The sequence below is a fragment of the Rattus norvegicus genome, chromosome 11 (assembly GCF_036323735.1).
Source record: "Rattus norvegicus strain BN/NHsdMcwi chromosome 11, GRCr8, whole genome shotgun sequence".
NCBI lineage: Eukaryota > Metazoa > Chordata > Mammalia > Rodentia > Muridae > Rattus > Rattus norvegicus.
This window is the reverse complement of record NC_086029.1, coordinates 28102094-28382509: the sequence shown is the minus strand read 5'-3', so window position 1 is coordinate 28382509 and position 280416 is coordinate 28102094. Positions and strand designations below refer to the sequence as shown.

The window sequence follows — 280416 nt, the reverse complement described above, 5'->3', positions numbered from 1 at the left end:
AAGCTTTGAATTCTACTCTTCTTTCTTCAGCCTCCTAAGCAACTAAAATGTATAGATCTGAACCATCAAACCCAGTTAAGACCAGCTTATTAAGGGGGGAAAAGGGGCGGGGTGAACACTTGTTTTTCTTGCAATCAGATGTAGTAACAGTTTATATCGCTTCATGAGCTGAAGGCATTTTCCTGACAAATTCTAAATCCTGGCACTTAAATATTCTTATAATTCCAGCAGGTATCCTCAACAGATTTATAGACGTTTAGCCTGAGGTATAGCTCAGTGGCCGAGCCCTCTCAACGATCACAAAGCCCCAGCCCACACCTTAAGAGTCACACTTGCTATTGTATACAATCTGCATAATGTCAGGTTTTGTTTTTCTGGTTATGTAGACGCTAACTTCAAAATGAGACTTGGAAGAAACATGTTTTTATTTACATGGTAAGAAAAGCTAAGTACATTGCCTGAGATGAATTTTTAGAAGCACCACCAGTGTATATATATATTTATACACACACACACACACACACACACACACACACACACACACACACACACACAGACATAACTAAGGCATAGTGTCTTTAATATGAAAAGTCTTCAAAGCCAAATTGAGTCAGAATTACCCACGCTATGCAAGGTTCTATTTCATGCTTAATTGATCTGGGGATGCCAACAACAATAAATTGAAATTTCAGTCCCTGCCACTGGGATCACTAAACTGACCTGTTCGGCTAGAGCAAATAGATTTTAAGTGTTAAATTGGTAAATGTGCTGTGCCCTTCTGGTTTTTATTCCACAAAATTTATAGGCAAGATGATGCTATGGTGTCTCTTAAGGGTTGGTGTTCTGTTCGCAGCATGCACCATTGAGTTACTACTCCAATTCTCTAAGTAGTTAATGCAATATTATTTATGTTTCCAAGATGCCGTCTTCTGGAGTAGGTTAAAGACCTCTCCTTTAAAGTATTCCTAAATTAGCAGAATAATTGGAAATAGTCTGAAAACCCTATAAGGTCTGCCACACTTGACCCACTCCTATGAGCACTCCTATTGAGTCTTTTACAACCTTTTTAATCTCACAGAGCTGCCATCTGCCTCTTGGTTTTTCTGAACATAATGGAAATATTGCCCCAACTTTGAGAAAACTGAAGTCTTTTTCTACTGATCTCATTTTTATTCACCAGTTTTGGCCTTTGAGACCACTGTACAGGAAGTAATGTTTTACGGGTGTGGATCCTGCGTTTGGAAACCTGTGTGATCTGTGTGCTAGAGAAGAGGGCTAGTACAGGCATATTGCCTGAGACCATTCAAAGACAACAGTGGGATGCTTCTCATATAATCAGAACACTCCACTTTTACTCAGAAGCTGGAGCCTTTCCTCTGCTAACCACTGTGTGAACTTTCCAAAAGCTGGCTGTAGCCCCTTGTTTTGAGCACCACGTTGGCTGTGTTAGCCAACCTTGTGGTATCTTGAAGGGTGCCTTTCCCTCCAGCCTGTTTTTGTGCATTGCCTTGTATTCATTTTCACAGTCATATGGGCACCTTTGAATGTAGTTGTTTCTGGGGGACAAAGCAAGAGCCACCATCACTCTGTCCCCGTCATAACTTCACGGCTCCCTCTGTGCTGACTATGTTAACTGCGCACAGCCTGGAGTCATCTGAGGAGAGGGAATCCCAATTAAGAAAATGCCTCCGTAGGATCAGGATGTGGGCAGGGCTATAGAGCATTAATTAGTGATTAAGGTTGGTGAGTCCAGTTCATAGAGGGGAGACACCACTGGGCTGGTAGTCCTAGGCTCTAAGAAAGCAGATTGAGCAAGCCAGGGGAAGGAAGCCAGTAAGCAGATCTTCCATGGCCTCCAGGCGGGGCAGGGTTTTATAGAGCTGTAATCTTGTAGTGCAGGTTAGCCTTCAATTTGCAGCAACCTAGCATCCTTCCCCCAGGGTCTGGGATTACGGGCATGAGCCACCGTCCATGATTTTCTAAAGATGGGAGGCCAGAATATTAAGAGCAAATATCTCCATTCTTCCCTACTCCCAACAACACCCAGACATTTCTATATCTTAGAGTCTAAAAATAGGGTCTTTCATACATTGCTCTGATCATCTGCAGTGATGTAGGGTGTAACAGGCCCAAGCACACTTTCACATCCACAAGTGTGTTAATAACTTCATTCTGCCTAGTTTAATGCCAATAAATATCTGTACAACCATCTTTCTAACATGACGAGCATGAGGTGGGGGTTTTGAGACCCCTTCGTGATTGTCACTCATGAGATGCCATAAGCGTCATTGCCAGCACCTCTGCCACGGAACACGCCCCTCTAAAGGGGATGTCTTCTGTTTGCTTTGGAAGTGTGCTCAGAAAAAGACAGCTGCTCTAGGGAGGAAGTCCTGGCCTGCTTTCCATTATGTTGTCCTGGGAAGTCTATCCCTACCTCCCGTCCTAGCCAGGGAGAGCTGTTACCATGTGACATGATTTGGTTTCATAACCAAGTGTCTTTCAGTCCTCTTCAGAGTGCTAACATCATCTGTGTTCAACGTTCTCTTCCATTAAGACTCCTATATCTAAATTCAGTGATACTAACGATCCTGACCTTAAAACAGCTCAGACTTCAAATTGCTTCTAAGTATCCAGCCATCCTAAAGTTTGGCTGTTTCCTCTAACGTATGTCTACCCATCTACCTTGTCACACAATTAACTTCTGAACTTTAGCTTACCCCAGTCTCAAAATCAATGTGGAAGCTTTCTCCCAAGTTGTTCTTAAAACCCTTTCCCCATGATGGATAACCATGACAAAAAAACATGCTCCTCCTTGACTTTGGTTTATGGTCACGATCATTCATCTGAGATTTCGTTAATTTCTTGCTTCCCACCCATCTTTATGCCATCACTCTGAGCTTTATCAGGTCATCTCAAATTTTCAGCATCTGCTTGGTCTTCCTCCTCCCATCTCTCTAAAGACGTTCTAAAGTGTGAGAATCCGCTGAGCTGTTCAAACAGAACCATGGATGACAACTGAAGCCGAGTGTGAATTCTGTTAGATTATTCCATTTATCAAGGTCTTAGAAGTCTATCCCTGCCTGCAGTGGGACTCACTGTCTCTGGGCACTCCTGTCTACATGCCAAGGACAATTCACTGCTATGGGATAAATGTGTTGTTGAGCCCTGTACCAATGCATAACACTTTTGTAAACTTCTCTTATTGCACTCATTAGAATAGATAATAAACTTCAGACACCTTTTAAAAAGTAAAACGCACTCGGACAAAAGTTCTTAATGATAAAGATTCTCAACCTCATAGAAGCTACAATTAATATTACCCTACTTCAGACTCCCCAAGGAACTATGAATTCCTGTGGGTACAGAAATGCTAACTGGTATCAAATGCTATCATGACCAAATCACTTGGATTTTGGTGGAGCCACTCGTCCACTAAGTGTGCATAGGATGATGTAAAGCTTATTTTGTGTGATGCTACACTGCTAGATATGATTTCCTTTATTCTGATTCCACAGAATTAGCATAGATATGTTTAACGAGTGTGTTCTTCTTGCCTAGGATTGGAATTCATTTCCTATCCCTCGAAGAGAAATAAGATCTTGTCTGAAATCTTGTTGCACTCAGAATCTTTGGAACTAGCCCTGAAAATGTAAATCTCGAGTATATTCAGGATGAGTAGGTTTTTCGATGACGATGGACGAGTTCTCTTTCTCTAGCGAAGTGGAACTTATAAACATTCTTGATTTCTGCTCATTATAAAGCTGGATTGGAGGTTGCAAGGAAGAGAGAATGGAGGTCTGACGTCGAGGCTTTTTAACATAAAAGGGATATTTTAGAGTTAGTCCTTAATTGAAGGACCATAAGGACAGATGACTACAGTAAGAATGAGAACAGCAGTTTGAAGTCCAGCATCCTTGTCTTTGCTAAAGGGAGATCATTCCTTATGTTCTAGGTTTGACTTCCTGGACTGAAAAGGGGGGAACAAGTTTTTGCTTTCTTGCTTGAGAAAAGCAGGATGTCTTTTAATCTTAACTATTTAAAGGATAATCCTTCTTCCTACATCAAAGATAAGACGTCTGTTGGGAATCCATACATTTAAATCAGGTTTATTTCTAGTGTGTTTTGTCATGGGGTATGAATGTAGGCTTACAGAAACCCTGGACTTCATGGCGATAAAGGGTCCTATAGGTACAATTTGGATCTGAAATGTGCCCCCAAATCCCACACGTTAAGTAACTGGCCCCACTCCAAAGGTGGCACTACTGAGAAGAGGTGGAGCCTAGAAGATGTGATGCTACCTAGCAGGAGCTCTTCGTGTCATCCTTCATGTCTTTATGGCCACAAGGAGGGTGGTTTGTTCTGCCGTGTGCTTCCCATCAGCTTGTGCCGTCACAGGCCTAAAGCAATAGGGCCAGCTAATGATCACTGACCAACTCTAAAACTACGAGCCAAAAGAAACCATTCTCTGTTCCAAGATAATCGTCTCGGGTGTTTATTGCAATGCACTTTGCAATGTTTCCGTAGCTTTTCAGTATCACAATATTTTTTATTTAAAGTTTCTTAAAATGTGAACAAGAAGCAGGCAAGAGTTACCATATACTTCATTCAAGTTTCCTTCTAGTAGTAATATTTTGATTAATGTAGCACACTTGCAATAATTGATGAGTCAATATTACTATGTTAATAGCTAAAGCCCATAGTTTACACTAGTTTCAATTTTTGTATTTATTTATTTGATAAACTATACTGTGTAACACTATTGTGTTATCCGATAGAACAGATTTAGCATGCTAAGATTCCGCATGCTTATTGTTCTGTCCTTCACAGCAACTACACATCCATGACAATACTACAGGACGAGTTATTAATTTTCTAGAACGTCTTATAGTCCGAACCAAACAGCATGTAGACTTTCAGAGTAGCCTCTTTCCCTTAGTAATAAGCCCTAAAGATTTTTCTACATCTTGTGGTTTGGTAATTCACTTACTTTTACCCATTTCTGAATCATAGCAAAGTTTGCTTGTGTGTTGACCTATTGGAAGATGCATCGGCTGTTTCCAAATTTGTATAATTATATGTAAAATTCTATAAACATTAGCATGTAAATTTTTGTCAAGACCCTGGTCTCTCCACCTTTTTTGGAAAATATCTTACAGAAATCCCAGCCTTTCAATAATTTAAATTTCCCAACTTTCCTGGAATCAAGCAATGCTTAAATGTCATTTTAATTGTGCCAGTTTCATTGACTGAATCCGAATAAGCTAAATTAGGTTTTAGTGTTATACAACCCTTGACAGGTGATAACAAGGAACGACACAGGTTTAATTCATATCTGTGATACCTGTCTATCCTGAATCAGAAGATGCTCTCTTCTACCTCACCCTCAGTGCAGAGATTAGCAGTATGGGGCATAAACTACCTCAGAGAATCAATGAGATAGTTATAGCAGATGGGAGAGAAAAGGGGAAAGTGGGTTCTGAATTTTAAAGAACATAACACCATATTACTCCAAAAAAGTATTGTTTTGCTTCGTTCTAAAGGGATAGGAAGTATAATTCTATTACTCACATGAAAGAAAAGTCATAAACATTCACTAAGGCATTTTAGTACTTTTCCTTAGTGCATAAGAATGATATTTAATCACTAAATTAAATGTGATTATATTTTGATCTTTGCCTTTCTTGTTCCAAATAAGGACAATAGTGTCTAGAAGCAAAAAACTATCAAGTCTTGATAGCTCAGAACATTAATTCCAAGGAAGAGGCTTAGTTTGTAAGACTGCATTTTGGGGTTGCTAAAAAGATGAACAGATCTACCATCTAACACTGTAGAACTCAAAATGAATGAGAATAAATGTGTTTCATCTGAGTTCAGTATAAGAATATAGGGGCTCTCACTTATGGTCCAATGATAACTATATATCATTTTTTAAATTTTAGTTTATAAAGATTTCTACCAGCTCCAAAGAGGACATTCTATTTGAATCTAAACACATCTGTGGTAGGTTGAATGAGAATGGCCCCCAGAGGCTCAAATGTTTGCATGCTTACTCCTCAGTTGGTGAACTGTTTGGGAAGGATCAGGACGTGTGGCCTTGTTGGAAGATGTGTGTCAATGGAAGTATGCTTTGAGATTTCAAAAGCCCATGGTTGGCCCAGTGTCTACCTGCTGCAGATAAGAACAGAGCTCTCAGCTACTTCTCCAACACCATGCCCACCTGTCTGTTACCATGATAACAATGGATTAACCATCCAAAGCCATAAGCAAGCCCCCTAATAAAATGCTTCCTTTTATAAGAGATGCCTTGGTCATGGTGTTTCTTCACAGCAATGAAACTGGAACCAAGACAATGTCCTAAAGCAAATTCTAATTCAAAAGACAAGCTTTACTTGGGACATTTCAATTCATTGCTCTGGAACTCATTGCCTAAATAAATTATTTCTTTTTCAGTACTTGTGACAATTTCTGAATTACCAGAATATAGTTTGTGAAAGTTCTTTATTGTTGTTGGAACCATTCTGGGAACTAGATGTTTGCTCTTTTGTTAGCCTGTCCAGAGAAATTTCTCTTCCGCCCTAACCTGCTGACCTTGGAAGCTTACTCATCGCTTCCTCCCATCATTCTCATATATTATCTCAGCATTGCTGTGCTCAAGAACAATCCCTGGTCCTGTTCTGCCCTCCCAGTGGCATTTGAGCTACAAGTCAACAGGAGCCAATTTATCCTGCTGTTCCTACTTAAGTCCTTACACAAGAATTCTCCCTAGATCCTATCTCAAGCTTGAGTTTTCTTCCATATGAGCATTTCCATAAACTTCCCCAGGGTATTTAGTTCACCATTTTCCCAACACCTGCCTCCAAAGAGAAGCTGGCATGGAGCAGATGACTCATTATTTCATGAGTGAGACAACACAAAGCAAAAGGGAAAGAGGGAAGATTATCCACTGCCATTCCAACACATCTTAAGGAGAAGCCTTGAGATCTAGAATACAATAGAAGACAAGCCTTTGAATCTCAAGTCTTGAATCTAAAGAATCTTAAGATTGAAATGAACCTGCTTGAGTTTCAGCCTCATGATCTGAAAATGAACCTGGTATGTAGAGGCAATGTCCTCTACATTAGCATGTTAGACAAAGAGATAGTCACCTGCTTGCTTTTCTATATTTTTAATCATGAGAACTGTATTTGTTCATGTAAGCTATCAAAATTCCAGATGGGTATATTAAAAAATTTGAGATATTGTAATTCTACCACCAACAAATTAAATGTTGTCTCTACTATTATAAAATAGTATTAAATTAGTATCTTTTTAATATTTGTGCATGTACGTTACATTGTGAAAATTATGCTGTGTGTGGAGATTGTGTTCTTGTGTAGCAGACTCTGTTTTCGAAAAAAAATAGACACAAGGTATTCCTCAGCAGGGCTAGTTTCCATCCTACATGCACCTGGCCAAAGCATGTGACCTCATGGATCACATAGCATGGAATCGAATATGGCACAAGATTTCCTGACCCATAAGGCTGGGTCATAGCAAGTGGTGCAATAGCTTCTGTTGGCTTTCTTGCTTTGGACAATAGCCCTGGGACACAGGCCACCATGTTGTAAGAAAGGCTAGGTCACAATGAAAGCCTGTGTGATGTTTCTGTCCAACATATCAGTTCCAGTCATGACTGAGCAAGCTTTTGGATTCCTTCCTTAGGGCTACTTTAGCTAAAACCAAAGAAAGGATTGGGAAAGAAGTGTCCCTCTAAAGCCATGCCAGAATGACAGATTGGTGAGCAAAATAAACATTGTCAAATCCTGTGTGCACACCTTCTCATATTTGCCATAATTTTCTATCAACCTGATGGCAAATAATTCATGACATATAAAGATATGTAATTGCATAGTTAAGTTATCTTCTCATTGTGTGTGTGCAAGTTTCAGGGAGTGGAGTGACTAAGGGATTATCGCAGTACGTAGCTTAGGCTAACCTCTAACTTTTAAACTTTCTGCCTTAGCCTCCTCTTCCCAACTTTCCTATTGTTGCTTATATATACCATTGATAAAAGGGTCCTTTCACATACTCGGTTGAACATTACAATTCTTATTATTTTCAAAGAATCTATTTTAGAGGATTAAAAGTAAATGTTTCCTATCCCTTGATTACATTAATTGACTTCATTTGGCTCAGTCGAATAAAAAGGTATTTAAGTATTACTGTTTCTTCAGAGTGCTTAAGCCCCAGATGAAGTTGTATTCTTTGATTCTTCCAGTCTTCGGTGACTCCTAGCATGGCTTGGCATGTGCGCCTCAAACACCTATTCCCTGGTTCCATATTCGTACTGTGAAAGTCATTCTTCCCACTGCTTCTTCTTCTTGAGGAAGGGAGTGCTCTCATCGCGTGCAATAGGATCAGCAGGACCCCCCAAACTATCTGCAAAATTACTGCAACCTACACGATTTACCTTAGAAGGTTATACACACATGCACACACACACACACACACACACACAGAGAGAGAGAGAGAGAGAGAGAGAGAGAGAGAGAGAGAGAGAGAGAGAGAGAGGTGGGGTGGGTAATTAGGGTTGGGATTTTCAGACAGAATAAGTAGTATAACTAATCCAAACAAAGGTACCAAATCCAAATGTAATTGACAATGTTTTTATAAGAAGCACTGGGAAGAAAACGGTGTGGTTATGGAAACGGCGTGAATAGGTGTTTGAGGCACACATGTTAAGGCATGCTAGGAGTCACCCAAGACTGGAAGAATCCAGGAACATATTCTCCTTTAGTGACTCCACAGGGGGTGTGGCCTGCTGTCCCCTTGACTTTGGTTCACTCAGACAGCTGGTCTCCAGACCATTGTAAATATAAAATTCTATTATTTTAAGTCACTGAAAATTTGTTTTTTTTTTTCAGTTTGGCCTAGGACCCCTCTCACTCGCTATTATGAGATAGAAACAAAATGTGGGAGAATGCTCCAGGAAGCATGCACAAAATCCATTGGCCCTTTGTCCATTGTGTAAATGGACGGTGTAAGAATTGTGCACTTCCTGTCCTGTGAACAACCATAAAGCAAGGTACGCTTGTACTTAGGCATGTATAGTCTAAGCCGGGGTGTACATTTGCATCCATACACATGCATGTGTCCAAACATACACACACATCTCTATGAACAGAGTTAGCTCAGAGTACTATATTTCTGTGAGGTCTTCCCTGTGGCATACACTTGGAAGCATGCGGTAATTCTCAGCACCTAACACGAAAGTATAGCTTGACTCTTCCCCCTTTGGCGATATAATTGCAGTCATGGAATGGAAAAACAAAACAAAACAAAACCATAAAAACAAAAACCAAGGAATCCCAGATAACAGAACCCAAAGATCCTAAAGAACTAGGTTAATCTCACTGTGGCTCCGAGCATGTCAAAAAACATCAGTATGCGCTGGCTTCCCCTGTCCTTCTTTCATGAGAACTGCCCCTTTATTGTCAAAGTCTAAAAACGGCAAGACATACCAAATGAATCTGCAGTGATGTTTGAAAAATGTGCTCTGACACATTTGGAACATACCCACTGTTCAAACTCTGCCAGCTAAGAGATGCTGATCCGAAAAGCCGGCAGGGCCCATTGGGAAGCCACATCCGGGTACCTGTTACCTGCTGCTGTCAGCTCTGCCTGGGGCCAGCATGGAGCCAATGTATCCAGTTGTCCCTCAGCTCTGTGTAAACACCAGGCTGCTGGGAGGGAGTAAGCCAATGTTGATAAAAACAGAACAGGAAAGTTGTCCTCACTAGAGAGTGTGGGAAGACCCACCCCCCACTGGCCTCCTTCCAACAAGCAGGCCCAGCCTTTTGAGGACCCCCCTTAATGAAGGAAACATCCTGGTTTGCCTCGACTTTGCAAGTATTGCGTAGGTCTTCATTTGTAATCGGAAACTGTCCAACCGAAACCTCTTCCCTGAAGTTCGGAAGCAAGAACAAGTTAGACTGAGCGTCTCCATTCGTGTGTGGGTATAAAATGAGAAGGAAAATTCTAAGATTGGCCCAAAGCCTTGTATTCCATCACTGCATGGTGGATTTTAAATGTATTTATATCCCCCACTTCCTTCCTTAGGGTGAAAAATAAAACCTGCCAGATTTCATTTAGCACATATCATTTTTATACTATAATACATTCTGAAATAAATCATTAATATGATTATGAATAATAAAACATATAGAAGTTCTCGAGGAATGAAATAAGTCAAAATGGAACAATTGATGTTGTAAGCCATGGGCAAAACAGCCATGATCCATGGTCTAGAGAAACTCTAGTCAGGGGAAAAGCAATTCATACATATATTCATTCATCCAACAAAATATTTGCTAACATTCACTTTCTAACAGCACTGTGCAAAGTCCTGGAAATAGGAAAAAGTAGCAGAGATGCTGTCTATGCCTATACTAGAGAGGCTAAACTCATCACTAGTTACTGTTCAGATAATGTCCAGTGGGAAAGTACATAACCCAAACTTGAAGGATCATGTTCGTAGGGGAAATAATATTTCCCTAAAAGGTAGGAAGCAATAGAACTAACACTCAGAAACACAAAACCTGAAACAGGGGTCTGGATTTGTAACTCTGTAACTCAGTAGTATGTTCAAGGTTCTGTTTAGAATCCCAAGCACTGAAGAATGAGAGAGCTGGTAAGGGGAGGGGGGAAGGGTGGGGGAGGGGGAGAGAGAGATGGGGAAAGGGAGGGGAATGAGGAGAAGGATAGGGAGAGGGAGGGGACAGGGACAGGGAATAGGGGGAGAAGGAGTAGAATGGGGAGGGGGAGAGGGGGACATATTTAAATAACTGAAATGCTATCACAGCAGCTGAGATCTCTTAATAGGTGTTAGAGTTAAGGAATACTGAGGTTATTAAATGGTGGTGCTCTGGTTAGGTGCTGTGAGCAATTTATTCATCATAAAAAGTTCTTCAACCATTATGCAGGAAATAGCTGCTAAATATACTGAGTGAGGCAAATGCATATGCCAGTGCGTTCAATTGCTGACACTGGAGATGCAGGGATGTGGATGTGCAAGGGTATTGCCGGGAGATGTCTGGTAGCCTATGTGACGGAGGAGTCAACAGAGAGGAAGGAAAAGGACACACCAAGGATGGCTTCCAGTTTTCCATATTGACCAGGAGGTGAATGTAATGAACTCAATTTTAGATAATTAAATTGGATGTGTCTCAATTAGTTTTAAAAGATATTCAGCAAAGGGTTGGATAAGTGATTTCGGGAAGAGAATTTTGGCCAACACTTTAATCTTGGGATCTGTCAGTTCACAGTCAGTCGGTTATGAAAGTCACAGATCCAAAGAGTTCCCTCAGGAACTTATGAGCACACCATGCCAGAAATATAGACAAATGTGTTTGTGTCTTTTCACGATCTCAGAATTTTTTAAAATTTAGCGCCTTAGCAGTCTCAGTGATAGCAGTTTGTCACAAAAACCCATTTGACTTGGTAGCCTGGCTGAAGCAAAAGCAATTATTTTATTCCAATCTTTATCACCAATATCAACTCTCAAATTACCCATCACACAGCAAACAGACCTATGTCTTCCACTCCCCAGTATGTGAGTGTCTGCCCGTCCCCCTCCTGGATATCTACAAAGAGTTACAGAATGAATAGAAGTTAATGTGTTTCAGAAGCGGGCTAAGCGAGAGTCTGTTAAAAAGATAACTAGAGCAGTGTTTGGAAGGAGTTGGAGCTGGAGACGTGTTGGAGAAGGAAGCTGCAGAACTCAGGCACAAGGGGAAAAGTCAACCATAGTCTGAAGCAAGAGTCATAGGGGAAGTCCCAGTTCAGAAGGACAGACAACCAGGTGGCTGGGCAGCAGTCAATTGCGGGAGCTGAGCTGAGTTGGATAATGCACTCGTGTGGTGTCCTGTGGTAGGCTGATGTGAGACCATTCCATTGCAGTGTTAGGTGTTCAGACCTCTGTGGGTAAAGGTGAGGAAGTTATGCTCTTTTCTTAGTATGGCTACTTGGGTAGGTTCTTTGACCTGGTGTTTCTGTTCTGGTATGAAATTAATACACCTATGTGCCTTCCCAGATGAATTTCTCCTTAACAAATACATCATATACATATACATATACATATACATATACATATACATATACATATACATATACACATACACATACACATACACATACACATACACATACACATACACATACACATATACATATACATATACATATACATATACATATACATATACATATACATATATACATGGCAGTTCCCTTTCTATTCCCAGGAATTGTCATTATCAGTCTATGTTGCATGGGTAGTACCCGACAGGAGGTGCAGCTTCTTGGTCCACATAGTGATGCAGTCAGCATTATCCCTCGAATTGGAGTAATAAGTGGCTTGTAAAACGAGAGAGGGAGAGAGAGAGAGAGAGAGAGAGAGAGAGAGAGAGAGAGAGAGAGAGAGAGAGCAAACCAAAGAGACTTGTAAATGGATTCTCCACTGTACAGCCTAATCCCACTGTTTTTACAGTATGGGGTAATAAAGAGTAGGTAGGATAATCTCAACAGAGACATTATAGTTAAGAAGCATTCACTTGCACAGAACCTTGATAGATTTTTCTATTTTGAAAAATAAAGTGTGACGAATCTTGGAAGAGACATGACAAGCATGAGAAAAATGGAAAGAATACATATCAAGGAAGCCCAAAGAAAAGAATGTTGAAATATGGCACCTGTTAAATTCCATCTTGATTAAAGGTGTGCCTTGTGTGTGTGTGTGTGTGTGTGTGTGTGTGTGTGTGTGTGTGTGTGAGAGAGAGAGAGACACTTGTGCCCAGGGTGTGTGTGAGACAATTTCAGTTCTTCTATTATTAGATGAAGTCCTCTGTGTTATAAACATAACCGAATTAGCAATCATTTTTATTTTCTAAATCTTTCCTCTGTTTTAAAGATGAACATACTTTTGAATGAACACTGTTCTATTTTTAAAGTTTTATTTAAATTTGGTTATTTAAATTTGGTATACTATTTCACGTATGAATTTTAATTTATATCAAGTCTACAAAGGGCCTCTCACAGTTTACACTCTTTTGTTGTTTCAATTTCAAATACAGGTTGAAAAACAAACTCCTAGTAGAGGCAAAGTGACAGAACTAACCTATTTCTGTGCCTTTGTCTTAGTAATCTCTGGGCTGGCATTGTTGATTTTGGATCCACTGTGATACATTGGCTGTCCACTGCTGGATTGTGCACAAGGTTGGAGATGAACTCTGTCCAAAGCCAGTTTCGGTTTCTCCAGCTCATTATTAACTTTCATCTACAAGAGACAGGAGGAAGCTGAAGAGCTGTACGTCATGATCACATGTAGTTGAGTGTATAGTAGTGTCTGTCTATGTCTTGGGTAGACAATGTCACTCAAGCTCCCAAAACCAACTTCTGGGTAAGGATCAGACATATTTAAGAATTCATGAAATTATGCTTATTAATAATTGAGATCTGAAAACATTGCTCAGCAGCTAAAAGAGTTTGCTACTCTTCTAGAGGACCCAGGTTCAGTTCTCTGAACCCACATCCAATAGCCCACAAGAGCTGAAACTTAGCTCTGAGCTCAACTACTCTCTTCTGTTCTTCAAGGGCAGTTGTACATACATGGCATAAACACACAGAGACACAAGCAAGTAAACCAAAAGCAAAATATAAGTGGTGTTTTCAAGAAAGTTTACAGTCATGTAAATGCACATATAGCATATCATAGAGTAGCACACATAAATAATGTATTCTTTAATGTAAATCTAACTACCATGCTCTTTAAGAAGAGTTTTTGGAAGAGATTTTTATACTAGCATTGCTTAGAATTTTTCATGCGCTGCGATCGTAAAAAGCTGATACATTTGATCACATCATATCTATTATTTTTAAAAATCTTCCCCAAGAAGGGTCTTCCTTATTCCCTGTATACAAGGTACATGGATCTCACTGTCCAAACTCTGTTGCAATGACAACCTATAAGACAGTAAGAGGAAACCTGAAACTCATCCCTGGAGACATCTTAATTAGGTTACTTTGACAAAGGCAGTTTAGAGCAGAGGAAGGAGGAAGACCTTACCTACGATGGTAGGTGAAGAAGCCAATGTGTAGAAAAACAGGCTTCACTAGTCTGTTCTTCCAACTCTATAGCCTTTGCTTACCCTCCTGCTCCAGCTCTGACTGTCCATCCTCCTCTCTGGGTATGTTAAATATTTCTTTTAGCCAGAAGCTTCAGGAGGACCTCCAGTGCTTAACACCTTGGTGCTTAGAAGTCTTTGGGTCTATTGCTTCCAAGACAATGGTCTTCCTCCCAGATTCTTCTCTTTCTCTTCTGCTTATCAGTTTTCAAGGTCACTGGCTCGGTACAGAGCCCTGACTCCCCGATGTGAGGTTCCGGGATCTCCAGTCAGCCCCAGGATCTCCTTTACTGTATCTGACAGGTGCTATGTGCTTTCATTTTTTTTTTTTACAGTCGGCATCAAAGTCTTCCTGTTCTACTTACAAGGACTTTTGTTAAGAATACAGATAGGAGAAGTTAGAACGAGTGAGCACATGACAAAAAGAAAAAAATGAATGAGAGAATACAATTAGGAAAAACAAGCCAACAAGGTGATGACCAATTACAAATGTTGGAGTGGTTAAGGGAAAGAAAGCTTTTATCTAATCCTGGAGAAAAATAATCTTTCTCAGTCTTCCTTCCACCTTCTTTAAATCAAAGAATAGATTAAAAATTAAAAATTATTACTTATTCATCTATACTTATGACACAAAGGATTTCTGGTAACAGGGGATCTGTGGCAGGTGTCACATACACTGTGTACACTTTGATCAAGGTGGCATTTATGTCCTACATACATGGCCACCAGAAGGATAACTGGATTGGTGGCAAGATGTTGACAAAGTCACAGGTCAACTTGGTTCTAACCAGATGATTATCTAAATCTGAATAGTATCAAAAATACTACCAATAAAAGTGACCAACATGTGGTCCCAAAGCTTCTCTTTCAGCCCCTACCTATTCTGTCACCTGTCCTCTATTCTGAGTTCCCTGGCCATCTTTCTTTGTTTTAGCTGGCAGCAGAATGGTGGAGGAGAGGGGCATTGTAATTCTGTAGACAGAAGGAAGCAGAGCCAAGTTTCCACCAGAGAAGTTTTGTTAGACCAATCAAGAAAGTCAGTTGAGCAAAACAGAGGTTATTGTTGCCTAATCTGTCCTACCTGATCAGGAAAGGCTCTGCTGGGCTTTTAAAATGAGTGATTCAGAGGCATGTCAGGATTTACATTTGTTTGGGAAAGATTGCAATTTCGGAACGTAATTCGATATACACCTTTCTGCCTATTACCACAGTCGCTCTTTTCTTGTGCTTTGTTACTTGTTCAATGACATGTAACCAGGTGGCACTTGACACTAAATAGCTCTAAGCAGGTCATTGTCCTCTCCAAAGTCAACCTGAGTTCAGGACCGGAAACTGTGTTGTGACATCATTTCCTAATGCTTCAGACTGAAGGAGTGTCAGCCCTTGCTACTCTCCACAGTCACAGGCCCTCAGGCACTTTATTCATGCAGTGTAAAATGAGATATCTGTGTCTCCTGCACCATGGGAACAACTCAGTCTTGAAGAAAATGGACCTGCTTGAGGTCAGTACAAAATGATCTCTCAGTTTGAAATACTTGTTTTCTGTCTGTGGGGTGAAGTGCCCTGCCTCCTTTTGCTGACATATTCCAACAAGAGCCTTTACAATATTTACAATGCACTTCCCTTTACTCAGTACAGTTGAATAAATGGGGGGGGGGACAGATCAATTTCTGTAACGGAGCAGTAATTCTCCATAATACCCTTTAAGGTGTGGCAACCTTTATGGCTTGCAAATATTAGAAAATCTTAACCCCGAGCAGTGTGGGCACTATGACTGGGATACTGTAATATTCCTGAGTGCATTTCTCAGAAACAAAGCACTGTGTTTTGCAACCCTTCCATCTATAGTGAGAGATACACTTGATTGGAAAGGCAGATGCTGACTTTTCCTTGACCAATTTCCCATCAATGAATTGCTGGACATGTGACTAAGCATGTTTTAACTTGGGTTTACACATACATTTCTGTTACTGACAAATGTCTCAGCTATAACTGAGTACCGTCAGGTCAGAAGGAGAACAATAGGATCTTGTTATGTGGTGATGAATGTTAGGGAAGGGGGCATATTGGTCCTAAAGGAAACTTGAAAAGTGGATTGATTTCACAGAGCTCCTGACTCCACTTCTGTCTTGGCCAATGAAGTTACCAGGTGACCTTAAGGAAATCAATTCACAGCTCTGAGCTTTGGCCTCCTCATTCTCACAATGAAAACACTGAAGTAGACTAACAGCTTTCAACTACACCCTTGGAAGCCACAGATTCTTATAAAAGATGTAAAGTCACATAGAGTCTGTCTTTTCTTTCTTTTTTTCTTTTTTTTCCAGTATCATAATAGGGATATGTGAGAGGCCCCTAAATTTGTATGTATGTGTGTGTGTGTGTGTGTGTGTGTGTGTGTGTGTGTATTCTTTTATTGGATCCTTTTTATTTACATTTTAAATGTTATCCCCTTTCCCAGTTCCCCCTACAGAAATCTGCTATCCCACCCCACACCCCACCCCCACTTCTATGAGAGTGCTTTCCCAACCACCCACCTACCCTTTTATGCCTCCTGGCCCTGACATTCCCCTACACTGGGTCGTTGAGTCTTGGCAGTACCAAGAGCTTCTCTTCTTATTGATTCCCGACAAGGCCATCCTCTGCTTCATATGTGGCCGGAGCCATAAGTCCATCCCTGTGTACTCTTGGGATGGTGGTTTAGTCCCTGGGAGCCCTGGGTCATCTGGTTGGTTGATATTGTTGCCTGTGATATTTCTGTGGCCTTAGTTTCTTAGAGGCTGCAGTTTTACTTTCTTTTGTAACTGGCCAATTGGCTTTGAATTTGGTCATCATTTGTGGTTCACATAGTGTTTTCACAAGACTTCTACTCTAGACCTCATGTCTCCTCACATCTGCCCATGCAAAGTCACTGCTGCTTCCTTGGGAATATGATCTAATTCATCCAGTGGTCCAGGAACAAAGACTGGGATTGCTCTGAATAATGTGGTCCAATGTATATGTGCTTTAGTGAACTCTTATAATCAGAGAAAAGAGGGAAGTCATAACTCAAAGTACTTCTCAAATATATTGGTGGGAATATTTCGGGTATGATGAAGGAGGGAAAACTCCATTAGAGCTTTCAGGCGCTATTTGATGACTTTCTTCACTTTCGAGCTAGGAGAAGATAATAATTTGTTAAGTTGATGCAGTGCAAAAATTTTACCTGATCAACTGAAAGGATACAAGGGCAGAAGGGGAGGTGGAAATATTAAGGCAGGTAGACAGAAGCAAAGATAGTTTGAAGTTATTTGATTTTGGAGGCCCAGTGCTCAGACTTCGTGAAAATACACGCAGGAAGCTCTATGCCATCAATCAGACCCATAAGGTCTTTAATATAAGTAAGACTTTAAACATTTTTAAAAACTAAAAGTCCTCTGATGTATATGATTTTATTTGTTTGTTTGTTTGCATGTATATCTGTGCACTGCATGTGTACTTGGAGCCTACAGATGCCATAAAGGGTGTTGGATTCCCTAAAACTGGAGATAAGAGTTCTTAGCCACCATGTGGGTACTAGAAAATGAATCCAGCTCCTTCACAAGAGCAGCCAGTGCTCCTAACTCCTGAGCCATCTCTTCAGCAAGTTTCCTTTCCTTCTTTTTTTCCCCTTGGGAATCCCATGTAACAAAACTGAAGATAAACTCAAGAACTGCCTTCTCCGTTGCCTTAATGTGAGCCTCGAATCCAAACTTCCTATCCTTTTATGGTTTCACTTCTTTTGCACTTTTTTCTCTCTGTGTGTCTCTGTGTGTCTGTCTGTCTATCTGTCTGTCTCCTCTCTCTCTCAACACACCCCCCCATTACTTTTGGCTCAACAAGTGGATTGCAACATCTCCAAGCACACAGAGAGCATGACGGTGGCAGCTCTCCCTGTCTCCCTGATGTCTCCCAGTGATACACAGCTCAGTTGGCCACATTTTCATCTAAAGTTTACTATTCATGAGTGCTCTCATCTAGTTATGTGAATCCTGGCGCTCCTTTTCAGACCCTGTAGGCCTGAAATTGACCCTAGATTCTAGTTCTGCTTAGCAAAATTTTAAACCAGTTAGGAGTCTGTAGAAGTGATTAAGAGAAAGAAAGCTTTTATACCCTCCTGGGAAAGAATTAAAAATAGCCTTTCTCATTCTTCCTTCCTTGGCTATGTGTATGATGCCTGAGATGGTAAGAGTCATGCTCCAAGAAGATGTTAGAGACACAGGGCCCTGCCATAGCCCTGTTAAAGTATAAAACCATGACATTAACATACCATTGCAGATTTCGCTTTTAAGTTAAAAAATTATTTAATAGCTAGAATTGCAATATGTACCTGCTTGTGCATTCATCCATCATAAACCTTTATAGTATCCCAATAATACCCTAACTATAGTGCATAAAATATATTAGAAACTCAAAACACTAGTTTCAGTCTTCAGAGACTTTGCATTAAGTGTGTAAAGAAAGAACACTAGGGATAGCCATAATAAATAAATTATTACCAATGTTACACAAAAAATCCTAAGTGATCTGGGAAAGGGAAGGGAAGGATATGGGAATGACAGCTCTCAGCTTTGGTGGGGAAGCCTGGTTGTAAGTGGAATCCCAAAGCTTGGAAGGGTGGCATGTGATAAGAAAGGGGAGGTGGTCGGATGCTGAGGTGCCTAACAGAAGCAGTTCAGATACTGGGTGCAAGCATCCTGAAGAAACGGGGGCAGGAGAGAGTGCATTCAGCCCAGGGAGACCAATGTGGCTTCAGTGAGCAGCCTCACGTGGGTGTTAGGAAGTGAACTGGAGTCCTTCACAGGAACAGTATGTGCTCTTAACTAATGAACCATCTCTCCAGCCCAACAAAAAGTGTTTCTTAACATGTTGGAGTAGAAGCTATTAAGCAGTAATACTTTTGGCTGTGGCGGGTACACATTAAAGATGAAGTAAATATCACTAAGTATAAAATTCTAGTCTTTAGGTTATATCAAAAGCATCAAATTTTGCCATTCATATCTTGGAGTTCATTAGATCCCACATTAAAATGTAACATTGCAGGTAGTGCTTATAGGAAAACAAGCATTTATTGATTTTTGAGATGTAATCCTATTTTCCCCTTTTAATCCTGTTTGAGTTGCCTCACAAGTAGTTTGAAGAACATTGCATGCATGAGATTTCACATGTTAAAGAATGCTTCATAAGTACAATAATACAAATTACACATCCACTTCTTCCCCCTCTCCCTCATTAATGTAGAGGAAAGAGGGGGAGTTAATATTGAACATAAGTAACTTCAGTCATTTGGATTTGATGGTAAAATTTGTTTGAATACCATTCCAAACTGGTCACTTAAGTTCCTAAGATGTAGGGACCATTACACAAACACTACTAAATTTGTGTGTATACAAAGTCTGACCTTGGTGGATCAAGTTAAAGCAGATGCTATAAGGTGTAGGGAACTGGTGAGACAAGAGTGGTAAGATCTAATACATACATCCCACAGCATGTGAATGCTGTTGCCCAGTGTGATCTGTGGGGTTGTAAAGACAATTGCAACGATGACATAAAAACACATTTTCTACTTATATAAGATAATGTCTATTGGCAACTGCCAGTCTTTGGCAAATGTTACATTTGGGATCGTAAATGGCCACCAAGACTTAGGGTTCAATCATCAGCCTAAGGCTAGAAGAGGCGGTTCATAGCAGGAGAAATTCAGGATATTGACAGGCAAGTGCTTGAAGGGGTATTGGAATCTCTGTCCCTCCCCCTTCTTGTTTCTAAGATGTCACAAGGTAAGTAGTTCCATTCGACTGCTTCCTGCCTCAATGTCCTGCCCCTCTATAGAGCCAACATAGCAGGGGCAAGTCTCAATACACAGAAGCTCTGGGGCTGTGAGCCAACATCTGTCTTCATTCCTCTTAGGTTGGTCATTTTACATGTTTTGTCACAAGGATGGAAGTCTCAATAACTCCATGAATTAATCAAGAACTTTCGGGAACAAAAAGGTCTTTCAAACTTTTAAAAAGGCGAAATCTATGGGAAGAAGCAAATTCATTACTAAGTCTTTCCCTAAAAAAAATGTGTCAGTTGTAAGTTAAATATTTATCTATTCCCACTTGGATCTTTCTTTGGAGACATTTGGTTTTAATTTTTGTTTTTGTTTTCCATTTAAAGAATAATCACTTATTTATATTTAGGGAAGATATGGAAGTTGGTCAAGTCCGAGTTCTGTAAATGCAGCAGTGCTTAAGATCAGTATAGTTTGTATGCTCAAGTTTTTTTTTTCTATCCTATCAGAATACTCATGGAAGTTACAGGAATCTCCATACAAGCTTCTGGGAGCTAGAAGATCAGAGTTTTAGATGTAGAAGAAAACCTTGTGACTTTCTGATTATAAAGCCAAGTTAAATGGCTTCACTTGGACATACAGTAGGAAAACACAGGGAGAGAATCCAGGTTTCAAAATGCCTCTGCTCTCCTCTCCCAGATAGGTACAGTTAGTCAGGAAGAGATTGTGGCAGGGGGAGGGAGGCTCTTAAGTTAATTGGCTAATTTTCCAACAGTATAAATACAATTTTAAAGATTAAATCAAATGAATATGTAAACATTTATAAGTGGATCTTGGAAGCCACCCATCATATTTTGGAAAATTGCTTCAGTGTTGCAACCGAGCATAAATAATGTGGCTCCTGATGAGACTAGCTTCGTTATTGCAGGACTGTCTCCACCCTTTGTAAGAAGCAAGAAGTTTGCTTTGGTTGTCTTTTGGTTTGTTTGTTTTGCACAGTCCCTTGCCATAATCTGTATACTATTGTGATGCTAAAATGTCTCCCATAGGAAAAGTCTATTCTTTTATTCTTCTTTATATCTTAAAGGAAAAAATTATGTATTTCTGCCATTTCACAATGACACACACACACACACACGTGTATGTCTCTGTGTGTATGTCTCTGTATGTATATGTACACATATATAATATACACACATATGTGCATATACATATGCATATACATATGCATATATATATTATATATACATACTAGAGTCTGCAATCTCACTTTACAGTATGACCTTTCACTTACCAGCTGATGGAACTTTAATTAGTGACTTAACCTCTCTGAACTTTCTTTCGTTTAATTGCATTAAAAATAAATCATAGTGGCTGGAGAGATGGGTCAGTTATAAACATCTACTACTCTTGCAGAAGATTGGAGTTCCCTTCCCTGCACCAATGTCAGGCTGTATGCAGCCACCTATAACTCCAACACCAGTTTCTGATAGCCTCTTCTGGAATTCATCTACATCATATGCTGAGAGCAAGCTCACACTTACACATACATGTGCATAACTAAAAATTAAATATTAGAAAATGAATAGTAGATTGTAATGCTAATATTGTTAATATTCTAATTAATTAAAATTGCATCAGATCCAAACAACTGCTGTTCTTAGAATCCTCACTCAGCTTGGGCAGTACAGATGAGAGTCACAAGAGGTGTTAGTGAGACATCATTGTGCTGTACAGGATGATTGTGGATATTCCTGTGCTGCTGTACATCTCCCTGCAGAGTGAGGCAGTGTGAGATGAACAAAGCCTAGCAAAATAGACATTCTCCAGCATGCTCACTTTCCTGTGGCTGTAAACCTCTCACATTTCCAATAGGGACACCTTCCAAAACAAACATTTACCGCATAGGATTTTTTCTACTCCCCCAAATCAGTGGGCCCCTCTTCAACTTCAGCTCTCCTTTTCTACACACTAAGAAGCTCAACTTTTGGTACTGTTTGAAATATAATGCTGGCTCTACTATCCCCTGGGGCTATCAGGGAGGAAGTACGGATCCAGATTCTCCACAATATTCTGTTATGTGAAGCAGGGAGCCCACCTCTGTGCCCGTTTTCTCTGATTAATTCTTTTTATTTTTTGTTGTTAGACAGTGAAAGCTTGACCTGTGAAAAGGGTCTTACTGGGAGGATAATTAACTCAGACTCCAGTCTTTCTTATATTATTGCCAAGGACCAGATTCAATATATAGCAGATCTTGTGTTGTGGGATTTCTGCGGGCTGATACAAACCAAATATTTCCTTATTCATGTGAGCTGTGTATTCTCTGCTTTTTCAAGTGGATGCCAAGTCTAGGTGTTCCTCACACCTGGAACTGAGGATCAGGTCTATTGCAAACCATGCACAGCAATACAGTCCTGGTTTCTTGGTTTATCACATTTACTCCACAGGGAAGGTTTTGTTTTAAACTATCTATGGATCTCAATGAAAACTGATGTAAATTATAGAGCTATTGGAAGGAAATTTTCTGTTAGTATTGCAGGTATATATGAAAATCTGGACTAGAGATCTAGATCAGTGATAAAGCACTTGCCTGGAAAAAATGAGACCTTAGGCTTTGTCTTTAGTATGGCCAAAACCAGGACCAAAAACTAAACTAATACTTGTGAGTAGCAAAGAGATAAGCTTTTGTTTCAAGTCTACTCTTTTTCAAGGATTCTTGTTTTGAGATCCTGAAGAGAGCTGTTATTTTTAATTTTTATTTTTTTTATAAATGGCTGCCTGTCACAATACACTGGCAATGAAAGAATTTGCCATTTTCCTTTTCTGAGTTTGGCACGTTTGAGCACGTGAGTGCTCGTGTGTCTACATGTATCTAAATGGATGAATGAGAGCACTACTTTCTATGTCCCAAGATGTATTTCTTATTCAGAGGAATATCCTTCAATCTGGAGATTGTACCACAATATGTGAGTGGAGCATATTTTCAAACTCTTGATAACTCTGCTGGGGACCCATCCTACCTCTCTAGCAATGGCTGGCATGTAAGACATTTAGGCTTTTCCAAGTCTACTGTAGCAGAACCACTGGTCAAACTTAGCTTGAAAAAAGCTAAAGACTCAGACAGCCTGGATCTAATAACCTGGTGCCTTAGGTAGGGTTCCCATTGCTGGGAAGGTACACCATGACCAAAGCAACTTTTATAAAGGACAAGATTTCTTTGGAGCTGGCTTACAAGTTCAGAGGTTCACTCCATTTTCATCAAGGCAGGAAGTTTGGCAGCATTCAGGCAGGCATGCTACTGGAGGAGCTGAGAGTTCCACATCTCGTTCAAAAGGCAAACAGGAGAAGGCTGGCTCCCAGGTGGCTAGGAAGAGAGTCTCAAAGCCCATCCCCACGGTGGGACAGTTCCTCCAACCAGGCTACACCCACTCCAATAAGGCTACACCTCCTAATAGTGACACTCTCTGGGCCAAGCATATTCAAACTGCCACACCTGAGGTAGATCTAATCACCTCCTTTAGCTTCAGAAATGTGTACATTTTCAGTCCATTCTTGGCATTGGCAAGGTGTAGCATATATGGTAAAATAATACACTTTAATAGACAAATGGCTAGCAAACCCTGGAGCAGAGGGAGTGCATTCTTGGCAGAAAATGACTGCACTTGGCACCGGTCTCAGAGGCATAGAAAAAGATGGGAAGGATGACCCTTTCACATCTGTCTGCTTTTCTAAGATGCCTTTCTAAACACTGATTTGGAAGCTATATATCTTATTCTTCTTTCAAGTTTTACCATAATTCTGAAAGGTTGTATTTTCCTATTGATATATAGATAATTAATGTCTGTATCCATTCACCTCAAAAGGAAAAGTTTTTATTCTACCAACTTTACCACAGTGGATTTCAGTGCGATTTTCATTTCTATTAGATTTTACTTTTGTTCTGTACATCTTCAACTGCAGTAGACACTCTGCTATGTGTAGCAGTCCAAGCAACCATAAATTGAAAATATTTGGGAAAAGCAATAGCAACCTTTTGCCATTATCTCCTAAGGCACTTTAAGAACCATTTACATTGCTTGGCTCTCCAAACCATCTAGAGATGATTTAAAAGACATAGGAAGATGTATGCAAACATGAGTGTACTTTAGATGACTTGCGCATTTGCAGATTTTGGTACTTGTGCCAGTACCAGTATGCCCATACATATTAAAAGTTTTGCTTCACTTGAAAATGCTTCAGATCAACCTTTTAGCCCAAGAATTCACTGAGCAGCCTGATAATAGTGCCCAAATATCAACTTTCCTTATTCTTGTGACTAAATACCTGATAGGAAGCAGCTGGTGGAACAAAGGGCTAAGTGGACTCACAGTTTGAGGAACCACAGTATCTCCTTGAGAGGAAGACCTAGTTACTTGTGACTGCATGGTGGCAGTTGTACGCTGCCGGGTCTATTCAACCCCTCACACCTTTGTGAAACAGGACGCAAGAGAGTGACCATAAAGTGGAGCTAGACTCTGAAATGTCAAGGCTCACCCTCTGCTGATAAATTTGTCCTCTTGAAGGTTCCACAGTCATCTCCAATAACAGTACAACCTGAGAAATACATATTGAAATAGCCAATAGAAGACATTTCGCATCCAAACCACAGCACATGTATTTAAGCATTACAGAACATTTGCTTAAGACTCTTATGTATTGAAGTCTACAAGATAGGCTTTTGGGTTCGTTATTTTTCCTTAAGAACTTCCTACTAGGTTGCTTAGCTGGGTACACACTGGGGGACTTTGTTTGTCTGCATACGTGTGCTTCAAACTCTCTTTAACTCAAAAGGCAGCTTGGCTGATAATAGGAGTAAAGGGTTGAATCGTGTCTCCTTTAATTTGGAGGAAGTTTGTTACTTGCCTTTCGAAACTGCATGGTGCTCACAGGAAGTTATCCGGCTGGCAGGCTGATCAATCTTTCTTTTCCTCTTTTGTTTTCAAGTACTTCTAAAATTTGGTTCTGAGATTGTGAGTTCTCAGCTTCCTTCTCTGGCTACTGTGTCTGCTGCTTGCTGCTATGCTTCTCTGCTACAATGGGCTTTGAGTCCTCCATAATGACAAGCTCACATAAACCATCCCTCTGTTAGGTGTCTTAGTCCTGGTGTTCTGTTACAGCAACAGAAAAGGAACTAATACAATCTCTAAAAGTCCACAGTTGCATGGGTTGATTTGGCTCTTTTAAAACCCATCTGAGAGCTTCTAATTTGAAGAGCCAACCTTTCTTCAGATTTGAGAGTTTTTTTTTTAAAATATTTATTTGATTGTGTACTTCACTGTGTTCTCTCTTTCCTCATAGTCTGACATTCTTATGGTAGGGATTTGGGAGATTTTCTTTCATTCTTTTGTATTATAGGTTTGGCTCCGTATGAACATACTTAGCTTAGTGTTCAAGCCAAGACATAACTGCCCAGCCTGTGTTCTTGATACTATTGGCCACATGTCAACATTTTCACTTTGATTGTTTTTCAATTGTAAGTTCTCAGATCCCTAATCAATACTTCTACATACAACTAGTTTTATGTCTTTTTAATTACAATGTAACTTATTATGCCTTCTGCTAAAGTTATCAACCTCTTAGAGATGGGCTTGTTCTTAGTTTTGTCAATACCTAGTTATGGTACTATTGACTTTTTAAAAACATTGAGGACTCTTGGATATCTGTTACACGGTCCAATGTACATGGAATACACTTAGAACGAAAGTTTCTTCCAAATGTGAAGGTTGACATAATTCCTACAACTGGATAAAGAAGTCATCCACAGTTGTGACCTTCTTCTCTAGCCAGCTAAGGTCATCAAGCACAGACGGCAGAGAGAGGAAGGAGTAGAGGAAGCTGTCTCTCCGAATGTAGCTTCCAATTAACTCCCTTTTGACTCCTTCTCTGAATTGCACATAAATCTTGAAACTGTTGAAACTGGGCTTAATACCTTTGAACCTTCTATCTGTGCACAATAGTACATGTTCTCATTCTCCCTAATGTCCCTTAATGAATGTGGTTCACTGATTCTGCTTTATATCAAAATGAAATGTTTTGCTATTCAAAATAGATTTGATTTGGAGTGAAGTGAAGATATAAATACAAACTCAGTGTATCCTATTTTAAAAGTTGTCCTTGTGAGAAGGATTTACAAAAAGTAAAATTTATTTTCTCCAAGTCCAGGGAAGACCCTTTAATTCAAGAGTTCATTTAGCTTACAGAGCTGGTCTTCATAAATATGGGCATGGTAAATCATATAGCAATCTTGGGTCACAAATATTGTCTTACAACTTACTGTAAAACAATAAGGTAAAGACAAGGTGCCTTTAATTCTTTTCTTGACCTTATACCCTGCTATTTTGAGATGGTATTTCCTAGCAATGTTCTCATTATAATAAAGTTTAACCACAATAAAAGCAAAACCTTCTTCCAGTTTATTGTAATTGGTGGAGGTATTAATTTTTAATGGAGTTCTCACGAGGACAAGGATGTATCCTTTGGGATTATATGGTGGTTTTTATCCTTAGAGAAGATGAAGTCATTTTGAATATAGAGCATCCCTTCCCATGCTTAATGGGATCATTGACCAGTAACTTTCTATCGGTGACCCGACTTGACTTCAGTGCTGAGTTGTCTGAAATATATGCAAGACTGTGACATTTAATTACAACACGCTTTTCAGAAATAGCATCATTACATGTTAGCCACCGGATCATGTACTTTTGGCAGTGGATATGGTCTAATTTCAACAATGCAAGCTGGGTTTTTTTAACTGCAGTTACAGGGAGAGCACAGACATTTTGTGCTCTCTCTGTAGCTGTGATAGTAGATATGATCCTTGTAGGTGGCTGATAGAATAATGCTGAATATTAATCTCACAGACATACCCTTCTCTCCCTCCATTTCTAACCATTGTTAAGGGCTGTGTCACCACGTATGCATGACAAAGCAGTGGCATGCTACCTGTCTCTCAGCATGTTTTTTTTACCCATTTAAAAGAGTGTATTTCTAAATGGGGAGCAGAAGCACTAAAATTGCAAACAATAAACTCGTTCAGCAATCCATTCAGTGGTAATTTACCTATTGCTCCTGTACTCTTTATGATAAATAAGAATGACTTAGTACTTTCTTACTTATGAGGAGATGGCCCTGTAAGGAGACATATAGAATAAATATTACAGACTAAACAATTCAACAGGATTGGATTTTTAAAATAGGAACAATAGGGCGAAGAACGTACAAAGTATTAACTTTTGATTTTCTGCACCACATTTGACCTTTGTCAGATCAAGGTCAATTAGAACACGACTAGTTAGTTCCTTCTGTGTATTAACTGTTTAATACGTTTAAAATTCCTGTCATGGGATCATGCCTTTTTTCGTTATTTTATTAAGAAGATAGGAAAGCTCACTGGCTTCACTCAAGTCAGATAATCTGTCATGGGCTGGTCCACAGTTAAAAGTCAGACGTTCTGATAGAAATGCAAATAAAACATTTCAGAGACTAAATAAAGCCTTGTAAAATGCATATATATTCTATAAACTTAGGGGTTTGAGAGAGGAAATGAGGAAAAGAGGGAGGAAGGAAGAGAGGGAGAGGGAGGGAAGGAGGGAGGGAGGGAGGGAGGGAGGGAGGGAGGGAGGGATCATCATTCAGAACTCCAGATTCTGAGTAACACTTATAAGGGGGCCGGTTAGATGACGCAGTGGGTAAAGGATCTTCCTGAGCAAGCGTGATGACCTCAGTTTGACCTGAAATGCACAGTGCAGAAGAGGCTCTGACTCCCAAAAGTTATCTCCTGACTTCCTGCCGTCCCTTAGAGAGCAGGACACCCCTCCTCACCCCTACTCCATGTGGACACTAGGAGAAAATGTGTGCTGAAATTCAAAGCACCATTGTAGGAAATCCTGTCTCCCTCTCTCATATAATTTAAAGCCTGTGGTAAACTGAATTTCATTAAACCCCCCCCCCCCAAAAAAAAAGTATACAGCATAGCTTTGTCGAGCATTAGATTGACTCAGCTCAGGAACCCTAGCTCAGACATGACAAAGTACATGACTTCTCTATGAGAAAAACTGTTCCCCTTCAGTCATTTCTGTTCCCTTTTATTTTAGTCAATAAAAAAATTACTGAACAAGTAACAAAAGAAGGAAATGTGTGCAAGTTGAAAAGACTCAGGATATAGTCAATTAAAACAATAAACCAATAAATAAATGTCCCAAAGTTGCCACACAGGAAAGTTAGTGCAGTTGATATGAAAACAATATGTATAAACAGAAAGGACATTTTTCTTTTAGATATGAACAGCTTTACAGTAGTGAGAAGTTGAAACACTCAAAACGAGACCTTAGTACTTGGAGGATCTCGATTAGGGACCATGTTGACAACTGACTGGATATAGATGGTGGTTGGTGAACACTAATGTTGATCCATAGAAATCACCTAAAGGAAAATGCAGCTGACAAAACAATGAAAACAATGGAACAGACTCCCTAAGGCTTATGGGAAAAATACTAAAGATTTAATATGCCCACCTGGAGCTCAAAGAGAGATGGACAAAAATGAAGTAGAGGAAATATAGAAAGTGATCATGCTAAGTGGTGTCTATAAAAAGCATCTTTTTATTGTATATATTTTTGGTGGATATTTTATGTATTTACATTTTGGATATTATCCCCTTTCCTGGTTTCCGCCTCTCCCATCCACCCTCCCCTTCCTTCTATGAGGATGCTCCCCTTCCCAGCCACCCACTTCTATCTGAACCCTCTGGTAATCCCCTACACCTTGGGAAATGAGCGTTCATGGGACCAAGGGTTTCTTCTCCTATTGATGTCAGACAATGCTATCGTCTGCTACATATATGGCTGGCGCCATGGGTCCCTTCATAGTGAGTGCTTGGTGGTTTAGTTGATGGGAGCGCTGGGAGTTCTGGTGGTTCATATTGTTGTTCCTCCCATGGGGTTGCAAACCCCTTTAGCTCCTTCAGTCCTTTCTTGAACTCCTCCATTGGGGTTTCCTGCTCCGTCCAATGGTTAGGTGCAAGCAAGCTTCTTCATCTGTATCAGTAAAGGTCTGGCAGAACCTCTCACGAGACATCCATATCAGGCTTCTGTCAGCAAACCCTTCTTGACATCAGCAATAGTGGATGGGTTTGGTGGTTGCATATGGGATGGGTTCTCAGGTAAAGCAGCCTCTGGATGGCTTTCCTTCAGTCTCTTCTCCACTCTTTGTCCCTTTATTTCCTCTTGTGAGTATTTTGGTTCCCCTTCTATGAAGAACTGAAGCATCTACGTTTAGGTCTTCCTTCTTCTTGAGATTCATATGGTTTGTGAATTGTATCTTGGGTATTTCAAGCATTTGGGCTAATATCCACTTACTATTGAGTGCATACCATGTGTGTTCTTTTGTAATTGGGTTACCTCACTCGGGATGATATTTTCTAGTTCCATCCATTTGCCTAAGAATTTCATTGTTTTTAATAGCTGAGTAAATGTACCACATTTTCTGTATCCATTCCTCTCTTGAAGGACATCTGGGTTCTTTCCAGCTTCTAGCTAATGAAAATAAAGCCACCATGAATATAGTAGAGCATGTATCCTTGTTATATGCTGGAGCATCTTATGTGTACATACCCAGGAGTGGTATAGCTGGGTCCTGAGTTAGCACTATGTCCAATTTTCTGAGTAACCACCAGACTGATTTCCAGAGTAGTTGTACCAGCTTGCAATCCCACCAAAAATAGAGGAGTGTTCCTCCTTCTCCACATCCTCGCCAGCATCTGCTGTTACCTGAGTTTGAATCTCAGCCATTTTGAATGGTGTGAGGTGGAATCTCAGGGTTGTTTTGATTTGCATTTCCCTGATGACTAAGGATGTTGAACATTTCTTTAGGTGCTTCTCAGCTATTTGGTATTGCTCAGTTGAGAATACTTTGTTTAGCTCTGTAACCCATTTTTAATAGGGTTATTTGGTTCTCTGGAGTCTAATTTCTTAAGTACTTTGTAGATATTAGATATTAGCCCTCTATTTGATGTAGGATTGGTAAAGATCTTTTCCCAATCTGTTGGTTGCTGTTTTGTCCTAACCACAGTGTCCTTTGCCTTACAGAAGCTTTGCAATTTTATGAAGTCCCATTTTTTAATTCTTGATATTAGAGCATAAGGCATTGGTGTTTTGTTCAGGAAATTTTCCCCTGAGCCCATATGTTCCAGGCTCTTCCCCACTCTCTCTTTTACTACTTTGAGTGTATCTGGTTTGATGTGGATGTCCTTGATCCACTTGGATTTAAGCTTTATACAGGGTGATAAGCATGGATTGACTTGCATGCGTCTACATGCTGACCTCCAGTTTAACCAGCACCATTTGTTGAAAATGCTGTATTTTTTTCACTGAATGGTTTTAGCTCCTTTGTCAAAGATCAAGTGACCATAGGTGTGTGTGTTCATTTCTGGGTCCTCAATTCTATTTCATTAATCTATCATCCTGTCTCTGTACCAATACCATGCAGAGTTTTTTGTTTGTTTGTTTGTTTTAATCACAATTGCTCTGTGATACAGCATGAGGTCAGGGATAGTGATTCCCCCATAAGTCCTTTCATTATTGAGTATAGTTTTCACTATCCTGGGATTTTAGTTATTCCAAATGAATTTACAAATTGCTCTTTCTAACTCTATGAAGAATTGAGTTGGAATTTTGATGGGAATTGCATTGAATTTGTAGATTGCTTTTGGCAAGGTGGTCATTTTTACTATATTAATCCTGCCAATCCATGAGCATGGGAGATCCTTCCTTCTTCTGATATCTTCAGTTTCTTTCTTCAGAGACTTGAAGTTCTTGTCACACAGATCTTTCACTTGCTTTGTTAGTCACCCCAAGGTATTTTATATTATTTGTGGCTATTGTGAAGGGTATCATTTCTCTAATTTCTTTCACAGTCTATTTATTTGAGTAGAGGGAAGCTACTGATTTGTTTCAGTTAATTTTATTTCCGTCCAATTTACTGAAGTTGTTTATCAGCTGTAGGAGTTCTCTAGTGGAAATTTGGGGGTCACTTAAGTACACTATCATATCATCTGCAAATAGTGATATTTTGACTTCTTCCTTTCCAATTTGTATCCCTCTGACCTCTTTTTGTTCTCTAATTGCTCTGGCTAGGATTTCAAGTACTATATTGAAAAGGTAGGAAGAGAGTGGGCGGCCTTGTATAGTCCCTGATTTTAGTGGGATTTCTTCAAGTTTCTCTTCATTTATTTTTATGGTTGACTGCTGGTTTGCTGTATATTGCTCTTAATATGTTTGGGTATGAGCATTACATTCATTGTATTTCCAAGATTTTTATCATGAAGCAGTGTTGAATTTTGTCAAATGCTTTCTCAGCATCTAAGGAAATGATACGTATGTTTTTCTTTGAGTTTGTTTATGCAGTGGATTATGTTGATGGATTTATGTATACTGAACCATCTCTGCATCCTTGGGATGAAGCCTATTTGATCATGGTGAAAGGTTGTTCTGATGTGTTCTTGGATTTGGTTTGCAAGAATTTTATTGAGTATTTGTGCATCAATATTCATAAAGGAAATTGGTCTGAAGTTGTCTCTGTTGGGTCTTTGTGTGGTTTAGGTATACATGTAATTGGGGCTTCAAAAAACAAATTAGGTACTTTTCCTTCTGTTTCTATTGTGTGAAATAGTTTGAAGACTATTGCTATTATGTCTTCTTTGAAGGTCTGATAGAATTCTGCAGTAAACCCATCTGGTGCTCAGTCTTGTGGTTGGTTGACTTTTAATGAATGCTTGTTTCTTTTGGGATTATAGGAGTGTTTAGATGGTTTATCTGATCCTGATTTAACTTTGGTACCTGGTATTTGTCTAGAAACTGTCCATTTCATCAGGTTTTCCAGTATTGTTGAGTATAGGCTTTTGTAGTACGATCTGATGATTTTTTGAATTTCCTCAGTTTCTGTTGTTATGTCTTCCTTTTCATTTCTGAATTTGTTGATTTGGATGCTGTCCTCATGTCCTCTTGTTAGTCTGGATAAGGGTTTATCTATCTTGTTGATTTCCTTATAGAAGCATCTCCTGGTTTTGTTGATTCTTTTTATAGTCCTTTTGGTTTCTACTTGGTTGATTTCAGCCCTGAGGTTGATTATTTCCTGCCTTCTACTCCTATTGCCTGTATTTGCTTCTTTTTGTTTTAGAGTTTTTAGGTATGCTATCAAATTGCTAATGTATGCTCTCTCCTGTTTGTTTGGAGGCACTCAGAGCTATGAGTTTTTCTCTTAGCACTGTTTTCATTATGTCCCATAAGCTTAGGTATGTTGTGCCTTCATTTTCATTAAATTCTAAAAAGTTGTTAATTTCTTTTTTTATTTCTTCCTTGACTAAATTGTCATTGAGTGGAGCATTATTCAACTTCCACGTGTATGTGGGCTTTCTGTGTTTTTGTTGTTATTGAAGACCGTGGTGATTTGATTGGGTGCATGGGGTAATTTCTATCTTCTTGAATTTGTTGAGGCCTGTGTTGTGACAGATTATATGGTTAATTTTGAAGAAGCTACCATGAGGTGCTGAGAAGAAGGAATATTCTTTTGTTTCAGGATGAAATGTTCCATAGATATCTGTTAAATCCATTTGGCTCATAACTTTTGGATGTTTCACTGTGTCTCTGATTAGTTTCTGTGATCTGTCCATTGATGAGTGGGGTGTTGAAGTCTCCCACTATTGTGTGAGATGCAATGTGTGCTTTGAGCTTTAGTAGTTTTGTTTACATGAATGTAGGTGCCTTTGCATTTGAAGCATCAATATTCAGGATTGAGAGTTCATTTTGTTGAATTTTTCCTTTGATGAATACGAAGTGTCCTTCCTTATGTTTTTTAATAACTTTTGGTTGAAAATTGTTTTTATTCGATATTAAAATGGTCACGCCAGCTTGTTTCTTGGGACTGTTTGCTTGGAAAATTGTTTTCTAGCCTTTTACTCTGAGGTAGTGTCTGTTTTTGTAACTGAGGTATATTTCCTGCATTCAGCAAAATGCTGGGTCCTGTTTACATATCTAGTATGTCAGTCTATGGTTTTTTTATTGGGGAACCGAGTCCATTGATGTTGACAGTTATTAGGGACCAAAGATTGCTTTTTACCGTTTTATTGTTGTTAGAAGTGGAATTATGTCTTTGTGGCTATCTTCTTTTATGTTAGTAGACATTAGATTACTTTCTTGCTTTTTCTAGGGTGTAGTTTCCCTCTTTGTGTTGGAGTTTTCAATCTCTTATCCTTTGTCAGGCTGAATTTGTGCAAAAATATTGTGTAAATTTGGTTTTGTCATGGAATATCGTGGTTTCTCCATCAATGTTAATTGAGAGTTTTGCTGGATATAGTAGCCTGGACTGGCATTTGTGTTCTCATAGGGTCTGTATGACATCTACCCAGGATCTTCTGGCTCTCATAGTCTCTGGTGAGAAGTCTGGTGTAATTCTGATAAGTCTACCTTTACACATTACTTGACCTTTTTGCCTTATTGCTTTTAATATTCTTTATTTGTTTTGTGCATTGGGTGTTTTGACTACTATGTCACGGGAGGAATTTCCTTTTTGGTCCAATCTATTTAGAGTTTTGTAGACTTCTCCTATGTTTATGGGCATCTTTTACTTTAGTTTAGGGAAGTTTTCTTCTATTATTTTGTTGAAGATATTTACTGGCACTTTAAGTTGGGAATCTTCGCTCTCCTTTGTATCAATAGAGGATACCTCTGTATCCTTAGGTTTGGTCTTCTCATTGTGTCCTAGATTTTCTGGTTGTTTTGGGTTAGGGGTTTTTAGCATTTTGCAATTTTTTGACTATTGTTCATATTCTCATCCACACCTGATGCATATGAATGTAGAAATCTTCAATGTAATTCAACATATATATATATATATATTAATAAGAAATAAGTTAACAAAGTTAGGACTAATATTCAAGATCAGTTTTATTTTCTATTGCTAAACATGTTCAAACAGAAAGTATACTTTTAAAATGATAGTTTTCAATGCACACTACCCAAGTTTGATTTAGAACGACTGAGAGTATGGTTCAGTGGGAGACTGCTTATGAGTCAGTGAGGGCCTAGCGCCACAGCAAGAAGAAAAGGAAAAAGCTTGCAATAACATTTTTTAAAATCCCCTTAACCATAGTAATAAAATGGTGTTTTAAAATCACTAAATGCATAGAAATGATTTGTAAAAAAACATTAATGGACACTAAAGTATTATCAGTAGTCATTAAAAAATACCCAAACAAATCTTGTATTTAGAAACTGGAAATCTCAAAATTGTTATGGTATCTGTGTTTGTGAAATTGTTGATCCATTTGATATACTGTCAATTAAAATTTTTTCAGCTTTTTTAAAAAATAAAATCTAAAGGTGTCAGGACTCAGAACAAAACAGTAGGTAAATAACAAAATTTATGGATTATTAATCCTTGATTTCTGAGCTCAACGTGTTCTTCGTGTTGGAAGAATAGATTGTTGGAGCCTAGCAGAATATAAAATCAAATGGGTATTTTCTCATAACTCTGAGGTTACACAATTAAGAACGTATAGAAAGGAAACAAGAATTTCGAGTGTGACGAGACACTATTCACACTTGAGTTTCCTCCCAGTGTGTCTTCAGAGTGCAGGGACGCTGAGTACAGGCTTTTCAGGGCTCAGACAGGAGGAAGGCGTGGATGAGGTCAGCCCCACCTGGCTCTGGCTCTCTTCTCACTAGACAGCAGATTGCCCAGTGGCTCCTCCAGGTTCTCTGAGCACAGGGAAGGTGGCAAAGAATCCAGGAGCCGTATGCTGACAAGGTGGACACCATATGTTTCCACACACATTCCATAGCTGTTCCCTTCATCCCTTTAGCATGTGAAATCTGGTGACCGCAAGAACTTAATGTCAGAAGACACTGAATGCCACTAATTGTGGTGTGTGTGTGTGTGTGTGTGTGTGTGTGTGAATTACCTGTGTTGTGTTTATTCTCGGCAGCTTTTGGATAGTCCTTATTTATGAAGATATTACCAAAGGTTTATCTTAAAATGAATATTCATATAATGGTACTTGTAAAAATGATTAAGACCTCTAGGACATACTATTTAAGTAACGTATGATAGGAATTATCAATTAAAATGTTAAATGGGCAGATTTTTTTTAGAAACAATAACAAAATCATAGCTAAAGGAGACACTGAAATTATATATATGTGTGTATATGATTGTGTTCATACATGTCTATGAGTTTGTGTGGAGGCCAGAGGTCAAACTCAGGTGCATTCCTCAAGAGCTGTGTACCTTGGTTTGTGAGGCAGTCTCTTACTGGTTGGTTTGGAGCTCATAGACTGGACTGGGTTGACTTGACAGTGAGCAGAAGGCTACTTGTTTCTTTGTCTTCATTGCTGGAATCACAAGCATGGGCCACCACACCTGGATCTTACATGGATGCTGAAGGCCAAATACCTTTCCTCATGCATGTAATGAACGCATGTAATGAACTGAGCCATCTTCCTAGCCCTGAGAAATTATATTTCGAAGATAGGGTTTCACTGAACTATTAGGTTGGGTTGATTGTTATTTAAAATGACTAGGATTCAATCGCAAAATAGTCTTTTGTACAATTTGAGCTTGGTCTATGTCTGCCTTCCTCTGATCCATTTCAAGAGAGCAGATCAGTCTTCCGGTTTTTCTCCAGGTGTTTTATCCTGGAGATATTTGAAGAACCCAGTGTTAGTCAATATCCTATTACTGTGAAAAGATGCCATGACCATGGCAACTCTTACAGAGGAAAGTATTTGACTGGGTCTCGCTTACAGTTTCATGGGGTTTGTCCATGTCGTCATGATGGGGGCATGGCAGCACATGGGCAGACATGGTGTTGGAGTTGTAGCTGAGAGTTCTACATCAGGATCTACAGGCTACAGGTTAAAAGGAGGCCACTAGGCCTTGCTTGAGCTTTTGAAAACCAAAGCCCACTTTTTGGGGGCATACTTTCTCCAACAAGGCCACATCTCCTAATCCCTCTCAAGTAGTGCTACTCCCCAATGACCAAGAATTCAAATACATGAGCCTGTGGAGACCTTTCCTATTCAAACCATCACACATCTGAAAGAGAAACATGGAAAAGTCTGCATGGTATGGTGATGTAGTAACAATGAATGGTGGAGTTGCACAAAATCTGAGAGCTGGTTTGTATTGGGCGTGCCTCATGATATAGAGCTGAAATTTACATTTTCCTGTTTGTTACATTTGGGCTTTTCAACATCCCAAGAAATCCCTTGTTTAGGAAGCTTACCTCTTCTTAGCTACTGAAATTTGTTTGTTGTGTGATCCGCACACTGTAGCAATAATAAAATGTTGGTTATTAGTGACAGTTCCATCAGTAAAATGCTTAGGTATAAGTTTGAGGACCTGAGTTCTGATTCCCGGCACCTTGTCAAAAGGTGGGTGTCATGGTACATGCATATACTCTCATCACTGCGTAGGTAGAGACCAGAGGACCTTGCTAGTCAGCTAGTCCCCCTGAATTGGTTAGGTAAAGAATGAGCAAGAAACCTTGTGTGAAAGAAGGAGGTAGAGAGCAGGTGAGCAAAGCACCCAGCATTGCCTTCTGGCCTCTGTAAACGTGCACAAATGTATGCATAAATAAAGGAAACACTGACTTCAAGTCTCTGCTCCCCACACCCTAATTACAGTTTCAGAAGCACTCAGAAAGGGCATAGAACAGTCTGTATCACCTTTCCTTCAGTGTGGGAAATCCGCCACCCCCGAACCTAAGGAAATAGCTTCTCTCCTACCTTCTCCACAAAAAACCGTTTCTTTCCCCCCATTACGTTATCACTTTATCCAATCTCCTACTCTGCCTTTCAGCCCACTCTTACTTTCAACTTTTTGATGTGCCTGATTATAACTATTTATAATGTTCAGCTTTGGATCAGTGTGTTCTTAGGTTATTATAAAATACACCACACTCAAGAACAATTAGGAGAAGAAAGGAGTCCCATTGCAGGAAAATAAATACTGGCTGAGGCGTTAGGCCATAAAGAAAAGGCATCAGATGCAAATGGAATTTGAGTCGCGGTTAATAAGACCGTAGACAGTGTCACCATTTGAGTGGTGATGAGCTCTCTTTTCCACCTTCGAAAGCCTCTTTTGCAAAAAACAACAGAGTGCTAAGACCTTTCACGTTCTTGTATTCTAACCTGAGCTAAAGCGGGCATGTCCTCTTGCTGCTTCTCTGGCACCATGCATTTTGTCAGAGGTCACAAAGGTAGTGGATTCTGGTGCTATTAGGCCAGATTTCCACTCCCTACACCAGCAAACATCCACACAGTTTACTGTGGCCTTCAGTGAACACGGATGCTGTCTTGGTGAGAATGTTGAATGATTGTGTTTGGATTTGCCAAGGTATAAGGAGTTTATCTGAATACTGCCACAGAGCCTGATTATACTATTTTTCTCTTGAGAGTATCAAATGTTTATATTTGTGAGTTTTAAAGGTTGTTAATTGCTTACATGGTTGCCATGTTGCCAAAAAAAAAAAGACTCATCTTTTTTTTTTTTTTAATCATTTTCTGTGAGAGTTTGATTTTTAGTCAAGACTTTCTTTGCCCCAGCATAAGCTTTCTGGTCTGTAAATCCTACTGTTCTTCCGGCTCATAATTGGAGTTCATCTATTTGTTATTTGCTTACCTAAAACCTGAGCTTGAGTAAGAATAGATCGGAAAGTTCTGCCTGCCCTGTGTATACTGTCAACTTTTTGGAACATTTGACATCTTGTTAGGCGCTCACAGGGTTAACTCGGATTTCTGGTTCTTGCAAATGCTGTTTGACTGCTGAAACTTTTAGCAGTCTGGAAGGGGTGCTTCCTCAGTCTAATTGAGCACTTCTTGCTTTGGCTTGGCTTATAATAATCCATGGGTATTTTGAGTGCAGCTTTCCTGATGGTAATTCTGACCCACTTACTCTACAGAAACTTTTGGTGCCGTGAGATGCTGCAAGGATTCTTTATGATGTAGTTTAGAAAGCGGGTGTAGGCTATATTTGGTCATATTAAATTTTTATTGTGGTTAATCTGGATGTTACTCCTTACTTGTGAATATTCCTGTCTACTCTGGGAATGTGGCTTGAAAGAAACATAAGTTGTCAGTGGGTAAAACTTGACACCGATCAGAATATATTTCATTGACTCTAGCCTACTTGTGGTAAAAGAACAAGTTAACATGACTAATAAATAATAATGCTACAAATCCCCCCGTATTATATAAAACCAACATCAGGAGATCATTCTATGTATTGGTAGAGCTAGTTTAGAGCAGAAATTACCAGAAAAAAGGAAGTAGGGTAGCAGAGAAGGGGACCATGTTTTCCAGTGACACTTTCACAGGTCTATAGATGCTTTTGGTTGTCATACTTGGGAAAAAGTAACACGAGAGCATCAGATGGACAATGAGTAGAGGCAGAGATGAGTAAACATCTAAGAGTGTGCGATCTGACAGTCTTCACCACTGGTCCTTAGCCGAAGATACTCAGTTACTTTTATGCTGCTGTGACAAAACTCCACAACCAAGGCAGATTATAAAAAAGAGTTCATTTTGGCTTACAATTCCAGAAGGATAAGGGTCTATTACGGTGTGGAAGCATGGAAACAAGCCAAGAGCTATCGTTTTCAAAGTCAAGCACAAAGAGAACTGGTGCTGTAAGCCTGCTCATTTCAAGGGCCACTCCAAGTGATACATTTTTTCCAGCAAGGAAGCCCCACTGAAACCTCCCCAACAGCACCCACAGTGAGAACCAAGTGTTCAGGGAGCAGAGACCATGGGAGACATTTCTCATATGCACCACCAAACCCAGCTTCACATGCCAATAATGTGGATGCAGAAAACTCTGCTTAGAAGACTAGATCCAGGAGAGAATTTCTTCCTTTCCTGTGCTTGGGAAAGTATCCACATTATACACAAATATGACAATAGACTTGGCCCATTTATGTATTGCCATTCAGCCAAGTGTCTTCTAGGCTTAACTCTGATCCTAACTGCATAGTTTTGATTTATTTTGGTTGTACTATTTCTGTCACTTTTGAATTTGATGTGAATGGACTTTCAAAACAAATGTTTTATATGATGTATGACATATATATCTATATCTACATATATATATATCTACATATATATATATTTACAGTTGGGGATAAGACATAGCTTGGTAATCCCTCTGTCTGCACACTAAAGCTGAAAGATAGTGGACTGAAATGCCAAGGTCCTGTCTAGACTTCAGGGGATCCTGACTCTTTTTTACAACCCAATACTGTATTGATCAATTGTTTTAGAAACTATAAAACCTGAGGCAGTAGTCCCTCTCAATGAGAATTATGATAGGCTGACAACACTGTCATAACGAAGGCGCCTCAGTTGATATAATTCTAGGAGAAAGGTGTTATGCCAAATGCAATATCTATCACAAGATGCAAAGGTGTTTTTACTTCATCTCAAAATGTATAGCTAGAGTGTGTGTCAGTTACAGGAGGCCTGGACTTGAGCAACAGCACTGCAAAAAATAAATAGATAAATAAAATAAAAATGAAAACATTCTGATATAGATCACAGAGAAATATACAAATACTAGTAGTCACAATTAAACATCATGAGTTATAAAATAGTATATTCAAATAGACAACTTATAACAAGATGGTCTAATAATATAAAGAAGATTAAAAATTCTTGTCAATGTATCTGCAGTGTGTACTTTCCCTTCAAAGCTTGAAAGAACTTTTAAGTAGTGTGATATGTTTTGAGTTTGTAACTGGATTAGTCTTATTTTTATTCATACTTTCTGATAAACTAAATGATGGACACCATTTTCTTTCCTGCAAAACATAAATGATTAAGTTCTGTGGAGCTACTGGTTTCATTCAGAAATGAAATATATAGAGACATCACATGACTGGTATATGACAGTCACTCGTTAAGTTTAGAAACTGAAGATGAAGAGTTCATCTCAAATCCTTGAAAGTATAGGGTCTAATGAAATTTAAAGCTTCCACGGTGTAAGTGCATTTGGAAGCACTCAGGGAGAGCATTTATACCATCTACCTTACTTTTTCATGCTGTTCTCCTGTTTCATTTTTGTATTGCTCTTACGAGTCTTACCCAACTTGCTGTTCATTGTTTGCAAATAAATAAAAGTTAGACTGAAATGGTGCACATGTGTCACCCCATAGTTAAAGATTGTGCCACAGGAAATGAAGATTATCTCTCCAAAGAATTCACAATGATGCTCTTTGATCAGTGGTAGCCCTCTTAGGACAAGACTGCTGTGTCCTGTATGGAGATTTTGGGGAAAAAAATGGATGAATGTCTGGTACTTTTCTAACCATGCTGGTTTATGCCTTATACCACTTTTATACCATAGTACATGCCTTCCTTGAGTATGTTTAAAGACCCAAGGTTCTTTTCCACTCCACTGGTAATCATGTTAGCACGTACACATATGTAGAGTTTAAGAAGGCCCAACGCAATACGGTGGTGCCTTGGAAATGGCTTCTAATATTGATTCTGAAAAGACTGTGGCACTGATTCAGACCCCATGGAAGAAGCAGAGTCAGAGGACCCAGTTTGTGTTTAAGATGACAACATATCTGGATTGAAATGAACTGAGTCATGCATCTCAAGGTAATGTGTAGTTTTCACGTTCATAGCATCATGAAAAACAGGATCCAAGAATTTTGATTTCAGAAGCTGAGAGTGGTAATTTAAGCATTTTCTAATTGCCTACTTAAAAACTTTCCTCACCTTGGTTAATGACTGAGAACTTATAGAACACGCATACTATGCTCTAGAATAATCTCTTTGAAAATGCCCTTCCAACTTTCAACACATTACCCTCTGATGTTGCACAATCTCCCCCTCTTCCTTTCAAGCTGTGCTTCACACACTTGAAGCATCCACTCCCCTCTCTCCCCTGACTTAGTCCCCCTGTTACAAGTCTTCAGTTGGGTCACTCTTGTCTGTGTCCCTCAGAAACCATCTCACCATTTGGCAGCCTACCCAAGGAGCCAACTGTCAATGTATAGCTGTTTCTTTCCACATCAAAATCCTTCACACTGTTTCTACCACACATAGTACCAAGTGATATGAAACTATGCAGATAAAATAGATCACACAGCCCTATAGTTATAATCACCACAGCTTATTATTTCTTTGCTGTACAAAACCCTATTAATTCTGTTGATGGGCTTTGTGACTGTAATTATCCACTTATTCTTTCATTTTTTAAATCCAATCCTATTCATGTGACTGATAAGGTGAAGAATATTTTGTTTAACATTATTTTCTGTGAATAACATCATGTCATTTTATCTAGTCAGCTCAGATTTTACTTTACCTTCCATACATTTTCATTCAATTTTTTTGGCAATGTGGGAGAACACTAATATTTGTATATGGAAAGAAGAGAGAAAAGGATGGAAGAAATGTCATTTCTGAAGGCCTGAGAAGACTTCAGAAGATAAAAAATGTTGGAATATAGTACTAGGTCCTCCATTCTGGAAAGGGTGACTGCAAAATTCAGCTCCTATGAAATCAGGAATTAAACATATTTTGCTCATTTCTAAACAGGCGCTAGCATATATGTAGTGAGGAAGATAGAGAGAGGGTACCACCATGTGCCACAGTGCTGTGTAGAAGCAGGGCTCCAGGAGCTGTCATAAGACATAGTCTCCTAAATAATGAGTGGCCGGATGCAAGCAGACACTTGTCCCCACACACACCATGGTAAAAATCCAGCAGGATAGGAAGCACTCCTAACTGTTGGATCCTCAACATTGAAGGCACTCTCTTGGACGTGCCAGAATTTCATGGTGGGATATTGGTGAAACTCATTAGGTCATACATAGGCGTCTTATGTGTAGAAAGCAGGGCTTACAATTCCTGTGTCTAGATGAATATTTACAATGAGATTCAGGAACATTGGGGATTCATAGGTATGAAAACAAAGGTAGCATTGGATTCATTATTTGGGGAAATGGGATGTAAATGAATCATGTACCCATGAGCCTCTATTTGAAATTGAGTTGTAGTTTTCTAATCCAATGTGTTTTAATATAGTTTTAGTTAGTGCACACAACAATGGCTTTTCCTGGGCCATTTTCATAGATGTATGCTGTTGTGCATCTCCTACACACATGCTTTGTTACCAACCCTCTCCCCACATTCTTTCTTCTCTACCAATTAGTTCACCTTCTGCTTTCATAGAAAATGTGAATGCCACGTGTGTAAGAAAACATGTTACTTACTTGCATCTGGCTTCTTTCACATAAAATGCTAATCTGTGGTTCTGTGCATTTTCCTACCCATGACATAATTTCATTCTTATTTGTGGCTGAGTTCGATTCTGCTGTGCACATATACTGCATTTTCTTTTTCTTTCACATGCTGACGGGCATCTAGACCAGTTCTGTACTATGGCGATCGTCAGTAGTGTGGTCATCCACACTGATGAGCAGTCTCTCTGCCGCATGTTGACGCAGTGTCCTTTAGTTCTATCCTCAGAAGTGACACAGCTGAATCTTACGGTAATTCCATTTTGAATTGAGAAACTTCTAGACTGATCTCCTCAGTGGCTACTTCAGCTCAAATTCCGAATAACAGTTTATAAGGGTCCTCCTTTCCCCACAAATTACTATGATTTATTTATTCTTAATGATAGCCTTCTGAGAAGGGTGAGGTTTAAAATTGAGGTAATATACACAGTTCCTTAATGGCTAAGGATGTTGAAAATTTATTTTGTTGTTGTTGTTGGGTTTTGTTTGTTTTTGTTTTGTTTTTCCGAGACAGGATTTTTCTATGTAGCCCTGGCTGTCCTGGAACTAACCTAGACCAGGCTCTCTATGAACTCATATAGACCCACTTGCCTCTGCTTCCTGAGTGCTGGGATCAAAGGCATGCGCTACCACCACCTTGTGTGTGGGGTGAACACTTAAAAATATTAACTGGCTATTTGTATCCCTCCTATAGAGAACTGTCTGTTCAACTGATTTGCTTGTTTATGAACTGATTTAGTTTTTGATGTTTACTGTTTGAATTCTTTGTACATTCTAGGTATTTATCCCCAATTAGATGTCTTTCTCCAGTCGGGTAGACTATTTCTTCAGTTTGTTGATGGTTTCCTTTTAAATTTCATATGCTCCATCTGTCAGGTGTTAAGGCTATTTCTTGAGTCATTGGAGCTCTTGAGTAGCTTTCAGAAAATGGCTTCTTTGGTGAAGGTACTCGATTTGAGGTGCTGTTTTGAAAAGTATAGACGCAAATGGATTCTACCTATGCGCAAAGGTTTTGACTGTGGCACAAATTTCTCAATCTACCTGACCATTGAGGTGTTTGTTTTCACTCTTAGGAAACCTAACAAGCCACTGGTCCTTTAATGATTTACTGTATCTCCGTGGAATAAATATTCTAAGAACAGGAGCACCAGACTTCTGTTTTCTACTGGTCACCAAGATGTCTCTTAAAAATCCCATTTCCTCTTAGCTGGGACATGTCAAACTGATACTCTAAGAGACCATTGTTTCTTACTCAAACAAGCTGGAATTCAGTAAGGACTCCAGGACCTATCTTTTTATCAAGCATGTGCCCTCATGCACTTGCTTAATGATTCCTCCCAGGAGCAAAGTACACTAAGCCACTGGCAGCAGGGCCAGGTGGCTTCTTCCCTCTGTGACTCACCTGTTTGGTCTTGGTCCAGTATGCCTGGGATGAAGGCTGAGTTTCCTAGAGCAAACAATGACTTCAGATGACCCAGATCCCTCATGTGACTGAAATGTGTAAATCACAATGTAACCTTGGGCAAGCAAAGCAAACTCAAAAACACCCAAAACCTACCTAGGGTAATCTTTCCAACAGGGAGCCCCTAGGCTGTTTGAACAAAGGGTATGGATAACAGCAGCATTCAACAGTTGATGGAAAAATTGTGTCCAATCTTGGCCCTGCATTGGAGACCTGGAACAACTCTGTAACTAAGTCTTTTTTAGAACGCCTCAGTGGTGCTTGTACATTGTACAAATGTTGGATTTGATAAATTCACCCCAAAGCTCCACAAGACCAGTGAAATACCACTTTTCAAATCATTTTTCAGCTGCTAAGCACAAATATTTTCTCCATAGATACACATGACATTCCTATATTATTATTCTACTGATAGTTTAATTTCAATGTAAAATCTGTGAATTTGAAAACTTGAACTGAGTAGATACAAGAACAATAATCTTTTCTCTTAATGATGTAACCTTCTGAGAAAAGTGTGAGAATCTTCTTAGACTAAGCAAGTAGCTGAATTACTTTAGAAATAACATCACAGCCAGTATTTGTGTTAACTAGAGAGGAAAAGGAGATATTGGCAAAGCACAATAAAAAAAATTAATCCATGGAAAGAAGCACAGGTGACTTGGGCTCTTTTAGTTGTAATGAATAAAAACTGCTCAAAGTTGCTTGAGAAAAAGTGGTTGTGGAGAAATCTAGGTGAAAATAGACCCTTCATAGCAAGATGCAATCAGCTCTTCTCTCAAGATTGGCATCCTTCTCTAGATGCCTCTTTTTCTAGAAACATGTCTTCTGGATGTTGCTTCCTAACTGCGTTTATGCTAGTTTTCCCTGTATTCGACTGACTTTTCTGCTTATGGAATGGTGACTCAGACCTTACAGGTGTCTGCCCTCAGTTTGCCGTGCCCTGGCTTCCTGGCTTACAGTTCATTTGCTACAAAACTACGAAACTCGATTCAATAAAGGGCCTAGTTCTGTGATGAGTGTTTTCTGTGCAGTTTCTGTAATCCTTACATGGACTTTATGAATAAGGAGGATCATATATAGAGTGATCATTACTGTACCTGTGGCAAGAAGTTGAGGAGAGTTGAGATATGAGAACCAAAGTCTCGTTTTAGCTAAGCTTCTTCCTTCTGTGTTGCAGGCTTTTCTGTGGTTTGGTGGGTGACACACCATTCCTTGTGTGCACTGGGCCTGTGGTTTATCACCACGCTACATCTCTGCTTAGTTCTAAGACTCGTGCATGCAGTACTCAGTGGGAGTTTACAACCGCTGCTCTAAGAGTCTGTTAGAGTAGAACTTGAAGATTATTGTCTCTAACCCTCCAATCTTTTAAATGAGGAGGGCCAGAAAAATAAAAGTTATCTATTAGACTTGACCACTTAATTTCGATAGATGGATAGATATACACCCAAATTCCTAATGCCCAGTCTCTTCTCTCCCTGAAAATAGCAATGTACTGGGTAGGATTTTCTAGAAGCAAAGAACTTCTCCTGTTTTAGAGTGGTGTTTCACGATGAAACATGGTATTTCATAGTTTCTGGAATAATTGAAGGAACTCCAGAGACATGAGTTTTCAGGGGAAAGTTGACTGATCTATTCAACACTTACGGTATTGATTTTAAGTTATCATTCTTATTTTGTCCTGGTCATTTTTTGAAAATTGTTGCTTCCTTTCCCTGAAAATCTTGAGAAGCAGCGTGTATCTAGTTTTAAAAATGATATAAAATGTGTCTTCTGATGGGAAAGCACTTCTGTTCATTTCTTTTCAATCTTCTCCTTTAGCTTCCTGATACTGAGAGTCAAACCCTGGTCAAGAAAGGGCTTAGACAGTGCTGAAGGCAAAGTCTAATTATAATTTCTTTTAGTGCTAAAGGTCATTCTCATATTGTTCTTCATGACAAATTTCTTTCTCTCTAGAAAAATCTTCTCTTTTCCTTATTTTGAAGTCTGCAATTGATTATGTTATTTTTACTTAATTATTTAAGTGATGCTTACTTTTCTATTTACTTATTTAAGTAAAAACAACCAATTATATATTGGACTATAACTGAAAATTGCATCAAAATTTGTTGTCCTTCAGAGGAATTTATCTTAGCTGTGAAAATATTATGGTAATTTTGTAGCATAAATTTTTGGCATTTGGGAAATTATTTTTGTATAATATTTCTCCAAAACTATGTACTCCTTTATGAATATATCCTATACTGTGAAGAATCCTATTTTCAGTGAGGGGGTGTGGATGAGAGCCACTGAAGAATAATAAGTCCTGGGGCTTACTGTAAAGACTGTAAGTCAATGCCTATGTGCGGGTTAAGCTTCCAGCCACAGATGGAGTCCTTAGGTAATCAAATATACAAGGGACCTCTGGTATGTCCCTAAGAAATATTGTAATAGCTGACATAGGAAAAAGTCTCTCTTCTCATGGCATTACTTTCTAGAAGGTGAAACTGAGGCTTTTCAAACAATAGGCTACATCTTTTGACACTGTAAATCAGAGTTTATTGTTTCATTTAGTCAAAAAGATTGTGGTTATCATCAGATGTATGTTTAATATTTAGTCAGTTTTGTAAAGGTGTATATATATGTGTAAATGTCTCAAGAATACAGAAAAAGGTTTCTTAATCTATAAGATTTTATGTTCACATTGAAGAATATCCTTTATTTTATTTACTATAGGCTCTTTTCATAAATCTCCCTTTAGGATGGTCCAAAGAAGACCCACACCCAATTATGTAAAAATTGTTTTCAAAGCTATTCGTGTTGATTTTTAAAGACCTATATCTCTAGCTAGACCTTCAAAGGTGGAGGTACAAAGGACTGATACTAAGTTCCTAACTCATTGCTTATATGAAGCATATTTTTCACGTGTCCCCAGCTTTTCCTCTTTAGATACTGAATTTGGGTCCATTTCCATCTGTAAAGTAAAGGGAATATGCCTTGAGTCTATAGATAGATTAAAGTACCTGTGTTTTAGTTATGCAAATGGACACTGTACTCTAGACTTAAAAATTTGCCTGTGGCAATGCTGGGCGCTCTGTTCAGTCACCGTATCCAGTGACCTTCTGCGGTGTGTGTTCCTCCCAGGCTCTTGAGATGGGAACACACAGAGTGCTGTGTTCCGTGTCGTGTCAGTCATTACTCTCTTTGACTTTACTTGTGTTCTCAAGTCAATATGTTCCAGATTAATGAGGCATTTGTTCTTAATCAAGAAACTATTTAAGAATACACTTTTAATTTTAATGACTTGTTTATGATTAATTGTTTCAATCTGCCCTTCTCTTTCTTGAGGATACTTCAAAGTTGCAGCCTTTTTCCTGAACATTCCCCAATGCCTGTGTACTGGCAGTTGCTACACCATGCGGATCTCAAGGGACCAAGCCCAGTTATCAATTTCCTTGAGAAAATCGTTCATCCCTTAAACTAAAATCCACTTTTAAAAAATAATTATAACAGCAGCAATTGGCAAAAAAATTGAATGGTTAAACATTATTTTTATTTATTTATCTATTTAATTTTTTTGGTTTCTTTTTGAGGCCAGGTATCCCTGGATGGTCTACCAAGGAACTCACTGGGTAGCCTACTTGGACCTAGAGACACAATGCTCTCTGTCTTACGCTTCCAAGTGTCAGAGTTATAGGTGTAGATCCAGCTAGAGAGAGAGAGAGAGAGAGAGAGAGAGAGAGAGAGAGAGAGAGAGAGAGAGAGACTGTATCTCTGTGTACACATGACATGACATTCACACGGAAGTCAGAGGGCAAAATCAGGTGTCCTTTCTCAACTTTAACCTAGTTTAATATAGAGTCTTATGCTATTAACTACTGTGTCCATGAGGCTGGGTAGCCTACAAGCTTCTTGGCATTCTCTTGTCTCTCTACCTCCCAACCCCAATTCCTCACAGGACTACAGGGACTAAATGTATGGGCTATTTATTGCCTCTGGCTTTGCATGCCTCGAAGGATTAAAGCTCAAGTCTTCACACTTGCATGGCTGGCACCCTTCTGACAGCCATGGACTCCCTGCTCATCATGTTTTTTAATGTTCTCTTTAAATGTATATATGTAGTACCGTCTTATTGTTTGATGAGCAACAAGCCCAGAAGTAATTTTTGAAGTAATTGCATTTTCCTAACTGATCTACACTCTGCCATTAACTGACTTAATTAAAATTTATTCTGTTGATTTCTTGTTATTTAAATAAAACAGCACATCTGTGGATGTGTGCTGTACTCAAAGCTACAAAAGTAAATGACCCACGACCACATAACCACAGCAGCTAACATTTACTGAGCACTTATAACATCCCAGGCTCTGTTACACAATCTTTAAATGTATTATCCCATTTATGCTTGACAACTACCACAGTTGTGGGGTTCTTTCTTACTTTTACAAATTAAGAAGCTGGAGGCCCGGAGTTGCTGGGTAGCTTTTCCCAGGTCTCACAGACGGTAAGTGATCCCTGGAAATAGGGAACTATTGTTGGCCTCCAGAACCCATAGCCCGAAATTAAGTGTACAACTGTATATATTAAGGAGCTTCCAGAAGTTTGCCCATTTTTCACAGAAATGCAAGTTATTTTTATTCCTGGGATGAATTTATACCCCTTATCTATATCTTGCCAAAGGACCGGATACATTCTTTTATCAGTCTTTCCCATGGGAGCCCAAACTTAAAGGAATCAATTAGATTCCTTCTAGATTGATTGCATTTGCTTATTTGTTAGACAAATTGCCAGCAAAAAGAGGTAAAGGCAGTTAAGTGGTTATCAGAAATGGGATGCAATATTGATAGAAACCATTCTAGGGTGGTGTCCTGTGCTAATTAGATAGACATGCATATCTTAGATTGTAACATGTTGGACATTCAACATTGCTGACTCTCCTTTGCCTCTGCAACATATTTACTCCACTTGAAAAGGTTTCAAGGTACAGAGGGCTCACTCTACTCTTAGAGTGAAGGCTCAAAATAGTAGTGTTCTTAGTTCCATCCCGGTTCTACCATTAGAGCCATTTAAGGCTCACTATTTTTCTAGTATAAGATTTAATGGGGATGAGGGGCTTACCCTGTCCCATTGCTGATGAAACCATCACACAGAGCAATATCCAGCCAGATTTATTGTCCGGAAGTTCAATACACTTCAATTGTTTCACACTCGTTGCCTTTTACTTGGTCCTGACATCTTTGGGGGTATAGTTTGCTTTGAAGCTGGAAAGGTTATTTACCAGGGTTCATTGTCACATGTGTAATAAAACCCAAGGAACATTTTAAGCAAAGTAACTTAAGCAAAGAGGAGAATCTTGAAGACCCCCTCCCCAAATGCTGTTGGCCTTGGGGTAGAGCTGGAAGGAAGAATTTGAACACATTTATTGTCACAGCTTGCCTCAGTGTCTGCACTGGCCAAATCTACGTGGCTCTCACATATTCTGTCATCTGTCTGCCTGTCTGCCTTTCTGTCTGTAATATCTGTCTATCTATCTATCTATCTATCTATCTATCTATCTATCTATCTATCTATCTATCTATCTACCTACCTATCTATCGTCTACCTTTGTCTTCTACATATCACATATGATTTATTTCTCTTGTTTCCTTCCCACTCTGCTCCGTATGATTAGAAATAAACTCATGGGGGTTGGGGATTTAGCTCAGTGGTAGAGCGCTTGCCTAGGAAGCGCAAGGCCCTGGGTTCGGTCCCCAACTCCGAAAAAAAGAACCAAAAAAAAAAAAAAAAGAAATAAACTCATGATACTTGACTGTTGGTTTTACAATTACAGTTCATGTCTTTCCTTCCCCACTGAAGGTTCTAAGAACAATTTCAAGGTCATGCTCTAATTTTTCCATTTCTACCTAGCCTAGATCTATCATCTTTAGACAGGAGAAGGAACTGAGGAAGGGATGACAATGCCCACACTTCCTTTCCACTTTTCTTATTTCTCCTTTTCCTCTCTGCTCCCCCTTTCTGCATCTCCACTCATCTTCAACATCTCTCTTTAACTGCTTTTGATGTATTAGGGCTCGAACCCTAGTCCTTGCGTGTGCTAGGCAGCCACTCAAACACTGAATTATTTTCTTTCCTATCTGTTTTCTCTCTAGCCCTAACAAGTGATATAGTAAAAATAAATATTTTGGGGCATCTAAAAGAAAACAAAGGTTGACATGAAAAAAAGTTACTCCACTCACCACATCTTTCAAAATTCTTATTGTATCTGCTCAGAATTGTGAAGGGTACATTTTGACAGGCATAAGAGACTAAATTTAACCTCAAATTGATATTACCTAACTTTCATTAAACATGTTTATATTTTTCTTATAAATGGATATCTTCATAAATTGATTACACTTTAGCTTTTGGTTTCACAGATGATAACAAGGACTTCATTATGAGTACAATAATTGAAGGGAAGCCAATTATATTCCAGCTTATTTCCATGAAACTACACAATAAGAGAGAGACTTGGAGCCGGAGAAATAATAGCATTGGAGAAGACAAATTTGGGACCAATCGGATATGTTAGGCTAAGAGATAATAAAATCCAAGGCTGACATATAAAAGCTACAGCCCACTGTGAACTTGTGGTTTGAGTCTTAGGAGGACCAGTGCTCAGTTTTGCCTCATCCTTCACCCTCTCTGGTCCTGTGTCCAAGTCTGATTAGTGGCATATTCCCTCTGGCTCCCTTCCTCACTGATTTCTGTCTGGGTTCTACAACTCTGAGGCTCACTGCACCCACAGGAGACGAGAGAACAGAAGAAAGGGCAATAGAGGCTTTCTTCCTGGTCTATTCCCTCCTACTGTTCCATGACTTGTGGAAGCTGTTTCTATCCCTAACCTGTGGACATCCTATGAGGCAGCACAGCAATGACTCCAGTTTCCACTTGGCTGTGGCAAAGACCCTTCCTTCCTCTAGAAAATGTTTCTCTTGGAGCAAGAACAGGATCCTCCCTGTGGCTAGGCACTGCACCTTACCTTCTTCTGTTTCCTTCTCTGTCTACACTCTGCTCTGTTGTTTCTTCATTAAAATCTGTTCATTGGAGATCACATTTGTTGCTGTAATAAAATATTCATATGATTGGTAGAGGTTGGTAGAACAAATAACAAAGATTAGTAACTAGACATTCCTGAGCAGGAGTATATTTTGTAATCTTAGGATGGAATTTCCTTTTCCTCCTCCTCCACCTCCTCCTCCTCCTCCTCCTCCTCCTCCTCCTCCTCCTCCACCTCCTCCTCCTCCTCCTCCTCCTTCTCCTTCTCTTCCTCCTCCTCCTCCTCCTCCTCCACCTCCTCCTCCTCCTCCTCCTCCTCCTCCTTCTCCTCCTCCTCCTCCTCCTCCTCCTCCTCCTCCTCCTACTTCTCCTCCTCCTCTTCCTTCTCCTCCTTCTCCTCCTCTTCTAATTCTAATTCCTCTTCTTTCTTTGTCTTGGAAGCATCAAGCCTTTTAGCTGATGGATGAGGCCCATCTACACCGTTGAGGACAATTTCCCTCCCTGAAGGTCAACTGATCATGGAAGTTAGCCACGCCTACACAGCAGCTCCACAGTGGTACCAACTTCCATGCTTGAGTAACTGTGTTCTCAAATCTAGCCAGTATGAAAGACAGATCCTGTATAAAATAATTTTTCTTATCTGAGCTATAGAATGCAAAATGAATCTTTCACGAAGAGCTAGCTGAGCAGAGATGTGAATACATATCAAGCCTCTATTTCTCCCAGCGTGGCAGTGACATTCAAGCTTGTCCGTAGAGTTGGACAAAAAGGAAGACTAGTTGGAATTTGATTCTTGCTCATTCTCTGCTGGCAGGGGGATTGGTCAGATAGGTGATCACCATACATTACAGCTTGGCTGTATGAGTGTTATGAAAAGGCATATAATTTTATGAAGGGGAAAACGTACAGTGCAGAAAGAGAAGTGAGCAAGTCTGAGGTATGTGGACCATTCGCAGTGTGTAATTCTCTTCTCTCTTTTTCTGTTTTTAGATGGGTATGGCATCATCTGACACATGACTTTTTTTTCTCTTTCCTGACACAGTAGTGTTGTAATTTGGATATAGATCTACAGTATATCATAGTTTGTAAATTCAGTAGACAAAACTTTCCTGAGCAGAAATCTCTTTGAACATTGTGTGAAGAACTCTGAAGTATTTTCAGTGGACAAGGTCATTGGTTAAACTCTGATTGGCACAGTTTCGATTGTTAACGGTATCCAGATTGTTCGGTCAGCACAGCTTGAGGGAAAGCAGTGCAGAGAACAAGGCCTGAGAATTTCACACTAAGTCTGTGCTGACCCGTAAAACCCATAGACATCTAAACTCCCATGTGGGCAGCAAAGGGGAAGATGCTTGGAACAGTCACCAAGGAGAAGAAATAAGAAAGTAAAGGACAAAGAAGTGTTAGGAAGCCAGCTATAAGGAGAAAGAACTCTAGAGTTTCGGGAGGTTGGAACTGATGTTACCATGACTGTGAAGCTTTGGGAAAACATAAAAGCTCTTGGTTGACCCAGAGATTGATCTGAAGAGGAAAGGTCACTTATTACTCCTCTCCTTGCCTCTCTCTTGGTTTTTCACTCTATTTTAATATGGACCACATTTTCTTCACAAGGTTTTATACCAGTTTTCTGTGAAAGTCATCTGAACTCTGACCTTGGTTGGTACTCTGTCCTACACCTAAGGCCATGCTTCTTTCTAACATAGCAGGTGTTTCTGAAGGAGAGTGTGCCTTGACTCACGAGTGAAGAATGATGCAGATAATAGGAGGAAAAATGCCGAGCAGAGTGCTCCGAGCAGTAAGCACTCAAAAGAATCCTATAATTATCCCAGAATCATGTGGGCATTGATTTTTAAAATAGCTTATCCCCACAGGTGTCAATCACATTAGAATTGATTGCCGAGGGTCCATGTGTATTTCCTAACTATTTAAAAAATGGAGATGAACATAAGTTTTCACTCCAACAGGGGATTCCAGGGAAACTGTAACTTATCTCCTCTCATTTGCCTAAATGCATATTCTCCATGATTCAAATTTCTTTACATAGTGTTAGCTTCAAAATACCATCTGGTTCTTCTTCTCAAATCTTTTGAATAGGCAGACTCATGATGCTGGGCTGTTCCAGTTATTATCACTTTAGGATGAAGAGGCATAAACTCCATCCTCGCAGAGTTGATGGGAACCTGTCAAGTTTCAGCCTCTAGACGGTATTCAGTGCTCGTCTAAGATTCTTTTTGCTGTTGTTGTTTATTACCTACTTCACAGCGTCTTAGCACCAAGAAAAAAAATTGCTTGTTTGAATTCTCTTGGCTTTCTTTAAAACGAGCTGTAGCAATAACACACGTAACTGGAACAAATCTCGTAGACAGTCTGAGAAGCCAGTCTTCACTGTTAGCTGTTGTGTGACAGAGCTAGTCCATGTTCTCATTAATCGCCAGCACTTCTCCTCTTCTGAACACCCAGATGCGCGCCGTCTGGCTTCACAGCTCTCTTGCATTTTGCTTTCTGCTATTGCAGCAATGTCTCCTATGCTGGAAGTCTAACCTAAGACTTTCTTATGACAAGTGTTCTCAGAAACCAGCATTTCCCCATCACTTCCTAGAGTTAAGAGCTGCCAGAAAAACAAACAAAACCCTCTCTGAGCTTTTGTCCCTCTGGATTTCTTACGCCATCCTCGCTGTTCACAAAGACAGCCAAAAGATTACATGTGAGGGAGTTCTTGGGCCAACTTTCTGTTCTCGATGCCTGCCCTTTCCCCGATGCCTTCCTCACGTTTCTTCTTCTAGGAGGGGCTTCAGTCTGTACTGACCTTATCTATCTACATTACTTTCTTTGAGATGCTCAGTTCTTTCTCTCTCATCAGCTAAAAGCAAAAGTTTAAAGAAGAACCAGTTAATTTCTTTTAGATTGGTATTTGACTCAAGAAGTACCAGAGGCTCTTTAAAGTTCGTGATCCTTGGTGTCTAATGGCAGTTTTCAGTTCCTAGCCTTTTTTACTTCTTTTACAGATACACTTGGTTATATAGGCATGCTGCCACTGCTGGATTTTGTGTCCTGATGCTAGACATTCAGCCTCGGATATCCACATGATTGCTTTTCCGTGGAAAGCTGCTGGCTGAGTTGTTTCAGATCCCCTTATTTGTAGGATGGGGAATAATAAAACCATTCTTTAAGGTTATTATGATAATCCATATGTACTGGACACTACTAATTAATAAACAAAATAGGCCTGGAAGGTGCCTGACACATTAGTACATATGAGGCAACTGCTATTACTCTGTTATTACCCTTGGGTCCCTGGATGAAGATTAGAGACATTACCCAGTACCACCTGTCACAAAGCTGATGTTGTCAGTGGAAGATACAGCAATGTCATGGTGAGACAGGGAAGAGACTTTAAGTAAATGTTAGCAGAAGCTTAGATACATCTTACCACATTATCAACACAAGCTGAGCACCTTTCAAGGAAGATTTCTTTTGACACAGAAGAAATATCCAGCACGGTTCATGGAGAAGGCATGCCTTACACTACGGATGGCCAAATTTCTAAGTTTGGCCATACTAATAGTTTCATCTCACATCATGAACAGACAACAAAAACTACTGAAAAAGTATGCTTCAATAGTTACTCAGTCTGCTCCTTGGAGATTGTGTGCTCCTGAGTATGCTATTCTACTCAGTTATTCTTTCTGACAAGACAAATACGGAATTTTGGCACCAAAGCAAGAAACGTGCCCCCTGGAGGTCTGGAAGGCCATGGAAAGGTGGCTATGGAGCCACCTGAGTCTATTTTTAACCCACTCTGCCTTGGCATGAGATCTCTGGTTACATGAGCCTCGTGTCCTCAATCTTGAAGATTGGTCTTTTTCCAGCATGAGGAGAAAAAGAGTCTGTAGCTGACCCAGATAATTTTACCTGAGTCCTAGAAGTTACCCTCCATGGAACAATCTTGAAGCTGATCTATGGATTTAGACACATAGCACGCATGCTCACACACGCACACACACAAAATAAACAACCAATTAACTATAACCAGACAAATAAATGTATGTAATTAAATAGACATAAGTTAATATAGATTACAAAAGTACAAATTTTGGGCTACGAGTCTAGGCTCATCTCTAAATTGGCTTCAGTGTCTGGCTGGACTCCAGACATAATGTGAGCAATCTTGTGACTAGAGATGACCTGGACTATGGGGGTTCTGTCTAGGCTTGCTTCAAAGCTGAACCAATAAACTCTCCACCTTGTGGTTGGAACTAAAAAGCCATGAAAAATTTCAGCAGTTCCTCAGTTCTTTCTATATAGTGTTTCATTGTCTAATAGGAAGAACTGTAGTTTTTTGAAGGGTGGATTCATATGTTTCCATCCGTCGTTTAAAATATAGCCAGAATGATTGTTTTTCAAAGTTGTTAGCAATATTAAGCATACAGTCTCTCTGCTTTCAGCTGCCTTTCATTTCTTTGGTTTGTAACAAGAGGGCGACTGCATGAATGATTTTTGTAACAAAACACCATGGACAGGGTGGTTTAAACAGCAGGCATCTAGTTCTCAGTTATGGTTCTAGAAAGGGAAAGGTCCTAGACTGTATTGTTAGCTTGGCTCTTGGTAAGGGTTTTCTTTCCGGCTTATAAATGACTGCATTTTCACATGACCAAGAAAGGAACTGGTGTCCTTCCCTGTCCTATAAAAGGTCAGCTCTAATGACTTTAAACGTAGCCTTGTCTGCTTTGGTTTGAATATGCAGGAGACTTAATTCCTGGGGCTAGAATGCTGGAGAATGGGAACTGTCCAGAAGATAAGGAAGTGAGAGCTCTGCCCTTCAGAATGGGTAATGCCTATCTCAGGAGTGCTATGCTATAGACATTGACGTCAGCGGACTTCTGTATTGGTGAGCTATAGGGTGCCTTTTATCATTTTATAACACCACAAGATGTGTTATTGGTGGCTGCCCACTCAATCAGGTGACTCTCCAATCTTCTTAATGCTGTGAACCTTTAATACAGTTCCTCATGCTGTGATGACCCCCAGCTATAAAATTATTTCATTGCTACTTCATAGCTGCAATATTGCTGCTATAATGAACTTAAATGTAAATATCTTATATGTAACCCCAAAGAGAGAACCACTGCTCTCATAACCATGAACTAAACGAATTTATGTCCTTTATAAATTTTCCTCTGGTATTCTCTTATAGAAGCAAAACAGACAACCTTTATAAAGCCCTGCCTCCTAATACCAGCACTCTGGCAGGTAGGGCTTTGATTTGTGAATTGGAGGGGGGTATAGGCACAAATTTAGTGCATAAAAGCAACCACAGCGATTTGGTTGAGGCACAGACTTTAAAAAATTGTGTAATGCCAATTTTGAAACCTTTATATTTAGAATCAAGGATATTTGCTTTCAGGCTCCCTTTTGTGGGCATTTAACCAGCATTAATATTTTAATTAAACATTGTATTTCAGGCTTGCATTGATGTCTAAGTGTCGTTGGAGTCTACGTTCTTTTTTGCAATGCTCAGAAATTATATATTTGATCCAACTGTGTAGTCACATCATACTTACCAGGTGGATAAGCACAGAGTTTCTCAGGCCCTTGCTTCCTTTCATCTTTAATCAGCTATTCGTAGGGCACTGTTCTCACTTCTGTGGCTGAAAGGTGGAAATTCCATCTCTAGGTAGACGTGTGAGTAGACAATGGCCCAAAAAGAACTCTTTGGGGGAAATAAAAATCTTGTCCCTTAACCATGTGTTTTGTTTTATCCCTCAGTGAAACTTGGCAGTGAAGCTCCCATTGTCCTAGAAGTGTTGACTAACCATACTAACAAAACATTGCAATGTGTTAGCCCTCAGTCCCATGGAATTCAAACTGATCGACATGGAGAACTCTTTGTACCCATTTGTAACAGATTATCTTGGGTGAGGAAAAGGAGAAAGGTGTTTTGTACACATTGTCTACAGGAGAATAGATTGAAAACAGAGTGTGGGGAGGCCTATGTGGTTACTACTGTCCACAGGAGAGACATGCAAAGGGCAGAAGTGAGGAGACTACACATGGCCACAGATCAACCAATAACAAATATGCAATGCAACAGTAAGGACTCTGCACTGTTGAGTCTTGACCAACTCCTAACTTTGGCCAGTCCCTGATATAATGTTGTCATTCTCCACAGAGTCCTGAACTGATGAGAGAGAGAGAGAGAGAGAGAGAGAGAGAGAGAGAGAGAGAGAGAGAGAGAGATAGATATTCAGGTTCAGACACGTTTACTGCATTGCTGAAAGTCAGAGACGGTGAGAGGTGAGGACAGATTTGGAATACAGAGCTGATTTTAAAGCTAAATTTGGCAGCCCCAGGTTAGAGTGCTGCAGCCCACTAGTAACAAGGTACATGTCAGAAAGCAGGAGGGCTTTCTGTATTCCCTTTTACCTCCCATCCTTCCCTCCTACTCATAGCCTTTAAAAAAGACACCAGGCTCACAGCTCCAGAGAAATCCACAGATGGGAGTGTACAGGTGAGGCTCTTCACAGGGAGAGAGTCTCAGAGCAGGCCCTCAGTGGTGAGCAGCAGTCCACGAGGAGGAGGTTAGGGACAGAACATCAACTGACTTGTTTTTGGGCACACACGAAAATTCTAAAAAATGGGGATTAGATACTTCCCAAGATGCATTTGGACTCTAGCTTTGAACTCACGTTTAAAAAAAAAATTCCACATGAAATCCAAAGTGGGAAAAGATGAGCAAACACCTTCATGCTACTTTGGACTTGAAGGAGACCTGTGACCCGATGCTCTGCCGGAAATATGTGAAAGAAACCTCTCTGACAGGTATCTTGGTGTTTGTACTACTGGGAAGTATGCATTCTATTTCTTCCCTGGTCAGTTTCTCTGTTTATGAAGAAGGAGCTAGCTTATAGGGAATGGCGTGGGACCTCTCCCTGTTTGATCATATTTTATTGTCAGGGGCAGAAAAATATACTAAACACAGGAAGATAGGTACTGACACAGAACTCCCTACTCCATTGCTAAGAGAGAGATTTATTGAGTGGACGAGTTGGGGGACAGGGAGAAGGAGCTGTGTGAGGTAAGAGTCATGTTCAGACAGAGGTCAAGGTTTCTGTGTGGGACAATGGAATGGCACCAGGTAGAGGGATCAGAAGGTGAAGGTAGAGAAAAGCCAATAATACCCAAGAGCAAGACAAACTCTCTTGTGGCCCTCATAACACACCATCCACATTGGAGTGTACAGTCAACTGTGTGTAGATCAAGTTCTATTGCTATCTGAAAGGGACAGTGAGGGTATCCAGCTTAGAGTACAGCTCGATCCTTCTTACATAATGAATTCTGAAAAACAAAAGAAAAGAGGAGGAAATCTTTTTTTTAATTAGAAAATTCACTGAGACAGAAGGTTGGAACTAGCTAGCTCAAATAAAATTTAGTGTCTTTAAACTTTCAAAAGAGGGAAGAGAAAAAAAAATTAATCATGAGCAATTCTTCAGTAGAAGAACTGAAACCAGAAGGCACTCATGTAATACCAGCCTCCAAGTCTGCAGAGCGCTCAAATCTGTCATCATTTTTCAAATAACTACTTCAACGTTAGTTTCCTCAAATACCCTCCTAACTATAGTGCTTTCCTTTCGGTCAACGTCCTAATCAATAAGACCATGTCTCTCGAGTTTTATCCCATACTTTGAAGTCACAGATTGACTCATAAGGAATTTCCATTCTTCCTCGCAGCTGTTGAGAAGGGAGTCCTAGCAGAAGGAAGTAACGCATGCTCTCCCCACACTTCCTTCCTGGCTGAGCCATTTGTGGCCGGGTCATCCAGATGCATCCAGGCGTCTCAGAGGACACTTAAGCACATTGCTCATAGTGCAGACCCGTCTAGAGCCTCGTTTCTTCAGAGCAGTATCCAGTTCTGATTTTTTGCTACACGTTATCAGAAAATCATATAAGTAGTGCAAATTATTAATTATGAATATGTTTACCATATCTTTATTTCACATGGCTCTGTCACTGAGTGTATTTATTAATCTTAAATAAAATCAAGTAGGAAGCAAGTGACAGTATTCTCATGTAATTACTAAGTTGTGAAAAAAAATTTTCTATAAAAGTTTTTGAGCTGAATGTGGTAATAAGCATCTGCAACCCTGGAAGGTTGAGACAGGAGGATTATGAGTTGGAGACCAGCCTGAGTTAAACAGTTACGACCTCATCTGTTTACTCCCCCACAAATGGGCTGAGTCACAGGTAAGACCTTTTAGAATAAGGACTGACGTGTTCTGAACACAATGGACTCTGTGTTATTTGCTCTTGTAGAAGGGGCCCTTTAGACTTTGCTTTGTAGGACGTTCAGTTGGAAAGTTTCAAGTCAGGATAAGCCTTGCCTCCCTATGCCAGCTCTGGCTTCATGTGTGAGCTGTAGGATTGCTTAGGATATCAGAATTGGTCTGTCTCTTATTCCCATGAGGTTCCTGGGGTTCGTCCTTCGGTTTCTGTATTCTTTCTGCATTCTCTGCCATCTTCGAGAGACACTTTTCAGTTCCACGGTACTTGACACTTTGTGCTTTTTAAAGCAAAAGCAAAAGAACGAACATAAAAGGTATAGACTCTGTTGCCTTAAGAGAGGCAGCCAGACAACTAATTGAAAATGTCTGAGATTTTATCTTTTCTAGATAGGCTAATCTCAGAGAAGAACTGGGTAAGCAAAGAGCTCATGAGAATATTCTTTTTTTAAGATTCAAAAAGTTAAAAAAAAGTCTGATGTTCAAATTGCAAGGCAAGTGATAAAGATCAAAGACTTGTTTTATTACAATATTTTCATTTTTATTGAACAGATTCATTTTGGACTTTGGCTTGGTTTGGGAATGTTTACCTTTTAATAAGTGATCTGTTTAAATGTGGATCAGAGAACAAGGCTTTCTATTTTACAGTTGAACTTTTGACCTTGGGGGGAATGAATGGGTGGAGGCTAAGAGGAAAGTCCGCTGTGTCTCTACTGAACTTTTTACCCATTAAAAAAAAGAGAGAGAGAGAGAGAGATAGAGAGAGGCGAGTTTAAAGTTCACAGAGTTCACAGCAGGTCTCCATTGGGGATTTCTGGTATTATTAACTTCCTGACCTCAGATAATTAAAAAGGAAGAGCAGGGCCACCTCAGACTGTGACTCAACTTTGAACTTTTAACCTCGCCAGTAAAGCATTTAAATTGTAAATGGTAGACCCTGATAGTTTGCTTACCACTATCAATGGCTTTCATCCCTGGTTACCAAGTTCTAGGCCCACAGCTTAACCTGATCTTTCTTTTATATTTACTTAACCTATTTTACCAGAAAGGACTGTGAACGCTATTTACTCAGAAATGACAGGTACACTGGTGAAAAAGCTAATCTTCAAGGTTCACTGGATTGCAGAGCCAGAAGCAACCTTAGAATACTGGGCCAGCTTCTTCAGCCGGACAACTCTTGGAAGCCGATAGGTTGAGTGACTTCAGGAGTGCAGAAGCAACTCTGATTTTGTTTGTCTCAGTTCACAACTGGATGCAAGTGGCTAGAAGGGTATGACCTCTGTATTTTAATATTGAAATTCGTAAGGGGGAAGCAGTAGATTTGGTTCCCAAGTGACCCCCTTTCTGATACTGGTTGCATAACCTTAGAAAATTTCCTAACTTTTCAAAGTAGTGATTTGCTGAGTTGGGGAAAGAATTCAAACTATGAGCTCTCATATGCATCTTTGAGATTTCTTGTTTCGGTCTTTCTTTCTTATTTATTTATTTATTTATTTATTTATTTATTTATTTATTTATTTAGCCTTGTGGTGTCTCTGTGTTCATCCATTTGGTTTTTGCAGAGCTGGAAGTTGAAATTAAGCTGTCCCATAAGTGGTCCAAGACGTAGGAGCTACACTCCAGGTCACCGTGAGAGTTCTCACTGTAATCTACATTGAAACACCATGCACACAAGTCTAGGCAAGAAACGGGTTTTCTTTACGGGAAAGGTCTAGCTGGACAGCGATGATTCTAGAGTAATTGGTTAGCGCACAGGGCCTTGACCTTCAGGATGAGGCCCTCTCTCCTTTAAGAAAATCTAAGGGCTAGTGAGATTATTGCTCAGTGACTGAGAACACAGCACACAGCTTGCTGGACCTGAGTTCACTTCCTCCCCTCCACATCAGGTGGCTCACGACAGCCTGGAACTCCAGCTCCAGGCGAGCCAATGTCCTCTTTTGGCTTACACAGGTACCTCACACATACCCACATCTCTCTGTCTCTCTCTCTGTCTCTCTCTCTGTCTCTCTCTCTGTCTCTCTCTCTCTCTATCTCTGTCTCTCTCTGTCTCTCTCTGTCTCTGTCTCTCTCTCTCTCTCTCTCACACACACACACACACACACACACACACACACACACACACAAATCCCTTCCCTCCCAAGTAATCTGAAAAGAAAGGGGGGTATAATACAAGGAGGAGTAGTGATAAGAAAGGGAAGGACAAGGGACAGGGACCTGGTCAAGGAATGACCTGGAGATGTAGATGACAAAGCACCATTAACCTCCTTAGTAAGACAGAGACTCAGCAAAATCATGAGATACCGACAAAGTCATGAGTACATTGTGAATCTGTCCCAGCCACATGCTGTTAATACAGAGGCTTAGCCAGGCACTGGGACAGCACACAGCACGTAGGACAGGGAGCATTCTGTGGGGCCCACTCCCCAGCCTTGCTGTTTGCTGACACCTTTATTGCCTCCAGTAAGTCACAGCACTCTTATTCCTATCTGTTGGGGAGCGCTCCCTTCCAATATTCTGCCCTCCTTTTGCTAGAGGAAAGAGACTCTCTCCGTGTTGTTGTAAGCCTGGGAAATACTCAGCTTAGAAAGGAAGCACATTTGGCATCTGATTGGCGATGGTTTCCCAAGAAACAAGGGCGAACGGGACTGTGTGGTGTTGTGAGAGATGCAGGGATTGCTGAAGAGTGAGCACAGAGATACAGGAGGTCTGGCTGGAGGCCCACCTGCTTTGCCCCAAAGGAGTAACTGCCTGGCGAGTTCCTAATAGCTATGTCCAGCTCCACTGTAGCCCAATGGACCCTCCACCCTAAACTCCACCCTAAACTCCTCTGCCTCGCTTGTTCCTCTGAGAGCTGGCCTGTGGCAGGTGATTTATATTTCAGCCAGACACTGTGTTAGCGTGAATATGTCTGATCAGGTAATTGAAGTTGCAGGCCAGTGGGCTGTAAATAACTGCTAATTGGGGGGTTTGGTGGGCAAAAATCACCTAGTGGTTTTTCTCTGCCCAGGGAGCTATATTCCTCCACAGATTCCCATCTACTATTTCTAGTCTTGAACTCATGCCTTCTGGTGTACAAGTCCAGAGTGCACTCACGTTAACATTGTGTTTCCTTGGGGGACGTCACCAAGCAGGGCACGATCATCCTTGGGAAAGCAGTCCTTGCTGTGTGTTTGCACTCACTTTCATCAAAACCTAGGAAGAAAACAAAGCCTTGGGTTTGGCCAGCAAACACCTTCTATAAAGAACTACATCCTAGTGCAAGTCTTTAGCTCTTGCGAAATGAAGGCATGAGGGAGAGGCATGGAGTTGGGGTCAGATGAAGCCCATTTCCAGTGGCTACATTTGAGGCCATGATTGTGACTTTTTAAATTTACTTTTTTTTTTATAAAAAAATAAAGAATATATATTTAAGGCACTGGGCAAACAAACAGCTAAGCATAATCCAGAGAACCAGTGCCAAATACTTCCACTTGTGAATGTTTCTGCAGTGAAGATTCCCCTAAAGCTGGATTCCAGGACCCTACAGCAAGCTTTGAGTGCGAACATGGGGAAGAACACACAAACACCTCTTCCTGCCACCAAGCTGGTCTAGACCATCCAAGATTGGAGGAGCAGGGCATGTTGAGGATCCTTTGCTGATTTCACTGCATAACCCCCCACTCCAGACGAAGACAGAGCCACACTTGGAAAGCAAATCTTGTCTTAAATGTAGCAAAGGATTTCAGATACTCTGTACTTAACAATATCCTCCCTTTTGGCATCAATATTTGAATTGACGGTTGTTGGTGTGTGTGTGTGTGTGTGTGTGTGTGTGTGTGTGTGTGTGTGTGTGTGTGAAAATTCACATCATCAAGGAGCCCCCTGGCTTGTTTGCTTCAGTCATATGTTTAGCTAAACCAGATTGATATTTGCTTGATATTATTTCTTTGGTTTGATGTGCCCAGCTGGCAAGAATAAGTCATTTTGGGGGAATAAATTTAGTAGAGGATCCAGGCACGTGCCAGGGGACCCAGAGCCCTTAATGGAACTTTGGCAGGCAAGACAGTACTAATTTTACAGCAGGTAGAATGGGAGTGGGAGGCGGGTTCTGCAGGAAGCTGTAATCTTCTCTCTTCTTCCCAGCAGTTCTGAAACTGAACTAGTATCTAGATGAGGTGTTCTTTCAGATTACAACTTGTCACACTTAATACAAGTGACACCATCATATATAGCAGACACCAATTCCAAATTTGTTGGTATCCAGGGACAGCAGTTGTTGACCCATTTAATTCTTCAACCCATCATTAAAATAAACTATGTTATGCCTACATGTGTCAGTCTCTGGACAGTGGAATCTCTCAGTGATCTCTGAGATATGAAAGAATGAGTTGCAAATTATCCCTTATAAAGGCCTGTTTATACAGTAGTGTTAGACAGAGGCATGACACAGAGAAATGTGTGCCAGAGGTCATCTCCAGGCTCTAAGGTCTTCACTTGAAAACTGGACTTAATTCTCGTTGTGTAGAATCAAAGGACCTGACCCATTTTTTATTTCCTGAGAGGAAATCTGAGGTTCTTTATAAAGCTTTGGTAGTTGTATGGATGGGTCCCCATTTTTATCTACCCTCCAGCTTGATTGTGTCTATTTCAAAGAAAATATTACTTATTGACTATCTAACCAAATGTTCCACATCATATGGGATAGAAGATCAATTAAACGTGGCCTTCTTTGACCTAGAGAGAGAAATATCTTTTTACGCATGATTGTGATATAGTAGTCATCCTGGGAATAACTATATCGGAAGATACTTTATGGTGCATTGTTTAATAAGTATCCTAGAGGCTGAGAAGATGGCTCGGTGATTAAAGCAGCTGCCACATAAGCTGGAAGACTAATGTTCAGAACCTCAGAATCCATGTAAATGCTGGGTGTGTGGCCGACCACCTGCTGTCACTCCAACCTCAGAAAGATAAAGACAGACTCGAAGCAAGCTGATAAGCTGGCCTAGGCTGATCAGCAAGCCCTGCATGAAATGAAAATTGCTTTCCTTGATGATTAAGGTGGAAAGCAACCAAGGAAGACTAGTGACATCAGTTTCAGGCCCCACTCAGATGCTCAAGCACACACATACTAAGAACACAGAAAAGTGTGCATACGTTGTTCCTGCACACAACATGCCTAAACACTTAAGAAAAAGAACCCCAGAGGGCAAGGTTATTTCATGAATATAAAAATATAGATATAAATATAAATTGAAAATTATATAAAGATTTTTAAAAAAGTACACATGTACTGCTTTATAAGAAACCAATTGAGATTTGCATGCTGAAAATTGAAGGTGAGGATGTTGAAGACATTTAAAATATGCTGTCTTCTATTCTCAAAAAATTAACTAAATATCCTTTAAAAAATTGAAGATGAATGAAGCCAAGATAATAATAGTTCTTTGGATGCTTGAAAAATGATAATGTTTGAAAAGAATTTTTTCATCGAAGCTTCCAGGAAGCTAGAGACTTGTGGGTAAAATGTTTAAATCATTGAAAATTGATCTTACATTTAATGGCAAACGTTGACTCTCTGAAGTCAAACAAGGTCAGTGGGTCAGGGAACTTCCATTACCTAACTTAGCTGACCTCTTGCCATGACATATGAGGGCATCGATCAAGGTTGTTATGCGGAATGTGAAGAAAGTTCTCCACCCCAACTTTAATGTCCTCTAGAAATTGCATCTATGAAACATATTTTGCTGTGACCTGCATAGCTGTCTGTTCTCAATAAAGACGTTTGCCTTCTCTTCTTCCTCATTTTTATTGACTGTGCTCAAATGCAAAACTTTCCTTCCTTTCTGGATGCTCTGCATCCCAGGTTCATGCACAGAAAGTGGTTCCCTAGTTGCATTTTGACTTCACATTTTTTTATCTCCAAGTCTTAGAGCTAGTAGTAAGATGGCTGTCTATTCAGCTGTCCTTTGACCTCAATGGTCTTGACCCATGCCTGTCTATGTTCTAGCACTGCTTTCATTGGCATGATTTGTTTTGAAAATGAAGCATCAGCTTCCCTGTGACACATAGTTGTTTTTATTTATGCATATTGTCTGTTTTCTCTGGAGCCGATTGATCCCTTGGTTCATCCACTAGAACCATTCCTTAGTTGACTACAGGAATGTTAAGCTTGGCTTCCTACATCTAAACTGATTGTTGAAAATCAACAATGATGGAGTATTTCAATTTATTTTCTAAACTGTAGAAACATATGTTTGTCACTGTTTTTCACTCTTAAATGTATAGATTTTTAATTTATTCTCACAATGCTTCTGTGAACATAGATGCAGAATCACTGATAGTCAACCCCAGAATTCTTCATCAAGCAGATTGGCAATGGGTTTTTCTTGCAGACAACTAGTTAAGTCATAGGGACAGCAAGTTTTGTGGAGACAGGAGACATGAGATTACACTAGTTCTTGGACTTTCCTCTGAACTTTATGCTCTTAGGGTAAGACATCTACTATCGCTAGGACTTCGAGAGTATATGGGGGTGTGGTGTGGGTTATGAATTGGCCACTGAAGTCTGTGCTCTGCTCATTCCACAGGAGGAGATCACTGTAGCAGAAACAAAGCCACCTAGCTAGAGGCCGTCTTTTCCTGTTTCCTCCAGCAAGCTGTGGTCACAGGACTATGCTAGGTCCAATGAAGTGTGAGCAAAGGTGACAGATGTTACTCAAGTCAGGTCCTGATGATCTCATGTTGTTTACAGTCTTTGCCTTCTCCTGGGCAGAAAGGGGATAGAAGGGTCTGGGGAGTTCCACAATGGCACAGGACTCTTCTTCTGGATTGTTCATCCAAATGCCCGAGTAGCAAAGAAAGAGAGCCTTCTCCCTGTCACAGAGTGAGTGAGTGAGCGAGCGAGCGAGCGAGCGAGCGAGAGAGAGAGAGAGAGAGAGAGAGAGAGAGAGAGAGAGAATTTCTCCTGTCTTTATTTTTTAAAAGCCTTTATTGTGTGTTCTGATACACTTACTGGGTATTCCCAGCAAAGAATTTTAAATTATATCTTCTTTCACTCACTGCAATGCACAGAACTGTTTATTACAATAAACGAGAACTGACCTAAGGATAAATCAAGTCTATGGGTTCAAAGTGGGAAACAAGAGACCATAGAGAAGAAAGCGACTCCCCATTTTTCATCTTCAGCCCTTTTCGTCAGACTGCATGTTTTGTCTTTAATACGTGTCACTTGGACACTTATCTTAGTAGGTCATCTTAAAAGTCTCGCATGCCAGATTCCAGAGAAATAGGACGATAAGCATCAACATCTAACGATGAAACAGGTACTTCATGTCCTTGTCCACAGCACACGTGCACTCTCACAAACGCAGACTAGACTCTGTGATGAGGATCGCGCACGATAGTGTGTGCAGTAACCCACAGGCCCCCTTGTCCCTAGGCTGATCCAGGCCTGGCAGGGCTTCAGAAAAAGCCACATATTCTGAAAGAAATAACAACAAAGGTCAGTTCATTCTCTTCCTACCTGGTCAGTAGGGCATGAAGCTTTCTAGCTTGCTGGTGAAACCAGTTGTGTTAGTTTTCCTCTCCCCCATAAGGCTAGCCTGAGAGAGAAAAATGTTCCAAGGTGAACAACCTCAAGACCTACGATAGAACCTTCAATTGGGAATCTTAGATAAAGAGCTGAGGCCAGCATTTTATGTGTGATTTATTAAGACAAATTTTGAACCCAGAACACTTGCATTTTAGAAGGTTTTCATGAGAAGCACAGTTTTCACTTTTGTCTTGGGCATGAGGAAGTGATGGCGGGGTGGTGTTCTGTTTATGTGTTCCTTGTTATTGAAGTATGAAGGATACTGGATTTATGCTTTGTTCTTCTGCTCTTGTCAGGACAGGAAATAATTGTTTATTTCTGGGTTGAGGACTTGCTTCTTCTCACTTTGGGGAGAAAATTGCTTTAAAACAATTTCCATACATTACAAATATTACTAATTCGTATATATGTGCATATATATGTATATATGTGACATGTGTATATGTGTATTCTTGTATATATGGTGTGCACACAGATGTGTAATATGTGTGAGGTATATGGACTTGTATCTGTGTGTCATGTATGTGTATGACAGAGAGATTAAAAGGAATAAAGAGAAGACGAGGGGAGGGAAAGAGAAGGGAGGAGAGAGAAAGAGGGGTAGAGGAAGAGAAGCGAGAAGGCAATGCCTAAATGTATGTAATATAATAATGGGAGCTGAAACAGGTCTCAAAATGTTGAAGTTACTTGGAGACAAACCCTCACGGAGACCAGGTTGTCTAGGGACTGCCCGAGGTCAGTCATCTGAATTATTAATGCTCCTGTTTTCACCTCTGTGGTGATGATATGATTATGCGTGTGTCACTACCCTACTTACGGGTACCAAGAGTTAAAGCCAGTACCTCCTGCTTGCTGGCCTAGCGCTCTTCCATCTAAACTCTATCCCAGGACTGAACTCACGAGTTCCTAAGGCACTCACATGACTTACAAAGTGAGTGAAAGCTAGGAAGCCAATTGTACATTTGAAATCCTTCTTTGCCCATTTCAAATTTCTATGTCTCTCTATAGAGTTTAAGAGCCTTCTCAGTAGGACTGCCACAACAGACACTGATGAGAATTGTGTGTGTGTGTGTGTGTGTGTGTGTGTTTATGTGTGTGTCTGTGCGCGCGCGTGCGCGTGTGTGTATGTGTGTATGTGTGTGTGTGCATGTGTGTGTGTGTGTATGTGTGTATGTGTGTGTGTGCATGTGTGTGTGCGCACGTGTGTGTATGTGTTTATGTGTGTGTGTGTGCGTGTGTGTATGTGTGTGTGTGCGCGCGTGTGTGTGTATGTGTTTATATGTGTGTGTGTGCGTCTGGTGTGTGCGTCTGTGTGTGTGTATGTGTGTGTATGTGTGTGTGTGCATGTGTGTGTGTGTATGTGTGTATGTGTGTGTGTGCATGTGTGTGTGCGCACGTGTGTGTATGTGTTTATGTGTGTGTGTGTGCGTGTGTGTATGTGTGTGTGTGCGCGCGTGTGTGTGTATGTGTTTATATGTGTGTGTGTGTGTGCGTCTGTGTGTGTGTATGTGTGTATGTGTGTGTGTGTATGTGTGTGTATGTGTGTGTATGTGTGTGTGTGTGTATGTGTGTGTGTATGTGTGTGTGTGTGTATGTGTGTGTTTGTCACATTTACCCTTTCCCCCAGCCAGGTCACAGGAAGTGTTCTGATACTGTCCCTTCCTTCAGCAACGTGCCTGTTTTGATGAGGGAAAATCAACTCTCTTCCCTCTGGGAACTATTCTGGTGGAGCCGAGTTATGCTAGTGGTGAAGCTGCTTGATCTTATCAGAGCCACTGGGCAATCTCTGCTGAAGGAAGAAAATCATATTTTTGTTCAGTGATGGCTGAGTCAGATGAAAATAATCTGAATAAATATTACATTATATTCAATTTCAAGGGATGTAAATGGGGAGGATGCAGAACTTGCCCCTGAACTCCATGCTTGGAAGTTAAACTATATACATATAGACCTTTCTTATTCATGGTTGGGAATCTGAAGCGAGTTTTATGACTTAATAACTGTGTGTGCTTATCTATTTACAAAAGTTTGTTTCAATGCTCTAACCACTTTGTATGAGTTGAGAGAAATCTTGCCTTTACACTTGCCTAGCTAACCTTCTTCTGTCCCATTCCTCTTCCTCCACCCTTCCTTCCTTCCTTCCTTCCTTCCTTCCTTCCTTCCTTCCTTCCTTCCTTCCTTCCTTCTTTCCTTCCTTCCTTCCTGAGCCCTGCCCGCTCCACTTCCGTCTTTTCAATACTGCAGTAAGTTAGCATGGCTGCTCAGCTGCTGGCTTGAAGGGACGCCTTCACCTGCCCTTTCCAAAGAACTTGTCATGTTTAAGACCACCCCATGCAGAAGTTTGGAAATTCTGAAATGTTCCCTTGGCTTCTGTCTAGCGACTGCAGGACTGTGTGAACTCAGGAATGCCAGATAGGCATTGGAAAGGAACAGGAAGTACTAGCTTTGTTCCCTGCAAATTACTGCAGCTGCTTCTCTGCTCCTACACACACACACACACACACACACACACACCAGTGAAACCTGTTTGTCTGTAAGTTCCTGTCACCCAAACTGAAGCAAAAAAAAAAATCCTTTCAGCAAACTGCCCGCATTTTTATTACATAAACAGAGGGAAATAGAATTGATTTTTACTTTTATTACTGTAAAGAAAATGCTGTTAAAAAAGAACGCAGACAAAAGGAGACCCTCCACACACACACACACACACACACACACACACACACACACACACACACACACACACATTCACACCATAGTAGACAAAGTTATGTCTGCAAAGAGAGTTAAAGGGGACTTGAGTTACAGTCAAGGTCCCTAGCTCCATCTTTTGTCTTTGTCTCTTTCTTCAGCCTCTCACTGAAGGAGTGTTTCTCTTTCCAAGCAAGGGGCAGCAGGGGTTGGCTTTCCTTGCACAAGCTAAATTCTGTCTCATTAGAGGAGACACAGCAGGTCAGAAAGGACACCACCTCTGAGGAGAGAGCGGGAGCTGGGAGGCAGGCTTATGGAAGACAAGACCTGGAACTTCTGAGAAGTCAGGGTGCACCTCTCCTGCAGCACCACAAATTGCCACTCTGATTTAGAAATTACACATATGGCTTTTTGCATCATGGCCAGAACCTTTTCTTGTTTTTGGTGTCACTAGTTTCACCATTGGTTACATGTGACCTATATATTTTTTTAAAGAGCTACAAATAAAAATAATAAAAAAAACTATGTATGGGTGTATGTGTGCATGCTGTGTATAAATGCATGTATGTGCAGGCGTGTGGAGGCCAGAGGACAACTTTGGCTGTCTTCCTTCATCATTCTCTCCCTTAGTTTCCGAGGCAGGGTTTCTCACTGTATCTGAGCCCCAGCATCCTTCTGTGTGCACCTCCCTCGTGGGGCTGCCTCTGTGGATTTCCTATGTGAGCACTGGATGCCTAACTCTGAATCTCATCCCTGCACATGAAGCATTTTATTGCTTGAGCCTCTCCATAACCTGAGGTTGATTCTTATTCAGTAATAAATGTTCAAAGATTCAACAGTGGTAAACATACACATACACACACACGCACACACACACACACACATAAGTACACACAAATATACAAACTAATACTAAGTAAAATTTTAAAAATATTTTTTGGCACTCCAAGTATTATATTATATGAGAATATAATATAAATGTTCTTATATTTTATTCATTATGTTTATTTATTCATTATTCTTATATTCATTCATCTATGAGAATATAAATATTCATAATCGAATAATATATGTTAACCATATTTTCCTATGTTAAGTAAATAAAGCCATATTTTCTTAGGTAGTTTAGAAAAAGAGAGGAACATTAACTATATTATTTATAATCACTACTATGTATCCATGGGATTTTGGTCCTTGGATACCTTTCTTACCTTTCCCATGGAAATCGGAGTCCTCAGGTGCTCCAGGGACTTTTTAGAAGGCATGCTACTTGGATATAGCCAATTCACATCCTCCCACATCCTTCAAATCATCTGTAGCCACACTTCCTACACTGTGGGTCCTAGCCCCACATGGGGCTGCATAGCGCATTTGGTGGGGGATCTTTAGAGAAGGGAAATAGCAGGATAAAAGTGATAGAAAGAGGAAATGGGAAAATAAGAAGAAGGGGTCTTTAATGGAAGAGACATGGATGGTCAGGCAGAGAAGAAAGGAGAAGGGAAAAATAAAAATGCAGATGTTTCAAACACATAATGAATCATATTATATATACCTAAAATTACATATAATACATGTAAGCATCTATATATCATGCACATACTCTATCATGTATCTATCATCTATCTAATCATCTAATTATCTATTTCTCATTTATCAATGTTAACTTGGGCTGCCAGTACTTCCCTCAAGACCCATTGACCATCTGACCAAACCCCCTTTACCAAGGATAAGATTCTCCCCTTTGAGTTGTCAGGAGAGTTCAAGAGATTACCAAAATAGTAAGTGCTGTGGCTGTTCCCTACCAGAAGCTGAAGATACATCTCTGTTATTGGAGACACCGTGTACTCAGACAGGACTCAAACGATCTAAATTGCATCTAATTTGAAAACCTCTTCCCTGAGGACTACTTTGTATGGTTCCAGAAAGATGCTATAAAAACTGCTAAAGGAGAAAAGCAGTCAATAGATGTACACAGGTACGACACCTATGAAACACAATGATGAACATCATGGTAAAATATTCATAAATATGAGTGGCACTCATATTTTGGTGTAACCAACCACTCTCTAACTGGGCTAAGGCCCACTAATTGGGGACGGGGAGCATGCCTGATACTGAAAACCTAGGCAAATACCAGAGTGAGTTAGATCGTGCATCTTAGGAAAGACCCAACTACTAGTAATTTAGTTTGCCAGCATTATTCCTAACTACATTCGACATACTCACCTTATACCCACAGATAATGAAGCTCTCAGCCCTCACCAAGTAGAGTGTCTATTTTGTGGTGGTGTGAATACACCTGCAACACACTCCATGTACCCAGGGCTCAGGGATAATCTTGAAAGAGAGTCGTAGAGATTGTAAGAGCCAGCGGACAAGGGGGGTCTGCTGTGTGTGTCCTAGAAATAACAGAGAAATTCCTCAACATACCTCAACAATGGGGCTTCCTAAGCGAGACAGGAACAGTGATAATACCAATAGATACGCCTGTGTAAAGAGGGAAATCTCACATGGACCCCACTCATAGACAAATAACCACAGGCAATGACTGAGAGGGCATTAATTAGCCTTCCCCGTACATGAGCTCTCAAAGTACTTCTCCAGTGACCAAATGGTCAGTCCTGGAATCACATACATAGAAGCAACATTAAATTGATTTGAATACAGTTATGCATATGTTCATGTAACAATAATAATAAAGAAGAGGCCATAATTTGAGAGTGAATAAAGAAGAGGATATAAGGGGTTGAAAATTGGATGTGGAAGGAGTTGGAGGAGGAAAGGGAGAGGGGAAAATGATACAATTATAACTTTATTGCAAATACTTTCTATCAGTAGCTGGTTGCACCTACTGATGTAAAACAAGTGTAATGGAAGGTTGTTGGTATTGGAATTCTGAGATGTTCGATTCCTCCAAATTTTTCTGAATAAACACATATACACACACCTTTAACAAACTTAGAATCTCTCATGAAAGGCTGATTGGAGTATTACTACTTATCCTAATAACCATAACCATAAATAGTTTCCAAATTTTAAATAATATAGTAGAACCTTTCTTGTTGAGAAATTTTCCCTTCCATGCATTAGTTCTTGTCTCATTTATTTCTTGCATATAAATTGCAAATTCTGGTAAGATGACTTTCTTAGGATACTTCCCAGAATCAAATTAATTGATCAAAAAGGAATCAATCAGTTTTTATATTTGACTGATAATGTTAAATTGCTCTCTAGTAAAATTGTATTGAACAAAACTCTGACATGATATTTGAGAGGACAAGTCCACTTCTCATAAAAAAACCCCATCATTTTAATTGGTAAATAATGGACATCTGATTTTATTTTGAAAGTGAGAACAGAATGTTGGTCTTTGTTGGCATGTCACCTTTTTTGTTTTGTTTTGTTTTGTTTTCTTTTGTTTTGTTTTCATGAGTAACCTAGTTTATTCCTTTGATTGTCATTGGAGGACTCTCAAACTTTCCTTATTAATAGTTTTCCTATAGATCCTTACAATTCTTTCCTCATTAGTATTATAATTTTTAGTGACTATCTTAATCTAACGTATAGGGTAACAAGTTTCATTCTGCAATGTCATATGGATGTGTCGGTCGGTATATTTTACTTTCGTTCATTTTCCTTCCTCTCTTTTTCTGGTTCTCTTAATCCCCCTGGATATTTCCCACCTCAGTCCATTTTCTTCTCCAGGATATTCCATTGTCCTAATTTTTAAAAATCAGAGCTTCTTTAGTTTTCCTTTTTTATTATTTACCTTTCTATTAGCTTTTTCACATTTTGTATATTCAACCTGTCATCTCACTCCGGAATAATTCTTACATACAACTTGCATGAGAATCTCTGGTGTACTCATTAAGCCAAGATTTTGAGTCCAATATCAAAATACGTTATTTGGTAATCCGTTGCTATGGTTCTGCGCACTGTTTTGTAGCAAGGAGCCAAGATGATGTTGAATGAAATAGCTTTAAAAATGTATTGTTAAATATGGTTTCCACAGATTGCATATTTTAGAATTCAACAATCCAAAGGTCAAAATTATACACCAAAATGTAATTGTGTCTGTATTAAGCATACACAGTTTTCTTCCTTGCTGTTACTTACACAATATTTATTTGCATTAGGTATTTTAAGTAAAAATTGGCACGATATACAGGAGAAAGTTCATGGTTGTATGCCAACACAGTCATCCCATAGAAGATACTTGAACACCAGCAGATGCTGGCATCTGCAGGGGGTCCTGGATTGAATCCCTTTGGATCCTGAAAGGATTTTATCACTTCACACTAATACACCGAAAGAGCACCTCACAGTGTGATGGTTTGTATATGCTTGACCCTGGAGTGGCATTATTAGGAGGTGTGGCCTTGTTGGAGTAGGTGTGTCACTGTGGGCATGGGTTTAAAACCCTCAACCTAGCTATATGAAAGTCAGTATTCTGCTAGCAGCCTTCAGTTGAAGATGTGAATCTCTCAGCTCCTCCTGCACCATGCCTGCCTGGATGCTGCCATGCTCTCACCTTGATGATAATGGACTGAACCTCTGAACCTGTAAGCCAGCCCCAATTAAATATTGTCCTTTATAAGACTAGCATTGGTCATGGTGTCTGTTCGCAGCAGGAAAACCCTAACTAAGATACACAGTAATACCTCCTAAATATATCTCTACATTTTTCATGTTTTCTCACATTTTTATTTGTTGATATCTAGTCTTTAGATACATGGGGCATCCATTGATCAGTATACCTTACTGTAAGACAGCCATTTTCTCAGCACAACTTACTGAGCAGCATCATAGTTCACTAATAACTTACACTTTCAACTTCACCATACATTGCAACTTTACAAATATTTGAAACTATTGCTAAGCTTGTTTTACTTATCATTGACTTATCTGTTTATTATTGTCTGGTGTTTTGAGTGCTCTAGAGTTTGGATATGTATATTGTGTCATGATTTGTGACCTCTCCCTGTTCTCTTCTAACTCAAACACTTTTTTGGTGATTCTTACTTGTACCACTTAAACAAGAGTATGTTAAATTGATTAGTTATTATCATCTAGTTAGCTATCAATCAATCATCTATCTGTCTGTCTATTAATTACTTTATTCTTTGACATTTTCAGCTTGTATATAACACATTCCACTCACTGCCCCACCTTCTCTTATTTCCATTCCCAGCATCACTTTGCTTTCAGGACATTTCCAAAACCTACTATGTTTTCTTTTTCATTTTTGGCTTTTTTTTTGCAGTTCCCTGGGTTTAACCAGAGTGTCCTGAAGTGATTCTCCCTCCTGCACCAGCCATCAGTTGTTAAGATCTCTTCAAAGAAGGGCTAGAGTCCATCTATCTATGACTGAGTATTGCCAGACCCAGTTGTATGCAGGTCACCATAGTTGCTAAGTTCATTGTTGCAATGGCCTTGTCGTACCTAGAAGACAGCATATCATGGCCCCCATCTCCATCATGCAGATTTTACACTCTGTTTGACCCTCCTTGGTAATGTTTCCCAAGCCTTGTGTCATATGACATGGATGTCTCACTGAGGACTGAGCACTCAGCAGTCACTTATTCTCAGCACCTTCACCAACTATAGGCCTCTGGATTAACTTCTCACTGCAAACAAAAGCTTTTTGGACAAAGGCTGAAGACAGCAATCTTCTAGTTAGAAACCTAAGATTGATTTCCACTTAGAAAAATATAAGTATGAGGTCTATCACGGGTACCTATGACTTCCCAAGCCATGGGCCTTTCACTAGCTCACAGTACCAGGATTGAACTCTCTCCTGTGGAATTGGGCTCCTGTCCAATCGGAATGTACCTGGTTACCTCTATCAGTCACAATCATACCAGCGGTGGACAAAGCTTTCCTGGCATATTGTACTGTGGCATGCAGGGTCCATAGCTGGATGAGAAGACTGATGCTTTTTCTCTCTTAGTTGCTAAATAGCAACTTCTAGAACTAGGAAAGCCAGCATAGAGGAAACTTCCAGTTCCGTTCCAGCATGATTACTCTACATCCAACATTTCAACATGTGGGATCTTCAGCAATTGAGTCTTACAGCTGGTGAGCAGCCAGGAGCAGTTGAAATAGCCGGTGCTGTTTTTGAGGGTGTCTGGGGCCTTCCTGGCTAACTCTCATAGGGAGGTGTCCTATACTTGTCACTGGACATTTTTATTTTACAACCTGTAGTATCTAGATCAGCATTATTCACTTGTGCAGACTGTTTTCTTTAAAGTATATGCATGTTAATCAGCTGATATTTAAACAAATAAAATACAGATATCAGCTTAATTAGTCAATAGATTATAATAATTACTAAATGTCTTAATTCTCTTGATTAAACACCATGACCAACACAAGTTATAAAATTTGGAATTTTTTGTTTCAGGGGCTTGGAGTCCATGATGGCAAAGCACAGGAGCTTACATCCTGATCCACAAATGGGATGGAGATGGAGACAGAGAGAGAAAGAGAGAGAGAGAGAGAGAGAGAGAGAGAGAGAGAGAGAGAGATATGTCCCATTCAGAGAGGCGGGGTGCTGGGAACCATACAATTCCTTTAAATAACAAATCTCATCCTCTTTCAGTGGTACATATCCTACAACAAGGCCTTACCTCCCAATCCTAATCCCACCAACTGGGGACTGAGTAATCAAACATCTGAACCTACGTGATTCATCCTCATTTAAAACATCACAGTTGACTGCCATATTATTTTTTCATAAATCTCCAGTTTGGTTAACCCTCTTTCCCACCTCCTCCCTTTCTTCATCCCTTTGTCTCCAACTCATTAAATCTTGTTATTCTCTGTATTCTCTCCCTCTTCTTTAATATCACATGTATTCTACTAAGAACACTCTTTATAGGTCTCCCCCTCCAGATATTTCAAGTTAAAATTACAAGTTAAAAAAATTGAAAGCAATGGTACACATAAGAGTAGGACATGTGGCATTGTTCATTCTGGATCCAGGTTACCTCCTCACTCAGTAGAATATTCTCCAGTTCCATTCTTCCATCCATTTTTTTTTGGAAAATTTTAAAATTTTCCCTTTTTTTATAGCTGAATAAAATTCTACTACTGTTCATATGTGCCACATCTTAATTTTTCATTCATCAGGTGATGGCCATCTGGATTGATTCAATTTTCTAGTTATTGGAACTAGGAAAACAATGAACACATCTGTGGAAATGGAACTATAGCAGGATATTCAGTCTTTTGAGGATATGTCTGAGATGGTAGAGTGGATCATATTGTACTTCTATTTTAAGTTCTACACAAAATCTAAATATTCATTTCAAGAGTGACTGCCCCTACCAACAGTTCATGAGGATGGTTTACCCTCCTACGGACATTGTATAAGGGTTCCCCTTTCTCTACCTTGAAATTGATATTTATTGTAATTTGCTTCTTTGATGATAGCCATTATAACTAATTAAGAAGAGATATCAAAGCAGTTTTAGCTTGCATTTCTCCAGTGGTTAAAAATGGCCAACACTTTAAAAAAACGTTTCCTAGATGTGTGAGGTTCTTTTGAGGGTCTATGGCCTGCTTTTCATCTTAGTTGTTCATTGTTTTAATTCTTAACCTTCTTTTCAGTTTCTTAATGTCTGTGTAGTCCAGACATTAATCTGCTGTCATATGTACAGTTGGCAAAGTCTTCTTTGTAGCCTGCCTCTTCTCTCACTGATTGGCATTTTCCTTTGTTATGTAGAATAGTCATAATTTCATGAGGCTCCTGTCCATCAGTTGTTGGCCTTATTTCCTTTACAACTAGATTCCTATCCAGAAAGTCCTTACCTAGTCTTTATGTAAAGGCATATTTCCTGTGTTTTCCTCTGGTAGCTTCAGCGTTTCAGATCTTATATTGAGGTATTTAACCCACTTTTATTTGAGTTTTGTGCAGAATAAGAAATAAGGATCTGGGACACCGCCGGAACCTGAAGGAAACAGACTGGATAAACAGTTCTCTGCACCCAAATCCCGTGGGAGGGAGAGCTAAACCCTCAGAGAGGCAGACACGCCTGGGAAAACAGAAGAGACTGCACTCTGCACACACATCTCGGACGCCAGAGGAAAACACCAGACGCCATCTGGAACCCTGGTGCACTGAAGCTCCCGGAAACTGCGGCACAGATCTTCCTGGTTGCTGCCACCGCAGAGAGCTCGTGGGCAGCACCCCGCGACCGAACTTGAGCCTCGGGACCACAGGTAAGACCAACTTTTCTGCTGCTAGTGACCTGTCTGGTGAACTCAAGACACAGGCCCACAGGAACAGCTGAAGACCTGTAGAGAGGAAAAACTACACGCCCGAAAGCAGAACACTCTGTCGCCATAACAGGCTGAAAGAAAACAGGAAAACAGGTCTACAGCACTCCTGACACACAGGCTTATAGGGCAGTCTAGCCACTGTCAGAAATAGCAGAACAAAGTAACACTGAGATAATCTGATGGCGAGAGGCAAGCGCAGGAACCCAAGCAACAGAAACCAAGACTACATGGCAACATTGGAGCCCAATTCTCCCACCAAAACAAACATGGAATATCCAAACACACCAGAAAAGCAAGATCTAGTTTCAAAATCATATTTGATCATGATGCTGGAGGACTTCAAGAAAGACGTGAAGAACTCCCTTAGAGAACAAGTAGAAGCCTACAGAGAGGAATCACAAAAATGCCTGAAAGAATTCCAGGAAAACATAATTAAACAAGTAGAAGCCCATAGAGAGGAGTCACAAAAATCCCTGAAAGAATTCCAGGAAAACACAATCAAACAGTTGAAGGAATTAAAAATGGAACTAGAAGCAATCAAGAAAAGACACATGGAAACAACCCTGGATATAGAAAACCAAAAGAAGAGACAAGGAGCTGTAGCTACAAGCTTCACCAACAGACTACAGGAGATGGAAGAGAGAATCTCAGGAGCAGAAGATTCCATAGAAATCATTGACTCAACTGTCAAAGATGATGTAAAGCAGAAAAAGCTACTGATCCAAAACATACAGGAAATCCAGGACTCAATGAGAAGATCAAACCTAAGGATAATAGGTATAGAAGAGAGCGAAGACTCCTAGCTCAAAGGACCAGTAAATATCTTCAACAAAATCATAGAAGACAACTTCCCTAACCTAAAAAAAGAGATACCCATAGGCATACAAGAAGCCTACAGAACCCCAAATAGATTGGACCAGAAAAGAAACACCGTCACATAATAGTCAAAACACCAAACGTTGTTGGTGGGATTGCAGTCTGGTACAACCATTCTGGAAATCAGTCTGGAGGTTCCTCAGAAAATTGGACATTGAACTGCCTGAGGATCCAGCTATACCTCTCTTGGGCATATACCCAAAAGATGCCCCAACATATAAAAAAGACACGTGCTCCACTATGTTCATCGCAGCCTTATTCATAGTAGCCAGAAGCTGGAAAGAACTCAGATGCCCTTCAACAGAAGAATGGATACAGAAAATGTGGTACATCTACACAATGGAATATTACTCAGCTATCAAAAACAACAAGTTTATGAAATTCGTAGGCAAATGGTTGGAACTGGAAAATATCATTCTTAGTGAGCTAACCCAATCACAGAAAGACATACATGGTATGCACTCATTGATAAATGGCTATTAGCCCAAATGCTTGAATTACTCTAGATGCCTAGAACAAATGAAACTCAAGATGGATGATCAAAATGTGAATGCTTCACTCCTTCTTTAAAAGGGGAACAAGAATACTCTTGGCAGGGAAGAGAGAGGCAAAGATTAAAACAGAGACTGAAGGAACACCCATTCAGAGCCTGCCCCACATGTGGCCCATACATATACAGCCACCCAATTAGACAAGATGGATGAAGCAAAGAAGTGCAGACCGACAGGAGCCGGATGTAGATCGCTCCTGAGAGACACAGCCAGAATACAGCAAATACAGAGGCGAATGCCAGCAGCAAACCACTGAACTGAGAATAGAACCCCCGTTGAAGGAATCAGAGAAAGAACTGGAAGAGCTTGAAGGGGCTCGAGACCCCTTATGTACAACAATGCCAAGCAACTAGAGCTTCCAGGGACTAAGCCACTACCTAAAGACTATACATGGACTGACCCTGGACTCTGACCTCATAGGTAGCAATGAATATCCTAGTAAGAGCACCAGTGGAAGGGGAAGCCCTGGGTCCTGCTAAGACTGAACCCCCAGTGAACTAGACTGTTGGGGGGAGGGTGGCAATGGGGGGAGGGCTGGGAGGGGAATACCCATAAGGAAGGGGAGGGGGGAGGGTTGGGAGGGGAATACCCATAAGGAAGGGGAGGGGGGAGGGGGATGTTTGCCCGGAAACCGGGAAAGGGAATAACACTCGAAATGTATATAAGAAATACTCAAGTTAATAATAAAAAAAAAACGAAATAAGGATTTGGTTTCATACTTCTACATGTGATATCCAGTTTTCCAAGCACTATTTGTTGATGATGCTGTCTTTTCTCTATCCATGGTTTTGGCATCTTCAGTAACATTTGCATGGTTTACTTGTATAGACTTACATTTAAATAGGGTGTTCCATTTATATATGTCTATTCATGTGCCAGCAGGGTTTTGATATTGAGGTTCTGAGATGCAATCTGAAGTCAGGTATGGTGATGCTTCTAACAGTTCTTTTTGTTTAGGTTTGTGTTGACTACCCAGGTTTGTTTGTGCTTCCACAAACATTTTAATATTGTTTTTCTACATTCTTTTGAGGAATGATGATGGGATTTTGATTGGAATTACATAGAACCTATAGATTGCTTTCAGTATGATAGCCAGTTTTGCAATGTTACTTCTTCTAATCCAAGAACACCACATGGGATGTCTTTCCATCTTCCAATGTCTGCCTCTGTTTCTGTCTTTCTGTCTTCCTTCCTTTTCTTTGTCTGTCTTTATGTCTATCTCTCTTTGTTTCTCTCTCTCTTCCTTCCTCTCTTTCTTTCTTTCTTTCTTTCTTTCTTTCTTTCTTCCTTCCTTTCTTCCTTTCTTTCTTCATTTCTTTCTTCCTTTCTTTCTCTTTCTCTCCTCTCTCTTTCCCTTCCCTCCCTCCTTCCTTCCTTCCTTCCCCCTTCTCTTCCTCCTTTTCTTTTTCTTTGTATTGGTTTTTCAAGATAGAATTTTTCTGTGTAGCCCTGAGTTTTCCTAGAATTCTCTCAATAAACTAGGCTGGTCTCATACTTAGAGATTTGCCTGCCCCTGCCAAGTGCTGGGATTAAAGGTGTATGACACCACAGCCTGACTGCAATGTGTTCTTTAATTCTTCAATATCATAAAGATTTCATTGTAGGCATCTTTTGTTTCATTTGAATAGGTTTATTCCAAAATATTTTAATTTTCAATGCTAAATATTACTGGATTACTAAATTTTACTGGAGTAGGATTTGAATATATGAAATAATGTTGAGAGGCATCACATGTGTGTAGCTCCCCATACTAAAGCATCATGGACATCTATTCATTTAGAACTTCAGTTTCACTCTTTTCAAGAAAACACTTTTTCTAATTTTATGTGGGTATTATTTCTTAAAGTTATTTTTTGGTTCTATGTATGTTTAATGCTTCTATTATAAGTTATAGGTAGAATATTTTACCTAGAGCCAAAGTGAAATGGATCCTATACTAGGGCTCATTCAAAAGCAACTCTGACTTGCAGAAACCATCAGATACATCACCACACCTGAAGAATAGAGGAAGAGAAAGGAGAAAGCATGATTACTACACCAGCATTTTCAAGATCTCTAACCTGTGTTTATGACAAGGATCCACACATATATTTCTTCTTTAAGAAATACTGTAAAATTGGAGGAACTCTTACTGTAGAACTCTTTGCATTACCTTTAGAGAAATAAATGGAAGGAAGGCCATTACTCAGATTGGATAAGCCCTCTGAGGATGATTGAGCTTTGCTCTGCTATATAGACATATAGTTCATTGGTTGATGTCGGGAACCGTAGAAAGGTTCAAACTATGGTTATGAATTTGAGAAGCGCTAACATATACGTGGTTATAAGACTATGAGATTTTTCAGGTATCTCAAGGAACCTCAGCATATTAAGAACTGGAAAGTATTTTGTTGAGACTGTAGTATGGTTGTTAGAAAAAATACAGTGCAGGGCTCAGTGGACCGGAGGATTTTAAGGACATATAGTAAGCAGTAGTACTTCTATAGCGAACTGAAAACTATAGCGCTCTATAATTCTTGAGGCTGTGTAGAGTTGTTGGAAGCTCCAGGCCACTTCTGCAATCTGGAGGGAAACTCTTCTTTATCCTCTTGTGGTTCACCAGTAATTTTTGGTGTGCTTTGGTTTGGGAGTGCATAACAGTCCTTGCCTGTGCTGTCACACTGTGGTTTTAGCACTCGTGTCTTTAGATACACATTTCCTTATAAGAATACCAGAAATATTGGCTGAAGGGTCAACCTCCTCCAGTATGACCTCCTCCTATTCCAAATTACATCTGTGCAGTGTGATGTCCGAGTGCTTGTTGTGTTTTTTGTTGAAGGAATGATTAGTGACTTTTGAGAGAGCTGAGATCAAACTCAAAGTTCACAGCAGTGGCTTAGTGTGCGTCAAGTGGAGAAGGGCCCCTGTGAACGAGAGAAGAGTGTAATCTGAGGGTGGATGAACACTGAGAATTTGAGAGTCTCTAAGAATCCTAGCTGGTCATTAATATATAGCCAAGGGATCTTAAGGCAGCAAGTACATTTACGTAATAAAGTAACACAGCATTAAATGGTCTGGTTCACTAAAATTTATATTTATATATTTATGAAAATAATCCTGCATCTGGTAATGGGCTTTCTATCAACATAAATTCTTAGACTATTTCAGTCAGCATGAAAACACTTACATCGATGTAAGCCTAATGGGTTATATGCATGTATGTACATACTCACATGTTGATCCATATTTTGTAGTATTCCCCAAGATTCAACACGTTGCTCGGTTATAGAAGGTAGCAAATTTGTCATAACACAGTAGCCTAGAAAGAGAAGGACATTTACAATAAATAATCTAAAAAGATTGCTTTTCCCTCAGAGTCTAGAAAAATCACTATGTTTCATTTTCTATGATGAAGTCAAAAGTTGTTGAACATTTGGGGTTTCTGAGTGCCTGTTTTACATGCACAGGACACTGGATTCAGTCCTCAGAACTAAGGAAGCAAAATTGAACCCCCTATGTCTAAACTTGGCAAGACAAAGTCATTAGCAGTGTTTCCAGATTGTTCATCCCCTAGTATAGTTCTTATATTTAAATATACTTTATATGCTATGTATATTTTCAAGCAAAAGTGGAATGTTTCCATTGGCGATTAGTATTTTCATCAATTAATTAATTGATATTGAAACTGCGAATATAAGATTGTTTCCTTCAGAATAGTATTTGGTTTCAATAGTAAGTTTTGATTCAGGAAAATTATTTACAAATGTGGTCCCATTTTCTTTTCCTAATATCTCTTGAGAAAGCAAACACGAGTGAGCATGTACTTAATACTTCTTGGTGGAGCTGAAGGACTTGCTTGGCTCAACCCTGAACCTAGAACAGTTTTCTTTCTAAATCATGGAGTCTTTGCTGCTGAAAGCTCTGTCATGAGTTACTCTTACAGAGAAGCCTTAGCGCCTGGCAGTGGGGAAACCATCCTCGACAGGTTCAATGTTGCCCCCCTCAGGAGGGTCTGTGCAATGGAAAGATGCAATCGGAAACCAAGGGTTTGAAATGCCGAGGTGCAGTCAAACCTTTGAACTCAGGTTTAAAGGGCAAATGAACATTAACTCCACCGAAATCACTCCTCTTTGAACTGGAGGCCCAAGAAAATGCTCTCGATTCGTGTGTGCAGAACCAGCCTTGCCCCCGGGGGAAAGATGATTCTTTCGGTAGCCTGAGAAGCAACGTTTTCTGTAAGGAGTTCTTAGGTACGGGAACTTTCTTGTGACTCATACTTGCTAGCTTCTTAGTTTGAGCTGGGCAGCCTGTACTCTTGAGGTTCAGTGTTAGGAAACTGCCCCCTAATGGGCTGTAGGTGACAGGCAGTGTCTGGACTTAGGAAGAGGAATTACTGTAGTTGACCTAGAATGGCCATGGGACTTTGGAGCCTCCTGGATAACATAGTTGCTTACCTTCTTGTTATCAGCCTGAAAAACTTAATCAAGTGACACATTTTCAGTCCCCTGACTGTCTCATGACCAACTGGAAGGTATTAGGCAAACTCCATCCAGGAAGATTGTCATAAAGTCGTCGACTGGACTCTGCCTCGGGAAAAGTTTAGTGTGTTCTGGTTTGTGTTCATACTGCCGACACTGAGAGCTTAAGGTTTTGTTCTCTCTCTCTCTCTCTCTCTCTCTCTCTCTCTCTCTCTCTCTCTCTCTCTCTCTCTCTCTCTCTCTCTCTCTCCCCCCCTTTGTGGTGTTGGGAAGCAAACCCAGGAATGCACACATGGTAGAGACACGCTCCAGAATTCAGGTGTTCAGGTGTATGCCTAGCCCGAAGGAGTAGTGTGTTCTAGACTATAGTAACGTTCTTAACCTCACGTACAGAGCGCCATGTAGATTCTTTCCTGTTCTCACAAAGGCTGTAGAATGGAGGAACCATGGACTCGCTAAAGGTCAGTGATGTTAGGAATGAGGAAGGACTTATTCATGTGGGAGAGAGGCGCAACCGAGGCTAAGTCAATACTAAAATTGTGTCAGGTCTATCCTGCTCTTCCACACATGCCCAAGTTTCCAGGCAGAAGACTCTGGAGTCCGTCTCAGATGAATGTTTTCTGTTCACTGTGACATGACTGTCACGCGTACGAAGCATACACCTTCTGTTCCATTTATCACACGTTCTTTTAAAATATAATTAAATAGAGGTTAGGACAAATGCCACTAGTCCTTTCATTTTAATAGTAGACTTTAAGTCTTTGTCTCATGCTAAGATTTCTTTGTTAGACATAAGAAAGAGTATTATAATATACAAAGTAATGAAATATTTGTTTTATGCAAAGAAAGGAATCCTCAATCATTTTTATTTACATTCCTGTCCGACTTGGGTCAGGCTGCCCTATGAAATTCTCTTTTCTAAAGAAGTCTGCACACTGACCTCATAGAGTCAACTTAGAGCATGAAACAAACTCAGCCAAGGCTTTCTTTTGCTGTGCATAATTATTGCCAGTTTTCTAGAATAAGACAAAGGATCTCTAAGTGTAAATAATTTTGGACAAAACTGATTCATTTCTTAACTTAAAAAAAATTTCATGTTCCTGAGATGGTTAAAAAAAACATTTCTCCTCAGTTTAGGATAAAAATAACAAACCAATCAATTAGTTATATTATTTTTGATTCCACTTTCCCCCAAAATATGTATTTTTAAACAATTGAAACTTTTTTAAAGATCAAAGAGAGTCAAGTCACAGAAATGTCTTTAGAAGTTTACATTGATGTAGTACATTTAATTAAATTAAAGAAAAATAGAAGTTAACTATGGAAACTTAAACTATGTTATAAGTATAGATAAAGGGGATTTGTATGCCATATATTTTTAAAGGCACTAAGGGCAGAAATAGGAGTGGCCAGCAGGGGGCTTTTTTAGGTTTCTCCACCTTTCAGTGTAGGAAACTGAAATTCATTTTTCTCTTATTTTTTTCTAAGAGAGGACCTGACAGGGAAGCTGGGCTGCTACACTGACACTGTGCTTGCACATCCCAACAGTCAAGTTCCCTTCTGCTAATGCCTTCCTACCTTTCCCCTCTCCACTCTTATTTTCCAAGTCCTGGTAGGTATGACCCCTGCTGGACTGAGTTACCACTGGCCTCTGTCCTCACCTTAAACTCCACCTTTGAAAACTTCCTGAGGAGGAATCGAACGATTGTCTTCCCATCACACATAAACTGAAAGGTAGTTCACAGCAACAAGAAAAGCACATTTTTATTATAATGAATGATGTGATCATTATATATAAAATGGCTTTATCTTAGTCATGCATTTGGGGGGAACTTTCTGGAACCATGACTATGAGGAGTAAAAGGAGAGTTGGAGAAAGCAGTCTAATATTGGCATTCTTATTTACTTATTTTATTTGTTTATGTTACTGTTGTTTTGAGTCAGGGTAGCTCAGGTTTTGCTGTGTAGCCCAGGTTGGCCTTGACCATGATCCTCCTCCTATCTTGGCCTATTGAATACCAAAATATTAGGCATGAAGGATTTTTTCTGCTTTTAATCACTATTTTAAAAGAATGTGTTTTCTCAGCAATTTAGCAGTGTGTGAAGGTCGTCCACACTGCTGAAGGGTGTCCACACTGGTGACCACATTTAGAAACATATTCTCATTGATTCTGGTATACACTACCAAATTATCTTGATCTTTTCATATATTCAAAAATCCACTTTCTGATTTTTCCCTTTCTCCATAGGTATTTTCTAAACATAGGCACAATGTTTTTAAAGTGAGGCAGAGCAAATCACGGAGAGTAAATAAAAGGTAAAATGGAAGCTGACCTCATCTGATTTTTCAAATAAGAATTAAGTCCTGACAGAGACATCCAGCCATGTTTTTAAAGTTAGCTTAGTTGTTCCAAGTAATTCAAAAGTCAGGAATTCTCAGATTAATGTTCAAGGCACATAGGATTTTGTTTGAACTTGGAGAAAATGAAACTTTGATTGTTGAAATAAGTCAGACAGTTGAGAACAGCTGGCCTAGGGTCACACTTACAAACTGTGACACACGGCACTGGGACAGGGGTTATTAAGACCAGGGAATGAGCCTGTGGCTTCTTCATATGCTGACAGTTGGAGAACAGATTGGGATGGGTGGTTAGTGATTTTTACTACAAATTAATGTGTCTCTCTCTGTGCATAGGGCCTTGTTGTAAAGTAGAATTCAGAATTCAAATTCATGTGCTGAGCTCCTCAGCCCCAGGGGGGATTCTTTAGAAAGTGGGGCCTTTGTTAGGAGATAAGGAAACAAAGAAAGGGCCTGGATCAATGTGATTACTGACATGGTGACAGAGGCCACAGAAAGACTCCTTCATACCCTGTACTCTGTGAATACACGGCAAGAGGACTCCATAGGAGAGGCAGGAGGCAGGGAGCTGAGGAAGAGGCTAACTCAGTCAGTACTTGCCATGCAAGTGGGAGTACCTGAGTTTGATACCCTGCACTCACACAGCTATGTGTAGTGTGTCGGAGAGGTGGAGACAGACAGATCCTTGGAGCTTGCTGGTCAGTCAGTCTAGTCCAAAGGTTGAGCTCTCAAATCATAGCTCACCCTCTCACAGAAACCAAGGATGATGGTTCTTGAGGAACAGGTGCCAGAGTTGACCTCTGGCCTTCACACTTACGTATGTATACATGTACACTTATTGACCCTTGACATGAGTGTAGAAAGAAATAGAGAAACAAACAAAGGAAGGAAGGAAGAAAAAAATAAAGAAGGAAAGAAAGAAAGAAAAAGAAAAAGGAAGGAAAGAAAGAAAGAAATCTTCCTTCAGTTACCAAAACTAGTAGTACCTAGCCCAAATCTTGGATTTCCTAGTTTCCAGAATAGTGAAAGAAATCTCTACTGTTTGTCAGCCACTACTGTTTAGACTTTTATTATAGCCAGTTGTACAGACCAAGACAATTAAGCAGATCGACTTTTAAGAAAACGTGAATCTATAAAGGTTTCTCGTTGCTGGACAACCCTCGAATACATCAGCAAAATAAAGGCCTGACAGGAGAGCTGTCAGACTTCTTACCTTCGAAGCATGGTTGGCTGACATGTGCCTAACAGGTCAGTTAACTTGTCACGCATTCCTAAAATATGCCAGAGCTGTTAGCCTGAGTCGGTCATAATAAAAGAATTGGTAGGATAGAGTTGAATATCCATTTGCATAATTTATATAGATAAAGGCATACACACACGCATGCGTGCGTGCGTGCGTGCGTGCGTGCGTGCGTGCGTGCGTGTGTGTGTGTGTGTGTGTGTGTGTGTGTGTGTGTGTGTGTGGTGTGTCTTAAGTGTGTTTAACCAAAAGATGGAGATCGGTCTGAAAGAGAAATCAGGGAGAGGGGATGCAAGCAATAGTCGCATGACTTTCTGCACAAGCGTACACGTGATTTATACGAGCTCGCATAGCTTTGTCCTTTACCATTTCTTAGTTCCCAGGGTTATCCTTCAAAACAGGGAGGGAACAGAGTTTTATTACCGAATGATTTAACCAGTGGCCACGATTATATGACTTATAACCTTGGATTTTAAGATTGTAGGCATAATTTGAGGCAGGAATTTAATAGGTTCTTTGCTGGGCCTAAAAGAAGAGGTCAATAAGAGAAGAATTCTTTATCTTATTGTAAGTTCTAAGACAATTCCTGGGAATAATATTGCGGTGAAATTACCTGGTGCAAATTACTACTGACTATCTATCAGCACAACTACCCCATGGAAAAGATGCCCTCTGGTGCTGTAGTTTGCCTCTGAGGAGCAAGAATGGAAATGTGCAACAGAAAATCTCGAGGGACCCTTTCCTTTAAGAAGTGCCATGCCACTTTCTTTTTCTTTTATTTGAATGAATAAGAAGTAAAAGTTAGGGCTGGAGAGACTGCTCCAGCTTAAGAGCATTTGCCACTCTTACAGAGCACCTGTGTTCAATTCTCAGCACAGCATCTCACAACTGTCTGACAATCCAGTTCCAGGGGTTCAGCACCCTCTGCTGGCCTCCTGGGACACTGACCATGCAAGTGCAGGGCTAAACAGTCATACACATAAAATAAAACTTAAAAAAAAACTGTTAAAAGGAGCAAAAGTCAATATATATATAAACACACATTCCCTAAGCATGGTTCGCCTCTGAATTGTCCATTTCAGACTGTACTGTTTCGAAAATCTCTGACCACAGTAACAGAGCTATGACAGCATTTAAGAGAGCTTGCGGTTACTGCAGAGGATCTGAGTTTCCCTCCCAGCAATACATCAGGTGGCTCATAACCTACTATAACTCCAGCTCCAGGCAATCTGATTCTTCTGGCTTCTTCGGGCGTGTTTGTCTGTGTGTGCACGTGTGCACACGCACATACATACACACAGAGGAATATAACACATCTTTAAAAAAAAGAAAGACTTTAATAATGACTGAATGCTAGATCCATTCATGGCATAGCATCAAGTTTTCATTCAAATATGTCTTATCTTTTCTCAGATATTGGCTATTTGTAGTCTGGTACACAGAACTTAATTTTTAAATTTATTATTACCAACTACTATTATTAGTGAGCCTGTGAATGGGCTCTGAAATTTTCTTTCCTTCCTCTGTTGGCATGTTCAGCAGTTGATTTGAATGAGATGGCCTCCATACTTCTTGAATGTCCATCTAATTATTACTCAGATCATTTTATTCCAAAATTTCTCTCTCTCTCTCTCTCTTTTTTTTTTACTTCTCAACCTATTAGAGAGGGAAAAAGCAAACATGCTGGAGTGATTTCCAAGATGAGGAAACAAACTAATGTACAAGCAAACCCAAGAGCAAACCAAACTCCTAATGTATTACTTCTCTGTTACATTCAAAGGCTTGTAACATCAGGTCTCGACTTGGGGGGGTCCCAACCCCTCTGTCAAGCCAATATCTCCAGAGATGTTTGCATTATGATTGATATCAGTAGCAAAATTACAGTTATGAAGAGCCTACGAAAATAATTTCATGGTTTGTGGGGCTCACCACAAGATAAAGAACAACATTAGAAAGGCTGAAAACCAGGCCACTAGTACCTCATGGCTCCTGTGGTCTAAGAATTCTAGAGAAAGCTAACTGAATCTCTTGCTTGGGACCTTTCACAGTTTCCAGTCATCTTCTCAGGCTGCCGTCTAACCAAGGTTTTGATGGGAGTAGTCTACTTCCAAGTGCGTGACTTAAATTTTTGGTAGAATTCATGTCATAGCACACTCTTGGTCTGTGTACCCGGTTACTTGATTCTTGCCCCAGACTGACCTCAGTTACCTCTTCAATAAGGCAACTTGGTGCATCAAATCTCTCAAGGAAGACTGTAAGTTGGAAGCCAAATATTCTATAAATAATGAATAAAGGGAATCAACTCCCTTACTCTTACTAAATCTGTTAATTAGAAGCAAGCTATGAGGGCCAGAACATGCTGAAGGTTAGGGAGTCACATAGGACCTGTGGTTCAGTGGGCAGGGCTCACTGGCATCTATCTTAGCAGTGTACCTACTACAGCTTGGAGTGGTCTGGTTATTACCGTACTTATAAATAAACAATTTAAAAATAATTTTCTTATCTATCATATTTAACTATGCACAAAATAGAATTACATCCAAATGAGGACATTTTAAGGCACTCACACTCAAGAAGGAACACACACACACACACACACACACACACACACACACACAGAGGAAATTATATAAAATTTTCATAGAAGAGTTAAGTACTCTCTAGAGAATCGTAGTGGAGTTCATGTTTAAGAGTGCATTGTTTTCCTCTATAAAGAGGGAAAAAATGGTTCTCATTGGCCTGTGGGGCTTGAATATGGGACAGATAAGACAAAAAAAACTGACCTTACTGGCACATGGAAAGAGGTTGGGGAGAGCATGGTATCTCACAAAGTATTACTAAAATATATTTCTTGAGTGCTTAGATTATTAATAGCATTGCATTAGTTGGACCCAGGGAGTCAAAATCTTTTTACCGTGTGTAAAAGTGAAAACATTCTCTGCAATCAACAACATGAGGAACAGACCATCCCAATACAGAGGGGCGCTGCTGCAATGGGAAGGAACAATGTCTGGATCAGGTTAGGTGGGTGCTTCTGACAGACATTTCGAATGTTCAGAAATATCCAGTTCTATCCCTCTCAGTTAACAAGAGGACACTCCCTCTTCAGTTAGCCAGAATCATGTGACTCTGGCAATGGGTAACAAACAAAGGAGATGTGCTGCTTCCTGGTCCAAGTACAGAGGCATGGGCTGAGATTCACTCTTCCTCCTGCTGTAGTGCTCCTCCTGTAGTGTTCTGACTATAGTGTTCAGGGACTTTCCGGGTGCCTACTAAACCGTTCTCTTGGTTGAACATAGATAAGAAAAAGACCCCATTATTGGGTATGCCTTGGGTAAGCACCTGATCAAAACTGGTGACCATTATGCTAAGACAGTCTTATTTTTACTCATTTTATGACAAATTTCCATGAATTGAGTAGCTCAGAGGACACTTATTATTTGTAGTTTTGGAGGGAAGAACATCTATAATAGTACCATAGTCAACTGTGAATTTCAACTGGTTGAGGGTGGGAGAATGTCATGCCTTTTCAACTTTTAAAAGGCACCTGTATTTCATACTCTGCTTGTTTCTGACCACTTTGACAAATTAAGACAGGATAAACTTAAGGCACAGAAAATTTACTTTGGCTTCTAATTTCAGAGGTCTCAGTCCACAATTACCCCACTTCATGAGGGAGGCAGGACATTGTTGTAAAAGAATATTTTTGTTTGTTTGTTCATTTCTTGTCTTTTTTTTTCAAGACAGAGTTTCTTTTACTGAATGTCCTGGAACTCACTCTGTAGATAAGGCTTATTTTGAACTCAGAGATGTGCCTGCCTCTGCCTCCAGAGTTTTGAGATTAAACATATGTGGAAGAACTTCTAATGAAACCAAATATCAACTTCACCATGGACAAGGAGGCAGGGAGGGAGGAAAGGAGGGATAGCGGAAGAAGAAGAAGAAAAACAAGAGGAGGAGGAGGGGGAGAAGAAAAGAAGAGGAGGAGGAGGAGGAGGAGGAGGAGGAGGAGGAGGAGGGAGAGGAGACTGAGAGATTAAGAATATAGAGAAAAGAGATCCCATTCCAGGGTACCAGTCCAGTGACCTACTTTATCCAATGAAAGTTTTGTTGCCTATGAATAATAAAATCTCATTTATATTATGAATTCAGTGAGTCAGAGTTTTCATGAAGTAATGGTCCTCCACCACTTAACATTGCCTCATTGGCAACTGGGGCTTCAAAATGTGAGCCCCTCGAAGATATTCTGAAGTCCAGTCATAACATTTGTCTTACTAGAGACAAATGTTATGTTACTCTGTCTTTAAAGCATCATGGTATCTACAGATTCATCTTTCCTTCTCTTCTCTCTTTCTCATCTGCTCATATACATAAAATAATAAAGGAAAAATGAAAAGCTAGGGACAAAAAGTCTTCTGTCAGAAGAACCTATAGATTTCCTTAGAAAAAAATTAGATTATTAGGGGAAACAAACTGAAGATAACATTTTGATAGTATTTATTTACAAAGGTGCAAAGAGTCTTTTTCCATATTCCTCTAAGCCGTAAATCTCACCGAGGGAGAAGATTTAGGATAATTGTATTTTCCTAAGAGTTTTTCATTATTAGATAGAAAGTTTATTGTTTTCTTGATGATTCATTCCATCTGAGGCTGATCTACAGGTTTCTCAAGAGGTTGCTGAGTGTTTATTATTTTCTATCCCACAGAGCCCATCCTGCCTTCTACCCTAAAGATGGGTCATTCCAGTTAGACAGTTGATTCTTATTTCAGGAAGAAGTATAAACTGGGATAAGGCATTTGGCAAAGTTGGGCTTTATGTGATACAAACATTAAGTTATAGTCATTTAACAAGGGACATTTCTAAAGACAAAAAGGAAAGAAAGATCAGTGGTTGGAGCAGACTCTAAGCCAGAGTCTTTCTAGTGTGGAGTCCCAGGAAGCAGCCATCTGAGCAGAGGTGTAGATCTAGGTCCCTCGTGTATGGAGGTAGCAAGATGAGGATGGTAACAGCATGGTCATAATCAGAGTCAATTCTAAGAACAGAGACTCGAAAACACACAGTGTGGTACAGGCTCTGAGTGGCCACACTGTAATAACCTGTCAGTCAAGCTGCCCATGTCAGTTTGTCAGATTTTGAAGAAAAGCAGCCTGCAGCTCGCAGTGGTGATAACTCAGAAAAGTGAGGGATAACCTGGGAATACTGATAAAGGGAAATGACCTGGGAATATTAGTAAGGGGAATAACTTGGGAGTGTTACTAAGGGAGATAACCTGGGAACATTAATAAGGGAGATAACCTGGAAATGTTAGTAAGGGAGATAACCTGGGAATACTGGTAACATTCTCTACAGTTTCTCATTATAAACAAATTCTCTTTCAATTACTCCCATTTCAACAAAAAATAAAGCAACACTATCACTTTCATGTCATAATTTGACTATTTATATAAATGAGTAACTGACCAAACAGCCATTTATTTATTTATTTATTTATTTATTTATTTATTTATTTATTTATTTATTTTAGTTTTCTTTGGTGGTGTTGAATAAGGGATCTTCGATTGAACTTCTAAAAGTCTTTTGAGTCAAGAAATTGGGAACAAGAATTTACTTCCAGCTTTCTTTTCTTTCCCATAGACTTGGGTAGATTTCCATTGTCTTGACATTGTTCAAATGCCTTATGGCTCACAGATCTGCTAGGAAGTAAATGTCCTTACTGATCTGTGATCCTAGAGCAACTGTTCAGAATTAAAGTGATCCCAATGGCCCTGATATGGAAGTCTTAGCCATTAGATCATAGTGCTTTGGAAGACAGTGGAGTCTTTTTAGGGCAGGTTCTAAATGTAGGAAGATGTACTATGTGCTCGTCTCCTCAGAACTGAAACATTTTTTTTCCTGGGGGCAAGTTACTTAAAATTTAGAATGTAAAATGAAATTTACAAGACTTAGGGAATGTATTAGCTCAACTTCACTGAAGGAACAGAACTGAAAAAGTAAATATATATACTTAAAGGGAGTCTACCAGACTGGCTGATAAGATGAGGTCTGAGTATCATTACTAGAGAACAGACCCTTATTGAATTTATGCAAATAACTCTGTTGTCATGAAGTAAAGACTACTTATTAAGAGTGTCCAAATTCTCAAGGGATAAATCAGATAAGGAATGAAGATAAACCTTCATCCTTGGGTATAAAGGATTCATCTATGGGATTGTAATTTTCTCTTAGCCTAAGAAAAGAGAAAAAAATGTTCCTTAAATGTAGAAATGGAACACTGAAACCCCAGCAGGATTCTACACTCGTCATAAAAGACACCAGTGATATTCCTCATCAGCTCACTTGTTCTCATGTAATTAGTTCTTGTCCTGCTTGATCTCGGGCTGGTGGTTTTATGGACCCATCCCTATCTCTATTAATTTTGGAAACTGTTACTTACTCTGGGAAGATGCTCTCAGGCTTTTCTTAACTATGTCATCAGAAACTCTCACCCGGGAGTGCCTGTTCCCGTCACTTCCACAGTGTCTTAGGTAGTCCTTCTTGCTAAAGACAAAGTATTTTGGTTTGCACTTGAAAGAGGAGCTTTCCTGAAGTCATGGGAGGGAATCCATGACTGGTGAAGGATCTGGTTGGTCAGTACCATTGTGTAGTTGACTAGATAATTTGCTGTAAGACAGATTTTACTTGGGGAGTCACAACACACACAAAACACATACTTATATGCATGCATGCATGGGTGCTTGTACACACACACACACACACACACACACACACACACACACACATACACGTACATGAATGCATATCATTTCATGCCAGATAGGAAGCTCATGACAGACCAAAGTATGGATAGCACCAAAGTCCAACTTAGCAGATCAATAAGTTTTATTGGGGTTACTTATAGGAAACTAGATGTGGGGTTACTTACAGGAGCAGAAATAACTCAAAGATTGCACCACCAAAGTCTACTGCAGCATAGTGACAGATCACACAACCCGGAAACCTGGATCACACTGCAAAGTATGTAGGCAGCTCAACAGGTGGAGCATGTCATATCATTTCTTTTTTCTTCTAGGCATCTTGGTTGGTTCAGGCATCTCTTTTTTGCAGCTTGACTTGTATTTGAGGGACCCTCAGCAGTCTTTTCTGCTTATATACTATTTGAAAGGAAGAGCTTAGTGAATCTCCTCAGTTTCAGGAACTTCCTAAAGTTATATTGAGTTGTTGACTTCCTATCTTAATGAACTTCTGTGTATTGGGCTGTCAGTGTCAGAGGACATTGCTGATCCACAACTACACAACTGTCACAGAACAATGAGATGTTCAGGATTTGTTCAGGAGATGTTCAGATAATAACCAGGAACACAATATTATGCCAGGAATATTATAGAGAAGACGTCACTGTCCTGTTTCTGGGGGCCCTTTATACTATCTAAAATATTCATATTATTATTATAGGCTTATAAAATACAACTCAGACTTGAAGAAATAATTTCTCATTTAACTATGCTTCCCATGTAGCAAAAAGAACTTAGGTCAGTAAACATCTGACCTCTTACAGGGTGAGAGGTCTTTGAGATTTTCCAGATGACCTTTCAGAAATCTCAAAGATTTTTTAAGGTTAAGATTTCATTTAGAATTTGGTTTTAGAAATTGTCAAAAATGTAAAAAAAAAAAAAGATTTGCCCACCTGATTAAACAAGACAACAGGTCACTCTGGACAAATACTTAATTTAGCCAAAATGCAGATAAAAGATACTAAAAGATTGTAAAAGATACTCTAGAGACTTTTGTCTTTTTCCTAGAGTTTTGCATAGGGGCTCAGGGTGGCTTCCGGTTCGTTCGCTAACTCTGGTCACCTTAAACTCATGGGAGCCCTCCAGCCTCAGCCTTGGATTACAAGAGCTCGTGGTGGCCAGATCTTTTAACCCTGAGAAGATCCATTTCCCTTAGATGATATGATAAAGACAACATAAAGCACAAACATTACAATGACCAGGATGCACAATCCTTTTCCTCCCAGATGAGTTAAACAGTAAACAACAATGTCTGAAGTCTCTTGAAAAGCAGATCAATAACCTCACCAAATGTCCTTCCTTCAGGACCCAAGGGAGGATGTGTGGATCTCACTCAGTAGGGGAAACAAAATAATCACTGGAGATGGATGGAAGGAGGGACCCCGGTGGGAGAGGCATGGAGAGGGGAACAGGGATGGGGATCACGTGTGGGTAGGAGGGGTTTAGGGGGAGGACTTAGAGTGAGAACAGAAATGGATCAGGGTCATCTTTTGAGTAACTGGGGACCTGGGACAGGTCGGTTTCAGGGAGTCTGTAGGACTGATCCTAGCTAGTGGGGAATATAGAGACTGAAAGAACCACCTTCTATAACCAGGAAGGACTTCCACCCAGAAAAGGTTCAATCCAAAATTGGTCCTGCCTACAAGATGCACAGGGATAAAGATGAAACAGAGATTGAGGAAATGGCCAAGCAATGATTGGCTTGATTTGAGACACATTTTATGTGAGAGAGCCAATCCCTGGCATTATTGGTATTCTGCTATGCTGGTAAAAAGCTCTTGAGAGGTTTCATTCAGCAGCAGATGGAAACAGATGCACAGATCCACAGGCAAACTTGCAGGGGGTTCTTGAGGAGTCTTGTGGAAGAGTGGGGTATAGAATCAGGTAAACTGGTCAAGGGTCAAGGGTCAAGGACACCACAAAAGGACCTAGAGAGTAAACTAACCTGTGCCCTTGGGGGCTCACAGAGACTGAACCACCAACTAAAGAGCACACAGGGGCTGGACCTAGGTCCCCTGGTTATTTGTAGCAGATGTGAGGCTTGGTCTTCATGTGGGTCCCCTAACAATTGGAGCAGAGGCTGTCTCTGATTCTGTTGCTTGCCATTGAATCCTTTTCCCTTACCTGGACAGCCTGGCCCACCTCAGTGGGAGAGGATGTGCTTTGTCCTACTGTGATTGGATTTTCCAGGATAGGGCAGTACCCAATCCAGGCTTTCCCTTCTCTGGGGAGAAGGGAGGGCAAAGGGGTAGGGATTTGTAAGGGTAGTACAGGAAGGAGAGGAGGGATTTGGGGGTGGGGGTGGGGTAGGTGGCAACCAGGATGTGGAGTGAAATATTAAGTAAATTAATTTTTAAAAAGTCCTTCCTTTTCTTCCTTCCTTCCTTCCTTCCTTCCTTCCTTCCTTCCTTCCTTCCTTCCTTCTTCTTTGTGAGTTTCTTATTTGCTTGCTTGTTGCTTCGTTATATTGGAGACGGTATTAAATCTATTAGTCCATGCTGGCCTTAGACTCTGTAATCGTCCTGCCTCCATCTTCGCAGTGTGAGGATTACACACATGAGTTTTCAAATGCTTCCCTTTAACAGAGAAAGAGGACCAATGTCTGATTTTACAATAGTGTCTTCTTGCTATTAAGGTTCAATGTAAAACTTTACGATGATCCATTCAGTTGTAGTTGGCTTCCCCCTCTCTTCTTTCTCTGTGTGTGTTTTCCATGGGCCTTTGCAATTTTCCCTGGCCAATCAGGTTTTTATCTTTCCTCCTTTTCCTTCTAATTCTGGAATCTTTAAACAATCTCAAACAGCAGTATTTCAGAACAGGGCTATTTCCTGAACACAAATCACACCTTATATTTCTTTCCACTTCGCAAGCTCTTTCCCTGTAGTATTCCTAGCAGTTTAATTAATGTGTTTTCACATTCCTAACCCTTACTAAATGTTAATATCCACAGACAATGAAGTACAGACTTGTCAACAGTGTGTAAGAAAGCAGCCATTTCTAATAGACAAGAAAATGCAAACATGCACTAAGTCATAATGTTCGGAGACTTGGTCTTTAGAGGTCAGCAGCAATATGGGAAATTATGCTGTAAGTAGACTCTCGTTTCTGTAATTTCTCTATGAAAATATAAGGTTGAGATAATGTGTTCAGTCATAAGTGTCTCAATATTTTATCTAACTCAGAATTGGCATACAAAATTGATTGGTACATTTAATTTAGTATGAATTTAAGTTCCGGGTTAGGAAAAAAGTTGTGAAAGTAACTCTAAGTAGATATGTTACAACATGTAACTATAATTGAAATAAAGACTGTGGTAATGAATCAAATCCCTCAGTTCTAGAATCTTAAAACTCTACTGGGTATGATTTACCCACAAACTCAAATATTGTATGTTTCTATAGAATTTTTTTGCTGCTGTTTCTACATAGTCTTGCTTTATTAAACCTGCAATTCCAAATTAGTCTCATTGATCCATAAGTTTTCAAAGCCACATGGAAATAAAACCACTTATATTACACTTATATCAGTTTCCTTATTTCTGAGACCTTCAGGGATACTTAATTTACATGCAATTTTTCTTTTTTCTTTTCTAGGTCTTTTTTGAAACCAAGTTTCACAGGGGCCTTGAACTCATAGTCCTGCCTCTGCTTCCTGAGGCCTGGGCTTATAGGTACCAATGTTAATTATGTACGCATTTCATTTTAACATAGACATTGGATGGAGGAAAAGAAGGAGTCCTATATGCTGGAAATCTGCACTTTTTGTAGGTATATGTTGAGGCCTGGTTGGGATGGAAGGACTGTGAGCAGAGTGCTTGTGATTACAGCCTGGAGCAATTGTTATCTGAACCATAGCAACTGTTGACTGAAACACAGACAGTCCGTCTTCTAATGTCCTGAGATTTTACAATATCTGAAGTGTCTTAATATGAACAAAGAAGTCTTTATGGTTGATAAGAAAAAAATGTGTGGGCTTTGAGTTATTCTTAGAGTCCCATTTTTGTTTTTTATTTTTGCAACAATATTTGATATTGACATATAAGGCAAGGATCATTGATTTTTAAGTCCTTCATTTCTCCTCTCTTACAAGCTATTTTCAAAGAGGTGGGGGCAGCCTTAACATTGGCCCTGACCTTCTTGCCCTGCTGTATTTCTTCAAGTGAGGAACATCTGAACAGACAACAGAGAAATGCCTCCACTGAGGTAGCCACAGAATGGAAACCATGGGCTCTGACTCTAGAGATGCTGTTTTGGGCATCTCTTGTACACTGTCAAACTGGTGAGAAAAATATTCTTTTCCCCCAATTATATTCAGAGGCTGAAATTAAATTGGGTAAATGTAGATTAGCAAGAGAAAACAAAACAGAACAAGAAAAAATATATTAATTAATATTTATGTTTTCTTTTTCCTCCATCTTTATTAACTTGGGTATTTCTTATTTACATTTCAATTGTTATTACCTTTCCCGGTTTCCAGGCCAACATCCCCCTAACCCCTTCCCCCCTTCTCCATGGGTGTTCCCCTCCCCATCCTCTCCCCCATTACCGCCCTCCCCCCAACAATCACTGGGGGTCCAGCCTTGGCAGGACCAAGGGTTTCCCCTTCCACTGGTGCTCTTACTAGGCTATTCATTGCTGTCTATGAGGTTGGAGCCCAGGGTCAGTCCATGTATAGTTTTTAGGTAGTGGCTTAATCCCTGGAAGCTCTGGATGGTTGGCATTGTTGTTCACATGGGGTCTCATGCCCCTTCAAGCTCTTTCAGTCCTTTCTAAGATTCCTTCAACAGAGGTCCCATTCTCAGTTCAGTGGTTTGCTGCTGGCATTCACCTATTTATTTGCCATGTTCTGGCTGTGTCTCTCAGGAGAGATAAACATCTGGTTCCTATCAGCCTGCAGTTCTTTGTTTCATCCATCTTATCTAGTTTGGTGGCTGTATATGTAAGGGCCACATGTGGGGCAGGCTCTGAATGGGTGTTCCTTCTGTCTCTGTTCTAAACTCCCTATTTCCTGCCAAGGGTATTCTTGTTCTCCTTTTAAAGAAGGAGTGAAGCATTCGCACTTTGGTCATCCTTCTTGAGTCTCATGTGTTCTAGGCATCTAGGGTAATTCAAGCATTTGGGCCAATAGCCACTTATCAATGAGTGCATGCCATGTGATTTTTCTGTGATTGGGTTACCTTACTCAGGATGATATTTTCCAGTTCCACTCATTTGTCTATGAATTTCATAAAGTCATTGTTTTTGATAGCAGAGTGTATTTATGTTTTCTATTGTGTGGGGGAGTACATAAAAGTAACTTATTAAATTGATAAGGTTAAAGGCTTATATATCTAACTTAATATGAGAAAGGGAGAGGGGGAAATTCAAAGGAAGAATGCACACATTTCTTTAGGAAACTCAGAATTTCCTGGAGCAAATAAAAGATGAGAATGTTTGTGGTATTGATTGCTTAATCTAGCTTTTGATGTCTTTTTCCAATTTTCTTAAGGTCCCAAACTCTTACAAAAGGAACTCCATCTTAGATGGATTCTCTGGGGACTTTCTGCTTTCTCCACAATGAAGGGAATTTAGAAAATTCTCTTCACAGTTGTAAGCTGTGGTTCACTCTGCCACTACCCCATGAAGAAAAACATCTACCTTCACATGTAGGTCATCTCTATACATCGTCCAAGACACAATTTAAGACAGTCTCACAAGTAATGACAGATAATCCTAGTGTTTTATTAAGTGCATCACACATTGTATAGTTTTCTAACCGTGACATAGTTATGTTGTTTTTTTTTTTAAACTCATGCTCAGTTATATTTTAAATGATCTAGGGAATCTGGTTAAGAAATCTTGATTTACATCACATTCTCACAAAGTTGGCTGACTTTAGCATGTTAAGTCGAGACTTGCTTTATCCTTACGTGATATGGGGTGTTGAAAGTCATATTATAAGACTAGAGTGACACCCACAAAAAATATTCTTAAATAGAAAGAGCTAGAAGATGCCTCAGTGGTTTGTGAAAACATTGGAAGTGAAGAATCCACACAAAAATCTAGACGCAGTGGCACACATCTGTAATCCTGGCACCCTCCTGGGGAGATGAGGTGTGGAACTGGAAGAATTGTCTCGAAGCTGTGTCAGGCCAATTGGCCTGGAGCTTGTAGCACAGTGTCAGAAACGAGGGAAGAAGTAAGCTAACACCCCAGAAATTTCTTCCTCTCTGCATGATTCTATGGCATGCAGCTGAGCACCCTGGCACAAAATAAATAAATAATTTTTAAAAACAGTTTGCTGGGATAAAGAATACGCAGGGCTGGACAGATTGTCTGGCACGGAGCAGTGACTCAGCAAATTTCCGATGCTGCTTCTTCTAGATGAGCACAGCTTTTCATGACGGGAATGGCCCTCAGCACTTACAATCCTTCCTTGCTTCCTTTAAGCCTTTCCTTAAAAACTGTACTGTAGTGTAACCAAGGTGGAGACGCAACAGTGTACTGTGCCTCTCGGTGGGCATCATCTGATGTATCTTTACACTACATTAACACCGTTATCCCTTTTAAGGTCACGACGCCATGTTGTCACTAAAAACTAGCCAGGCGGAATCACACAGTCATTTGCAAGCACTAGATACTTGTTTGGCAAGGTGGAGGCTTAGGCTTCTGGATCATAAATTAATGGCTAAGTTAATCTTCCTTTTTTAATTAAGAAAAGTCAACCAAGCATAAATGTTGATTAAACTGATGACGGAACTGGACCGAATATAGATAATATATGTTACACAATTGCATAGCCTGTGTCCCTCCATGGAAAGGAAAGACAGAATCAAGATGGATTATCCAAAGTATATAGGCATAAAATCTAACAAAAGAATTTTCACCCCTATCACTTGTATGATAGTTTTCCATTTATTGTCTGCTCAGCTGGTTGGAAATTAAAAAAAAAACCTATCCTCTTTGAAATTTTATTTAAATATATTTCAAACACATAAATGATTTTAATTAAAATGATATTTTAATCTGTAAACATTGAGAAGTTAGCACACTATACATACATCTCTTTAAAGAAGGTGCTAAGAATGAAGGGAATGTACAAATATGTAACTGTTCTTGCATTGGATGTTTTCTCGTTGTTTTTAATTATCCTTTCTTAGTCCAAGGATGAAAGTTAAGAACTAAGTCTTAATCATTTCTCTAGGGGTAAATCACCTGTTCTTTCCTCAAATGAGTCAGGATTAGAAACTGAAGTTAAAACTGTCACGGGGTACAGGGGAGTAGGAAAAATGTAAAAAGTGACCCCTTTCCTACCCATTGTCTGAGTCCCTGAGAACCTACCATTTTTACTTTTTTATTTTTATTTATTTATTTTTTTGTTGTTTGCTTTTCTCCCTTGCTCTTCCTTTTTGCAAGGAAAAGGGGATCCAGGCACAGGGACGGGACAGAGATGCAACGTTACATCATTCGATGGGTTCAGATCTAAAGAAAATGAAACAGACACTTTGTTCCTCTCAAAGAACAGAACAGCTCTGCGATGTTCCCTTGGCTCTCCCTAGCATTTGGCACGTTCTGTTTCCCTCTCATTTTCCCTGTTTATGCTCAAACATCTTAATGCCTGTATCAGATTTCCTGTGAGCCTTCAGATGTGCATTCCATCTCCAAAAAGCACTGCATCCAGTTAGAGAGAGCATTTGCAGGGCGGTGCAAGGAAGCAGCCTACATCTAAGCTTGCAGGGGTCTCTTGAAATCTGAGCCCTGAAACTAGAAACCGAACACCTGGCCACACCCCTTATCCTCCCTAAATCCCTCCAGTTTAAGAGCTTGATGAGAAGGTTCTTAGCCTGCAACGAAAGAACTCAAATAACAATGAAACCTCAATTGTTTAATGTCCTGCTTTAAAACAAAACAAAACAAAATAGCCAGAAAAACACAAAAATCCCCACAAGTATAAAGTACGAAGGTTCAGTTTACTATCAACAGTCATTATGTAAATTTATATAATTTAAATTATACTTATTTTAAAGTATAGGCACAATATCTCAAAAGGACTTTTATTTTTTCAAATTTCTAAGGTAATGAAATAATGTGTAACATTTTAATGAATCCCAAATTTTGACTTGTTCTTTACTTGATTGTAGATTTCTCCCTCCAACTAACTGGTAGTGTATATTAAGAAAGACTTTTATGATTTTATATTTGTTTTTCTGCTTAGGGTATTGTTTTCTCAAATACTCATGGGACTTAGTTCTTTATGTTCTTTTAAGTGTACCCTCTCACTCCACTGCAATGGCAAACCATTCTTATGGCTCCGAGGGCCTTGTCTGACCTGGCATGTAACTCTCACCTGGTTGTTGCCTTTCTTCTTCTTACCTACCGACATCCACTTGACATTCTTTATATTTATTTGCTTATCTCTATTCTTCCATTTGAATATGAACTTTAGGAAAGCAGGGACTACACCAGTTTCTGTCTACCCCAACCCACATCTAGAATAACTTCTAGTTCACCAGAGGTGCATCATAGGTGTTTGCAAAGTGGAGAGGGGAATGGGATTTGCTTGATTCTGGTACAAAACAGTAAATAAGTCGATGATGGTGATTGGTACTACAACACGGAAAGGGCCCTCCCTTCCCTTTCATTTGGATGTCTCAGATCTATTTGTTGTTTTATTGTGCTCTGCTCAAAGGTAAGCTCAGTCAGGAGGCCGTGTGTTGACTAATGAGATAGAGATACGGGCCGACCCCAGCAATAGTCATACACTTGATATACATTCATTTTTCTCCGGTGACATTTTAATATATTTTGGTGAAGATATTCCCAAGATAATGAGGGTCTGTCAAGCGAGCTTTGAAGGCGATGAGTCCTTTCCCCATTATCAAAGACAAATACAGGTGTGGAATGTGTGCAGGGCACTAAAGCCGGAGAAGAAAATGAGAAAATCCCAATGAAAAGAAATTAAAGCTGTGCAGTAATTGAAAGAAAGGCCAAGTTGAAAGCATAAATCTCCAGCATCCGTGAGGATTTATACTGATGCAGGGCGAGTGGACCTATGGCTTTCTCTCGTGATGTGATTCATTTTGAGAGAATCTCATTTTCTTTGCCAAGAATAGTTCATGGTTTAGTGAAAATTTCATCTTCGGTCTAATTATATGAGCCAAAATCTGGCCCTGAATATTATGAAATGAAGAACAAACAATTCCTGACTTATTTTTGATACTGTAAACATTATATCAAGGAAGTTAATCCTGCCTGCATTTAAATGTTGGAATATTTGCATTAGGCCACATGCTTTCTGCTGAAATTTACTTATAAAGTACATTAAAGACCATGAAGACCTTTGATAACAAATTTGGATTTTATCCAAATGGCTGGGTAAGAAATGAACTCACTTAGGACAACATTGTCTTGACGGTCAAATAAAAGATCTGTGCTAGTGAATTATTTTCAGTGGACTGACACATCATGGTAAGGGGGAATACAGAAAGGTCATTTTAGCGAGTATCAAATCTGGAGAGATATCATCAAGATGCAGATTGAGCTTTAAAGGACAAGGGCCATGGATCAATTTGTTATGACATTGATCATGATCTAACAAATTACACTGAAACATTTTCTCTGATTATTGTTTACAATGGCACTGAATTGGGGCAAGTAGTCTTCTCAGTTTGTACCAATGTGTTCTAATTTTTTTTAAATTAGTATATTCATTTATTCACTTTACATCCAACATCTGGCCCCCTTCTTATCTCAGTTCTACCCTCCCATAGCTCCTCCCTCTATCCTCCCCCCTTCACCTCTGGGAACTGGGAGGCCTCCTTTGAGTGTCACTCCACCTTTGCAGCATCAAGTCTCTGCAGGACTAGGTACATACTCTCCCACTGAGACCAGCCCAGTTAGGGGAATGGGATCCACAGACAGAAAACAGATTCAGGGACAATCCTGGCTCCAGTTGTTGGGGACCTGCATGAAGATCAAGTTGCATATCTGCTACATATGTGTGTGTGTAGGGAGAGGGGCTAAGTCTAGCCCATGCTAGTTCTTTGGTTGGTGGTTCAGTCTCTGAGAGTCCACAGTGGTCCAGGTTTGTTGAACTCCCATGGAATTCTGTCCTTTTCAGATTCCCCAATCCTTCCTTCAACTCTTGCACATGACTCAATTGTTTTAATGATTAAAATGACTATAGTTTTTGCTAAGAGGACAAGGAAGGCATTTGAATAGTCAGTTAAACCACAGAGCTAATGTAGTAATATTGACAAATGTCTTCACTTGTAAGTCTTCTATATGTCCTACAGAACATCATTTCATTCCAAAATTTTTCTCCTGACTGGGCTGTTTAGTATGAGTTGATGTTCACGTTCTCTGGTAAGCATAGAGGAACACAGTAGTTCTCTTCCCTGCATCTTTGTGTTTTGCAATTTTAACCAATCTTGATATGATAATATGAGATGAAAAAATTCAGAAATGCAAAATGCATTAGTTTTAAATTGAACACCATTCCAAATAATACAGTGAAATATCACACGTTTTCTTTCCCCCAGTGAATGGTCACCACACTGTTGAACATATCAGTCCTGTAGGTACCACCCTTCCATTGATCACTTATTAGTCATCATGGTTGTCAGGATAACTACTGTGGTATGGTTCAAGTAATCCTGATATAGGAGCCTGACACTATATGACAGATTGGAATTCATTCACCTTGCCACATCTCATCACTTAAGTAAGGATCCAATACGGCCAGTTACCTCAAGCTCCTACTCTTGTGACTTTCCTCCTAGAGTGCCTGCTATCCTGGAATTGTGAACCAAAGTAAACATTCCCTTCCTTCGCTTGCTTTTCTTGGGATTGTTTGTCACAGTAACGGAGATGTAAGTATTTCGGTAGAGTGTTCAAGAGGGTATACTGTAAGCTGACCATGACAAGACAACTTGTGATGTCCTCCCCCAAAAGCTTTCTTTCTGTGTCTTCATGTACATCTCTCAGTTGCCTTTGTAGACCCACAAGGCTTTATTTGTTTGATTATTTACAGGAGGAGTAAGGTACAAACTGATACACAGAGATGTCATCATTTTCACGCTCCAGCCAATCTCGGATTTTCATTGCATTCTATTCTGAGTCCTTTCAGAGCGATGAACTTCCAAAAATCTAACCGAGCACGTATGTAACAATGTGACTTAAAATATACCCCTGAAAAGCTTGTACACGTGTTAGAACTTTTGCCAAACTGTGTAGAGTAAGTTTTCTGATGTGACATTTAATCAATATCTCTTTCTGAGATAAAATTAATATAATTACAATATTAATTTGAATGAAACACCCAGAATACAGAATTAAAAACAGCATGTCATTAGGTTTTAGTGAACTTTTAATGTAGTTTTCCCTCACAGTCGCATATGAACAGGAAGAAAAAAAAAGGCCACATAAAGGCTAATTTTCCTGAAATCGCATCTGTTATTTTTGTTTGAAATAAGCTCAGTGATTTAAAGGTTATGAATACTGCATAACAGTTTACATCATTATAGGAAATGTGTTACTTTAGACTTCCCTGTTTTCTTAACTCTAATGCAGTGTCTGATACAGACTAATTCTACAAAGGATAGAAATTATTTGGGTTCAGGATTCTAGAGATACAAGTTAAAGGGGATACATCTGGTAACACCATTTCTGTTGTTACTGTCCAGAGGTAGATCAGAGTAGCACACAGAAAGGACTTGAAGTGTACACATGTGTGTCTATGTGCGTATCTGGTCTGTGGCCCTCTTAGGAAGCCACCAGGATTCAGTCATCAAACCCTCACACTAACGACTGGATCTAATCCTAATCACTTCCCAGAGGACCCATTTCTACACAGCATAGTTAAATTAAGTTTTCATGGTCCCAGTATCTCACAAAAAGCTCCTATTTTAAGTACGTGACACCTTGGGGGACACTCAAAGCATGTTCAAACCACATCAAATGATGATAGCATTCTAAAACAAGTGGCTTTTTATCAGAGTTGTGATTTACTTTATTGCTTTTTCTATAACTCAGGCAGGAAGTGAACCAGTGTGTCAGTAATTTGTTTGCTTCCAAATGAAAACAAAATTGTAGTTTGTTTGCGCACTTTTCCATGTGTTTGTTTTCGTGCTCTACGAACTTCAAAGAAAGTGGTTATCAAAATGTTACAAAATATTCATGAATTCTATTGCTTTTTCTATTTAATGAAAGTGAAATATTTTTGATAATTATAAGAGAATAACATTCATCTAGATAGAATAACAGTATCAGTTTTTAAATTTTAAATTTAAATTTTATATACAATATAAATATCAAGAAGCCCCGTATTATTTTTTATCCCGGGGGAATAAGGCTAAGGTACTCCTTTAGAATAATCGTGTAGTAATCGTTAGTTGCTTGCCACGTAGTTAAAGATTTTTTTTTAGATTTATTTGTTTATTTATTTATACGTGTATGAGTGTTTTGACTACATGTATGTGTATGTAGCCCATATGTGCTTGGTGCTCACAGACTTCAGAAAGGGACATCAGATTCCTTGGTACTGTAGTTTCAAATGGCAGTGAGTCACCACGGAGGTGCTGAGAACTGAACCTGAGTCATGTGCAAGGGCAAGAAGTGATCTGAACTGAAGAGCTGATTCTTCATCTTTTAGCTGTAGGTATTTTATATGAAGCCTATAACTAGCATCTCTTTAATTTATAATTAAATGGACAAACTCAACATTATTATTTTTAAGTCTTTTTCTTGAAATACTAAAAAAAAAGCCCTTGAAATGAATGCAAAATCGAAATGTAACTGATATTTATGCAAAGACCTACGGTATGCGAATTAGAGCATCACTCTAAGTTCCAGTGAAGCAGAGTGTGTGAAAATCCACAGGACTGTACAGCACAGCAGTGGCCTGGCCGTGGACTTCATGAGAGTTCATACTGTCACTGGGCATGCTGATCGGTGTCAGGAATTACCACCTGGTTAATTCATCTAGTGGTAATAATGATAATGACGTTAGGTGTACACCCCGTATGTACCGAGTGCTTTACATAAATTAACTCATTTAATTATGACAACAAACTCCTAATGGTCAGTACCATTATTATCTCCATTTCACAGGCAAAGACATTGTAGATGCTTTGTGGTACAGGGGACATGAGTGACAGATTCATATAAGGCAGTACTGTTAGATCATAACTAGCAGAAATCAATTATCAGTAATATAGTGTCCCCTCCATATATGTAATTATTGGACACATTCTGGAATCCTCTTCTAATCCAAGTAAGTCAGGACAGGACTAAAGAATAACTTGAACATTTTTTTTCCTGAGAAACAATGGGATAAATTATGCACACTGTTGACCGCAGCTCAGTAGTTTTCCAAATCCATTCTCTAATAAGCATTATTTTCCTTATAATTTCTCAGAGAAGTATTTCCTATCAGTATATCTTATATAAGTAGTGCAAGATCAATCGGAAACTTGCCCACTCTACCAACTGAGAAAGATAGCTCTCTGCCTCTTAAAATATCATTGTGGGTCAAATTAAACAGCAGTGGGGGTGCATTCTTCTGTCTTAAGAATCCGTAGGAAGCTTTAAGGCTTCTTCAACTTCTCTGCCATGTGCCCATTTTGAGTTCTATAATCCTTCATAGGAAATAATGCTTGAAATCAAGTAGCAAAGGCAGAATGACAGGTCTAACTATTTTCTGAGTTCCACGTGTAGCTTAGACCTGTGCCTGCACCTAGTATAAGCATGACATGTAAGTGGCTATTTCAGGGACCTTTCAGATGAAATTGCCATCATATGATTTGAGACATTTTTTGGGGGAAAATCACATTTTTATAGACTGATAGGTTACAGAAGTAGTTTCACACAAAATTTGGTGGTGTGTTTTGAGGAGTCCAATCACAGTTGTTAGGCTCTGTAAAATGGCGCTGTGGCTGTGAACCCGAGCTTGAGTCTCTACCGTTGACATGCTCTTTGACATCTCTGAAGCATTTTAGGTGCAATATACAAATGTGCACTATGGTCCCTGGGAACTGCTGTTCACCTTGTATGTCAGCAATGTTACTGTGAAATGACGGAGCAGGGCTTCAATTGAGTACAGGCTTATTAGCCTGGGAAGATATAGGTATAGTGGTTAATTTTTGGGGCATTGGACTGGCTGTTGCAGTATTTGGTCAGACATTTTACTTGGTGTTTTAGTGAGGGTCTTATTGCTGTGAACAGACACCATGACCAATGCAAGCTTTATAAAGGACAATATTTAATTGGGGCTGGTTTACAGGTTCAGAAGTTCAGTCCATTATCACCAAGGCGGGAGCATGGCAGCATCCAGGCAGGCATGGAGCAGGAGGAGTCGAGTTCTACTTCTTCACCCAAAGGAAGCCAGGAACAGACTGAGCATCCTCAGGCAGTTAGGAGGAGGGTCTCCAAGCCCACTCTCCACAGTAACATACTTCCTCCAACATGGCCACTCCCTGGGCCAAGCATATGCAAACCATCACACTTGTGTGTGTGTGTGTGTGTGTGTGTGTGTGTGTGTGTGTGTGTGTGTTTCTAAAGGAGTGCCTAATATTTGAATCAGTTGACTAAAGCCGATTGCCCACCCAGTGTAGTAGGCTCACCTCATTCTATTTAGACAGAGTCCTAAATAATACAGTGTTAAAGTCTCTAAAAAGAAGGAACTCCTCCTATTTCATGGCATTAAGCTGGGACACTGGTTTCTTCTGTCCTTTAGAGTTATAGCCTTTGTGTCTCTAGACTGAATCTATGGATATTCTGGGATCTGACATTCTAATTGTGAATTTTGGGGGCAAAACTATCATAATCTTAAATTTATTTTGCTGTACGCAAACGTATTAGTTCTTTTCTTCAGAAAATACTGAATGACGCAATAGGTACCTTCCAGGTACAGCTCCGTCTAATCAGCCTCTCTGTCATGTGCCAAATATTTACCAATTACTATCTTTCCAAATTGAAACTCTTACATTGAAGATGGTTAAAAGACCTCCACAATCAGGCACCATTTCAGAACACAGTCTTGCATTCCAGCCTGGTGACCTTGTCATAAAACTGCAGTAGTTTGGAATTCTCAAACCAGTGATTAAAACAGTTCTTTATGGTGAATGGTGCTGCCATGACACGCTAGATGTCAAATGCCAGAGCGGGGCATAGGAGCAGGCACAGCAAATGGCTCTAAAGAACTGTATCAGAGGTGAAGAAGCCATGCCCCCATTGTACTGTTGAGTGGATGTGAGGCAGATACTGCTCACCATTGTGCTTCTTGTGGGACACAGAATCTCTTAAGCTAGGCTAGCGGTTCAGTAAGATGAATGAAAGAGAAGGCTGGACACTTGCATCGCCTACCACTTCCTGCTATTCCTTGTGTGAAGAGAGCACTTGGATCTTCCTGGACAATTTCCTTGCAGACCAACTGTGTGTAAGACATCCTTTACAAACTTCCAATTAGGGTGTTGTTAGCATTAATTTCCTCGGGAGAGGAAGGGAGCAAAGCCTAAGGTATTACATTTAATATTTCCATGAAGAAAGGAGCAGTGAAACTTTAGCTTAGGGAAGCACTTCCTTAGCTGACCGTGTAAGGAGTCACTAGGCAAGAACTGGCTAAGGAGTCAGTGGGGATTAAAGGCAAGAAGAAGCAGAGTAGGCCCCTACCACATCAGTAATCAATTCAGGCTCCAATAAACATTACATTAAGAGTCCAGAAAGAGGCAGAAATCCTAACTGTGTAGCTACCATGACATTTGCTACAGGCAATGCTTACTGTTTTGGCAGAACACAGAGAGATCCAGAGAGAAAATTGAGGAAGGGGAACTGCAGGTTCAGAGCCATGAAGGAGGAGACTGGTTTTAGGAACAGAGCTGGAAGCTCCAGTTCATCATAGCCAAGATCACTCCCATTCTTTATTCCAGTGGACCATGGGCCACATCAAGCTGTGATCCACTCAGATCCTTGTATTTGTGTGGTCTTTAGTGCCATGCGGTGCAACTTGTGATTAATGTAACTCCTATTTAAGAAGGATCTGTGGGAAAAACTCCCTCAATAAGTGAACAGATTTTAGTTGCTTAGTTCTGGTTTTTGTTGGTTTGTTGGGACAGTTCTTCAAACATTTGAATATTTGAAATTACATAGCAAGATGTATATGGCTTTTTTTAAGGATATCTTTGAAAAATTGGAAGCCTAAGATATTTTAGAGGAAAGTCCTTTAGTATTTCACTGGGTGGCCATTTCTTTCAGGCAGTGTTTTCAAATGAAGCAGTTTTCTCTGTAACCAGGCAGGCAAAACGTTGGATGGATGGACCAAGATGGTCTCTGTAGTCCTTTAGAGTTCTAAGTGTCTTAGTCTATGTGGGGAACTTTTATCTAACTTAGTGAGAGCCTTGGTTATGTAGTCTGATTAAGCACCAAAATATTTAGGACTCTGCTTCTGTATTGATTATACATTATTCTTTTTTTTAGCATTGGTTGGCCTGGAATTCATTATGTAGACCAGGCTGGCCTGAAACTTGACAAAGATTGCTTCAGTCTCCAGTTCTTGGATTGCAATTGTGTACCACCATGTCTGGTCTTTGCATATTGTTTGAAGCATTAACAGTTTTCTATTTTTTAAAATTTCTCTTTTTTAAAATTTCATTGAGATGACTAATGAATAAAAAGAGCATCTGGTATATCAAGTGTGTACTGTGCTTGACTTTGTACATATACACACATTTGATGCACACATACACACATACTCACACATGCATATGCCTAGCCTGCAAATGTATGACCTTCCCTTCTTTTGTAAGAAGTTTTATATACTATGGATCTTGGGATATATAAGGTGGCATGGCATAGTTGGAAACGCACACCATTTGGGGTGTTCTGATAGACTCTGATGTGTGATTGATAAGCATTTATTTCCATTTGTAATCTCTGTTTCTGCATATGGGCAGCACTGCCTACACGAGCAGGAAGAACAGGCTTAGGATACAGACCGTCAGCTTTCCTTTTATAAACTGTCCAGTCCCTTTTAACAGAGAAAAACATCAAAGTTTGATACCGTGAGTAGCTTTGAAGAGTGTCACTTAAGCAAACCATTGTTTATATAGGAGACCTAGGAAGCTCGACATTTCTCCTGAAAGAAAAGCAGGAACCAAACAAAATCTACCAACAAGCACTATTTATTAGCAGACATTTTCTATAGCATTTTCTCTTAGCAGTTACTGTAGGTTTTAAAGATCCCACCCCTGTTAGCTAAAAATAGATAAATGTTTTTAATGATCTAGATTTCTTTTTCTGATCTCTGTCACATGCATGAATATTTGTCTTGCCATATGCCATTTACCTGTTAATTAGTTTAGTCACTCAAGAAATGTTTCTTAGATTCTATTAAGTTTTAGGTATTACGATATTGTTGATGATGCAAAAATAAATTGTACACTATTTCTGGGCCAGAAGAGACCATGAGAGGGAAGAGGGACACTGTAAACTAAATTCCAACTATGTAAAGTTCGCTCATGAATGAAAAGGGACACAAGAGAGTCAATGGCGTGAGATATTGCAGACATGGAGTTGACAGTTGTGAAGCCTTAGGGGAGACACAGTGGCTTGGAGTGAATGTAAGTACAGTTATGCTTTAGAAGGGACTGCTGAAGAGAGGGTAAGAGTTCTTGTTTTTGACCATAGATGAGTTTAGAGAGTTCATTCTTAAGGTCTACCCAAACTATATAACCTTCCCTACCTTAAAGAGAAGGTGACCTCCTCAGAGACATATTTCTCCGTGGGTAAGTGGCGAGGTAGCTGGAAGGTGGAGGGTGAATCCTGAAGGAGCCAGAGGCTGAGAAACAAGGATCTAGTAAGTGTGGCAGGTCAAAGCTCTGTACAGAGGCAGCACGGCACAGGAAATGGAGAGGAACTCAGCCTGTCAGCAGGGATTTCGGAAAGCGTTTAGTGAGAGAATGAGAAGATGCAGTTTCTGACTGCAGAAAACACAAGAACAGGGGCAACAAGGTGCGTGCCGGTGGTGGAAGAGCATAGAGGAGGGCTGGTAGGGTAGGGGAATGGCAACATATGCAGAGATTAGGTTCTTTGTCACACATACTTTGTTGAAGTTAATAGAAATAAAGATAAAAAGCTAACAGAGTCACAGACTTGAACACAGAAGAAGTTACTGGTGAAGAGAGTCAGGATGTCCCAAGCGGGTGAGAGAGAACCTTGATGGCACTGGGTGAGCAAAGGGAGGCTGCAATTTTGAAAGTCGGTTCATAGAACAGGACATAGCTCCCCATACTTTAAGGATGATGCAGCCTGCTGGAGATTAAGACATAACACACGACTTAGCATGCTTGAAGCATTTTACTTCGAAATCATCCATGAGCACGTTTGGACATATTTTTGATGTTTTTAAAAGTGTGATTTCTGTAAGCTAAATTCTTGTTCTCTGGGGAGAACAATGGAAATGTATTTTTCCTCGTTCTCCTAAACTGTTTGTCATTATTTATACATATGATATTGTGGTGTATGTGTGTGTGTGTGTGTGTGTGTGTGTGTGTGTGTGTGTGCGCGCGCGCGCGCGCTATTAAGGAACAAATTTAATCTTAAGTTGAAGAATGAAGTGAGGTGAAAGAATTTCTACACCTAAAGCCAAAGCCTTTGTGACTGTGGCTTGCTGTCATGTTCAGTCATTTCGAGATTGATCTCTTACCTTTCGTCTGGTTTACTTATATGAAGAGCTTCATGTAGCATGGGTTTGCTTCCCAGTGAAAGCTCTATCTTGACGTCACAGTGGTGCCGCTTAAGTGGCACTTGCTTTCTCCGTCACTTATAGTTCTCCTAGAAGAAGAAAGCCTAGTAATAACTGCAGTGAAATGTTGGGGAAATGAGTTGACTGTGATTTGAAAGCTGTCTCTGACTGAAAGAACAACTCTACTTTTGCTGCATAGCCTTCATGCAGACAGGCCCAGCCATTGTCAAAAGCACGTAACTAAAGAACTGTAGTTTCCAACCTTAACTAAGTCACAGAATCAGTTGTTACAGATGATCATTTGAAAGGAAACACAAGAATCTACTGCGTGAAATGTAACATTTGTGCTAAAATAATTAAACTGCGTTCAGTGACCTGACGCTGATTTTACTGACTTTTTTCCTTCTGGTGGTTTTACTTTTTAGAGCAAGGGGAAGAAGACACAAAAGTATGTGTTTGACTCACATGCCTAAGGACAGTCCCTAGGAAAATAATCCAGCCACAGCCATTGCTTTTCAGAGACTCCCTTCCTTTGAGTGGCTGCCCGAATAGCCTGCATCTTGCGTCACACAAGCTACAAGTCCACAAAAAGAAGAGAAACAAGCAGGAAGAGCAATAGTTTTTAGACTAAAACTTTAAATTGTGAAGCCAAACTGGAGAAGAAGGTTTCTGATGGTCTATGCAAAGGCTTTACCATTTTTTTTAAATACTAAATTCTCAGTGTTCTTTGCTATAAACCATTGCCTTTCGGGTTAAGAATTTGAGCTTTTATCCAGAAGTCATCTCAGAGGACCCATTTACCAAATCAGATCTCAGGGCCAAGATTCTTCCTGATCCCTTTGTCTCTGCTGCTACTTGCATGCAAATAAAAAAAAAGTCACAGTTCGTCTGCTCAAAATATTATTATAGACATGATGGAATAGAAACATAATTGGCACTAAAATATAAATTATTGTACAAATAGATGTAAACATTATTCTTGCTTAACCGAGGTATGAAGTAGAGTGAAAGGACAGTTTATCTCTGAGTGAAGCAAGGGCTGGCTCTTAGCCTAGACCACTTAATTCCTTGGGGATCCCAGCTGGTGACAGTCTCAGCCCCTTTCCGAAGCCTTGAGTTTAGAAATTCCTAGATCTGTAAAAATAATAACACTCTAAAATGATTCCTAGCAGTCTGAGCTGCATTTACATAATTGCGATGGATACGATTAATACAAACTACATTAATTGCTTGTTTCCCTGCTTTCCACTGATTGGCTGATCTGTGCGCTGCCTTGGTATGTTCAAGAAATGATCTGAATTATCTTTTCACTTCAATTAAAGAGCTAGTCACAGAAAATAGGCTGTGATACTACGTTGACAGCAAAAGTTTGTCAGCGAAGGGCAAACTCTGGGGCGTTCTAAGTGAACACTTAAAGAAAACTGTCAGAAATTATTTTCAGAGTTTTGCTTTAACTTGCTTTACTTTTTAACTTTCAAACTGAGCATATATACGGAAAAGATGAAATTATATTATAGAAAGAGTTCGTTCTGTTTCACTGTCTTCTCATTTCATTTGATTATGTGTAATAAATATTAAGAGCAAAGGGTTTTTTTTTTAATATTTTTCTAGGCTCTTTTACTTAATATTGTCATAGAAATGAGTAGTTTTGTCCTTAGTATTATGATCTGGCAATGATTATCAGACAGTATGGTAATAGCTGCTGTGTTACAAGCACATCTACAGCACAACCTTCTGTTAGATGCTAAGAAATTTATTACGCAAAGAGTTCACACATTTATTGTAGTTTTCGTCCACAATAAATTTACACATTTCTAACCTGTTTTGTTTCTTCCTTTATGGTTTTCCTTTGGATTTTTTCAAGCAATATTTATCAACATTTATGTTGCTGCTGACACGAGAAATGGCTTATGATTGTTAACAGTAAAATGCTATTGAGATTTCAAAGGTGGTGGGCATTATGGTTTCCTATTTTCTTTACGATATGGTGTTTGTAATGTAGCGTTCCTAAACCAGAAAGTACTCCTTGGGGAAATAAGCTAAGTAGATAATCAAGTAATTTGTCACATAAAACAGACTAAGATAGTGCCATCTGGTTAAGCCATTAACAATATCTATGTAGTTCTAACTGCCCATTATAGTGGCCAGACAGAGCCTCTCCACTTTTATTCATGCTGATCTAATTGTACCGTCTAAGACTAGAGAGAGAGAGAGATTTGCTTCGTTTTTCTATTGGGTATGAGTGGAAGCCATCAATTCTTTTTCTCACTTCTACCTTAATGGGTTGAAATAAAGACTCACATGCCTGGCTTTCCAATTTCTTTTACAATTTTATTTTATTACTTGGATATTTTAAGGTCAGAAGATTTCCATTTTCAAAATACGTAACAGAAATAATAAAGCAATAAAATTTGGATTTAGATAATATGGACATTTTTCTTTAAAGTGTCAACGTGATTTACAAATTATTAAAAAGGCAGTAAAACTTGAACTTGTATAGCATACACTTTACCTTAAACTGTCAAATACATGATTTTACTTTATTAATGTCACTAATATTTTTCTTATCAATGTAGAAAGTGAAGTCCACTTATTTAACGAATCACAAGACTTGCGAATGCTAGAAACTCCTATGTTACATAATTTGTTTTCAGCCACCCAATGTCTGCATTCATTTTGTATATAACCAAAGGTCAAATCTATATTATTAGCCATAAAGTACAGGATACTCATGATACACCCCACAGACCTAAATAGATAAACAAGAAAGAATCCCAAGGGAGGATGCAGAGGGAGGGAGGGAATTAGATGGGAAAAAGGATAGGGAGGGACATGGAGGAGTCAGCATCAGGTGTGAGGAGAGACAGGAGAGATGGCCAGAGATGAATGAAAACATATAACTGCTGGGGGTAGGGAACCTCTAGGAAGACCCAGAGACCTGGGATGGAGACTCCCAGGAGTAAATATAGGTGACCTTAGCCAGATTACTAACAGCGGGGACATGAAACCTAAAGAGGCCACCTTCTGTAGCCAGGCAGGACTCCCAGTGGAGAGATAAAGACACCAACCCACCTACTGAACATTCTACCCTGCTTCTTCCTGTCTAAAAGAAATGCAGGGACAAAGGTGGAGCAGAGTCTGAAGGGAACACCCAACCTATAGCCAGACCTACTAAGACTCATCCCATGAGCAAGTACGAATCCCTGACACAATTAATGATACTTTATTATACTTTCAGACAGGAGCCTAGTATAACTGTCCTCCGAGAGGCTCTACACAACAGCTGACTGAAGATGTAGATGCCCACAGCCAAACACTGAATGGCAGTCACGGACACTTATGGAAGAATTGGGGGAAGGATTGAAGGCCCTGAAAGGGAAGGGAACTCCACAGGAAGACCAACAAAGTCAACTAACCTGAACCCTTGGGAGTTCTCAGGGACAGAGCCATCAACCAAAGAGCATACACAGGCTGGACCAAAGCCATCTAGCACATATGTATCAAATGTGGATCTCAATCTTCATGTGTGACCCCCAATAACTGGAGTTGGGACTGTCCCTAAGGCTGTAGCCTTACTGGAGAACCTGCTCCCTAACAGGGTTGCCTTGTCTGCCCTCAATGGGAGAGGATATGCCTAAGACTGCAGAGAATTGGTGTTCCAGGTTTGGGGGATCCCCAGGGGTCCCATCCTCTCAGAGGAGAACGGGAGGGGATAGGGGAGACTCTGTGAGGGGGACAGCATTTGGAATATAAATGAATAGTTAATTAATTTTAAAAAGTGAGTTTTTCCTAGTCACATCAGATTTCAAGCATCATTTTTATATCAGTTGTCTGGGCAGTTTGCATAGTTGGTAAAGTGCTTGGCACACATGGAGAGCCCAAGTTTGATCCCCAGGCACCCAAGCTGGGTGTGGTGGATATTTGTGATGCCAGCAATGGGGAGTAGAGAGAGTGAGATCCCTGGGACTCAGTGTCCAGCTAGCCTTGGCCAGTGACTCTTTCAAAAAAACAACGTGACAGAGACTACACAATAATAACGTAGGTTGACTTCTGGCCTCCACCGGCCAACATACACACACACACACACACACACACACACACACACACACACACACACACACACATATACACACACACACACACACACACACGCACACTCACATCACCCCATACCATGCTCCACAAAAGTTGTCCAGAGATTTCTTTCAAGGGCTATCTATATGAGCTGATAGCACCAATTTTCTACTTAGTTAAAATGATTCTAAATATAGGTTGTATGTTGAACACCTCTTCAAAACAGTATTACAAAATTCCTGCAAAACTTGAAACAGTGCTTTTCTCAGACAGGTACTCAACATCTTTGCAGATTTCCATTTGAAAAATAGTATGTTCTGCATGTCTAAAATATTTTTTATGAAATGTATATTCCATGAGAAAAAATAGCTCTGTCCATTTCCTTAAGAGAAAAATATTGAATACTATGATAGGAAAAGTATATTTTCCTTTGTCAGCTATTTGTTTCAACGTATTTATTTCCAGGTAAACGTTTTGAAATAGAATATAATCAGAAATAAGGAAACAGTTGAGAACCACTCACTAAAAGGACACCAAGTAAAAAGCTTACAAGAATAGTTTGATCCCCAGAGGATTGAAGCTTTGGATGTAGCAGAAGTGTTACTGAAGGAAACTGGATTTTCCCAAGGAATACTCTCTAATCACAGCATGTTTGATATCTTAATATGCTAAGCCCTAATATGGAAGCTCTCAACCTGGGGGTCTCGCTCCCCATGGGTGTGTGTGTGTCAAATGACCTCTTCACAGGCTTGCCGAAGACTATCAGAAACATCAGACATGTTGCAATTCTAACAGTAGCAAAATTACAGTTATGAACTAGCAACAAGAATAATGTATGATTGAAGGTCACCACAAACTGAAAAACAGTCCTAAAGAGTTGCAGCGTTTGAGAACCACTGCTCTAATATGCAGCATTAAGTGTATATAAATAGTAACCAGAAGTGTTAAAAAAGAATTGACTTCCTAACACCTGCTACCAATGATCTTTTCCCTTAGGGAGCAAAAGAAAAGGCTTCCTTAAAGGGCTATCACTGCATTGCTGTAGCCTTGGGCAGTGCATCCTGGGAATCCTCACAAAGCAGAACTACTCAGGCAAAGTGCTTGAAATCTTGGGGCACAGCAAAAAAAAATGCTTTGTTTGTTTTTGTTTTTTTACTCCCCCAATATATTTGTTCCCAGGACACTCCCCCTTACCCATTTTATAGTCCTTGATGGGAAGCTTAAAGCATTGTAACCCAGGTCTTCGAGTCCACATTGGGTGATTGAGTGGGTAACCTCTCGGAAGGCTTCTCTCCGTTATTGACAATTGCTTTCTACAGCAAAGGCCAGTCCTATCAGCTGATTATAAAAATTTTGCTGCCTTGTTTTGTGAGATAGGCAACAGTAAAATAGGTAATGCAGCTATAAAACTACTCGCGAATATGTTCTCTGCTAATTTGCATACAAACGTTGCTAGCCCTATCTTCTCAAATTATCAGTGTAGTGGCTTATGCGTAGTCCTGTGTAGACTGAGGTGACCTTTGATTGGCACTGATTTCAGACAACTGCCACCCCTATCTTCTAAAATTAGCTCTTAAAATTATTGTAATGCTATCTTGGAATACTGTAAAAAATATTAACTTTCTGTTGAAGATCCATTTTCACTCTGAGGACTCGTTAGATTTGGGGTTGGGGTGGCTAGCTTACATTTCTGTTGTGAGAAGATACTCGAAAAAACAAGTTGGGGGGTGGGGAGGGAGGGGAATGACTGGAATGTAAATAAATGAAATAATTAAAGTCTAAAAAAAAAAAGCATGCAGGAAGGGTTTGTTTGGTTCAAGGTTTGGAGGTCCATGGTGGAGAAGGAATGATGGCAGTCCGGGAAGGTGAGCCATTTGCTCACATCATATTCACAGTCAGGGGTCAGAAAAAGATGAACACTGGTGTTGCTCTTTCTCCTTTTCCCTTTTATTCACTTAGAGATCTCTGCCTGAGACACACAGGACCACCCTCATTCAGGTAGAAATTCCCTCCTCAACCAAACATCTCCAGAAATGTCTTGGCTTTACTTTTTAGGTTTATATTTTAATTGCAACATTTCTCCCTTAACTTTCCCCCAGACCTTCCCATATACCATTCGCCTCTCCTCTTCAGTCTTTTTCACTAACTGCCATTCCATGCGTATTTATATGTAGTCCTAAATTGAATCCGTTTCTGTACATATGTATGTGTACAACACGTTTTCAAGGCTCAACATTTGTCACTGGACAATCAATTGGGGTGCCCTTTCTGGGGGAAGAGCACCTTTCTCACTCCCATCTTTCCTTAGTTACCTAAAGTTCTCTGTGTAGGGCTAAGGCCTTGTGATCCTTCACCTGTCTAGTTTCACATATGCAGTGACGTCATCTTTTTTTTCAGCTCCCATTTGCTCAGTCGTGTTGGTGAGACTTCATGGGTGTAGGTTCTGATTTTACTAGGGGACAGGATCTCACAGAAAACAACTAATCATTCCTGCTACCCTGCCACGATGTTGGCTGAGCCTTAGATGTAGGAATGTTTTGTAGTTGTATTCACGGAGGCGGGTTGATGTAACTTGCATTTTGTTGTGGTCTCCATGTGTTTCAGAAAGGAGTTTCTTTAAGACATTTCCAGAGTTATGACATCTAGGTTGGTCTAAATCCTGAGGAGCTGACCATGAAGATTAATTATCAAATTTTGCTTCTTTGAAAACAATGCATTATTGGAGTAAGTCTCATCCTGTGAGGGAGACCGGAAAGCACAGAAATATATACTAACTTACTTGGCTGTGCTTTAAGAAAATGCACTAGGTACAAGAAAAGTCATCAGTCACAGTAATAAAAACCATGAATTCCCAGCAGCTCACTGCTGTGGTCAGGGATGTACGTCTTAGCAAGGACACTTTTGAAGTAGGTGCTCTTCTGCTCCCTGATCACTAGCTGAAAGAAAGGAAATAGGAAAGGTTAAGCGACTCTCCGGTAATGCAGCTGGACGGCAAGAAGCTAGACTTTGTCCCTTCCCTCTGTGTAGCTTCAAAATCAGTCCTCATCCCTGCCTTTCTCAGCAGTCATCCATGGTATTCCATCCCAGGCTGTCTTTTCTCCAGGATTTTTATTGGATTACTTGGTCTAACTTTGTTACTCTCTCTCTTTTTTTTTCAGGAATAGCATGGACAAGTATTCATGTGGGCTTTTGTATTTTAATCTTTATTGAGTCAATAAAAACAATTTTGTAAAGAGTAATAACAAGTTGCGCGACTACCAAATCCCCATGTGAATCGAAGTCCTGAGAAATGGTTCCAAGGCTTCATCTGTCTCCGGCCACACTGAATCATCAGGCCTGGAATCTAAATAAGGCTGATCTTATAGTCCTCTCATTCTCAGATCTTTAAAAATAGCTGTCGGAGGACATGACCCGCTGTTCTTATGGATTCTACTGAATGATGAGCACAGCTGTTTAGATTGATCATTCTATTTGCTTTCTCCTTTAATATTGCTTATTGGTAAATCAGTGAGCAGTATTTTCTCTTCTGGTACTGCTCGAAATAAAGGAACTTTATATTAGCTAAATACAGTTTTGTACCTAAGTCTACTATCTATTACAAACAAAACCTATAGCATTTGAGATATTGCCAGTGTATTTTAATTAGAATTATTTTGTAAGTCAATACATACTACGTTATTATTGTTATTGCTTTAACATAATTTTCAATATTGAGTTAAGGGAGCATATCTGAGTTTAGAATTTATCAAATGGCCAAAGGGGGGAAAATAGCCTTTTGATTGTTAGATCAAATGCAGTTGAACTTTGACCTGTGTGTGCTGGCCTTGCCCACACCCCAGTGACTAAATTGAACTATTTTCGTTGATTTAGGTGGGGTTTTTGTCAGCCTTAAAGATCAATTTTTGCCTTATTGCTCTGATTGTCCAGTAGTTATTTGATTTTGTCATTGAAGAATAAAGGACAATTCATTTGCTAGTCAAGCAATGTTTTCAGGTACAAATATAAAATGAATAATGGATTACTTGGAAGATCAATCCACTGATTGGAGGACTATAACTTCTTGGTATTTCACTTTGTTAGGCTGACTGTTATATTTATTTCATGATGATTAATTAATGAATTTTGGTGTTTGGTGATGTTCTAAAATGTCGGCCATGTCAGTCAAACAACCTCATAACGTTGGCGTTATAATGTGGCACAGAAAAGAAAGTGTAATTTTACATGCAAATTTAAGTAATGGCCTTCTGTGGTATGAAGGAAGGGATAACAGTGTTTGACAAAGGGGGTTAAGACAAGGTCAACATTTCTTCTGGTTACTCAGTAGTGATGCATCAAGCAGTTAGAAAAACGAGGGAAATGGCTGTTAGTTGGCTGTACTTTAGAGAAGGAAAGCGTTCTCAGAGGAGCCTGAAACATGCAGAAGTGCGAATGTGGAATATTAGCACTGTAAGCCAAGGAAAATCTGGACTCAGCAGTGGACTTAAGCAAACCAGAGATCGCAATATCCTGTCTAAATTCTCTGAAATAAAGGGATCCATAAATGAGAGTGCTGTGAGCATCTTGGCTAGAAAGAAGGTAAAGATTGTATTAAATTCATTTAAAAGGTTACTCTGTCCTAAATTCATTACTAAGCTCTTTTTTTTTATTTGCCAGAGTGTTTTGATAACCTGTGGTTGAAGGACCTGGAAAGCTCATTGACATTTCATTTATACTTGGTGATTGGCAGATCGTTCCTCAGAACATTATCTAAATACTGCTGAGAGATGTAACCTGACTAGTAAATTAATGTTTTCTGGTGATTTCAATGTTAACATAACATTTTGAGGCACTGCTCATCAGGGGTGCGATACTGCGTTTCTCAAGAAGCATGAGACAAAGGCACTTAATGAGTTTTGGCTGCGCTGCACATATTGTGTACAAGTCTGTTCAAACTGTTACAGGCTTCCTGCCAAGACATGGAGGAGAAATTGCCTAAAAGATTAGTAGAGGAATGGCCTTATTCCCTGCTGTGTACCCCTGTGAATAGTGTGTCAACAGTTACAGGAAATTTGGTATATAGATAGCAAGCAGTGTTGGGTCTAAAGAAGGCTAGTCCCCTTAAGATAACTTAGAAGAAATACAGGCCCCCCCCTTGCCTTATGATGCACTTATATTGAGATAACACTGTAAACTGAAAAATAATTATTGTCTAAAAATGTAGACAAGATATCCCTATTGTATAGGAGTGGCACTTGTATCTTGGGAGTAATCAACAGCTGTCTAATTGGACTTAGAGCCCACTCATTGGGAATTAATTCATGCCGGGTTCTGCCAACCTGGCCAGCTACTCATGCTGGAGAGATCACAGCTGCGAGGAAGATCTACTACTGCCATTTCCCTAAACGATTGCAACTTCTAATTGTACTCTAAGTGCTGTTCTTTACCCATAGATAAATGATGCTTTCTCCTTTGTCCAAGAAGCTTCTGCTGTGACAGACAGCAACTGTGACAGAGAACCAGGGTGGCTGAAATGCAGAAAGTACGGGTCTGTTGTGTGTCTAATGCCAAATAATATAATCAAGGCACTGAAGACTGAGGGAGAAGATGCTGTAGGAGAGGGGAAAGAGGTCATAAGAACTGAGGTGCCTGGTGCTAGATAGCATATCCTAGAAAACACGCACCCACGAATTTCTACAACATGTTTGACTGAATAAGACTGGTTTGGGCATAATGGTAATATCAGTTGATGTGCTGATGTGAATGGAAGAAATTCCACCAAGTGGAGCCTTTGATGCCAAGCTATGGTCAACTGATGCGTGCTGAGGAGAGCATCAATTCCCTTCCGGGATGAATTGTCACAAAGGCTGTCAAATTTCAAGGGGTCAGCCACAGACACATGTATATATGAACAAAAGTGAATGGACTCAGAAGGTTATATATACAAATGTATGCATGTAACATGTACGTATCTGTATACAACATTGTATTATATATTTATATGTATATGGTAGTAATAATTTAAAAAGAAGTCATCAGTTTGGGAGGAAGAATATGGAAATAAGGTGACAAGAGGTGGGGGTGACATAGATGTAGTACTTGTGCATAAAGTTCTCCAAAAGTAAAAATATATTGTATGAAGTTTTCAAGGAATTAGTACAAATATTATACTAAAAGAACACTTTTAGGGCTTGGAGAGACAGATTCGTTGTGAAAATTCTTGAAGAACTCAATATAGATCTCCAGAATGCAAAAGCTAGAGAAGGCTTTTGTTCGAGTCTGTAACCTCAGCTCTGGGGATCCTGACAGCAAGGCTATTCAAGTTGGTGAGCTCTGGGTTCAAGCAGAGAGCCCTTCTTAAAAAGTAAGTCAAAGAGGAATTGAGGAAGATACCTAGCATTAGCCATGAGACTTACATGTATACAACATTTCTATGCACATTCATAAGCATTTGTACTTTCCACATGTAAACATTATAAGAACATGAACATAAACACTCACACATATGCATACATGCATACACATACACATACATACACACATACATGCATACACATACATACACACATACACGCATACACATACACACACACACACACACACACCACTAAATTAAATGTAAGAAAATTGCTGGGCACCATAGCTTATTCCAGGCTATCTTAAATGTGTCCAGGACACTTACATTGCCTAGCCTAACCCCTGGGAAAAATCACCTGACAGAGACCCCACCTTATAATAAAACATTGAATGTGTCATGGGGCACATTGAAGATTTGTCTTTACAAAAGCACTGGCTACCCTGTGCACTGCTACTTTAAGTTTAGGAACGGAATGGCTAATTGGAAGTTGTGACTATGGCCACACTAGCTGGCTCACAGGAGATATCATGCCATGTATTCCTAGTCTAGGGAAAATTCAAAATTCAAAAAATAAATATCTGTTGAGTATTATCCCACCACTGTAAAAGTAAAAGTATAAAAAGAAAGATAGATGAAAGAAAGAAAGAAAGAAAGAAAGAAAGAAAGAAAGAAAGGAAGAAAGAGAGAGGGAAGAAAGAAGGAAGGAAGGAAGGGAGGGAGGGAGGGAGGAAGGAAGGAAGGAAGAAGTGTTAGTCCAGCGTTGTAAAGTCAAGGACTGTCTGTAATGACTTTATCGCAGTAGTTCTTCATAGTAAGGTATGACTTCAGAGGTAGCAGCTGCACCTAATCCATCCTTGGTGTTCTTTCACACTCTGCATAAATATTTCCTGAGATAAGTTCATTTGAAATACTTCATGAAACTGGGAAAGGCTAGGTTCATTGCAATTTTAATATTGCATTTTTGTATGTATAGCAAAAGTTAAATTATTCAGATCTCCATTAAATTTTAAAAATAAATAACAATTAAATTTCATGCCCATTAATCATCTGCAAATGAAAGCTAGCAAAGGCTGCTAGAATACGTGGCTGCCTACTTGGTGGACATGGATGAACAAAACATTATGTCCATGCTGCAGAATCACTACAGGGTGAAAAGTAGAGTCCTCTGTAAAAATGTAAACACAGAGGAGATGATTTTCTTTAAAGTTTTTGTAAATTCTTTTCCACATTTCTTTTCTAGTTACAGACATTTTATATTGTTTTTAAGATAAAAATATTCCTACTTTATCCACGATATAAGTCTGCTTAGCCTTTTGTGTTATAGCCCTACAAAATATTAGCTGACATTTATTAAATGGTTGCTATATGTCAGGAACTATATAATGTACCTTATTTCTAGATACACACACATATGATTTTATACACACACACACACACACACACACACACACACACACACAGTCATATAAAAGTCTCAAAGTTACTATGACAGAGTTACCATTGTTGACAGTAGTTGAAACATGGAAAAAGGACAGTCCTGAGAAAGCTGGGGACTCTTCCAGAGTTTTACAGATTCAACCCTCACTGTCTGTTTACAGGCTTGCGTGTCTTCTGGTTTTTCATATTACACGTGGTGGGTAAATGAACTACAGTGTGTGTAAGAGTGCATGTTTTCTACTTCAGAAGACCCAGCACCCTGACTGAGCTTGGTGGCAGGGTTTTGCATCTGGAGCTGTGCTTTAACTATCTGGACATGGTGACTCTGTAGCATGAAGTAGAGTCTCTCTGTCATGTTGGTGTAAGCCCTGTTTGTCCCTGGATGTCATCCCCAAATAAAATGTAGAAGAAAGAGACCCAGAAAAGAGCAGTTCGTCTTTCTCCCCATTCTACTCCCCTTGTCTCTCATTTCATCTACTTTTTACCAGTCACCTCACTGGGTGGATTTGTTGGTGTTGTTATGAAATGCTCGTCTTACGTTCATTTTATGCAGATGGTTATTTTTAACATTTACATTTCAATTCTCATTCAGAGGAAAATGTTGGAGTTCAGCTTAGCTTTTTGCTGAACGATCATAAAGTCCTTAGCAAGTGAATTTAGACAGCTGAGGATTTACTACCAATTTCAGTCTCTTATCCCCCCACCTCGATTGGTGTGTGTTAATTGAATATTGTTGATGCTGATTCAGTGTTTGAGAACACAGAGCTTGCTGTCATAGGGCTTTTCCTTTGACCTTCAAAAATATAGCAGTCGTTCTGATGAACACTTGCAAACTATTTTAGATTTCTTTCAATCCTCTTAGCCTGTGTAGATTATCAGATTCACAAGGATTACCCATCAAGAACCAAATGGCAGATGTCAGGGACTCTATCTCTCCTAGCATGCCCCAGACCATCAATTTTTTTTTTACATTATTGTTTTCAAGAATTGAAGGTGCCGAGGAATGGAGAAGAATGTTGATTTTGATGAAAAAAGGAGCAAGGTTATAAGTCACTGTCTCAAACTACCTAGGAAGAATTTCTTTATTATATTTAAAGATATAGCAGTAGATCTAGGGAAATGGCTAATATATAGAAGTGCTTACTACTGAAGTATAAAGACGCAAGCTCAAGTCTCTAACACCCATTTAAAGAGCTGAGTAGCCACTTGTGCCTATGATCTTAACACTGTGGGAGGAAGGTAGAAACAGAAGGACCACTGAGCCCTCTGGCTACCAGCCCATCTATAGATTCCTGTCTCAAGGGAAGAAGAGAGAAAGTGAGAGATCAATATACAGTATCTTTCTCATGGTTACACAAACATTAGCATGCATATATTTGTGTATATACCACACATTTGCATTCACATAGAAAAGGGGGTGGTATAGTGGTAAAGAATGAGTAGTTTCATCAAAATCCATATTTCAGTGAGCAAAGCAGCATGGTATAAGTTATAGGTTCAAGCCATTTAGTGTGGCTCCTCCACAATGTATTTGTGATTGAAAGGAAACTGAGAACAAACTTAGTATACCCATCTAATGTCTATAATTGACTAAGAGACTACACAAAAGACAGTTATGGGCAGACACTGGGTTTGAATGAACTTACATGATGCCTTCCATCGAATATTTCCCAGCATTGGGCTTTGTAAATTTTTCATTTAATGTCCTCAGAAGGTTGGTCCATTCTATAGGAAACCAATGTGATCGGTTGGACCTAACACAGTAATGCTGGTGCATAATCTTGGATGCTAGCTGAGGAGAAATTGCAACAGAATGGGGGAAAATTGCTTTACCTCAGCCTACACATATCTGGAGAACATGCCTAGCAATATTGTTTCCTGACAAAGAATAATGAAGTTGGGCCTGGCCTTAGCTCTCATCATAGCCAGACTACAAGGAAGAAATTGGATGGTTGATTTCTCTAAGGTGAGCTCATGAGCTGATGTGACTTGCAGCTCTCTCACTATTGTCTTTCCTCTCAAACACAAATACTGGTGTGCTTGTATGTGCATGTGCACACATCCTGTACATACAAGTGTGAGCAACATAGAAGAGGGCAGAAGAGTAGGGAAGGCAGCAAAAAGAAAACAGGTAATTGGTTCCTAATAGTGTGTGTGTGTGTGTGTGTGTGTGTGTGTGTGTGTGCGTGTGTGTGTGTGCGTGTGTGTGTGTGTGTGCGTGTGTGTGTATGTGTGTGTGTGTGTGCTTGTGTCTGCATGCATATGCAGTATAAAAGTTGTGTTGTGTTTGTGTGAATTACAATCCATTTTGAGATCTTCTGAAGCTATCATTGCCTCTCCTAGTCAGTTTTTCAGGAATCATGTTAGACTCTAGAAGGGGCGACAGCCTATACCATTTATAAAAGTGTTTTGGTGATTGTACATCCCTTAAAGGTCACCCCCACAAACTCTGCACAATGACCCTTTAGCATTCAGGCATCCAGTGAGGATCCCAGCATTTCCTCTGCTAACTACAAAGAAAAATGATTCTCACAAATCAATGGTGAGCTCACCTTAGGTCTTCGTTGTATGTTTAGGAAGTTTGGGACAAGTGGAACTGGGATTTTAAGTATATTCCCTGTAAAACTATTGTAAAATAATACTAAGACTTAGAGAAAGTTCCAGAAGCTCTAAAATAATCCAAACCAACCAAACAAATGAACAAAACCCAAACCCAAACCAACCAGACAAACACAAGTCTAGACCATGTACGCGATGCCTAGGAAGGTAGACTTAAGGACTTACCCAAGAGATTTATTGGCACAATTAGACACATGAAAATAAATAGAAACATCAAAATAATATATGTTTGGATGGAGATTGAATTAACCAGTGTGATATCAATCACTTATAAAAATTAAAAAACGTTCAACTATGTTATATCATTCATCGTCATTCCTGAGAGATGAATGCCTCATGTCCACAATTTGTCTTGGTAAGTTTGGAACCCTATGTTTAGTTTCCAAACTCCCATGCCCTTGCAGCCCCTTTAACCCTTAGCACTCTAGAACGGTGGCTCTCAACTTGCCTAATGCTGTTCCTCCTGTTATGACCCTTTATTTAATACAGTTCCTTGTGCCATAATGACTCCAACCATAAAATTATTTTTGTTGCTACTTTCTAACTGTAATTGTGTTACTGTTAGGAACTGTAATGTAAATATCTGTGTTTTCTGATGGTCACAGCTAACCCCTGTGGAAGAGTCGTTCCATCCCGAAAGGGGTTGTAACCCACAGATTGAGAATTGCTGCTCTAGAACGACTTGCTGTTCTAGTTAGAGACACTCTATTCATGACCATAACCTTATGATTTGTATGATCTACACATGAATTTAATTTTGTTCCATGTTATCTGCTTCTTACTCTGTAAGGAAAGTAATAAGTAGTAAATTGGATTTGCAGTATGCATGCTTGCTTTCCAAGGAAGGAGATAAAATGCTATTGGAAGCAGTTGCATTTAATGCTTAAAGTGGTCGCTCCTAAATTGGATGCTTGGCTGGTGGTCAGATATTCTAGGAAAGCATTTTAATTGATTACAGTGTCTGACTTCAAAATGCCCTTGCATGTGCTTGGGGAATCCATTTTTTGGACATATATATCTTTCTTAAAGAAAATTCTTTCTGAGGGAACAGAACTAGAAAAAGGTGTGAGGTCATATTCTCATCTAATTAAAGATTAAACATTTCTTTTACTAACATAAATATTTTGTACCACTCACTTCCCTTTAAGCTTTTTTTAACAGTACCTAAATACATACTTCAATATGTTCTGTTTTCACTTTATGAAATATAAAACATAATTTAGGGCTGGAGATAGGACTTGGTAGCAGACAGTCTGTTTAGGGCATGCGAGGTCCTGGCTTCGATCCATAGTGACACAATGAACTTCTCTACTGTTTAACTTGATCATTGATCCATAAGGTATTTCAAAATACAGTGCCGGGTCTACATATATCATTTCTAATGTGCTGCTGCTCAACTCCATAGTACTAAAAGACCTTCTGTGTTTGGGTCCTTCTTATGTGGTTGAAACCTCTCTTTTTGGTCTTCTTTTGGTTAGATAAAAAACAGCTTATAGATACAAATTATATGGAATGTGATACATCTATATTTAATTTTATTATATAATATTTAATTTTATTGTATGATTACATAAATCTTTATATACTATATAAGCCATATGTTATATATTATATTATATATCTCATAAATATATTACATAAAATATGTATTATGTGAAACCATCATAGCTTTACATGGGATTAACAATGCCCATTTCCTTAACCATTTTGATAACATCAGAATGAAGCAAGAGTCCACTTTCTTGTAGCATCTGGTAGGTGCATGATATAACTCCTGTTCAATAAACATCACACCAAAGCTGATTTCTTCTTCACCGTGGACTTCCGTTTCACACTTTCCCATTTCTCCCTCTGTTCATATGTGGAAGCCAAGATGGTGAACTGGAAAAGTCTTGCAGTGTGGCTCAGTCCTAGCACATACATTTAATCCAAAGAGCTTTCTATAAACAGGATTAAGTAAAGTCAACTATATATAGGTCAAGAAAGCAACCAGTTGGCAGAGCGTAAATATTAGGGAAGTAGGAAGGAGGGAGACTGAGTTCAAGCGTATTTCGGACAGCATGGAGAAGGAGGAGGAGCTTTTTCCTTCTGGTGTGTCAGTATAAGAAGATCAGCTGGATGCTTTCTCTGCCTCCCTGAGCTAGCAGGATTTCCACCACAATACCTAACTTCTGAGTCTTCTTTGGTAAAATCAAATGGATGGGATTTTATTTTATTAAATAACACCCCTCCTCTCTATAGCTCCCAGCTTCTGGTAACTATGGTTCTCCTCTCAAGTTCTGTGAAAGTTCTTAGCAGAAGCTTTTGTGAGAATATGTGATTCTTGTGTTTCTGTGTATGGTTCGTTCACTTCTGTTGCTATCACTACATGACTAAATTTCAATTTTAATGGCCAAATAACATTCTATTATGCATACCCATCACATTTCATTATATATTAGTCAGTTAATGAACACTTATTGACTATTTTTTGGAGTATCGCAATAAACTTTCACATCTAAATAGTCTTTTGCATTTACAATTTGTAATGCATTTTCTCTAAGTACAGACTTAGTAGGATCGCTGAACTACATGGTAGTTATATTTTTAATTTAGGCTCCTTTCACATGGTTATATTAATTGCCATCCCTATCAACAATGTACAGGATTTCCTTTTCTGTACTTGCAAATGTAAACCTCTTAAATTCTTACAGGTTTCCTTATTTAAAGAAGGGATTAACTTGACATATATTAATTTGATATATATCTCCTTGAATATTAGTGATGTTTAATATTTTTTCATATACATTTTGACCAGTTGGATGTCTTTTGAGACATGCCTACTCATGTTTTCTGGTTCTTAGCATACCCAGATTGCCCCCTTTTTAGGGTCTTCAGTGATGTCTGCTTCATATGATACTTTGGAGATTATAGTACTTTTCACATTTCTTCAGCCTGCTTGTCAGACCCATAAGGAACATTTTGAAGGCAGGAATGTGAAAATTCATGCCAGTGAACTTTGCATTCACTGCGGGGTGCCTTAGAGGAATATTTTCCTAAAGGGAATATCTATGGTCTTCCACAGGGTGATAACGACATAGACTTTGGCTATGAAGGCCATAAAAATGCTAAAGTTATCATGCAAGGGGTTTACTTGTGGGGCCTCATAGTTGGTGGCACAGGAGACTGTGCTGACAACATTGACCGAAGTGTGATATTTGTTGATGGTTTATACCCATCACAAACCTAGGTGGATCAGGGGCAGATACAGGGAGGATGACTCTCTTGGCTTTATCCCTCAAGTAGATCCCGGCCTTCTCCATGGTGGGGAAGATGTCAGTAATCCATAATATACTCTGTAGCACCCCTTTTATTGATAATGAGATACCACTCTTGGAAAATGGATATGACCTTCCCATTTATTTTTTTATTCTCTTAATTGCATTTTAATTTACATTTTAACTGCTACACCATTTCCCAGTTTTCCTTCCAGAAACCTGCTATTCTACTCCATCCCCTGCTTCTATGAGGGTGCTCTCTCACCCACACACCCACTCCTTCCCACCTCCCCATCCTACACTGGGGCAACAAGCCTTGACAGGACCAAAGGCCCCTTCTCCCATTGATGCCCTACATGGCCATACTCTGCTACATATGCAAATGGAGCCATAGGTCCATCCCTGTGTTCTCTTGGGATGGTGATTTAGTCCCTGAGCACTCTGGGGGGGTCTAGCTGTTTGATATTGTGTTCTTCTTATGGGGTTGCAAACCCCTTCAGTTACTTCAGTCCTTTCTCTAACTCTTCCATTGGGGACCCTGTCCTCAGTTCAAAGGTTGGCTTCGAGCCACCGCCTCTGTATTTGTAAGGCTCTGGCAGAGCTTCTTAGCAGATAACTGTACCAGGCTCCTGTCAGCATGCACTTCTTGGCATCTGAAATATTGTCTGGGTTTGGTGGTTGTCTATGGGATGTATCCCCATGCAGAGCAGTCTCCAGATGGCCTTTCAGACTCTACTCCATACTTTGTCTCCGTTTTTCCTCCTGTGAGTATTTTTATTACTCCATTCTAAGAAGGACTGAAGCATGCACATTTTGGTCTTCTTCTTGAGCTTCATGTGGTCTGTCAATTGTATCTTGGATAATCTGAGCTTTTGGACTAATATCTGCTTATCAGTGAGTGCGTACCATGTGTGTTCTTTTGTGATTGGGTTACCTCACTCAAGATGATATGTTCAAGTTCCATCTATTTGCCTAAAAATTCCATAAAGTCATTGTTTTTAATAACTGAATAGTAGCCTACTGTGTAAATGTACACATTTTCTGTATCCATTCCTCTGTTGAAAGGCATCTCGGTTCTTTCCACCTTCTGGCTATTATAAATAAGGCTGCTATGAGCATAGTGGAGCACGTGTCTTTTTTATATGTTGGGGCATCTTTTGGGTATATTCCCTGAATGATATAGCTCAGCCCTCAGGTAGCACTATGTCCAATTTTCTGAAGAATTGCAAGTAGCTTTACCAGCTTGCAATCCCACCAGCAATGGAGGAGTGTCCCTCTTTCTCCACATCCTCACTAGCATCTGTTGTCACCAGAGTTTTTGCTCTTAGCCATTCTGACCCGGATGAGGTGGAATCTCAGAGTTCTTTTGATTTGCATTTCTATAATGACTAAGGATGTTGAACATTTCTTTAGGTGCTTCTTGGCCATTCAATATTCCTCAGTTGAGAATTCTCTGTTTAGCTCTGAAGCCCATTTTTTAAAAAGGGTTATTTGATTCTCTGGAGTCAATCTTCTTGAGTTCTTTGTATATATTGGATAAAGCCCTCTATTGGATGTAGGATTGGTAAAGATCTTTTCCCAAATTGTTGGTTACCATTTTGTCAGTGACACATTGACAGTGTCCTTTGCCTTACAGAAGCTTTGCAATTTTATGAGTTCGCATTTTGTTGATTCTTGATCTTAGAGCATAAGCCACTGTTGTTCTGTTCAGGAAAATTTCCCCTGTGCCCATTTGTTCAAGCTTCTTGCTCACTTTCTCTTTAATTAGTTTCAGTGTATCTGGTTTTATATGGAGGTCCTTAATATACTTGGACTTGAGTTTCACACAGAGATAAGAATAGAACTTACAAATCTCCAGTTGAACTAGCACCATTTGCTGAAAATGTTGCCTTTTTTCTGTTGATGCTTTTATCTCCTTTGTCAAAGATCAAGTGAACATAGGTGTGTGGGTTCATTTCTGGGTCTTCAATTCTATTCCATTGATTTACTTGCCTGTCTCTGTACCAATACCATACAGTTTTTTTTTTTTTATCACTATTGCTCCATAATACTGCTTGAGGTCAGGGATGGTGATTCCCCCAGAAGTTCTTTTATTGTCGAGGATAGTTTTGGGTATCTTGGGTTTTTTGTTATTCCAAATGAATTTAAGAATTGCTCTTTCTAACTCCGTGAAGAATTGCCTTTGGATTTTGATGAGAATTGCATTGAATATGTAGATTGCTTTCAGCAAGATGGCCATTTTTACTAAATTAATCCTGCTAATCCATGAGCATAGGAGATCTTTCCATCTTCTGAGATCTTTTTCAATTTCTTTCTTCAGAGATTTGAAGTTCTTGTCATACAGATCTTTCACTTGCTTGGTTAAAGTCACACCAAGGTATTTTATATTATTTGTGACTATTGTGAAAGGTGTCATTTCCCTAATTTCTTTCTCAGCTTGTTTATCCTTTGAATTAGAGGAAGGCTATTGATTTGTTTGAGTTAATTTTATATCCATCCACTTTGCTAAGGATTTTTTATTAGCTGTAGGAGTTCTCTGGTGGAACTTTTGGAGTCAATTAAGTTTACTCTCATAGCATCTGCAAATAGTGATATTTTGACTTCTTCCTTTCCAATTTGTATCCTCTTGACATCCTTTTGTTGTCTGATTGCTCTGGCTGGGATTTCAAGTACTATATTGAATAGGTAGGGAGAGAGTGAGCAACCTTGTCAAGCCCCTGATTTTAGTGGAATTGCTTCAAGTTTCTCTCCATTTAGTTTCATGTTGGCTACTGGTTTGCTGTATATTGCCTTACTATGTTTTGGTATGGGCCTTGAATTCCTGACCTTTTCAGGACTTTTATCATGAAGGGGTGTTGAATTTTGTCAAATGCTTTCTCAGCATCTAAAGAGATGATCATGTAGTTTTTTTCTTTGAGTTTGTTTACATAGTAAATTACATTGATCAATTTCTGTATATTGAACCATCCCTGCACCCTTGGGATGAAGCCTACTTGATCCTGATGGATGATCATTTTGATTTGTTCTTGGATTCAGTTTGCAAGGATTTTATTGAGGTTATATTTTTTGTTGGTATTCATAAGGGAAATTGGTCTGAAGTTCTCTTTCTTTGTTGGGTCTTCATGTGGTTTAGGTATAAGAGTAATTGTGGCTTCATAGAAGGAATTTGGTAGTGCTCCGTCTGTTTCAATTTTGTGGAATAGTTTGGACAGTATTGGTATGAGGTCTTCTATGAAGGTCTGATAGAATTCTGCACTAAATCCATCTAGTCCTGGGCTCTTTTTGGTTGGGAGACTTTTAATAACTGTTTCTATTTCTTTAGGAGTTATGGGACTGTTTAGATGGTTTATCTGTTCCTGATTTAATTTTGGTGTTTGGTATCCATCTAGGAAATTGTCAGTTTCCTCCAGTTTTTCTAGTTTTGTTGAATGTGCACTTTTGTAGTAGGATCTGATGATTTTTTTGAATTTCCTTAGATTCTGTTGTTATTTCTCCCTTTTCATTTCTGATTTCCTTAATTTGGATATACTCTCTGCTAGCCTGGCTAAGGGTTTATTTATCTTGTTGATTTTCTCAAAGAATCAGCTCCTGGTTTTGATGATTCTTTGTATAGTCCTTTTGTTTCTATTTGTTTGATTTTGGCCCTGAGTTTGATTATTTCCTGCCTTCTACTCCTCTTGGGTGTATTTGTTTCTTTTTGTTCTAGAGCTTTTAGGTGTGCTGTCAAGCTGCTGACATATGCTCTCTCCTGTTTCTTTTTGCAGTCATTCAGAGCTGTGAGTTTTCCTCTTAGCACCGCTTTCATTGTATCCCATAAGTTTGGTTATGTTGTGCCTTCATTTTCATTAAATTCTAAAAGGCTTTAATTTCTTTATTTCTTCCTTGAACAAATTGTCATTGAGTAGAGGATTGTTCAGTTTCCATGTGTATGTGGGCTTTCTATCATTTTGGTTGTTATTGAAGACCAGCCTGAGTCCATGTTGATTTGATAGGATGCATGGGATTATTTCTATCATCTTGTCTCTTTTGAGTTCTGTTTTGTGACTGATTTTTGAGAAGGTATATTATTTTGTTTTAGGATGAAATGTTCTATTGATATCTGTTAAATCCATTTGGCTCATAATTTCTGTTTCACTGTGACTCCGTTTAGTTTCTGTTTCTGTCCATTGATGAGAGTGGGGTGTTGAAGTCTTCCACTATTATTGTGTAAGCTGCAATGTGTGCTTTGGGTTTTAGTAAAGTTTCTTTTATTAATGTGTCTGCCCTTGCATTTGGAGCATAAATATTAAGAATTGAGAGTTCATCTTGGTGGATTTTTCTTTTGACGACTATGAAGTGTCCTGCTTTATCTTTTTTGATAGCTTTTGATTGAAAGTTGATTTTATTTGATATTAGAATGGCTACTCCAGCTTGTTTCTTGGGACCATTTGCTTGGAAACTTTTTTCCCAGTCTTTTACTCTGAGTACATGTCTCCTTTTGTCACTGAGGTGTTTCTTGTACACAGTAAAATTCTGTGTCCTGTTTATGTATCCAGTCCGTTAGACCATGTCTTTTTATTGGGCAATCGAGTCCATTGCTGTTGAGAGACCAATGATTGTTGTTTCCTGTTACTCTTGTTGTTGGAGGTGGAATTATGTTTGTGTGGCTCTCTTCTTTTGGGTTAGTTGAAAGAAGATTGCTTTTTTTGCTTTTTCTAGGGTGTAGCTTCCTTCCTTGTGTTGGACTTTTCCATCTATTATCCTTTGTAGGGCTGGATTTGTGGAAAGATATTGTGTAAATTGGTTTTGTCATGGAATATCTTGTTTTTTCCATCTATGTTAATTGAGAATTTTGCTGGATATAGTAGCCTAGGCTGGCATCTGTGTTCTATTAGAGTCTGTGTGACTTCTGCTCAGGATCTTCTGGCTTTCATAGTCTCTGGTGAGAATTCTGCTGTAATTCTGATAGGTTTGCCTTTATATGTTACTTGACCTTTTTCCCTTACTGCTTTTAACATTCTTTCTTTGTTTTGTGCAAACCTTCTCATTTATGATACCTCCTGTTCTCAGCATTGTCTGTACTAATGGTTCTGCTGTGGATGAAATTGTAGTTGAATATGTAAACCATGGAATTCAAGTTAATGAAGAGGTCACTGATAGAAACACTATCTGCTTTGCAGCCTAGTGATAAGGAGATCAGTAATACTAAACATGTTGTCTCATACCACACTATTCCTCAAGAGGAGATTGACACTACACAGAAACTTGTCTCTGGAACAAGAAGAAGCAAGAGGGTACAATCTTATTCATCATTTAATTTGTCTTTTTCTTGACAAATTCATGCATGGGTTCATCTCTACATTTTTCCTGAGGAGGCATTAGTTGAGGCTGATGGTGGAGTGAGAGTCAGTTTTCACTAAGGATGTGTTCTGGGAGAGGCCAACAGTAGATGGCCATGTTCCTATGGCACTAAATTACTCAATGGTTTTTAAAACAAAAAATGTGAAGTTATGAGGAAAAAGTGTTAGAGGGATAAAGAGGAATTGAAATTAGTACATTCAAAGGTGGAACAATATATGCATAAATAAAATTATGAAATAATTAAAATATTAAACCAAAAAGTGTGTTATCTTTAAGAATACAACTATTATTTGTCATTAAAATTATTTATAAATCATTTCATCAAATTTTTAAGATTATTGAGCTCTTTTATAAAGATATGTACTTTAATATACTCTATAATAGTATATGTATAAACATTCTTTGAGCTTGGCTTTGAGAACTTAGGTCAATAAATATCTGAAAAAATAATCTAAATGTAATTTTTAACTTTTATTTTAAATAATTTACACTGAAAGATTATAATTATTTCTTGTTGTGCTTGGTGACCTTGGATTATTTACTTCATTGTCAAAGTCAATCAGTACTGTATTGATTTATGTTCTTGACACCTATCTAGTGACTGCTTGAGTCCTCTTATGTCTAGTGTATTTGTGTTTAGAAGAATGAGCCTCTCTCTAATTAACCTTAACTGCTAGGAAAAGATTATGCTGTGGGTTGACACCACCACTCTATTTTATGACACTGTTTATTTGGTGCTTAAGAATGCACTTCATCATTTAGTCTAATAAACCATCAAATGATAGATTGTTCTGGAAGACAGAATTGGCTTTGATGGCTAAAAACAGCAGACTGTTTTACATAAAAGTCTAGAAATAATTTTAAAAATCATTGCCTGTCTAAAAATTGAAATCCATTTAAATGACACTCAGAACTTTAATGAACAATGACAAATTTCTTGAAATTTAGTTTTATATAAAAAGCAATAAACTAGGGGCTGGGGATTTAGCTCAGTGGTAGAGCGCTTACCTAGGAAGCACAAGGCCCTGGGTTCGGTCCCCAGCTCCGAAAAAAAGAACCAAAAAAAAAAAAAAGCAATAAACTAGTATAAAAGATGCATTTTCGTGTTGAGGAATATATTGTCTGTATGGGTAGGGATATTATAATTGATATTAACATATTCAAAATCAACAGGCTCATGGACTACAGGAGGGGGATAGATAAGAACTTTTGATGTGGAGATTAGCATTCTGGTTCTTATTTTTAAACACATAAATCTTGCAGAGTTACAAAACTGCTCATACTACGAGTAATAAGAAAGCAGACAATAAGAAAGCCAATAGAGACATAGATGTCAAAGGGCTTCCAATAGAATGAGACAAAGATACAGGCTGATAAAACGTGTAACCATTTAAATTATTCTGTATTTAGACCTATAAAGACAAAGAAGGTGTAAGCTAAGGTATAAAACTGCAAGCTCAGTGAGGCAACTTTATTTTCTGAACTATATACAGAATATCTGTTTAGAAGTCAGACTTTACATTTATTTTCAATTTTCAATACTTAATTAAATATTACATTTTAATATCAATATTTAATCAAATATTAAATTTTTAATATTTAAAATTCATTAGTAATTTTTAAATTACTAGCTCTTTATAAATCTTTTGCCATCTGTGTCCTTCTGTCTAGCTGGTAATCTATCTGCCTTTCTCTTGAACTCTTCTAAACCCAAGAGGGCTCCTTAGATCTATTTCCTACTGTTTTTTCTGTGTCCTGCTAGCCTTTCTTCTGTTGTTCTTACAAACCCAAGAGAAGATACCTGTCTCTTAAATATCTATTTAAGCCTCCCTAAAAGCTTTTCCACACCAAAACAGAAAGACACAGAGAGAGAGAGACAGGGAGGGAGGGAAGGAGAGAGAGAGAGAGAGAGAGAGAGAGAGAGAGAGAGAGAGAGAGAGAGAGAGAGAGAGAGAACATTCTATCTAAGGCCCAATTGCTTATAAAGGAAGTCTCTAGCTCCTTCCCTAGAGCATCAGGGGGAGAGGGTCTCCAAGCCAAGTCAGTAGGGACAGAACCGTTTTACCTTCAACACTGGAGGTCACCCAACTGACATTGCCTGATGTCATAGACAAAAAACTTCAAGGCCTCTCCCAAGCAAGTTGCCTTGAAATAGACAGGAACTTTCCATTTTAGCATTCTTATCTATGGAAGCTTTCAGAGACACACCAAAACTGCATCTCTTTAGTACACACCTAACGAATGAATGAAATGTCAATTTAAGCCTCTGCATTTTGCTAACTATTAGTTGTTCTACAAGTTTAAGTATCCTGTAACAACAATGGAAACAAACTCTTACTTAGACAGTGGACTCTAGAAATTCGAAATTATGTGCTGTTTTAATAAGCCATAGAGATGATTCAGTATTTTAAATCTTAAAATTTGTTTTCTACATTCAGTAATAAAACATAACTGTTCATTATTTTTCCCTTCTGTGAAGGGGCATTATTATCATAACTCATATATTTTGCCATAGTCACCGTGAGAGTTAGCTAAGCAAACAAGGGGTGGGGCTGGGCCAAAGGCACAGCCACAAAGGCCTCTCAGGCAGGAGGACCTAATTGAGGATTGCCTGAGAGATCAAGGATTGCTGATGAAGACAATGGGGAACTGCTGTTTAGAAGACATGCTTTCTTGGGACCAATGGGGCGCAGGGGGAGGGTATTAAAGGAGCTTGCGGCAGTGCTCAGATGAGCTTGCTGAGGCTTTCTCACCTGCTCCCTGTGTTGTTGATTCCATGCCAACTCACCTCCAACCCCCAAAGGCAGGTAGGGTCAGGCAGCCGGCCATCCAGTGCACAGGCAACAAGAATTAAGTACTAATGATTCAATATGTGAAACTGTCATCGTTATTGTCACCAGCGTCTTTACAGTCCCTTTCCCCATCATTATTTTAAGCCTTACAGTCTCTCCATCTGCTCAGGGTACCACAAGCTTGGTGTCTATGAAGAACAGAAACGTTTTTCTGGTCTCTTTGGGGACTGAGAAGCTGAACACAGTGACAGTGGGGTCTGTGCAGAGTCACTGCTTGATCTTCGGGTCTGCAGAGGGACAGCTTCTTGCTCTGTCACCGTCCTACGGGAAGAGAAGTGAATGAGTTCTTTTGGGTCTCTTTATAATGATATCAATCTCATTTGTGAGGCATAAACCTTCAAAACCAAATCACCCCCTAAAGGGCCTTCTTGCACATACAATCACAAGGAGGCATAGGTTTTAGGTTTGGGGAAGTGCAAATGTCCTATATTTGCAGACTGTAGTTAGTGTTGTAGGAATTGAGATAGAGAATGGCAGGGAAGAATGGGTTAGCGGTCATGGGTTAGACCACAGCTGAAGAACCACATTGAATCTTTGAAGAGCTTGGGATTCTGCAGTGGAACAGATGGCTGGGAATCTGTTGGCATTTCTTAACATTAGAGGCATGGGTAATTTAGTCATAAATTTAAAAATCATCAGCTTCCCTTGACCCTAGAGATTTTGCAGGTGTGACTACTGTGTCATGTGTGTCTCAGTGGGTGGCAGAGAGGACAGAAGCTATATCTATGCTCAATGTTCTGATCTGTGATCACTTGAATGAATAGTACTCTAACATCCCCTGATAAAAGCCGGCCTGTGACAATACCAGTCTAGTGCTAGGCTTCCTGGACAGGGAGTTAGCTTGAAAGAACCACCAGATCGGGGCACAGACAGGGAGCTAGTCTGAGATGACTACTGGTCTGATGCTACACAGGTCTATGTGAACGGACCATGCCTAAAATCTCTGCCCAGTGTCCTAATGCACAGGCAGGGTAGCATTCCTGAGACCATTCCTGAGACAACCTTAGACACTCAGATACCCTGGGTGCTACTAAGAGGAGCAAGTAAGTGTGGAGAAATGGAAGGGACAGATAAACAGAAGAATGTGGACACAGTGAAGAGAAGTAGAACTGGATACTCGAGGGTAGATAAGAACAGCCTGATGTGAGTAGCCAAGGATGTCACCCAGAATTATGGGAGATTCCTGGCCTGTGCTGCCACTGAGGACCACATATAGTTCCATAGCCCTGAAGTAGTACACATTCCTGATCTGGGCTGCCACCTGGGGACACGCTGATGTCTGAGGGCTGTTCACAACTGGCACCAATCCTCACCCGGGAATCCTTAGAGAGCTAACTCTGAGGGCATGAGAGCTAGAGAGCCGACCCTACCTCAGCCAGCTGTAGTACTCCAGAGAGCAGAGCCCAAAACTTGCCTAGGCAGCACAGTAGAACTGACCCTGGGGAGGGCCTGGCTAAGCCACTCCGAGGACGCGAGAGTGGTAGAGCTGGCCCCAACCCCTGTCTGCTGTGTTGTGACATGGGCAAGGGAGAGATTCTGCCTTCTTTTCACCCTTACCACATACAGCAGGCAGGAGAGCTCGCCCTAAGTGGGAGAGCTGTCTCTTCCCCTTACCTGCTACAGCACTCAGCAGATTCTGTAACTCATCTGGATAGCATTGTACCCTGTGACCTCATGGTGAGCCAGTCCTGAGGGTTCAAGTAGGGTAAAGCTGGTCCCTCAACTTGTCTGCCATATGGCAGCATGGGCGAGAAAGAGATGCCCTCCCCCACCCTCTCCCCTTGGCAGCTGTGGCAGGTGGGAGAACTAGCCCTGGGGTCGTGAGAGTTGGGAGAACTGGCCATGACCTTCACTCGCTGTAACAATCAAAAGAGCAGACCCTGCATCTACATGTTGCCTGAGGAGCAGGCTAGAGCTGTCCTTGGTTTCCTGCGTTGTTGGTGAGCTGGCAACACTCCAAGAGTAGCAGAGCAGGAGGGCTGCTGGGCTGACCAGCTTAGATCCCTCTCAGACCCAGATCCAGGGTGTTAAATTGGCCCTCTTCAGCATCTGTGCCATTGATAAACTTCTGGAGAGCATAAGGGGGTTGGTCTGACAGATTGGACACTTCAGGATCTCCATGACACTGATCAACAACAGGACACTCAGGAAGAGTCCCAGTGAGGTTCTAACATTGATAGAGTCGTGGAAGCCAGGGGCCTCGGTACCAGACCAACGAGTCATTGCAATGATCATTTCCAAGCAAAGGCTACACTGTGAGACGCACTGTGACACATTACAATTTCCACATGAGATTTTTTTTTCTGTTTGTGGGGAGGCTTCTAGGCTAGAGGAAGAGTACAAGGGGAGGGGGAGATGATTGCGATTGGAATGCATAATGTGAAATTCACAAAGAACGAATAAAAAGTTAAAAACAGAATAGAGGAAATCATCAGCTTCTCCTGTTAATTATAGATCTGTGCTCAAAGATGTTAACTGTATACTTTGAGATGTATAATATATAATCATTGTATATTTGTTTTAATATTACTAATAAGTAGTTTGATAAAATCTGTCAACTGGCTAATTAATTTCATCAACATAGCTGAAGGGTCCATATATTAATACCATTTTAGACTACATACATAATTTTTGAATCCCATTTTTATAACATGAAGATAGGTGTTTTCAGATAGGTCATACTGGAATTGTAGATGTTTTAATAGCAACTGAAATATTTATCATTTTTTTTCTGCACTAAGTTTCACAGTATTTTTTTTTTCAATTTAAGGTTGGTTTTAGTGACATAATGGGTTCCTTTATATATTTTCACATACAATCATTCTCAGTTGCTTCCTCACCAACACTCATTACTTTCCCTGTCTCCAGGATTCTCCTTTCTGTCTTAACTATATGTGTATAACCCTCTTAATGTCTGAGTGTATTTATAGGGTTGAATAATACAACTTAATACATTTTTTGTTTTGTTTTAAAAGTCTACTGGTTCAGCTCATATTTAGGGCTCCATATTGGTGAGACATTATGGGTGTAGAGATATTACAGGGAGACACAATCCCACAGCAAACTCCCTGTCCTTCTGCCTCTTAGAAGTCTGACACCAAAAGATATGCCTAAGTGGACAGGAAGAAGCCCATGAGGCCTCAACTCTGTACAAAGAACTATAGGCAAACCAAATGGTATGCTCTTCCCTGGGTGAGACAACGTCTCCTGCTCTCAGCATTTCATAGTAAGAAGCAGAAGTTTTTGAGGAAATAGCTTCCGGGTTCACTTAGCTACATCATTCAGGTGTTGACTGTTAACATTGTTGCTGTTGTGATTGTTTTTGAAAAATGTGTGTATCCTCGGCTCTCCTGGAGCTTGCTCTGTAGACCAGGCTGACCTTGAACTTTTTGCCTGCCTTTGCCTCCAGAGTGCTGGGATTAAAGGCAGATATCACCACCACCCTACTACACTGCTGTGGTTTGAAAAGGTTCCACAACTGCTTTGGTGTTCTTCCATTGGTTGGTAATTATCCCTTTCTACCACTTTGAATGTGGTCTGGCCATCCTTGGAAGTAAGAGTGTGAGGCTGAAATGTTGCTCTGTGACTTTTACAAACTATATCAGAAGAAGCTTTGCAGATTTGGCCTAGGTCTATTTGAATAATTGTTCTCTGAATGCCTCCCTCTTGGGACCAAGTCACTTGACTGTGAGAAGTCCAGGTCACATGGAAAAATCTCATATTGGTGCTCCAGTGGATAGCCCCAACTGAACTCCTGGGTGACAGCTAAGATTGACTACTAAACCTGTGAGGAAGTCATCATGGACGTCAAGCCCTGTTAACTTTCTGATGGCTGGAATAACCACGGAAGATATCTGAGTATTTTCACCTCAGTGATGATTATTTAACTGAGCCTTTCCTGAATTTTTGACAAAAACAACAAACAAAACAACCAAAGAACTACAGGCAACTAAGGAATGCTAAGAGCAGGAGAAATGGTCTACCCCAGGGAGGAGCACGTTCAATGGTTATGTAATATGAAATGGTCATCCCTAAGATCATGCACACAAGTAACATATAGACTTATATTTAGCAATTATATGTATATACCTAAATGAATTTAGAAACAATTAAAGAAAGGTCAAGGATTTGAAAGACAGCAAGGAAAGTGTGAGAGAGTTTGGTGATGAGCATAAAGAAAGGTTGTAATTATAGTATAATGTCAAGGAAAAGCCCTGTATTGGTGTGCTCATACTGAAACAGTGCTAAAAGTCCTGTGTGTGTTACATGCTAGATACTCTCTTTTGTTTTTATTTAAAAAGTGGAGAAGTTCATTGCCCCTTTTTTGATCTTATAGACACAATTGGCTACTATCTTACCATAGCAACTAAAATTGCTCCTGACAGTAATTATAAGTTGTAAAAATGAATTATATATTATTAAAAGTAGAGGTTGAACACAGTGAAGTTTTATATTTATATGCATTGATCCTGGTATTTTAATGTGCATATTTATAGACTCATCTGGTTACTGTTGGTTACCATAAAAATTTGAAGACTTATATAAAATGTTGATGCTAATTTAGTGCCTAGTTAAGAATAAGGAAACGTGCTTATTGTTTTTGGACATCCTTTGAAGAATAAGGACCAACAGGGGGCCATATGATGCATCCATTGCTTTGAAAATCACCTTAGTAACTAGAAACCAACCAGCTTGTCTTAATTATTTTAATTTGGGGGTGAGAGGGGCTTTGTTGAATCATTTCAGCTCACTGTCTCCCTTGCTTTCAGTCACTGTTGATCAGAACAGCATTCCCCTCTGAAGGCTCAACCCAGGAGCATGTCACATAGTCATTGGCAGTTCTCAGCTCTTCACAGACTGTGGCACCAAAGACATTGCCTTTTTGTTGGCTGCAGTCCACTCAGCTCACTCTCAGCCTTGTGCCTCGAAACTGGTTTTCATAAAACAAATGATCCAGGAAAGATACAAAAGGGTAAGCCAAAGAGGTTACTGGTTCTCTTGGAAATGCATCCCATTTCTTATGGCACATCCTATGAGACAAGTCCTGGTATAAAATAGGAGACTCTTCCACAGATGTGTAAATAGCTAGAGAGAAGAAACACTGGGAGATGGCCTGCTTTACTGGCGTCCCCAAAAGATGAGTGGCTTACTTTGTTAGGAAGACTTTAAAGACTTTGGAATATCTTAGCAAAAGCAGGAGGAACTTATCCACACACACACTGATCCTTATCTTCATTGACTTTCTCTATGGTGGTCTTAGCTTTACAAGGATCTGAACTTCTCTACATAGCAAACTGGAAGGATGCTTCATGGGGGCACTGAAATAAGGCCCTAGTATACTTTCTACAGCATCTCATGGCTGGAGTCTACCGTCAGAAGGCTTGTTATGTGTATCTATGGCTTTAAAATGTCTCTTTGGAGTTTAGGATCCAGTTTTCCTTTATGGACAAAAGAAGAGTGATCAAAAGCTGTCAAATTTTCAGTAGATTCTGTTGATGAGGTCAAAGTAAATTATCTTTCTCATATACAAGTTTTTGTAAAACATAATAATGAACATATTAAGCTCTGGTGAAAAGTACACACACACACACACACACACACATATTCATAACCATGGCTTGTGAGTACAATCATAGTTGGCTGGACTTGGAAAAATTTATTAGAACTATGTACAATTTTCTTAAAGAGCAGATAAATTGAGGCGTATTTACACCCTCCTGATACAACCTGGTCCACCTTTTCTCTTTGGTCATCTCTTTAACATGCAGACTTCATCCATGCTGTATAATTGATTCTAGGCATCTGATACACGACAGGCTAGCCACAACCCCAAGGTCTATTTTCAGGACCACGATAGCACTTCCCATATCTATTTATCCTGTGTTTTAGAGTTCAACTTAAAGAGTTACCTAATTACACCAAGGGAGTCATAACTTCTTTTTATATTTCCTTAAGCTGTGAATGGCTTGGGAATGGCGGCGAGGGAGAGAATATTCTCGACCTGAAGAATGATGCTTCCTTCTCTTTTAGCTTGTTAGCCACATGTGGTGGCTGATATTATTGTTCCCAAAGGTGTGCTCTTCACACAAGGCATGCATCTCGCCCCTTTCCCATATGAATGCCAGTGCCTCCCACCAGCAGTAATGTACCACACCATGTGATTTGATCTGTGCAATAGGATATAAATCATGAGTCATACACCATTGCTTAGTAGAAAAGAATTCTCCATCAGCTTGGGTCCTGACGGTATGTGTAGTGGGAACAAGCAAAAGTTCAGTTACTCCTATATCTGCGAGAGGAAAATACGTGTATGCAGGTTCCAAATAAAGGGATTTCAAGGTTGATTATTTGCATAATCAAACATAGAGTATCAATGAGCTGTGGAAGAATCATGTGCTGTCATAGGCCATGCAGACAAGCCGTGAAGGCTGCCAATCATAAGATGTCTCCTTGCTTTTCTTATACAGTGCTGCTGTCTCCATCCATCATTCCACACACTATAAAGTAACAAAGAATAATGCATTCAACTGTCAAGGATATTCATCGGTGTTCATTTTCCGTTACTCTAGAAAAGCTAATCAATAGGTATGGGGATGGGAATTGAAATATTTGTGTTGGGACCCCCACGGGGTTTAGCCAGCAGATGGCGCTGAGTGTCTTTACTGCTGCTTCTGTTTCATGCCTCCAAGTGCAATGTGACCAGCTCCCGTGGCTGTGACTTGTGCTTGTCCTCACTTATGATGATGGGGAAGTTCAAAGATGCTTCCAGAAACCTTGATGCTGAATTTGTAGTGGAATTATCTCAACGTAAAGTTTGAGAACAGCTGCTCTCTACAGCTTTACCAGAAGATGATAATGTTTCATATAAAATAAGCAAATAAGTCTATTAGAACTTGTAGTGTTATTCAAATATTGAGGGTTTTTTTTCAAGAGGTTTGTTAATATGTTATGGTCCAATTTTCATTCTTAGCTAAGATAGTTTTATTATTTTAATTTATGTTTTATGTGTGTTTCTGTGTGAGTGTAAGTCACGTGTGTACATTGTTTAAGAAGACAGAAAAAGATCCCTGGGAGCTGAAGTTTCAGTTAGTTATGAGATTTGCATGCTGGGACTCAAGCTAAAGTCCTAACCATTGAGCTTTCTTTTCAGCACCAAAATTTTCATTCTTGAGAGATACTTTAATTAGCTTTTCTCTTGGGACATGAGACAAACCTGCTTGGCTTCCAAGACTCAGTTTGATGTTGATGTTTTTTTTTTCTGGAAAATGCTTACACCTGTACAATATGATCTCAGAAATAAGTAGGCTTAGTCAGGGTCTATTCATAGTTATTTGCACCTGGATTCTAAGATGGCTTGGCCTTTGGTCTGAAGATTATGTTTTATTACTCATTTTTATTAATAAATATGATGCTGTAATTATAGGTGCTTTCAGTTTTGTATAAAATAGAATAACTCTTCTTACATTTTTCCCATCTTTATTAAATTGGGTATTTCTTGTTTACATTTCAAATGTTATTCCCTTTCCCGGTTTTCAGGCCAACAACCCCCTAAACCCTTGACTCTCCCCCTCCCCTTAAACATGGGTGTTCTCCTCCCTATCCTCCCCCTACTATTGCCCTACCCACAAGAATCCCGTTCACTGCGGGTCCAGCCTTGGCAGGACCAAGGGCTTCCCCTTCCACTGGTGCCCTTACTAGGCTATTCATTGCTACCTATGGAGTTGGAGCCCAGGGTCAGTCCATGTATAGTCTTTGGGTAGCGGCTTAGTCCCTGGAAGCTCTGGTTGGTTGGCATTGTTGTTCATATGGGGTATCAAGCCCCTTCAGTTCTTTCAGTCCTTTCTCTGATTTCTTTAATAGGGGTCCTGTTCTCAGTTCAGTGGTTTGCTTCTAGCATTCACATATGTATTTGCCATATTCTGCCTGTGTCTCTCAGGAGAGATCTACATCCTGTTCCTGTCAGCTTGCACCTCTTTGCTTCATCCATCTTACCTAGTTTGGTGGCTGTATATGTATGGGCCACATGTGGGGCAGGCTCTGAATGGGTGTTCCTTCTGCCTTTGTTCTAAACTTTGCCTCCCTATGCCCTCCTAAGGGTATTCTTGTTCTGCTTTTAAAGGAGTGAAGCATCTGCATTTTGGTCATCCTTCCTGAGTTCCATGTGTTCTGTGCATCTAGGGTAATTCGAGCATTTGGGCTAATATCCACTTATCAATTAGTGTACATGGTAATATGTGTTTTTCTGTGATTGGGTTACCTCACTCAGGATGATATTTTCCAGTTCCATCCATTTGCCTACGAATTTCATAAAGTCATTGTTTTTGATAGCTGAGTAGTAGTCCATTGTGTAGATGTACCACATCTTCTGTATCCATTCCTCTGTTGAAGCGCATCTGGGTTCTTTCCAGTTTCTGGCTATTATAAATAAGGCTGCTATGAACATAGTGGAGCATAGTCTTTGTTATATGTTGGAGCATCTTTTGGGTATATGCCCAAGAGAGGTATAGCTGGGTCCTCAGGTAGTTCAATGTCCAATTTTCTGAGGAACCTCCAGACTGATTTCCAGAATGGTTATACCAGTCTACAATCCCACCAAAAATGGAGGAGTGTTCCTCTTTCTCCATATCCTCGCCAGCATCTGCTGTCACCTGAGCTTTTGATCTTAGCCATTCTGACTGGTGTGAGGTGGAATCTCAGGGTTGTTTTGATTTGCATTTCCCTTATGACTAAAGATGTTGAACATTTCTTTAGGTGTTTCTCAGCCATTCGGCATTCCTCAGCTGTGAATTCTTTTTTTTCTTTTTTCTTTTTTTTCGGAGCTGGGGACCGAACCCAGGGCCTTGCACTTGCTGGTCTAGAGATCTACCACTGAGCTAAATCCCCAACCTTCAGCTGTGAATTCTTTGTTTAGCTCTGAACTCCATTTTTAATAGGGTTGTTTGTCTCCCTGCAGTCTAACTTCATGAGTTCTTTGTATATTTTGGATATGAGCCCTCTATCAGTTGTAGGATTGGTAAAGATCTTTTCCCAGTCTGTTGGTTGCCGTTTTGTCCTAACAACAGTGTCCTTTGCCTTACAGAAGCTTTGCGGTTTTATGAGAACCCATTTGTCGATTCTTGATCTTAGAGCATAAGCCATTGGTGTTTTGTTCAGGAAATTTTCTCCAGAGCCCATGTGTTTGAGAATCTTCACCACTTTTTCTTCTATTAGTTTGAATGTATCTGGTTCGATGTGCACGTCCTTGATCCACTTGGACTTAAGCTTTGTACAGGGTGATAAGAATTTCTTCCTACATTTAAAGGTATCTGTTACACTGTGAGTCAAGTGTTAGGCAAGAGTTATTTTGATGAGCTTCCATGGTCAGTGAAAGAAATCTATAAAATTAGATAAAAATCATCCCTGTTTTATGGCTTTTCAGTATGAGTAGATGCTCTGCTAACTGTGATGTGTAATAGTGATGTGCACAGTAAAAGGGCTTCTGGGCTCTATGTCAGGTGGCTTCCCTTTTTCATGATTACTATTTCTTAATTTTTACAAGTATATCTATTACCTTTCCTGGTAACTCATGGGAAAGAAGCCTCTGCTGGAAAACCTTTATAAGGAGACCAAAGCAAATAGTGATATTTTGACTTCTTCCTTTCCAGTTTGTATGCCTTTGCCCTCCTTTTGTTGTCTAACTGCTCTGGCTAGGACTTCGAGTACTATACTGAATAAGTAGGGAGAGAGTGAGCAGCATTGTCTAGTCCCTGATTTTAGTGGGATTGCTTCGAGTTTTTCGCCATTTAGTTTGATGTTGACTACTGGTTTGCTGTATATTGCTTTTACTATCTTTAAGACTTTTATCATGAAGGGGTGTTGAATTTATCAGATGCTTTCTCAACATCTAATGAAATGATCATGTATTTTTTCCTTGAGTTTATTTATATAGTGGATTGTGTTGATTGATTTCTATATGTCGAACCATCCTTGCATCGCAAGGATGAAGCCTACTTGATCAAGGTCAATGATCGTTTTGATATGTTCTTGGATCCGGTTTGTGAGAATTTTATTGAGTATTTTTGCATCGATATTCATGAGGAAACTTGGTCTGATGTTCTCTTTCTTTGTAGGGTATATATGTGCTTTAGGTATAAGTGTAATTGTTGCTTCAAAGAACAAATTAGTGTTCCTTCTGTTTCTATTTTGTGGAATAGTTTGAAGAGTATTGGTATTAAGTCTTCTTTGAAGGTCTGATAGAATTCTGCACTAAACTCATCTGGTCCTGGACTGTTTTTGGTTCAGAGACTTTTAATGACTGCTTCTATTTCTTTAGAGGTTATGGGAGGAGTTAGAGAAAAGACTGAGGGAACTGAAGAGCTTTGCAACACCATCACTAGAGACAACAAGTACAGGGACCTGAATTCTGCCCTTCACATGACTTTAGGTGATGCCCTCTCGATTTACTTACATACATTCTTATTTTATTCTGGAACAGTTATGAACATGTCATATTATTCCAATAAAGATATTAGTAAGAGAGGAGCTTACTAATTGTTTACGATAAAAATCTTTATTTTCCCTTGTGATTTAGAAACTCAGGCCTACTTCAAATTGCTGGTACCAACAGACTACTCCCATGGTGCTATCTCAACTTCTGTCATCCCAGGTTTACTTGCATTGGCCACAAACTGGGGTAGTTAAATGATTCCCAGAGATGGACGCATAGAAGATAGTAAACTAATGGTATCAGGGACAATGATACATTAGGGCAATGATTCTAAAAATCTGAAGTTAAAACCTGGGAATTTTAGGGGGAATGGTAGCATCAGTGAAAAGGGTTGGTTCTTTCACCTTCCACAGTGATGTCCTAGTGGAGATGCATCTCCCTGATCTGTTCCCCTTACTAGAAGTCTGAACAGGCCATTCTCTTCTCAGGTTCAAGTAAGAACACGCAAGAAAACAGATTTCTCAATACTTTGAGATTTCACATGGCATCCTTCAGAGAACATGTAATCTGACAATTTACTAAGCTCCCCAGCCTGTTTGTTGGGAATGAATGCTGAAGGCAATGGGCGAGGACAAATGAGCTTCACAGAGAAAATTTCTAGTGTCTAAATTAATTGTCACCATCGATGTGTGTGTGTATGTGTGTGTGCATATGCATATATGGACAAATATTAATAAATCAAGAGTAATAGGTAACAACAAGCAGTCTATGGCAAAAATACACCTAGGAGTAATGGTGTGTTAATATTCAATTAAACTATGGCCTAGTTCCACAAGGAAGTTCGTGACAGAATAGGTAGATATGTCTGTGTCTTATACAGGACAAATCACTTTAATACAGTGGTAACAATGAATTTGAAACAGATGACCACAAATTTCAGCCAAAAAACCTGGATTTACTTCTGATTCAAACTATCTGTGGATCATAGCACAACTCCTTAATTTCTTCAAATTTTCCAACATGCATTCTCTTCCTCTTTCTCTTCCACTCTGTCCACCGTGTGTGTGTGTGTGTGTGTGTGTGTGTACGTGTTTGTGTGTGTGTGTTTGTGTGTGTGTGTGAGAGAGAGAGAGAGAGAGAGAGAGAGAGAGAGAGAGAGAGAGAGAGAATGAGAAAATAAGGATGCTTCCTTAGTAGCCTAGAAGCTGCAAACAACACACCAAATATCCCATGGGAAGCCAGATGTTAATTAGTGGTAGAAAGAACAAGGTGTAGATTACTGCCATGAACCCTAGGACCAAAATAAGACTCACACACAACATTAGAGATTGACTAACCATCCAAGGGAAATGGATTTCTAGGAATAGATGTAGTTTCCAATCGACATATAAGAGCCTGCGGGTCTATGTAGTGAAGCAGACTGTCCTGGAACAGGTCTTCCCAGCCTTCCTTATGAGAGTATGATGTGATATAATTCCTAATTATCTCAGAGGCTCACTCCAGTGTGAAGCCTGCCATGTTTGGATGGTGTCTTTCTTATCTTTAAAGGACGGTGAAAGGACAGTGATTTGAAAAGACAAACTATGCCTTGGATTTGTATAATTATGTCAAGAAGTGCATCCATATTCTCATTCACAGCTGCATGAGCTAGAACAGGTGTTACTAAGGAAGAAAGAGTTGAGCTGGGTGCCCATGATGATGAACCAAGAAGTAGGTAGGGCACATTGCCTTGTAACACTAATCAATCTGGAAAACTGAGATGCAGAAACATTGTGATAGGCTGTAAGGTTGAGTGGATCTTGTAAAAAAAATTACTGACCATCCTGCTTCAATAATATAACTATATTGGCCTGTCAGCGACCCACAGCTATGGGTACTCAGAGATTTCTCATTTGTAAAGTTTCCTTGAGTATCAAAACTTGTCTTCCTTGGACATGAACAAAGCTTCACATGGATACTGTCAGAGTCTGCAACACTTCTCCCCTACTAAGAAGTAATTTCCCCCAACTTTGTGAAAGGCACCCCCACCGTTTGATTTCAGTTTATGCAAAGTCCTTTGGGTGGAAATAAATGAGAGGTTTTAACAAGGCAATTTCTTACAGAAAGTAGGGAGCATAACAAATAACAGAACAATTGACTCCAGGAATAACTTTCTTGCTTTTCCTTATTCCAGATTGGCTAATTTATTTTCAGTCCTTAAGAAGAGTAAGGTACATTGAGCATGAATCTAATTAAAGTCCTGTCACAAGTGTCATAGTAATTTAGACCTGCTTGGGAGTCTGGATGCCTGATGTAGGCTCTAACAAGACCTGGTTTCCGTCTTCCCTAGCTCATTCCCCACAGCTCATTTGAAGGCTCGCCCTCCTTGCTGTGTATTGGACACTGCAGGCATTACTGTCCCCAGATCTTCCTCTGCTCCCTGTAGGTATTTCCTGGTCTCTTCCTTACCTTTGTCCAGGTCTAGACACAGGAAGTTCCATACACACTGCAATGGCAGACTGTCTTCCTCCTTTTCTCAACTCCCATTCTGCTTAGCTTTCTCAAAGTCTTTATGACTACACTAGAGAACACCTCACTTTATACTGTTTTGTGTCCCTTTTCTCCCTCCACCCATACTCTGGGCTTCCAGAGGTCAAGATATATGCTTATTTTGTTTGATCTATCTACTCCAGCCCCTGTCCCTGCCTAGTCAATGCTGCATTCAGCAAATGACACAACAGAATGAGCTCTTTTAAGTGACATGTCTTCAATTGTGTTGGATCTGAATTAAGCTCTTTGTGGAAATCAGAATTCAAGCAACAGGATTAATCAAAAAAAATCTTTTCCTCTGTTGCCTTAAGTAACAGATTGAAAATTCCTAGGACAGGGTGAAACAGAGAAGCCGACATTAATTTAATTAAAGAGGAGCCATTTAAGATAGCAGAGTCATTTTGACCCAGTGTTAATGAGGGGAAACTGACATCACAGCTGGGCCCCTCTCCTGGCTGTGCTCACGCTGATTACCAAATATGCGAGCACATTCTGCTGCATCCAGACTGCTGCCACAATGGCAGGTGGTGCCTCCTGTCTGAGTAGTTGGGGCATTTCTTGTGAGAAGGTCAGCCACCCAGGGCTCTGAGAACATGAAGGTGCTCTTTCTCCTTACAACAGTCTTCAGGAGAAAAAACATGAGAGCATATCGCGGCTCAGAATTCAGATGAAAACTTCTCCCAGGGTTCCCCAACATGCAGTAACTACATTTACACATGATAAGCAGAGCCAGACAGAAAAGCACGGGTGAGATCAGAGGACGTGCATCTGTTTCTATTGCTCATTGATCTGCCTGCCCTTCAGACTAAAGTCCCTATGAGGAAAGCATGCCTGCTACCCTCCAATGAACACTCATCTCTCTCAGTTCACGGGTCTATCCTCCAAATCCTCAGTTCTGTGAAGAAAACATTCTTACACATGAATGACATTCTGCCTGGAAACGGATTGTGTGTCTAACCTTCCTTAAGGGACATCTACTATATGACATATTTGGCAGCAGAAATGGCAACCACAGAGAGGAATAAAGCATGACTCCTCTCCATGGTGATGGAGTGTGAATGATGTTATAAATCCCAGGAAAGGGGTGTGATCAACTAGTTCTGGGCTCCCTATGGACAACATGTCAATAACTAAGGGAGTGAAGAAGGCCTCCGTTGGAAGGTGATATTTGAATCTGAAAGATGAATAGGACATTGTATCAGACAGAAATGTCAGGGAAAGGGCACACTATGGAAAGGAAACAACATGTTCCAAGCAGATAAGGCTCATGTAACATCAGGATTTTGGGATTTCTCTTCTCTCTCTCTCTCTCTCTCTCTCTCTCTCTCTCTCTCTCTCTCTCTCTGTGTGTGTGTGTGTGTGTGTGTGTGTGTCCATGCAGTTATATGCATAATCCCAGGCACAGTACATTGTAGGACACGAAAGTGGCTCCATCTGTAGGAGCTCCCTGTTCCCAATCCCCTATGTAAAGTGTACATGTAGGGAATTAGACGCATACTCAAGCTCTGCAAGAACTAAAGACAGTCTCAATGTAGCAATCCTGGAAAGGGCTTCTCGACTGCCTCTTCTGAGCATATTCACTCTCATGACCACCAGAGAGCCTGCTCACAACAGTCTAGGAAACCATGTACTCTATATCATGTGTCATATCACTCAGGAGTGGATTCTAGCAAACAGCACAGGGAATGGCATTGCCAAGCTTTCTTTACTCAGCTAGCAGACCTTAGGGGAATGAAGACTGTCATCAGGCTCGGGGATAGCCATGTACCCCTGGCTGAAGCCTTGTTGTACAGGCTTCATGGCAAAGCCCACATTTGTTCTTTGTCTTATTACCATCAGGGAAATGACTGAACTTGGTGATTGCAATATTAAGTGAGTTTTACAAAGACTATTCTATAATTTCTATTGCTAGGAAAATAACTTTGTACAAAAGGAGAAAAATGAAAGAAATGAAAGGGAGAAGCATTTAACTCTGGTAGTTATGTAGCATTTCGATCAAGGCAAATCAAACGAGAAAGCAATGGAGACAGGCACTTCCAGGCATTCTCTTTCCCAGAACAGTTACGTTTAGGTTCTTTGAACATAACCCGTGTTGTGCTTGAGATGGAGGGATGGAACTTCAGTCCTTTGAATATAGCCAGTGTTGAGCTTTGGGAGGATGGAGGGGACCTCCTTGATTGTCTTCATTCTCATTTCTAAAAATCATTATTTGACTATAAACAAAATTCTATCCTTGCACAGGTCTCTAGTCGATTCCAGGATAGACTGCCAACTATTAGCTAAATATGGTCCTTGTTCAAGGTACTACATAGCTGTTCTTCCCAACCTTGTTATCTCTAGGTGGGATATTATTACTGAATTCTGTTTGCAAGAATGATGAAAATATAACAACTCCAGACATGAACCCCAAATCTTTTCACATCATTTTCCAATTATATAATTATATAGTCCATGGATATCTATCTATATCTATATCTATCTATCTATCTATCTATCTATCTATCTATCTATCTATCTTTCTATCTTTCTACCTATCTATATAAATATATGCACAACCTTTTAGCATGTAATGCCTGTGGGCAGTAAAATAAAATGTCTTTCTAAATCATTCATATTGTTGTGTATTTTTGCATATGGTGTGTGTGTTTGTGTGTGTGTGTGTGTGTGTGTGTGTGTGTGTGTGTAGGCAAAGATACATTAACAGTGTAGAAAGGTGAGAGAACATTTTTCTGGAATCTGTTCTCTCTTTATTTGCATGGGTTCTGGGAATCAAACTGAGGTTGTAAGGTTAATCTATCTCATTGGCCCAAGAATGTCTTTTGAGTATTTGAAAGCGTAATGATAGATAAAGAATCCAAGAGAGTTTAGTAGGTGGGGGCGGGGAACAGTTTCAGATTTTTAAAGATAAAAAGCAGGTGCCCTCTAATTTGACTTTTGATGAGAGTAGTAGACAATCCCATGAGGCAACTGCAATGTTGGGGCTAACAGTCACACGCTCCCAAAAAAGAGGAGTTTTTGTTAGATAGGCTCAGGCTTTAATAACAAGGAACACCTAAGAATTACTAAAGGCTCAAAAAAGAATTGCCTTAATATTTTGTGTAGCACTTTCAGGGATCATTGGACATTCTTCTAAGCCACACTCCCTCAACTTCTTGTCATTTACTGCCATATCAAGGACCAAACTACCCACTTAAAAACCTTCAGGGACATTGTCTCAGTTAGGATTTCCACTGCTGTGAAGAGACATATGACCAAGGCAACTCTCTTAAAGGACAACATTTAATTGGGGTTGGCTTACAGGCTCAGAGGTTCAGCCCACTATGGCCATGGCAGTAAACATGGCAGCATCCAAGGAGGCATGGTGCTGGAGTTCCTGATAGTTCTACATCTTGTTCTGAAGGGAACCAGAAGACTGTCTTCCAGGTAGCTAGGAAGAGGGTTTTAAAAAGCCACCTCCATAATGACATACTTCTTCAAACAAGGCCATATGTCCTAATAGTACCACTCTCTGTTCCAAACATATCCAAACCACCATAAGCATTCAAATATGTTCACATATAAACCTTTGTTGGACACGAAAACCATAGCAGAGAGTCAGAGAAGGATCTTGGGAAGGATCTTGAGCAGCAAGAATGCAGACAGAATAAAAAAAGCAGTAGCAAGAAGCACAGTCCATAGAATGAACTGTATTTGTTTTTAGAATTTACTAACATTCAGGGAAAAGCTAAGGACAATTAAAATTTCAGTGGAATTAGAAAATGAAAGTAAAGTGCCACTTTTGCTTTTTATTTCTCTTGTCAACTTGATACAAATGAGACTAGTCAGGAAGGAAGAAATCTCTTCTGAAAAACACTTTCATCAGATTGCTCTGTAGGCAAATCTCTGTGTGTGTGGTGGGGTACTCATGGAGGTCAGAAGACTCAACCCACTGTGAATGTTCCCATGCAGGACTGTTGGCATGCCGGACTGGGTTATGGTAAAAAGCAAGTCAAGGAAACCAAGAAAGAGCAATCCAATAAGCAGTACTCCTTCATGGTATCTGCTTCAGTTCGAAACTCCATGTTTCTACCTTGAGTTTTTATTGTTGCTTAACTGTAACACGCAAGATATAGCACACCCTTTCTTTTCTAAGTTGCTTTGACCATGGTATTTATTACGGAAACAGAAAGCAAAATAGAACACATGATATTGAGTGAAAGGAATTCCGAGAGAGAAACAAAAATCAGCCAGTATTGGAAGAGCAGAAGTCAGGACAGAAGACGTATGCCTGAAGTTAGAAAATGAACAGATGAGTGTTAACTATGAGGTTGGCCTGAAGAGGTTTGTTAAGTGTACCGAGATAAGGAATTGATAGAGGATACATTACACACATTTTAAAAGCTAGTGAACTCAAAAATAAGTCTTGAGCAGACACACTAGAGTGAGAGAAAGCAGATCCTTCTAATGGTCTTAGTTTATATAGACCCACTTATAAAATAGCCCCAGGAAGTACTCAGTAAACATTTACTGAAGGAATGAATTGTTACAGGAAGAAAGAGAAGAGAGAATATGGAATTGGATACAGATGAAATGTTATATTTGGAAGAGACAGGCCATCCTTTGGGACAGGATGGAAGGAGGGATCTGGGGATTAGCAGATAATCTTGGAGGTGGGGTTTGTGACTGATGACTGCTGTTTTCTCTGTGAGGTAGGAGGTTTCACTCTCTGCTACAAATGTGTGGGTGGATCTGTTTAAGTGACTTAAGAATAGTAAAGGCTTGTAGCAGATACTGGAATGAATATGATTAGTTTCTGGAAACAAAAAGTGTTATACAATGGTAGTGAATCACCCATTGTGCATTAAGAATGCATTAAGAAATACCTACAGAAATCATATAGATAGCTGCATTGATCCTTCATAATGCTGGGGAATAAATCTAAGCGCTGAGTCTAAACTTGTTTTCATTTTACCTAGAGCAAAGTTGGTAATTTTTAAATAAACCTATTTATTTTAATAAACCCATTTTGCACAATATTGTACACTGAGATGGTCTTTTCCTATGGCTTTCTTTTCTTCATACCATTGTAGTAGCCATAATGTTGTACATTGAGAATTTCATCCTCTTGGTGAAATTATGGAGAAAGACAAATATGTTTAAATTTTGGATGCTGGCAGCAAATCTTAAATGAGGAAATATGAAGTTTCCTTCATCTTATGAAGTCTTATAGGCCATGGATTGTTCTGAATAGATAAGTATAAAATAGAGGGTTGAACATCATAGAGAGTTCTATAGAAATCAAAGTGATGTCTGTCTCATACTTTAATATACTGTGCGACATCTACTTTGACTTAATTATCCCATTCCAGCCTGAATCCAGACAGCCTTGGACATTCCTTCATTTCTTCACATGCAGAATTTTTATTGACCCTTGCAGTGTCAGAAGCTCAATGATGTCATAGTGACATGATTCCTCTGTCTTCACGAAGATGATTCAGTGAATGCAAACTCCTTCCCAACATTGCCCTTGAATCTCAGGCTCAGATCTTGGAGCTTTCATTAAACAGTCCACAGCAACACATAGCTCACTCAAGCTTCTCTTCATGTTTGATTCTGTGTGGCCTGGGCGTGGTGGTGGGGTGAACAAGGATGTGAATAGTCACAGCTTTCTGTGGCTGGAGGCATCTACTAATGTTGAGAATAAAGGAACTCCCTTGTGTAGGAGACATTGAAAGAAGCAGAGAATAGGACTCACAATTGATGACCCAGTATCTGAACTTAAGACTATTAAAGAAACATATTTAATCCTTTAATTATGAATATCTGCCTCCAGCGCACAGCTGAGGCTTCTGTCCTTTGGGCTAGGGCAACCCAGAGACACATCGTCTGTGAGAGTGCCTTTGACTATCACAGCCTTATCATTTGCTTTCCAATGGCGCTCTCTCTCTCTCTCTCTCTCTCTCTCTCTCTCTCTCTCTCTCTCTCTCTCTCTCTCAGAATAGAAGCTGCCACTACAGGGTGATAACACTTGAATCTTTCTTTAGAAACATACTCCTTTCTCTGAATATACAGTTGCTTCACATGGGAAATGAGATATTTTACGTACAATTTCATATTCTATTTAAAAAGACATTGAGATCAGACAAACCTTACTTATGTATTTATTTACTTATTTTGGTTAGAATGACATAGTCACCATTTCTCATTTCAAGCAACCATATTAACAAAGATGATTTTAGTTTGTCAGAATTACTTTTATTTTGCTTGAGCAATGTATATACAGAAAACATATATTTAAAATATTTTTTCTACTTTTTCTGTTGATCTCGCTACAGTTTGTTAGTTTAACTAATTTTTTTTCAAAAGTAAAGTCAAATCACAGTTTACCAGATTCCCTCCTATTGTGTTTCTCTTCTCCACTTTGTTTTCTCATACTTCTCATCTATCTATCCTGCCCTCTGCTAACTTTGAACTTTGAGTTTGGTCTTCTTTTGCGAGTTCCTTTGGGAGTGAGTTGGGTTGCTGGAGATCTTTTACTTCTTTGAGTAATAATAATAATTCCTCACTAAAACTTCTTCTGCGATCCTTCTTTGATCCCATTCCATAAGTTCTTGTGTAGTAAATGTTCATTTTTCAATTGTCTCTGCATACTTTTTCTTCTTTGTTAATTTAGGAAATATAATGACATTTTATAATAATAATTATATATTATAATAATATTTAATATTTAACATATAATTTATATATTAATAGTACATAAATTTATTTATATATACAAAATAAAGTATACTATATCATCATATAATATATTGTATATAATAATATATAGTTACAATAAATATATTTATTTCCCCTTTCTCTCTCCAAAAGTGTTTGTGTCCTGCTTCTATACTTCCTCTCAAATTCATGGCCTCTTTTCATTTAATTATGATTGTGATATATATATACAATGAAATATATAAATACACAATATTGTGCCTCTTTAGTGTTGTTTGCATGTGTCTGCTACGAGTTTTGTCGTAGATGTAGACACTGAGGCTGGGGCCCTATTATCAGTTGCTCTCTGTAGTTTGATCTGTTCTGGCTTTCTGTAATGGTCTCCATAGGCTGCAAAGAGAAACTTCTTTGGAGAGGGATGAGAGCGCCACTCATCTTTGGGTATAAGGATAAGTGTTTAGAATGCAGTTAGAAAGACACTGATTTTGTGACAGGAGTCTGTTCTCCTCTCAGATCATTGACAGCACCAGCCCGTCAGAGTTGACTAGGTTTCCCTGTCAGAGTTGACTAGGTTTGTAATACCAGATATGATTTCCCTCCTGTTGAACAGGCCCTCCCTCAGCCTAGTACTCAGCTGTTGGTTAGAGTGGGGATATGTGTGCCATGTTGCACCTTTAGGGATATCTTGTTATCATGATCACTATTAGGGTTCACAGGCATCACAGCTGGGTCGAATTAGTTATTGATTTCTTCCCTCCATTGGCAGCTTACATAGAACCTTCTGTTCTATGAAAGGTAGTTTTTAGAGCTGATTGTCTCAAGAGGATTTTTAAAAAATATTTTGATTTTGATTTATGTTTTCATTTATTGTTCAATAGTTTTCATACCATTGAACAATATATTTTCATATATATTTCATATGTTGTTCAATACTATGTTTTTTTTAAATTTTATTTAATCTTCTTTTTTTTAACACTCCAGATTTTATTCCCTCCCCAGTCCACCCTCTGATGTTTCTAATCCCACGTCTCCTTCCTATTCCCCTGTCTCCATGAGGGTGTCCCCATCCACCCCCACCCCACCAGACCTCTAAACTGCCTGGGGCCTCCAGTCTCTTGAGGTGCATCTTCTCTGACTGAACCCAAACGCAGCAGTCCTCTGCGGTATGTGTTGGGGGCCTCATATTAGCTGGTATATGCTGCCTGGTTGGTGGTTCAGTGAGAGATCTTGGGGTTCCAGGATGATTGAGACTGCTGGTCCTACAGGGTCACCCTCTTCCTCAGCTTCTTCCAGCTTTTCCCTAATTCAACCACAGGGGCCAGCAGCTCCTATTGATTGGTTGGGTGCACATATCTGCATCTGACTCTTTCGGCTGCTTGTTGAGTCTTTCTGAGGGCAGTCATGATAGGTCCTTTTTTGTGAGCACTCCATAGCCTCAGTAATAGTGTCAGGCCTTGGGGCTTCCCCTTGAGTGGGATCCCCCTTTGGTCTTGTCGCTGGACCTCCTTTTCCCAGGCTCCTCTACATTTTCATCCCTGCAGTTCTTTCAGAGAGGAACAGTTCTGTGTCAGAGTTTTTGACTGTAGGATGGCAACCCCATCCCTCACTTGATGCCCCATCTTGCTGCTGGAAAGACTTACTGTGTCCCTCTTCCCACTGTAGGGCATTTCATCTAAGGTTCCTCCCTTTGAGCCCTGAGAGTCTCTCACTCCCCAGGTCTCTGGTACATTCTGGAGGCCCCTCCAACCCCCACCTCCTACCTCTCAAGGTTGTCTATTTCCATTCTTTCTCAGGCCTTCAGTCCCTTTCCCATACCCAACCCCATATCTATGAATTTCCGGTTTTATTTCTGTAATTAGTTTCTAATATCATTCTATTTTTGTTGGAAATATGCTGAATATAATTTCCTTTTGTGAAAGTTACTAAAATTTGTTTCATACTGTAATCCCTCACAGAGGCTCTCCCATGTGTTCCTAAGTGTGTGTGGGGTGTAGTGTTTGTTCTGTGGTGGGATGGGCTTCTCGTGTCTGCTGTACTTAGGTGCTTGGTAGTGTCCATCTTCCGTGTTTTCTCAGTATCCTTCTACCTGGTCACTCCGTCCATGACTGGAAGTGGATAAACATACTTCATGTTTAGGCCTGTGCTTGTGGCTGTGAGTTCTGTCAATCTTTATTTTGTATATTTGGATGAGCCTCATCTTAGATAAACATATGTTTTTAATTTATGACAGGTTCTTGTTAGATTAACTCTCTGTCATTATATAATGTCCTTTCGATAGTTTGTCACTTAGGCCCTGCCTTGTGTGTGTGAGGAAGGTCACATTTGTTCTCTTTCGCAAAGCGTTTTCACTCTGCTCTTGTTCTGGGTGTGTCTTTAACTCTAAAGTAATTTCTTCAATGCGTCATACAGTCAGCTCATAGTTTTTTGTTTTTTATTTTAATTTACTCAGCTTTTGTCTAAACTTTGATTGATGAATTTATTCTATTTATATGTTGTATTGCCATTGAAATTTTGTCTCGAGATTTTTTTTTTTTTTTGGACAGCCTTTTCATTTATTTTGGTGCCCTTTAGGCTTTATTGGTCTTCATACTGGCAGACTTTGATTCTTTTCTCATTGTATTCTCACTGTCTTCTCTAAGTATTCCCTTCATGGTTATTATAAGATTTATATAAAATATTATATAACTACAATAATTTACGTTTTTACTGACAACAACTATTGCATATTAAGAACTTCCCTTCCTCCACTTCTTCTAATGTGGGAATTACTAATTTATATTTCTAAAATTTTATTTCATATTCATAGAATTTTTAGGCATTCCTTGTCTTTTTAATTTTCAGATTTGAATTGAAAGTGATTTATACATCATTAATGCAAGGTGTGTTGCTCTGAATTTCTTTGTATCTCCTTGTTTGTTAGACGTCATTTGGTTTCACAAGGTAGATGTCTACTTGTCTTCTTCAGACTTAGCAAGTGTGGGCCATTATTTTCCTAGGACAGATTTTGCTCATTTTTATCTTTTCCTGTCCAATATAATCCTGAGTGTCTCCTGATTCCCTTGAGTGTTCTTTGCTCCTTATTTTCTATTCTTCAGACTGAAAAGACTGAATGACCTATTTTTAAGTTTGACAATTTTCTCTTCTCCTTAAGTTCCCTACTGAACATCTCTACTCAATTTTTATTCTTCGTCCCCTCCCAAAGTTTCTATTGGGTCCTTTTAAATATTTTCTGCCTTTGTCAGTACTCTTATTTTTTCATGGAAATATATCTTGTGGTTATTGAACATGCCTATGATAGTTAGAATTCTTTTAAAAAGTAAACTACCATTCTTGGGAGGTATCTTCTAGAGGCTAGTGGCATGGTTTTCTTGCCCATGACTTCTTTGTGTGGGTCATGAGTATTTGTTTGGATCTTCTAACCCTCCAAGTCCATGAAATGGCTAATCATAGAAAAGATTTCCAGTGGTTCCCCAGATGGAGACTGCGTGGGCTGCTAAAACTTTTCGGTGAATATAATTCTTCTCATGCATGCTGATTCTCAGTTTCAGAGACTTGCTGGTTCCTTTGTGAAGAACTGGCAGTTCCCTGACTCTATCTCATCAAGCTTCTGAGAGTTTTCTCCTTCCCAGAGCCACCACACATCTAGGGAAGCCAGGTCCCCACAGCACCCTGAGTCTCCATACACTCGTCCTTTAAGAACCTTTTTTAGATCGGAATGGAATACTTGATCTATTCCTCCCTTCCCTTGAAAGAGAAGCCTCAAGTCATCAGTGCTGAGCTGTAATGACAGCATCATAGTGCCCATTGCTCCCCTAGAGTAAACAATGGCATTTTGTCCAGTGCTCCAAGTAAGAAAGACAGAAGATATGACTTTAAGCTGTATCCTAGTATATTTGAAAACCTGAGCTCAGTGTGTGGGGATCTTTCAGAGATGGTAGCTTTCTTTTGGTCTTTGGTCTGCTTCTTAATAGAGATGTGAGCAGCACCCTGACGCTCTTGCTGCTATACAGTCTCAAGCTGTTGCCAACGCCATCTGGAACAAAAATAAATCTCCTCCTTATGGTTGCCTTTTGTCTATGCATTTGGTAGAGATGATGAGAAAAGCACTGAAATTTGGTACCGAAGTGTGAGGCTGTTGCTATGTTAACTAACCACATGGTTTGTACGCCTTTAGAATTGGCTGCTGGGGGAAATATGGAAGTCTGAGTTAGAGCTAACACACACTGCTGTGAGCAGAACTTAGGAGCCTGTTCTAAGTAGTTGATGGCCATTAATATTATATCTGGGGGGAAGATCTGGCAGTGTTCTGCCCATTTCCTGAAATTTGACTAAGCTGTCTGGCAGAGACCATTTCAAGAGAACACATCCTTCACTCCAGAGAGGCTTACTTACTCCTCTTTGTCAGATTTATGCTGAAAGAGTAGAGTAGAAAGATCTGAAAATATGCCATTTGGTGAGTACAAGAACGCAGATTCGGTTACCTTAGAGAAAGTTAGGAAGGAGGGCACGAACAAGGCAGTTGATTGGTCGAGATTGGAACACAGGCGAAATTTTATACCCTGTAACTATTTGAAAAGGTCTTAAGACACTACTCACTGAGAACTCCATGGTGTAACAACAGAAATGTTTTAAAACATTTAAAAGCCGACAGAGTACCTAGACATCAAGCCTTCAGGGCACCTGGCTCCAGCCGTGTGCTCTTAGACCGTGTTTTCCCAGGTTTAGCCAGGCTGTACCCAGAGAATGCTGTAGCTGTGATTGGGGCCAGAGCACACCTTGAGCCGACAACAAAACTTACCATCAGCCACATTCTGATGATTTTGCAGATGTGCAAGCTCTAAGAACCCTGTAGGACATGACGACATCGCCATGACCACGGTTTGAGAAAGCTATTTAGGCCAGATTGTGTGGATCAGGGCCTAGTTCTCACCACAGAGCTACTGAGAAGAGCAGAGCTGAAGCTGTGAGACGAAGCCTGGGACATAATAGTGATCCAAGGATACTGGAACCTTCCAAATGTAAGATGTTCTTCAAAGAAAGGTGCTAGTTGCAGCCAGTCTAGGAGAACGATGAATGGTGCTACAGGCCAGAGCCTGAGGGTGAGGCTGGCAGGAGCAATGGGCTCAGTGAGATCACTAGGAGCCTTGGAGGTCATAGCTGGAAGTTCAAGTGTAGTGTTTGCCTTGATAGGTTACTGTTTTGCTTTGGTCCAGCAGTTCCTTGCTTCTACTTCCACTTACTCTGTGCTGTATTCAAGTTTTATAATTCTGCTTTTGATTGTACAAGGCTAATACGTGCCTGGAGTCTCAGAACTTAAATTGAGTATTTGATTCCTGACTGTGTTGAATACAGTGTGGCCAGACGCCTCATGATCTCATGGTCACGCCTCCTTCACCATGAGGCAGAATGGATCCATCCTCTCTTTAATGTCTTTACATCAACAAATTGACCACAGCAATTGTAATTAGCACATGAAACAATCCAGGCAGCTCTCAGAAGACCCAGAATTCCAGACACACTCCAACCCTCTCTGTCCATGTCAAGGAAGCATGCTCCAGCTGCGCGCCATCCTCTGACAACCACATAGTAGTGGGCACTGCAAGAATTCTGCCACTTCCTTTTCTTCTATGTGAACCCCTAAGCATATGATCTATGCTAGTTTTATTGCTGTGCCAATCAAAGTAACTAAAAATCCAGTTTCTAGGTGCTCATCTGAAAGCAGGGATGTTGGAGGCAGATTTTGCTTTGCATTTTCTCCAAGATAGAGAAGATAGAAGCCAAAGCATTCCTTCCGGTGCTTAGCTGGAGAAGATCTGACACAGTGACAGGAGGTCACACTTGATGGTTTCAGTGTGACCATCTTTAGCTTTCATTTAGCTCTGGTCTTAGATGAGACCTAAACTTTCTATAAGGACAAAAACTCAGGATATCATCATGATATCAGTGTTTGTGCATGACAACAAGGGATTGGGCTTTCTATTGGTTGATCTTGCTTCTGTCCTACATGTGTTAGATGCTATTTTGAAACATTTTTATTTGCAACTAGTTACTCTTGAGATTATTCATGTCATCAAGAAACTAAGGCTGTCACAAATATGAGGTCACTATCAACACTGGCATTTAGGAATTTATTCCTTCTGAACAAAACTCTTTCATTTTGCTTTCTGGTGTCTGGGTAGATAATCTCAGTTGGTATAAGTAAAGTTCCTTGCATAAGAATGCCTGATGCTAACGTCACTCAAATGTGCACTCAGGCTGCATCATTTGAATGATTTTATCCATGATAACCTTAATATCTGCTCTAAAACATCTTTATTCCAGAAGAAGCCAGTGGAGATTGGGTGACAGTGAAGACCTATTATAAAAATAGGGCGTAGTTCATTAGAGATGGTAGAGATAAAAATTTCAGAAGCATGTGTCTAACCTTCCCCCAAAGATATGCTATCAGATTTTTGACATTTGTGTTAGTCACCTTTCAATTACTCCAGTGAACCCGTGAGCTGATCAACTTCCAGAGAGCAAAGGTTTAGTTTGCTTTATAGTTACAGATTTTACACGATTGCTTGGCCTTACTGTTATGGGTCTGTGACCAAGGGAGATAGTGGTGTTAGTACATGGGGGAGGAAAGTCACTCACATGGTGGACAGGCAGAGAAAAGAAGACCTTGAATAGAATGCTGTCTCCCATGACCAATTACCTACAGTTTCACCTCTCAAAAATCTGAGTAGCTCCCGGTAGCACCACTCAGGGGAACTTAACACACAAGCCTCTGACAGTCAATCGTCCAGATCACAGAATCGTTTCCTCCAGACGTACTACCTGTACTACACCGGGAAATCAGTGATTCACTTTTCAAGTCAAGCACATGTGCTCTGATGTGTGAGGATTTTGTCCACTATCTATTACGTGGTTTTGCTCAACTCCACTCTTCCTTCTGTCCCCTACCTCATCCTACCCACAGTTAAGAAGCTGACAACTGTGAGCTTCTGGATGGGGGATAGTCGGATCTCTTCACGTCATCATTTAATGAAAGAAATGATTCTTACATCCAAATAGACACGAAAGTGTTCATGTTGTGCAAGCTTTTGTTTGTTTTTCTGTCTTCCCTTTCCTTCCTCTCCTCTGCCACTGCCTATTTCGTTCTTCCTTTACATAGGTTTGCTTGTGGCTGTCTCTTTTGAAAAGCTTTTGTGTCGTTTGTATTCCTCCCATTGCCTGTCAGGCACGCACCGACCAATTCCACTTTCATCTTTCTTTTCTAGTAACTTGTTTCCTTTCCCTCATTTATCTGTCCCTTTCTTTTCTCCCTTTCAATCTTGTTGCTGATGGCTTGTGGAGGGTGCCTCGAAAGCTCGAGTTGTAATTCAGGCACGGGCTTTAAAAACAGGATCCAAAGGTTGTGTTTGAGGCTAGCCAGACTGTGTATCTGCCATATGCCACTGAAATAGTCTATTGTTTATCAGTATTTTTATTGTGTTCTTATTCAGTGTCATACTGTTTGGGTGTGATCTGGCACTGTTAGCTTTACCCATTTCAAAATTAACCAAGCCAGCTGGAGGAGTGTAATTTAGAGGGCGAGCACATGGGCTTGTGAATGCTGACATCTTGGTCGTACTCAGAGGGGGGTGTTTCGTGAATCTTTCTACCCTAGTCTCGCCCAAATAAAGCGTGGAGATTAAACACACATTCACACTTACTCTTCCACATATGTACAAGTTTCTTTGCATTGTTTCTTTTTCTTTCTGAAATACCAATCAGATGAGAATGGCAGCCCATGGTGCTCTTTGAAAGTCAAACAAGTATGTGTTGTTAACATATTTAAGATGCTGTGGTCTTTGAATACTGGCTTTATATCTTTTCAAACTTTCCCATTTTATTATATACCTTCATAGACGTCTATTTCTCGTCTTCATTTTTGTTTCAGTTGCTTGATTATTCCTTTGCTTGCTTCTTCCCTTTATTTCTTTCCTCTCAAGATACTTAAAAGGCATCACTTATGAGCCAGGGTGTGAAAGTACAGTAATGACTATGCCAGGAAAGGATGTGTCTTATGGGAGGCAATTTATACATAGGAGCCAAGGAATGGCTACTATTCTAGAAAGTTTTGAAAGGAAAGTAAGTCACAGCTATGTGATAGCTAAGAGACGGAGGCGTTTTCTAGTAGAACATGAAGGTGCATTTAATAAAAACAGTCAAGTACAAAAAGACTGATAGTTCCTTGTGTGAGGCTCATGTGTACCAAATGCAAGCTTCACAACATCCCAGAAGCACAAAGCACACAAGATCAGTGGGTGGAGGAAGAAGGGAAGGTGCGACTTCAGGAATCCCGGTAGGATTCTCGGTGTAGGATGCTGAAGGTTATGGGGAAGGGGCTAGATTCTATTCCTAGTGAAATGAGAAAATGTTAAATGGTTTAGGCAGAGATGTGATACGATGTGATTTGTTTTTGAAAGATCACTATGGCTCCTGCATAGTGAATCAGGAGTGCGAAGGCAGAATTGAGAAACACAAACACAGATATATTATTTTGTCCTAGACCGCAACGTAAGTCACAGAGCAAGTACCCTTGTCTCTTGACTCCAATTCTCTTTATCATTTTACCCTGTGACCTCATCATCTTCTATTTATTTTTCCATCATTTTGTCCTCCAGACATGATCTTCCTCCGTATCTTCTCTGATGATTCTATCAGTTACTCAATTATCTTTTTATTTATTCTTCTCATGGACTGACCTTGCTGGGTTATGGAAACATGTCGTATTATCTTTATTAAGGAATGTCCTCTATTCAGAGGATGCTGAGTGTAAATGTTGCATATATAATTAAAAATTAAAATGTGGTTCTGGGATAAAACTGAATCAGATTAATGATGTTCACCCTGAAAAGGAATTGAGAAAAAAGGCAGTAGTGGAGGAAAAATGAATTTTTACCATGCGCAAATCTTTGTATCTTTTCCCGATTCCATTTAATTTCCAGGAGAAATTAATCACTTTCACAAAAATGATTCTCATGTTGAGAAATTGGGTTTTGGGGGATAATTAACACATCATTTGAAAAGTGGAAGCTTTAGGTAAAGAATGAACACTAGGTAGCCATCTCCATTTAGAAAATTAGATTACCCTTTCACTATATTTTAGCATTTTATTTATTAATTTATTTATTCAATAAGCTCTTGTAGATAATATCTGTGGGCCAAGATTGGATGTTTTTGCATTATTTGATCTTTGCAACATAGATATTTAGACATGTATCTTGCATATTCTTGCTTCATGGTGCATAGCTAATATGTTTCTTTATGTCAAATCCTCCCTGTGTCTCAGGCTTGCATTCTCCTTTCCTGCCATTTGATCTTCAGTACATCTCCAAGTCTTGTAAGTTATCACCACCATCTCCTGCCTTTTGAGGATTTTTCTGGTGTAAACTCATAGGGCAAGGCGGCCCTGAGTTATGGCCTGGCTTGTTTTTGGCTTCTTATTTCTAATGGCTCTATGTTTCCCAGTTTTCTGATGACCAGTTCTTTATTGGACATCTTGTGTTGTCCCCGGGAAGACACTCCACTGCTGCATTGGGGTTTCTACTCTTGAGTCATATCCTTTCATCAGAACAAGGCATGTGGGCCCAGTCTCTGGACATTGCTCATTTAAAACTCGTTTCTGTTTGTGTGACTTCATAGTACACTCTCTCCTTCTGGGGGATGCCAAAGTCTTTTTAGAGAACCATGTCCTATCAGAAAATGTCACTAGAATTCATTCTTTTTCTTGGTCCTCTCACCATTTGTAAATGGTAATTTCTAAGGTTACATACTACCCTGTGGCACAGCCACTTGCTACTTATATGAGGTTCCATCTATTTAATAGTATTCTCTGTATGTGGTCTCTTGTTTTATCCATCTGTGGGTTCTTCTCTTTCTTTTAACTATCATATAACTTAGTCTTCACCCCAAGATTCTTCATTTATTGAACATTTTTTATGTGTGAACCATGCATTACCATCTTGACTCTAATGTCTTAAAAAACAAATTGCAATTCTGTTCCTGAATTTTAGTTGAATAATCTACCACTCACAGTTTCATACCTACTTTTGTGATATTTATTGTAATATGTATGTATGTATGTATGTATGTATGTATGTATGTATGTATGCTAGTCTGGGATGCCTATAAACCACAGTGCATTTGTGGAGGACAGAGAACAACTTCCTGGAGTCAGTTCTCACTTTGCATCTTGTTAAGGCATGGTTTTTCGTGCTATTTCTTGCCTTAGAAACATGTTATACACTGGTTGACTTGCAAACTTCTGAGCAATGCAACTGCCTTTGCCAACCATCCCACTATAAGGGTTCTTGGACTACAGATGCACAACACCAAATCCATCTTCTATATAGGCTCTTGTCAACATTTTCATGACAGAACACAGGCTGTGAGGTTTCATAGCAAGTGCTTTCTAAGCGATCTTCCTGCCACTGATTCTGATAATTTTTAATGTACACCATCCTTGGACATCTTCTGCCAGTTTTCTTCTGCTCCCTTTCTTTATTTCTGGCTGCTTCATTACAGGCCCTTCTTTATCAGAAAATCTATCCAGGTTTTCTTACAAACCCTTTAGCTGACTGCCAGAAGCATTCTTCTGCATATCTCTAGGCCTGGAACACTAATCGTCTCCTACCATCAGCTGGAAATGTTGTGTTTTCAGATCAAGTCAAGGGGACATTTCTGCATGACCTTCTCCTCCAGATGTGCATGGCTGTGTCATTCAGTGCTACCTCAAAAATTTTAACCCAGAATTGTGCCTGTCTAAAGGAAATACAGTGACAAAGAGTAGAATAGAGACCGCAGGAAAGGGCATCCAGAAACTGTCCCACCTGGGAATCCATCCCATATGCAGTCACCAAACCCAGTCACTATTGCTGATGGCAAGAAGTGCTTGCTGACAGGAGCCTCATATGGATTTCTCCTGAGAAGTTCTGCCAGAGCCCTACTGATACAGATGAGGATGCTTGCAGCTAAACATTGGACTGACCATGGGAATCCCAGTGGAGGAATTAGGGGAAGGACTGAAGGAGCCGAAGGGGTTCAACTATCAGGACCACCCCCAAGTTCCCAGGGACTAAACTACCAACCAAAGAGTACACATGGAGGGACCCATTGCTCCCCCTGCATATGTAGGAGAGGGTTGCCTTATCTGGCATCAGTGGGAGAAGAGGCCCTTGGTCCTGTGGAGGCTCAGATACCCCAACATAGAGGAATGCTAGGGGGTGAGGCCAGAGTGGGTAGTTGGGTGGGGGAGCACCCTCATCAAAGCAGGGAAAGGGGGAAAGGGATAGTGGGTTGGGGAGAAGAACCAGGAAGAGAGATAACATTTGAAATGTAGATAAATAACCAATTAAAACAAAAAAGAAAAAAAGCAGTTGTTCTAAATGCCATGGTCCTAAAGACTTTCAAGAGTCAAGGTCTGTCCCTTTTGCAGTCTAAGTCTAGTGATAAATTTGAACGTTTTATGAGAGAAGAGCAAATATATTTGGCTTAAAGGTTTGAGAAGACTGTTTCATGGTACTGAGCCCTACATAGTAAAGAAGGTTTATAAAACTTTTAATTTTTACCTTTTCAGAGACCATATAAAGGTGAGCATTCTTGTATCTACAAAATGTTTATACAAAGTATGAACTGCTTTTTATTGTCCTTCTAAGTAGTACTGCTTATAGAATTCACTGTTTGGACTCTGATCATGTCTAGCATTTTAAATTGAAAAATTTAATGCCACTTCAACGTAGATTGATGTTTTTAAATTCCTGCATTTATTATTTTCATTTATGTGAGTGTCTGCAGATGCATATGTGCAAGGCTGTGTGGGTACCAGCTGAGGACAGAAGAGGGCATCAGATCCCATAGAGCTGGTACAGGAGCTTGTGACCTACCCACTATGCATTCTGGGAATTAATTTTAGCTCTTATGCAATAGTAGCAGCCACTGTTGATTGCTGACCCACTAATGTTGGATAAATACCAGTTTTAAAACAGGACGAGAAAGTAAAGAATTAAGTATAAAAGCACATAATAGAAGTTGAAGATAAAATACACTTTAGAGCAATTTGTTTAATACTAAGTTATAACAATCTAACTCTGCAGGCTGTGGAAGTTAAACAAAAAAGATTTTAAAACATTTTGAAATTTGGCACTAAATGATTTTTGTTGTTAGCATAAATTAGCAAGGTAGCCAATAGATATTGAGAACTTCTTAGTCTGTGGCCATAATTCTACATGCTTTATATATCAGATACCTTTAATTCTCAAGACTTCTCTACATAGTGAGATTTTTTTCTATATTCTAAAGGCATGGATCACCACAGAGATTGTTTTTATTAAATTTCATTTTGCAAATCATTATATGCAAAAGTAAAGTGCAAATAAATACTACCCAGCCTAGTAAATTATACAGTGTGTGTGTGTGTGTGTGTGTGTGTGTGTGTGTGTGTGTGTGTGTTTGAAGTCTCCTTTATTGTGTTCCTCTCTTCTCTAATTGTGTGGTATTTACTCATGAAGGAGCCACTGGTGTTTCTCCAGTATGCTTCCAATACATTAGATACATGAACGTTGGAATCCATACCTTTGGATACCCTTTCATGTGTCTGAAGAGTTTGTTAAGTTGAGATCTCTAAAAAGAAGAGTGAGATTGAGAAATTCATGGTCATAACATTGAAATCAAAGGTCCAAGAGAATTTGGTTGGGAGCTTACAGATGGTATGTGGTTCATGTTGTATCATCGTTACTGACTGACTTCTAAGTCACAAGCTCTGTGACTGCTCATGGCTTCAGAATCACCTTCTGGACATGAGAGCACAAATATCACTTATTGAATATTTTTATTTACATTTCAAATGTTATCCCTTTTCCTGGTTTCCTATCCATAAATCCCCTATCCCATTCCCTCTCCCCCTTCTTCTATGAGGGTGTTCCCCCTCCCCAACCACCCAACCCTTCCAGCCTCCCTGCCCTGACATTCTCCTACACTGCAGGGTCCAGACTTGTCAGCATCAAGGGCTTCTCCTCCAATTGGTGCCCAACAAGGCCATCCTCTGCTACATATACAGTTGGAGCCATAGGTCAGTCCATGTGTACTCTTTGGGTAGAGGTTTAGTCCCTGGGAGCTCTGGCTGGTTGGTATTGTTGTTCTTATGGGGTTGCAAGTCCCTTCCTCTCCTTCAATCCTTTCTCTGACTTCTCCAGTGGGGTCCCCATTTTCAGTTCAATGGTTTGCTGCTAGCATTTGCCTCTGTATTTGTTATGCTCTGACAACAAATATCACTCATAAAAGACTTACATCCCATTCTTCTGAAAAAAATGTCTAGAGTGTCTTTCACTAAACCATCAGCTTTGCCTAATACTGCTTAGTGATCTAGAAGGCCACTGGTTACCAGGCCACCACAGAACACCATGCCACTGAATACAAGACCACCGAAGGCCAGGGGAGGCTTGCGGCTGCTATCGTGGGTACTTGATGCAGCACATTGTTGGAAGAGCTTGATTGATCTACTGAGCAAGCTACCTATGCATTTTGAGTTTGTTAGAGAATTTGACACTGAGTATAAATCATCTAAAAAAAAATCAAGCAGGGAGGTGACCTCATTAAGGGACAGTCTTTCCTTTCTTAGATATTTCTATGTTCTTTTGCGAATGAAATAGACAAATGTGGAAAGTGAGGTGTCTGTGAGATTTCTGGGGTTGTTTGGCATTTCTCTCAGCAAATGAGGGGATGATGTCATGTCACAGGAGAGGTGTGAGGATAAGTGTGAGGACAAGTCATGCCTTAGCGAGGAAGATTCGTGTGCTGTTGTAAATGCAGTTATCCTACATAGGGGCCCTGAAAGAGAACCAATGGAGCTGTCAGACAACCTGCCGCTGATAGACCCAACATTGAGATAAACAGCTGTGGATGTGTAAAGCTTGAGAAACCCTTGAGACCCCCATCAGCCCCACTACTTACTGGTTGCTAAGCTGCTGCCCTTTTTAGACTGTGATAGAGATTTTAAGAAAATCTTCTACCTAAAAACTGAGCAATATCACTCTTGGGAATGTACTGAAAAGATGCCCCACCATGCCACAGGGGTACATGTTCCACTATGTTCATAGTGACCTTATTTGTGATAACCAGAAGCTGTCAACAACCCAGATGTCCCACACAGAAGAATGGACACAGAAAATGAGGTTCATTTACACAATAGAACACTACTCAGCTATTAAGAACGAGGACATCCTGAGTTTTGCAGGCCAATGGATGGAACTAGAAAATATCAGCCTGAGTGAGGTAACTCAGACACAAAAGGACCTGCACAATATGTTCTCACTAATAAGTGGATATTAGCCAAAAACTGTATAAAATACCCAAGATACAGTTCAGAAAAACTCAAAAATGTCAACAAGCTGAAGGACCCAATTGAGAACTCCTCAGTCCCACTTGGGAGGGAGAAGAAAGCAACTATGGGGAGGAAGGAAGGAGAGGGAGGAAGGGACAGGGGAGGGAAGGGGGATGGGGTTGGAGGAGAGGGCAATGTGATCTGGTATTGGGGAGGGGAGAAAGAGTGAAACCCTGAAGGCCAGCAGAAAGAATGGAAACAGGTGACCTCAGGAGGAAGGAGGTTGGGAGGATGGTCTAGAATGTGCCAGAGACCTGGGAAGTGAAAGACCCTCAGAACTCAAAGGGGGGGCAGACCCTGAATTAAATGCCCTCCAGTGAGAAGAAGGAACTTACTGTACCCACCTCCAACAGAAAGACAGGGCATTAAGTGAGGGATGGGGTTGCTTTCCCACAGTGAAAGCTTTAACCCATAGTTCTTCCTGTCTGAAAGATGCAGAGATGGAAATGGAGAAGAACCTGAGGAAAAGAAGGTCCAGTGTCAAGCCCAAAGTGGGACCCAGCTCAAGGGGAGGCCCCCAGGACGACACATTACTGAGGCTATGGAGCATTCACAAAAAGGAACCTCTCATGACTGCCCTCCTAAAGACCCAACAAGGAACTGAAGGAGTCTGATGTAGGTATGTGCACCAAACCAATGAACAGAAGCTGTTGACCCCTCTGGTTGAATTTGGGAAAAGCTGGAGCTGAGAAGTAAGGCAACCCTGTAGGAAGACCAGCAGTCTCAAATAACCTGGAGTCCCCAAGATCTCTCAGACACTGGATCATCAACCAGGCAGCAAACGCCAGTTGAGATGAGGCCTCCAACACATATACAGCAGAGGACTCCCAAGTCTGGGTTTAGTCAAAGAAGATGCACCTAATCCTCAAGAGACTGAGGCCCTAGGGAGTTTAGAGGTCTAGTGGTGCAGGTGGGGTGGTGTCTTAGTCAGGGTTTCTACTACACAAACATCATGACCAAGAAGCAAATTGGGGAAGAAAGGGCTTATTCAGTTTACTTCCACATTGCTGTTTCATCCCCAAAGGAAGTCAGGACTGGAACTCAAGCAGGTCAGGAAGTAGGAGCTGATGCAGAGGCCATGGAGGGATGTTTCTTTCTGGATTGCTTCCCTTGGCTTGTTTAGCTTGCTTTCCTATAGAACCCAAGACCACCAGCCCAGGGACAACACCACCCACAATGGGCTGGGTCCTCCCACCTTGACCACTAGTTGAAGAAAATGCGTTACAGATGGGTCTCATGAAGGCATTTCCACAACTGAGACTCCTTGTCTGTGATAACTCCAGCTTGTGTCAAGTTGACACACAAAACCAGCCAGTACAGGTGGGGATATCCTTGTGGAGACAGGGGAAGGGTGTGGAGGAGGTATGGGATGTGGAACAGTTGTGGGGTGGACTGGGAGGAAAATAAAACCTGGACTGTTAAAGTAAATAAATAAAAAAATTAAAAAAGAAAAAATATCTTTCAGACTTGGGGATAGGGCAAAATAATTCGGTGGGTGAAATACTTAGCAGGCAAGCATGTGGTCCTGAGTTTTATCCTCAGTATTTGCATAAAAAGCCAGGTATGTGCTTGTGGTCTGGTGTGAAAAGGCAGTAACAGGAGGATCCCTGGGGCTGGCCCATTAGCCCAGCCCAGTTAGTGAATTGCAGGACAGTGAGATGCCCTATAAAAACAAATGTGGTACCCAGTGCATGACAAGTGATACCTCAGGTTGACCTCTGACCTCCACATGCATGTGTACATGTACACACATGCACATACATGCATACACACATACACACACAGAGAAACACACTAAATGAACTAATTAAAACAAAACAAACACATAAGACAAATGCTTCTAATCTGACTTCTTCAGTCTTTGACTAGTTTCTTCCATCTAGAAAGGCGAAGACTGCTTCAGTGCAATGTCCATTTGCATCAGGACCAATTTTATTTTGACTCTCCTTCAGTGTGAGGACTGTTGTGATCAAGTGCTTAAACCAAGAAAACACGCTAGCCTCAAGGTTTCTGATAAAATCACAACTGTATTATTTATTTTCCTACATAAATCAATGTATTATGTGAGCATCAGGGTGTGGACATTTTGGAGGTCATTAATTCTGCCTACCACAGAGACAATATAGGAAAAAGCCAGATTGACTTTGAAATGGGACAAAGGGCTTAATGTTACCATCAGTGAAAACCAAATGCAGCTTAAGCACATTTCCTCAGAGTTTATGTGTTTTGTGGGCTTTCTGACACTTTCTTTAACTTCATGTCTTTTAAGAGAACTCTCTGAATTACCTATAATGAAGCACTATATCTTGACTATGGATATGTAAATATTTCTTAAACGGTAGACTAGAACGTCCTGCTGCCACACTGCCACCACAGTTCCTGGATCAACTGAGCTCCATTTATTTCAGCATCAGTTACTGCTTTCATAGGTCAGTTCTGTGAAGATCTCCTTTCGACTAACCGTAACATCATATTGGTTTCCTCATTAAATACCTAATTAAAAACAATCTTTGACTTCTGTTCATTTAGCAGCCCTATAAGAGCCATGACAATGCCCTCTCTTAAGATGTATCATTTGACTGGAGACTTTCAATTATCCACACAAGTGGATAGCATAGTATAATGAAATTCTGTCGCTCACTTTCAGGAAACATGAAACGAAGGCCCATCACGCCCCTTGCTCATCTCCTTCCTCTTTCTCCTTTTATGACACTGCAGCAAGTACCAAAGACCATATTATATCATCCATAAAATTTGTTATAAATCCCTGATAATAGGAGCTCACTTAACCTGACCACAATACTAATATGCCATACAAAACATCATAAAGGTATTTTTTGGTGCAGTTAACATTCAGATTACATTCTCAGGTGTTTTATATATACTCGGTCTCTCTCTCTCTCTCTCTCTTTCTCTCTCTTTTGGAATAGCTTTGTTCATTCATATTCTGTGTGCAATATATCTTTAAGGACACAAATAGATGTGACCTCTGACTCCTCTTTGCTGATGTTTGAAGTAAGATTTCATGTAGCCGAGACTGTCTTGGAGCTCTCTATGTAGTTGAGGATGAGGGTTCTGGATCATCCTCCAATCCATCTCCCAAGTGCCAAGAGTCGAAGTTCATGCCACCATTGGAAGGATCTCAATCTTCCTTTAACTCATATGTTTTCTTTCTACATTAATTTGTTTTCTCATCTCCATGACAAAGGCCCTGGCAAAAGCTCATAATTTGGGGATAGAGTTCATGATTAAAAAGGCGTGGCCAGAGACGTTTGTGTCAGCAAGTCACATCCCATGTTCATTAAGATTGGGAGAGCAATGAATGCTGGTTCTTAACCTACTTTTATTTATTACTCAATACAGGTCCCCAGGTCACAGCAGGGAGCTCCATACATTCAGGCTGAGTCCTCACACATCAATTAACTTTATCTCAAATCCCCTCACCCACCAATAGATCCCAAAAGTTTCCTCCAAGGCAATTCTAGGTCCTGCCAAATTGACAATATTAGCCATCAAACATTCCTTATTATTATTTTTAATGTCACAACTTAGGTCTTTTAAATATTCTGGATTGGATTGTAATACCAACCCTGAAATGGTGTGTTTTTCAGATTTGGATTTGGGTCAAGGAATATGTGGCATTTATACTACAGAGGACAAATCAACTGAATTCATGGAGATGAGAAAAGCAACTCATGGGCTGGAGAGATGGCTCAGCCATTAAAGGCTAGGCTCACAACCAAAAATATAAGAGAAAAGCAACTCAGGCAGTACACAACCTTGGGCAGGCAGATTCTAAAACTTAACCACCATCTACTTACTCTCTTCTATATTCCAAATCACCTAAAAAGAAATCTAAAAGAAAAATTTCATACTGTGATGACTAAGCTTGGTTGTCAACTTTGACACATCAGGAAGAGGGAGCCTCAATTGAGGTAGTTGCTGTGACTAGATTGGCCTGTGGCCATGGCAGTAAGGTATGTTTTAATTGCCAATTGGTTCAGCCCTTCTGGATAGTATTACTTATGAACTGGTGACTCTGACTTTTATTTTTCTTTGTTGGATATTTTATTTATTTACATTTCAAATGTTATCCCCTTTCCCTGTTTCCACTCTGCAAACTCCCTATCCTGTCCCCTCTTCCCATGCTTCTGTGAGGGTGCTCCCTTACCCACCCAACAACACCCCACTGCCATGGTATTCCTTACACTGGGGCATCACACCTTCACAGGACCAAGGGCCTCTCCTGCCATCCTCTGGAACCATAGGTTACTCCACGTGACTCTATGTTGTTGGTTTAGTTTCTGGGAGCTCTGGGGGGTCTGGTTGGTTGATATTGTTGTTCTTCCTATGGGTGGCAAACCCCTTCAGCTCCTTCAGTCCTTTCTCTTACTCCTCCATTGGGGACCCTTTGCTCCGTCCAATGGTTGGCTGTGAGCATTTGCCTCTGTATTTGTCAGACTCTGGCAGAGCCTCTCAGGAGACAGCTATGTCAGGCTCCTGTCAGCAAACACTCCTTGGCATCTGCAATAGTGTCTGTGTTTGGGGGTCTCTATATGGGATGGATCCCCAGTCTCTGGATGGCTTTTCCTTCACTCTCTGCTCCATACTTTGTCCTTGTATTTCCTTTACACCTGCTATACACCTCTGTTTTTCTGAGGAACTGCCAGGCTGATTTCCAGAATGGTTGTAGCAGTTTGCAATCCTACAGGGATGCAAAGGGATGAGTGTTCCCTTTTTTCCCCATCCTCGCCAGCATTTGCTGTCACCTGAGTTTTTGATCTTAGCCATTCTGACTGGTGTGAGGTGGAATCTCAGGGTTGTTTGAATTTGCATTTCCCTGATGACTAAGGATGCTGAACATTCCCTTAGGTGCTTCTTGTCCGTTAGATATTCTTCAGTTGAAAATTCTTTGTTTAGCTCTGTACCCCAATTTTTAATAGGATCATTTGGTTCTCTGAAGCTTAACTTCTTGAGTTCTTTGTATATATTAGATATTAGCCCTCTATCAGATGTAGGATAGGTAAAGACCTTTCCCCATTCTGTTGGTTGCCGTTTTGTCCTAATGACAGTGTCCTTTGCCTTATAGAAGCTTTTCAATTTTATGATGTGCCATTTTTCGATTGTTGATCTTAGAGCATAAGCCATCAGTGTTCTGTTCAGGAAATTTCTCCCTATGCCCATGTGTTGAATCATCTTCCCACTTTCTCTTCTATTAAATTCAGTGTATCTAGTTTTATGTGGAGTTCCTTGATCCACTTGGATTTGAGCTTTGTACAAGGAGATAAGAATGGATCAATTTGCACTTCTGCCCTCTGTTTAGTCTTGCTAAGGGTTTATCTATCTTGTTGATTATCTGGATGGACCAGCTTCTCTCTCTCTCTCTTTTTTTTGTTTGTTTTGTTTTTTTTTGTATAGTTCTTTTTGTTTCTACTTGTCTACTTGGTTGATTTCAGCCCTGAGTTTGATTATTTCCTGCAATCAACTCTGCTTCTTTTTTGTTCTAGAGATTTTAGGTGTGCTGTCAAGCTGCTGATATATGCTCTCTCCTGTTTCTTTTTGGAGGCCCTCAGAGCTATGAGTTTTCCTCCTAGCACTACTTTCAATGTGTCCCACAAGTTTGGGTATGTTGGACCGTCATTTTCATTAAATTCTAAAAAGTCTTTAATTTCTTTCTTTTTTTCTTCACTGACCAAGTTATCATTGAGTAGGGAGCTGTTCAGCTCCCATGTGTATTTGGGCTTTCTATTGTTTTTGTTGTTATTGAAGACCAGCCTTAGTCTGTGGTGATCTAATAGGATGCATGGGAGTTTTCAATCTTCTTATATCTGTTGAGGCCTGATTTTTTGAACAATTGTATGGTCCATTTTGGAGAAGGTACCATGAGGTACTGAGAAGAAGGTATTTTTGTTTGTTTATTTTAGGATGAAATGTTCTATAGATATCTGTTAAATCTATTTGCTCCATAACTTCTGTTAGTTTCACTGTGTCTTTGTTTACTTTCTGTTTCCATGATCTTTTCATTGATGAGAGTGGGGTGAAGTCTGCTACTATTATTATTAACGTGTGCATTGAGTTTCTTTTATGAATGTGGGGACCCTTGCAATTGGAGGACAGATGTTCAGAATTGACAGTTCATCTTGGTAGATATTTCCTTTGATGAGTATAAAGTGTCCTTCTGTTTCAATATAGCTGTTACTTACCTGGGAGCCTGTGAGTCTGTGATCTAAGGTCTGTCAGCACTCCTGGGAGACCAGCTCTCTCTGGGTGGGATTTGGGTATGGAAAACTGTGACACAGGCTCATCGCTGGAGCACAGATGGAAACAGAGGCCCTAAGCTTTATAATTCTTTAAGCTCTAGGTGACCAGTGAGGATGTTAATAACCATTCAGTATGATAAAACCAAATGTAGTTAGTTGGTAGTTCTATGGTGAAAAGTACTTGTAAGTGGTAGATTCTTGTTAGCTGTTCAATGCTAAAGATTTGATAAGGATAGATATATTTTCTAGTAATTTATTTAAAATGGAAATAATTGGATCCTAGGAAAGAACTATACATTCCAACATTAGAGCATTGGCTTGATAAATGAACTAACCGGATAATGAACAAAGTTTTCTAGTTGTGCCTAGTTACAGTGTATTGTTTTTTAAATAACAAAACCTTGAATCAGTTATGAACAAAATACATATTACCTATATCCTAAGCTGGTTGGTAACTACAATTCTCCTTGAGGAGAAAATACTCTGGAAAGTTGTTTTTATGGTTAAGGACTTTTACATTGGTTATTGTTACTATTACTATATTTTATTATTATTATTATTATTATTATTATTATTATTATTATTATTAGTGTTAGTGTTAACTTGCTAGTTAGAGAAAGTAGTAATTGTGAGTAAGCATTTTTTTTTGCCCATTTTACGTGTACTCAACCTTTACACAGTCATTGAATAAGAGATACCAAAGCTTTTGAAACTTTCTAAGAGGTAGCAAGTCTCTTGGGATAGGTACCCTGTCCTTAGTACCTAGCACCTTGAAAGGTAATCCATAAACATTCTGAATGAAAAGAAATATATAGAAGGCAATATGCCATCTAGGGGTTGCTAAAGCCTCAGCCACTTTTACTTTTGACATCAGCCAGAGAAATTGCTTTCAGTTTAGTTTAGGAAATACTTTTTTCAGTGCTCTGGGGTTTCTTAGAATTGCAAAGATAACCACGACAGTTGTCTATGCTCCCAAAGTATTTATACACAGGTGCGGCAACTCCTGAAGATGCCAAGTCACGGGCTTTTTACTGACCCAACACTTCTGGCCTATAGGAAGTTCAGCAGCATTGTAGCTCCCAAGATACTACATTAAGGAAATATCTGTGACTGACCACGGCAGAGGAGCCTGGGTCCTAGACAACTGTGTGCTAGAATTTTCTTCCCCTTAGCAATCTTGTTAGCCCATGGGGCTAGGTCCTCACTAAAAATATCCAAAGTTGAAAGGAACTCAGGAATCTTTCCAGGAGAAGTGGTCTCTTTCTATTAAAAGTGGGATTAGCATGAAAAAGGCTTGATTAGCATGGGGGACTCTTCTCCTTGAGGTCTTTTAACAAGTTACTTATGGACTGATGGTCAGTACAAATCATTTGAATCAATTGCCATATGCACATGGCCTTATGCCCAGAAATCTGGACTTCTGGACCAGCCTACAGAGATAATGACCTCTTCCTGGCTATAGCTTCCAATAGTACATTGCTGTAATACCATAACCTGGATGGAGCTCAGACAGCGACTCTGCAGAATTTTCTATAGTCCAGTTGTACCTTTATCTTTTCTGGCAATAAAGAAAGTTTTCTAGTTGTGCCTAGTTACAGTGTATTGTTTTTTAAATAACAAAACCTTGAATCAGTTATGAACAAAATACATATTACCTGTATCCTAAGCTGGTTGGTAACTATAATTCTCCTTGAGGAGAAAGTACTCTGGAAAGTTATTTTTATAGTTAAGGACTTTTACATTGGTTATTATTATTATTATTATTATTATTATTATTATTATTAGTGTCAGTGTTAACTTGCTCGTTAGAGAAAGTAGTAATTGTGAGTAAGCATCAGTTAACTAACTTCTCATGTCCACAGAAAGTTTTATTCTTGTATAAGCTTTTGTATGTTATGTAGACAAGATATAAGCTAAGGTTTAGTAAAATGAAGGAAAAAATTGTAACAATGGTTTCCTAATCCTTAGTCACTCTGAAGTCACTTTCTGCAGGCAGACATCAATCTGGATGGTTTAAGAATGACGGAAGTAGGGAAGATGTTATTACCTGATGTTAGAAATGGGGTATTTTTCTTCTCATTATACAAAGAACCAACCCAGATGTTTCTAAATAATGTTTGATTCCACATAGAGTGTTCCTTTCGCAGCCAGAGTCATATTTTTATGTTATGCTGGCTCACTACACATTTAAAACTGACATAAATTGGAGCACTTCAAATTTATATCTTCATTTAGAGCATTCATTTAGTAGGTCAAATCATCATTATATTTCACTGGTGTGGCGGATTTTAATTCATTTAACACTTTAATCTTTCATCGGTTTTTCATTTCAAAGGGTCTTATACTATATACGGGATTTGTATAAATTTGTGTGCAGTAAATTTATTCTGCTAACAGTTTTATTCTTTCATCAGAAATTCATTTCAGTGGGCCTCACTGTATATCACTTGCACTTTCAGTGAGGCTTTAGGTCAGTCTGTAATTGATGCAAAAGCAATGAGCTATTAAAAGAGGTAGGCAATACCTGGGATTGGAAGGAGTTCAAAAAGTAGGCCACTGTAAGGGCAGAGCGCTCGCTATGTGAGGTTGGAGGGGGGGATAGATGATTTAAATCTAATGCCTTGCAAGCCTTATAATTTCTATTCTCTCTAAAGCCAAACAATCTATTTGTCCAAGCTTGCGACTTTAAAGCAAAATGAACAGCCTCACTGTCCCCAAACGGTCCCCATATACTTGTGTATGTGTGTGCAGGCTTGCCGTCACTATTCTTCTGAATTAATGGTGCAGCATCCTCCAGTGAACATTCTATCTCCTCCCTCCCTCCTGCTGGCATCCATTAAGTGATATTCAAATGATAGACATTAATGTAATAAACATAGTGACTATGCAAATAGCCCAGGGAACAGGCACATTGAAGCTCATTTTCATTGGGAAGCAGAGGGAAAAATCAACAGTAGTACCCTCTAGTTGGCTGCAGAGAACCAAAGCATGAGAGATTCCTGTACCAAGGAGTGGAAGGGGATATTTGCTTTGTGAACATCTGAAGAACAAAGTCCAGAATCCTGCAACAGAAATTGTTGTTCTTAAAGCAAACTCTCAAATGTTCGATTTTCCAAATGAAGACTCGGCAGCCAGATGCTATGGCGAGAGCTTGCTAGCTCAGAGAGGCAGAGACACCACCCAAAGACAAATTTCCCCTCAAAGACAAATTTGTCCTCCCCAGAGGACAAATCCAGTTCTCCTTTTTCACAATCTCTCAAAAAATACTTCACCTGAATGTCCCTGCTTTCTCCTGTCCATCTCTCTATCTGTCCTCCTGAATGTCTCTTACTGTTTTTCTATGTTACTATCTGTCAACTGGTTGCTTGCTCTGCCTCTGGACCTATGGTTGGCTTTATTCAGTCTTGTTTACAATAAACAGAAAACTCTTAGTTTAAAGATGTCTGCTAGAACTGAGCCACACCACTAGAAACAGTCTTTCCAGTACACAGTCTTGAAGTGTGACCAGTCAGCCTGCAACACTCTTAGATTAAATGTGTGTGCAAGGACTGAGCCACACCGCAACTAGGGATAGTTTTCTCCATGATACAGTCTTGGGGTTCAGAGAGTGATCAAGGATCCTGCAACAAGAAATGACTGTTTTTAAGATAAATACCATAATAGTATAATGATGTGTTAGACTGGTTATTGAAAGACTTTAGAGGAATGACATGTGGAAATTAACCTTGAAATTTTATTAATGTCTCTTTAAAGAAGATAATGCCTTACGAAGGAAAGAGAACACATACATCACATGCATAGTTCTCTCTCTCTCTCTCTCTCTCTCTCTCTCTCTCTCTCTCTCCCTCTCTCTGTCTCTTTGTGTCTCTCTCTGTGTTTCTCTCTGTCTTTCTGTCTGTTTCTCTGTCTCTGTCTGTCTGTCTGTCTTTCTTAAAATGAAACAAGTCAGCAAGGAGAAAGAGGCAGGAATGTTTCTGTGATATGGTCACCATTGTTTCAATATACACACTATAGGATCCTAACCATTCAATCTCCCCTGGTTATGACATTGTGGTATTTATTATGCCATATGTCTAGTATATGTTTGTTGAGCTGAATTGAACTCCACCAACTTGAAAGAAGTTTATTAGTAATGTGCAGATACACGCTCTAATCCCATCTTCATCCATCCCCTATCAACACAGTAGTGTAATCTGTCTTAGAAATACTAAACCCATTTACCACTCCCTTCAAAGAATGACCACTTTACGCATCTGGCTGGGAGCAGAATGTGGTCCAGAGGAACGAGCTATTCCAACTGATGCATTTGAGGAGAAACCATGGAGGATGGGGAGAGGGCTATGTAAAGGTCATGGTTGTATCCATTCCACCATTGAGCTCATTTCTCTGTGTCTCCTCTTAGTAGATTATTGGATGTCCTGGTTGAGGACTTTTGTAACTAAAGAGTGATATAGATTTTAGGTAGGAATTTGTGAGTCAGTTGTATCCCATCATTGGATTTTTCTTTATTTAGGAGTGTTGGTTTGTTCAGGATCCCATAGAATATTCTAAAACTGAATGAAATGTACTGTATTTACATCTTTTAAAATCTATCATTTTCTTCAGTGGCCCTGTGGATAAAGGGAAAAGGCAAAGGTAAGGATGAGGCTTCTTTTGCCCAAGGCATTGAGGGCCACCAGCCCTTCAGGCGCATTCATGATGTTGACACTGGTAAACAACTTTTCAGTTCCGGTATGCTAAGGCTCTAGGTCCACCAAAGGGCATTCTGGGTACTGAGGATTTTATTACAGCAATATGAGAGTGTCTTTCAGAAGGCTGATTTTATTTGGATCTAACTTATCAACCAAGCTGTCAAACTACCAATGGGAAGGTGAATTTCGCTGTGTGGATGATTTTGTAACCTTTCACATGACAATGACCTGCATTTTTATGTAAATGTCTGTTGATGGAGGCTGACAGATTTTGAGACAGCACAATTTCAGGCCACACCACAGAGTGGAGATCATCCCTCCATGCATCCCTCTCTATTGGTATTTTCCCACACACGACACCTTCTGTCACGTGAAAAATCTAGAACAGATTTGCCTGATCTTGCCTATCAATCAATGTACTTCTTCGCACATTGGAGGCGATTCTCCCCAGCCACCCCCTGCCTGCAATGTCTCGTTATAGTGTTCATGTAGGTCACTACTCGTTTACATATATATCAGTCAGATCTCTACTTGTTCTGTGACTGAGATAAGAGAGTTTGCAACACTGCAATCATCATTTCTATGAAAGCTTCGTGCTGTTGAATATTAGAACATTTGAGGAGCAGGGGTGGGGTGAGGTTGGTGAAGGTACAGAGTTCTCACTTCTCACTGATCTTTCTTTAAAGAGACCATGTTTAAGTGAGGCCACATTTCTCACTTTCCTCCGAACCTATGTTGTTTGAGGTGACTTTCCTGTGGATAGCATCTCTTTGGGACTGGTGTCTTTTGTCTATTCTGCTGGGCTCTCTTCTAATGCAACACTTAGACCTTTTACACCGAGAGCAATATGTTAGTGCACATGTATGTTTGCTTTTTGTTTTCTGCTTGGATTCTTTTCTTTGTTCTTCTTGGTGGTCTATGAGCTTCTTCAACATTTAGGGGAATTCTTTTTTGACTTATTTATGCTACTTGGTGTATTTGTTAGGAATTGATTAATGTGCTTTGAGAACCTGAGCTGCATTGAAATGGTACCTGGAGATGAAGTATATTGGGGATAAGGAGGCAGATGTGTGGAGCCTCTGTCTTATATGGGGAATCAGTGTCCATAAAAAGAGGAAGACCTACAGTGGGAAGAGGGAACTTGTAGAGTACACTTCCAGTAGAAAGATAAGGTATCAAGTGGAGGGATGGGGTTGCCATCCTACAGTCAAAAACTCTGACACAGAACTGGTCTTGTCTGAAAGAACTGTAGGGACAAAAGTGGGAAACAGCCTGAGGAAAAGGGGGTCCATCGACAGGTCTAAATTGGGATCCAGCTCAAATGGAGGCCCCAAGAACTGATATTCTTACTGATGCTATGGTGTGCTCACAAGGAGGGGCCTATCATGACTGCCCTCTGAACGACTCAACGAACAGCTGAAAGAGTCAGACGCAGATATTTACACCCAACTACTGGACGAAGGCTGCTGACCCCTGTGGTTGAATTAGGGAAAAGCTGGAAGAAGCTAAGAAGGAGGGTAGGAGGACCAGCAGTCTCAATTTAACCCGAACCCCCGAGATCTCTCAGGCACTGGATCACCAACTGGCAGCATACAGCAGCTGAGATGAGGCCCCCAACACATATACAGCAGAGGACTGCTGGGTCTGAGTTCAGTCAGAGAAGACGCAGCTAACCCTTAGGGAGAGGGGAGGTCTGGCGGGGTGAGGGTGAGGGTGGGGCCATTCTCTTGAAGACAGGGGAAGGAGGTATGGGATGAGGGTCAGTCAGGGGGGGACTGGGAGGAGAATAAATTCTGGAGTGTAAAAAATATTAAAAAAGGAGGAGGAGGAGGAGGAGGAGGAGGAAGAGGAGGAGGAAAGACCACAGAGATTTTTTTCCTTCCACTGTAGAACAACAGACGAGCTGTATAAATTTATAGCAAGATGACAGCTGCCAGCAAGCCAAGTGGAAAGACCTCTGAATGAAGCCTAAGCAAGCCGGCACCTTAATTTTGGGTAGTTTCCAGAACTATGAGAACTAATTTCTTATGGTTTAAGCCATCTGATTTAGGTTACTTCTTAAATGAAAGTCCAAATCAACCAATGCAATAATTTTTGTATGGTTTATTTGTGCTTGCTTCAGATTTTAGGAGATGCAGATACATTTTATCATCATTCTGATTGATATTATTCAAACCCATTTCATCCTTCGCTCTAAATCTATTTTCCTATTTTCCTGAATTAAGAACTTCCTTTAATCCTTACCGTAGATTTTCATGTCTAAGAATGTCTTTGACTACTGCATTCTTTTTCTTTAAAGATTAACTTTGTCTTGATTTATGTGTACATGTGTGTATCTAGGTGAGTGCCTATCCAGACAAGAAAATGATATTGGACCTCCTTGGGCTTGAGTTATAGCAGTTGTAAACCACTTGATTCAAATACTGAGAACCAAACCTGAATCGTCTGTAGGAAACTTACACCATATTAACTGCTTCATAATCTCATCAGCATTTCCAATTTCTGGAAAATACATTTGTGAGTAATCTCTCTCTCTCTCTCTCTCTCTCTCTCTCTCTCTCTCTCTCTCTCTCTCTCTCTCTCTCTTCTCCTCTCCTCTTCCTTTCACTTTTCCTTCCTCTGCCCCTTCCTCCTCCTCTTTATCCTCTTGTTACTCTTCACCTTACTTTCTTTTCATTAAGCAGTTGAAAAATCTCGGGCTCATTCCTGGTCAACTTGTTTTTGGATGAGAAAGTAATCACTTTGCCAGTTGAGCAGAAAGTAATGTTTTCCTTCTCCCTAGGTACTTTCAAGGTGTGTGTGTGTGTGTGTGTGTGTGTGTGTGTGTGTTTATGTTTATCTTGAAGAAGATTTCTTTAAAGCTTACTCTAATTGGGGTTTGCTCAATATTTTGAATTATAAGACATATAGTTCACCAAATTCAGAAAATATCTACCAATTATTTCCTCATGTACTATATGTTTTTGCACATTTTTTCTTGTCTCTTGAGAAATGTTGACATAAACATTGAATCTTTCCTTGTTGGTCTAAGAATCTCAGAATACCTGGATACATTAATACATTTTCTCTTACTTGTTTATTGGGCAATTGGTTGCTTTCTTTCAAATGTGTTGACTTTTCTCCTTTGTCATATTCATTCTACTATAACATTTTCTAAAGAATGTTTATTTAAATGAATGTGATTTGTTAATTCTGTAATTTACATTTTTGTCACATTTTATACTTTTCCCTCAATGTATTTGTCAATTCTATAATTTACAATTGTTTTCTGTTTTATACTTTTCCATCTCTGTCAAGGGTGTTGATAACTATTTTAGTAAGTATGGTAGGATATTTGTTAGAAATTTTCAATACATTGATAGTTATGTATGTTATTATGTCTTCTTCTAGTTGTGATATTCTTGTTTTTTATTATGGAAAGTGATTATTATATGACAGATGTTTTAGTCACTAGTTTTAGGGTGCTTCAAGTGATTCTCTGCAATATCCTGCCTTTTTGTGTTGTCTCTAGTTAATTTTAATAATTTGTATATTTTAATTGATAAAGACAGTGTATTAACAAGTCTCACGCATAACAGGCACCTTTGAAGCACATGTACGTTGTGGAGTACACCGAGCTCCCTAGTAGAGCCCTACTGCTCACTTATTTCTCATAATGTAACAAGGAAGCTATGGAGAACAATGAATGGATGGCTCTACCATCACATTCCGTTCAGATATCGTCCTTTTTCGTTTGTAACTCTTCTTGAATATAACCTTTAATAAATTAGAAATCACCCCTTAGATTTTCTGTATACAATCCTATGATTTTATGCAATTACTGACTTTTAGTTAAATGTTAAAAATAGATCTGTGGGAGAAAATACAGAAAAAGTAATACACATTTTGTCATAATTTTCTTTGGGCCATGGATTCTATCTGATTCTTTTTTTTTTTTTTTTTTTCTTTTCTTTTTTTTTTTTTTATTAACTTGAGTATTTCTTATATACATTTCAAGTGTTATTCCCTTTCCCGGTTTCTGGGCAAATCCCCCTCCCCCCTCCCCTTCCTTATGGGTGTTCCCCTCCCAACCCTCCCCCCATTGCCGCCCTCCCCCCATAGTCTAGTTCACTGGGGGTTCAGTCTTAGCAGGACCCAGGGCTTCCCCTTCCACTGGTGCTCTTACTAGGATATTCATTGCTACCTATGGGGTCAGAGTCCAGGGTCAGTCCATATATAGTCTTTAGGTAGTGGCTTAGTCCCTGGAAGCTCTGGTTGCTTGACATTGTTGTACTTTTGGGGTCTCGAGCCCCTTCAAGCTCTTCCAGTTCTTTCTCTGATTCCTTCAACGGGGGACCTATTCTCAGCTCAGTGGTTTGCTGCTGGCATTCGCCTCTGTATTTGCTGTATTCTGGCTGTGTCTCTCAGGAGCGATCTACATCCGGCTCCTGTCGTTCTGCACTTCTTTGCTTCATCCATCTTGTCCAATTGGGTGGCTGTATATGTATGGGCCACATGTGGGGCAGGCTCTGAATGGGTGTTCCTTCAGTCTCTGTTTTAATCTTTGCCTCTCCCTTCCCAGCCAAGGGTATTCTTTTTCCTCATTTAAAGAAGGAGTGAAGCATTCACATTTTGATCATCCGTCTTGAGTTTCGTTTGTTCTAGGGATCTAGGGTAATTCAAGCATTTGGGCTAATAGCCACTTATCAATGAGTGCATACCATGTATGTCTTTCTGTGATTGGGTTAGCTCACTCAGGATGATATTTTCCAGTTCCAACCATTTGCCTACGAATTTCATAGACTCGTTGTTTTTGATAGCTGAGTAATATTCCATTGTGTAGATGTACCACATTTTCTGTATCCATTCCTCTGTTGAAGGGCATCTCGGTTCTTTCCATTTTCTGGCTATTATAAATAAGGCTGCGATGAACATAGTGGAACACGTGTCTCTTTTATATGTTGAGGCATCTTTTGGGTATATGCCCAAGAGAGGTATAGCTGGATCCTCAGGCAGTTCAATGTCCAATTTTCTGAGGAACCTCCACACTGATTTCCAGAATGGTTTTACCAGTCTGCAATCCCACCAAAAATGGAGGAGTGTTCCTCTTTCTCCACATCCTCGCCAGCATCTGCTGTCACCTGAGTTTTTGATCTGAGCCATTCTCACTGGTGTGAGGTGAAATCTCAGGGTTGTTTTGATTTGCATTTCCCTTATGACTAAAGATGTTGAACATTTCTTTAGGTGTTTCTCAGCCATTCGGCATTCCTCAGCTGTGAATTCTTTGTTTAGCTCTGAACCCCATTTTTTAATAGGGTTATTTGTTTCCCTGCGGTCTAACTTCTTGAGTTCTTTGTATATTTTGGATATAAGGCCTCTATCTGTTGTAGGATTGGTAAAGATCTTTTCCCAATCTGTTGGTTGCCGTTTTGTCCTAACCACCGTGTCCTTTGCCTTACAGAAGCTTTGCAGTTTTATGAGATCCCATTTGTCGATTCTTGATCTTAGAGCATAAGCCATTGGTGTTTTGTTCAGGAAATTTTTTCCAGTGCCCATGTGTTCCAGATGCTTCCCTAGTTTTTCTTCTATTAGTTTGAGTGTGTCTGGTTTGATGTGGAGGTCCTTGATCCACTTGGACTTAAGCTTTGTACAGGGTGATAAGCATGGATCGATCTGCATTCTTCTACATGTTGCCCTCCAGTTGAACCAGCACCATTTGCTGAAAATGCTATCTTTTTTCCATTGGATGGTTTTGGCTCCTTTGTCAAAAATCAAGTGACCATAGGTGTGTGGGTTCATTTCTGGGTCTTCAATTCTATTCCATTGGTCTATCTGTCTGTCTCTGTACCAATACCATGCAGTTTTTATCACTATTGCTCTGTAATACTGCTTGAGTTCAGGGATAGTGATTCCCCCTGAAGTCCTTTTATTGTTGAGGATAGCTTTAGCTATCCTGGGTTTTTTGTTATTCCAGTTGAATTTGCAAATTGTTCTGTCTAACTCTTTGAAGAATTGGATTGGAATTTTGATGGGGATTGCATTGAATCTGTAGATTGCTTTTGGTAAAATGGCCATTTTTACTATATTAATCCTGCCAATCCATGAGCATGGGAGATCTTTCCATCTTCTGAGGTCTTCTTCAATTTCTTTCCTCAGTGTCTTGAAGTTCTTATTGTACAGATCTTTTACTTGCTTGGTTAAAGTCACCCCGAGGTACTTTATATTATTTGGGTCTATTATGAAGGGTGTCGTTTCCCTAATTTCTTTCTCGGCTTGTTTCTCTTTTGTATAGAGGAAGGCAACTGATTTATTTGAGTTAATTTTATACCCAGCCACTTTGCTGAAGTTGTTTATCAGCTTTAGTAGTTCTCTGGTGGAACTTTTGGGATCACTTAAATATACTATCATGTCATCTGCAAATAGTGATATTTTGACTTCTTCTTTTCCGATCTGTATCCCCTTGATCTCCTTTTGTTGTCTGATTGCTCTGGCTAGAACTTCAAGAACTATATTGAATAAGTAGGGAGAGAGTGGGCAGCCTTGTCTAGTCCCTGATTTTAGTGGGATTGCTTCGAGTTTCTCTCCATTTAGTTTAATGTTAGCAACTGGTTTGCTGTATATGGCTTTTACTATGTTTAGGTATGGGCCTTGAATTCCTATTCTTTCCAGGACTTTTATCATGAAGAGGTGTTGAATTTTGTCAAATGCTTTCTCAGCATCTAATGAAATGATCATGTGGTTTTGTTCTTTCAGTTTGTTTATATGATGGATCACGTTGATGGTTTTCCGTATATTAAACCATCCCTGCATGCCTGGGATGAAGCCTACTTGATCATGGTGGATGATTGTTTTGATGTGCTCTTGAATTCGGTTTGCCAGAATTTTATTGAGTATTTTTGCGTCGATATTCATAAGGGAAATTGGTCTGAAGTTCTCTTTCTTTGTTGTGTCTTTGTGTGGTTTAGGTATAAGAGTAATTGTGGCTTCGTAGAAGGAATTCGGTAGTGCTCCATCTGTTTCAATTTTGTGGAATAGTTTGGATAATATTGGTATGAGGTCTTCTATGAAGGTTTGATAGAATTCTGCACTAAACCCGTCTGGACCTGGGCTCTTTTTGGTTGGAAGACCTTTAATGACTGCTTCTATTTCCTTAGGAGTTATGGGGTTGTTTAACTGGTTTATCTGTTCCTGATTTAACTTCGATACCTGGTATCTGTCTAGGAAATTGTCCATTTCCTGAAGATTTTCAAGTTTTGTTGAATATAGGTTTTTATAGTAAGATCTGATGATTTTTTGAATTTCCTCTGAATCTGTAGTTATGTCTCCCTTTTCATTTCTAATTTTGTTAATTTGGACGCACTCTCTGTGTCCTCTCGTTAGTCTGGCTAAGGGTTTATCTATCTTGTTGATTTTCTCAAAGAACCAACTTTTGGTTCTGTTGATTCTTTCTATGGTCCTTTTTGTTTCTACTTGGTTAATTTCAGCTCTGAGTTTGATTATTTCCTGCCTTCTACTCCTCCTGGGTGTATTTGCTTCTTTTTGTTCTAGAGCTTTTAGGTGTGCTGTCAAGCTGCTGACATATGCTCTTTCCTGTTTCTTTCTGCAGGCACTCAGCGCTATGAGTTTTCCTCTTAGCACAGCTTTCATTGTGTCCCATAAGTTTGGGTATGTTGTATCTTCATTTTCATTAAATTCTAAAAAGTTTTTAATTTCTTTCTTTATTTCTTCCTTGACCAGGTTATCATTGAGTAGAGCATTGTTCAATTTCCACGTATATGTGGGCATTCTTCCCTTATTGTTATTGAAGACCAGTTTTAGGCCGTGGTGGTCCGATAGCATGCATGGGATTATCTCTATCTTTCTGTACCTGTTGAGGCTCGTTTTTTGACCAATTATATGGTCAATTTTGGAGAAAGTACCATGAGGAGCTGAGAAGAAGGTATATCCTTTTGCTTTAGGATAGAATGTTCTATAAATATCCGTTAAGTCCATTTGGCTCATGACTTCTCTTAGTCTGTCGACATCACTGTTTAATTTCTGTTTCCATGATCTGTCCATTGATGAGAGTGGGGTGTTGAAATCTCCCACTATTATTGTGTGAGGTGCAATGTGTGTTTTGAGCTTTAGTAAGGTTTCTTTTACGTATGTAGGTGCCCTTGTATTTGGGGCATAGATATTTAGGATTGAGAGTTCGTCTTGCTGGATTTTTCCTTTGATGAATATGAAGTGTCCTTCCTTATCTTTTTTGATGACTTTGAGTTGGAAATTGATTTTATTTGATATTAGAATGGCTACTCCAGCTTGCTTCTTCTGACCATTTGCTTGGAAAGTTGTTTTCCAGCCTTTCACTCTGAGGTAGTGTCTGTCTTTGTCTCTGAGGTGTGTTTCCTGTAGGCAGCAGAATGCAGGGTCCTCGTTGCGTATCCAGTTTGTTAATCTATGTCTTTTTATTGGGGAGTTGAGGCCATTGATATTGAGAGATATTAAGGAATAGTGATTATTGCTTCCCTTTATATTCATATTTGGATGTGAGGTTATGTTTGTGTGCTTTCATTCTCTTTGTTTTGTTGCCAAGACGATTAGTTTCTTGTTTCTTCTAGGGTATAGCTTGCCTCCTTATGTTGGGCTTTATCATTTATTATCCTTTGTAGTGCTGGATTTGTAGAAAGATATTGTGTAAATTTGGTTTTGTCATGGAATATCTTGGTTTCTCCATCAATGTTAATTGAGAGTTTTGCTGGATACAGTAACCTGGGCTGGCATTTGTGTTCTCTTAGGGTCTGTATGACATCAGTCCAGGATCTTCTGGCCTTCATAGTTTCTGGCGAGAAGTCTGGTGTGATTCTGATAGGTCTCCCTTTATATGTTACTTGACCTTTTTCCCTTACTGCTTTTAATATTCTTTCTTTATTTTGTGCGTTTGGTGTTTTGACAATTATGTGACGGGAGGTGTTTCTTTTCTGGTCCAATCTATTTGGAGTTCTGTAGGCTTCTTGTATGTCTATGGGTATCTCTTTTTTTAGGTTAGGGAAGTTTTCTTCTATGATTTTGTTGAAGATATTTACTGGTCCTTTGAGCTGGGAGTCTTCACTCTCTTCTATACCTATTATCCTTAGGTTTGATCTTCTCATTGAGTCCTGGATTTCCTGTATGTTTTGGACCAGTAGCTTTTTCCGCTTTACATTATCTTTGACAGTTGAGTCAATGATTTCTATGGAATCTTCTGCTCCTGAGATTCTCTCTTCCATCTCTTGAATTCTGTTGGTGAGGCTTGTATCTACAGCTCCTTGTCTCTTCTTTTGGTTTTCTATATCCAGGGTTGTTTCCATGTGTTCTTTCTTGATTGCTTCTATTTCCATTTTTAATTCCTTCAACTGTTTGATTGTGTTTTCCTGGAATTCTTTCATGGATTTTTGCGATTCCTCTCTGTAGGCTTTTACTTGTTTATTAATGTTTTCCTGTGCTTCCCTAAGTGTGTTCATGTCTTTCTTGAAGTCCTCCAGCATCATGATCAAATATGATTTTGTAACTAGATCTTGCTTTTCTGGTGTGTTTGGATATTCCATGTTTGTTTTGGTGGGAGAATTGGGCTCCGATGATGGCATGTAGTCTTGGTTTCTGTTGCTTGGGTTCCTGCGCTTGCCTCTCGCCATCAGATTATCTCTAGTGTTACTTTGTTCTGCTATTTCTGACAGTGGCTAGACTGTCCTATAAGCCTGTGTGACAGGAGTTCTGTAGACCTGTTTTCCTCTCTTTCAGTCAGTTATGGGGACAGAGTGTTCTGCTTTCTGGCGTGTAGTTTTTCCTCTCTACAGGTCTTCAGCTGTTCCTGTGGGCCTGTGTCTTGAGTTCACCAGGCAGCTTTCTTGCAGCAGAAAATTTGGTCTTACCTGTGGTCCCGAGGCTCAGGTTCGCTCGTGGGGTGCTGCCCACGGGCTCTCTGCAGCAGCAGCAACCAGGAAGACCTGTGCCGCCCCTTCCGGGAACTTCAGTGCACCAGGGTTCCAGATGGTCTTTGGCTTTTTCCTCTGGCGTCCGAGATGTGTGTGCAGGGAGCAGTCACTTCTGGTTTCCCAGGCTTGTCTGCCTCTCTGAAGGTTTAGCTCTCCCTCCCACGGGATTTGGGTGCAGAGAACTGTTTATCCGGTCTGTTTCTTTCAGGTTCCGGCGGTGTCTCAGGCACAGGGGTCCTGCCGCTCCTGGGCCCTTCCCCACGGGAGCCCAGAGGCCTTATACAGTTTCCTCTTGGGCCAGGGATGTGGGCAGGGGTGAGCAGAGTTGGTGGTCTCTTCCGCTCTGCAGCCTCAGGAGTGCCCACCTGACCAGGCGGTTGGGTCTCTCTCTCACCGGGTCTGGGAGCAGAGAGCTGCTGCGGGCCGGGATCCGCGGGTGTGGGACTTCCGGTAAACACAGAACGTGCCCGGTCCTAGAGAAATTCTGCTTTCCTGTGTCCCAAGCTCACCAGGCAGCTTTCTTGCAGCAGAAAATTTGGTCTTACCTGTGGTCCCGAGGCTCAGGTTCGCTCGTGGGGTGCTCCCCACGGGCTCTCTGCAGCAGCAGCAACCAGGAAGACCTGTGCCGCCCCTTCCGGGAGCTTCAGTGCACCAGGGTTCCAGATGGTCTTTGGCTTTTTCCTCTGGCGTCCGAGATGTGTGTGCCGGGAGCAGTCACTTCTGGTTTCCCAGGCTTGTCTGCCTCTCTGAAGGTTTAGCTCTCCCTCCCACGGGATTTGGGTGCCTCTATCTGATTCTTATGCTTATTGTCTGCACAGATTCATCACTATTACCTCTCTTATTAATAAGTGTTATTCAGCAAAGCACAGAGCAGCAGCTTGAGAATTAAACACAGTCAGCACAGCTGTGGTGAAGCACACCATTACCTCTTCATTTCATGTGCTGTTTCTGGGCTTCTGCAGTTATCTGGTCAACCTCAGAACTCCGTCCCTAGGCAGTTAAAAGGGAAGAAAAGGAAGCAACGTGTTCAAGTAAGAGCAAAAATGTTGGAGTAAGAAAAAAAATAAAGATAGAGTCATCATTTAAGAATGATGCTAAACTAGATATCTATAGGAGAATATAAATCTATGGTGATCTACTGATCTATCATCTATCTATTTATCTATCTATCTCCCAATCATCTGTTAATCTGACATCATCATCATCTATCAGTTGGTCTGCATCATCCATTTATCCTCTCTCTCTCTCTCTCTCTCTCTCTCTCTCTCTCTCTCTCTTTCTCTCTCTTTCTCAAGTTCATATGTCTCACTATGGTTAAAATACTCACTATTGCTCTGTAATACAGCTTGAGTTTATGCATGGTGATTCCCCCAGAAGTTCTTTTATTGTTGAGAATAGTTTTTGCTATCATTTTTTGTTATTCCAAATGAATTTGCAAATTACTCTTTCTAACTCTATGAAAAATTGAGTTGGAACTTTGATGGGGATTGCATTGAATCTGTAGGTTGCTTTAAGCAAGATGGCCATTTTTTATATTAATCCTGCGAATTTGTGAGCATGGGAAATTTTCCATCTTCTGAGATCTTCTTCAATTTCTTTCTTTAGAGACTTGATGTTCTTGTCATACAGATCTTTCTCTTGCTTGATTAGCATCACACCAAGGTGTTTTATATTATTTGTGACTATTGTGAAGGATGTTGTTTCCCTAAATGTTTTCTCTGCCTGTTTAGCCTTTGAGTAGAGGAAGGCTACTGATTTGAGTTAATTTTATATTCAACCACTTTGCTGAAATTGTGCATCAGGTTTAGGAGTTCTCTGGTGGAATTTTTGGAGTCACTTATGTATAGTATCATATCATTTGCAAATTGTGATATTTTGACTTCTTCCTTTCCAATTTCTATCCCTTTGACCTCCCTTTGTTGTCTAATTCCTCTTGCTAGGAATTCAAGTGCTATACAGAATAGGTAGGAAGAGAGTGGGCAGCCTTATCCAGTTGCTAGTTTTAGTGGGATTGCTTCAAAGTTTCTCTCCATTAAGTTTAATGTTAGCTACTGATTTGCTGTATATTGCTTTTACTATGTTTATGTATGGGTGGGCCTTGAATTTCTGACCATTGCAAGACTTTTATCATGAAGGGGTGTTGAATTTTGTCAAATGCTTTCTTGGCATCTAATGAGATGATCATGTGTTCTTTTTTCCCCTTTGAGGTTGTTTATAGAGTGGGCTACAATGAGGGATTTCCATATATTGAACCATCCACCATCCCTGAATTCATCCCTGGGATGAAGCCTATTTGATCATGTTGGATGATCATTTTTGATTTGGCTTGGAAAAATTTTATTGAGAAACTCAAGAAGAAGACCAAAGTATGGATGCTTCAGTCCTTTTTAGAAGAGGGATCAAAATACTCATGGGAGGAAATATGGAGACAAATTGTGAAGCAGAGACTGAAGGAAAGGCCATCCAGTGACTGCCCCACCTGGGGATCCATTCTACATACAGTCACCAAACCCAGACAATATTGCTGAAGCCAAGAAATGCGTGCTGACAGGAGCCTGATATAGCTGTCTCCTGAGATGCTCTTCCAGACCCTGACAAATACAGAGGTTGATGCTTGCAGCCAACCATTGTACTGAAAAGTAGGTCCACAGTTAGAGAAAGGACTGAAGATACTGAAGGGGTTTGCAACCCCATAGGAAAAACAACAATATCAACCAACCAGACCCCCCAGAGCTCCCAGGGACTAAACTACCAACCAAAGACCACACATGGAGGGACCCCTGGCTCCAGCTGCATAGGATGAGCCTTGTTGGGCATCAATGAGAGGAGAGGCCCTTGGTACTATGAAGGCTTGATACCCCAGTGTAGGGGAGGTGGGAGCTAGTGGGTGTGTGTGTATGGGATTACCCTCATGGAAGCAGGGGGGATGGGATAGAGGTTTTCTGGAGGGGAAGCAGGGAAAAGGGATAACATTTGAAATGTAAATAAAGAAAATATTCAATAAAAGAAAAAAATCCACTCACTATGGAGGAAGTACAGACCTCCAAGTCAAAGGTAAAACAATGTCCTTCAGAAGAAACACCATCGTAGAATACCTTCAGACCTTACATTCAAAGTAGTTTTGAAAGAAGAACTTTGAATGAATAATTGTAAAAATTTGATAAATTAGACTATATTTACAATATATGTTCATCAAAAACACCATTTAGAGAATTAAAATCAATCTCCAGACTGGTAGAAAATATTTACAAATCAGTATTAGCAAAGTTGCAGCAGACAGAGAATTTAAATGGACAAGTGAGAAGGTGGTCAGGGCAGGTGATATACATATAAAAAATCACTTATAGGCCTTTTAGAAGAGTTAAGATCAAAAGCAGACAATATTCAGTATCTCAAGGTACTGCAGGAGGTACACGTCAGTGCAACTATTTTGAAAAATAGTTGCAATGTTGATTTCAGTTGAAAATACATATATTCTAAGACCCAAAATGTAAATAGTTATGGCAAATATACATATATTTATAAAAAATTCTACAAGGACATTTATAGTCACATTACTCACAGTAGACCAGATCTGGAAACTCCTCAATTCTCCACCAATTACAAGACAGATATTATATTATATTACAATCACATAGTGAAACATTGTATAGTAATATGAACGAGCAGATGACAACTACAGCCAAATATGGATACATCACAAGAACAGGGTATCAAATGAAAGAAGCCAGAGACAAAAAAGCATGTGCTATATACATGCTTTACATGCTATATATGTATTATATAATGTTTACATATTGGCAAACATCCCCTGCACTGCTACAAGTCTCCATAGCTTTTCTATTTTGAAGAGTGATGTAATTGAAACAGGAGGCAAGAATAGTGAGCTCTGGGACGTTTATTGTATTTGTTTTTATTTGTGGAGAATGTTGGTGATTTGAGAGCATCACATTTCTAGAGTCATCAAGACTACCTTTATTCTGAGTTATGTTTGCACATCAGTTATTGTTTAACAAAAGACTATTTCGCTCCACCCCTGCCATGCTGTGTCTTGTCAACAGCAAATAGGGTTTAACTTGTTGCCATCTGACACTCTCTGCCCTTTGGTTGGAGTGATTAACCTCCCTATAATTTAGTATAATTGACTGTAAGAAACTATCTGGGAATTTAGCAGTAGATATCTAGATCTTAAGACTTTTTTTCTCTTTTATCCCTGTATATTGTATTACTTTGTGTTAAATATTTTCTAACGTTATTTTAATTCCTTTGTTTTTTTAAATTTTTTTATCTTTATCAATTTGAGTATTTCTTATTTACATTTCGATTGTTATTCCTCTTCCCCATTTCCGGGCCAACATCCCCCTAACCCCCCTTCTATATGGGCTTCCCCTCCCCATCACCACCCTTCCCCCAACAATCACATTCACTGGGGGTTCAGTCTTGGCAGGACCCAGGGCTTCCCCTTCCACTGGTGCTCTTACTAGGATATTCATTGCTACGTATGAGGTCAGAGTCCAGGGTCAGTCCATGTATAGTCTTTGGGTAGTGGCTTAGTCCCTGGAAGCTCTGATTGCTTGGCATTGTTGTTCATATGGGGTCTCAAGCCCCTTCAAGCTCTTTTTTTATTTGAATTATTTTTAGTAGTTTTTCTGAAGATTAACAGTATAATTTTCTAATTATTCAGATTAGAAAAGTGTCCTAATAGTTTCAACATTGAAAACTGTCCTCAAATAGGTCTGAGTTTTCGTAGTATTATGATCAAATTAACCAACCCTTTATACACACTTTACACATTATATAATTCTACATTACCAGCCAGTTACATAGTACATTTTATTATTATCTCTTTATATAGTTATTTTAAATAAAATGAGGAGAGAGAAGATTTACACGCTCAAAAAACACAAGTCGTCTTCTATATTTATCTATCATATTAATTTACTTTTACTAATGCTTTTTATTTCTTCATGTGATTCAAGTAACCATCTAGCATACCCTTTTTCAGCCTGAAGTACCCTGTTTACTATATATTGTACCAACAGTGGAAAATTACCAGTTTTTGCTTCTCTGAGTATGTCTTTCTATTAATACTTTAATTGGCTTTTGAGAATTCCTTACACTTTTTTTATTAATCATTCCATCCATTTACATCTCAAATGATATGCCACTCCCCAATTACCTCTCCACAAACCCCTTCTCCCCATCCCACAACCTCCCTCTCCTCCCTCCCCTTTGCCTCTATGAAGGTGCTCCCCTACCCTCCCACTTTTTCCCACCCTGCCTCTCCAGCATCCCTGTATGCTGGGACATCAAACTTCCACAGGACTAAGGGCATTCCCCCTCCTATTGATGGCAGACAAGGCTCTCCTCTGCTACCTATGTATCTGGAGCCATGGATTCCTCCCTGTACACTCTTTGGTTGGTGGTCTAGTACATAGGAGTACTAGGTGGTTCGACAAGCTGATGATGCTGTTCTTCCTATAGGGTTGCAATCCCCCCTCAGCCTTAGTCCTTCTGCTAGCTCCCCCACCAGGGTCCCTAAGCTCAGTCTGATGGTTGACTCCAAGCATCCACATCTGCATTGGTCAGTTGCTGGCTGAGCCTCCCAAGGAGCAGTCATACCAGGTTCCTGTCAGCAAGCACCTCTGGACCACAGCAACAGTGTTAGGTTTGGTGTTTGCAGACAGGATGGATCCCCAGGGGGGACAGTCCTTAGATGGCCCATGCTTCAGTCTCTGTCCTATTTTTGTCTCTGTTCTTCCTTTGGGCAGGAATGTGTGGCTTCATCCCAGGACCTGAGGCCGTGCTTCTCCACTGGAGGTGGTCTCTACAGGTTTTATCTTCCCTTCTTTGCTAAAATCATTCCTGTTGGATCCTAAGAGCCTCATTTCCCTGGCGTGTGGAATGTTCCAGTGGGTTCCCCAGTTCCTCATCCCCTCCTTGTTACATATTTTTATTCTATTTCCTGACCCCATGTACCTTTCTCCTGTCCCCTTTAGTACCTGATACTTCCTGTTATTTCCTCCCCTTCCTCTCTTCCTCCCAGGTTCCCTCTTCCTCCACTTTCTGCTGTCACCTTGTTCCCCCTCAGTGCAGGACTGAAGCATCCACACCCTGATCTTCCTTCCTCCTAAGCTCCATATGATCTGTGGGTTTTATCATGGGCATTGTGAGTTTTGGGCTAATATGCAGTGATCAGTGAGTACATACCATGTGTGTTCTTTTGTGTCTGGGTTACCTCACTCAGGATGATATTTTCTAGTTCCATCCAATTGTGTGTAAATTTTGTGAAGTGATTGTTTTTAATAGCTGAGTAGTACACCATGGTATAAATGTACCACATTTTTTGTATTCATTCTTCTGTTGAGGGACATCTGGGTTGTTCCCACCTTCTGGATGTTATAAGTAGAGCTGCTATAAACATGGTGGGTCATGTGTCCTTGTTATATGGTGGCACATCTTTTTGGTATATACCCAGTAGTGGTATAGCTGGGTCTTCAGGTGGAACTATTTCCAGTTTTCTGTGGAACCACCAGACTGATTTCCAGAGTTGTTGTACCAGCTTGCAGATTTCAGAAGACGGAAAGGTCTCCCATGCTCATGGATTGGCAGGATAAATATAGTAAAAATGGCCATCTTACCAAAAGCAATCTACAGGTTCAATGCAATCCCCATAAAAATTTCAACCAATTCTTCATAGAGTCAGAAAGAGCAATTCTCTAATTCATTTGGAATAACAAAAAACCCAGGATAGTGAAAACTATCCTCAACAATAAAAGAACTTCTGGGGGGAATCACCATCCTTGACTTTAAGCTACTGTTATTACAGAACAATAGTGACAAAAACTGTATGGTATTGGTACAGAGACAGGCTGTAGATGAATGGAATAGAATTGAAGACTAAGAAATGAACCCACACTTATGGTCACTTCTCCCAGATTTACTCCCCTTCTACAGTTACCCAAGTTTGTGTCCTCATTTTGAAAAAACCTAGTGAGCCCAATTTGTGTTGCCTCTGTTCTTATATGTATAGCTATCACTGGAGCAGGATTGGGTGACCAGAGACCACACCCTTACAGTAAACAAAATATCCTTAACCTAGCAGCTGTCAGACTTCCTGCCTTCCTTCTCTTCCCATGCTGGGATTTCTTCTAGTTTGAGATTTTGACTTTTGCCTCCAAATGACTTATTATTATATACATAAAGATTGCTGTATTTTCTAAACATCATCAGAAAAGCTGGGTTTCTTTTTCTTTTTGGTGGGGGTGGTTGTTTTTACATAAAGTGGCAATTATAGCAGAGACCTGAGACCCACAACTTTTCAACCTGCAAAAGAATAAGAGTCTATGGACTCTTCATCCTGAAATCAGACATTCAATCACACCTTTCCTTTCCCAAGGCTCAGGAGGCATCAATTAAGAGAGAGCAGAAAGACTGTAAGAGCCGGAGGTAGTAGGTGACTACATTAAACACTGTTTTACAAGTACAACTGGGCAGGTACACATAGGAACACATAACCGGTGAGCTAGCACGCACCGCCTCCTGGGAAGGCATAGAATTTCTGTTTGGCATTCCTTTTCTCAGAACATTGAATATTACATTCCATAATGCTTTGGCTTCCAAGGTTCACTCTGAAGCAGAACTTGTATATAAGATGAGCTGGTTGTGTCTTCTTGCTTTTACCCCCACCCCCACCCCCACCCCTGATAGCATCTTCTCACTGGCTTTGTGTTCATTAGTTATGATCTGAAACTTCTGAATCTTTTGTCTTACTGAAGGAATTATTGTTAATATGGAAGTAAAAATAAAGTTCAAGTGTTTTTCTTTTTTCTTTTTTTTGGTTGGTTGGGTGTTTTCTTTGTTTGTTTGATTGTTTTTTTTCTATTTTTATTATGTTCCAAATGGTAGGTTTACGTTCTCTTGAGTATAAGTGTATACATCTACATCTTCACTCAATGAGACCTCAACAGCATCCACCTAATTTAGCCACGTCTGTTGCTCCATGTGGAAGGTAAATCCCCTTGGTTTACATTTAATGTCTGGATTAGTCCTCTCAGAAGATGAGGGCTGCTTTTATTTCCCCTCTTGTTCAGTTTCTAAAAGTTGTCCTCCAAAGTGCTCTTTGCCAGTCTTCTACGAAAATCAATTGTTCTCATGCAAATAAATCTAATGACGTCATACTCAGCCTTTTGCAGGTGACTTGCTTTTCCTCAAGTTCACCTTTACTTGGAAGACAAATGGAGTTCATTAGGAAAGGTCCACTAGGTGATTGGCTGCTTCACCACATAATGTGAGCATAACTGGCTAACGTAAATGGAAAAACACTTGTTTTTTTTTTTAAATTTATTTGTTGCTGTCCTTATACCAAGCATGAACACAAGCATAACTCTGGAGTTCACTTGAGTCATAACTGTTGGAAAGGCTAAGCGTGTTCAGTATTCCCTGCCTTTCAGGGAATTGCTAGCACAAAAGAGAAAAAATAATAATAACCAGGTGACTGAATGAGAAAGTATGTAATGAAACTGTCTGATCTGACTCCATTAGACCTTAAATTGCCTCACAAACCAATGGGTTTCATCATTCACTTTCATGAACCCTTTGGTTTTGTTAAAACTCTTCATCCCCCACCCTTCCAGTGTCCCTCGACTTCCACATAGTAGGCCCATTTCCTGTTTTCTTGTTAAATGTATTCTACCAACACACGAATGGATAAGGAAAATGTAGTACATGTATACAGTGGGATTTTACTGCATCACCAAGAAGAATGAAATCATGATAATCGCATTATATGAAGAAGGGACCAAAAATTATTGTTAACGAAGATCCCAGACTCAGAGGGACAAATACTATTTTTTTAAATGTTTTATTGATTCCTGTGAGTTTCACATCATGCACAGCAGTCATGCTCATCTATCTGTTCAGATCTTCCTTCTGCCCTGGCAACCTCCCCCCACAGTAAAGAATCAATCTCTCTCTCTCTCTCTCTCTCTCTCTCTCTCTCTCTCTCTCAAAGCATAAAAACATTTCATCATGGAACCTGTATGTCAGTGTGTCCCAAAAAATATCCTTCTGTTCACACATCTTGCAAATGCTCATGCTCATCGCAGTGAGTCACAGATCTCTGATTTCTGTGACCAACAAAATTGGATCCTCCCTGGGGACTCCTTCTGGTTATTCTAGTATTGTCCTGTGTCATGGGGACCCTGCAGTTCTCTAATGCAGGACTAGCTCTTTAATTCAGCCCAACTATTTGCAGATAGTATAGATTTTGAAGGGAACCAACTCAACACTCTAGATCTGGGTCTGGGTAGCTTAGCCTGCTAGCTTTCCCTTATCCACACCACCAGGGCAACTTCTCCAGCACTGCTCAGTCTAGGCCACCCACTGCTAGCATTAGCATGAGGCAGGGTCATGTCTTCTCAGCTGCCTTCAGAGATAGCTCTACTATATTGCCGAGGGAAGATGCAGGGCCAGTTCTCCTGAGTGCTACAGCTGGTGAGAACAGGGCTGACTCTCCATTTCACAAGACTTCAGACCAGTCTTCTTGACTGCCACAGATGTAGGTGGCAAAGTGTAAGCGGGGGGCACCTCATAGCAGACTGGTGGAGTCAGCTCTCCCATGCCGGTACCCACGGGGCTGGCTCACTTGCTGCTCCTGTACCAGGGCCAGTTCCATTGTGTTGCCTAGGTGAGGCACACATGGCCTGCTCTCCCATGTGCTGCTATCTACCAGTGAACAATGAGGCCAGCTTTACAGAATGCTGCTGGCAGTGAGGGGTGAGGTCAGTTTTGCATAGCCCATGGCCTTCTTTGTGGCTCCTGGCAGTTGTCCAGACCAGGGATGCCCCCATGATCTCTAATGCTAATATGAGCCACTAACCCCTTCTGCTAAATAGCCATGGAGTCAGACATGCCTCTAAGTGGCAGCACAGGTTGGGACTTCACCAAGGCCTCGGTGGTGGGACTGGCTACTCACGACAAGCTATTCCTGTCCACTCTTTCATCTCCAGTTTCATCTTTATAACACTCAAACAGTTCTCTTCTCGTTCTCTCCGTCCACCACATACATGTTCATTGTAGTGACTACTGTGGCAGGTGGGCCATGTGGCTGGGAGGCCTCTGGGTGACCTCTTGTCCATGCTGTGTGGTGTAGAGGCTAATGGGCCTCTAGGTGTTTACAGCCTGCCTATGTGGGATGGCAGCAGGTAGGTCTGTGGGTGTCTTCCCCTTCCCACACGGAGATGTATGGTGGTAGGCAGGGCTCTGTGTGCCTATGGCCTGCCAGTGATCTGTGCTCTCTAATACATGGGGCTGTTGTTGCTCCAGAGTGTTGATGGTATGCCTGGGCCCTGAAAACGGGAAATGGAATTAAAGCTCTAAGAGTGCAAATAACTGCCAAAGAGTGATGTAGGCAATGAAATGTAAATTTTATCACTATCTACACAGTTAAAGTAAAATTTTAAATAATAAAATAAAGAATTATATTTATTTCCTCATTCTGTTCTATATGTGAAAATTCACTCTTGGCTCTGCCCAAAACATGCAGTAGCTTTTAGAGATATGATTATGACTTTGGTAGAGTTTCACATCTCCAACACCACCATTCTTTTCACCTGTAAATAAAAGATCTCTTTTCAGAACTTTAATCATAACTATTTATATAGCATCCTAGCTTGTTATTATAAATATTAATCAGCAGACAAGTACTGTTTATCTAATAAGAGATTATAAATCCAGTCAGGTTGATAACTAATATTAACTATTACAAGTTCATGCTTTGAAGGATACCTTAAGGTCATGACAGGAGTCACAGCATTGCATACATGGTAGTTTGGGGATTTGGGCATCGGTGTATTGCAAGTATATATAAGTTCTATAACAACATAATACCTCAAGATCATCTTGTTCATAGACACTGTTTATAAATCAGCATCTGTGTAAAAGGAGTTTGGATAAGAAAGCATTGTTTATATAGTAGATACTGCTCAATACTCCCTACTGTATGCTGTTTGTTTAGAATGTGGCTAACTGGAGTTCCAAGAAATAGCAGCCAATATACTTAGAACATTACAAAAGGAAACTTCATCCAGTATCCAAACAAAGTTATCATCTATCTAAGGGTCCTGGAGGAAAGTGGAATCATATAAAACAGGTTTAAACACACCCTGATAATCTCCAGACACAAACACACCACATACCTTCCTCGTGCATACATGAGCAACTGCACATAAAGTCATCACATGCATTTCTGGAATGTGTGAAAGCATTGTGCAAGATGCTGATAGTGAGGGGATGGAACAGAGAACTGAGTTGAGCGAAACACAATGAAGATTAAATAAAAGCCATGATCTGTGGCCATAGTATAATGTTTTACTGTTTCTCAGTAGACAAGTTCAGGGAACTGATTGGGTCCAGTTAAGTTTTGTATGTGTTATTTTTATTTCTTTGCAAGTTTTCTAAATATTAAAGTTAAAAAGAATCAATCTCTCATACTTATAGCTACATAGCAACTCTTAATTGTTCAATAGATTGACATTCAAGTAACAGGACTATCTGATGGCATTATGATTAGTAATATAGCTTTCAGAAAATTGGTAAATCTTTCTGAAGAAAATTAAACCACTATATTATATTTTATAAATCATTGGTGCTTATTTTTCTTCTGATGATATTAATGTGACATACACTAAAAGCACAAAAAGGAAATAAATCCTGGTGAATTTTAACACCTTTCATTATGAGTCAAAATTTAAGCCTAAAACACTATTTAAAACTATTTTTGCTGTGTGATTGAAAAATTAGTTCTGGGCTATTAACATTTCTTTTTCTCCCAATGAATGAATGTAGGTGGCATCTATAATTCCAAATTTCTTTTTTGGAAATTGTACCTTTGGGCCGATGTGCCATCTCTGTCAGGGAACTAGTTCTCAGCTTGCTAGACTCAACTTCTTTTTGACAGACATGAAATTTGATTTTTATAATGAGGGGTAAATGATAAAATGTGATTGCCTATAAAAGATCCCAACAGAGATAAGAACAGAACTGTACAAGTTAATAACAGTGGAAACTGTAGATTAAAAGAGGGCATCAGAATTAGGGGCATAATGAGATAAGAGGAACTTCAGTCTCCACGTGTATCCTGTTAAATACACGGTGAAGGCAAAAATGAGTCACAGTTGTGCTCAGATCGATTTTCCCTGGTGGTAGTCATGTGGGCTTCGTGACTGACATAGGTATGACATGAGAAATATGATGTTACTTGACATCTTTCTATTAATTCCCACAAGAGAGAGAAATGATGTTGGGGGAATATTCTCCCTGCTTACTCACCCACACTTGTACAGATTGGTAGGCAGACACCATTCGAAGAGTCTAAGTGGGAAGGCTGGGCTCTAAGAAGTCTAATAAGAAGAAACTAGGAATTGTTGACACGATTGCTTTTGCCCTGATCAGTGGTGAAGAGAGAGATTTTGTCACAGAATTCAGCATTCATGTCTTCATTTTCCAGTCAGCGTATTTCATCTTTACATCTTTTATTTAGTTTTATATCTTAAAAGTATGGGAGATGCTGGAGATTTGAACCCAGGGCCTTGAGCATGCAAGCCAAATCCCATGCAGCATTCTCATTCTACTTTCTTGCTCAGACACCAGAGTTCTTGAACATGATCTATTATCTTGTAGTTTTGGTTTATAATATATGTAAAACTCAATGTCCACATTATTATTCTTATCTTTAACTTGTTCTCATTTTAAGTAAAGAAAAAGTCTATACAATATACTCTGATCATATTTTTTTCCTTCTCAACATCCAGATCCTTCCCAACCTCCCAATTCCATACCCTTTCTTTTACTTTTTAAAAAGCAAACAAGCGCTGGTTGCTGCCGCCACAGAGAGCTCGTGGGCGCACCCCTCGAGCAAACTTGAGCCTCGGGACCACAGGTAAGACCAACTTTTCTGCTGCAAGAGGCCTGCCTGGTGAACTCGGGACACACAGAGGCAGAATTCCTCTAGGACTGGGCACTTCCTGTGTTTACCGGGAGTCCCACACGCGCGGATCCCGGCCCGCAGCAGCTCTCTGCACCCAGACCCCGTGGGAGAGAGACCTCACTGCCTGGTCAGGTGGGCACTCCTGAGGCTGCAGAGCAGAAGAGACCACCAACACTGCCCACCCCTGTCCACATCCCTGGCCCAAGAGGAAACTGTATAAGGCCTCTGGGTTCCCGTGGGGGAGGGCCCAGGAGCGGCAGGACCCTTGCACCTGAGACACCGCCGGAACCTGAAGGAACAGACCTGATAAACAGTTCTCTGCACCCAAATCCCGTGGGAGGGAGAGCTAAACCTTCAGAGAGGCAGACACGCCTGGGAAACCAGAAGAGACTGCACTCTGCACACATTACTGATTCCAGAGGAAAACACCAAACGCCATCTGGAACCCTGGTGCACTGAAGCTCCCGGAAACGGTGGCACACATCTTCCTGGTTGCTGCCGCCTCAGAGAGCTCGAGGGCAGCACCCCGCGAGTGAACTTGAGCTTCGGGACCACATGTAAGACCAACTTTTCTGCTGCAAGTGACCTGCCTGGTGAACTCAAGACACAGGCCCACAGGAACAGCTGAAGACCTGTAGAGAGGAAAAACTACACGCCCGAAAGCAGAACATTCTGTCCCCATGACTGGCTGAAAGAAAACAGGAAAACAGGTCTACAGCACTCCTGACACACAGGCTTATAGGACAGTCTAGCCACTGTCAGAAATAGCAGAACAAAGTAACACTAGAGATAATCTGATGGCGAGAGGCAAGCGCAGGAACCCAAGCAACAGAAACCTAGACTACATGGCACCATCAGAGCCCAATTCTTCCATCAAAACAAACATGGAATATCCAAACACACCAGAAAAGCAAGATCTAGTTTCAAAATCATATTTGATCATGATGCTGGAGGACTTCAAGAAAGATGTGAAGAACTCCCTTAGAGAAACACAGGAAAACATTAATAAACAAGTAGAAGCCTACAGAGAGGAATCTCAAAAATGCCTGAAAGAATTCCAGGAAAACATAAATAAACAAGTAGAAGCCCATAGAGAGGAGACACAAAAATCCCTGAAAGAATTCCAGGAAAACACAATCAAACAGTTGAAGGAATTAAAAATGGAAATAGAAGCAATCAAGAAAGAACATATGGAAACAACCCTGGATATACAAAACCAAAAGAAGAGACAAGGAGCTGTAGATACAAGCTTCACCAACAGAATACAGGAGATGGAAGAGAGAATCTCAGGAGCAGAAGATTCCATAGAAATCATTGACTCAACTGTAAAGATAATGTAAAGCGGAAAAAGCTACTGGTCCAAAACATACAGGAAATCCAGGACTCAATGAGAAGATCAAACCTAAGGATAATAGGTATAGAAGAGAGTGAAGACTCCCAGCTCAAAGGACCAGTAAATATCTTTAACAAAATCATAGAAGAAAACTTCCCTAACCTAAAAAAAGAGATACCCATAGGCATACAAGAAGCCTACAGAACTCCAAATAGATTGGACCAGAAAAGAAACACCTCCATCACATAATAGTCAAAACACCAAATGCACAAAATAAAGAAAGAATATTAAAAGCAGTAAGGGAAAAAGGTCAAGTAACATATGAAGGCAGACCTATCAGAATCACACCAGACTTCTCGCCAGAAACTATGAAGGCCAGAAGATCCTGGACAGATGTCATACAGACCCTAAGAGAACACAAATGCCAGCCCAGGTTACTGTATCCTGCAAAATTCTCAATTAACATAGATGGAGAAACCAAGATATTCCATGACAAAACCAAATTTACACAATATCTTTCTACAAATCCAGCACTACAAAGGATAATAAATGGTAAAGCCCAACATAAGGAGGCAAGCTATACCCTAGAAGAAGCAAGAAACTAATCGTCTTGGCAACAAAACAAAGAGAAGAAAAGCACACAAACATAACCTCACATCCAAATATGAATACAACAGGAAGCAATAATCACTATTCCTTAATATCTCTCAATATTGGCTTCAACTCCCCAATAGCAAGACATAGATTAACAAACTGGATACGCAACGAGGACCCTGCATTCTGTTGCCTACAGGAAACACACCTCAGAGACAAAGACAGACACTACCTCAGAGTGAAAGGCTGGAAAACAACTTTCCAAGCAAATGGTCAGAAGAAGCAAGCTGGAGTTGCCATTCTAATATCAGATAAAATCAATTTTCAACTAAAAGTCATCAAAAAAGATAAGGAAGGACACTTCATATTCATCAAAGGAAAAATCCACCAAGATGAACTCTCAATCCTAAATATCTATGCCCCAAACACAAGGGCACCTACATACGTAAAAGAAACCTTACTAAAGCTCAAAACACACATTGCACCTCACACAATAATAGTAGGAGATTTCAACACCCCACTCTCATCAATGGACAGATCATGGAAACAGAAATTAAACAGAGATGTAGACAGACTAAAGGAAGTCATGAGCCAAATGGACTTAACAGATATTTATATAACATTCTATCCTAAAGCAAAAGGATATACCTTCTTCTCAGCTCTTCATGGTACTTTCTCCAAAATTGACCATATAATTGGTCAAAAAACGGGCCTCAACAGGTACAGAAAGATAGAAATAATCCCATGCGTGCTATCGGACCACCACGGCCTAAAACTGGTCTTCAATAACAATAAGGGAAGAATGCCCACATATACGTGGAAATTGAACAATGCTCTACTCAATGATAACTTAGTCAAGGAAGAAATAAAGAAAGAAATTAAAGACTTTTTAGAATTTAATGAAAATGAAGGTACAACATACCCAAACTTATGGGACACAATGAAAGCTGTGCTAAGAGGAAAACTCATAGCGCTGAGTGCCTGCAGAAAGAAACAGGAAAGAGTATATGTCAGCAGCTTGACAGCACACCTAAAAGCTGTAGAACAAAAAGAAGCAAATACACCCAGGAGGAGTAGAAGGCAGGAAATAATCAAACTCAGAACTGAAATCAACCATGTAGAAACAAAAAGGACCATAGAAAGAATCAACAGAACCAAAATTTGGTTCTTTGAGAAAATCAACAAGATAGATAAACCCTTAGCCAGACTAACGAGAGGACACAGAGAGTGTGTCCAAATTAACAAAATCAGAAATGAAAAGGGAGACATAACTACAGATTCAGAGGAAATTCAAAAAATCATCAGATCTTACTATAAAAGCCTATATTCAACAAAACTTGAAAATCTGCAGGAAATGGACAATTTCCTAGACAGATACCAGGTACTGAAGTTAAATCAGGAACAGATAAACCAGTTAAACAACCCCATAACTCCTAAGGAAATAGAAGCAGTCATTAAAGGTCTCCCAACCAAAAAGAGCCCAGGTCCAGACGGGTTTAGTGCAGAATTCTATCAGACCTTCATAGAAGACCTCGTACCAATATTATCCAAACTATTCCACAAAATTGAAACAGATGGAGCACTACCGAATTCCTTCTATGAAGCCACAATTACTCTTATACCTAAACCACAAAAAGACCCAACAAAGAAAGAGAACTTCAGACCAATTTCCCTTATGAATATCGACGTAAAAATACTCAATAAAATTCTGGCAAACCGAATCCAAGAGCACATCAAAACAATCATCCACCATGATCAAGTAGGCTTCATCCCAGGCATGCAGGGATGGTTTAATATATGGAAAACCATCATCGTGATCCAGTTTGTTATATAAACAAACTGAAAGAACAAAACCACATGATCATTTCATTAGATTCTGAGAAAGCATTTGACAAAATTCAACACCCCTTCATGATAAAAGTCCTGGAAAGAATAGGAATTCAAGGCCCATACCTCAACATAGAAAAAGCCATATACAGCAAACCAGTTGCTAACATTAAACTAAATGGAGAGAAATTGAAGCAATCCCACTAAAATCAGGGACTAGACAAGGCTGCCCACTCTCTCCCTACTTATTCAATATAGTTCTTGAAATTCTAGCCCGAGCAATCAGACAACAAAAGGAGGTCAAGGGGATACAGATCGGAAAAAAGAAGTCAAAATATCACTATTTGCAGATGATATGATAGTATATTTAAGTGATTCCAAAAGTTCCACCAGAGAACTACTAAAGCTGATAAAGAACTTTAGCAAAGTGGCTGGGTATAAAATTAACTCAAATAAATCAGTAGCCTTCCTCTACACAAAAGAGAAACAAGCCGAGAAAGAAATTAGGGAAACGACACCCTTCATAATAGACCCAAATAATATAAAGTACCTCGGTGTGACTTTAACCAAGCAAGTAAAAGATCTGTACAATAAGAACTTCAAGACACTGAAGAAAGAAATTGAGGAAGACCTCAGAAGATGGAAAGATCTCCCATGCTCATGGATTGGCAGGATTAATATAGTAAAAATGGCCATTTTACCAAAAGCGATCTACAGATTCAATGTAATCCCCATCAAAATACCAATCCAATTCTTCAAAGAGTTAGACAGAACAATTTGCAAATTCATTTGGAATAACAAAAAACCCAGGATAGCTAAAACTATCCTGAACAATAAAAGGACTTCAGGGGGAATCACTATCCCTGAACTCAAGCAATATTACAGAGCAATAGTGATAAAAACTGCATGGTATTGGTACAGAGACAGACAGATAGACCAATGGAATAGAATTGAAGACCCAGAAATGAACCCACACACCTATGGTCACTTGATTTTTGACAAAGGAGCCAAAACCATCCAATGGAAAAAAGATAGCATTTTCAGCAAATGGTGCTGGTTCAACTGGAGGTCAACATGTCGAAGAATGCAGATCGATCCATGCTTATCACCCTGTACAAAGCTTAAGTCCAAGTGGATCAAACCAGACACACTCAAACTAATAGAAGAAAAACTGGGGAAGCATCTGGAACACATGGGAACTGGAAAAAATTTCCTGAACAAAACACCAATGGCTTATGCTCTAAGATCAAGAATCGACAAATGGGATCTCAGAAAACTGCAAAGCTTCTGTAAGGCAAAGGACACTGTGGTTAGGACAAAACGGCAACCAACGGATTGGGAAAAGATCTTTACCAATCCTACAACAGATAGAGGCCTTATATCCAAAATATACAAGGAACTCAAGTAGTTAGACCGCAGGGAGACAAATAACCCTATTAAAAAATGGGGTTCAGAGCTAACCAAACAGTTCACAGCAGAGGAATGCGGAATGGCTGAGAAACACCTAAAGAAATGTTCAACATCTTTAGTCATAAGGGAAATGCAAATCAAAACAACCCTGAGATTTCACCTCACACCAGTGAGAATGGCTAAGTTCAAAAACTCAGGTGACAGCAAACGCTGGCGAGGATGCGGAGAAAGAGGAACACTCCTCCGTTGTTGGTGGGGTTGCAGACTGGTACAACCATTCTGGAAATCAGTCTGGAGGTTCCTCAGAAAATTGGACATTGAACTGCCTGAGGATCCAGCTATACCTCTCTTGGGCATATACCCAAAAGATGCCCCAACATATAAAAAAGACACGTGCTCCACTATGTTCATCGCAGCCTTATTTATAATAGCCAGAAGCTGGAAAGAACCCAGATGCCCTTCAACAGAGGAATGGATACAGAAAATGTGGTACATCTACACATTGGAATATTACTCAGCTATCAAAAACAATGAGTTTATGAAATTCGTAGGCAAATGGTTGGAACTGGAAAATATCATCCTGAGTGAGCTAACCCAATCACAGAAAGACATACATGGTATGCACTCATTGATAAGTGGCTATTAGCCCAAATGCTTGAATTACCCTAGATGCCTAGAACAAATGAAACTCAAGACGGATGATCAAAATGTGAATGCTTCACTCCTCCTTTAAAAGGGGAACAAGAATACCCTTGGCAGGGAAGAGAGAGGCAAAGATTAAAACAGAGACTGAAGGAACACCCATTAAGAGCCTGCCCCACATGTGGCCCATACATATACAGCCACCCAATTAGACAAGATGGATGAAGCAAAGAAGTGCAGACCGACAGGAGCCGGATGTAGATCGCTCCTGAGAGACACAGCCAGAATACAGCAAATACAGAGGCGAATGCCAGCAGCAAACCACTGAACTGAGAATAGGACCCCCGTTGAAGGAATCAGAGAAAGAACTGGAAGAGCTTGAAGGGGCTTGAGACCCCATATGTATAACAATGTCAACCAACCAGAGCTTCCAGGGACTAAGCCACTACCTAAAGACTATACATGGACTGACCCTGGACTCTGACCTCATAGGTAGCAATGAATATCCTAGTAAGAGCACCAGTCGAAGGGGAAGCCCTGGGTCCTGCTAAGACTGAACCCCCAGTGAACTAGACTGTTGGGGGGAGGGCGGCAATGGGGGGAGGGTGGGGAGGGGAACACCCATAAGGAACGGGAGGGGGGGGATATTTGCCCGGAAACCGGGAAAGGGAATAACACTCAAAATGTATATAAGAAATACTCAAGTTAATAATAAAAAAAAAAGCAAACAAGCAACAAAACAAATAAATCAACAACAAAACAAGAAACACATGTACATGAAATCCATAAAAAGGGAAATTAAAATATAAGCAAAAGACCAATAAGAAAAAAAGATCAAACAAAAAGATTTAAGATTAAAAATATCTATAAAAAGTATCAGTGAGTTTATTTTGTTTTGGCCTACCCTATATGTGGTTAGTATATCCAGTGAGACTTTATTAGAAACCACTGATTTTTTTCCTTTGCAAGTGGGTATTATTTCTAGATAGCTTCTCAGGGGTGGGAGACGGTAATCACTTCCTCTGTTAATGCTGGAACCTTGTCTGGCTTGAGTTTGCGCAGACCCTGTGACGTTCTCTGTAAAATGCTATGTGTACCAGTCCTGTGGGCTCTAGAGGATACTGTTTGTTTCAAGTCACCCGTCATGTCCGGGTCTTATACAATCTTTAAGCCTCTTTTTGGCATAGCTCTCCGAACCCTTAGGGGAGCGTTCGATGACAACATCTCGTTTAAGACTGAGTGCTTCAGATCTCTCATTATTTTCATTTTATCCCGTTGTAGATCTCAGTATTAGTTCTCATCTACTGCAAGAGGAAGCTTCTATGATGATGACTGAGTCAAGTACTTATCTCTGGGTAGAGCAGAATGTCATTAGGAGCTATTTATTACTGGTCTGTTAGCAGAGCAACAGTAGTTAGTTTTCTCTTAGGCGCATGACGTGTCTAAGTCATGTTTTCGGCTACTCAAGAATGTCAGGCCTGGGATGCATCTCATGAAGTGAAGACTTAAATCCAATCAGAGAAGAGTAGGTTACTCCCATAACTTTTGTGTTACTATTACACCAGTGTATGTAGCCAGGTCATCATTGTAGATCAAAGGGTTTGTAGCTAGATTTGTGCTTATCTTTCTTTTCTGAATAGTACCTTTCTACACCATGAATACTAGTCAGTAGGGGTGAAGACTCGTTTGGCACCAGATGTACTTTTCAATGTTCAATGAGATATGCAAGTATTGTCTTCAGCACTATCTAACCTGCCTTTAAACTCACAAACTGTAGCATTTGCTTATAAAAAGAAACATGACCATGGTACCTTGAATTAGAGGTGTATTTCCCTAGAGGACATAGGAAGCACTTGCCCAATATACAATAATATATTATGTGCACAGAGTGCAACCACATGAAAATGATGAATTGTAGTGAAATATCTATTTAACTTATATAACCCCAAACATCCAGATATTAAAAATAACCAGGTATCTGATTGGATACTATATCAAATACGAGTTCTTAACAGTATTCATTGATGCATTAACTCACAATTATAAGAAGACATAGTGTCTTAGTTAGGGTTTTACAGCTGTGAGCAGACACAATGACAAGTCTTATAAAGGACAACATATATTTGGGGCTGGCTTGCAGGTTCAGAGGTTCAGTCCATTATCACCAAGGTGGGAGCATGGCAGCATCTAGGAAGGCATGGTGCAGGCAGAGCTGAGAGATCTACATCTTCATTTGAAGGCTGCTAGTGGAAGATTGACTTACAGACAGCAAGGATGAGGGTCTTAAGCCCACACATAGACACACCTATTCCAACAAGGCCATACCTTCTAAAAGTGCCATTCCCTGGGCCAAGCATATCGAAACCATCACACATAGGACCTTTAATTAGCTGAGTGAATTAGGTGAGCAAGGAAGATGTATATAGATTCTGAGAAATTATATGAATATTTTCTCTCCTTGTCTGGCATGTTGCCAATTATTCTTTTGTCATTGTCAAGTTTTAAACATGCTGTTCTACCCATCAAGGTAGGATAGATGCAAGAGCAAAGCATGAGTCATGGATATAAAAACATCTTCTATTGTATTTTGTGCATCTATCCCCACTTGGATGAATTTCAAGCTCCTTGCTATAGCTGCTCTGTTTACAGATTTATCGGGCTTTTAAATAACAGTTGGGAAACTCGACAGTTGCTGACGAGGCCTATGATGATTCACAAGAGCGGCTACTTGCCTCTCTGTATTTCCTTTTTGCACACCGTTCTTCCTCGATTAGCAAGCAGAAGGGATTGTAAAACCACAGGGGAATGGTTTAAATTTGATCCTTCAAGAATGATTAATAGCGATTTAGCAAAGGTGGAAGGCAAGGTGCTCATTTCTGCGGAAAAAAACAAATGTGTTTAGAATGATTAATAAAATATATGTGGAAAAAATTGAAAGATCTAGACAGTAGGTTCTATTTAGGCTCCAGCTATGTGAGGTATGAAAGTAATGTTCCCTTAGATTTACATCATTTGATGTTAACTTTCACTGGACTGTGCTAAGCAGCTGCCACACAGCACGAGACCCACAGTGCTTAGATGCTAGCCATCCCACTTAGTTAAAAGGCAGTTTATGTGATGTGTACTTTTCTTGGACTAAAAAAAAATTATACAAACCAGTGGAGCTCAAACTTAACATTAGCATTCAAGAAAGCCTATAATTTCTTTCATGGCTAATAGGACAGACAAATGACTTAGACTTCCAATTATCTTTTGAAATAAAGACCATGCATTCATCCATTCATCCATTCTACATATATTTAACCTCTGTGTGAAGCACTATCTTAAGTGTGATGAGAAACACAAAGGAGTCGAATAAAATATTCTACAGAGAGTGAGGAAGGATCTCTGTCTTCGAAGTAGTTTGCTGCTTTCCAGAGATCTTTTCTCGTCATCAGCTAGGCAAACTCAGGACTGAACTCCGTGTTCACACAGATGCTGTAGCAACTGCAGAAAGACTTGCAGCATGCTTCTCCCCCTTCGCTTAGCTACCCTGCTCTAGAGTCAGGACCTAACAACTTCTTTGGCCTCCTTAGCATGTGACATGGTCAGGTGTGCATATTTTAGCAAGCATGGTATATGAAAAAGGGTAATAGCCCGAGTCTGAGTAAAAAGTTCCAAAGCTCCCAAACCAGTTGATCATTTAGTTGAAATGATAGAAACTGAACCAGTGAGAGAGATGAGGGTGGGGCAGATGACAAATCTTTTCTGACTAAACACAGATTTACATAAACTAATTTCCATCTTTTCACTTCTCTCTGAGTGTGATTTCAGCAGAAATGCTGGCAGCTCTATCCCTTCTTACTTGGCCATTCCTGTTGTCTGATTCCTTGTTTTCTACCACGTTCAAGGTAATGGTAGCTCATAATGGCTTCTCTCCAGCAAACATCCTGCTTACATGCAAGGAAGGAGGAGCTAGAATTCTCCCCTTTACTCGTACATTATCTCTTAGCAGTTTTTCATCATTGGCCTCAGTCTTGTCTCTTGGCACCTTGTTCGTTGTGTTTAGAATTGAGTCCACAGCAGAATCTCACGGTAGTGCTCTTTCTGCTACTAAGAACCATCTTCCCCTTAAAGTATCTACACTATTATTTTTAAGCAGGAAACATTGAGTCATTTCATGAAAGAGGGTGAGAGAGAGATGGAGACAGAGAGAGACAGAGAGAGAGAGAGAGAGAGAGAGAGAGAGAGAGAGAGAGAGAGAGAGAGAGGCAGGCAGATAAAGGATCAAGGTATTGGGAAATGAAGCCTGGTAATGTCTCTGTTTGATAAGTTTAAGCAAGCTGAGGAAAAATTTCTCTTCATAGAATTGTTTTCGTAATTCTAACGGGTAATGACTTTTCATGATCTTCATGTAAAAGAAGGCAACTATCGTGCTAGAACTCTAGTTATATTTGGTCTAAGAACCCAGAATATGGTTTTATTGAGAATTTCAAAATTGGTGAAGCATAGAGAAACCCTGATTAATAATTACTCAATTTTTGAAAAGGAGATTACCTTGTAAGGCAGTGTGAAGTTTGGGCCACAATGTAAGATAGTTGACTCTCCATTATGATTGATTGGCTTTCTGTACATGGAAAGCTGATGTAAATAAGACATCCCTTATATGTCAACAGGGTCAATTATACAGTATGATTTATGAAGCCACTTTAAAACCCTTTGCTGGGGATGAGGAGAGGGCTCAGTAGGTAAATCACTTGTCTTGCACATATGGGAAGCTGAGCTTGTCTCTTAGAATCTGTGTTAAAAAAAACAAACAAAAGCCAAACCAAGCAACAAAACAAACAAAACCCAGGCATAGTGGTCCATATTTGTAGTTACAGTTTTGTGGATGTGGCGATCAGTATTTCTCTAGACCCATGGATGATCCAGTCTAGTTTACTGGGCCAGCTTTAGATTAGAGAGAGCACCTCTCTCCCCAATCTAAGTGGACAGTGAACTGAACTCAGTCTCTGGCCTTCACACACAGGAACACACCATACACTGCCTTAAGTGTGTTCCAAATTCTTATAATTGCCTAACTGCTCACTTAGCATGAGGAGTGGCATCATTCAATACGGTATGGATACACCTGGGTCTTGAAGCATGGCCTCCTCAGGATCAGTGACCTGTCATCACAGTATGAATTACAGAGGGTGAGTGTGTGTACAGCTCCTTGGAGTAGTATAGTTCAACTAGAGAACACCCAACAAGAGGCTTACTTTATGAAGGTCCAACTCTGAGTTCCTCTGGGGGTTACCCTGACTAATTTCTGGAAATCCTATTGATATGCAGATCAGACCCATCAGGCTTCTGGCAGAACCCCAAGCCACTTCTGGCATATTTTAGATGATGGAAGATCCTGCTATAAAACAATGGACTAAGAAATGAGCCATAAAGTGACCAGAACAATAAAGAGACCAGTCTCATCCCTACCACTTCTGTAGAAGAGAGTCACAGGGCAGAACATTTAGGGTATAGGACAAAGTGGAAAATTTTGGGTTTATTCTTCTACTGCACAATGAGGGGTATTTAACTATATTAAAAGGAGAAACTGAGTCTTTTTGTGCAATATGTTTTGTATTGTGTGTCATGTGTGTGTATGCATGTTCTGGTTAGGAGAGTTATTATTGCTGAGATGAAAAACACCAAGACCAAATCAATTTGGGGAGGAAAGGGTTTATTTTAGCTATTACTTTCAGATGACAGTCTATCACTGAGAAGTCAGAACAGGACCTCAAACAGGACAGAAGCATGGAGGCAGGAGATGTTGCAGAGTTCATGTAGGAGTGCTGTTTACTGCCTCACTCAACATGGCTTACTCAGCCTGCTTTCTTATAGAATCTAGGACCACCAGCTCAGTGATAACACTACCCACAATGGACTGGACACTTCCCCATCAGTCAAGAATTAAGATGATGCCCTAAAATTGGACATTATGGAGGGATTTTCTGAATTTAGGTTCCCTTCAGATGACTCTAGCTTGTGTCAAGTTGACACGTATAGCAGGCCGTGGCACACCTGTGGAAGAGATTGCAACTGTGGATTCTCTTCTTATGGTTGAGATGGATTAAATCAATCAAACTCAGGTTACCAGGCCTGTGTGGAAGCATCATTACCAGCCGAGTAATCTCATTAGCCCACAATATTTTACTTCTATTAGTCCTACAAACAAGAGATGAGAGATATTCTTGTTGTGTTTCCATAGGAGCTTTCACTCCTCAAAAAGGCAGGGGTCCACTGGCCCAAATAACTTTGCCATCTTTGTAAATAAAAACACACTTGTGTTTTTGTTTTGTTTTGTTTGAAATACCCATTAGGCAAACCTGGAAATTTACAACCCGTGAAAAGTTAAAAACAAAGTGAATGCATTTGCAAAAGGAAAACAGAAAGCTGGAAATATTCCAGAGAATTCTCATCTCAAAATTACTTCTTTCAGCTGTGATGTTGACAGCTGATTTTGCTTTGATCATTTTTTAAAAGACAATCTAAGTAATTGCTCACATTTTTCACTTTCAATAGACACATCCTGATTGTTATTAGAAGCAAATGCATACGCTTGAGCACAATCCAAGGCACGAGGCTCAAGTGAAGACATTAGATATGGATAGCGGCGCTTAGGGGACAATTAAAAGATTTGTTCAAGTTATATTTATCATTGTTCCTTCTTGCATAAGAAGTGGTGATTTATTTTTAATGAAAGCTTAAATTTTTACCAAACATTGGCATTTTGGACAGTGCCAAGGGAAGCAAATGAACATTTCATTTGGTTTGAGTTCAGTCCTTAAAATCTTCTTTGTCTCCAAACGACAACAAATGCTCAGCCTGGGTCAGTGTGTTTAGTTACTTAATATTTTAAATAGATTAAAAATACGTGGCAGAATACCATTTCTTGGCTTTGGAAAACTAAGCCCTTGGTTCTGTTCCTACTCTATTGGAAGGTCCTGTACTTGTTTGACAGGCAGAGTAGGAAAAGAGGATTAAAACTGCTTTCCTGGGTCCTCAGCTTCGTCCGGGATAACACAGAAATCTCTATCATTCATGTGGCATAGGGAGTTCTAAAGCATTAACAATTCATCTAGCTTATGTATTATAAAAGCTAGGAAGTATATATTTTTCATACCAATCACCAAACCCAGCTCTAATGCGAAAGCATATTGCAAGTTTGATTGGTACCATTCCTGCTGAATGAATAAACCAGGGCATGCGCCCAGTAAAGCTGCCACCCAATAAACTTAACAATATAAATCTCATCCAAAGGGGAGAAAAAGGAATTTGGGGAAATGTGCTACTTTGCAAGAAAGGTACTCTCTCCGATGTGTAAATATTTTCTCCTTTGAACAGCATAAAGCAGAGGCTTTTGCTGGTCTCTGTATGTGTGTATATGTGTTGATCATAATATTGCTAGAGTTATTTCACTATTCCTTATCATTTGTCCAGAAGAAGAACAGCTTTAAAGAGCTGGGTTCGAATAGGCCACAGTGATGGCCCAAGGCGACCTGTCAGAAAGGCAAGTTTGTTGTTCCGTAGCCTGAAATGCCTTTCCAATTCATCTCTGTGCCTCATTCTTTTTCTAGCACACTGTATGCCTTGGCTGGGGGAGGCAGGAGAATGTCAGTTCATCATCATTTCTTATGAAAACCCAAAGGTTTGTTACAGGAAAGGAAAAGCTATTTCTGAATATATCCATATAATGAGCAGTTAGTAGAAAGTCTCTCATAAAACCGAATTAATATTTGACAAATCTACTACATTCTTCTCACGGATCATTATGCATGCTGCATAATGATGATAATTTATGTTTCATGTATTATCAATAAATTAATAATGTTAGAAATGTTGTGGTTTTAAAGAAGCCCCTTCTAAGCACAGTTAAGTAGAATTTCAAAAAACGAAACCAAAAAATATCAAGGTAAATCACAAAATATTGATCTTTATTTATAAAACAAAAAAAAATAAAAAGTAAAGCATAATTTTTGTCTGTCTGTTGCTCTGCTTTCTGTCTGTCTCTCACACCACCACCCTTTCCTGTTTCTTTTATTTGTTTTCAAAATTAAAGAAAATTCACATGAATGAGAAAACAGTAAAAAGGAAGTTGGATTTTGTATCAAAAGACAGTTGTGGAAATCAGTCTGTGATGGATGTAAATTAGAATTCCTGTAGGCATCATGTGTATGGCCAAAGATCTTCCTGTCTTACAATTAATCTTTTGCAGATCATTTAAACCCAGGTTTTTGTGCCTTGCCATGGACTTGAACCAGATGGTCCCTCTTAGTATTTTAAACAAGGCCACCACCGTTGTGCTCGTCATTATTTGCAAACACCTACATGATTCAGTTGCATAACCAACTATGGGGTGCTTGACCCCCAGGCAGTACCTGAGGGTAATGATCTATTCTTGCTTAGATCATGTGACATTTATGATAACATGCTTTTGGACAAAGCAGCATATATCGGTTCATCTCTTTATCCAATAGATGTTGCTGAATTGCTTAAGAACCAGAAAGACATGCTGTTCTTCAGATTTCTGAGTCTCAAATTTGTTCAAATGTGTTATTCTATGTGTCAAGCACTCAAAATACTGATGAACAATGCTGAGGATGAGTGAGAACTTTAGTTACCCACTAGACTACAGAAGGCCGTTACCCTACTGAGTCTTCATAGCATCTCAAGGAAGCAAATAGGAATAGAGGGCTCGCTGACATAGGCTCAAGTATATCATAAGGCATGCATTTTAAGGCCAAAAATGTATTGACACATTTATTATGTGGAAATTATGGTTTTGTATTTCTGAGTTCATGGCGGTGGGATCTTTACAAAAGTCTTCATAAGTAAGCTGAATCTTGATAAATGAGTTTTAGGCCAGGAGAACTATCTGCTGTTCTGAAAGAAAGAGAAGATATTTTCTCAGATGACTTGGTTTACAGAAACTGTTCCAATACAAAGGGCAAAGTAATTTGTTGGTTTCTAACCTAGTCTTTTGGGACAACAATTTTTTGGAACAATTTGCAAATAGTGCTAATGCAGATGGTTTCAGCTTCCACCAACAGTTGCTAGAGTCTGAAGACAGAGGGTCTCACTGCTAAAAGGAAAGGGGGTTCCAAGAGAAATTCACAGGTATCTACTTTATTTTCTTAGAGAAACTCATTTAACCAAAATGTGTAGAAAAATGTAAGAAGAGACAACATGTCCCAGGAGCAGACATTACCGTCTTTCTCCTTCCATCGCCTGTGACATGAGATAATCAATCACAGTCTTCCTCCTCACTCATCCCGAACTTGTCATGGGATCCTTCCCAAAGTAGCACTTAAGGCAGTCATTTTCACTAGAGTAGTCTTTCAGATCTCAGTTTGGGGGATCATCACAAGCATTTGTTAACCACGAACATGGAATATTCATTCATAACATTTTCAAGGCATTTGTAGTTAAGGAATCATAGTCAAGGACTGGACACATGACTGAGTAGGTAACGTGCCTACTCTGCAAGTACAGGAACTTGAGTGTGGATCCGCAGCAGTAATCTGAGCATGGGCATGGGCATCTCTATCCATAGCAATGGGGTGAGAGCAGAGTCAGAGACAGGCAGCTTCTTGAAGTTCGCTGGTTAGCCAGCTCTAGGTCTTTAGTGAGCCTTGCGATCAGCGAGACACCCTGTCTCAAAAACAATGAGGAGGAGAACAGGAGAGAAAGACAATATTCACTTCTGGTCTCCAGATGCACACAAACACATATGTATACTTGCACTCTCACTTGTATGTGCATGTATGTAAATATGAATATATATATAGGTATATATATATATATTACATGCACATATACAGAGAGAAAATAAATAAGAAATAAAAAGCAACTATACTGAGACCCATTGCATCATATTTGGTTACAGTAAAATCAGCATGTAAGTAAATGAGGGGTGTGTGGGGGATGGGAAAATGAGAGCAAGTGGCCATTTTGATGAGACCAATGAATGTGATGCTTATATGATAGGAAATATGGCATTGCTGTCATCTGAAAGTGGGAATGGATCACAGTCATGTTTCAGGGGCTTATCAATTTGCAAGTGAATGGGAAACAGTACCTGTGGAGAACATGGAGGCCACTTCAGAAATGTAGGAAGAGCATCCTGTAGGACCAGATTATGATCATTACAGGGGACTGGAAAGGGAAAGATGAAATGAAAAAAAGCCTCACAGGAGTAAGTTACGAACAAGCAGAGGGGAAGAAAGAACAAAAAAGTGACTGAAAAATAGAATTTAATTTATTCTACAAATTTTATAAAACAAACCACACGGCAACAATTATTAGAAATAAGCAAAATCATTTTAATCAAAATTCAAAAATGCCTAAGATTAAACTTTTGCGGGAGACTCTATCACTTGTGTAGCTACAGCTGGCACCTTCTGGTTTGCTTTGTCTCTCTCTTACTTTCTCATTACTTCATTTGCTTCTGTGACTGTAACACAGGAGCTCCATGCGGTCCATCTGGGCCAGCCTGCCTTCGATCCCACACTTGAACAACTGGCATCTTATTGATAATCTCAATCTTGACCTGAAATAAGTTTGGCTCACAGGTTCCAGAAACCCGTCATCTTCTCCACATGGCAGAGCCCTCCAGAGACTTTTGTGTGTTCATGTGTTCACATTCTCTGACACACCCCATCTCTTTTTAGGGATCCAATGATTTCTTTTACCTATTGCCATTAAATCAATGCAATGGTAGCCAGAGCCATCAGAGTCCCCGATTTACATCTGTATATGGCATCCACGCAGTGTCAGAAAAGCAATTTAACATTTATGCCTTATGATCTGGGGGGGGGGGCAGCAAGAACACTAACATCATTACAGGTTTCGTGTAAAAGTTTTAAGGGCCCTGCCACAGGACAGGCTCTCAAAACTTTTTATCTCTGATAACCATTATTCTCACAGCAAAGTTGAGGTATAAAACACACTTAGAAGCCTGGAAAACTGTATGATAGATACCAAAGGCAAGGTAAAGTTTCCACAGTTACAGCAGCTACCGGGATGGGATTCTGGAGAAGCAACCATAGTGACTGGAGAAATACAGAAAAGTATTTGGAATGAGAATGGATACTCACGAAGGAGAGGATAACAAGGGGCTGGAGAGATCGCAGTAAGTGCTTGATTTGTGAGCATGAGGGCTTGAGTTTGTATATGCAGCAGCCATGTAAAAAGCACATCACCCACATGATGCACGGTGATGATGCAGGATAAAAACAATAGAATCTATGACATCTAAAGCCAGAATAGTCAAATTTCCAAGTTTTGTCAGAGATCTTGTCTCAAGAGTAAGTCTGAGAGCAACTGAACAAAAGAATTAATTTTATCTTTTGGCCAACATGGATGCATAGACGTGCATCTGTACACACAGGGGTATGTACGCAAACACATACACACACAAAGAGACAAGCATCAAATAAATTCTATTTTGCAAAATGAGATCATGTGAAGTGTGCTACAGTATTGAGTCATCATGGGTACTCTGGGCCTAGGATCAAGGACAAAAAAAAAAAAAAAGTGACCGCTCTTACCCTTGCCCAAGGTGAAATCAAATTAGTGAGGTTAGAATTTGGGTGTAGTAATTACATAATGGGAATATTAAAGAGAGCCTGCAGAAAAGGCTGAATTATGAGAGGTGACATCAAGGGTTCAGAGAAAAGCTAGATGCTATTCAAATGAGCTTCTGATCTGTTCAAAGATGGTGTACGTGTGATCCACAGCCATTTATGGAACCTAGCTTTTCTTTACCATCACTTTTCCTTGGATGAACATATACATCACAATCAAAATTTATCTATAATAATTTATTTCTTTATTTAAAAATAACTTTTTTTGAAGCATGCTTTTGAAACTAGGGCTTGGCTGGCCTTGAACTCATGAACCCTCTCATGCAGCAGCCTCTTGAATTTTGGGACTAGAGGCACATGTCAACACACTGGCTTTAAATCTGTTTCCTTAAATAGAAAAACAAGATTGATAACTATACTTACGAAAGAGATGAAGAATATTTTCTTGTGCTCACTCCAAGTTAGACTCTAATTTCCTTTTGACTCTCTTTGTTCATTAATGAGACTGGTGTTCCAAGTTAATCCTGCAGGGAAATACTTAATACCTTTTATTTTGAAATTGTCCTAAAATTTACATATATATATATGTATATGGTATATATATATACCATAGAAGAATCTATTAGGGACTGAGAGCAATATTCCAGGATTACACTAAAATCCTCTGCTGTGTAGAAATGAAGGTGTTAACTTCTGTCCTTAGATTCATTTTTATGTTAGCAGACAAGCCAATGCCTCCACTGAATTATGGGTATGAGAGCTATTATCTCTCAGGAGCACCTTGAGAAAGAGATGTCTAATCTCAATAATGTGACTTTTCTTGTTAAATAAATCCCCCATGTTCAGTACTTCTTGGTTCCTAACAAGGAAATGTCTTATCCTTCCACTCATTCATCCATTTGAATCTAAAAGAAGAAAAAAATATTCTCAGAGAAATTTGCATTCTCACTAACAAGAATTGATTTTGTTTCTCCCTACTCAGTAGTCCTTGTCATGTGCTTCGAATGTTACATAAAGAATGGATAAATTCGGGAAGAGCCCATCGGGCTGCCAAACGTTTGTTATATCAACTATTTTTCTTCATATTGAGTTCACTCTCCATATCTTATACTGAACTATATTCTTATTAAAAACGCAATTAGCCTAATAAGACTGGTTTAGTCAACATGCCTCTGAGGCAGCAATGTGGAACATGCTGGGGAGGACATTTTTCTAGGAATTTGAAAAGCTGAAGGGAATGTTCACCCATGAGTGCGTGGGGAGCACAGACTGGACTTGGTGGGTTACAGTTTTCACTTTTACAGAAGAGCATGTTGTTGAGGAAGGTTAAGGGTTTGGGAGTGGATATGAGGGGAATTAGGAGAGGAGTGGTGAGTGCCCATACTCAACATCCACAGTGTCCATGGTTTGAAATACTCCAGTAATTAATAAAAATACTGTAACTTTTGGAGAGAGAGCTTTTAGTTCTGCTTTGCAGATGAGCTACACCATGCAAGGAGACTTTAGTTTTGAATAAAACATCACCCCAACCACCGATAACAAAATCTTCACCAGTTTTCACAAGCTTCCAACCCTCTCTGTCTTGTCAGCAATGTATGGCTTGACAGCTGAGAATGTCTCTGACCACATCTGCTCATCTTGTGTTCAGTGCCGCATTAGATATGGTTAACTAAATAGAGAAGGATCCAAGAGGAAACACAAGCAAATACAGAATCACTTTACCTCCACAATGGGTGCGTATGGCTTTATATATTCATTCAAAACCTTCCCTACTCCCAAACACATTAGATCTTCAATGGAGCATAATATTGATTGAAAAAAGAAACAACAAAATTGAATGTTTATATTAGTGCCACATACAATGTCTTTTAAATGTTTTAATTGTTTTAAGTCTTACAATATCAAGCATATATACTGTGCTTTTAAAATATATCCATTCGCCTGAGTCCCTTCTGCCCACATAGTTCCCCTCAAAAGTCATGACTTTCCCTCCCTCCCTCCCTCCCCTCCCTTCCCCTCTTCTCTCTCTCTCTCTCTCTCTCTCTCTCTCTCTCTCTCTCTCTCTTTCTCTCTCTCCTATTTTGTCAGGCTGCATGCAAGCAGTCACAGTGGCAGTGTTATCCGTGATTACTACAGCTATGTCATATTCAAAGGAGAGCACACCCCAACTTCAGTTGCCTTAGTCCTTCTCAACTATGATGTGCCTTGGTCCTTGATGGTAGGGAACACAGATGTCAAATTTAGGGCTGAGCACCCAGCAGTCACTTATTCTCAACAATTTGACCAGATGTGTATCTCTACTTTGATTCTCACCTGATGCCCAAAGAGGCTTCTCCAGCTGTGGCTGAGAGGAGCACCAGTCCACTAGAGGCTGGTGATGTCTCTCAACAGGCTTTTCATCCATTGCTACCAATGTCTTCGCTTGCCGAATGACACTAAGGTCTTACTTCCGGTTTATTTGTATCTTTGTATACTGTTATGGAGAGTCATGCACTAGAAATGCAGGAACGCAAATCCTATAAACTAAGATCCATAGCTCTTGGCTGCAAATATTTACTTCTTTATTTAAAAATAACTTTTTATCTGTGATACATATGCAAGGCACATACAGGGCACATGCCTGATTCTCACATGCTAATTTACTGTGGTGTTAATTATTTTTAGAAATTCAGAGATGTTTCCCTAGAGTCAGAAGTTCAGAACTGGAAGTGTTTGTACGGAGCATAACCACAGAAGGACCTAACATTCAACTCAGGGAACTGTATATGTTTACCATTCTTTTGTTCTAACTGGTATCAAATTGATATCATTCTATAATACCAACTTTTCTCCTAAGTACAATGTTACAAACTGTCAAAGGCTTCCATGATTGGGCATGGCCAATCTAGATGAGCATGCCTGCCTGTGTGCACACTTATGCTCTCTGAGTATCGTCAACTCTGATTGGCTGTGTTAATGGCAGTTTCCTCCTGACCCACTACTCTCCTATGAATAAGGTGAAAACTCTGCTTCCCTTAGCCGCATTGCTGTGACTACATGGCAGGTTTGAAGTGGGGTCAGTGTCAGTGCTGACCTCCCTGCTGTCTGCCTCAGAGAATTCAGAGTAGATCTCTCTGGGTATTTTTTTCTTACCTTATTGAGGGGAGCTAAAAGTGGCACTACATTATCACGTCATCCTATTTAGGCCCACAGGCTATATTAGCTTATTAAAGAACACGCCTTACTTTAGCTGGTTTCAGTTAATTCACCTCCTTCAGAAAATTAACCAGAAGATTCACTAAAGATCATATCTAGGAGCCATGACTACACTTCTTGATTCAGACAGATCGGTGAGAAGCCATTGCAGTTAGTTACTGAGCATTTTGAATGGAACAGCTGATTAGTTTATTGAGTTACCTTTCAACAATTCATTAATTGGGTTGTTAATGAGATAAAGAATTCCTATCATTTAAAATAAGAAAGTGTAGCATTGAATCACAACAGCATTTTGTCTGTTAGGATCAGAAATATCCATTTGTGAAACTCCTCCTTGGGAATGACCCCTAGAAGTTCTACAGTTGCCTGCTGATAATTTGATCTAAATCACGTATCCTCAATCTGTTGGTAGGATAAAGTGAAGAAGTACATCTTGATGAAACATATTGTATCTGTTCCCTCCCCCAATCCAGCAGCTTCGTCAAAGTGACAGAAACGTCTAACACAGATTTTAAGACTGGATGTTTGTAAACCCTTTCCTGATTAGGTTTGTACGTTTTAATTGGAGTCACAGGCTTTACAGACCGAAGCATTTGCTGATCAGCTTGAATGTTTGGAGAGTAATATCATTTTCAATGAAGAATAGTTGCTGAAAGGCATTCCTTTTTTTATTTTTATCAAATGGGGAGATCAGACCTAATCAGAGGATTCAGGAAGGAGGGATGGGAAAGATTAATCAATCTAGAGCACAGTGATTGATATAAGGTAGGAGATCTGGCAATCCATTCACAAAGATGTGTACAAGCAGGGAGAGCAGGAAGAGGAAAGGGGGAGGTTGGTGGGGGACACATATGTGGTGGTAGTCAAATGTCAAATCTCATTAGAGAAGTTGTCCAAAACATCTCTAATGAGCTGGAAACAATGTGCAACTCACCTGGTTCAAAGCTTTTTTGCACAAACTCAGAGTCAGGCCCGGTTGCTCGATGGGTCTTCAGAGAAATTAGGAACACTGGAGTGAATCGAAGCCAAGGGGAGCCGCGTTAGCTAGCCAACTTTGGCCAAACACCTAACTTTGGCACCTGAAAGAGCGAGGAGTTTTGTTTCTCGCAGGTTAGTGCTGAATTGACTTTCTTTGGACGTTATCACTGATATCTGTTAGGGAAGACGTTAGGATAAGACAGACCTGAGAGGATAAGCTCAAGAGACAACCTGCTTTTTCTAAAGTTGACAGGCTCAAGTAAGGCTGGGGCCAGGTATCAGTGAGCAGGGAAGGATGTGGTGAGAATCTGCATTTCTCTGCCAAGCAGTTAACAACACTGAGCCACCTAAGCCATCTGTAGATGCAGGCTGACCTTGGCAGAAGCGGAACACAATGTTTGCTTCTGTGGGAGAGTTTCTTTTTTTCTTTCTTTCTTTTCTCTTTTTTTCTAAAGTCAGGCTACATGGTCCAGGGGGATGGGGGAGTGAGACAGTCTCCTCCCTTTGCCTGCCAACACCTCAAGGCATCTGATGAAAAGCTACAGACTTCGATCAAGTTTCTGATCTAAGTTTGTCTTGCGTGGATGCTTTAAATTTAATAGATTCAAAGACAGCAGCAGACCTTTCCTTGTATTTCTATCTCTCTCTGCCTCCAATTACCATGAGCTCTTTGCAATCATCCTTTTGATTACCTCACTGTCTTTAAATAACTTGAAAAGGACTCTTTGTTTCAATTCACATCCAGATAAAATGTCCTGACTCTCGCTCTGTTCATCCTGTGCTTTGCTGGTTCCTCTTCACATCTGGGATATGAGAACCCTAGCAGGTCCTTCAGGACGAGTGATTTTCTTACTTTAAGACTTGCTGTGCTCTTGCTTCAAATGACTTAGAGACCCTTCTGCATTCAACTGGGTCGCTTATTTTCATTCAAACTTTACTTTTTGGAATGCTAGTCCAGCTCTTCTCCGCTGCATATATGTCCCTGTTTCGGATGCTTGTTAGCCCATATGTACATATATTCCTTTTGCTATTGTTTGTAAGTTGTGCAAGAAAAGAAGCCATACAGCTGTCCTCTTTTGCAATTATCCAAGCACATTTATCATCGCCATGTGTAATTATTATCATATTTATATAACAGCAGATATCACACTCTATGGTCTTCTCTCCAACCTGAGCAGATCGTCTCACTCTGTGCTTGGATTAATCTCTTGCATTTATTATTTCTTGAGGTTTCAATCTCAAATCGAAACATATTTCTCTTGAAATGAACAAAGAGGTGATCTCTGGTTGCACAGTGGGTGGATTCAAATATGCCAGGGTTTGGAGAATCTGGGCAGTATATGGAGTAGTAAATCTACATATGAGTGTCCTTCCAGACCTGTGATTCTGAATTTGACTACACTGGATTAGATCTTTACTTATTCACATGCTCACTAATGGCCACCGTGTCTGGCATTTTGCTTATTTCCCAACCTTTCAGAAGCATCCCTTCTCTACTGATGAGTTTGCACTGCCAAACACCTCCCATGTTGCTATGTTTCCGGTCTCTCCTCATTCTTTACTGATGACAATTATGCTTTAGCAAGTGTTTCTTTCCAAAACGGAAACACTGGGACAGACAACTTTTTTTCACAGGAGCTCCAGACTTGAGTTTGCCATGCTCCTGTCACATTTTATACAGGGCAAGATCTCTAGGCAAAGATGCCCTGAGATCAGAGCCCCGGAACCGCGGGGACTCTGAGTATGCACTCTATAGATTCCGATCTGTCTGTACACAGGGGCAGGACCCCTTTTTATGGCAAAATCTCACACTGAGCCCAGGCAACCTTTTCACAGAAGCCTGCCCTCAGAGTTTTAACTACTCTGCAATCGCCGTGCTCTCAGGAAGGGAGTGCAAACTAGAAATTTAAAATACGGAGAAGCCAGCAAAATAGACGAGGATAGATTGACTAAATCCCTCATCCAGGAGGCATAAAAATCTTAAAAGTCGTGTGGCAGATAGTCCACAGAGCCCTTCAACATTCTTTTATAAAGCCGAGAGTCAGGATGTAGTCTGGCTTGAAGGGAACACTGTTCTTGCATTTTATTATAAACAAAAACCGGGCTGACGGAGTCCCTGCGGCACATCAGGAATGTTAGTGAGACCTGTGTAGGTGGGAGAAACTTGAGCTTAAAAAAAGATGACAAATTGATATGGGCTTATTATTTATATTTCTAATTTGCACCTTATGTAAGCCTGCCTCCCACAGACCCAGGAGGCCCTTGTTAAAAATGCCCACAGGTCTGCCGGGTCAGCCTCTTCTGGTGCTTGTGCTCTCCTTAACAAGCTGAAGAAGTGGGCCTCAGGTTCAGCCTCAATCGAAGGCCACCGATAGATGCTAAGACAGTAAATCCGCGTCCAAGTATTGTGCACCGAAGTGGAAGTGAATGAGACAAACCCTCTGGAAGATTTAGAAACCACACAATTAAGAAACCCTTAGGTACACGCCAGGAGGGGATGCAAACTGCTGGGCTCCCAGCCTGGGCTTTCCACAGATTGCTTTGGGCTCCTTTACGTGCCAATGTACTTTCCTACCAAAGAAATGACTCTAAATAATTCAGTTTATTTAAAACAAACCGTTTTAACGGTTCTTTTCACTGTCTCGGCTGCAGCTTGGTTAGTTATGTTTTTCTTTATGTGCCTAGGTGTATGTGTCGAATCCATGTGCAGGCAAGTTCCCATGGAAGTCAGAAAAGAGTGTTGGATGCCCTGGGATCGGAGTTACACACAGTTCTGTGTCATCGTGTGGGTGCTGAGAATCGAACATAGGTCCTTTGCAGAGCAGCAAGCGCTCCTTCCTGCTGGGACCTCTCTCCAGGCCGCCATCTTAGATTTCTTGACAGATCTTTCAATGTTATGTCTTGTGGTCCCACTTTGCTCTGCCTCTAATCCTTTCTTGGTAGCTCTTTCACTGACTGATGACCTGGTGGTCTTTCCTCTGCCATCGTGTCTAATCTGCTCTCATAACACAAGCTCTAAGTAAAACATTAAGCTGATAGCTGATAAAGCCTGGGTTTGCACCGGGCCTTGAATTCTAAAGCATCGCACGACTTTGAGCAAATTCTTACACATCTGTTTTAGTTCGGTACTTGAAAAGGTAAAGAAAGGGTGAGCTTGTAGCATCTCTGATATTTTCCGCATTGTTTACTGCGTTCTCTGTGCATGGACTCCACAGTGTGAGCTGTGCTCACCACTGAGACAAAAGGCATGAAGGGGAGGGCAGGGTAAGTAGCTTCTGCAAATGGGGGTGAAGAGCTGAGCAGAACTGGTTAGCACTAGTGAGGAGTCATTTAGATCCAGGTCTCACTTGGTGTGAGAGGCGGGAAATGGCCTTTGGGCTCTCTGTGCTCATTTCCCTCATTTGGGGGCTGGAGGCTGCCAAAATGCTCACAGTAGCTTTAAGTCACGTGGTGGGAATTCTTCAGACTTTCTCACAGACCTCGGAGGAGAATCTCTTCTAGTGTTCACTTCTTCACTTGCCGGAGTTTGATCTACTTATTCAGTCAGTATGTGCAGAAAGGGCTCGTGATGTCTAGGGAGCTGATCTAGAAGCTTCATTTTAATGCCAACAGTACCATCATAGCAATCCCGTGCAGGACAATTATTTATTTTCACCATTAGGCATGTGAGAAATCTGAAGCATGATGCCTGCCTTGGATCACCAATACAGAAGGTAGGGAGTCACTTCCACAGTGTCACCCACTGTTCTAGTAGTTGAAAGGTAGGCTGAAGGACTGGAATCCTTTGTAAAAAAAATTATTTACACCTATGCACTTTATGTCCCACTCACTGCTCTCAGTCATCTCCTCCTACAACTCTCCCCCAGCCACACCTCCCTTCCCTTCTCCTCTCAGTGGGTGGGAACCCCCTGCGAATCTCCCCACCATGGTATGGCAAGTCTCTGTGAGGCTTAGGCAACAGCGCTCCTTATAAGGGCTGTGCTATGTTTGGCTCAGCATGAGCCGTGCTCCTTCGGAAAAATATAAAGTCAGAACAAACTATACAGGTCTAGGTACTGTGCATGCTCTCTGAAGAGACATTAGATGGCTCCAAGATATTTATACACATGTTTAAGATTTTGTGGCTATGGGCATACAAAAAGAAGGGGACAGCCAGGACTTTAAAACTGGAGGGACTGTGCTCATGAGTATCTTCCTTCTGACTCCCACTCCTATTGGACTTCTCATCACCACGGCAGCCCTCTCTTTCTCCAGCTCAGTTGAAATATGCTGTGCCCACCTCCCTGCCTAGACAGACTTACCTGCTCCTTCTCTTTGTCGCTTAGGTCATTAGACATTTAACTTTATTGCTTTTTAAACCCCTTTACAAGGTCTTCAAGAGTGCCAATGGGATTTGTGGCAGAGATGAATCTTGTTAAAGAAGTAAACACCAAGGGTTGTTGCTTCTCAGCAATCAAGAATTGTATCAAGTCTTTTTTTTTAAATAGAGAGTATTCAAAAGAACACATGATTGGCTAAGAATAACTATGGGGCGGACTATATATACACCATTTAGTACACTAAACCCGGTTATTTTCACATAAACTGACTGGTAGGTATTTCTCATACTAATTCTTGGTTTTGCCTTATGAGTAAATGGATATTTTTAGCTTGCTAGAACTGAAATAGAAGGAGTTATATTTAGGCTTAGTTTCGATTGTTAAATTTTTCTAGTGCCCAAATTCTGCTGAACTCCTCAGGTAGCATGCGATTCTGCCCTGGGACATCAGTTCCTCATTTCAAGTTCCTTTTGTGGCGAGCAGACAAGTCTTAGCTCTGCTTGTGTCAGGCCTCAGAGCAGACTTTAAGCACCATTCCTATTTCTATCAAACCCTATTGTTCTGTTACAGCAACTCACTCCCAGCAACGTGCTGCGTCAAGTGCCTGCTATTAATTAACAACTGCCCCGGGGATGATTTTTACCGACGGAAACGTGGCTGTGAAACTTCCTGTCTCCACTTTAGTTTCTCCTTGCTCAGCTAACTTTGTTTTTTATTTTTTCCACCAAACTTTGAGTACCTGCCTACTCCCTATAGACAAGTATGTGCAGATGCTTTAGCAAACTAGAAAAAACATTCTCAAATGCATGTTATCGTGGGGTGGGGCGGGGACAGAGCAGACTTCCTAGAATAAGGGACTTCTAAGTTGATTTGGGGAAGGGCCATTGCAGTTGGGTAATGCATGAAGCTGTGGAGGCCAGCACACTCTAAGGGAAGAGGCAGCATGTGTGTAAACATGGAACAATGGGGGACTTGGTGAGTCACGGGAAGCAAAGGGAGGTAGGAACTGAAGAAGAAGGCATGGTGAATTGCCATAAAGCATCTTGGGGGTCAGTCATGAAAATCTTAGACTCCTGGATAAGCTCTTCTGACTCTGTCCTTGAGATATTTTCCTAAAGAGATACAATCTGATATAAAAACTGTGTCTTCTAAAAGAAAAACAAACACACGCCTACAGGAATACTTCCAATTGACTTTAGACAGTGTTTGAGTCTCAAATTTCAGGTCTGTAATTTTGACAAAAACGAAAGAGTGGATTACATCAGAGAATGCCTTATCTAGATCTTTTAGCGGGTGAAGGCATTTGTTGATGGTTAAGAGAGCAAGCAGAGTGGGTGGTGGGCCTGGGTGCAGCTGTGGGGGCAGCCATCTGACAATAGTCACTGCTAGGAAGGTGAGAGTGAGGGGGTCAGGTTTCTGGACTGGGAGCATTCAAACAATTCAGTGAATAATACAGTAGGCAAAGGAAGCATGGGATAGAAGTGTCACACTAACAAACTTGGAGGTTTCAGAGAGTGAATTCTGGTGGGTCAAAATGAGTATTCTGATCAGTAATTTGTCCTGCATTTATCTTAGATTCCCGACTCTGCTAAATTGGAAGCATAACCCATAGATTGGTTAAGCCAAGATTGTAGCCTTGTCATTGTGTACAATGAGGGATCAACAACTCAATCAACTGGAACGACTTTAATTTTACTAATTCGAGCTAATTGGAGACATTCCCCTATTACAAATGTTATATATTCGTACCTTCCCATCCGTTTCCTTCCTGTGCGATCCACATTTTCAGGTGTCTATTTTGAGGAAAATTTAGTAAGGATATCTGTAAAAATTTCACAGTTTTCTCAGAATCATTTAGTGCGGATTTCTTTCTGAATTCTGTGATCGAGCTGTATGCTGCTCTGTTTGAGGCAGGGATCTCATTTAAATGAGATCTGTTAGACAATATGATCACCGCACGCTAATTTTAAGATCAGATATGTTGGCTACACTGAGCCTGGAAAACACAAGGTCTCCGTCGCTGCAGACCTCTCATTTATAATGTGGCAACTTTTTTGAAATAGTAGGTATTTGTCCTAGTTTTAAACTCTTGGCAAAAAGCAGACATGGAGATGATCCATTTATCTAGTCATCTATAATTTCCTGTGCTAGACAGTTCTGACTCAGGGCTAGCACAGCTGCGCAACAGACAGTGTTGAACACATAAATCTCACTTGTATATCAGACAAGGTAACTAATGGCACATTTGCTTGTAGGCGGCTTTCTCCCACATTTACCAAACCTCAGAGGTTTCTATGTGTAAAGATATGGCCATTGAACTTACAAAAATGGAAGTAAAGATATTTCAAGAAATCTGAGTCAAGAATTACTCCTGTGAAAATAACTCATCGGGGCAATGCCAGATCCTGGTGCTCAGGGATGTTTTTACAAAAGATCCAGTCAGGCTCCTCATCTGACTGTAACACTAGGAGGACCACCTCATCACCCATCTCAGACTCACCCCTAGTTTGTTACTGAATGAGACATTAGCTGTCTAACAAAGGCTTTAATTCAAAACACATTAAAGCATATCTATGTTCTCCTCATTTAAATTGTAACAACCACTGATTTTGAGAGTTGGAAAATAAAATTTATAATTCAAACATTTAAATTATGCATTTAAAAAGGAGAAAGATTTCAATTTGATTTTGACTTAAACACATGTAAAATCAACACTCTATACATTGTACTATACATTACACAGTGCACATTCTGTTTACAAATTAATAAATGTACATTGGATACAGACATATACTGTAATTATATCTTATACAGGGAGGGCATAAATAAGGAGCATGAAATTTGACTTGATACACCAGGATTGTAAAATGTTGAGCCTTGGCAAAAAAGTCTTTGTTTTCTATATCATGACTGCTACTAAAGAATGACCATTGCTAATCTTTAATACAGGGGAATTACTACAAGTAATTATTTTGTCAAAAAAGCATTTCAAGAAGGAATGGACTCAAAATGATACTAATAGTTCAGTGAGACAAACATGGTAAAGAATATTCTCATTCTTCATTCTTTCTTTTTGTAAATGTAATTGCTAAAACTTGTTTGAGAATTGTATACACAGGAACTGTATTCATTTCCCTGCCCTTTCTATTCACTCCAACTCCTCCTGTGTACCCAAGTCCATCTCAAATTCATGCCATCATGTTATTGTTACACACATAAAAACATATGCACAGATATACAAATTATGCATATACCTGCACACACATATACATATACATATAAAATATGTGTGGATCACCCATGATTTCATTTAATATTGTGCATAAGTATATGTGTTCCAGGCTGACCACTTAGAAATTCTATCAGGGAGTTTATCACTGAGGAATGATTTTCCCTCTCCTAGCAACCATTGACTGCCTGTAGGTCTGTATCTAGGTGTGAGGCCTCATGAAACTTCCCCATCCACACTGGCATGCCAACTGATTTTCTCATTATGTAGGTCTTGTTTCAACAAAATAAATCTCAAATATAGCTCTGCTTGGGCTATGTACGAAATATACAGACACAGTAGGTTTCAGTTTCCCAGATATTCTTTTTGATCTGATATATTGGATATACTAATATCTGGTTTCTTGAGGTCCAGAAGACAGTTAGCTCTCTGGGGAGCTAAGACATTGAACATGCCAATATTAAGAAAATCATCTTCTTACAGCAACAGCTCCACTGGGATATGAGCTTTCCCTCAATCTTGCCTGACTCTAGAGCACTGTAGTTTTGATTTGTATTAAGTAAGACATGTTTTTTTCTTATCGATGGGGGTGAACTTCCTTAGCCTGCTTTACTCATAGCAAGACGGAATTTAAGGCATCTCCAAACTCCAATTGTTCACCATTTTTTACTCTGTATTACATGGAATTGCAATGTATATAGACATTTGCAAATTAAATATTAACCATTTTGGTATTCAAATAAGGCTTCAAAAAAAAAAGACCCTTTCTGGCCAATAATAGTTTCTGTTCTCATTATTTTTCTCTACTATTTAGAACAAGGAAAGCTCAGTTTCTCTTCCAGTCAGTGCTTCTAATAAGATGACGGCTTTTCTGACGATGAAAGAACCTTGTTAGTTGACTGATTCCCTTTGTTTTCTTCCTGCTTTGTTGAAGTTTGGGCTTACTAAAATTGCTTCAAATGAAATAGAAGATGAAGCAATTGACCATTTAATTTAAGCTATGTTAAAAGTCAATCTAAGTAATTCTAACACAAGGCACTTCTACACTTTGAATTATTGACGAAGACTAATCTATAGCCTGGAATGTCGGTCACTGTCTAGGGCCAAGCTGGCTCATTTGGGACACATGAAATGGGTAAGTTAGTATTTACAGCACAGGCTGTTTTATGACTCAGAATTACACACTTATCTTTATCAAATGTGCAATTTTCAGTCCTTTTTAATGTGTGTTCTCCCAATATTGTTTTTTTTACAATCTCATTAAAAAGAAAACCTCAGGAAATATTGATGGGAATAGAAGTGATGTGAACACAGAAACATGTCACTTTGCTCATAGAGATGCCCCAGACTCTATATTTGTCTAAAAAATAATTTTGAAAAGGATTATCATGGATACAGAGAAGTTGTTTCAATAAGAATTACAGAGAAAAGAGTGCAGGACAAGATCATTTAGGTCGCTCATGGTCCAAGAACTTGTTGCTGATGGAGTAAGCCAGTGCTACTGTGACTGCGATTGTTCTTGGCATCTGTAACTACATCGTTGACACTGCTCGGATTCCATCAAAAGGTGATAGGGCTTCTCACACCTCGAAGGTTGCCTTGTACTATCACCTGTGGTATCTGACAGGAAGAATTAAGGAGATACTCAGCAATAAAAAATAAATAATGCATAATTAAAGGTTACCCTCTTTCCTTTCTGACATCTCGAGTAGTCTAGAAAGTACATAATATTCACAGGGGGTTCCTTCCTGACTCTTGCTTTCTGGCTGTTTGCTACGGTTCAGTTACTGCCTTCTTTTCTATGTTGAGCGGTATTTTTGCATTGCCTTCCTGCCGTAGAAGGCTCTTAGAGTTTTCCTCCCTGTCTGCTGCGGAGTGAGTTTAGAGGAACGTATCTGGCAGATGTGCAATGTTTTGTTATGCAACTGAGCATTGCTATGCTGCACGAAGTTTTAATCTATTTAACAGCTCCAAGCACATTTGCTTTGTTGGCAGGAGGGTGGCGTTCCCTGCTATTTCATCCCAGCAGCATTCCGTCCCAGAAATAATCACTGACCAAGGGATGTGTCAACTTCCATTTGACAAGCTTCACTCAAATAGTTTGCTAGTGTTCATAAATGAAATTTTATTGGAAGATCGCCACTCCTCACTTACCTGTATGGAAGGCTGCTACGAGGGCAGAGTTGAATGGTTATAAGAGTGCATGGGCCACATAGCCTAGAATAGCTACTCCTTAGTCCTGGTTTTAGAACTTCAGACTAGTCCACCTCTACCTGTATAAGAGGCAGCTTTCTCTTTAATTATTTATGTTTTTTTTAGAGTTATTTTTATTTTTATTTGTAGTAGTGTTTTTCCTGAACACATACAAGTGCATCACATGCATGTCCAGTGCCCAGTGAGGCTGAAGACAGTGTTAGATGCCCAGAACTAGCTTTGTAAACTACAGTTAGATGCCACCACATAGGGACTGGGAACTGAACCCAGGTCCTCTGAAAGAGTAGCGACTGCTCTCAACTGTGAAGCCTGCTCTCCAGCCACGGGTTTGTTATTTTTAAAATTAGCATGAGAAGGTGGTGGGTTTCCATATGGATTAATTCTCTGAATCTCACGTCACTTCTAACAGCTCTATACTTGTACACAATAAACTTCAGTCCTTGTCATCCTCAACTACCTTGTCTCATTCCTGCTCTGTCCCCTGCTGAAACACTTACACTTTCCTACACTGTGTGTGTGTGTATGTGTGTATGTGTGTATATGTGTATGTGTGTGTGTTTGTGCCCCTGTGAACACACAAGTGCCCATGTGTGACTGTGGCTTACCTTCTGCTGCTGTCCCCTAACAAGTTCCAGAGTCATTACACTATGCATTTATCTGAGTGTTCATTTTCCTCCCAGGATTCTCTAGTTCTGTTGAGTGTCCAGTGACTTAGGCTTCAAATCTCCAAATAAGGTTTGGTGGCTCTTCCTCGCTGAGCCTCTTTGCTTCGTGCTATTTATTCACTTCTTTATCTGTCTGTCTTGGGTCCATCCGGTGATTACTTGTTGAAACATTTACAGTTTCTATGCAACCTTGTCTCCAATCCCATTACATTCCTGTGTGGATTTGATGCCTTTGATCTGACCAGTTTCCCCTCTGCCCTTTTGAATATTTCCTCCATCTTGGGCCACCCAGCCTAAGCAACAGTGTCAGTCAATATCTTTGGTGAGAAGAACTCTTTTGTTCCCTTGTGTGTGCCTTGTAGGATGATCCTCCATCACGGATGGCTAGCTATGGAGCATTAAACAATTTGTTACCATTCCCAGTTCCCTGTAGGAAAATAAATCTACTGCAAGCAACAGTGAAGCTGTTATCTAAATTTAATCTACATTATTTTTCCATTTGAAAAATGAGAAGTGTGCTGATTACTTCCAAGGACACTGGAAAATGAGCAAACACTGCAATGGAGAGGCACTTACAGCCAAAGAGCTCTTCCCAAAGATCCTGATACACTGGAGAAACAATGATCAGATGACCTCAAATGGATGATAAATTGAATACAGGTGGAGGAGCACAAGGTGAAAAGGTCTCGTGTATAACGTAGATGGCAGAGTTACCCAAAAGGACAGTTGTAATGTGAAAAATTAATGGAAGGAGAATGGGAGATCTTAGGTATGGGGAAGTACAAATTACATAGATCATGTTTTGGGGACCACACAGACTATGCCAGTATGGGGCTACCCTGAGAAAATGGATTGAAAATAGGATGGATTTTTAGATGGGAGATAATGCTTACAAACATAGAATGGGGCCATTTATTGCACATTTACATTCTTTTCTTAGAAACAGAAAAATATTTCAGCTAATATTGCAATCTGTCTAAATCTTATCTCTAATAAAGATGAGGTGTGATGTTTCAGCATTTTAAGAAGCTAGGAAGTTAGGAACTTAGTGAATTTGTAAGTCTTTTGTTGTTACATGAACCAGATATTCCAACCCAGTCTCAAAGTACATAGTTTTAACTGTGAAATAATGTCTGAAAGAAATGTGTTCAAGCCATCATTCTTCCAAAAGAGGGTTCCTGGGCTTTACTTATGAGCATTAATTACCCTTCCTTTTAGTGTAAATTGGCCCAGAAAACCACAAATGCAAGTCTTGAGGATGGTCTATTCCAAGCTCTGCTCATTTTACAAATGATGAAGCACAGAAAAGTGGGGGGAGAGAAATGTCTTTCACAAAATCATAATTAGTCACTGGTCAAATGAAGCTTACATGTCTATCTAGATTTTGAATCTAATACTTCAAAAATGTCCTGTAGGACCTAAGAGAGCCAAGACAATATTACAGCCAAAGCACAAAGTTAGATCCTTCCATTTACCTGAAAGGGCAGTTTATCTGCAACGCTACAGTAATTAAGTAGTATAACCCTGCCAACGGGGCTGGGCAGATGGCTCAGTCTATAGAGTGTTGGCTGCTCAGACATGAGGATCTGAGTTTTGATCCCCACTTCCTGTGCAAAAAAAAAACTGTGCATGGTGGTACATGTCTGTTATTTCTATGCTGGAAGGCTGGTGTTTGCTACGCAGAGAAACAAAAGCACACCTAGAGTTCATTGGCTTAGCAGTTCAGCAAGAAAACTCTTGTCTCAGAAAATAAATGTCTAAGTTGCCAGAGAACCATGAAAAAGGTTCAATATTGCAGACATATCACCAGAACAAGGAGATTAAACACTAGCAATACGAAGTCACACACAAGGAGTGTGTCCTGCCTGGTACTGTCTCCATGAACTGAAAAACATTGAGAAGTTAAAATACATCGACAGAAATTGGAATAGTGGCTTCCTTGGTTTGAGGGTGTAGAAGGTTCTAGCTGAAAGAGAAGAAGAAGGTCTAGCTATATGAGAACTTTCTGAGGTGCTGAATATCTTGGGTATATAAGCAAGGTTTTTGCAGTATGGATGTGTCTATGTGTAAAGACATACTGAACAATATTGTATATTTATTATATATAATATATAAGTTATATCTCATCTCAATTGAAGAAATTGGCAAGGATTTAATGAATCTACAAGGAAAATCTGTCTTCTTTTCTTCTTCCTCCTCCTCCTCTTCTACTCCTCCTCCCCTCCCCCTCCTCTATCATCATCATCATCATCATCATCATCACCACCACCACCACCATCATCATCATCATCATCATCATCATCATCATTTTGCCTCCCCACTTTTAGCACTTCCTCTGGGTCCAGTGCTGATCTTCTACATCACACACTGGTAGTGCTGGCCTTTCCTGGCACAGCCAGACCAGGCAAGTCTATGACCTCGAACCATTGAGACCTTCCTTGCTGTAGAGGAATCCATAAACTACGGACTTGGTGCAGAGCAGACAATTCTATGAAAATAGCACTGCATCAGCATTGTCATACAAGGGCAATGGCTGGTGCTCTCTGGAAATGTGGGTGTGAAAGCAAATGTAAATTCAGCAAGGAAACTGTTGGATACTTTGCAGCACATACCCCCACACCCCTACACATGCACACGCTCACACACACACACACACACACACACACAAACACACACCATGAGCGTGCGCACAATTCTCTCTCTCTCTCTCTCTCTCTCTCTCTCTCTCTCTCTCTCTGTGTGTGTGTGTGTGTGTGTGTGTGTGTGTGTGTGTGTGTGTGTGTGTGTGCTTATATGCTTTTGCAGATACATTTGCCTACTTATGTTAAGGCCAGAGGCTAACACTGGGTGTCTTTGCTAAAGACTCCACGTTACTCTTTGCTTTACCTTTAAAACAGGGTTTTGGTAGAGACCCTTTAAAAGGTCTTACTTTTTAAACTGATTTACTTCTGTTCGGTTTTACGTTCCTGTAAGGGACTGTAGATTTTATTTTTTGTTCACATACGTGTTTTTCATTTCTCTCTTGTTCTGTACATTGCATCTTCATGCTTGACTGTTTTCTTTGCAGTCAGTACATTTCTTTTTGTATTGTTTTGCTTTTCTTGTCTGTAGAAGGTGCTGCTTAAAAAATTAATTTTCTTTAGTGACCTTGAATTGTTCCACCAATGTTGCTTTCCAGATTTCTTTCAGTTGCTGGCATTTACTTTAAGCCTTTAGTGTATTTTTAATTGACTTTTTTAGATGGTGAGAGGTAAGTGCCAGGCTTTAGTCTTTTTTTTTTTTTTATTAACTTGAGTATTTCTTATATACATTTCGAGTGTTATTCCCTTTCCTGATATCCAGGCAAACATCCCCCTCCCCCCTCCCCTTCCTTATGGGTGTTCCCCTCCCAACCCTCCCCCCATTGCCGCCCTCCCCCCAACAGTCTAGTTCACTGGGGGTTCAGTCTTAGCAGGACCCAGGGCTTCCCCTTCCCCTGGTGCTCTTACTAGGATATTCATTGCTACCTATGAGGTCAGAGTCCAGGGTCAGTCCATGTATAGTCTTTAGGTAGTGGCTTAGTCCCTGGAAGCTCTGGTTGCTTGGCATTGTTGTACATAAGGGGTGTCGAGCCCCTTCAAGCTCTTCCAGTTCTTTCTCTAATTCCTTCAACGGGGGTCCTATTCTCAGTTCAGTGGTTTGCTGCTGGCATTCGCCTCTGTATTTGCTGTATTCTGGCTGTGTCTCTCAGGAGCAATCTACATCCGGCTCCTGTCGGTCTGCACTTCTTTGCTTCATCCATCTTGTCTAATTGGGTGGCTGTATATGTATGGGCCATATGTGGGGCAGGCTCTGAATGGGTGTTCCTTCAGTCTCTGTTTTAATCTTTGCCTCTCTCTTCCCTGCCAAGTGTATTCTTGTTCCCCTTTTAAAGAAGGAGTGAAGCATTCACATTTTGATCATCCGCCTTGAGTTTCATTTGTTCTAGGCATCTAGGGTAATTCAAGCATTTGGGCTCATAGCCACTTATCAATGAGTGCATACTATGTATGTCTTTCTGTGATTGGGTTAGCTCACTCAGGATGATATTTTCCAGTTCCAACCATTTGCCTACGAATTTCATAAAGTCGTTGTTTTTGATAGCTGAGTAATATTCCATTGTGTAGATGTACCACATTTTCTGTATCCATTCCTCTGTTGAAGGGCATCTGGGTTCTTTCCAGCTTCTGGCTATTATAAATAAGGCTGCAATGAACATAGTGGAGCACGTGTCTTTTTTATATGTTGGGGCATCTTTCGGGTATATGCCCAAGAGAGGTATAGCTGGATCCTCAGGCAGTTCAATGTCCAATTTTCTGAGGATCCTCCAGACTGATTTCCAGAATGGTTGTACCAGTTTGCAATCCCACCAACAATGGAGGAGTGTTCCTCTTTCTCCACATCCTCGCCAGCATCTGTTGTCCCCTGAGTTTTTAATCTTAGCCATTCTCACTGGTGTGAGTTGAAATCTCAGGGTTGTTTTGATTTGCATTTCCCTTATGACTAAAGATGTTGAACATTTCTTTAGGTGTTTCTCAGCCATTTGGCATTCCTCAGCTGTGAATTCTTTGTTTAGCTCTGAACCCCATTTTTTAATAGGGTTATTTGTTTCCCTGTGGTCTAACTTCTTGAGTTCTTTGTATATTTTGGATATAAGGCCTCTATCTGTTGTAGGATTGGTAAAGATCTTTTCCCAATCTGTTGGTTGCTGTTTTGTCCTAACCACAGTGTCCTTTGTCTTACAGAAGCTTTGCAGTTTGATGAGATCCCATTTGTCGATTCTTGATCTTAGAGCGTAAGCCATTGGTGTTTTGTTCAGGAAATTTTTTCCAGTGCCAAGTGTTCCAGATGCTTCCCTAGTTTTTCTTCTATTAGTTTGAGTGTGTCTGGTTTGATGTAGAGGTCCTTGATCCACTTGGACTTAAGCTTTGTACAGGGTGATAAGCATGGATCGATCTGCATTCTTCTACATGTTGACCTCCAGTTGAACCAGCACCATTTGCTGAAAATGCTATCTTTTTTCCATTGGATGGTTTTGGCTCCTTTGTCAAAAATCAAGTGACCATAGGTGTGTGGGTTCATTTCTGGGTCTTCAATTCTATTCCATTGGTCTATCTGTCTGTCTCTGTACCAATACCATGCAGTTTTTATCACTATTGCTCTGTAATACTGCTTGAGTTCAGGGATAGTGATTCCCCCTGAAGTCCTTTTATTGTTGAGGATAGTTTTAGCTATCCTGGGTTTTTTGTTATTCCAGATGAATTTGCAAATTGTTCTGTCTAACTCTTTGAAGAATTGGATTGGTATTTTGATGGGGATTGCATTGAATCTGTAGATTGCTTTTGGTAAAATGGCCATTTTTACTATATTAATCCTGCCAATCCATGAGCATGGGAGATCTTTCCATCTTCTGAGGTCTTCCTCAATTTCCTTTTTCATTGTCTTGCAGTTCTTATTGTACAGATCTTTTACTTGCTTTGTTAAAGTCACACCGAGGTACTTTATATTATTTGGGTCTATTATGAAGGGTATCGTTTCCCTAATTTCTTTCTCGGCTTGTTTCTCTTTTGTATAGAGGAAAGCAACTGATTTATTTGAGTTAATTTTATACCCAGCCACTTTGCTGAAGTTGTTTATCAGCTTTAGTAGTTCTCTGGTGGAACTTTTGGGATCACTTAAATATACTATCATATCATCTGCAAATAGTGATATTTTGACTTCTTCTTTTCCGATCTGTATCCCCTTGACCTCCTTTTGTTGTCTGATTGCTCTGGCTAGAACTTCAAGAACTATATTGAATAAGTAGGGAGAGAGTGGGCAGCCTTGTCTAGTCCCTGATTTTAGTGGGATTGCTTCAAGTTTCTCTCCATTTAGTTTAATGTTAGCAACTGGTTTGCTGTATATGGCTTTTACTATGTTGAGGTATGGGCCTTGAATTCCTATTCTTTCCAGGACTTTTATCATGAAGTGGTGTTGAATTTTGTCAAATGATTTCTCAGCGTCTAATGAAATGATCATGTGGTTTTGTTTTTTCAGTTTGTTTATATAATGGATCACGTTGATGGTTTTCCGTATATTAAACCATCCCTGCATGCCTGGGATGAGGCCTACTTGGTCATGGTGGATGATTGTTTTGATGTGCTCTTGGATTCAGTTTGCCAGAATTTTGTTGAGTATTTTTGCGTCGATATTCATAAGGGAAATTGGTCTGAAGTTCTCTTTCTTTGTTGTGTCTTTGTGTGGTTTAGGTATAAGAGTAATTGTGGCTTCGTAGAAGGTATTCGGTAGTGATCCATCTGTTTCAATTTTGTGGAATAGTTTGGATAATATTGGTATGAGGTCTTCTATGAAGGTTTGATAGAATTCTGCACTAAACCCGTCTGGACCTGGGCTCTTTTTGGTTGGGAGACCTTTAATGACTGCTTCTATTTCCTTAGTAGTTATGGGGTTGTTTAACTGGTTTATCTGTTCCTGATTTAACTTCGATACCTGCTATCAGTCTAGGAAATTGTCCATTTCCTGAAGATTTTCAAGTTTTGTTGAATATAGGTTTTTATAGTAAGACCTGATGATTTTTTGAATTTCCTCTGAATCTGTTGTTATGTCTCCCTTTTCATTTTTGATTTTGTTAATTTGGATGCACTCTCTGTGTCCTCTTGTTAGTCTGGCTAAGGGTTTATCTATCTTGTTGATTTTCTCAAAGAACCAACTTTTGGTTCTGTTGATTCTTTCTATGGTCCTTTTTGTTTCTACTTGGTTGATTTCTGCTCTGAGTTTGATTATTTCCTGCCTTCTACTCCTACTGGGTGTATTTACTTCTTTTTGTTCTAGAGCTTTTAGGTGTGCTGTCAAGCTGCTGACATATGCTCTTTCCTGTTTCTTTCTGCAGGCACTCAGCGCTATGAGTTTTCCTCTTAGCACAGCTTTCATTGTGTCCCATAAGTTTGGGTATGTTGTACCTTCATTTTCATTAAATTCTAAAAAGTTTTTAATTTCTTTCTTTACTTCTTCCTTGACCAGGTTATCATTGAGTAGAGCATTGTTCAATTTCCAAGAATATGTGGGCATTCTTCCTTGATTTTTATTGAAGACCAGTTTTAGGCGGTGGTGTTCCGATAGCACGCATGGGATTATTTCTATCTTTCTGTACCTGTTGAGGCCCGTTTTTTGACCAATTATATGGTCAATTTTGGAGAAAGTACCATGAGGAGCTGAGAAGAAGGTATATCCTTTTGCTTTAGGATAGAATGTTCTATAAATATCCGCTAAGTCCAATTGGCTCATGACTTCTCTTAGTCTGTCTACATCTCTGTTTAATTTCTGTTTCCATGATCTGTCCATTGATGAGAGTGGTGTGTTGAAATCTCCCACTATTATTGTGTGAGGTGCAATGTGTGTTTTGAGCTTTAGTAAGGTTTCTTTTACATATGTAGGTGCCCTTGTATTTGGGGCATAGATATTTAGGATTGAGAGTTCATCTTGGTGGATTTTTCCTTTGATGAATATGAAGTGTCCTTTCTTATCTTTTTTGATGACTTTTAGTTGAAAATTGATTTTATTTGATATTAGAATGGCTACTCCAGCTTGCTTCTTCTGACCATTTGCTTGGAAAATTGTTTTCCAGCCTTTAACTCTGAGGTAATGTCTGTCTTTGTCTCTGAGGTGTGTTTCCTGTAGGCAGCAGAATGCAGGGTCCTTGTTGCGTATCCAGTTTGTTAATCTATGTCTTTTTATTGGGGAGTTGAGGCCATTGATGTTGAGAGATATTAAGGAATAGTGATTATTGCTTCCCATTATATTCATATTTGGATGTGAGGTTATGTTTGTGTGCTTTCATTCTCTTTGTTTTGTTGCCAAGACGATTAGTTTCTTGCTTCTTCTAGGGTATAGCTTGCCTCCTTATGTTGGGCTTTACCATTTATTATCCTTTGTAGTGCTGGATTTGTAGAAAGATATTGTGTAAATTTGGTTTTGTCATGGAATATCTTGGTTTCTTCATCTATGTTAATTGAGAGTTTTGCAGGATACAGTAACCTGGGCTGGCATTTGTGTTCTCTTAGGGTCTGTATGACATCAGTCCAGGATCTTCTGGCCTTCATAGTTTCTGGCGAGAAGTCTGGTGTGATTCTGATAGGTCTGCCTTTATATGTTACTTGACCTTTTTCCCTTACTGCTTTTAATATTCTTTCTTTATTTTGTGCGTTTGGTGTTTTGACTATTATGTGACCGGAGGTGTTTCTTTTCTGGTCCAATCTATTTGGAGTTCTGTAGGCTTCTTGTATGCCTATGGGTATCTCTTTTTTTAGGTTAGGGAAGTTTTCTTCTATGATTTTGTTGAAGATATTTACTGGTCCTTTGAGCTGGGAGTCTTCACTCTCTTCTATACCTATTATCCTTAGGTTTGATCTTCTCATTGAGTCCTGGATTTCCTGTATGTTTTGGACCAGTAGCTTTTTCCGCTTTACATTATCTTTGACAGTTGAGTCAATGATTTCTATGGAATCTTCTGCTCCTGAGATTCTCTCTTCCATCTCTTGTATTCTGTTGGTGAAGCTTGTATCTACAGCTCCTTGTCTCTTCTTTTGGTTTTCTATATCCAGGGTTGTTTCCATGTGTTCTTTCTTGATTGCTTCTATTTTCATTTTTAATTCCTTCAACTGTTTGATTGTGTTTTCCTGGGATTCTTTCAGGGATTTTTGCGATTCTTTCAGGGATTTTTGCGATTCCTCTCTGTAGGCTTCTACTTGTTTATTAATGTCCTCCTGTGTTTCCCTAAGCGTGTTCTTCACGTCTTTCTTGAAGTCCTCTAGCATCATGATCAAATATGATTTTGAAACTAGATCTTGCTTTTCTGGTGTGTTTGGATATTCCATGTTTGTTTTGGTGGGAGAATTGTGCTCCGATGATGCCATGTAGTCTTGGTTTCTGTTGCTTGGGTTCCTGTGCTTGCCTATCGCCATCAGATTATCTCTAGTGTTACTTTGTTCTGCTATTTCTGACAGTGGCTAGACTGTCCTATAAGCCTGTGTGTCAGGAGTGCTGTAGACCTGTTTTCCTCTCTTTCAGTCAGTTATGGGGACAGAGTGTTCTGCTTTCGGGCGTGTAGTTTTTCCTCTCTACAGGTCTTCAGCTGTTCCTGTGGGCCTGTGTCTTGAGTTCACCAGGCAGCTTTCTTGCAGCAGAAAAGTTGGTCTTACCTGTGGTCCCAAGGCTCAAGTTCACTCGTGGGGTGCTGCCCTCGGGCTCTCTGCAGCGGCAGCAACCAGGAAGACATGCGCCGCCCCTTCCGGGAGCTTCAGTGCACCAGGGTTCCAGATGGCCTTTGGTGTTTTCCTCTGGCATCCGAGATGTGTGTGCAGAGAGCAGTCTCTTCTGGTTTCCCAGGCTTGTCTGCCTCTCTGAAGGTTTAGCTCTCCCTCCCACGGGATTTGGGTGCAGAGAACTGTTTATCAGGTCTGTTTCCTTCAGGTTCCGGTGGTGTCTCAGGCAGGGGTCCTGCTGCTCCTGGGCCCTCCCCCACGGGAGCCCAGAGGCCTTATACAGTTTCCTCTTGGGCCAGGGATGTGGGCAGGGGTGGGCAGTGTTGGTGGTCTCTTCCGCTCTGCAGCCTCAGGAGTGCCCACCTGACCAGGCGGTGAGGTCTCTTTCCCACGGTGTCTGGGAGCAGAGAGCTGCTGCGGGCCGGGATCCGCGGGTGTGGGACTTCCGGTAAACACAGAACGTGCCCGGTCCTAGAGGAATTCTGCCTCTGTGTGTCCCGATTTCACCAGGCAGCTTTCTTGCAGCAGACAAGTTGGTCTTACCTGTGGTCCCGAGGCTCAAGTTTGCTCGCGGGGTGCTGCCCATGGGCTCTCTGCGGCGGCAGCAACCAGGAAGATATGTGCCGCCTCTTCCGGGAGCTTCAGTGCACCAGGGTTCCAGATGGCCTTTGGTGTTTTCCTCTGGCGTCCGAGATGTATGTACAGAGAGCAGTCTCTTCTGGTTTCCCAGGCTTGTCTGCCTCTCTGAAGGTTTCCAGGCTTTAGTCTTTTGTGCGTGTATGCAGCTTTCCTAGTGCCGTTTACTAAAGAGGGTTTCTCTGCTTTAATATACTTTTTTACAACTCTTGTCAAAGAACTGTCTGGTCACAGAGGTGAGCATACATTTTTCGACTCTATTCTGCTCCACTGGTCTGTGTGTCACTTTCTATGTCAATGTCATGTTGTCTGGTAACTATAGCCCTTTATATTTTGAAGTCAACTTGATTATTTTGTTTAAGATCACTTTCTTTATTTTAATCTTTTTCATTTATTTAAACAGTGTTTTGTGATTTTCATTGTAAAGAATATTCACTTCCTCAGTTCTATTTATTTCTTGGGCAACTGTTTTGTAGATATGAAGTGAAGTTACTTTTATTTATTTAAATTTCAAAACATGGGTATTGTTTACTTTAAGTACCAGTGCAAAACTCAGAAGGACAAGTATCAAGTGTGAGACTTTCTTTACAGTTAAGCAATTGTAATTGTAAATGACTTCCTTTTATTTTATGACTGGACATGTCTTTGGTATGGAAAATGTTATTAATTTTTTGTACACTGACTTTGTTTCCTATAATTTTGCTGAGCTCATTTATTTTTTAATAACTTTGTTAGAGACTTAGGTTTTTTTTTTGTATATAATTATATTCTGGGCAAATACAGGCAATTTCGCTTTTCCCCTATTTTATGGGCTTACCTTTTTCTCTCACTTGTTTCTTGTGGCTAATATTCCCAATATTTTATTGAACACACATAGAAAGAATCAACACAATTGTATCTATCATTCCAGTTGTAGTAGGCAAAGCTTTCTCGTTTTGCCCATAAGCAGAATATTGGATATGAGTTTATTATATACAGCATTTACTGTGTTGAAGTACACTCATTACATAACCAAATTGTTTGGCTTTCTTATAGCAAGAGGATATTGAATTTTATCAAATGACTTTCTACACCTATTTAAATGAATATGATTTTATCCTGTAATTAATTGATATGGTATATTACAATTCTTGGTTTGCATAGTCTTACATCTCTAAAATTAATCCCAGTTAATTATGGTGAATGATTTATTATTCGTCAGAGTTATTGTTGTTGCTGTTATAGTAGTGGTGGTGGTGGTGGTGGTGGTGGTGGTGGTGGTGGGGTGTGTGTGTTGATATGTTGATATGTGCCCTGGTACCTATTTGAAGGTAAAAAAGAACTTTATGGAGTCAGTTCTTTTCTTTTGCCATATTTGGGTTCTAGGAATCAAGCTCATATCACCAGGGTTGCCTGACAAGCACCTTTACCCTCTGAGCAATTCATTGATTTCTTTTGATGTGCCATTGGATTCAATTTGATAGCATTTTGATGAGAATTTTTACATATGTGTCCATCAGAAATACTATTCCACAGTTCTACTTTCGTGGTATCTTTCTGCTTTGATGAGAAGGATTGACTCTAGTTGTTTTTACCAGTTCAGGAGAAACAGCAGGAAACCCATCTTCCTTTTCTTTTGGAGACCTTCTCTTACTCATGTCTTCATGGGTCAATTTTGGTAGGTTACATCTGCAAATCACCTCTTAAACTTCTTAATATCATATTATTTGTCCAATTCTACTTTCCTTGCAAGAAACAGTAAAAATATTTAATAGGAAGTCTTGAAACATCAGCATTTCAAAAACGACATATTTCTTTGAACCTCAATGTGCTCAACTCTCCCTAGCTCTCTTACAGAACAAGTGTGACATAGGTAAATTACTTCTTGCAGCTCACAGCAAATGTTCAGCTTAAAATTTCTCTGTCTCTCTAGCTATCTCCCTCTCAGTATGGGATACTTAGCATGAGGTTAGAATGTTTCTTGTGTTATGCAGTCAATGCATAAATGGTAGTCTCTTTTGTGACTCAGAGCCAAAATAGAGCAATTATTGTGTTCATTATTTAGGCTTCTAATTATATTAATTGTGTATCTTTAAATTCATCAAATCATACTTGCCATGTTTGACTGGACTTAAGAGATTGAATAATTACTTCTTTAGCTGAGGCTTTTCCTTTGTGATTTCTAATCCAACTAGAAAGAGTGCGGCCTTGGGATAGGCTCTTAGTGCTGTCTCGGCTATACTCGCATAAAAGGTTCAATTTACCTACATCTAGCTGTGAAGGCTCTCCTGTTCCCACTCAAAGACTAGCACTTCCTGAATGAAATTTCCCTTACAGGTATCATAGAGCTTCATAACCATCTTCCCAATAGTGTTCAGTTACATGCCAGGAATCACTAGGTGTATAATGCATCCTTAGAATGTTAGACTAGTGGCGCCCTGAGTTCCCTTGTATTTATGGAGGTGCATATTGTTGCCTTGTTATTATATATTAAATGTTAGAACTGACTTTTCATGTCTCTTTCGTAGATGAGAACACTGAAATGGGGTTTTAGTTCTACCATTGAGCTGTGTGTGCCAGCGAGCAGCACAGGACGAACCTCTTTCTGCTTTTGTCTGATTCGCTCTGGGATGACATCCGTCTTTGCTTTTTATTGAGACAGCAGGACTTTTGTTTCTCTACAAGGTCCTTTAACGGGAGGGAGTAACTAAACTAATTCATAGTAAGAACTAGTGAACTCCTGGAAATTAAATTAAACGCATAGTTATTGATTCATATAAAATAATTCAATGTGGGTTTTATCATTACTTTCTAAAATACCAGGGGAAGTGTTGTCAAAGACTTCACAGGAAGTCTCTCTATGAATCTGCCTGGATCCAAAGCACAATACCATGACATGTTGACAATGCCCAGTCAGTGCCACCTTACAAAGAAGACTGATTTTGGGAAAGAAAGGCATAGGTATTCTCAGTATATGAGCGGAGAGGAGGGAGAGAATAGGCAAGGGGACATTTGTCGTGACTGTCAGGATCCATTCTCCTCCTTAACTTAGTAAGGGACACGATGGCAAATGGGTACCCCGGGGTAATTTCAAACAAATCACAGATGTTTTGCAAAAACAATGTTCAGATATTTTATTGCTTTTACTGCCTACAACAGACATAAAAGTTAGGAAATTTTCAAGTTGAAAAATAACTGCAAAGAAATAAAGTTTGGGAAAGGTTTAAAAACTTAGATTTGCGAAAACTAAAATCTGATCATCACTGTGTCGTTTCTTATTTCAAGTTTCTTATTCCTTATGTTGAAATCATGCAAACAAAAAGGAAAGAAAAGAAAAGAAAGAAATCATGCATAAAGGAAGGCGTGGGGGGTAATCTCTGATTGTACATTGGCAAAGACCTTTACTTTGTTGTTGTTGTTGTTGTTTTGTCTGTTTAAGGCTATGGCTTTCTTCCCTTTCCATGCATGGGACTGTACAGGTAGAGGAAGCAAGAACTCTTAAAATATGGACTTGAGAATCAGAGAGAGTCGAAGATCATAGCACAAGGATTTGGCTTCTCAGAAACTGTAAAGGTGAACACAACTCACTAAATGACCAGTGGTGGGATAAGGCTGAGCAGCGAGAAACTCATGGGAATAGCAGTTGAAGCCCATCATACACACACACACACACACACACACACACACACACACACACACACACACACACACATTGAGTATCACCTCAATGGCATGCAAGAGTAACCAATGTGGACCTGTTGCCCACTGTACAGACAAGAAACAGGAGTTAAACCTGTTAGCTGTTTTCTATTCAGAGGCCCAGCAGCTCTAATCAGTGGATTAGCTTCTTTAACAGATGTTGTACATTTTATCTTTAGCCAGAAGACTGTGTAGGGAAGAAATATAGAGGCAATCAATCACTCCAAAGTGTGGTACTGTCCTCTGCTCAGGTGGCAGCCCATGTCTGAGATTTAGAGTGTTACTTCTTTGCTTCTTATCATCTCCTGTCTGTAGCAAGGAGAAGGCTCAAAGAAGACCAGGGCCTGTGAGCCCTCCATGCATCCTGAGCCAGTCATTGGGATAACTTCCACACTGAAGGTTAACTTAGAGCAAACAAGCAATGATCAATGTTCAGGTCCACATTCTTTCCTACAGACTCAAGTAACATCAGATCTTATAATCTAAAACATGCAGGGCCATCCTTATCATACCTCTGCCGTAATTATGAAGATAGAGAAGGGGGAGGAAAAAATAATGGACACGTCACTGGATACTATTAAAAAATAGCTCATTCAGTAACTCCTGTTTAGACACTGCCCCCTGTCTCTCCTCACTGGACTCTGCATTACCTACAGCCCTCAGCAATGAGAGAAATTTCAACTTTACTCACATTTATTTTCTCACACCTTCATAATTTGTGAGGTCCCAGAGAGGCTAAGTCTCTGCTCCAGCAATTGCCAGGTTTTGGTAGGGAGAAGGGTCATCTGCAGCTTTTGAATGTTTTTTCCAGATGACATCGTACTTCGAGCTGGCACAGGGATGCCCGTTATTGCCTCGTAAAGAGTGCAGACAGGGAGCTTGGTGCCACGGGCACCAGTAGGGAATCTCCATGTGCTTTCGGAGCTGCATCACAACAGGAGTGCTGGGAGCCAACAAGGAGAAAGTACAAGCTGTTCGTCTTCTAAAAGTCAGAAGCAATGCACTGTGCTGGAGATCTGTTGTGCCACACAGAGAACAGGGCACTAGTGTTTGTTTTGCATACTTAAAATCATTAAGAGATTAGATCTCAAGTGTTCTCATGATAAAAATATATAACTGTGTGAAATACTAGTGTTTATTTCACAGTGTATCTGGTTGTCAAATACCATGTGGTACATATGCACACAATTTCCATTTGCCTATCATACGCTTTCAAACCACAGGAAAAACAAAAACAAAACAAAACAAAACAAAACAAAAGAGGATCAAACAGTTCTAAGCTTAAATCTAATGTAATGTTATTTCTGTCATATTTAATTACTACAAGTATCATAATCTCAACCCATATTCTGAAGAAAGAGGTCCCATGTATTTTAGTGGGTCGTGCATGGGAAGGTTCTTAACATTATTAAGAAATAAAATTTTAGGTTTAATTGTGGCATTGTGATTAAGAAAAATGTCAAAAAAGTTTAGAGCTCCCAATAAGCACATGAGACAAATAACATGACATCTGGGGTTTGCTTAAAATATAAAAGCAGGAAAGAGAAATGACGGAGATAAAATGTTATGCAAAATAATTGCTGTGATGACTTGCTAATTGTTGAATATATGAAAGAATTATCTGCAAATTATGCATTTGAGTATGAGTAAAAATTCTGACACCCTGTGTCTTAATATCTGTATATGACACAATATTATACTTCTTTCATAATCAGGGTTTTCCAGAGGTACAGAACCCAACTTCAAGAAAATGTATAGAAAAGGATTTATTAGATTGGCTTAGGAGTCATCCTATAGTCCTGATTCATAAAGGGGTCCTCTGCTCCCTCAGCTGCAAGCAATGTTAGAGTATACAAGAAATAAAATGTTACTGAATGGAAAATTCCACGATGCAGCTTTCAGGAAGTCATAATCTCTGATGAGATGGGACTTTGTATGAAGCAGTGTTCAGAGGGTCACCCTCTGCTATGTAAGTAGCCTGTCGCCCACACATTTTATGTAAGTCCAATTAGCTAATTGATTTGCCAAGTTAGACTTTGGTAGCATTACAGTTTGGTCTGAGTTTGGTGCCTTGTGGTAAATAGACATTTGTTCATGTTTCTCTAGTAAAAGCTTTCGCAAAGGATGCTGTTGGGCCATAAGAGATGATCAGATTAGGAACAGATGACATGGTTAAGTATGGTGTGTGAGTCTAGGGTGTGAAAGCAAGGCAGTTATGAGTTGATGACTTGAGTCTTTGCATTTATCTTCAAAACATAAAAAAGGATAACACGAGAGAATCCTATCATCCGGAATCTCTTCTCACTACTCTCCTGCACCATTTAATCAGTTTCCATTCACAGACCTAAGCACGTATATGAAGAATTTCCATCTTGAGTAAATGTTCTACAGTATGTTCCTTCTAATTCAAAACATTTTTTATTGGTTATACTCCAAATTAGAAGTTTCCAGTGGAAGTTTCTAGGCAATGACAATAAAGAAAATGGGAAACATAAGGGGAAAGTCTAGGATCAGGTGAAATGGGAACTTATTTCCAAGACCTAAACTAAAGGTCATAATCCATTCAGCCTTTGATGGACACTGACTTGAATCTGTATCTTGTGACTATTTTGACAATTCTGCAGAAGACATGAACACAAATATCTCCACGGCATCCTGACTTCGTTTAATTTGGATCTATTTGCAGCAGCATATATTTGCTGAAAAATGGGGCATTTCAGTGAATTCAGAGTAATTACTTAGACTTTAAAACAAAGATGTGCTGTCATTTACCACAACATGGATGGACTTGGGGGATATAACAATAAAGGAAAGAAGCCAAGAAGGACAAACCACCATGATCTTACCATGAATGAGTAATTAAAAACTTAAAATAACAGGATCAAGACAGTAGAATGCTAATCATCGTTATCTGTAGGGAGAAGGTAGAGTGTACTGACCAAAAACTATCAAAGTTTACTTAGAAAAACTAAGGAGGTCAGGAGAGTATTCTATAGTACACTGAGTATATTTTATAATGTGTAATATTGAGACTGTTAAGACTTTTTATGTTATTAGTCACAAATAAATAATAAGTAGATATTAGTAATATCTACTTATAAATATTATAAATATTTATAAATAATAAGTAGATACTACCTTTTTGTGCATAGAAGCCATTTGAAGGTTCTTGTACCTTGGAATAACCAACTGTCCCTGTCCCTGAATATTTCCTCAGAAATATACACAGTGATACATAGGATATTTAAATTATATGGGAAGACATGTATAGGTTACATGCCAATTCTGTTTTATTTTACATAGGATCAGTATCATATATACATATTGATGTTCATGTAGAAGTCTGCAACATACCTTCCTTAGGTATTAAAGACACTATATTTTAAACATTTGCTCATTTGTTTATTAGTTTAAATTAGTTTTTCTACATATGTTTTTGAAACACCATGTTATACACAAAAATACGAAAATATGTAATTTGGCCAATGAAAAATTTATAGTAAAAAAAGTTAAATTAAAAAGTGAAGATTTAAGTTGGGGATTTAGCTCAGTGGTAGAGCGCTTGCCTAGCAAGCGCAAGGCCCTGAGTTCGGTCCCCAACTCCGAAAAAAAGAAAAAAAGAAAAAGAAAAAGAAAAAAAAGTGAAGATTTCTGAGAACTAATATGTTATGATTAATTTTAATTGTCAACTTGGTACAACTTAGAATTACCTGGGAAGAGAGTCTCCGTGAGACATTTTTGTTCTTGTTTGGGAATCTATCTGTTGGAATTTTCTTAATTAATTGATGTGGGATGACATAGCCCAGTATCGGTGGCTCCTTTCCCTAGGCTTAGGTTTCTGAACTGCGTATGAGTGGAGAAATTGAGCTGAGCAAAAGCAAGTAAGTGAGCATGAACTTTTCTGTCTGCTTTTGTAGATCTGATACAACCAGGTGCTTCACGGTCCTGTTGCTATGACTTCCCCATGATAATGGGCTATAATCTGGAAGTATAAGCTAAGACAATCCCTTCCTCCTTTAAGTTACTTTTTGCCAAGATATTTGAGCATGCCAAAGGAACAGAATGAGTATATACTGTATATTTAGCAAAGAATAAAAATAAAAGTACTAAAGGAAAACAAAGAACCTCATACATATGCTCAGGCCAATTGAAGAGAACAGAAATACACACACACACACACACACACACACACACACACACACACACACACACACTTTTTCCAACATGGACGTGTAGCTTGTTCAAACGAGACAAGTGGAATTTTAACACTTGGTGTTTGAGAAGGTCAGGACATACATAGGCTAACCAATAATTTTGGACTCAGTTCAAATCACAAGTAAAAATAAAGGAAGAAAGATTTAAATATAGGAGCTGAAACCTTCAAATTGTTAGAAGGAAAAAATGCAAGAACAGCACCGTAATATTGAGTCTGGCAATGATTTCTATGATATGACATATAAAGCACTGGCAATAAACGCATTGTAATCCCAGCTCTGGGTAGGCAGAGAAAGACAGATCTCTGTGCTCACTGGTAGCTGGCCTACCCTAATTTATTAGCTTCAGACCAATGAAAGACTGCCTCAAAAAACAAGGTGATAGCACTTGAGGAAGTTGATACATGCACATGAGTACGTGTGCTTACACATGAACATACTTGTGCAAGCATGCACACACAAACCCAGTAAACAATACCTTGTACCCCAATAACAGAATAATAATTGTATTAAAATGGTCAAAAGACTTGAACCTACATTTCTTCAAAGAAAATATACAAATGACCAATAAATGCCTCATTTCTAGTCATTCAGCCAAATCACCTCCAAGCCCCGAGGTGCGACTTTCCTCTATTAGGATAGGTATCACAAGTAAGAGAGCAGCCAGCATAGCAAGTGTTGGGTAGGAGACGGCAAGCGTTGGGTAGAGGTGACTAGGAGAAGCTGTTCCCTGTCTGAAGTTTGATGAGTATATAAAGTAAAATAATGGTGAGAAAAATTGATGCCGGTTCATTTTTAACACAGAATTTTTTGATCTAGTAATTTTCTTACTAGATATAGGTCCCAAAGAATTGAAATCAGGGATCTGAAAAGGGACATTTACACTTGTACTCACAGCAGCATTGTTAACAGATGCTAGAAAGTATGAATGAGTCCTGTTCCTAAAAATATCCACAAGTGAATAAAATGTGCCATAAATATGAAATGGAATATCATTCATCCGTAAGATGAATAAAAGTCTGATACATGGCACAGCAGAGACACATTGAAATCATGCTAAGCAAAACAAGCCAGGGACACAAAGAGAGATGTTTACCACATATTTTGGGTACATTGGCGACATGTAGAAAAGACCCCAGGAGCTGGTAGAGGGAGCAATGGGGAGTTGGTATTTCATGGGTACAAGTTCTGTGAGGGAGGTGAAGATGCTCTGGACATGTACGGAGTCATGACTGTGAAGAACTGTGAGGTAACTAATGGGAGAGCTTGCACACTCAACAATGACCACACTGCTAATACCGGCCTTGCTTTGCCACCATAAAATTGCAATTACTTTGTATCTTATCATCTAGGGGAAGAGTTTTTTCTTTAATTTATTTTGTGTGGAGGTCAGATTTTTTGGGGGAGTCTGGCCCCCAACATTTAAAAAAATACAAGAGAAAAGAGAAATGGAATGTGAGAGGAACGTTATGTGGGAGTGGGCTGTTATCCCCGACTTCTGAAGGGAAGTTTGTTACTTATAAATGAACAACGAAGTGCTCTTTAGTTGGGGAATTCATTCTTTTAATACAGTTAGCTGAGTACAAGGTGTTCACGGGGTGCTTTCCCTACCCACCTTTGAAATTTGTTTACAGAGATCACCAGGGGCCCCACACTCTTATTTTATTAGTCAGAGTTCTTCATTAACTTTGGAAATTGTTTGTTCAATAGAGACTTATCTCATTTGCTGATGGCTTCAGAGTCCTCTGGATTATGGCAGAGATTTGATGGTATAATCATCTCCCATGAGAATTATCCAAACAGCTGTGAAGGCAAGACCGAGCTACAGGGGCCTTGCAGTGCCTCGTAATAGCAGCAAGGACCAAGGCCGAACAAAATGAATCTTTTCTGTTTCTCATTGGTGAGTACCTCTAAGGGCCCCGGTTTTATTCTCTTTCGATGGCATGGTGCCAAATAAAGCCAATAAAATTAAGTATAGCCTAAACTTGAGTGTCCTGAGTTCGCATCACAAAGGGTAGACATGACGTGTTCATCCAAGCCCCTGGCTGACTTTGTTGAGATCAGCGTTGTGAAAATACATAGATAAAAGGCAATGGGAACAATTTACGTGTGCTAGCACTGACCTACTTTGGAATAATTATTGCTTGTTTCACATACTAACGATATCTTTCTAAAGTGTAATCTGTGAGCATTACTTTTGAGGAACTGTTTTTCTTTTCTATTTGTTATGATTATGAGGAAAAAAATCATGAAAATGTATAGCATTTTGTATCCTTGCTTTGCTTTGTGACCACAGGAGTTAATGGTTCTTGTTATTGTTGTTGTTTGTTTTTATTGGGTTTTCCTCTGGTTCCTCTCTGTTTCTTCATTATTGTCTGAGGAATAAATTGCATTCAGTATTGTCCTGGTTAAGCTTACACCGTGGCAGTGGCCTCAGTTAGATTGCATGGTTATTGCAAGGTCCAACAGACTTGGAGAGGCGTTCAGTGAGGTGTGAGCATCTTTGTTTCTCAAATTCTATTGTACACTGTTGCTTTTTTAACCTGTAATGGACCAGTGAAATTTCTCCAGTAGTCACACATCTGAAAGAATCTTATAGGTCTATCTTGACCTACCAATGCTTTAAAAATGTTTCAATAATTTTATTCATATTTCTGTGCTTAAGGCAGGGCATCATACGTCCTCCTCGGGATTTCGAGACGTTGATGAGGGAGGGAGCTCTCTCACTTGGGAGAATGAAATGCTCTAGTCTGATGTTTGTTTTCCTTCCAAATTGCAAGTGAGATTAACACAATTGCGGGAGAGGGTGCTGACATGAATTGCGGTTACCTAAACAGGAGGTGTTTTGAGGCAAGCTAAGGGATTTCATCTCAGAACATCTTGAAAAACAAAATCTGATTGTGAGTTGCAGGAGGCTGACTCATCAAGTTTAAGTTGCCTGCACTGGTAAAAATTAACCGCTAGCTCTCAAGTTTTGCCACGTGTCATGTAAACCTGACTGGAGAAAATCTCGTTTCAAGTGATTTGAATGGCATTGCTCATTCTTCTCTAGTGAAAGTGTTATATATGCTTTATATAAATATACTTCCCTGGGAATTAGGCGGTATGAGCCATGAATGACTTTGAGCAGGAATGTAATCGCTATGCTAATGTCTCTATGTCACGGTTTGCTGCAGTGTGGCTCATGTTCATAATCTTGACTCTAAAGACAGCTGCATCGAATGAAATGATTGCCTTTCTTTGTTGTGTAAGGAAAAGTGGAGTGGCAGGAACAAAACAAATTGCATCAAAGTTCTGGTTTATGGACCCAGCATCGTGGAATTTTTTTGTTGTTTAATTTTTCCAGTTGTCTTTAAGATGTTTTGTGCTCGAACAGCAAGCAGACCGGATGATCATGAACACAAAACCATTCTTCCAGCATCCCAACGTGTTGGGATGCCATGAAAGTTACTTGCTTTACTAAGAGAGGGTGCAAAGATATTTGAAAAAAAAATCAGAACCATTCAAGAAAAATATTTACTGAACGTATGCTTAATTTGTGTGTAGTGACAACCGACTGAGCTGTTGTACACTGTGGCCTAACAGCTTTCACCGGGAATTTACGCATAATCCAAAGCATATTTGATCTGTCCTTGCAGAATGTGAACATATGGGAGACTGCATTTAGGAGAACGGAATAAAATCCATTGATGTGGTGAAGGAAAAAAAAACTCACACAATTAAAATAAAGAGAGAGGTTCTCTATAAATATACCATCTGGAAAGTGGATGGTTTTAAATTTTAAACATATATAGGGCCCACCATGGAGAAAAGAGTGAAAGGGTTAACTAGTCTCCTATTCGAACGCGCTGAGAACTACAGGTCTCTAGTAAATGAGGTTTTAACGTGAAATACCAAGGTTTCCTCTCAAAGAATTAACCATCACGAACATTGAAGGTGATGGCCGTTAATTTGGATCTGTAGTCTTGAAATGGAATTTATCTTTTTGTATCAGGAGACAGGCATACCCCTTTAAATATGCTACTGTGAGCTGCAATTTTTCCCCCGTATTGTGATTAGGCTCTGAAGAGACTCATTCGAAGCAAGGTCATCTTGTTGGGTTCGTCGTACAGTTATTGGGCTTGGTATGTCTTTGCAGTGCGTGTGGTTCAAATCAATTATCCCCAATGAAGATCTACGTGAGCTGCAAGGCCACCTGTCTCTACTTGAGCTCTTGTCTACCTCATCACTTTATGCCTTTCCCTTCCTTTTTTTTTTTAACATACCAAGACAACACGAATGCTGGGAAGACAACTGGCTGACAGAATACCTGGTCCTTGTGACTCTTAAAAATTGGTTTCTTTTCATAAACATAGGATCATACTGACAAACACAAAATTAACTGATTTCTTTTCCTTTTTTTTTTTTTTTTTTTTTTTTTTTTTTTTTTTGGTTTTTTTTTTTTGGTTTTTGGAGAAAGGCTTGCTCTATGTAGCTCTGGCTGATCTGGAATTCACTCTTGCAGACCAGGCTGGTCTCGAACTCAGAGACCTGCCTGCCTTTGCTGTACTGAGATTAAAGGTATGCACCACCATCACCTGGCCACTGAACCAACATTTTACTGAAATAGAGCTTAATTTTACATCATTTTAAAGGACGTTGAATACATCACAGTGCAGTGTCCTTTCCCAGATAAAACTAAATTATTTTCATTTATCTAATTGTTTCTCATGGCCTTTAGTGATGTTTGGGAATAATTTTTTCATAAAACTTGGCACATCTATTATTGACAAGGTCACATAGCTTCAAATAAACAACTTTTTCAGAGTCTCCACAAAAAACCTTCTGAGAAAACTGGGTGATGGTGCTAAATATTTTGACTGACACTATTAATATTTTTGGCTTAACTTATTCATAGGAGCATTGATTTTCACATGCTAATATTGTAAATAAATAGTTTTCCTGAATTAAATGTTTTTTCTGGCAGTCTGATTGACTCAGATATTTTTCCAGCAATTTAAAAAAAATTTCCTCATTATCAATGATACAATTCTCAATTTCTTTTTCTGTGCTATAGTAGATAAAAAAATCTGATATTTCCTACTTGTTATGATTTTTGTAATGGATATGTTAAAATTCTGAAATATCTTTGAAGATGTATTGAGATAAATATTGTTTTCAATATTTTAATGTACACTTAAGTGTTTAAGCTTCATTGAATTGTAAATGAAACATTAGCTATTATGATACATATATGCATACACACACATATATATATATATATACATATGTATACACACATGCACACACACATATATATATACACATATGTATACACACACACACACACACACACACACACGCACACTTTTACTTAATCCTGGTGACATTTCATACAGGCATGTCTAACCTGTGTTGTGGGATGCATACACATTAGTGAAAATATGAATGTGTCCAAACATCAAAATTGTAAACTTAATATAAAAATGTTTGGAGGCTTTTATGTGTATGTGTTTTAGTTTCCTAACTCAATTGCATAAGTCTCCAGCAAGAACTTTGTAGATAACAATTTCTGTCACAATGTCAAAAGGTTGCACGAGCCTGACAGAATCTTTAAAACTGCGTTAAATAAAATTGATCTCGTTTCCTGCATTGACAAGTACACTGCATCCTTTTCTTCCTCTGAAACCCCTCTTGGTCCTATAGTTTGGTCTCCGTATACTTTCTGCAGATCAGCCTGCTTGCTCCCGGGCTCCTGTATTTCTCCTATAAAAGTCGTCAGCATTTTCTAATTCTCTCACATAAGAGTTCTAGGTTTCACCCAATTTTGGATTACTTAATATAGTTTTCTGTGATTATATTTGACTTCAAGACTATTTGGTCTATGCTTCTATTTGTTTCGCTTGTTTGTTTGTTTGGTTTGTTTGTTTGGTTGGTTTGTTTGTTTCCCACTGGTTAGCTTTCTCTTAGCTTTGTTTGTTTGTTTCCCACTGGTTAGCTTTCTCTTAGCTTTTCTAGAACATGTCTTAAATGTCCATAGATCAGTACGAAGTTTCTTTTATACCTAAAAATGCCTTTGTACTTCTCTCTCAGATTAATATGAAAATGGCTGATAAATTCTGTGTTAAAGATGGCGTGTCTGTATATGGTGCATATACCCCTGTGTATTTCATGAGGAAAGTGTCGGGTTTTGGGGTGTCCTGATTTATATCCCGTTGCTTCTGACATCCTAACAGGTGTGGTCACTGGAGGTTTTGCTTAGAATGTGTTTCTTGGTAGTAGCAGATGACAATTAGGGATGGAGATGGGGGATAAAAATGGAGTGCTGTTAGGGTCTGCAGGGTCAAAGAATGCAGGGTATGCCAGGGGTCTTTGCTCAGTCACCTGAGAATGGGGGTAGGAAGGAAGGAGAGGCCACAGATGGTAATCTGATACAGAGGTGAGAATGAGATTGGGGAGTGGGTTTGGAGGCTATCAGGGAAAGTGAAGATCTGAAGATTTCCTAACTTCATCCCTGACCTAGCTGCTTCTCTGTCTGGCATGCCCAATATGATTATATTTAATGGCTCCTCTCTCACTTCTGTATGATGTGGTTCATCATAAAGCATTTATTTGTCAGTCAGACATCACATTTTCACTTAGCTCTCTGAAGCTCATAAGCATTCCTTCTGAAACTGTCCCTCCATGTGTTGTGTGATTTTAGTTGCATCTGGGAAGAAGTGAGTTAGATTTCGGACAGTGAGTTCAGCCAGCTCTCTTTCACAGCTTTGGGTCTCTTTCTGTGCCTTGGCTAATTTTATGCAGCAGGCCCCTGACTCATTCTCTCTTCCAGGTTTCTTCACCTATATCTGTCTACCTATGATGCATAAATATCAAGTCTCTCTGAGATTCCAATTTAGAATCAGGGTTCTTACACACAGTAATATGGTGTGTGACCGACCCAGGAAATGAATCATTGCTAGCTTGTCACATGTTCCATTTTTCCGGGCCCCTGCTGTATAATAACAAGAGCTTCTGTAACTATTGGGAGAAGTTATTCTTCATATCTGTTCATAGCAATGTGAGCTGCTGTACCACTTGGATTATTCCATAGGAGGACGTGCTTGTATGTTTCTGCACAAGGTTTAATGACCATGTCATCAACATGCTCTAGTTCTGGATGGAAGCCTGAATAGCCCATGGCTTTAGCTTTACTGTGTGTTTCTACTAACAATGCCCTTCTCTTCTCCCTTTAATATACGTTAATATACATTTGAACATCTATTCCTTCCTTAGGTCTTTATAAATTTTCTAACAATTTACTGTATGTTATTCAGAAGCATGATACTAAGTACACTAGCTATAAGTTCTAAAGGTAGGTAATACACTCAACCTTATAATAAACAGGTAATAAAATACTCTTTGAGACAGTGTCTCGCTATGTAGGGCGGCCTGCCCTAGAACCTGATTGATATGCCTGAGTCTGGGTTTTGGGATTAACAAAAGGCTTGTGTCAGTATGCCTAGCAAAATACATTTTAAAGAATTATTTTCAGTGCATATATATATATATATATATATATATATATATATATATATATATATATATGAAGTTTACCATACTGAAGAAATAGGTTATGTTTTTACCTCTCTCCTTTAAGATTGCTTATAAATTACGTTAGAAGTAAACTAGTTCTCTTTAAAAAACAACCAACCAACACACAAAAGAACAGGGTTGAAAACTCAGTGGACTCTTTAGTTACATTTGTTTCCTTGGCAGAGTGGCTGATGGTTTGAAATCCAAACTCATAAATTTTAAAGTCTCCTAGTATTTAGAGCATCAAAGCTCTGCCTATTGCCCTTGGTTCCTCTACCATTCACGGAAGGGCTCTCCCATACACTGCTGTCTGTGGCTTTACTCCTCATAGTTCCTGAAACTAATGCTCTCAGGTTGAAAAGCCTGGATTCAGAAGACTGTTGACTCTCTAATCAAGTGGCAGTAGATAAAGAAGGGAAGTTATTAAAGTTCTGGGGCAACACCATTTATGATCTGGCCCAAGAACTTTTGCTTAGTACTTAGACATTGAGGTCCTCACCATGCTCCTCCTTTTGTGAATACCTCAAAATTCTCCACATATACTCTAAATTTCAAGTTATGATAGTTTAGACTATCTTCTTTTTTCTGTTGGTTTTGGAAGTTATGGTAGACTCTTAATCCTCATGAATAGCATAATTTAGATGGACTTGTGTAATCTGCATAGAAAAATTAAGTATTTTTTAAAGAAAAAGAATTTCCATTCTCTAATTTTAACTCTCTGTACTGCAGGAAGGCTCCACAGAGAGCATATATGAGCCAATCCCACAGCAAGCTAAACAAGAAGGCACCTGTAGCAGAAGTGAGGATACAGGACAAGCATTTAACAAGCTCGGTGTGGTAAGAGAAGCGACTGCATGAATGGGTTTCCTTCCCATTTTATATTTAAACTAGTGAGTCAATGGCAGCCTCAAGTCAGTAATCAGCTACTGTTTTTCTGATTATTCTCTTGATTATTGTAGCTTTTGTGAATGGTGGCTTAATATGAATAGTCGAAGTATATACTAGATAGCCACATAGGTGAACTCAATCCACCAAGCAACATTAACACACATGTGTTCTTGAGTTAATTAAAGAGGTGAAAGGTAAGATTGGTTTCCAAAGGCAGTACACCAGTGTTCAAGAGAGCATTTTAAAGTACACGTGTCTGAGTCAGTAGTTGCTGGTACACCAGGCCTGAGTAGGGCAAAGGGACACCAAGATTGTGCTTTGTCAATGTCCAAGGCTTAAATGGTTCACCATAATTATTCACAACTGAATATGAGTTAAAAACAAGCTGTAATATCCAATGCCTAACTACTGGTTACCTCAAATGCCAGTTCCAGCACACCGCGGTCCACTTCCTAATCCTATAAGCCTACCACTTGATCAAAGTGTTTAGGCTAAAGTTGTGCATGCTCTCTCCTACACAATTTGTTACCAGAATGGAAATGCCAATCATTTCTGTGAAGTATATCTAAAATTATTAGAGTTGTAGAGCTCTGTGGTTCTGAAAAAGCAGGCATCTACATAGCAATGATGAATATTTTTATTCAATTGCACTATATTTTAAACAATTTTGTGATAATAACTGGTTTTAATTCAATTGGACAAATTAACAATAATATGTCAACAATATGTTCTGTAAGTAAGTTTTTAATATATCCCCCTGCTTTTTAAATTACATTTTCCCTAGTAAAACAAACAAGCAAAACCCTGCTACAGTTAATTAATTTTTTCCTTTCAGTGAAGTGATGACTGAGGCAATGTGTCTATATACAATCACCTTTTAAAATTCACATTTTTAAATTTAGAGATGTTTAGAAATCTTGAGAAATGATAAATGACTTGTACTATTAACAAAGGGTGAACTTACTCTCAAACATGGACAATCGTTGGTCTAAGTAAAGGGTGAGCAAAAAACAGTCTTGAGCTCTACACCTCCCTTTACACCTACCATCCTGTGACATTAAAAACTGTTATTTTTGTAGCTTATATAAGTCTCTGTTTCCCAATATAGATAAACTAGGAACAAGTTTTAGTGAACAAATTCTATGACTAGTTTCTGAGAAGTAGAATTCAAAGAGAAGTTCCTACTGCAGCGAAAACTCTATTCTCACTCTCACTATGGACATGAACAAGAGGAGGCAAGGATATGTGTTCCACATTAATATGAGAGAATATTTACATGGAAACCCTGACTTGACACTACAAAAGCATTGCAAGCATTTTCATTATATAATTAAAGAAAAATAGAATAGACTGAAGAGCCTCAAAATATATCTTTAAATGTGTCAGTTGGATAATTGGGAATAACGATAAGTTCATGACTTACCTGTCAATTTAAATTCTTTCAAATATCACTGATCTTGCAAAATCAAGGGGTAGTAAAAACATATTCAAATTGGCACACTTCTCTTCATGTATATCTTGGTATTTAATTAAAAATACAGGTCTTGAATAGGTGAGAAGATTATAGGGCCCCACTACTAACAGAGGACCCATGTGTCAGTTAATAGTCCTTGTGGGAAAGAGTATTAGTTTTAGTCAGGGGTATGGCCCCCCACAGGTTTCTTATAATCCAGTGGATGTGCTTACATATGCACAGAAGTAACACTGATAAAGTTGGAAAGGAGACATAGACTAGACCCAAAGGAGATGGGTAGAGTAGAGGGATAGGGTGATCAAAATATATTTGTGTGTGTGTGTGTGTGTGTGTGTGTGTGTGTGTGTAAACATTTTTATAGAACTGTATTTACGGGGCTAAAGGGAGCTTAGTTGATAAAGATGAGTTCATTGTTCAAAATCCATGTTAAAAAAAAGCTGATTGATGGTTTGTACTTACAACCTAGTGCTAGCAAGGCAGAGACAGTGGATTGCTAGGACTGTTGCCCAACCAGCCTAGCCTATGTGGTGCATTCCAGGGCAGGGAGAGAACCCTGTGTCAATAAGAGGTAGACAGAAGCTGGGGAGGTGACTCAGTTGATGGGATAAGTTGCTTGCAATGAAAGCATGAGGGTCTGTTTCAGATCCTTAGGATTCATGTAAAAGCTGAGCATTGTTGCTCACACATTTAACCCACGCTGGATGAGCAGGTACGGGCAGATTCCAGAGGCTAGGCAGTATTTACAGTTGGAAACAGTGAGCTAAACAGTGGGTGACATAGGTCGGTAGTGATACAGGAAGCCAACTCTGACAGCTTATACACATAATTTGAAAAATAAAGTGGACAGGGATCAAGAAAGAAGGCCTGGGGTGAACTCTGACCTGCAAGGCGTACATACTCACATACATGTATACGTCTATACACACTACATGAACACTCAGGAATAGTCATATATTCAAACATACACACACATGCATAAATATCTGTGCACATGAAACGGAAAGGCCAAGCCAACTGTCCCATCATTTAATTGTTGAGTGATAACCAGTCCTTATAATATTGGTATTGGCAAATATCGCATTCCAAATGAAACTAACTTCATATCTTGGATAAAATAAAGACAGTGTCTAAATAATGGAAGTAAAAATCTACAGATTTTTTTATTTGTTTGCCTAGTTAGTGGTTTAAAGATTTCTTAGTTTTCTCTCTGAACTCTGAATAACGGATTTTTTTTCCTCCTACAATTTTTCATAGTTTTTTAAAGAAGTAATTCAAGGGGGGAACACATGGTCTGGAATGCTTCAAGTATGCAGTATCAGAATCAACGAAACTGTTGGTTTTCTAGACATGCAGTGAGAAGCCCTCTGATGTAAACTGAGTCAGAGTTGAAGTTTCCTAGCCTTAGCCCAAGGGTATCTGAAAGCTTTCCAGAGAGAATAGGTGCTGCCCCGTCCCTGGCACCAAGTACGTTTTAGGACCCTGAACGATATTTTATTCCCACATCCTTACTTAAACTTTTACTATTTTGGTGACACTCTTCTGAACGTGATGCCACATTCCTTAGGTAGACACTAGACTGTCCTGGGTTGCACAGGAGCTAGGACAGGGAAAACTGCATAATTAAAGATAGCAGAGTTGCCAAATGGAAAGATGTTTACTTGAGGCTTCAAGTGAAGGCCATCTTTAGTACCTGGCTTCTATCTTGACTTCAGTTACAGAAGGAATTAGTGATGGAGAGTTGGTCTAGAGTAGACTCAGTTTAAAATATGAGATTTTTATCAAAAAATTTAATCGTAATATTTAATAATATCTAGTGAGTTAATCTTAGCCTACACACACCCATGAGTTTTGGGAAAATGCTGCTAAAAGCAGGTGAAAGATTTCATAGTGTTCCAAACTAGGCAGTTCAATCAGTACGATCGAAAGTACGTTAATATTGTGGCTTAAGCGCTCACTACTTTGTTGTCGTATTAATTTAGGTGCAGACTATAAATGTTTGAACCTGTACCTATTTTAATGCCCCCTTATGATGTCCAAAAGTAATAAATGTCTTGATTGAGGAAAAGAGTGAGAATATAAAATATTTGTCTTTCTGCCAAATTGGGGTTAACTGGATCAAGCCTGAATTATTTGGTGTGCACTTGATATTCATTAAAGGAAGAAAATAATTTTCAATTTTCTAATTCATTTTGTATCTCATAAATTAAATTGATAAGAAGTTTGAGCTTTTAAAAAAATGAACTGAAATATAGGACAGAGACTGTCCTTTTTATTTCTATCTTATACATCATAGGCATTCAATGAATAGTTGTAAGCAATATGAATGGATTAATGAAGGCTCATGATTCCAGCAAGATAAAATATTAACAGTAATGGAGAGCCAGGGATGTGGTGTTTATAAGTGTGAGCTCTGAGTGGAGCAGATGTGAGCTCTCCTTTCAGCACTGCTGCTGGAAGGCTGTGTGGCTGTGGAAGGTGCATGGCCTCCTTTAGCCTGTGCATTAACCTGGGCAAGTTGACTGCAGAAGTCCAAGTTTACTTGCCCAGGTTGCAGGAAGGGTTTAACACATGAGATAGACTTCAGACGAGCTGCTGGCTCAGACTCCAGAACAAAACCTCTGGTGTCTAGATGGAGGGATCATAGGTTGGTATTGCCCACAGTTATGAACTGCTTTTTAAAAAGTAATTTAAAAATGTAACTTCCTCCCTCCTGCTTGTTCTTCCAAACCCTTCCATACCCATGCCAGGTCCCTTCATATTCATGACACATGTGAGTATGAATAAATACATAATATGACCTTTGACATCATCTAGTGTTTCTTGGCTGTATATGTTTCTTAGAACTTGCCGCTCGGTATTGGATAACAAATTACAGAGCTCATCTCTGCTGACAACGCTAGTTTCTCCTCTCTCAGAGGCAACCGATAGTGTGTAGCCCTTCATCAGGGGTATGCTTTTTACTTTTTAAAAATTTGCTGAAGAACAAAAATGGAAAAGGCAGAATGCAACAAAGCCTAACTGAGCTCACCACCCCTGCATTAAAGCCGAATTATATCGCCACAGGTACCAAATGAATACTAGAAAAATGGTGACTTTAAATGCAGATGACTAGCCTGTGTGAAATATATAGCACATTCCAAAGAATATATAAAAACAAGTATAATATATCTTGGTAGTGAGAATCGTTTGTTGATAGTGTTTGAGGCAAGATAAGTGAAATATTGCTCATTTCTGGTTTTATTTATTTATTTATTTATTTATTTATTTATTTATTTATTTATTTATTTTACTTTCTAAGGCACAACACTGGTACTTAGATGACTTCATATTTGACCCCTGCACTTCCCATCAAGGTCATCGTACCCCTTCCAAAACAAAAATTCAAGATTACCCTTCAAGCCCTTCTGAAAACAAAAGAGAGAGAGCTTCTTCCAGCTGTATTACCTACCCATAATTCTTCATTCCACTTTAATTAAAAGACCATATTGATGACACCCTCTGAGTCCTGAGATCTTTGACATCTTATTTCCCCCAAAACCATTACTTTAGGATGCACTTTAGGATTGATGATCCATGTGCTTATCAATTCACGACAATCTACTTCATAAATGAATTCAGAGTACATTCATTCCAAAGATACTACCAAATGAGACTTACAAAGTATACCTCAGAGTACTCGAAAAGCTGCAACTCCGGTTTAGTATCTGACTTTACAGCTGTAGCCTATCAGTTCCTAAACATGGCTAAAAGATGTGCCTTGGGTTGGGGATTTAGCTCAGTGGTTGAGTGCTTGCCTAGCAAGCGCAAGGCCCTGGGTTCGGTCCCCAGCTCCGAAAAAAAGAAAACAAGAAAAAAAAAAAAAAAGATGTGCCACTGCTTTCATATGTGATTGTCTCAGTTAGGGTTTTACTGCTGCGAACAGGCACCATGATCAATGCAAGTCTGATAAGGGACAACATTTAATTGGGACCAGTTTAGAGATTCAGAGGTTCAGTCCATTATCATCAAGGTGGGAGCACAGCAGCACCTAGGCAGGCATAGTGTAGGAGGAGCTGAGAGGTCTACATCTTCATCTGAAGGCTGCTAAGAGAAGACTGACTTACAGACAACTAGGGTGAGGGTCTTAAGCCCACGCCCACAGTGACACACCTACTCCAACAAGGCCACACCTCCTAATTGGGCCACTCCCTGGGCCAAGCATATACAAACCATCACACTGATCTCCCAAGTTTTAACTGAATGTATACATTCAAAATCATTTCTAGTCTATTCTCCCTACCCATGAACCTCTGGAATATGATTTTTAGCCTTTGGTCTCTGCATAGAGGAAGGCATGGGAGAGACATGCGAGGATGTCTGTCTTGTAGTAGGTGGGTCTCCTCTGTATCTTGAGAAAATTACCAGCAATATTTCTACTTCAGGGTCCCAGTTCCAAGCAAACATTTAACACAGGGGCATAAGGAAAGTCCTCTGCAATATTGGTGGCTTTGCAAAGCGTCCATAAGGAGGCTTTTCATGAGTTAATATAGAATAGAATGTCAAAAACCAAGGATTTAGTAATTGCTGCAACAGAGAATAAATCACAAAGCAGTTACCACACAAGAAGTTTTCCACACTCCTGGCAGGTAGAATTCAAGCGGAAGTTGAGGCTTAGTGACTTTCCTAAAATGCCAGTGTCAAGACCAGAGTTCAGCTCCCCAAGTACAACTCTTTCCTTGGCCTTTGTGACAGGCATGTATATGAATGGTGTGTGCACATACACACACTGCACAAGAGAGAGAAGAGAGAGATGGCGGGTAATATAGGGGTCAGTGGAAGAGTGTGTTTAGGGGAGGTGAGATGCAAGGAGGATGAGTTTATGATAAGAGAAAGGATTCAACAATATAATATATATGCTAAATGAGTCTGTTATCTGGAGGACGACAGCAGAAAAAAAAATCTTGAGCTGGCAATGAAGTTAATAGAGTTGAGTTTTATTCCGGCTCCCCGGCTGGGAACTGTGTGTCCTTGGGAATGTTATTGAATTACTCTGACCCTAAGTTTGTGAGCACTGTGGATAGGAAGATTTGCTTCTTAGTTTGTGGGGAGGATTAAATGTTATTGCACACGTTAACCACCTGGCACCCTGCATGCTAATGGCCATTTCCCTTTCTCTGCAACCCCTCACACCAGGACAGAGCAATCTTTTTAATTTAATATCCTTGACTAAATGGCTTTAAGTCAAACTATCACTATCGCTTAGATATCGTTTTTTAAAAACTGCTCAAAATAATTTGTGATCAGCATTCTTTACCTAAAAGCATTGATTTTTCCTAGGTTGGACAAGAAGAAGCAATAGGATTTATTGTTGATGTGCATTAGAAAACACAAGGTCTGGCTCTCTACAAATTGCCTCAACTACCAGGTATATAGTGCAATGTTTGACAATTTAGTCTGAGATGCCTACCACAGGGGACAACTATAAACAAGAAAGCTCATCGTGGGTGCATTTGCTCAACTGCACATTCATAATTCAGAGATTTCTCTTTCCTTATACTTTTAAAATGCAAGTTTAATTTTGTAACTACTCATTCATCGACATTCTGTGCTCATAAAAAACACAGGAGAAATCAATTAAATTGTTCCCAGCTACCAGATGTTAAGGAGAGAGTAATATAGCAGAGTCAAGCACAGTTTTTTTTTTCAAGCACAGTTTTAAAGACAAACAATATGATGCGTGTCTAACAGTTGCTTAGAGCTCAGCAGTAATGAGGCCAAGGTCAGGAGTTCAATCTCCTATGGTCAGTTAGCTTTGCTTCACTCTGGAGCCACCAGCAGTATCTGTGCCACACATCCTGAACACACATGGCATCAGTGGTTAAGGTGTGTTGGAGAGAAGGTAGCAGCAAGATTTTATAGACCACCGGAAGGGCAGTTTAAGGGTAATTCTGCCTTCTGCTTGCTTTCTTCTACCTAGAGAGGTTTTCTGTCATCACTATCAGTCTTAAGGCTGATAGTGGGCTGAGGTGCAGCCCATTGCTTTGAGCTTTCAAGGATGCATTGGGTAGCAACTGAAGTGCTAAGAAAGGAAAGTGCTGAGAAAGAGAGGAACAACTTTTCCTCAATGATTCCCTAGCCATGTGAAGAGAGGATGTATGGAAACCTTCCAGCTCTATCTTACAGCATAGTCTCTCAAGATGTGAACACCTGCAAACTCCTGCTTTCAGTGCCACGGACGAATGTGTTCTCCTCTGCCACACCTTCCCTACCAGGATAGAGAGATTGTTCTAAAAATACAGACAGATTCAACCTCTCCTCCCTCAAGCCCTTTCTGTCAGATGTTTTATCTACTGTGATGCAAAAGTATTAATAGATCCTACCTTTGCTGAACTGAACGGGTACCTTCTCCAGCCTGCGAGTTGATCAGTAAAGAAATCTTCTTATTTAGATGTTCATATCAGCTTAAATCATGCCTTCATGGGAACGTCTAGACTGGTATCTTACCAAATATCTGAAACCCTCGCCAAAGTGTTTTGATATATAGGACTTCGTCATCGCTTGCCTTTCTGCCCTCAGTGACATCTTTGAGAGTTCTTGCCCTCACATGTCCCTTGAATATAAAAGAATAAGGCAAAGCTGACAGAAAGTGACTTCCATGGTTATGTTACAGTGGCCATGGTAGTAGGGTTTCTTTACTCTCTTATACATTTCTATAAAACAGAATCCCAAGTGGGGGATTTCCAAGCCAGGTCATGAGAGCAGGCTTAAGAAGTGAATTGTTATCCAGAAGCTGAAGACTTCACTACAAACAGGTTTCAGAGATCTGAGTGCAGCTACTAATCTGGATGAGCATTCCTTTCTCCCAAGCTGAACCTTTGTGTGGACCCTCAGAAGTTTTGGGTAACCAAATATACTGCAACACTGTGAGAGGGTAAAAAAAAAGTTTCATTTAAGGCATATCTGTATTTCTTATCCTTGGAAACTGCAAGATACAAAATGTGTATTGTCATCAGCCATCCAGTTTTTGGGTGCTCCATGGTATAGTAAAAAGTTATGAAGGAAATTAAAGTTTTATATCTACCAGAATGATTGGCCGATAACCAAATCAGTACTAGCCAATTGAAGTTATAAGAAAAAAAACTAAGGTAAAAGGTACTTTTATCCAGTCAAAAAGAAAAAGAAAAAGAAAAAAAAACTAATTGAAAACTAATAAGGGCTCAAGATTGTTCTTGATATTTAGAGTTAGCAGTAGGGACCCCACAAAGACACCACGCAACTAGTTATCCAAAAAGTGCCACTCCTGCTAAAGTCAAAAGGACCAGGTAGAAATGTCATTACTGAAGCAGAAAGCTTTGAACTATGTTATGTGCTGAAATTTAACAATGAAGTTAACTCTCACACTTTGTTTCCCCTGCCTTATGAGACAATTTCATATCAGGATGTCAAATTAGGCCAGTGATGGAAGGCATCCAAATTATAAATCTAGGTGGCTGGGGAATCAGAGGAAATCCCTCCCTCCTTCCCTCATTCCCTCCCTCCCTCCTTCCTTTTTTCTATTTTCTCATCATCTTCACCTTCTTCTTTTCTAGAAAAAAATTACTTGAGGGCCAACAAAAGACAGATGCACATTCAGGCAAGAAATATATGCACCCTAAATATACAGAACATAACGTAAGGAATTGTATGGGTGGATTATTGATATAAATATCAATCTTGACTTCTGTAAAACTCCCCAAAAAGAAGGTTTTATAGTTCTGTAATATAGTAAACACAAATACAATATCTGGAGAGTTAAACAAAAGATTTCCTCTTTGACATTGATTAGCTCTGTGATCTTACACAAGGTCCCTAGCCTTGTTTCTTACCTTATAAAAATTAAAACAAACAATCAAGCAAACAAAAAATTACTGCTACCTCTTAATCCTCTTGTGACAATAAAGGTGACAAGAATTCCTGCTAGGACAAGTAATGGCGTGACGCTAGTTATCATTAGTTAGAGCACGCACTGAGCTGGTAAGTGTGGTTTGTGGTTTAACAGAATGTGTTCATTGGAAGGCACGGACTCTAAGCTGCACTGAGAAGAAGGAAGCAGAGGGAGACCTCCTTAGGGTTCGCTGCTCAGGCACCTTTCAGCAAAGGTCTTAGAGAGCTTGTAGACCTAGTGCCTTAGAAATGCTCAAACTGATGCACTGAAACGGGACATACTATCATAGGAAAGGTGAGTGATGCCCAAGTCAAAGTTGGTGACTGCCAGGTTGGCATTTTATCCACTTAACAGTGTGTCACGCTTGGCCCAAATAATTTGAGTTGGGAGTTTTTATTCTGTCTCCATATTAGCATCAGCACTGACATAGCTATTAATAACATAGACACTAAGGGAAGAAAATGAGATTAACAGTGACATCCCATCAGCCAAGTCTTCATTAAACAATGAGCAAAAGGAATTGGTGTCAAAACAGTGCATGCAAGCCTCTCCTTGATGTCTCGATTGTACAATGACTCATAAGAAACCAACATGTAAAACAGAGATCATGTTCTTTAAAAAGGCAACACTCTCTTTCATGTTTAATTTTCTCCATTATATCTATGATCACACTCACCTAGTCTGCCTCCAATTCATATGTGAGCACTTTTTGTAAGACTTAATTAGTTTCCCCCTGTAAATAGAGACTTACATTAAAATAAAATGAAACCAGTGGATTAAGGTTAATTATGCCCTCTTCTCTTTCTTATTTCCTGGGCTTATGATACAATTACTAATCAAACTAATGAAAGCCACAGTTATCTCTTTAATCACGTTTGAAAGAAAAAGCTGGAAAGCAAAAAGAACCCATTCCCAATTTAATGTTCTCTTAAAAGCTTTTGTGATCCCCATTGACTTGGGATAGGACAGCAATTCGGACTTTTTTTCAGAGTGGGGAAATCAGACTTCCAACTCTCCCTCCCATATCCGGAATCTGAAGACCTAAGAGAGGCTGAGAGAGCATCTGTCGATCCTGCCTGGGTCAGGAGCAGAAGAGGTTTTGGCATTGCTCTAATGCTTTGCCATTGGTAAGAACGCATTTGCTGCTTGGCTCATCTTATTTTAATAACATTCTCACCAGCTAAATTGACATGTTCTGATTCCCTGTGTGATTACGAGGATTAGGCAAAATGATGGTTTAAGAAGCAGGAAATATAATAAATATTAGTTTTTTTCTTTTTAAGCCCTGTGTAAATATAATTTCATAAATCATGATATATTTAAGGCTATTTAATAGCTCCCTGTATCAAAAAAAGGAAGAGAATTTTTTGAATACCTTATAATGCAAATAAACATCCCCTAGGAAACCTGTTTTGTCACCCTGGATATTTATAGTGCCATGAGAAGAGTTTGTTACTTCAGAATTGACAGACAGCTCACTTAGCAGATAGATGGCGAAGTTCATATGCAATTTACAAGCTCTGTCTCTGATATGGTCCCTGTACATTTCCCAGGCACCATGAGCTTTATGATCTGCCCTGAGACAAGGGGCTGTGTGGATGCTATATATCACCCTAGTAAAGAAATCCGAATTCATTACATCTAGGTATTGTTACCTTGAGACAGCTATGCAGGCTGGCAAGACTGTCTTGTTTCTCCACCAGGATGGGTAGGCTAAACTGTTGCTTTTGTTCCGTGTCTTGCTTACAGGCATGACACATGTTATTTTTTATGGAAACCATTATGTTTAGTCAGATGCTTGATCAGATAAGATCATAGAGAAGTTGTAGCCGAAGTGGGTAAGGCTAACGTTCTTTGCCCTTATTTTCCTCACCATAGGGCAGATGGAATCCGTTTCCCTGAAAATCGTGACATTATTACAGTGATATGCTGGGATTAAGACACTTCCATGAACAGACTATTATCTACTTTGGTTCCTTAATCCCTTATTTTAAATTAAACGATCTGTTTATTGGGCATTTTTGATGACAGTGGTGGTGGCATTCATAATTTGATGATGAATTAATAATTTCATAACACATCATTATAACTATACAAGTAATGCTGAATTATTAGCACTAGTGTTCCAAGAAGCATGTGCTTTCCGAGTTGTTTGTTTAGCAGTGACATATGGTATAGCATTCCCTTGCATATTTTTGGAGCTGATCTTGCTCATGGCCAATAGTGCTTATTTGTGAAATCTTGATCTGTGATGACAGGTGGATGTAGTATGTGTTTGCAGAAAAGCTTAGAAGCCTGCTGGCAGAAAAATCACACTTTTGACACTTTCTGAGCTGTGTGACTATAGACAGGAGTCCCGTGTCTCGGTTTATATGTCTACAAATTGAGGATAATACTAAGTGTATTAGCCCCACAGGATTGATAGAAAGATTCAACAAATTACTGGAGTTAGAGCACTGGAACCACACCTACATTGTATAATTATAATTGTGCATATGTGCAAGTCATGTAATTAGAAAATACAGCATCAAAACTGTGTCAATCCTTGCAACAATATCAACCAACCAGAACCCAGAGCTTCCAGGGTCTAAACCACCAACCAAAAAGTACACATGGAGGGACCCATGGCTCCAACTTCATATGTAGCAGAGGATGATCTTATCTGGTATCAATGGGAGGAGAGGACCTAGGCCTTGTGAAGGCTCAATGCCAGGGCAGTGAGGTGGGAGTGGGTGTAGAAGAACCCTCATAGAAGCAGGGGGAGGAAATAGGGGGTTGGCAGAGGGGAAACTGGGAAAGGGGATAACATTTGAAATGTAAATAAATAAAATACCCAATAAAAAACAAATAAGAAAAAATCAGAAGTGTAAAGGGAGATGTAAAATCTACCTGTTGGTAGAGAACATTCCTGGCACTCAGTACCAGATTCTGTCTGTACAACAAAACACAACAGCAAGGTTAAATAAATGAAAAGAATGTTTATTAACTCACAAGTCCCTTCTGAGCCTCTATTTGAACTTTGCTGAAGCATATGATAATAAGAAATACCTACAAAAAACAAAACAAAAAAAAAAAAAAACCTCACTGCCTTTGCCTGTAGCATTCTTAGAATGGCTGATTTTGGTTATGCAAGTGAAGTTACTGAAAGAGAATGAATTGAACATGAGAGAATTTATATTGTTATTTTAAAGTAAATAGTATATATATATATGTATATATATATATATATTTGTGTTCAATTCTTACACAATATTAGAACATAAATATTGATGAAAATACTTATAACAAACCACTCATCTGTTTGTATCTGTAGCATGATTGCTAGCACATATGTGTTTGTATCTATAATATGTTTGGTCTGTTTTGTGTAAGTTTGCTCCCTTAATCTTCGAAGATGGCAGTGTTTCCTCAGGTGATCGATCCTGCGATCACCAGTCATTGGAGCTGGATAATTGAGAGAGAGACCACTTGAAATACTCCTTTGCCTCCAAAACCTAAATGAGTGTTGGATGCATTGTGCCAAAATATAGGACCTTAGTATATGGGTGTTTCAGGCTGAAAGAAATTAAGAGATGGACTATCTCTTTGTCTTTCTTCTTCTACTGCTTTCCTGAAGTGGGTCATGGAAATTAGAATACTTTTGTCCTTAGTGATGCAGCCCACAAAAGGTAGACCACTCCTGCTCCTTTCTCTTGCCACTAATATAGGCTGTGACACTTACGAAGGTCACCCCTTTTCCTCTCCTCCTCCACAAAATACCCCAGGGTGACAGGCACTAAGCTACTCTAGTTTATTATGATTGGATCGTACCCTCTTTTGTCTTCCAATTATATTTCTACGTGACTGCTCCTAAAAATTTGCAGGTTACCCTGGGGTTAGGAGGTTTTCATTTCTTATATGCTACATAACATTTTATTAAATCCATGTTGATGGTTTTCTCCTGTTGACCACCCTTTGTTCCATGTCAGCCGAGTACTTTGCAATGGCTGAAAAGTAAGTGTTTTCTTCCTTACAACACAGTGTTAAGTACGTAGGAGGAGCTTACCAAGTATTTGTTAATAAATTGCATTGTAAGGATGATTAAACCTTATGATTTCCAAAAAAAAATCCTATTTTCAGTAAGAAAAGCAGCTAGCATTTAATCAAAATTAAATACTAAACCAGAAGTCTTGTCAGGTCACCTCACCACTTTGGCCCTCAGTTTGTTCATTTGCAAGCCAAGGTCAGATCAGATCAGCTTTGCAGTCTTAAAAAAAATCCACCAAGGGATTTGTGCTATCAATCTGTCAATCATTTTTCTCTGGTACAGAGACACTGTTAGTAGTTCCACTAGCCAGGCAGCAGCAACTGCCAAAATATTCACTTTGCCTTCATAAATGGAAAGTCAGATTAAAAAACCCAGAATGTAATGGATGTACTAAGCTCTATTCTGTTGGATAGTTATCTGGTGAGAACAGGGAGATGACATTATTAATATTATATATTTAATATTGAAAATATATGTTTTAATGGCATATTCTCCTTTTAAAGTATATGTATAATTTTATAAATATTAGTCTGATAGATATTTAAAACCCTATTCTTCTGGATTCTACATCCATTCACCTCTAAATAACTCAGTGTGGGCATATCGTATAGTTTCTACTGGCCAATTTTAAGTCACTTGCCTACTTTTTTTTATTTTTTATTTTTTGGCAACTTCAGGGGTAAAATCTAAATTATTTTCCCTAGTGAATTAAATGATTAAGCAAATCCAATGACTGCTTCTTGATTTGGGAACTATGAAATGGCAGGTGGCAGGATTAGATGTTACCTGATATTTATGACAAAGGTCTAATTAGAGAACAAGGCAGAATTACTTCACTGACTTCTTGTAATGGTACCTTCCTTTTGGAATTCAGAACATAACACATCCATGCATATGAACACATGAATAGTACAGAAAACATCCGGCTTGCGGATGAAGTATAAAGAGGAAGGCCAAGATCCAAAATTAACCCTGTGCATAGCAGTTTCTCTTGGACTAGCCTTTCTATAAATAAAGAACTGATGGTCTGATCCTCAGGTAGATGACAGTCTGCCTGCAGGAGCAGAAATAGGAAGAAAAAGCAGTTTGTATTTTGTACATCTGCTTGTGTCTGGCACAGAAGTACCAAACATTGATTCACCAGTTTAGTAGAAATCTATAGCCATGCAACAGCCAGTTGCATACTACTTCCAAATAGATAGATGTTTTCTGCTGTATGTGTTCTCTTTTCTTCCAATAGTCACACTTCAGACCTGCCTGATTCATACTACCCTTGTGGGAAACAGTTTATTCAAAGAGAGCCACGTTAAATTTCATCTTAGGAGGAATTAAACAGAAGCATGAGCTGCATTTTTCCCCAAAGGATTCATTATAAGAAAATTCTTTAACCAAAGACTCCCAAAAAACTTAAATTCACTCACCTTGAGAAAACATTGCATGGCCTCAATTCCCGTGAAACAGAATAAAATGGATAATCCGGTGAGGATGTGACATTGTGTGTCCTCAGAATCTCTCCAGGACTTTCGAATAATTTTAGTTTTGGCTAAGATGTCTATGCCTCAAGCCAAAGCGTGATTGTGTCTCTTTCATCAAAACTAGCAGCCACAAGGACTTAAATCACCTAAAAGAGTATCCAGAACCTGACTGTGGGTATTAAAGAAAAGTTTCACCCAAGTAAACAGGCGGTGGCTTGAATAATGTACCAGTCCCAGTTGCTTGAGAATTTGTTGAGTCATCTGGAATTAATCTGCTTGAGAGCAAAGACAATAAAATATTGATATGAGCTGTTGTATAAAGGCTGTTGTTTGAAGAATAGGAAACACAAATAGTATCTATTGCTTCCTGTTTTCCTTACTGCAAAACTCTGTATTTTGTATTGTATTTCTTTTTTTTCTCCTCCTTAGACATGGAAGAAAGTCTGTTTGGATGAGTGCAAGATTTACAGTTTCAAAAGTTCTACCTAGGTTGGCTCTTGTCACATGTCTGAACTGCACAGAGTAGTGAATACGGTTCAAGATAATGATTCTGGCTGACAAAGCCTATTTGGCCCATAGTGTATAGGTGATGGAAACATTCCATTGGTTCCTCTTCCTGCTAGCCTCCAAATGCATGTGACAGGAAAACATTGCTACAGAGATCAATGGCTGTGCTCTTTTCGCCTGGCCATTACAGAGGTGGTTACGCTTCCATCCCTGTCCGTTGAGGTTAAAAACCACTTGCTTCTGGAGCAAGATCTATTGAATTTCATAAAGTCTAGATACTAATCACTTTTAGGATATGCATGAGAAAGCAGAGATAACTCAAAGAATGGTCAGTTTGGTCAGGAACTC

At 39.7% G+C, this 280416-nt stretch overlaps 2 long non-coding RNA genes and 1 other non-coding gene across 4 annotated transcripts; 2 read left to right on the top strand and 1 right to left on the bottom strand.

Annotated features, from left to right (window-relative positions):
* Window positions 1-65995: 65995 nt before the first annotated feature.
* Window positions 65996-83850, bottom strand: LOC108352292 (uncharacterized). Its single transcript, XR_005491129.2, has 6 exons — window positions 83452-83850; window positions 82231-82316; window positions 80927-81012; window positions 71535-71707; window positions 70520-70759; window positions 65996-66506 (listed from the first exon to the last, which is right to left on the bottom strand). It is a non-coding gene; the product is annotated as an uncharacterized LOC108352292 (long non-coding RNA).
* Window positions 83604-269658, top strand: LOC120095592 (uncharacterized). 2 transcript variants are annotated; one of them, XR_005491128.2, is made up of 8 exons: window positions 83604-83936; window positions 96817-96953; window positions 97460-97629; window positions 104626-104715; window positions 104877-105004; window positions 257951-258140; window positions 264524-264631; window positions 269455-269658. It is a non-coding gene; the product is annotated as an uncharacterized LOC120095592 (long non-coding RNA). The 2 variants fall into 2 exon arrangements; XR_005491127.2 differs by lacking the exon at window positions 83604-83936 and adding an exon at window positions 84718-85209.
* Window positions 139141-139272, top strand: LOC120095752 (small nucleolar RNA SNORA17). Its single transcript, XR_005491544.1, has one exon. It is a non-coding gene; the product is annotated as a small nucleolar RNA SNORA17 (small nucleolar RNA).
* Window positions 269659-280416: the final 10758 nt, after the last annotated feature.